The sequence below is a fragment of the Telopea speciosissima genome, chromosome 2, assembly GCF_018873765.1.
Source record: "Telopea speciosissima isolate NSW1024214 ecotype Mountain lineage chromosome 2, Tspe_v1, whole genome shotgun sequence".
In the NCBI taxonomy this organism is placed as follows: domain Eukaryota; kingdom Viridiplantae; phylum Streptophyta; class Magnoliopsida; order Proteales; family Proteaceae; genus Telopea; species Telopea speciosissima.
This window is the reverse complement of record NC_057917.1, coordinates 69108856-69395045: the sequence shown is the minus strand read 5'-3', so window position 1 is coordinate 69395045 and position 286190 is coordinate 69108856. Positions and strand designations below refer to the sequence as shown.

At 39.2% G+C, this 286190-nt stretch overlaps 20 protein-coding genes, 1 long non-coding RNA gene and 1 other non-coding gene across 35 annotated transcripts; 15 read left to right on the top strand and 7 right to left on the bottom strand.

Annotated features, from left to right (window-relative positions):
* Positions 1–7171: 7171 nt before the first annotated feature.
* LOC122651445 (proline-rich receptor-like protein kinase PERK8) lies at positions 7172–12722 on the top strand. The gene is made up of 8 exons (XM_043844830.1): positions 7172–7372; positions 7835–8245; positions 8329–8415; positions 9926–9996; positions 10104–10180; positions 10921–11068; positions 11894–12055; positions 12164–12722. The coding sequence occupies exons 1-8, from the start codon at positions 7258–7260 to the stop codon at positions 12392–12394; spliced, it is 1302 nt and encodes a 433-aa protein (XP_043700765.1). The 5' UTR covers positions 7172–7257; the 3' UTR covers positions 12395–12722.
* A 2158-nt stretch (positions 12723–14880) lies between these two features.
* Positions 14881–37611, top strand: LOC122651446 (cinnamoyl-CoA reductase-like SNL6). Its single transcript, XM_043844831.1, has 7 exons — positions 14881–15149; positions 15247–15407; positions 16846–17034; positions 17122–17275; positions 17369–17655; positions 28122–28125; positions 37596–37611. The coding sequence occupies exons 1-7, from the start codon at positions 14900–14902 to the stop codon at positions 37601–37603; spliced, it is 1053 nt and encodes a 350-aa protein (XP_043700766.1). The 5' UTR covers positions 14881–14899; the 3' UTR covers positions 37604–37611.
* Positions 20475–36467, top strand: LOC122651447 (transmembrane protein 33 homolog). Its single transcript, XM_043844832.1, has 9 exons — positions 20475–20675; positions 21878–21992; positions 22320–22420; positions 24483–24608; positions 24711–24831; positions 24950–25034; positions 35149–35262; positions 35382–35421; positions 36159–36467. The coding sequence occupies exons 1-9, from the start codon at positions 20502–20504 to the stop codon at positions 36309–36311; spliced, it is 1029 nt and encodes a 342-aa protein (XP_043700767.1). The 5' UTR covers positions 20475–20501; the 3' UTR covers positions 36312–36467.
* A 4938-nt stretch (positions 37612–42549) lies between the features above and the next one.
* LOC122652328 (probable calcium-binding protein CML16) lies at positions 42550–43084 on the top strand. The gene has a single exon (XM_043846038.1). It carries the CDS (start codon positions 42581–42583, stop codon positions 43079–43081), a length of 501 nt encoding a protein of 166 aa, XP_043701973.1. The 5' UTR covers positions 42550–42580; the 3' UTR covers positions 43082–43084.
* A 2259-nt stretch (positions 43085–45343) lies between these two features.
* On the top strand, positions 45344–46477 carry LOC122651053 (pentatricopeptide repeat-containing protein At3g62890-like). Its single transcript, XM_043844390.1, has one exon. It carries the CDS (start codon positions 45344–45346, stop codon positions 46475–46477), a length of 1134 nt encoding a protein of 377 aa, XP_043700325.1.
* A 1396-nt stretch (positions 46478–47873) lies between these two features.
* LOC122652627 (putative phospholipid-transporting ATPase 9) lies at positions 47874–55107 on the bottom strand. Of its 3 annotated transcripts, none has more exons than XM_043846420.1 (12): positions 54541–55107; positions 52676–54027; positions 51477–51587; positions 50701–50977; positions 50500–50588; positions 50295–50403; positions 49835–50044; positions 49603–49728; positions 49411–49509; positions 48943–49134; positions 48212–48850; positions 47874–48128 (listed from the first exon to the last, which is right to left on the bottom strand). In XM_043846420.1, exons 1-11 carry the CDS (start codon positions 54931–54933, stop codon positions 48218–48220), a joined length of 3591 nt encoding a protein of 1196 aa, XP_043702355.1. In that variant the 5' UTR covers positions 54934–55107; the 3' UTR covers positions 47874–48128; positions 48212–48217. The 3 variants fall into 3 exon arrangements, with proteins under 3 accessions (XP_043702355.1, XP_043702356.1, XP_043702354.1); XM_043846421.1 differs by having other exon boundaries at positions 47874–48137; positions 48221–48850; XM_043846419.1 differs by having other exon boundaries at positions 47874–48850.
* A 16965-nt stretch (positions 55108–72072) lies between these two features.
* On the top strand, positions 72073–80102 carry LOC122652980 (coatomer subunit alpha-1-like). Its single transcript, XM_043846881.1, has 3 exons — positions 72073–72455; positions 76478–76972; positions 77107–80102. The coding sequence occupies exons 1-3, from the start codon at positions 72248–72250 to the stop codon at positions 80061–80063; spliced, it is 3660 nt and encodes a 1219-aa protein (XP_043702816.1). The 5' UTR covers positions 72073–72247; the 3' UTR covers positions 80064–80102.
* A 4201-nt stretch (positions 80103–84303) lies between these two features.
* On the bottom strand, positions 84304–84768 carry LOC122649960 (30S ribosomal protein S31, mitochondrial-like). The gene has a single exon (XM_043843227.1). It carries the CDS (start codon positions 84709–84711, stop codon positions 84460–84462), a length of 252 nt encoding a protein of 83 aa, XP_043699162.1. The 5' UTR covers positions 84712–84768; the 3' UTR covers positions 84304–84459.
* Positions 84769–86522: 1754 nt separating this feature from the next.
* On the top strand, positions 86523–97730 carry LOC122652165 (tRNA(adenine(34)) deaminase, chloroplastic-like). 4 transcript variants are annotated; one of them, XM_043845843.1, is made up of 7 exons: positions 86523–86978; positions 87012–87327; positions 87367–89738; positions 89940–90432; positions 90520–90607; positions 96690–96817; positions 97356–97730. In XM_043845843.1, exons 1-7 carry the CDS (start codon positions 86744–86746, stop codon positions 97645–97647), a joined length of 3924 nt encoding a protein of 1307 aa, XP_043701778.1. In that variant the 5' UTR covers positions 86523–86743; the 3' UTR covers positions 97648–97730. The 4 variants fall into 4 exon arrangements, with proteins under 4 accessions (XP_043701778.1, XP_043701775.1, XP_043701776.1 ...); XM_043845840.1 differs by having other exon boundaries at positions 86523–87327; XM_043845841.1 differs by having other exon boundaries at positions 86523–87327; positions 87367–89923; positions 90125–90432.
* Positions 97731–100299: 2569 nt separating this feature from the next.
* Positions 100300–101546, top strand: LOC122652391 (lysine-rich arabinogalactan protein 19-like). Its single transcript, XM_043846114.1, has 2 exons — positions 100300–100909; positions 101394–101546. Exons 1-2 carry the CDS (start codon positions 100307–100309, stop codon positions 101481–101483), a joined length of 693 nt encoding a protein of 230 aa, XP_043702049.1. The 5' UTR covers positions 100300–100306; the 3' UTR covers positions 101484–101546.
* A 3262-nt stretch (positions 101547–104808) lies between these two features.
* Positions 104809–113727, top strand: LOC122649651 (proton pump-interactor 1-like). The gene is made up of 7 exons (XM_043842885.1): positions 104809–105225; positions 105399–105593; positions 105694–105873; positions 106050–106244; positions 112437–112535; positions 112626–113141; positions 113260–113727. The coding sequence occupies exons 1-7, from the start codon at positions 104857–104859 to the stop codon at positions 113572–113574; spliced, it is 1869 nt and encodes a 622-aa protein (XP_043698820.1). The 5' UTR covers positions 104809–104856; the 3' UTR covers positions 113575–113727.
* A 1909-nt stretch (positions 113728–115636) lies between these two features.
* Positions 115637–126577, top strand: LOC122652875 (monothiol glutaredoxin-S17). The gene is made up of 3 exons (XM_043846752.1): positions 115637–115841; positions 116074–116148; positions 125124–126577. Exons 1-3 carry the CDS (start codon positions 115671–115673, stop codon positions 126378–126380), a joined length of 1503 nt encoding a protein of 500 aa, XP_043702687.1. The 5' UTR covers positions 115637–115670; the 3' UTR covers positions 126381–126577.
* Positions 126578–129030: 2453 nt separating this feature from the next.
* Positions 129031–130825, bottom strand: LOC122652662 (expansin-A12). Its single transcript, XM_043846468.1, has 3 exons — positions 130626–130825; positions 129961–130270; positions 129031–129343 (listed from the first exon to the last, which is right to left on the bottom strand). The coding sequence occupies exons 1-3, from the start codon at positions 130771–130773 to the stop codon at positions 129031–129033; spliced, it is 771 nt and encodes a 256-aa protein (XP_043702403.1). The 5' UTR covers positions 130774–130825.
* A 4501-nt stretch (positions 130826–135326) lies between these two features.
* On the top strand, positions 135327–165619 carry LOC122652507 (terminal nucleotidyltransferase 4B). Its single transcript, XM_043846267.1, has 13 exons — positions 135327–135822; positions 139182–139294; positions 139603–139659; positions 145467–145562; positions 145643–145713; positions 153405–153447; positions 160655–160735; positions 160822–160881; positions 162916–162984; positions 163124–163221; positions 163378–163426; positions 163524–163568; positions 164955–165619. Exons 1-13 carry the CDS (start codon positions 135477–135479, stop codon positions 165477–165479), a joined length of 1653 nt encoding a protein of 550 aa, XP_043702202.1. The 5' UTR covers positions 135327–135476; the 3' UTR covers positions 165480–165619.
* Positions 165620–165640: 21 nt separating this feature from the next.
* LOC122652508 lies at positions 165641–165807 on the top strand. Its single transcript, XR_006331606.1, has 2 exons — positions 165641–165698; positions 165753–165807. It is a non-coding gene; the product is annotated as an uncharacterized LOC122652508 (long non-coding RNA).
* Positions 165808–167007: 1200 nt separating this feature from the next.
* On the bottom strand, positions 167008–172158 carry LOC122653035 (ataxin-2 homolog). The gene is made up of 4 exons (XM_043846959.1): positions 171834–172158; positions 169157–169429; positions 168119–168461; positions 167008–168070 (listed from the first exon to the last, which is right to left on the bottom strand). Exons 1-4 carry the CDS (start codon positions 171987–171989, stop codon positions 167163–167165), a joined length of 1680 nt encoding a protein of 559 aa, XP_043702894.1. The 5' UTR covers positions 171990–172158; the 3' UTR covers positions 167008–167162.
* Positions 172159–193496: 21338 nt separating this feature from the next.
* On the top strand, positions 193497–221116 carry LOC122653171 (callose synthase 12-like). Of its 3 annotated transcripts, XR_006331720.1 has the most exons (4): positions 193497–198979; positions 217076–217102; positions 218942–218945; positions 221107–221116. XR_006331720.1 is itself a non-coding variant. In XM_043847112.1 (2 exons), exon 1 carries the CDS (start codon positions 193566–193568, stop codon positions 198957–198959), a length of 5394 nt encoding a protein of 1797 aa, XP_043703047.1. In that variant the 5' UTR covers positions 193497–193565; the 3' UTR covers positions 198960–198969; positions 217076–217372. The 3 variants fall into 3 exon arrangements, 2 of the variants coding, with proteins under 2 accessions (XP_043703047.1, XP_043703046.1); XM_043847112.1 differs by lacking the exons at positions 218942–218945; positions 221107–221116 and having other exon boundaries at positions 193497–198969; positions 217076–217372; XM_043847111.1 differs by lacking the exons at positions 218942–218945; positions 221107–221116 and having other exon boundaries at positions 217076–217372.
* Positions 196603–196683, top strand: LOC122653308. The gene has a single exon (XR_006331743.1). It is a non-coding gene; the product is annotated as a small nucleolar RNA J33 (small nucleolar RNA).
* Positions 221007–243604, top strand: LOC122653172 (putative ubiquitin-conjugating enzyme E2 38). The gene is made up of 9 exons (XM_043847113.1): positions 221007–221105; positions 221146–221301; positions 221426–221522; positions 228736–228870; positions 228978–229412; positions 229522–229585; positions 235563–235702; positions 235783–236094; positions 243152–243604. The coding sequence occupies exons 2-9, from the start codon at positions 221258–221260 to the stop codon at positions 243425–243427; spliced, it is 1503 nt and encodes a 500-aa protein (XP_043703048.1). The 5' UTR covers positions 221007–221105; positions 221146–221257; the 3' UTR covers positions 243428–243604.
* Positions 243605–245586: 1982 nt separating this feature from the next.
* LOC122652739 (beta-glucuronosyltransferase GlcAT14B-like) lies at positions 245587–250770 on the bottom strand. Of its 2 annotated transcripts, XM_043846564.1 has the most exons (5): positions 250712–250770; positions 249267–250002; positions 249082–249157; positions 248867–248982; positions 245587–246457 (listed from the first exon to the last, which is right to left on the bottom strand). In XM_043846564.1, the coding sequence occupies exons 2-5, from the start codon at positions 249838–249840 to the stop codon at positions 245958–245960; spliced, it is 1266 nt and encodes a 421-aa protein (XP_043702499.1). In that variant the 5' UTR covers positions 249841–250002; positions 250712–250770; the 3' UTR covers positions 245587–245957. The 2 variants fall into 2 exon arrangements, with proteins under 2 accessions (XP_043702499.1, XP_043702500.1); XM_043846565.1 differs by lacking the exon at positions 250712–250770 and having other exon boundaries at positions 249267–250005.
* A 6945-nt stretch (positions 250771–257715) lies between these two features.
* LOC122652879 (protein SPA1-RELATED 4-like) lies at positions 257716–278083 on the bottom strand. Of its 6 annotated transcripts, none has more exons than XM_043846762.1 (8): positions 277843–278083; positions 277070–277803; positions 276794–276954; positions 273915–274884; positions 273686–273832; positions 273241–273552; positions 263794–263853; positions 257716–258323 (listed from the first exon to the last, which is right to left on the bottom strand). In XM_043846762.1, exons 1-8 carry the CDS (start codon positions 277970–277972, stop codon positions 258135–258137), a joined length of 2703 nt encoding a protein of 900 aa, XP_043702697.1. In that variant the 5' UTR covers positions 277973–278083; the 3' UTR covers positions 257716–258134. The 6 variants fall into 6 exon arrangements, 5 of the variants coding, with proteins under 5 accessions (XP_043702697.1, XP_043702698.1, XP_043702699.1 ...); XM_043846763.1 differs by having other exon boundaries at positions 276794–276951; positions 277070–277804; positions 277844–278083; XM_043846764.1 differs by having other exon boundaries at positions 258187–258323; positions 273468–273552; positions 277070–277804; positions 277844–278083.
* Positions 278084–283213: 5130 nt separating this feature from the next.
* On the bottom strand, positions 283214–285353 carry LOC122651052 (non-classical arabinogalactan protein 30). Its single transcript, XM_043844389.1, has 2 exons — positions 285116–285353; positions 283214–283506 (listed from the first exon to the last, which is right to left on the bottom strand). The coding sequence occupies exons 1-2, from the start codon at positions 285351–285353 to the stop codon at positions 283214–283216; spliced, it is 531 nt and encodes a 176-aa protein (XP_043700324.1).
* Positions 285354–286190: the final 837 nt, after the last annotated feature.

Sequence of the window (286190 nt, the reverse complement as noted above, 5' to 3'; positions counted from 1 at the left end):
GAAAGAGAACGCCATTTGATTGCACAGGGAACACTGTCTTTGTGCCCAGGGGTGTGCAAAATGACTACCACACCCCTGGTCATTTCTATCTTTTCAAGGGGTGCGGCGTGACTAGGTGGCATTCTTTCTCCCTTTAAAAAAAAAATTGACATAGTTTATGATTTAGAAACACACTTTTTGATTTGGGAGTGGTTTGCATCATTGAACCAAATAACAAGTTATTTTTGTTTTAGATAATGTTTGAGTTGAGACCAATCAAACATTGAATAATCTTTTTCAACAAGGCATGGAGAATTAGGTAGAGGGCTCCTTGAAAGGCAGCGTGGCCCTACGCCAGTGCTGTGCTCATGGGAGTGTGCGTGGAAGCATCAACAAGAATGACATTTCTGCCTTTCATTAGGATGAGGTGGTTATTTCATGCCCCTCTGTGTCTGGGCACACGGTTCACATTCCCTTTTAGGGTTCTTTTTCCCGAAATATTATTAGTGCTCCCCTCAACCCCCTATCCCAGTACTACGAGAAGTATATGATTTGCAACTTTGCGTATTATCTTGCGTTTTTTACCTTTTAATCAAGTTGATATCTCAGCTACTTTGGATGTCTTGTGTATTATATTTTTGGAAAAAGCCTTGCTGAACATGAGGTGTAGGAAATGCCTTCTCACATAATTTTAATTTATTTCTCTCTTTCCTTGAAAAAGTGAATAAAAAATACCTATGTGAGTAAGCGTTTCCTACACCTCATGTTAAACTCCCCCCCCCCTCCTTTAAGGTAGATACCAAGGAGAGATGAACTCATATGACCTTTTAATTGTAAGGTTTTAGTCCTAAGTCCTAAACAACAAAGCTACCCTTGAGAGATGTTTTTAAGGGGGAGGTCATGCATGTATAGTGTAATCATACATTGGTTACACACAATCTAACACTATGTTACGACATTCGATTCAATAAGGGGGTATTTTGGATAATCAAAATATCAATGTCATGATTGCGTTCAATCTTATATATGCGAAAAGTTTCGTTTTTTCTATTATGGTAATAGCTCTCATCATCATTTTTTTTTTTTTTTTTGGTCTTATCTTATCTTGTGTATGTTGATAGTAGATGGATCATCTCATTACAACCTTTTTTGTTTTTTGTAAGAATCATCTCATTACAACCAAACACAATGAATCTTTACTCAGTAGCATTGTATTTTATCTTTTTCAGAAAGGCGGGGCAAATTGTTTGTGTACCATAAACTAGCACCCAATGTGTTTATCTCTCTCTTACCCCTTTAAAATGACTCTCCTACCTCTCCTGTATGATGCACCATCCCAAACCCCCATTGGTGCCGTCCTATTACTTACTGCACACGGGCGATGTACTTATCCCTCTCCTTTTTTTGAGGGATAAAAATCAGCACTGCTCATTGACATCTTCTAAAATCTAAGTTGGTTTGAACCCCAAGAGGCAGTGCAGTTGGCAAGGGACGAGGCCTAAGGAAGCTAAAGGTCTTGAGTTCGACTCTGCCTCCCCCCTTGGGGCCACTCGCCTAAGTAGAAACTCCCTGGTGAACATGGGGGCCCCAGTATCTCCCGGTTCGTGTGTGTCTGGGGAAGGCCGAATACCTCCTTTAACAAAAAAAAAATAAAAAAATCTATCTCCATTACCATAATATAACTCTAAAAACAACTGAACTTCATCTATTTTACTCTAGTTCACACCGGCCCAGATCTGAACTCTTCTGTGGATGCTAAAGTTTCTCAAAATCCATATTAAACTGGTTAAGCATGGAATTAGTGCACGGTATCAGAATGGTTATCGATCAACTCAGAAACAGATATGGTATCGAATCGATATTGACAAGGATCGGCTGTATTGGACAAATTTGCCCCTGATCCTCCTTTAAAAATAGATTTTTTTGACTGATTTACCCCTCATCCATATTGTGTCACTAATACAACAATATGGTATCGATCAACACAGTATCGAGATCGGCAAGGTGCACAATCGATACGGATCGCCCGATTCAGGCAATCCGATACCGATACTTAAAACCATGTGGTAAGACTCCAGAGCCTTTTGTTTTTCTCTTGCATCAACTGGTCAAATCTTTGGTTGAAAAATAAAATTATTTTGGTACAAAAATTAGTAATGTTATATAGTATTATACAACATAGTTTGATTTTGAAAGGTAACATGTACATAATAGTTGCTTTAGAAAGTGAACTTATTAAAATTGACTCAATGATTGATAGGTTTATTAATTAACCTTGTGAATAGACAAATACTTAAAAAAAAAAAATGGGCCCAATTTCCCCCCTATTTTGTAATAAAGATGAAATACAAAATATACCTTTAAAAACAAAATCCCCGAAACTGAGATGATTTTGGATTTTTGACATTTCTCACAAGTTCTTTGTGTATAACCTTCTCTAATATTATATCTAGCATACTTAATTAGTCTAGATCGATGAAGTTTAGTTGAGAGTAACTGATATTTTATTGTATGATTATTTTTTTAAAATTTAGGGAGTCCGGTCCCTACACACTAAGTAATAGAAATCTTCAGCTTCACCCATACACTCACTTTAAATGCCAACAATTGCCATGTGTCAGATTAGATTGGACTCAAATTTTGTGGATAGATATATCCCTAAGTCCTCTACTTACGTGTCAAGTTTTAGACTCATCAAAATTTATTACGTGATGAAGTAAAGCTTTGAAAATCCAAAGCTATGAGAAAATACATAATAGAAGTCAAAGTACTGTAAATATGTATAGACATATGCAAGAGGGTATTTGATTGAATTTAAATATAAAATTTGAAACTTACTCTTCTCTGCTTAGTTAAATTTGGGTTGGCATGTGTTGTATGAAGAGAGAGAAAGAGAGAGAGAGAGAAATTGGTCTTCTTTTCCCTTCCTTAGTAAGATTTTCATCCTTATAAGTGCGGTGCACTGTCTAATACACCACATTTAAGAATTCAACCGTAAAACATAGGCAATGGCGTCTTTTTATCCTCTTAAAACTTGCAGCTTATTGACAAGACACCAACCAACTAAGGAAACAATTGTCTTCAAACATGCTTTTTAAACACGAGACCCATTATGGTACCAGAAAGGGAACCCACTGGCATGGGATCCAAATGGGCCACACTAGGACTTATTTTACGAACAAGATCTTAGAAATGTGTTAGCAAATAAGAAAAGTATTGAAAAGGGTTATGTTAGAACACTTTTGTAGAATAACCAAAACAAAAAAAAAGGATCGAATTTCCTTCAACAATGGTGAATGAGAATCGGAAATCCATTCACTGTGGGCTTCAAATGAGTGGGGGAGGGTATTCTGGACTTATATTAAAATCCTATAACGGTAGTTAACCACTTAACTTTAGCATAGTGGGTGAATCATCCTCTATTAGTGGAGGAAAACTTTTTCCTTTCAAATAATAAAATCTTTACAACCAAAAAAGATCATAGGCATAGGTGAAATTGTGTGCATCACATGGTCAGTCAGGGTTTTTATTTTATCTACTTTTAAATTGTAATAATTTATAAGTCATATTGACCGTTTCCTATGGAATTTATTCAATATTAAAGTGGTTGTCATATGAGCCATTCATGACTAATTTACCATGTTAAGGTTTAAAAATCTTAAAATCAGGTAGGTAGAGATCGGTGTTCAATTTGAATTGTTTTTAACCACTTTTCTCAAAAAAAAAAATCAGATCGAATTTTTAATGGGTTCCATATGGCCAATTTCCATGCGAGTCACAACTTGTCATTTGATCAAGGAAATTTACTCCCTCATGGCTTGCTGCATGGAAAATATTAGTTTTTTTTTTGTCAATAGATAAGAATGATATTATTAGTATAGGATTATGGTATTATACTATATAGGCTACAATAGTATTGGTCTACAAGATTACAGAGTGATATAGACTATAGAAAATCGGAGAATCAACGGGTGAGAAGATTACAACCAATTACAATCAGTGGACGATACTTTCAGGAGCTCCTGAGTCTGGGCAGGAGCCACACAACAAGGTAATGTTCTTTTTCCCAAAATTAAAAAATATCCTTTCCCACAAGGTATTGGTATATTCTCTTGTATTTTGAATAATTATTTAAATATTTAATTTTTTTAATAGATAGATTTTTTAAATATTATTTTACCATATATTACAAAGTTGTATAAAAAAGACATGTGTGAGAACTCTAAAGTTGTCTTTGGTATGCATTCGATGTTGATTTCACATTCTCAGACGATATAAACAACTAATTTTATCATTTGAGAATGTGAATCTGAATCGTTATCCCCCATAATTACCTATCCTTCCATTTCTTGCAATTCCTCTCATAAAGGGTAAAAATGACCACCCTACCCCTTACCCGGGGTAGGATCCACCACCCCTATTAGAGGAATTGTAGGAAATGAACCGCATAGAGACTTATAAGGAATAATTTTCCACAATATTGACCTAAAATGCATATCAAATACAGCCTAAGCCTTAACATTCTACAAAATTTGGGTGCCTCTTGATTTATCATGTGATAGGTGTACTATTAAGGCTGCTATAAAAAGAAAGGATTTTTGTAAGCCTTTACAAACGAGAGATCACGCAACAAGTTTCTATGTTTTATATTAACTCCAGATGTGACTAAAACTAATTAAAAGGACCAGCTTGTATCTTGCCCCATTCTATCAATATTTTTTTTCCACATTACTATTTCTAATTTATTATTATAAGATCAACCCTTTCCACTTCATCCTTTACGTCAATCATCCAATTTGTCATTTATCACCAAAAAAAAAAATTTCTTCTAATTTATTGATTTTTTTATTTATTGTATTCTAATGCGGGTAATAATTACAAAAGTTTTTTTTTATAATATAAAAATTTTACGTTCTTTTTCTTAATTCCTTTGCAACCAATCAAAACCAGAATAATTAGACAACAATAATATAATTATATTGGATAATGATTATAAATTTTTTTTTCTTAGATTTGAAAATTTCTCTTGTCTGTCCTTTTAATTTCCTTTACAATCAAACAGAAACATAAGAAAGCTAGTGTCTCCAACCAAAAACGACCAAATGTGTAATCAAAGTTTAAAAATCTGAAGTCGAGTACCATCCCAATTTTGGTCGATCTAGATTGGATCAATTATGTACGGAAACTACACCTCTTTTTTTAAGACGGGTCTCGGTGAGTCGATGTAATGATTAAGGTTGCTCCATTGTGACCAAGTGATCACGGGTTGGAGTTTAAAAACAGCCTCACTTAGTGAAAGTAGAGTTAAGACTGCGGTCATTATGACCCTTTCCATGTATAAATAATAGAAACTACTTTGAGAGAAAGAGATTACTGGTTAAGACCTATGCGTGCTAAAATTATAAAATTAATTTGTGTAATCCTATATGGCACAGAAGAAGCAAAACCCCCATTGAAATGACCCCCATACCCTTCCATGTCCTGCCTTCCAATTGGTGCCAGGTACCAGCGTGCAACACGCAAGCGGCGTACCCAACTCTCTTCCTAACTCAAAGTCACAAACACATTTAACGAAGATAACTTTATCATTACTCAAAAATTTGTTTTTTTATCAAACAAAAATATCCCTTGTTTCATTTATTAGAAGACTTTTAATTTTTGTGATTTTTTTATTATTATTGATTTACCGTTAAACAACGCGTAGCAAAACGTCTACGTTTTCTATTTCCATGTAATTATGATGTAACAATTTTTTTAAAATTCTTGTACTCTTTTGCCCTTTTTATGAATTCTGATTCTGTGTTGCTGGAACATGCAGGAAAATTTATAATGAAGTCGTTCTCACGTTTGTTTGAATAATTAGTTTTGAGGTGACAGAGAACCTCTCTATTTTTTTTTTTGTTGGAGTTCCTTTTGTTTGTTCAGATGGAGAAGAAGCTTCTACGGAAACCAATTCCAACCTGTTGAGAAGGCTTTGAGGAGGTCCAAAACTTCTGTTCTGTTCTGACTTCAACCACCGAAGAAGTTGGTGGGACTCCGGCATTTATAGTATTTGGGATTTTTATTTTTATTTTCCCCCACTTTTTTCTTCTTCCAGTTTTGATGAACTGGCCACACTGCATTTTAAGAGACACTGAGTTTATGTAAAGATTTGGAATTTGGTGAAATCAGAATTCTCTGGTGGCAGTGATTTTGCTCGAAATTTTTTTGATCTGGGTTTTGATCAAGAAGGGTTTTGTCAATTTGCTTTGGAATATTTGGCTGCCATGTTTGAAGTAGGGTAGGATTTTCTGTCAAGTTTTGGTTGATGTTCTTGTAGATTGGGGTTCTACTGCTGATACAAGGTGTGGGAGAATCATTTCTGAATAAAGTTCTAATTTTGTGTGTTTTTTTTTGGGGGGGTTCCGGATACATGGAAGGTTTTACTCGAAAACGGAAAATTTGGAGATATAGTGGTGAATGAGTGTTAGATTTGGATAGTTTTGTTAGGGGTTGCAGAGAAATTTGACGAAGATGGCATCCCCTTCTTCAAATTCTCCTAATTCCACTGCTACTCCTCCATCAGATGCTTCTTCTACTGCAAGTCCACCATCATCGGCGTTGACCACTAGTCCACCACCATTTTCACCTCCACCTCCTCAACTCTCTCCTCCTGTCCCTGCTACTCCTCCGACTTCCCCACCTCCTCAATCCTCTCCACCGCCACCATCTCCTACTATTACCCCTCCGCCAGCTTTGGCGGCTTCGCCACCGCCTCCGGTATTATCGCCACCGCCACCATCGACTGGTTCTCCTCCTCCTCCTCCTCCAGATTCCACTGTGCCACCTGTGGCCTCGCCACCTCCACTTCAAGCAATTTCACCTTCACCGCCTCCGCCTGCGCCTGCTGTTGTCTTTCCACCTCCCCCGCCTAACAATTCTCCTCCCCCGCGTAACAATTCTCCTCCCCCACCTAACAATTCTCCTCCCCCACCCAATCTTGCTTCTCCTCCTCCAAGCTCATCACCACCTCCTTCCTCTGGACAACAAACAGCGCCACCACCGCCTCCTGCCACTCCTCCTCCTCCTCGTAATTTGTCAGCAGCTGGTGTAAGTCCACCAGTTATGGTGCCACCCCCATACAATGGTAAATCTCCAATAAATTTTCCACCACCCTCACCGTACAATCCACCACATGTGCAGAATAGTCCTAGTACAAACACAACGGCAATTGCCAATTCCAGTGGAGGGGGAAACACTGGTCCGGTGGTGGGAATTGCTATTGTAGTAAGCTTTGCAATGCTTGGTCTTATTGCGGTTGCTGCATGGTTTGTGAAGAAACGAAAGAGAAAGGCAACTGTATTCAGTGGTGGCTTATTTATGCCTTCACCGTATGGCTCTTCTCAGCGGTCAGGTAATCTGATCCTTAAATTAAATTGTCCATTTTTGACATGATCTTATCAATTTTTAAATATTTGAAACTTCAAATTTGGAGTTCATTATTTTGGTTATGTTATTGGACTTTTCTCGTAGGAGTAATTGAACAGTTCCATGAACTTGGAGACCTTTCTCAACTGCGAGTTTGAAATGGTGGTAATGTAGTATGAATTGCTCCTCCAAGGACATAAATCATCCAATTCCCCAACATTATGCACCTCGAATGCATGTCAGACGATACAATATAGATATTTTTTTGGCCTAGACATTAACAATAGTACTAAATTACCCACCCAAAAATTAAGGTGGTCTAGTGTCAAATTTTGATGATATATATTGTTCCATGTACTTGATTAAGTTTGCCAACTACATCTGAAAAAATCTGTATGAATTTGAAGTCATTTAAATGGAGTTGACAAGAGTTGCATTTCCTCTTCAGATTCATCCTTTATCAAGCCCCATTCTCTAGTTTCTCTTGTGAAAAGTGGCTCTGGAAGTGAATTTATGTATTCGCCATCAGAGTCAAATGGGTTAGGGAATTCAAAGTCATGTTTTACATATGAAGAACTACAAGAGCTCACAAATGGGTTCTCGCCACAGAATCTGTTGGGTGAAGGTGGATTTGGTTGTGTGTATAAAGGATGCCTACCAGATGGAAGAGAGGTGGCTGTAAAACAGCTGAAGGTGGGTGGTGCACAGGGAGAGCGTGAGTTTAGAGCTGAAGTTGAGATTATTAGCCGTGTGCACCATCGGCATTTGGTTTCGCTGGTAGGATACTGCATAGCTGAGAATCAGAGGTTGCTTGTTTACGATTATGTCCCAAACAACACCCTTTACTACCATCTTCATGGTAAGATAAACCTCTTAGTAGCTTACAAATTCTTGTTCTGTTACCATTAGATAGCTGATGTTCTCTTTTATTTGAATTTGTAGGGAAAGGAATGCCAGTAATGGACTGGGCAACCAGGGTCAAGGTTGCTGCAGGTGCAGCTCGTGGAATAGCGTATCTCCATGAAGACTGTAAATAACCTTTCATTTGTTTGCATTTAATTGTTTTTTCTCTTAAACCTTTCATTGCACTTTGCCCTAGAAGTTTATGGACCCCACATCAAATAGATTCAGCATGGATATCCTGATGCATGGGCATATCTTTTTGCTATATGTTTCTAGATTCAGAAACAACCCAGGAGGCCTAGATTTGTCAATTATGACCTGGTCATTTGTGATTATACCAAAGGTGGGACCATATGATGCTAAAAATGGTCCACTAGGCCACACAATTGAAGGTTCGGGTGGGGTTGTCCAGATTATTAGAAGAGTTTACTGGTTGGTGTTTATTTGAATTAATTTGTCCTATTCTGGCTCATAAAATAATATTTGCAAAAATCGTAATTTGTGTGGTATTCATGAACATTCTCTTTTAGTTTAATGTTTCTATTTTAATCATATTTCAGCTTTTAGTTGCCTTGATTTTATTTTTACAATTCTATGCCTTATTCCCATAACTGACTGGAGTTCAGATTTGCTTGTTACCTATATAATAACCCAAGATTTTGTGAATCCAATGTTGTTGGGAGAGTTGCTGGAAAACTCTGATTAGTTTCAATCAGTTATGGGATTCATTGTATCTGAAGTTTGAATCAAAGCAGTAGAAGAGTCATAACAAGTTTAGGTCTCTAGTACTTGTTTTCTATCATTCTTTTTTATAATTTATTTGATTAAATAACATTTCTTGTTTCATTTTGTTTCCTTTGAAGAATGATGCTTTCATGTCCTAGACTCCTATGCTCCTAGATTAAATCTTAATTAACAGTTTATACTTAAAATATGTTGCATTATGTTTGTTGCTGGTTATACTGAGAAACCATAATCTCTGGTCTGGCCCTAATCTTTGCCCTTGTTTCCTGTGCTGCTATGCTTTCTTTCTCAACCTAAAAACCTGTTTTTTTAGGATTATAAAAGTATTGTACATGTAAACAAGTATTGTGTAAAATAAGGAGCAGTTTTGTGGACAGCCCAGTCACTGTGGAATCTACAGGTTATACACCTAGTTGTGCCATGTCGCAGGTTGGATGGGACTGAAATTTTGTTACTGGTATACCCAAGGTCCATCATACACATGTCAAGTTTCAGCCCAAAGGGAGTGGGCCAAGAGACAAATAAATAATCCAGGACCACTAAGACGGTGAACACCAATACTTCGAATACAAAGAGGATGCATCCCAATACATGGAAGGGTTGAGTCTGAAATTTGACATTTGGCTGGCCAGTCCAGGCCATTATGTAGAATTTCCAAATCACCCTTCCACATGGCATAGCTAGGTCTGCAATCTATGAATTCCATAATGGACCGTACACAGTCCAGGAAAACTTTCACCATAAAGTAGATACTACCATCTACCTCTTTACAGCAGATATTTCCAACATATTAATTTCTTAAAGTCATTGTTATGCATTTTTAGTAACATTTATTCTTCACACTTGCATCTGAAAGGACATTTTGGTTTTGTCCTTTTAAATCTTTTTTCAGGCCATCCTCGGATTATTCATAGGGATATTAAGTCTTCAAACATTCTTTTGGACAACAACTTTGAAGCTCAAGTATGCCTAGTTATTTTGAAGTGATGTTTTCTTGAACTTCCTCTTTGCTAGTTGCTAATGCTTCTTATAATTCACCTCCTCTTATCCTTTCTTTCCTTTTATGATAGGTTTCAGATTTTGGGCTTGCGAAGTTAGCTCTTGATGCAAACACACATGTAACAACACGCGTCATGGGAACCTTTGGGTAGGCAATCATTTATGTTTGGATCTGATTGTAGTATGAAAGATTAGCAAAATCTATATTTGCTCATCCGGTTGGCCATTTGATTTGAGGCACTTGAAGGGCTGGTGTGGCTATTTTGACCATTGGATAGGTCTGGTATCATCTGGATTGGTTGATTCTAGTCAAAATTTGTGGCCCATTTTTCTTCCCGGCTACAATGCATTGCAGTTGTTCCCTTCTATTTTCATCTGTTGATCTATTTTCAAAATACTGAATTCTAAACCATTTTTTGAAGCTTTATTCTGCCATGTGGCGAAATATGTGTTGGCTGAAATTTACCAGCCAAGTATAGAGGGTGTGGACAACATGTCATCATTTTTTAGGGTGCTAGCAAAGCTGGTACTCAAACTTTATTGTGTTGTAATTGTCATCCCTATCTATGTATGTTGTGAGTTTCAGAATTAGCATATTTCACCATGTGTCATAATAGTGCTTTGAAAAATGGTTGAAAAGTTAGAATTTGAAAACGCTTGCACGGGGAAACCATTTTGGTTGAGATGGACCATAAAATTTGACATGTGGTGAATCCAAGTGGGTACCTTGTCTATCTTATGGTGGATATGGACATGTCAGCCCTCTATGTGAATGAAATGATATGGCCATTTGGTCAAGCTGTATCTGATGAACCACAATGTCCGTATATATGCATGTATTACAATTGTTTATATTCATCTGATGAATGATGTTGGTTGGATTTCCAGATACATGGCTCCAGAGTATGCATCAAGTGGCAAGTTGACTGAAAAGTCGGATGTTTACTCTTTTGGGGTCATGCTTTTAGAGCTAATTACAGGTCGCAAGTCTGTGGATGCATCTCAGCCCTTAGGAGATGAGAGTTTGGTTGAGTGGGTAAGTTCCATATGTGTGCATAGTGATACAGTTATTTCTACTTAGAGATTAATTTCATTTGGTAAAATTGGGGTTTAGATTAAAAAACCATAAAAATGGATGGCTCAGATTTATCTTGTGATTTTAGGAAACATCACCTTCCATTGTTACATGGATAATTACCCTATGTTAAATTTAGAATGGTTCAAGCATCAGTCTTACTGATGGTACAGTCCACGTTTGATAGGATTAATACTGTTGGACATATTATTTCTATAAAAACATAACAACCATAATGAATCTATGTACTTATGTCTGCTCTAAGAATAGGACAATTTTATCCTATGTAACGTTATAACATAATATTGAACTTCTTGATGTTTAGTGTTGGTGAGGGTGAGAATGTGTGCTGGTTTAACAACCTTGAAGGAGGAAGTTTTTCATGTTGAGTTAGTTTCTAACTGGCGCCAAGCATACTTTTAATTACCTTTGCTAGAAAATGATAGCCAAGGATGACAGCATGTTTGTATGGGTTATTGATACGAGCTGGGTTCAGTTCAATACACATTTGCTTCACTTACCTCCTAACCGTCCTAACCGTCACACTTGCTTACCTAGTTTCAAAACTTCACCTCCAATTCCAGAGAGAGAGAGAGAGAGTACCAAATCTACCGATCATGTTTTTTTCCCCTTCCTCTGTAGTCACTATCTCATCCAAACATGTCCCTCCTCTCCAATCTTCCTAGAAGCTGAAATGGTGCATTAATCCCCACCAGCAACAAAATATGATGGAATCCCTGGGAAGATGTTAAATTTAGCTTTCTAAAATGTATATTTATTTTTCAGGCTCGGCCGTTGCTTAATCAAGCGCTTGATAGTGAAGACTTTGAAGGGTTGGTAGACCCAAGGCTTGAAAATAACTACGTACGACATGAGATGTTCCGGATGATTGAGGCAGCTGCAGCATGTGTGCGTCATTCAGCTCCAAAGAGACCTCGAATGGGGCAGGTAAATAATTCTCAATTGCAAAGTGGACTCAAATCTTGCATTAAAATGTTTGTTTACCTTACTTTGGGGTAGAAACTGAAATGGTGCAAGAGTTTTTTTCCCCCTCAGGTGGTACGAGCTTTCGACTGTACAGGAGAGACCACAGATCTAACTAATGGTTTGAGACCAGGTGAAAGCAAACTCTACTCCGCACCACAATCTGCACAAATCAGGATGTTTCAGAGGATGGCGTTTGGCAGTCAAGACTACAGTTCAGGTTTCTTTAGTGAAAATAGCTGGAGAAGCCAAGAATATGGGAATAGCCAAGAATATGAGAGGAGCCGAGAATATGGGCCATAAAAGAAGCACAGATCAATGTGCAGCAGTTCAGAGATTGCCAAAATTAGCTCAAGGGACAAGAGAGCGCTTCCAGGTCCTAGTAAATTGTTTTTTTGTAAATGTGGAAAGGACCTGGGGCTCAAGGAAATGACTCGATTCGGCCTTGGACCCAGCCAAGCCAAATTGGTTACTGGGACGTGGAACTTGCCAGCTTCCCTTACATTCGACGCATCCTGGTGTGTAGTATCCTGTAATTTTTTGCTCTTGTGGTTTACATGCTTATGCTTGTAATGGTCCATTTTCCATTCTCTATTATTTTTCAGAATTGTCAATAAAACTCCATTTTCCCCCCCTCATGATGCATTTGTTGGTAATGATCTGGAAGAAAAATGTTCATAAAAAATGAGTTAGAATCATTCACTAATTCTGGTAAGGTCTCTAGTACTGACAAGGATGGAAGGCAATCCAGCAGATGCAGCAATAGTTCAGTTATGTAAAAAGTAGATTAGTTGTTGGTTTCTATGCTTCTGCTATGGAGGTAGAAGCTATCCATGATGGCATCCTCCTTGTGCAGAGATTGCAGGTCCAGTTTTTGACTGGTTTCTGATTGTGAGGCAGCTTTGCTCATAAACGTGCCTCAAGGCTTGCTGGTATTTTCGGAATGCAAGAATAGGAGTAAACTGGATTTAATTAGAAGTGCAATGTAGGGGGTGCAAGTTTGGCCCGTAAGCTCGAGTGCAAGTCCGCCTTTTGTCAGGTGGGCCTGGGCTGGGCCATGGTTGAGATTTCAAGCCTGAGCTAAGGCTGGACTGGGCTGAGGCCTAGATCTAGGCCTGACTCGGTCTTACTTATGAAAATCTTGTTGGATCGAACTGTTCACACAAAAATAGACGCATCCACTAACCAACGTGAAATAGGATTTTCATTGAGCTACAATTTTTCCCGGTGCTATCGAAACACTTGCGATCATGCTCACCCTGGTGGGAAATCACGGGTTTGAGTCTGGAAACAGCCTCTGTTAAAGCAGGGGTAAGGATGTGTACATTATGACCCTCTCTAGACCTGGCAGAGGCGGGAGCCTTGTGCATTGGGTACACCTTTTTAAAATCTCATTTTTTTTCCTTCTCTCATCAACATCATCGATGTGACACTAATCTAACAACTCACTCGTGCACTCACGCTCACGATTTGATGTATCGGTATTGGTGTCGGATCGTCCTATTGATTTTCAAGGTGATCGGTATTGATACCTGGTGGTGGCGACATGTCCAGCTTTTTCCTTCTTTTTTTTTTTTTTTCATTTTTTTTTTATCAGAAAACAAAACTCAGACCAATCATCTATTTTTTGTGTGTATAAGTGGTTCCACGCCCATCCCCATTCAAGTATTAATTAGGTAATAAATTTTCAATTTATTTGTATTTATTGCAATTTTTTTGGTGCTGTACTTGAAAAATCTAAACATTTAAAACATGCATCATTCGGTTTTTCTTTTTTGCCTTTCTTGAAATGTCATGTACCGTCCGTTTTTTCCAATGTCATGTACCATCCATTTTCCTTTTTTGCTGTTCTTGAAATGTTTGACCTTTTTTTAATTGTCTCATTTAATTTTTAAAACGTTTTAAACATGTCATCCTAAACAAAGTAAAGTTTTTTTGTCGTTCCGCTTTAACTATGGTTCAGCAATCTGAGTTGGCCCAGGGCTACTTTTTATTTTTTAGACAAAAGACTAAAATTATATTAAAGGAAATCAGCAGAGGAGGACCGACGCTACTTTGCTCTTTACAACATGGTGCAAGTTCTTTTAATCATTTTTTATTTATTTATTTATTTTATGGTGTTTTTGGCTTTAATACTTGGATATGCGATGCAAATATTATGATAGATTGGTTCTATATGTGTGATCTAGATCAACGAATGATTCTTCAAATATCTTTACTAAGGGATTGGTGAAGGGTGTATATATATATATGTTGAGAACATTAGTCCTTAGGTTTTAACCTAAAATTGTTCAGGACTAGGGATGGGACGACTGAACACCTCATTCATATGGTCATTGTACTGTGTGTACATAGGAATAGAGATTTTAGGACACAAGTGGAGTGTACATTGAACGGTGAACCTCACTCATCTCTTGCCATCAACGGAGGAGATGACACAGAGGGAAAAGAAGAAGATGATGATGATCAACTGTTCTTGGCTTCGTTCAGGGTCAACAGTCGATTGTCAAGGCCAGGCTGGACTAAGATATCTCAGTCCCATTTCGAGCCTGATTGGGCTTGGGCTGAGCTAAGAGGACCAAGATTGGACTGGGGTTTTAAAAAATAAAGCCTAGAACAGCCAAGCCCAGCCCAGCCCAGCCCAGCCGGTTGCAACCCCCCTAGTGCAGTGTTTGGCTGCGCCCACGTTTCTATCTAATCGTCTACACTTCATACACCTAACAGTTACACCTCCTCTATTCCCCTCGTGTTCTATACTTACCTCCACCATTTCATTAATTCCAAGAGAGAGAGAGAGAGAGAGAGAGAATGTGGAGGAGAATGGAGAGTTGCAGAGAGGAGATGGTGATAACCAAACCAGAGACAACACTAGCAGCTTCATCATCAATCTATGAAAAACAGAAGCCATGGGGGAGCTTCAAAGCTATTGCTTGCAATATGAAGGGGATTGACAGAAAGCTGGTCTGTCTCACAGGTGGGAATTCATATTTGGGCTCTCACATACTAACCCACCTCTTGGCTCGAGGCTACCTTGTTCGACTCGTTCTACAAAATCCAGGTCTCTCTCTCTCTCTCTCCATCTCAGTTGCATATATGTGATGTTATAGCTAATTTAATGGATTAATGGATTAATGGTTGGGTTTGATTTTTCACAGTACAACTGGAGGAGGAGATGATAGAAGAAGGGGTGGGAATAGAGAGTGTGGTGGTGGCCAAGTTGGGAGATGTGGACAGCCTCTGCCGAGCCTTCACTGGTTGTCATGCCGTTTTCCATACCTCCTCTTCTTTCGATCCTCGCGGCGTCTCTGGTTATTCGGTTAGTCATACTATGCCATTGACGAAATATATGAATTCAGATCCTCTGCACGTACGTTCACCTCTATGAGGCTGCCTCAGGTTCACATACGAGAACCATCTCATATGCCTCTGAGGTAGGTGCATAAATGGAATCCACTTTAAAGTCTGATTCCATCTATGCGCCTAGGTTTCATGTATCAACATTTGTCCTTTTGTTTCCATAAATACTTCTCTTGTTTTTTAAAACAAAAGGCATTAAGTGTAATAGGTGTCGACACCTAAAGTGTACGTACAGGTATCTCAACTCTAACAATTATCGTAATACTTTTTAATTAAAAATTAATAAAAAAATATATATTAAATGATGGACCATATGGTTGAGATAGGTCATGAAATTTAACATGCAAACCATTCAAAGAGTACCTTATCTAATCCAATAATCAAATTTGAAAGATTAAACCTTAATGTGACTTGAACATAATGAACTACTCATATAGGCTTGTCTAAATAGGCCATGTTTTGCTCCATACTCACAACTCACAACAACAAATTTGGAACATGGATGGGTCATGTGGTAGAAAACAACCATTTCACCTTTGGTTCTAGCCCGAGAATTGTCTTAAAAGTGAGCTTCCAATTCCAAAATATTGTAAAAGTCCATTAGAGTTTCAATGAGAAAAGGTGAAACATATAAATGGTCCTCGTTGATCGTAGAAGAACTCAATGGCTTGCTGAGTTTCAATTGTTTTGGGTTCACTTGGATCAATGGCATTGGATATCAATTGCACTATTACAATTTGGGTAGAGTTAACATTCACCATGGTTAGTGAACTCTGTAAAGCTTACCAATTGATACATGGTAGGTGATTGTGACATGATTGGGCAAGTGGTATAGAGGACTATACACCCATCTTACCAGATTTGGATCTTCTCTAACTACTTGGTAGTCCAATTTTTTTTCAACCATCCATCCAACGGCTGGGAGGACTTAGACATGCATCTCAACACTTACCAACACCTGAGGATGCATGTCCAAGTCCTCCTCGTCGTTAGATGGGTGATTGGAGAAGAGTTGGAATTGCAGATGGAGAGGATCTTTAATATGGGTCAAAACATGATTGAAAGTTATAAAAATTACGAGAATGCCACAAACCTTTAATTATGTAATAATAGAAGTCAATGGCATGTAAACAAATTTCTATAACTTTTGATGCATTTAGATCCCATATAATTTGCTCATTTTGTGTTGAAATTTGACAAAAGAGATCAGAAAGAGGTCCTTTATAATGTGAACTCACCCAAATGCATTCTAATTGCTTGCCAAGGGGCAATTTGTGAATTTACAGAGTTCACTAACCTTAGTGAACTTATCTGCCTTCAATTTTAGAACACCAAAATTTACAAAGAATAGGACATATATAGACCCAGAGATTGTACTTGTTTGATTAATTTTGCAGGAAACAATGGTCTTTCTGGAAACAGAGGGAGCAAGTAATGTTATTGAAGCATGTGGGAGAGCTGCTTGTGTTAAGAGATGCATCTTTACTTCATCTCTGCTAGCTTCAATATGGCAAGGCAATGGTGTTGATGAAAGAGTCATCAATGAGAGTTGTTGGAGCAATGAAGAGTTTTGCAGAGACAATAAGGTAGTTAAAATCTAGTTGCTAATAAAACTAGAGAAGTGATGCATTATATAAATGACGATGATTTCTATTTGTTTTTGTTGAGCACAGCTTTGGCTTGCCTTGGGTAAGACAACAGCAGAGAAAATTGCTTGGAGAAAATCCAAAGAAATGAAAGTGAATCTTGTCACAGTTTGCCCTGCTCTTCTTATGGCTCCAACCTTTCCAAATGCTCAAACAGAAACTTCTCTACCCTATCTTAAAGGTAAGAAAACCCATCCTTTTTTTTTTGTTTGGGTAAATTTTACAAACACCTTCCATACACTTGGTTCTAATAAAAATTTAAGGTTGTATATAGGGGGACAACTTATGCTAGATCGAGGTGTATTGGCAACTGTGAATGTAAATACAGTGGCGAAGGCGCACATTGATGTTTATGAAGCTATGGATTATGGAGCTTGTGGGAGATACTTGTGCTTTGATAAGGTTTTGGAAAGATTAGAAGATGTAATTGATCTTGAGAATGGGTTGAAGATGAATGGACTATTGTCAAGAGGAAGAAATGCTGTATCAAACCATGAAGAAAACGAAGATAGACACTGCTCTCTTAGTAATGCTAGACTTGCTAAATTGGTATCTAATGCTCTATCTTGCAGACACTGAAATGTAGAGACAGAGAGAGTTGCATTTTACATAATAACGATTTGAGGAAAAGCTCCAAAAAGGCCTCTAGTTGTGGAAAGAAAGCGAGTAATAATAAGAACACAAATCTGAATGTTTTTTCTTTCCTTTCTTGGCATCCAAACATAGCCTGCAAAATAAGTTCTCGATACATGTGTTTAAGTGTAGCCTGTGCTCAGATCGCTCTCGGACAGAGAACGTGCTCCTAAAAATTTAAAAAAAAGTCTATTGATCAGAATTGCCATATCATATCATTACTGCATGGCCAAAAATTGGTGAGCCATCCTAATGAATTTGTCTATTAATTTCAAAATCGAATAAGGTCATCTAACTTCCCATGCATTGGCATTTCATTTGTATTTCTGTGTGTTTTGATCAACTAAGCAAAGACCAAATGGCCACCTTCACATGATTTAATGTGAGTTTCATTTTTTAAAGTCTTTTTTTTAGGGAAAAAGAACACTAACCAATAGCATGGTTAGCGTGGTTCTTGCATCTAGACACAGACCAATGCTTTTATACGCAAAAAGACCATTCAGCTCACAGTGAAATAAAAAATTGTATCCAAATCAATGCCTCTATATGCACTTTCATTAGCTACCGTGTTGGTGCAAGTGCAAGGGCTACATGACTGGTTGACATTCTCTCTATATAAAGATTAATAGAAAAAAAAAAATAATTACAAACATTGTCCAGTACCTACAACACATTTTTGTGGTAGTTTAATTGGCTAATTAGGGTCGTCTGAAAGGATCTCAATCATTCGACAACACATGTTAAAATTATAGTGTTAATTTTTTTGAGCAAGAGATTGTTACTTGGTCGTGTAGATGTGTAGCCCTTGTATCACATGGGGTCAATGAGAGCGTGCACAGGGGTATCAATATAGATGTACTTTTTGATATCAGGTGGAGTTGGACGATAATTTCATACACTCCTATGTTTGGATACAAGAGCCACACAACCAAGCAGTATTCTTTTTCCCTAATTCTATTTAAAAATTAAGTTCTAGTAGACGGCTTAAAGGAGAGTTTGACTTTTATCCTCATGAGACACGTGGTAAGTATACAAGCACCAGAGATGAGATATTGCTTGGACCAATAAGAATACCCCGATTAATGTAGCACGGGACTGATCGCCCGAACCGGCCGGTCCGCTTCTCTAATTAATTGACTGTCTGGTGGTGTTTCCCGACCGGTACAGCTCACGCAGTTCAATGCCTTTAGATTGATTGATATCTCAAAAGGTATGAGATTCCCCCGATACAAAAAGAAAAAGGGTTATTTCCGAATGCTTCCAAGAAAATGGCTAAATTTACAGTTGTCTTCATAAACTTTTACTAATTTTACGTGCACTCCTATTTTCCAAACTAAGTACCACTATAATCCCTCCCGTAGTAGTTCCGTTAGATAGATCCGTTATGTTATAACGGTTTCCAATTTTTTAACATTAATGGACCATTCTACCCCTTGATAGGGTAGAATGACAAAAATGCCCTTATATAACAATAAAAAATAAAAAAAAACCTGCAACTCATCTTCTTCCCCAAATCGATTTGGGGAAGATGAGTTGCAGGTATCTTTCAACCCATTTGCAATCATCCCTGCAAATCCCTTTGATTGAACCCATTTGCAATCATCCCTTGAAAGTTGAAACCATATGTGCCCAACATTGATGCCTCTTCCAGACTCCGGAGGCAGGTCGGGAGAAATCTAGGGTTTTAAACCGAGAGCAGCAACAGAGTAGTTATGGAGCAGCCCGTGTAGATGGAATATTGTTTACACTGACTGTGTCATGGCTTCACTCTCAAGGAAGCATCATTCAGTCATCAACCTATATAGTAACTAACACGGATTCCTCTCTGTGAAAACCATACTTCACTCACCAACCCTAATTAATTAATTACCACTACCCTAAGAAAGAGAGCAAACGAGAAGGAAATTGAAGGAAATGGGGTCGAACCCAGGTGAGATGGTGGTGGTGCGAGCCGAGAGGAGGACAGCATGGGCGGAGCTACAAAAGAGAGAAGGGTCGTCACTGCTTCCACCAAAGAGGAAGTCCGTGAAGAAGATGATGTTTGATTACATTGCTCACGTTATAATGACCTCTATCCTTGGATTTCGTCACCGATATTGTCGTCCCAAGGCGTTCTCACTTCCTTCTTCTTCTCCTTATTCTCCTCCATCATTTTAATCATACACATACAAAAAATGTAAGATAAATGCAGAGTTTTTTTTCTGTTTTTGGTGAGAAGATAAATGCAGAGTGGTGGGCGCATATGGTTTCAAGGGATGATTGCAAAATGGGTTCAATCAAAGGGGTTTGCAGGGATGCTTGCAAATAGGTTGAAAGGTACCTGCAACTCATTTTCCCCAAATCCTGAGTTGTAGGTTTTTTTTTTCTTCAAATAAGGGTATTTTTGTCATTTACCTTATCAAGGGGTAGAATGGTCCATCAATGTTGAAAAACTAGAAACCGTTATAACATAATGGATCTATCTCACGGGAGGGACTATAGTAATACTTAGTTTGGAAAATAGGGTGTATGTAGAATTAGTGAAAATTCAAGAGGGCAACTGTAAGTTTGGCTATTTTTGGGGGGCATTTAGAAATAACCCGAACAAAAATAATACATTTCTAAGCAGAAGAAACGACGGCTGCTTCAATGGCGTTTCCTTAATTCTTCATCATCTCAGACTCATTGGAACGTATATAAGAAGAAGAGAGTCGTCGATAGTTTCAATCGAAGCAACCTCAAAGAGAAGAGAAGAGAAGAGTAGAGAAGAGTGATCAGTCAGTGATCAGTTATAAATGGGGGAAGATCAAGATCCACAGCGGTTGAAGAAGATCGCCGCCGCCTCATATGACTATGATAACGACCCACGATGGGCGGATTACTGGTCCAACATCCTTATCCCTCCTCACATGGCCTCTCGTCCCGAAGTTGTGGAGAACTTCAAGCGCAAGTTCTACCAGCGTTACATTGTTAGTTTTAACAGACCCCACTTCCCTCAAATTTTGTTTTATCTGTTTCTTTGAACGAAGTTTTCATGGAATTATTAGAACTGAAGAATATGAGTTTCTTTCTTTGTATCTGTCTTTTGTTATTTAGATTTTGACTGGAATCTAGAGAATTTGATTCCTAACGATGCTTCTGGTGGCTTCTTGCCCTTTATCTTTTTTGATGTCTCCCTGCTCCCCCGAATTCGTTGCCCCGTGTATTTTATTTGACTCTGGGTTTTTATGTTTTTCATCGAATTTGAATCGGAGTACACGAATTGCCATTTATGTGTTTCTTTTAGCCACATTTTAAATTTGTACTTCTGTAGACTGGAAGCTTAGTGGGAAATCTTTAAAGTGGAATGCAGGAGAACACTTTGTTTCTTGTTAATCTGGCAAACTATAGGGACATTATCTGTGGCTTGTCTAAAACAAATAGGATTTAGTCATGGGACCACTCTTTGATTGTGTGGGAATTTTGTCATGTTTTAAAGATGTTGTGTTGTATTCTCAGCCAATTAGGCAGTTCTTAGAGTTATGGAATTAGGGTGCCTTTTGACAGTTAAATGAACAATCCAATGAACTCAACAAAATTATATCCTACTACTTAGGGTCGGCTACAAGAGTCCTGGTTCACCATTCCACTCTATGGAGTTCCTTGTCTCTGTTTTAGTTATAATCGTGAAATCTTTTCTCACTCTCTCAGTCTATGGCCCTTTTCAGCATTTGCGTTGTTCATATTGAACCCTTAACTTGCTATATATGACCCTTTTCTACTGCATTCATTGCTTTTCATTGTGCATGATTGGACCATCTTGGTCAACACCCCTCATCTTATAACTTATGGTAGGGAAAAAATTGTCATCACACACATGTGGGTGCATGCACACATATACAAACACAATTTATTCCTTTTATAAATTATGGAATTAGTTGTTAAGAGTGGAGATTAGAATGTACACATTGCTAGCTGGACAAAGAAAAACAATTGCTGTGAAATCTGCTCAAAACCAGAAGTGCGCGTTGTTCATTGATTCCCCTGTACCTCTTTTTCTTTCACATTATTAATCTATTGAAGTATGAGATTCGAGGTTGTAGCATACTTCTGTGATTCTTGTACCCATGTCTGAGTGCTCAACTCTTAATAACTTCTTCTTATACTGGTTGAATATCATTTATATGAGCAGGATCCTGATCTTGTGATCGAGCCGATGTCTTCTAGCAGTTCTTCTCAGTCTACAAGACCATCTGCAACATCCTCAGCATCATCTGCAGCTGAACAAGCACGGTCACGGAATGCAGGTATGAAAATTTTCAGGCTTCTAATGCCAGGACCAGCATCTGAACATTAAGAAAGAACTTCATTTTTTCACAATGAAGAAAAAAAATACACAATTTTATTGGGAAAGGTTCTTTGAGCTGCCGGGGCAAGGTACACTAGCACCTCTGTGTCTATCTCTCTCCTCCTTACATGACATTACATCGCTGCCCTCCACTGTACGACATTGTTTTGTTGTACCTCATTGGTGCGCTCCTCTATGCCACTTGCTCAGAGAATCCTCTCCCATTTATTTAATTTTGTTTAGTTGCCAGTTTCCCCCCTTTAGTTTATCCCAAATTTTGTTGTAGGTTCGACTACTAGGACATCAGGGGCATCAACAGCAACGAGCACAAATCCGGGTTCTTTGCGCTGGGACCGCCAAACCATACAATTTTCTGTCAATGCTTGGGTACAGGAAACAAGCGCATGTACTTACACTTTAGGGAAAGGGTTCTCTGAACCTACAGCATTTCTTACACCTTCTCACAAAGGATTTTTTTTATTTTTTTTTTCAGGAGAGAAAAAATAATAAAATATTCATATGTGAGAGGGCGTAGGAAATGTCTTAGGCTCAGAGACACTTTTCCCATTTATTTGTTTATTTATTTTATTTATATTTATTAAATTTCACTTTTGTAATGTGTTTTGTTTATTGACAAATCTTTTATCATTTAAACATCTGAGGCATATTTCTCATTGAGAGAGACATATATCCCTCAATATATGTCTCTCTCAATAACAACGAGCACAAATCCGGGTTTCTTGCTCTGGGACCACCAAACCATGCAATTTTCTGTCGATGCTTGGGTACAGGAAACAAGTGCATGTACTTACACTTTAGGGAAAGGGTTCTCTGAACGGCTGAACCTACAGCATTTCTTACACCTTCTCAAAAAGGATTTTTTTATTATTTTTTTTTCAGGAGAGAAAAAATAATAAAATATTCATATGTGAGATGGCGTAGGAAATGTCTTAGGCTCAGAGACACTTTTCCCATTTATTTGTTTATTTAGTTTATATTTATGAAATTGCACTTTTGTGACGTGATTTGCTTATTGACAAATCTTTTATCATTTAAACATCTGAGGCATATGTCTCATTGAGAGAGTATCCATTCCCCCTTCGGAAGGTTTACCAAAAGTTGGACTACTTGTAAGGTTAGAATTAGAAGACTGGTGATTACATGATCATATCAATGCGAATATAGATTATTAGTAAAAGGAATGGAGTGCCAATTACTTAAGTTGAAGTCCATAATATTTGTCACTCATAGACTTTTGGAAACTAATGAGGAGAGATTATAAAAGCATAAACAGTTGTCTAGAGTGGTGAATTGGGCAGAAGCCAGTTCTTTCTTTAAGGATGTTCATGCAGCTATCCCTTGTGGAGGAATCTGACAGATAGAATTATTCATGAATGGATGCCTCCACTTATTAGCAGCTCTCTTTAAGCTGAACTTTGATGGGTGTTCTTTGGGGAACTCAGGTTCCTCAAGAGTTGAAGGTTTGATATGAGATAATGCAGGGACTATATCTCTTGTATACTCACACCCTATAGGTGAGGGTAATTCAATTTCTTTGAGATTCTGGTCAGGACCACCGGTTGATGCGATTTGACTTGACCATAGTCCTTAATTTTATGATCCTAATCCCATGAGTTTGTTGATGTCATTGCTTCTCTAATACCTCCGAAATGTCTACTTGTTCCATTTTGGAGTTTGTTAATGGCATTGCTTGACTACCTCTGAAATGTTAACCTATTTTGGAGCACATACACATACAGACATACTCCACAAATCTCTTTCCTGTCCATCATAAGAGAGTTTCTTGGTATGAATTTTGTTGGGGTCACGATTATTTGACCAGTTTTATCTGGCTTCCATAATGAACTATTATGGACAATATGACGGGCTTGTTTCTCCTGCAGAGAAGAATCCAAAGTAATATCCATAGGAAGCCTTTCAAGTGCATCTTACTTGTTAATTGACATTTTCAAGATATTTGGTTCACCTATTAAAAATTACTTCACATTCTTATAGCTTGCCAAAGGGGAAGGGGCTGTTCTTACCCTGTCCATGCTGACAGACATAACATGCTTTCCATATCTATCAAAATGGTTATAATTTTGAGATGATAATCTTTGCTGTAGGGCTGAAAGTCTTTACAATTAATGACATTTGATTTCAATAGATAAGGGAGATTTATTTTGAATCAAGTGGTATGAAATAAAAGGTTATGAATGGAATAAGAATTAGTGAGGACTAGTATACCATACATTAAAATTGGTTTTTGCACTGATTTTTATCTCACAGACACTTTCTGTTTTGCTCGGAAATTCTGCTGCTCCTCTGTAGCAGCCTTGTATTTGTAGAGCAAATCATACATGGAAATCTGAGGTTTATTTTGCAGCTTTGCTCATATTATTACCTTTTGCCTTTCGTAAAACAGTTGTATCTTTTTGCTTTCTTGTAGGTATTTATTGTTGCCTTGCTTGCAATCTTTCCTCTTGCACCTAGAAATCTTTCAAACAGGGCATATCGCTTGTCCTTTATGGGAACTGCAGGTTCATCTCTGTATTCTTTGTACTCATTATACGGGGTAATGTTACCACCAAGACCTGTCTTGTCCTCTTTGTGATGCTCTGCATTTTCTTTATAATTAGATTCTCATGTTTTACAAGAGACAATTCTTTCATTTCAGAAACCAAGGGCATGGAATCTGCCGGCTCTCCAAGTATGGTTTCAGTCAGTAATCCCAGCAAAGGATTTTATGTACTTTCTTTACTGTCTTATGTTTGTGACCTCCCATCTTCACCTGAAATGTAAGCATTTGTTGGCCTGAAATTTCTTAATAGTAGTGTATTTCAGTCCTGATGTTCTTAAAATTTTCTGATATTTTTATTCTTGCCTAGTATTTACTAATGTCAAGCTGCATGGCAGTTGCTTTGATACCTGTGCTTTGCCGAGTGCTTGAAAATGTTGCAAAGTTTCTAAGACGCAATTTTGGTGGTTCCTCGTTGTACAGGTAGCATTATGAGCAACTGCCCCTTTAATCAAGTGAATTTGATTGCTTAAATGGTCTGGTTGAATACTGTTCTGATATAGGAGAATAGCATGTCAATCCTCAAGATGATGATCAGACAGAATCTGTGATCTGGTAGAGTTCTACTCAATCAAGGAAACTTAAAACATTACAGAATTACGAAACCAGAATATAACAATATCTTAATAAACAACTCAGAAAAGGGCTCAAAGGCTAGTAAAAAATATGACGAACTAGAGGAACGATATATTAAAATCTCAGCCAATTATGATGGTGGAATAGGGAGATATTGAAGAGGTCTACTTGAACAAAGAAACTCATAAACATAAGCATTCTATCGTCAGAATATGCTGATCTTTCTGGAGAACTAATGGAGGATTAGATATGGATGACCAACAATCAATCCAGCAGAATATACATAATCAAACATGTTGGAATATGTAATCCAGAATACCGTGGGGGTATTCTGGTCCTTTTGGGCTTGCTTTGTTATTAAGTTATTAGAATTAGACTGCTGCTCTTATAGATTCAGCTAGTTAGGGGTATTTTAGTCCTACTTGTACTTTCCCCTCTACTATAAATAGAGGGGCTTACCTATCAATGAATCAAACACATTCTTTTATCTTATTCTCTCTTTCTAACCCACGGTTCCATAGCACAAAATTCTGCTTCGGCACTAGAACGAGCAACCACAGTTCATATTCGTCTTCCTATGGTGTTGTACTGTGACAACAAGGCTACAATTAGTATTGCACATAACCCGGTATGGCATGATCGCACTAAGCATGTTGAAGTGGATTTCAACCAAATTACAAGTCCCTTTTTTTTTTTTCCAACTCCGACCCCTTTCAATAATTATAATTCTTTTCATAACCCATACCATTGGTATTTACTCATAACACCTTTGGAAATTTCTGGTAAATTATAATTTTGCCATTCCTTCCTTTTTAATTACCCATAGCACCGTTGGAAAATTCTGGACAATTACGTTTTTGCCATTAAACCTTACATCATCTCCATTATTTGTCCACGTAATGTAGTCCTAGAATAGGAAATAATCCTACTAGGAGCCAGGTAGAATCAAGCTCTGGTTAAGCCTGCTGTTTAGGGCTGATTAGGGGCTGTTTTAGGGCAAAATTAGGGTTTAGGATGGGAATTTGGGAATGGGGTTTATAGGGTTTTAATCTGCAGGTTTAGAGGGTCATTATGGTATAAAAATATCTGAATTTGAATCAGTTTTAATTTCCTGCAGAAATTAGGGTTAGGGTTTCGGGTTCTAAAACTAACGAAAATAGCCAAAACTAGGGTTTTTAATGGGGGTTTAGGGCTAGGCTTGGGATCGAGTTTAGGGCACTGTGGGAGGGAGGTTCGATCCTGACATGGGCCTGTTTTGATGGTCTGAAGTGGGAGATCTGTAATTTTAGGGTTTAATGGCTAATGGAACTTTTTACAGAAATTAGGGTTGCAGTGATGGGAAGGGGCAGCCACTTGGGTCGAGTAGGGATGGTGTTGAGGGGAGGCTATGGTCAGAATTTGGATGGCTTCTGATAGGTAAGCAGATCTGGACAGAACTGAGATTCAGATCTGGGCAGAATGTAGCAGTCTAGGGCTTATGAGAAATAGGACAGAAAAGAAAGGGGATCGATTGGGGAAGGAAAGAAAGGATAAAACAGATAATTAAAACCCAAACTTACATTGGATTCCTCCGGGAGCAGCTTGGATTGTTGATGGATGAAACCACCTTCGAAATAGGGATCCTCCCAGCCGTCACGGCGTAAGGAGTCGCAGGATTCCACCCACCCTTCCATCTTGATAAGCCCACAAGGATGCACACACTCTTGGAGAGCAAGGAGCAGCAAGCAGCCACGAAAATCTCTTTTTTTAAATTCAAATCTGTTGTGGGGGAGCCTCCCACGATTCCTTTATTTATAATTAAAGGCCTAAGCCAAATCCTCATACAATCTAATCTCCTCCTCACTTAAATCGTGGAAGGGATCTAATCAAAGTCAAATTACTAATTTAAAATACTAAAATGTCCTAACTACCCCTACTAATTTAAAATAAAAGAATCTATCTTAAAAACAACTAATTAAAAGAAGATTCCATATTAGCCAATAGGAGAAAAGAACCTATTAACCAATAGGAACACTTCACTTAAATTAGACCCATTGAACCACTTGGATGCAACCAAATCTAAACCGGTTCAATCTAAAAACATAAAAATAACTAAGTATTGGGCTAATCCCGTATGCAACCTAAGTACCCCTAGTTTAGGCTCATTAAAGTGGCCTATTACATAAAAAAACCCTTGGGAACAAAGGCCCAACATGGATATGACCCAACCCTAGGCCTATTTCTAAAGAAATAAGCCCTATTTGGTGATCATTCTGCATCAACTCTCCCCAACTTGAAAAAATTCGTCCTCGAATTTTATAGTGATGAGGGGGAATCAACAGGTGACCAATAGTTTTGACCATCCCCAAACAGAATTCCAGTGAAGCAGGAACATTGGGGATAAAATCTCCAAGGTGTGGAGCTTTCTCTTCGAAAAACCATGGTGGCAGAACAAACTCTATGTGTTCGCTTTCTGAAGCAACAACAACTGTCAATGTTTCGTCCATAGAGCCTTCAGCGTTAGCAACCTTCGCATCTAATGCATGAGACACAAGCTTCACCTCTTCAAGAACAGCATCTTGAAGGTCATTGCCTTTCTGTGGAGTGTTCTCAATCACCTCTTCATCTTCTGCTGTTTCCACTTTGTCTTCTTTGATTTCTTCGTCATTGACCACTTCAGTAGGGTCTTCTACATGTTGACTGTCCATCTTTGAAGCTATAGGTGCTGTCTCTTTCTTTTCATCACAATTCACTGCCACTTCAGCTTTATCTTCAACTTGTTCTCTCTCAATTTCCCTTAGCAATGTAAATTTGTATTCTCTATACATGTCTTCTTTGTAATCCTTGTGCCTATCCCTGTCTTCCCTATGCCTTCTATGAGGTTGGTGAACTTGGGACTGGACCTGATATCTGTCCTCATCTAGGGGAATGTTGATGCCCCTATGAGGAGTAACCTGTCGTTGCTCAATCAGGTGCAACCTTGCAGTGATAGTCCTCTGTGTAGCTCTAAAGTCTTCAAACAACGCCTTCTGGTCAGCAGTAAATTTCTGAAACATCTCTACTATTGCTGCCATAGGGTTGAGTGGTTGTGGCAGCACTGGATTGCCATGTTCGGCCATGGCTTTGATACCAAAATAATGTAGTCCTAGAATAGGAAATAATCCTACTAGGAGCCAGGTAGAATCAAGCTCTGGTTAAGCCTGCTGTTTAGGGCTGATTAGGGGATGTTTTAGGGCAAAATTAGGGTTTAGAATGGGAATTTGGGAATGGGGTTTATAGGGTTTTAATCTGCAGGTTTAGAGGGTCATTATGGTATAAAAATATCTGAATTTGAATCAGTTTTAATTTCCTGCAGAAATTAGGGTTAAGGTTTCGGGTTCTAAAACTAACGAAAATAGCCAAAACTAAGGTTTTTAATGGGGGTTTAGGGCTAGGCTTGGGATCGAGTTTAGGGCACTGTGGGAGGGAGGTTCGATCCTGACATGGGCCTGTTTTGATGGTCCGAAGTGGGAGATCTGTAATTTTAGGGTTTAATGGCTAATGGAACTTTTTACAGAAATTAGGGTTGGAGTGATGGGAAGGGGCAGCCACTTGGGTCGAGTAGGGATGGTGTTGAGGGGAGGCTATGGTCAGAATTTGGATGGCTTCTGATAGGTAAGCAGATCTGGACAGAACTGAGATTCAGATCTGGGCAGAATGTAGCAGTCTAGAGTTTATGAGAAATAGGACAGAAAAGAAAGGGGATCGATTGGGGTAGGAAAGAAAGGATAAAACAGAAAATTAAAACCCAAACTTACACTGGATTCCTCCGGTAGCAGCTTGGATTGTTGAAGGATGAAACCACCTTCGAAATAGGGATCCTCCCAGCCGTCACGGCGTAAGGAGTCGCAGGATTCCACCCACCCTTCCACCTTGATAAGCCCACAAGGATGCACACACTCTTGGAGAGCAAGGAGCAGCAAGCAGCCACGAAAATCTCTTTTTTTAAATTCAAATCTGTTGTGGGGGAGCTTCCCACGATTCCTTTATTTATAATTAAAGGCCTAAGCCAAATCCTCATACAATCTAATCTCCTCCTCACTTAAATCGTGGAAGGGATCTAATCAAAGTCAAATTACTAATTTAAAATACTAAAATGTCCTAACTACCCATACTAACTTAAAATAAAAGAATCTAACTTAAAAACAACTAATTAAAAGAAGATTCCATATTAGCCAATAGGAGAAAAGAACCTATTAACCAATAGGAACACTTCACTTAAATTAGACCCATTGAACCACTTGGATGCAACCAAATCTAAACCGGTTCAATCTAAAACATAAAAATAACTAAGTATTGGGCTAATCCCGTATGCAACCTAAGTACCCCTAGTTTAGGCTCATTAAAGTGGCCTATTACATAAAAAACCCTTGGGAACAAAGGCCCAACATGGATATGACCCAACCCTAGGCCTATTTCTAAAGAAATAAGCCCTATTTGGTGATCATTCTGCATCACCACGTGTACTACTACACGTGAGGGGGAGATTGTGTACATTACATTGCAGAAACTTGCAGACATTGCAGAACATTTGTGCAAAACATTGAAGACCAGTTTTTTCCACCATTGCTATTGGGTATCCTTCATTATTGGGTTGAGTTTGCCATAAGGGGGAGATTGAAGTTTTGAAGCGTATTGAAGATATTTGGTTTTTGCTTGTCTATTTGAGGGTTTACAGTTGGGTTGATTCAGTTGTTTCCGCTGTCTGATTCAGTTTATTTTGTTGTATGCTGCCCTAGTCTTTCACTTAAAGATTTTGTCACTATGACAATCTGAGATTCATCACTAGACCGCTATTGAAGATTGGTGAAAGCTTTACTGATCAAGTCTGCCCAGGTTTTGGAGATCAATTATTTGAAGTTCTTGAAGATTTATTTGGGAGCTTCATTCATTTGTCAAGTTGGACTCTATTGCAACTCTGTTTCTTCCCATTCAAGTTGGGCATTAGTGCCTTATATGCGCCAACTTGAGGGGGAGTGTTAGAATGTTGGAGTTGTTTTTTTTTTTTCCTTATTAGTTCAAGCTGGAGCTTCTTTTTACTTATATGTATAATCCAGCTTGAGGGGGAGTGTTGGAATATGTAATCCAGGGTATTCTGGTCCTTTTGGTCTTGCTTAGTTATTAAGTTATTAGAATTAGACTGCTGCTCTTATAGAGTCAGCTAGTTAGGGGTATTTTAGTCCTACTTTTACTTTCCCCTCTATTATAAATAGAGGGGCTTACCTATCAATGAATCAAGCACATTCTGTTCTCTTATTCTCTCTTTCTAATCCACGGTTCTGCTAACACAAGAAAATCAGAAAATGAAGAAATTCTGTACTAACCCCAGTTTCTACTACTTAGAAAGCTGAGAAGAAGGTGGGAAGAAAGAGGATATGACCTGGTAATCACCACCCATGACCTAGGCTGGAAACACCACTAACCCACCTGTTGAATCACCACAACAAAATTCTGATTCACCACAAAACTTTAAGGAAGCAAAGCTTTCTGTAATTGATAAAACCGTGGGGGCTCTATGGCCTTACAACCTTTAACTATAAACTAAGGTATATTTATAATAGGAAAGGAAAGTTAAGTAAACATGGGAAACACTATAGCTGAATTAGTGTCCCACAAGAATAAAACTCTATCTTAACTAACTCGATGGAATAGGTGTCCCATTTGATTAAACCACTATCTAAAAATAGGAATAGGAGTTCTATTCATACACGACTGTATCAATCCTTAGCGAGCAAAAAAATAACAATAACATAATAAAAATAAACAACCATACTAAACTAATAAAGTAAATCTCGTATGTCTACCTCCTACGATATTTTAGGCCCATTAAATTGATCTATTACAATGAAAATGCATTGGACCAAGGGCCCAACATCTATAAAACCCAACCGTAGGCTTATTTTCACTAAAATAAGCCCACATCTATGATTTAACTACATCACCATGCATAATGAAAGCACAGTTATGTACTTGTTGATTTTCCGTGTGTATGTACTTAATTAGTTGCTAATGAAGGGAACATTTAATATTTCATGATCTCGTAGAAAATTTTCATAAGCTTCCTTTGAATGGGTTTTAAAGTGTACTTAAAATTGTTTACATGGAATCTTCAGTGGATGTTGTTTTGTTATCTTCCTTATCATTCTTGAGAATCTTCATGAAAGTCGGAGTCTGTTTAGTTCATTGACTAGTAAGAGTGTGGAATCTTGCATGGATTAAGATTATGTTAAATTATTTTTTTTTCTGGAGTAATAGATTAGGTGTTAAGCAATGTTCCAAAACCTGGAGGTCTCCTTAGCCCGAAAAGAACAAGGTGGTGGGTCATCAGTTGAACCAACCAGGTCAGATGAATCATCCTGTGGGAATTACATAAATTTCAAAATAAGAAAATCCATAGAAAAAACTTTTGGGAGAAAAACATGAAAAACAGAAAAGAAATTCTTTGCTTTGTCTTGGTAATATAGATCATATTATAGAAACACCATCATAGTATCCCACTGGTTTTGTCAATTTCGCTCTATGTGCCATCAGCAGTTAGGAGGTTGGAAACAAATGGTCATGCTGAGTGGAGTTTGCAGCAATGGTATCCCTTCACCAAGCAGTAGACTTAATTGCTCCATCTGTGAGTTTCTGTGCCTTCCACTCCATCCACCATTACCATCAGGTTTACTCATCATTGGGGCTCTATCACTGCCTGCCCAAGGTCAGCGAACCAGTTGCAGTGGAAAGATTTGGTGGTGATTCTGTAGTTCTTATGTGAAGAACATGCTGTGGAAGTGGTCAATCAGGGTTGATGGTGGGAGGACCAGAAGCAAGTGGAAAAGGGGGAAGGGGAAGAGAACAGAAACACAAAACTACTTTGACCGTAACTGTTGCCGGAGTGTCCATGCTGCATCTTGTCCATCTGTTCTCTCTTCTCAGATATCCATTTAAAACTCAAATCTCTTTGTTTTTTAGATCTTAGGATTTGAAGAACAGAGACAGATCTGAGTTATACTTTGGTCTACGATCAGCTCATGGTTTTTTGATTGAAGATGTTGACCTCGACATTCACCCAAATACTTGATGACTGGCTTTGTTCAACAGCTCAACTGTCCCTGTTTAATGCATTTCTTCAAATTTAAAAAAAAAAAAAAAAAAAGAAAAAAGAAAAAAAAAAAGTGGGCTAGAGTGTCAATTTAACCATTTCCTTTTGTGGCTGACAAGTCGACTGGTCAGCCGTGTCCAGGTCTCGGAACATTGCTATTGAGTAAAAAGTATCAAATAATGATGTGCAAGGACATTGGGCCAGTTACTAGATAGCAAAAAGGAACTGCTTATGTCCTAGGGGAAAAAATGTAAGCCCTCTGAAGTGCTTCCAATTGGTTGACCAGTGAAAAAGTAGCACAATGAGTTGTAGTTTAACATTCTATGGATTTTCAAGCAACTTATGATTTTTTTTCCCCATAATTTCGAATGAGCCTTGGCGCAACTGTTAAGCTGCGCTATTGCAACCTGTTGGTTGCGGGTTCAAAACTTGGAAACAGCCTATCCTGCGAAGGAAGGAGTAAGGCTGTGTACATTTGCCCCCCCCCCCTTCCCTAAACCCCGCAGTAGTGGGAGCCTCATTTATTGGGGGTTTTTTTTAAAAAAAATTTCCGAATGAGCTAATATCTTTTTCTCTGCTTTCCAGTCTATTGCCATTATTATTATTTATTATTGTTGTTGTTATTATTATTATTTGTCATAATTGTCAAGGCGTGTAGCTCAGGAGGTTGTTCTTGAATGCCTAGGTGACCGGTCGCCTTATTGTTCAAGACTCCCAGACTGAAAATAGGTGGAAAAGAAGGGTAAAAGTGAGAAAAGGGGGAGTAAATGAAGGGAACAAGAAGGAAAGGAGGGGAATGGGGTGAAAAGCCAGAGAGAATGGAAAACTAAGAAGAAAAATGGGGAGAAGCAATAGCAGCTGCCACTACTGCCGGAAAGGTTGCATTGTTCGCCACCGTCAACTGCCATCGTAGAAGATTGCCCTTTTCCATAACCTGAAAATAATTAAAAAATTACCCCATGATCTGAACAGTTCAATCATAGTGCTTCACAGAACTTGACACTAACCATTAATGCAGAAACTAATACCGAACCCGGAGTATCAAGTAGGAGATTAACTTTCGACAGGATCACAGGTATAGGAGCACAACCAGATTAAGAGAAAAGTTAAACCCAAATAATAAATTTCAGATGGTTATGAGACTCAGGTCGGTTGTTCAACTTATTATGTAGAACAAGACTGCAAAAAATGATCTTGATCCAATGGCCAGATTTAATAATATGGAAGAAACCTTCTTGAAGTAGGAAACTAAGACCCAGACTAAAATCAGAAAATCCGACAGGCAAGTTTCAGAGATTCAATTCTGCAATTAATCAAGATCTGATTGAAGAATAAACAGTATACAAGAACCAGGAACAGTAATGAGAAATTAAATTGAAACTTGAGAACAGATCTGAAAAAGAAATTATAATAGAAGCAGGTACACGTAGAATAATCTGACTTCTAATTGATTTGGGGGAAGAACAAATTTAGAAGGAGGTGATATGATCTGGAATCCACCTGATCTGCAGGGCCTGGAATGGCACCAGTACCCTACCTAGAATCCACCAGGAACAACTACTGAATCCACAATAGTCCACTTTTGAATCCACAAAAGTAACACACCTGAATCCCACAGATGTAAGCCTGAAATTCACGGAGCAAACAGCTTGAAGCCTTCATTCATTCATCAAATTTGTCGGTAAGGCGGTAAGGCATAACCTTTACATATGTTTAAATAAAATATTCTAAACAAGACTCAAACTACACCTAAAATTCCTTCAGCCTCTAGTTGCTATGGAGGTACTTTACTGTTACTAAAGCTCTGAATAGAAAGAAACAACTTAAGCAATGCTAGACTCATAGAGACTTAATTCTGCCTAACTAAAACACTTTAATAACAATTTAAAATAAATAAATAGGATTCTAGCTAAACTAACTATTAAAGTAAATCTTGTATCCCTACCTCCTAACCATATTTTAGGCTCATTAAAGTGGTATATTACAAAGAAAACCCAGTGGACCAAAAGCCAACATATCTATCCTAAACCAAATCATATTTTCATTAGAATAAGCCCATTTTTGTGTTTTATCTGCATCAATTCTCTCCGGCTTACAAAAAACTCGTCCAAAAGTTCTGAAGCGGATGCCAAATCAAAACATGATCATCCTTCAATCTGAAATTTGGCTTCTCTCAAACAATAAGAAGAAGATCAGCAACCTTCATTATCTTCCCGTCAAAGTGATGGCTCTGCATACCTTTGATTTAATGGAAGAAAAGGTAGAGGAGAAGGGAGATATAATCAAGAATCCCACCTGATTTGCAGGGCTGGAATCTCACCAGTACCTCAACCTGGAATTTCACTAGGGTTCGCTACTGAATCCACAGAAGTGACACCTGAATCCCACATATATAAATCCCGTATTTCTACCTCCTACCCATATTTAAGACCCATTAAAGTGGCCTATTATAATGAAAACTTATTGGATTAAAGGCCCAACACAAATGTGACACAGCCCAAGGCTTATTTCCATTAAAATAGGCCAGCTTCTATGTTTTATCTGCATAAATCATCATATTGTAGTTTCAAAATTCCCTTTTTTGGAGAGGAGATGGTATAAAAAGAATTGTTTTCGTGAGGGGCTGAGATAGCATGCTTATCCAACCTTCCTAGTTCAAACATTTGCTTTATTGCCTTATATTTGTTTTATACTGATGATTAAATTATCCACTGCCTTTTTTGTGCTTGATCATAAATCACACAGTCGTCAAGCAGTTGTTTTTCTGCTTCAGCTTGGTCTTCTGCCTGACATCTTCTGTTTGTTACTCTGCAAAGTTCTCTTTCGTTTAACTTGTCTAATGCTCTATGTGAACAGGAAGTATCTGGAGGATCCTTGTTTATGGGTTGAGTCGAACACAACCACCCTCAACATACTGACTGCACATGCTGAAATTGCATTGGGTTTCCTCTTAATCATTTCACTATTCTCGTCAGTTGCAACGTTCTTGTCTTTCTCTACTTTCTTCCTCCCCTCCCCCCTTTTCTTGCAAACATCTCCTTGTTCAGACGTTTAAAATAGACAAATTAAATTTCATTTGGTGGATGCAGGTGGCAACGTAACATAATACAAGCATTTATGTACTGGCAGGTTTGTTTTGTTCCTTTCAGTATTTAGAATGGCTTGTAGCATCTATTGATTCTGTTTAGGTTTTAACCATGGAAGATTTTTGTAGCGGGTACTTTTTTAACTGCCTTGTGGTGCACGAGGATGCAGCTGGACATCCAGCTTTATACATCCAGCTTTATAGATAATTGGTCATTGTGGGGTCCATCCAAATATCCAATAGAGGTCAAAAATGTTTTCCATCTGAAAGAGCTGATAAAACTGCATTTATCTTATGGGAAAGGAAGTACACGCTGTCAGTGTACTTCCCTCTCACAGTCTCCTCTCTCTCTCTCTCTCATTAAATATGTGGCCCACCCCCTTCTCTCTCATTAAATATACTGTTTTGCTGCCCACTATTGGCTTGTCATGTAAGGTGCCAATATAAGGGGGCAGCGTGTAGATCTCTCTCCCTTTTACTTTTGGCATTTAATCAATGCTTCTTTAGGAGCCATGGGCCTTGCATGTGGGCCTTGTGATTTAGGTCACTCCGAGCAGATTTTTTGTTTTCTACACGACAGTAGTAGGGGTTAGCTTAGGTTAGTAAGTATTCTCTCGGCCTATAGTGCAGGCTTAAGGGTTCTCTCCCTTCTCCCCCTCTCGTCCCCTTAATCATTTCATATCTAGACCTTTCAAATTTATGCATGTTTCAAGTATTACTTGAAATGCTTATTTATTGCTAATGGTTCCTTCTTTCTGTCTGGTGGACCTCTTTCTGACAGCTCTTGAAGCTCATGTACCACGCTCCTGTGACTGCAAGCTACCATCAGAGTGTGTGGGCTAAAATTGGCCGGACTGTGAATCCTCTTGTCAACCATTATGCCCCATTCTTGAATACACCACTGTCTGCTGCCAAAAGATGGTGGTTCAGGTGAAAACGCAACAGGGAAGTGAAATGGATGATACTAAAAGGAAAAAAAAAAAATCAAAGAGACCACATGGGATTTTAGTTGATGAAGTCTCTTTTATTTAAAGCTTGTTAGACCATGCAACAATCTTAATTAAAAATATTCAACTGGAACACTTTCCTTGAAGTTGCTTACTGCTTTTGTTTCTTTTTCTCTGTTGTCTCCTGGTCTTGTTCTTATGATTTGGTTGAAGGAGTGGGTCACTTCGTTGTGTTTTATAAAGGACAATTTTGTTTTCAAGGCCAAAATCTAACAAGTTTAATATTTTGATCCACTTGGAAAGTTATTTTGATCCAGGTTCTAAACCGTTTACTTAGTTTTATACTTGTGGACTAGTCATGTATCAAATTTCTGACTTTATTTCAATCAAATGCCTTCTTTTGTGTTTTCATGTATCCTCCTATTTTTTTAGCTGTTTTTGTACATCAATGCACCCTCCTAAAGTTCCTAGATTTGAAAAGCTTTATTTGCCACTATGTCCTTGTTTTCAAAGTTTTATTTTGCCATCCTAAAGAGTCTAGATTTTTTTTAGCTGTCTTTGTACATCTATGCAACCTCCTATAGTTATGTATCCAACTCATTAACATATTAAATGCAATAACTAAACTTTACATGTTAATAGCAAATATTTTCAGTGATATTTATTGGATGAAAGTGAAATAAAATTTAGTTGCCATATAGCATGTTCTTTGAGTCAATTATACTTTTGGACCAAGTTTCCCTCCACCCATGGTGAATGAGATCCTGAGGGGCAGGAGAGGGCGGGAATGGGTATAAGGAGGATATTTTGGAACATACTAAAACCCTATGTGGGGTTTGAGAACCCTAGGATGGTGGGTGGAGAAAAACTTTGTACAACACTTTTTGTTGGTAATGATTGCAAACGTTTCCATCTTGTGATATGCTAATTTAACTTTATTTCACATTATGTCTTATCAAATAAGACCGATGTGAACTCACCTAATTAGATACGGGTAGCAAGCTTAGACCGAGAAATCGACCCAAGGGAAGAAACATCTATGGTCCAATCAGATTCTCAACTATGATCTCACACCAAAAGCATGCGCAAGCAAACTTTACATGTGGACTACCAAATGCTCAATTATTGACAGTTTGGTTAACAGTCCCCAGATCGGATCGTCAACCTATCTTATAGACTACGTAACCCTAAAAAGGGCAAAGGGGCATTTTGAGGAACGAGACCAGATATCTAACGGACAACAGAAGGAATGAAGGTAAGACTTTAGAGAGAACCTTAGGTTTTGACCATTGAGAGCAGCTCTAAGACAAAAGGCCCCATCTCCGGTCCCGTTAACTATTGTTTGACCCTGAAATCTAACTTAAGGATCGGAGAAATCTCCTCTAGGACACATCCCAGGGTGTTGACTCTCCCTGTCTTCTGGTTCTATTGTTGTCCAGGCTTATGTTGGATTAGACCAGATCAGAGGAAAGAAGATTCCGGTGTCAAAAGATATTACATGGGTTAGTCCATATGATAGAAGATCAGGCAAGCATCTCATTGGTACAATTTCAACTTAAAATGAGTAGAGTAAATAGCTATAATTAACACCCCCCCCCCCCCCCCAAAAAAAAAAGTGGCATTTTGTATTTTATATTCCTCTTCATTTGATGGCATTTTGATAATTTTACTAAAATTTTGACTTAGAGTTCGAGCAACCTAATTTCCTTGCTTTGGACTAAAATATGATCACTAAAATTTATGTGAGGTCCTCTATCACATGCACTAACCCAAAGTTCTCTATGGAAGTAGGGGTACGATGAATGTGAGGAGCAATTTACACCTTAGACTCAGAGAGCCTTTTCGCTATAAATATACTTTATACTAATCAATAAATTTATCAACTAATGGGAGTTTGAACTATTCCAAAATTATCAAATGTCTTCTCCAAGCAGCTCCAATCAGCATGTGTTGACAAGGATCCTTTTGCAGAAATGCTTATAAGACCTCGTCAAATTGATGAAAATTGGAAATCTAACTATTTTTTATAGTTTTATCCAACTTAGTAGCTCAAGTTTTTGAAGATTCAACGAGTAAAATATTTTATTATATGCTCTCCTCATCTCTCTATTTCTATATGCCAATTTAAATTATAGGAAGAAAAAAAATGCTGTCTGATCACATAGCCTGTGACCTAGACATAGGAATGCATGAAATTACCGTCCTCACCACTATGAAATCCAAAAATCTCATTCATGTTAATATCTATGCATGCTCTCATTTGCACCAGCATTGGTGCATGAGCTATGCAACTAACAACAATCTCTTACCCTATATTGTAATAAACAATAAATTTATGTATGACTATGCATGACGCATGCTCCTACTTGAAACCTTTGGATGGGAACAAAGTCCCCTTTGAAATATCAAAACCACCACTATAATACGAAGTCATCGATGACACAAAGTCAAGCCGCACATGAATTCTTGCTTTTTGTTATTTTTTTGATCTTAAGTATTATCTTTGCAATTACCTGGGTTATGGAAAATTTATCCCAAATTTATTAGGAAAAGGGTACGAAGGGGCCGGGACATTACTCTTTTCAATCCAACATTTTAATTTCACATGGGATGATTTTCGGATTGAGCTCCTTTTCAGGGAGCACAACACCCAGGGAGTGCCCAGGAGGGGTATCCCGTCATTGGGCTATGCCGCACATATCCCGATGGTTGACTGGGCAGGCATCAAAATGTGTGCGGCACAGCCCACCCCTTGGATCCACTCTGAGCATTCCCGGATCTTTATCTTCTCCGATTCTCTGCTCGGTATAATTCATCTGATTCCTCTCATAGGGGATGAAAATGACCACCTAACCCCCTGCCCGAACACATTGCCCGGGTGGGATCCACCCTCCTCTTATTAGAGGCACTAGGGAATTGTACCGGACAGAAAACCTGAAAGGTTAATTTTCCAGGCACTCCCTGGGCGTTGGGCTCTAAAGAGGAGCCGAATCTCACCCTAACAAAAAAAAAATTTTTCTATCAGCTTATGTTGATTTTGTTCCTTTAGTAAATTAAATTATTATTTTTTAATTTAATTGATTTTGCTTTGAAATTTCAAATTATGAGCTTCACTTCCTAAAGATTAAGACACATGTGGCGACGAAGAATTTTCTTAAATAATGGAAGACTCGTCACAACAAAATTTGTCGTTTTCTTAAATAATGGAATCTAGGACGTCACTATGTAATCTTTCATGTCCTAACTCCAATTTATTTATGGGAATTTTTCAGATCTACTAGATAAAAAATAAATTAAGAAAAAAACTAGTATAAAACAAAATCAAACCTATTTGATTTGTAATTACTTAGGGGGCAAGAACTACCTGGAGTGTACCATGGAAAGATGGAAATCCCACCTATGGTGATGCTTGCGTGCAAATTCCCATTGTTCAGCAGACGGGCATGTACTTTAGAGGCCCAAACAATGATCCTCTTTCCTTAATTTTCTTATGGGAAGTAGTTTTCTGCACGGGAGTGTGGCCTACGCCAACACTCCCTTGTGTCCATCTCACTCCTCCTCATGTGACAAGATACCTCTGCCCCTTGTTTTAAGGAGAAGAGAAATAGACACAAGGGGGTGCTGGCATAGGCCACACTCCCGGACTGAGAATTTTTTTCCCTTTTCTTATATCATAGATTTATGCAATTTTTTTTGGGATAAATTATAGATCACCCCCTATTTTCAATCGAAACTCAGATCATCCCATGGTTTTTGAAAAAACTCAAATCACCCCCTGATTTAGACTCCAATATGACAAATTAGTCCCTACCATTAGTTTTATGCTGTTAAGTGATGATGTCAGTCAGTTAAATAAATTTAAATCCCTAAACTATCCTTGCCTAATGTAGAGTTACTTTTTTACCCATGGTAGTTAGGATTCTTTTCAGTGTTTTTTTTTAATTAAAACAAGGAATCGAAGAGGGAATATTCCCCCTCTTTCTTCCCCAAATCGCTAAATTGAGAATGGAGAAAACCCATTTAGGGTTTTAACATCCACCACCGTGGTCTCTTGCAACGATCAAACTAGAGACCTGTGGCCAAGCTGAGACACGACGAACGACCGTCTGGGTGCCACTTCCACTATCACATATCCTAGACAACAAGATCAGTAAATGTTGGGGATAGGCTATCCTTTGCCCTAGGGCGATTGTCCATTTGGATTTTTTAGAATAACCTACACAATACAGAATGCAGATGGGGATTCAATTAGTAACAACAGAAAAGAACTGAAAACCTTTCTCGATTTTGAGCAGATGGACTGCTGCATTAGCCCTACCGAGTCCAGCTTCATCGGCACTGTCAGCCGCTACAATTGTCTCCACTCGAGTCACATTGGGGAAGATGGGTTCCACCACATCAAGGTGATGCAGAGACACTAATGGCATCACTGGATGTGCTGCTACTAGCCCGAACAGGTTCCTATACACATCGTATTGCATCCATTAACCAATACAGTGAAACCAATTCGTATTAGCATCGTCGTCCGACATGGGTTTGAGGTTAAAACTTAAGAAAATCGAAGAAGTTCTATGCAATTGTAGCCGGTGAAGATGCGAAACCCACAAACAACCAAACCCTTAAAAAAAAAAAAAAGTTAAAAAACGAAAGAGGAACAGAGAAAAGAATATTTCCTCTTTTCGTTCAGAGGAAGCTTTTCAATGGGTTAGTGGGTTTGTGGATCAGCAGTGCTTTGTGAATTATTTACCGCATCCCTTAGTTTCTTCCAACAAGCAAGCTTCTAACATGATTGCAAGTGATTTTCCCCCTAAACCACATATTTCCTCTTTTCGTTTCCCCCATCTTGGAAAAGCCAGAGCAGAGTGAAAGGCTCAATTAGTACAGTACGCAGATGGGGATTTAATTAGTAACAACAGGAAGGTTTTTGGGTTCTTTTGTAGATTTGACTCCGGATTTATCTATCCGTTTTGACCACCAATGAACAAATTTTTTTTTTTTTTAATGTTTCAATGTAATACCCAAATAATGGATTGTTCATTATGCCTAAACTGCACGACGGTAATTGTGGTGGTGGTGGCGGCGGCTGGGGCAATGGTGATTGTGTAGTGGTGGTGGTGGTGATTTAGGGTATAATTGGAAATATCAAAATTGGTATCCTAAATGTAATTTACAAGCTTTGGGTATCTAAAGTGCATTTTCCATAAATGTTAGGTACCTCAATTGTCATTGTTTATCTTATTTTGGTTGAGCTTAAATTTGTCATTTCACTTTTTTGTTTGATTTAAGTTAACACTGTTACTAGTAGAGGGGGACATTTGAGTTTTTTAAAAAAATCAGGGGTGATCTAAGTTTTGATTGAAAACCAAGGGGTGATCTATAATTTACCTTTTTTTTTCTATTTTTATTTATTTTGTGGAGAGGGTCATTTGACCAAGTAGCATAGGGGAGCACACTAGGACTTAACTCCTCTCAGGTTCCCTGCCTGGTCAGGTTCGTAGGTTCCTCTCATAGGGGGTCAAAAATGACGACCCCACCCCCTGTCCGAACACACTGATCGGGTGGGATGAGGTCATCATTTCTGTCCTCCTTATGAAAGGAACCTACGAACCTGATCGGACAAGGAACCTGAGAGAAGAAAAATTCGCACACCAATGATTTCATGTGTGAGATAGAGGTGCAATTGTCCAAACAACAAGTGTTCCTTACTAGATCCATTAAACTCTCAGGTTCCCTGTCGTGTTGGTACAATTGTCCGAATCTTAAAGTTTATTTTGTATTTATTTTCATATCTCACGTCTTATAATTTTTAGATATAACAGCTATAACAGTTGACTCTCTAATTTATTCAAGGGAGATTAACAGCTTAGCTAACTGTTTAACCAACCAATCGAGATCCTCTACTTTCGCCTGTCCCTAGATTCCCCTTCACTTGTAATAAAAGATAAATATCTTAATAACCTTCCACGCGTATATGCCAGTTACCCACACCAAGTCCTGAGTCCTGACTTAATAATATTCACCGACGCGTTTTCTCTACTTCCATCATTCCAACTCTCAAAACAACAAACCCAACCCCCCTCTTATCTAATATAACAAACCAACCATCCCATCCCATCCATATATGTTTTGGACCCCAAACCAGCTAACACTGACGATTCTTCCTCTCTCTCCTCCTCTTCTTGAGCTTCTTCCACCACCACGCCACCTCTTGCACCTTCCCTTAACATCATTGACGCTAGCTAGCTGCGTGATCTCCATGACTACCACCACAGTACAAGCCAACCAACGAAAACAGCTGAGAGAAATATTTGGCCGATTCGATATGGATTCAGATGGCAGCCTTACCCTCCTCGAGTTTGCAGCGCTTCTACGGTCTCTTGGGATCAAACCAACTGGGGATCAAATTCATGTCTTGTTGGGTAAAATGGATTCTAATGGAAATGGGTCAGTGGAATTTGAAGAATTGGTTGCCATATTATCCCCTGATGATGATCAAATGGAGAAGCAAGAGGAGATATTAATCAATCAGGAGCAACTATTGGAGGTATTTCGATCTTTTGATCGTGATGGCAATGGATATATAACTCCCGCAGAACTCGCCGGTTCAATGGCTAAGATGGGTCACCCTTTAACTTATCCAGAGCTTACAGAGATGATGCGTGAAGCTGATAGTAATGGTGATGGTGCCATTAGCTTCAATGAATTTACCACTTTAATGGCGAAATCCGCCACTGATTTCCTCGGCTTCACCCTCTAATTTTTTTTTTTTTTTTTTTTTTTGGGGGGGGGGGGTGGGATTTGAAATGTTTTTGTTAGGGTTCTTGATAGGAATTCCATGTACATGGTTAAAACCCAGAACAAGTGTTTGTAGAAAGAATTGAATGAAAGGAAGCTACGATTTCAAGTCATCCCCTCCCTCAGTGGGAGAAAATTTCAATCAAATCTTTCAATTGGAACCTCAAGAGGGGCTTTTTGGTAATATGAAGTTTGCTCCACAGTTAGCATGTGATCAGATTGGTTTGTTTATGTTTTTTACTTTTAAATATGTGTTGTTACATTGAATGTCTTCACTGTCCTTGCACATGAATCCATGTGTATGGCTGAAACTTAACACATGGATACAGGTAGCCAATTGCTCTCCAAAGTAGTCGGACTAGGGATGTAAACGGATATCCGAAAATCCAAATTTCAATTTGTATTTATATAGGGGTATTTGTATCCATTTAGGGGTATCCGGATTTAAATTCGAATAATAAAAAATAATTATTCAATCTAAATAGATATCTAATTAATATAATAAAAAAGTAAGTAGCTAATGATGTTGAGGGTTTTTGACGCTGCAACAGGTTTTAAAGAAAGAGGAAATAAGAATCATGAAACTCAACTGATTGAGAGTGAATCGTACATGTCGGGAAGGGGGAGGGGGGGGAGGAAGGTCCAGTTACAGAAGTTAGGGATGTAAACAGATAGTTGGAAATTCAAATTTGATTTGCATATGATTCGTAATTGTTCCATTTTCGATCCGTTTACGTTTCTGGCGCTAGCTAGTCCAGCACTCTGTTAGCAAAAACACGTTTCAAAGTTTGTTTTAAATGTGTTTTCTTTTTTTTACTGTTTTAAACACGTTGGAAAAAATGGCAAATGGCAAGCATTCCGATTTTAAATGCATTTAAAACACGTTCCCATTTCTTTAGCGTTTTGTAAGAATTTGGATTTGTTAAATAACGGCTTACTTAACTGAGCATATCTTTCTCTCCCAAACTCTGATCAACTTGATTCTTTCACCGACGTAAAAGACTACATTTCTCATGATATCACCTTTAATTCAAGGTCAATGCATAGACCCTGAGATTGAGTTACAAATTGATGTATCTACTAAAAAGGGTTTCTAAAACAATGACTCCCAATTCCAACTAAACATGCATAACTCCATGAGTGTGTTGGCTGTGTTGACAGCAATGAGCAACAACATAGCCAAACCACATTGCTCAACTTTGGACATTATGGTGTATGAATTACGAATTGATATTGGATGATATTAGATAATATGGAGTTTACAATGGGTTTTAGAATATATATGGATTAATTTTGGATGTTCCAATTATTTTGAACATTAGAAGCATTCATTTCAAATAAAAATTCCTCAATTTATGTGAAAATAGTGCCCATTTTTTTTTATTCTATTTTTTTTTTTTGAAATATAAACATTTAAAACATATACTCTCCGCTTTCTGTTTTTTATCATTCTCTGTTATTTTTACCATTTCATTTTACCTTCTATTTGTAATTTTTTACCGTTAGATTCCCTTTTTTTGCTGGTTTTTGCTAAATATGGTCCAGCACACATCAGATGGACACGTTTATCCATGTAAACCAAATCTTAATGTAATTTTGGACCAATTAGATGAATTTTTCTCCTCTTAGGTTCCCTGCCCGGCCAAGTTCGTAGGTTCCTCTCATAGGGAGGGCAAAAATGACGACCTCACCCCACCCAGGCAGTGTGTTTGGGCAGGGGATGAGGTCGTCATTTTCGATCCCCTATGAGAGGAACCTACAAACCTGACCGGGTAGGTAACCTGAGAGGACTCATATAAGCCTGATATTTCATAGCAACAGTTTTTTTGTTTTTTTTCTTTCTTTTGGTAAACATAGCAACAGCTGATTATAAGATGAAAGGCCACAAATCCTAGATGATCACTCACAGTCACGGAGTCACATGCCGCAACCTCATAGGGTCATACTGAGACGTTACAATCCCATCAACTGTTTGATCAAAATTCCGAACGACTCCTCGACCCTTACATGGAACACAGCCCTGCGAACCTCACCTCCCCACCATGGTCTCTCTCTGTATTCTCACATGCTCCGGTCTAGCGTTTTTCCAAACAAATTCACCTTCACTTTCCTCCTCAAAGCCAGCAACAGGATCTCAGCGCCTAATCAATGGCTTCACTTACATTGTCATCTCATCAAATTTGGGTTCGGCGCGGACCCTTTTCTTCAAAGTTCTCTCATTGGCATGTACGCCAATGCAGGTCTGGTTAAAATAGCTCAACAAATGTTCGATAAAAATCCTTGCAGAGACATAGTGTCTTGGACCTCTCTTGTCTCGGCTTATGCTAAGTGTGGCCTTCCTGATGATGCACAACGAGTATTCGATGAAATGCCTGAACGAAATGCTGTGTCTTGGGCAGCTGTTGTCTCGGCCTATTCTCAGAGTGGTCGTCACAAGGAAGCGTTATTAGTGTTCCACAATATGCGTAGCGCTGGATTTGAACCTACTCAGGCTACACTTATCTCTGTCCTCTCATCTGCAGCCCAGCTTGGTGCTCTTGAGGAAGGGAAGTGGGTGCATGGTTATATTGACTACAATGGAATTTCTTTGACTGCCAGTCTTGGCACTGCACTCCTTAATATGTACGCTAAATGTGGTTGTATCGATGATGCAATGCAAATTTTTGCGGAAATGCCTTTGCGGGATTCTCTTGCTTGGACTGCAATGATATCTTCACTTGCTATGCATGGACAAGGAGAGAAAGCACTTGTTCTCTTTGATGAAATGCTCAGTCTAGGATTGCAACCCGACCATGTCACCTTCGTTGGTGTTCTAAGTGCATGTAGCCATGCTGGGTTGATTGAAGAGGGTCTTTATCATTTTGAGCATATGAAGAAAGTGTTTAGGATTTCCCCAGAAGTGGAGCATTATGGGTGCATGGTTGATATTCTTGGGCGAGGTGGGTACATTGAGGAGGCATGGCATTTAGTTCGGACCATGCCCATGGAGCCTGACAACTTGGTTCTCAAGAGTCTTCTTAGTGCTTGTGCTAGCTATGGTAGGGTGGAGCATGCAGAATGGGCTGCTAAGAAGCTTATCCAGTTAGACCCAAGTAGTGGTTCTCCTTACGTGCTGCTAGCAAATGCCTACTCAAGCATAGGTAGATGGGTTGATGCTGGAAGAGTGAGGAAGATGATGAGAGAACGAGGCGTCACAAAAACACCAGGGTGTAGTTTGATTGAGATAGATGGAGTTGTTCAAGAGTTTGTGGCTGGAGAAAATGAAGAACACCCACAAATTAGGGAGGTAAAGTCTCTGTTGCATGGAATGAGCAAACTTTTGAGATTAAGTGGTAATGCACCAACGTTATATGCATAACTAGTTCCAAGAGAACTTTTCTTTCTGCAAATTCCTCTATTTCCCTTGATTAATTTCCAGAAAACAATGCTGAAACACATCACCCTGTGCGGATATCCCATAAGATAATGAATAGTTCTCAAAGAAACATTAACAAGCAAGTCTATCCTCCAAACGCCTTACACCCTTCTTATCAAGAGGTAATATTGCTGAAGAAATTCTCTCTCCGTTTGGTTGCAAGGTAAATGAAGGGAAGTGAAATGAAATCAATACAAATATGGTAGGCGATATAAAAGTCAGGAAACTCAGAAACTATTATTAGTTTCAAAACTTAAAAGGGGTTGACACTATGATTCATCACCTCCATTTGTCAGTATAACTTGCCAAAACCAGCGTTTGTATCCAAAGTTGTGAGATTAGAACAGACAACAATCCTGATGCAAAGCATCCACCAACCTAAATCAGACTTGAAAAGAAGAAGTCCAAATCAGATTGATAGACAGTATGGAATGGAAAAAGGAAAGTGATGATATATTTTTTTTTTAAAATGAAAAGAAAACCTTTTAAATAGAAAAGGAGGAAAATAAAAGATCTACAACGCTAGTCATACAATGGGTTGGGCATTCAAGGGATAGGGTGGTCATTTCACCCACTCCCATGTGTCTGGACGCAGCCTGCGCCCCTGACACACAGAATATTTGGCCTTAATTCATAAACTAAAAGTAGTTAGTAAAGTCATAAAGTTGAGAAAAAGTCCTCCTTGGCCAAGGATGATCCTTTGGTATCGAGAGCCAATTCACCATTCCTAGCGAGTCTCTACAGATTTTTATTCTTTTGCATCCCAAGGAGTTTTGCCTCGTCTCTTCTAAGCATCTTACATAACAAAAATCCATATATGCCACAATAAATTGATTGTTAGAGATAATTATAACAACCCCATCCTGCTTCCTTGGTGTTAGGATCTAAAACTCCCATCAGTGATGATATTAGATGATTTGTGGTAGGAAGGTCCAGATAAAGGAAGGTGTTAGGGGGGAGATGATTTGGGAAGGATGATGGACCTTTGGAAGGGTTTCAAGTAACTTAAGATTTCATTCCCATCTAGAGATAAAATTGAGGATGTTGATGGAATTTGGTTTTTGTTTGCGAAAAATCATGTTGTTTCTCGCTGCCCAATTGAAATAAGCAGCAATGGAACCAACAAAAAGAATCCAAGTTTTGCCAGATGGAGGAACATTCAATTTTTATCCTCTCAAGTGCGATGCACTGGGCTAAAGTCCATTTGACGATGACCAAAGGTGAATTGGTGGATTTTAAAGGTGAATATGTGCACTGCCCACTGTTTTGAAAAAAAAAAAAAAAAACTATATTCTTCTTTCCATAAAACAAGAAAGAAATTTGTCAAAACCGTAGTATTACATACAAAAGGGGAGTAATAATACAAGATGGATAATCAAAACTCAAAGGGCAAAAAATGACATGGCCTGAGACACCAAAGCATCAAATTTACAGCCTTTGGGCTTCCTCTGCCCAACTAATGAATAGTTAAGTATACAACAGATTTCTGCTTTTCTGTGACTGGAAAAGGCAGCAGCAATTATCCTGACACTGGTATTGGCAAGGCAATCTTAATAGTCAAGCAGGAGAAAGCATAAGTGACTGCCTGTTCACTGAAGAATTAAAACACATCCGCTTGGCCTTCTATACATTGCCTCGCCTGACATGCAAATGGCAACCCATCCAAAATTTTGGTGCAAGCAATTACGTCCTGTGATGGCGTTTCTCTCTCAAATGTCTTTTTTTAGCTTCAACCCGGGCTGTGAAACCTACCGTGGTGGGCCGAATTGATCTCTGCCGCACCATGTGGCAGTACTCAGGATCTTCTGATTGTCCATCTATTCTTATCCATTGTATCATCGCATGATACATGGGAAAGAACCGCAACTGGATAGCAGTGAATGTGATGTAGGGGACGAGACAGGAGATTACCACAAACAGCGTGATAATCCAGTAGGAGGGCGCTGGAGCACAAGCCTCAATGAATACCTTGTAGGCAGTGGTCGATATGGTAGATGGGATAGCACCGTAGCCCAAAAGGAAAAGGTACCAAAGTACAATTCCACCCCAGATGAAGATATGTTGTATGAGGGTGAAGTAACTAACAGAGAGTGCCATCTGGCAATTCACAACCCATACAGTACATGTGTACATGGTTGCCCCCAAGATCTCCATTCCAACAACCTCTCCTCCCTTACGGAAAGCCTGGATCTCCAGTGCCTTTGTGCAGAAGAAAAAAATGATTATGCCACTGCAAACCCCATTGAACATCCAGCTCAATATTCGAATCCAGCTGAAGAGAACATTCTGCACACCTTCTTGGTACAATAAAGGGAACTGCCACATTCAAATGGGTAAACAATAAGCTACTACGAGACAAATATTTACCAGAACAGGAAGCAAAAAAAAATGGCAGATGGTGGACATACCTTGAGACAGAACCGAGCAGAGACATCCTGGTCAAACACACCCAGAGCAATCACCGGAAGTGATGTGAAGAATACATTATACAATGACATATACCAATCATTGTACGCCGCTTGCCCGGAGAATGATGCATATGCCTCAAACAAGAAGATAGTAATGCCAAACGTGATGTTCTTGTAGAAGAAGTAGCATATCTGCAGAACAGCAGGACAACAATCAGAAATAGATTTTTATACAAGTTACTTCGGTTTCTTAAGGGCTATCTGAGGTCCTCTGGATTTCTGGGGTTAAAAAAGAAAAGGTGTTTTGGGTTTAGAGCTGCTCTTCAGTGACAAAAGCCATGCTCTAATGGTAGTTGATCAAAAAGGCAGTACAGCCAAGTAAAAAATGACTGTTCTAGGAATACATCCAAGTTAAATACAACTAATCAAAAGTTTTTCATTTGACATGCCAAGACATGGAAGTCATACCATTGATGAGATCCTTCTGTAACACCAGTGGCCATGCACAAGTAGCAAACGCTCAAGATATTGAAACTGAGCAATCGCAAAGTCACTCGACATGACTGCCTGAAATCCAAAGTAGTATTATCAGAGTTCAGCAGGAATGAAGCGAAAAAGAACGAAAATGAAATCAAAATACAAAATTGCTGTTACCAGTACCTGCATGCCTTCAACACCACTAATCCCAACACCAATATCAGCTTCTTGAAGCATTCCCACGTCATTGGCCCCATCACCAATTGCTAATGTTGTCTTACCAGTTCCAACTTTAACCAATCTTGTAACCTGCATTTTTTTTTTTCTTCTTTTAAATTTTCTGTAGGCCAAATAATATTCACTAAAGTGATAACCACACAACAAAAAAAATATGCTTAAAATCACATCAACTCACGAGTGCTTTCTGTTTTGGTGATGAGCGGCAGCAGATAACGGATGCACAGCCCATAGCCAAATCTAGAAAATTGTACTTGACATCATCCTCCAGAGCATATGCAAGAGATTTCCCATCAATGATCAAAGCAAACGCATCAGAGCCTCCACTTGATGCAGTGAGCTGTGCCTTCCCTTCAGCTATCTGATTGGCAACACTTGCCTTCGATGCCTAAAACAGTCGTGAGCAATATATAATCAAACTGCATGCCATAATTAAATGTCATATTGGCCAATATTTTTAGAACTCTATTTAATAAAACACTAGAACAACTAATAAGCAACTTGGCACTGTCACCAGAATACAAAAGGCTGGATCTTTTCTTGCAAAGCTTCCCATAAAAGCAATCCAATGCCATCCTCAACAGGAAAAATGCCTCAAATACCAAAGAGATAAGAGTGAAAGGAAAATTAGAGTATACCTTGGCAATGGCAGACTTGTCTCCGTCTTTTTCCAATGCTTTGATTCCTGGTGTCTCCAAGTTGATAATTATTTGTTTCATTCCTTGTCTAAGCAGACTACATGCAAAACTGCAACATTTATCTTGAGTCAGAAATGTGAGGACAAACTAAGTTCATCTTATCTCAAGATGAAAAGTCAAGTGACTCAAAATCTAGGAATCTTACCCAATATTAATAGCAGTCTCCATTTTATCTCCAGTCAAAACCCATATTTTGATTCCAGCTTGCGCAAGTTTATCAATACACTCTGGAACCTATTAGACACAAAAAGAGAAATATCACTCCTAAATCGTACAGTCAATCTTGATAAAGTTCAGCCCCTAATAGTTTTTTTTTTTTTTTCTTCCGTTAAGGTCTTCCACTCACCCCGTGTTGCAATTTGTCCTCAACAGCAGTAGCACCAAGAAGAATCAAATCCTTCTCCATCTTCTCCGCCACTTCTTCAATCCTTGCATCACGATCTGCACTGACCAAGTTCTTGGCCTCAGTGAATTCCTCGTTAAACTCTTTATATTCGTCCTCACTGAGTTCACGATAAGCAAGCACCAAGGTTCTTAAGCCTGCATCAGCATACTCATTCATATGCTCCTGAGTCTGCAGCTCAAACTCCCTCCCCTTCTTTGCAAGCCTTTCGAACATGACACTGCTTGGAATAATTGTAGGACAGTTTTAGCATATGTTTGGAATTTGAAACTAAGCCCCTGTTTGGTTAGAAGTGAAGTAAAATGAAATAAGGAAACAAAATGACCATTTATTCATCAAGAAGAAAATGGAATGAGGAAGAAATTCTAAAAGAAACTTTCAAGTGGGTTTGAGTGGAAGTAGAGCTGATGCAGAGTGATATGGAAACATGTCGGTATAAGGTGAGAAAATTTTCAGTTCTATTTTGATTGAAAAGTGAAGTAAAATTTAGTTACCATATATTAGAATGGTTTTGAGTTTGTTACATAATTGTTCTTTGTAATCATTACATAATTTTTCATTTTATTTTAGTTTTAAATTTAATTCACTTCATTTCACTTCACATCTATCCAGACAGGGCCTAAAGAAGTTCCAAGGAATTTAGCCACGTTGAGTATGTCTTGGTCCTTTTGAGTTTTGACAATTATATAAGCTTTAAGTATATGTTGCAATTTACAAACCTGTCAGCACCCTTGCAGAGTAGTAATAGCTGCCCCTCCTCATTCCTTACTATGACAGACATCCGCTTTCTTGTACTGTCGAACTCTAAGATATTCAGAAGCTTATACGACCTGCAAAAGTTAAAAGTGATGACTATATATTCAGACACATGTTACAACTAATACTAACATAGATAGCAATATCTAAAATCCAGACATCAAACAGACTTGCATGTTGAAAATGAGAAAGCAATTTCCATAAGCATCAAGTTGTGTATATGCTATAAAAAAATTTAAAACTGGAAAAAGAAGTCAACCCTCTTGTGATACAATTCCATGTAAAGCTTGATGACAAATGCATAGTTTCAGAAAGTACAAGAAATGTATCAAGATTCCAATACAGTATAGAATCTGTTAAATCAAGTGGGGAGGGCGGGCCTTGGTGCAAGGTTGCTCCATTGTGACCAAGTTGTCACGGTTTCGAGTCTGGAAACAGCCTGTCAGTAAAAACAGGGGTAAGGTTGCATACATTATGACCCTCCACAGACCCCGCAATGGCGGGAGCCCCGTGCACTGGGTATGCCATTTATAGAATCTGTTAAATGCACAAAAAGATAAAAAATGAAACAAGATTGAATTTTGACTATATTTATCCCAAGGAGGATGATATTTATGCATCATCTGAAGAAAATCTTAGTTTGTGCAGGAGGCAAAAAATAACAGGATGCATGAATTTTTTCGTTGGGCATGTAAATTGGCGAAAAGATAGAACTGAAAAGCTAACAGTAAGGTTTTATATACCCATATAAATAGTGCTTAGGCATGTGTCTTCTATAATTTGCAAAGTCCATGTGTTACTCTATTTAGGAGAAAGATACCCTAGAAAACATTTCACTATTCATGTCCCTATAATATTTCAGAGTTTCAAAATTTTGTAAAAGCAAGATTATAGATTATACACAACAATATGCTGCTGATTGTGGCCCCAAATCCCTAATATAGGCCCATGTAATGAGGCTTGCCTGAACAATGGAATTCCTGTCGGCCGCCAAAAGAAGGAACTTTATGGATAGGCCCTGTATCCAGTTTAATGTGCTTTGGGGAATTTGAATGTAAACAGGCCCATATGTATGCCATGCAACCAATAAGTGCATTATATGATGAAGTTATGCGAAGCACTGAATGGTTCTACACTAACATACACAGTGGGAGAAACTAACCTTTCAACTTGCTTTTTGGACACAGGATCCAACTCGCGCAGTAAGATGCTTGTTTGTGTCCTCTGGTAAAATTCAAAGCCAAGTTCTCTTGCTGCAATCACAAAGGCTGCCTCATCTGGGGACTCTGCCTCATATGCAATATTCCCCGTCTCGTCATCCACATCAGGTATGGCTGTATGGCAGATTGCCAATAACCGAAGGAATTTTTGAATGACATCTGAGCGAGGCTCACTAATCCATTTCCCACTCATGACCCTTTCATCCTTAAAATTGAAGCCTTTAACAGTTGGTATTGTACCAGCAGAATCCTCAACATAGCCCATATCAGATACCTCCTCATGAACCAATGGTGAACCTTTTCTCTTAGCCATAGCCCTTTCAACCTCTGTGGTCCCGCGACCATAAGCTGTCCCAGCTATTGAACACTTGATGAATTCCATTGAATTGCACGTCAGAGTACCTGTCTTATCTGAAAGAATAGTGTCTACTTGGCCAAGTTCCTCATTCAAGTTCGAGGTGCGGGCATGTGCAGGCTTATCAGATTCCTCACAATACATGTGCAGGTCTTTGTTGATGAAGATGCTCTGCAGAACTTTGACAATTTCTATGGACACATACAAGGAGATGGGGATGAAGTAGCTATACAACATCAGGGCAGTTAAGAAATGTAAAAATGCCGAAATGGATGCATTTTTTGGATCAAAGTAAATTGTGGTGTCATCCGGTCTAAGATACCATCTTTTCATCCTGCCATTTTGAAGGTCTTCTTTAGTCCAAATACCGAAAAAGATAGATCCAATGAGAGAAATCAAAACCAACATAGAGAACATGAAGTAGATAAGTCTATCCATAGTCCTCTCAATGCTGCTTCTCTTAGATGGTGGATCCATGGAATTCTGCATAACTTTTGTGTCATGGCCTGTGAAAACAACAGCCCCATAGATATAGTCTGTATTCCGCAGCTTTGAGTCCCTAAGGAGAAGTTGCTGAGGTGAAAGGGGATACTGTTGCTCTTCAAAGTCCATAGTTCCAACAAAAGTATACAGATTCGCATTGGGGTCTTCACATTTAACTACTGCATTGAAATCTTTGAAGTCACCCTCCTCATGTAAACCTGAAGTTACATCCAGTGCTTGTTTCACTTTCAGATTTGTCTCCCCATCAAGGTTCATGGTTTCAACATAGCAGATTGCATCCTCATAACTGGAGGAAAGCAAGAGAAGGTCAGCAGGAAAGAAATCATCCTTCTCTACCTTCACTATATCTCCGACTCTCAGGTTCCTCCAATTTGTATCATCAAAACTGCCATCATGACGATGCACCTTAACCTTTCGATTGTTTGCCTCAATATCCTGTAAAAATTAGGGGGAAATAGATAATGAATACATGGAACAACTAACAAAGATAACATAATACAAATGAATAACAGAAATGTTGGTCAGGAGACAGGTCTTCCAATTTTCAAGCCTATTCAAATCTTAACGATCGATTCAATATAACAGCTATAAAAAGAACCTCAGTGAGTGTTGGAATGCCAAATGATTTTAGTAACATTCTGAAAAATCTGAGACTAGAAACTAGTCTGGTAGAAAAATGAAGGAACTGGTAAATTTCTCATATTTGAATTTCTGTAATCTGTACTGCGCCTAGTTTATTCATTTAATGATCTTTCAAAAATCAGATTTTCCGTTCATACTTTCCAGATAAAATCAAACATACGGAAAGAAGCAATCAAAAAGCTAAATTTTTAAAGCAATTAACTTGAGTTCTTGTCACCTGGTTTCAGAAGCAAGTGTCAAGCTCACATCAAACAAGTGTAAAAGCATTGACCCAAAAGGAGAGGCAAACGAAAATGGGTTAGATACCTGCTTCTTACGCGTCCAATCTTCGATGGCTTCTTTAATCATGCTAGCCCCTATCACAATACCAAGAGGGATAACGGAACTGACAGCTGAGTAAGGAGCAAGAGGTGTGAAGGACAAGCAGCTAACAACGAGGAAGAATATGTTAGCGACTCTCCTGAACTGCTCAAATAAGGATTTGGGAAAGAAAGTGGCAAGCGTATACTTGGTAGTTCTAACGTAATTGTCTCTATAATTGAGGGCTGTGGCTTCATAGCCTTCTGAGTCGTTGCAAAAGACCACCCTTGAGAACCCAGGTCCACCAATCTGTGAAAGGTCATCCCTGAGAGATGCTTTCCCACATGAGAAGGCATAGATCTTTCTGAAATGTAGCTTCCTTCTTCTACCTCCAGCCATCCTTTGCTTCTACCCCAATTTCACAACACAGATTAACCAACCCAAAACTGCTACTTCAACAGCAGAATCTCCGGATGAATGCAGCACCAATTCCAAGAATCCAAAAAAAAAACCAATTTATTTGTTGGCTTTTCCTCTTAACAGACTGACACCAAGTCTTTAAACCAGAACCCCAGAAAAGGTTCCTTAATCCTGGGCCAAAGTTCAAGCTCTCAGAAGATAAAATTAATCAAAGATAAGAGAGGGGACCAAAAAGAAATAAAACCCAGGAAGACCCACAAGAGAAATTCTCAAAATCTACAATCCAAAACCAATTTACAAGAACAAAGCTTTATAAAGACCAAACAAACTCACTAAACAACACTAACCAGAACAAAAAATTCCCCATTTCTGATCCGACTCTTAAAGATGGTGGCATGGTAAGGTAAGGTTTGGTGGCTTGAAGGGCAAGGCTTCTATAATCTATAATTCTAATTCTATATCGCCTTTGACTTGCAGACGAGAGAAACGAATTAAACACGCGCATATGGGATACCCGGTCTTAACCTCAGAAAATTCAAACCATGACAGCCCGTTTGTTTTTATCAAAAATAATAAACAGAGACAGCCCATCTGTGTGAATGAATGATTAATGCCGCTAAATCGGTTTTGACCTTCTAGAAATGGGTAGTTTTTTTTTTTTTTTTTTCTCAATTTTTGTTTTTAAAAATTGGGTTTTTAGCTTAGTTTTAAAAAAAAAATTAGAATTTGTCTGAACTCTGAAGTGATTTATTGAGGAGCATTGAAGAACCAATCTGTGAAACGAAGAAATCGTTAAATAAAAAATTTTGGAAAACGAGGGTTTTGATTTTTAAATCCAAAAATTTCAAATGTAAGAACTGTGAGAGAGAGAGAGAGAGAGATACGGATTTGTGTGTTCTGAAAATCAAAATACGCGCCGTCATGGCGGGGAAGACGCAACGTGTAGGAAGGGTCAAACGAGACTAATCACATGCTGATGTGCTCTCTCACATATTAAATTTTTTCTCTTTTTTTTTTGTACTTTTCAAGTTTTCAGCTTTATTAAAGTGTGGATTTACAAGATTAACCTTGTTTCGTTAATCTCAAAATATACCAATTTGGATCCAATTGACTTTTACTCATTAATCATTACTTTTAATATTATGTATTAATGTAATCCCTAATTGTTAAAAGGGGAAGGGTTCGTTAAGCAAGCACGATTCTCTACATCCTTTCATATTTATTATGTTAACTATTGATTTTCTTTTTTTAACAAAAAATTTAATATACTAATAATAATAAAGGGAAAAAGAACATTGCTTGCACGCATAGCTCTTTCGCGTAGACACAAGAACATGTGAAATTATCGTCCATCATGGGCAAAAGAACACTGCTTAGTCGCATGGCTCTTGCACCCAGACATGGACGCACGGAATTACCGTCCAACCCCTCCTGAAATCAAAATATTCATCTATGTTGATGCCCATGCGTGCAATCTTCTTGGTTCCCGTGCTAATGCAAGGGCTACATGACCAAGCAGTGATCTCTTGCCCAATAACTAATGTGAGAAAGCATGTTGTATGCCTTAAGCTGAGAGTCTTTTTCCTAGTTAAAAAATGGAAAATACCCAGACACGGGGAAACTACTAATTAGTGAACTCTATTAACGTGGTCATGGCTCCTCTCCAACCATTTTAAAGCACTAGACAAACAAAATAGAGGTAAAGGTGCCCAAAGCAGAGGATTTTTCTTGGGGACTTCATTTCTTGTTATTGGCAGTAATTTTTTCTTGACGAGGGTTGGGCACACCCTTCGCTTCCCACAAGCTAGCGACATGTACCAATTGGGATTGCAGGATGGGTTGGACAAGGTCATCATTTCCCAGCGGGTGGGGAGAGAGAGACATATGATTGGGTAGTCCGACAGAGTGCCCAACATTTTCCCATTTTTTAATGATCATTCAATTGCACTAAAAAATGGTAGTTTAGTGTTTATTATTTATGTAATTAAGGATGTTAATTGATTATAATAATAATAAAATTTTGTAATATGTGTCTTCTTTTTATTTGACAATAGTTTTCATGCACGATCTGCATTGAGTATAGTTGGATGGACATAAATGCCCATTTGAAATGACCCAATACCTTCGGCCCCTATAAGACAGGCTCGATGGGGGGGGGAATCTTCCATGCACAAGTTCTGTCTCTTTTTAGTTTTTACATTAAATAAAACAAAAATAGAAAATTAAACACAAAAGGATGCTAGTCCATTAGATTAAATTGAGTACAATTCTTGCAACTTGTTTTTGCTTTGTTCGTGACGATTAGACAAATATGAATTGTGGAATAAAAAAGAGGACATTGTGTCCTAGTCAAGTGCTAAATTTAGGGCTTTGACAAAATTTTATGGTTTACCATGTATTTTTAATGAGTCCAAAATATTTCACAATTATATATTTTCTCATTATTTTTTTTATAGGAGAAAGTTCTCTGTTCAGGAGTGTGGCCGATGTCAGCACTCCCACGAGTCTATCTCTCTCTTCCCCATTTAAAAATACACTTTTGCCCCCTTTTTTGAGGAAGAGAGAGATAGACACATGGGAGTGCTGACGTAGGCCACACTCCCAAACAAAAAACTACTTCCCTTTTTTTTATTTATTTAATATTAACTCAAATTGAACTCAAATTGAACTCAAATGTAGCATATAAATAAGGGAGGTAGACCAACTTTCCCACAAAAATTGGATCATATTTAACCTGACACTCAAAAGAAGCTACATTAAAGGACCATCTCACCCTAAAAGAGTTTACCAAAAAAAGGACATTTAAAAGTTTAATATTAATTACACTCAAAATCATAATTAATGATATCAGTAATTGTTCACTTTAGAAAATCCGCCCAATCCGACAGTAGTCACTGTTGTATCTTTGCTAGGGACAGAAAGATGAAAAGTGGGAAAAGTGGAATAAAGTAAAAAAGCAAGTTCAAAGAATTCGGAATCTGAGGGTCCATGGTTCTAAGTATCATATTGCCCGTATCGGATGATAGCGATAGCATGGTACGGACAAGGGATCAAATGGTTAAAAAATTTATTTTTAAAGGAATTTTATGGTCAATTTTGTCCGATACAGCCGATCCAGGTCAATACTGTATCAATATCATATCGATTTTGCGTGTTGCCAATACTCGTTCCGATACCGTGCATCCGTTCTGATACCGTGCACTAAAACCATGATAGGCTTTGCCACCATTTGATTCTAATTTGAACCCCATTGAATCATCCCAGAATGGATTGAGCTCCTCTCCAGGGAGGCATCCAGCTGTTGAGCTATGCTGCACACATTTCGATGGCTGATTAGGCACGTGTATCGAGATGTGTGTTATACAACCCAGCCCTTGGATGCCCCCGGGCATTCCCTAGGCGCTGTACTCCCTGGAGAAGAGCCAGATCCCCTGTAATCGGTTGAGAATCAATTAAACTTGCCTGAATGTCTCAGTGCACGAGGCTTTCGCTATTGCATGGTCTAAGAGAGGCAAATGTACATTACCTTACCCCCACTTCACAGAAAAATTATTTCTATGTACAAGATTTGCGTGAACTCGACCTAATTCGATCAAATTTTGTATACATAAAATTGAGATTAATCAGGATCAATCCCGGTGAATTCAAGGTCAAAATCAATCAATTCCAGTGATTCCATTCCAAGTTTAAAAAACAAAAACTATATGGTAGCCAAAGATGATTATTCTGGGATCGAGCAGAATATCCACTTGTAGACAAGCTAACAAACAAACAAACCCTATTCACTTTTGTTTTTTTTTTTCTAAAAGTGGTTTATTAAGGATTAGGAAGGAAGTCAAGGGTTGATGGTTTAGGAATATGGTACAGAGTACATGGGGTAATGCCCTAATTACTCAAAAAAGTAGTAGTGGACCTTAAAGTACTTGTACTCATTATTTGGTAGTTGGAATTGGATCAAGTGGTGATTAAACTAAAAAAAACTAACAAAACCAGCTCCACTTGGTTGTCGTGGGATGATTGTTATACATGTAAAGGACTAAGTTTCTTTCCTTCCTTTCCATATAAGAGAGCTTACCCATCATCTTAGGGTTCACAAATTTTTATAGAGTTTTAATATGTTTCTAAAATGTTTTACCATTGGAATAACTATCACCTCTAATTCGCTATCTTCTCCAATTTCCTTCAATTCTTCACATAGGAGTGGAAATGACCATTCTACCCCACCTTGGGCAGTGTGTTTGGGTAGGGATAGGGTGATCATTTCCGCTCCTATATGAGAAATTGTAGAAATTGGAGCAGGCAGCGAATTGAAGGGGATAACGAGTCCTACCGTTGCCCCCTTCTTCCTTCTCTCATCCTGTGGTGAATGGGATTGTGGGTGGAGGAAAACTCGATCCTATATGTAAGAAAGAAAAAAAATACATAAAATGACCTCATCAATGACAATGACCATAATGTTAATTAATATATATTCACGGCTACGGTGTTATTCTTCTTCTTTGTCCTCTCCTCTCATGTATGTAAGTATTTTTTCCTACCCCAAAAAAAAAAAAAAATTTTATTTTTATTTATTTATTTAATAGGTAGACTCCAAGGAAGGTTGAACTCGGACTTTTTCTTATAAAAAAATAACTTGGACTTTTAAGTCTTAATTGTCAGGTTGATCCTTAATTAGCCCGATCATTATCAGGTTCTGCATAAATTGTTGGTTTATAAGAAGAAAAAGAAATAACATTTAAATCCAAGTGTCATTATCTAATTTGTTAATCATCCACCTTCTTTGATGCGGATGGGGTGTGTCCAAGTGCACCCGGGGATGGCACTTCTTCAGAAAATAATTTTCCTGCACACCAGGCAGTAGGAACTTTCCTATTGCAGGTAATCTCCTTCCCTTATGGGTTCGTAATTATCCTCTACGATAAGAATCCTCATTATAAATTTATAGTGAAACCTTATACAAAAATTTTACCAAAATACCCACATAGTCTATGCCCATTCAAAATCAATCCACAAATCCAAGCGATGGAATACAAGACATCGTACCCCAACAATCCTGACCTTGACAATACATATATGTTGCCATATTTTTGTCTTATTATTATTATTGTGACTTGTTGAATAATGAAGTTACCCTACACCACAATGTGGAACGGTGACAACAATGGAAATTTATTTTCATTGGCGAACCTAGCAAGAACTTTCATATAAAATAAAAAAAAAAACTAGTTTTATTCATTAAAAAATAAAGGATGTACCCAATGCACGAGGCTCCTGCCTTATCCATTAAAAAATAAAATTAAACAAAAACCCTAGCTAGCACTGCATGACCACGGCTTCCTAAGTTGAATGGTAGTTAAATATTAGAGATCGAAATAAAAAAGGGTAACTATTTAAATGGTTTCAGCAGCTTGGTCAATGTGAGAGTTCTACTATCCAAAAAAATATATATTAGTGGGGGCGGGGGGGAGGAGGAGGAGGAGGACTCACTTGTGCAGTTGTGCCATGTTATATTTCGTGGGTTTTAATATTTGTATGTAGTTATATTATCTGTTAATTATTGATTATTTTTTAATTAAAAAAATATAATAATAATTATTAAAAATTTTGCAAACTTTAGATTTTCTTCTATTTGTATATGAAAATAATTTTCATTCACCTATTATTGTGATCTCAATTCTATGGAAAAATGTATGTAGTATTTGGTATGTATTCTAGGTTGATTTCGCATTCTTGAGCGATAAAAACAACTATATTAACCATCCGAGAATGCGAAATCGATATAAAATGCATACCAAACATTGCCTAGATGACATGCGACCTCAACTCTTTCCTTAAAGAGGATGGAAGTTCATCCTATTTGAAAATGAAATGCACTATTTTTTTTTTCCAAGAAAAAGGGACGATTCTTCATCAATCTAAGAAAATGAATTCTAGGGAAACTTTTAAAAAAAGAGTCGTGTGTGTTTAAGCAAGTGCACATCTTTAATACGTAGAAGAGAGAATTTGAAAAGGAAATGTTTTGGAATAATCCGGACAAATATGAATCGTGGAAAGAAAAGAATATAGTGTCTTAGTCAAATGCCAATTTTAAGCTTTGACGAAATTGTATGGTTCACAATTCACATGTATTTTAATAGGTTCAAAATCTTTCACAATTTTATATTTTCCAATTATTTTTTTATGTTTAATATTAATTCAAATTAAATTCAAACCTAGCATATAAATAAGGTAGAAAGACTAACTTTCCAACAAAAATTACACCATTTTAACCTAACACTCAGAAGAAGCTACTCTAGGGCACAATCTCACCCTAAAAAAATTTGCCCAAAGAAAAATCTAACCTTGAAGGCACATTTAAAAAATTTTAATTGTACTTAGAATCATAACTAATGATAGTAGCTGTTAATTTTAGTAGATTCGCCCATTGAGACAATTATCATTGTTGTATCATTGCTAGAGATAGAAAGAGATAGATAAGGTGTGAAAAGTGGGAAAAAAAGTTTAAAAAACTCGGAAAGAATCAAGTATAGAATTAGCCTCCATTGATCCTGATTTGAACCTCATTAAATCATCTTGCTTGAGTATTTCAGTGCACGAGGCTTCCGCTACTACATGATCTGAAAGGGGCAAATGATCGTAACATTATCCCCACTTCATAAAAAGACTGTTTTCATGTTCAGGACTTGCATGAACTCAAACTAATCCGATCAGATTTTGTATGCATAAAATTGAAGTCAATCAGAATCAATCCCAGTCGATATCGAAGTCAAATCAATGATTCCACTGATTCCATTCCAAATTATTAAAAAAAAAATGCTATTATTCAGGGATCGAACAGAATATCCTCTATCGCTAAGTACTAAGTAACTAGCTAACAAACAAACAAACAAACAAACCCTATTCACTTTTTTTGTAATTTTATTTGAAAGTGATTTATTAAGGATTTGGAAGGAAGTTAGAAAGGGTTGATTTCTGGGCTACCATTGCCGACCAAATCATTTAGCCATCGCCCTAATTACTCAAAAAGACTGAACTAATGGACCGACCTTACATCACTTGTAGTAATGAATTATTAGGTTTTTGTTGGACTTGAATGAATTAAACTAAAACTATTCAAAACCAGCTGAGCTTGGCCCGTCATGGGATGATTGTTATATATGTAAAGAATAAGAGAATGCCACCTAGTCGAACAGTATATACCGGGCACAAGAGTGACATTCAAAATCCTCGTAGATCCTTGGAAATGATCAAAGGTGTGATGGTCATTTCAAGCACCCTTCTGATGGCGTGGGTTGAACGATCAAGTGGTGATCTTTCTCCCATATATAAATACATAGTGATGTCATCAATGACAATGACCCTGACGTTTAAAAAAAAAAAAAAACCTATATATGGTGTTATTCTTCTCATCTGTCCTCTCCTCTCATGCATGTGAGTACTTTTATTTATTTATTTTGATAGGTATATTCCTAGGAAGGTTGAAGTCGGATTTTTTAAGTCCTAATTGTCAGGTTTTGATCCTTGTAGGTGAGCTACCACTTGCTACACTATCTAATTTGTTAATCAACCACCTTCTTTGATGCTGATTGGGTGTGTCTAACTCCACCCGAGGTTAATTGGTTCAGGTTTTCGTACGAGAACCATTCTAGTTAAACGACACATAGATGGAATCAAAGAGAGAGAGAGAGAGAGAGTGGCTTCTATCTTTACGCCATCTGGCATATGAGAATAGTTCTTATATGAGAACTTGAACCATTCTTTTTTATTTTTATTTTTTGGTATAAAGAACTTGAACCATTCTCATTCCACCTGGGGATGACACTTCTTTGGAAAATACTTTTCTAGCAAGTCCTACTACTTGTAATTGCATGTACCAAAATGGAGTAATCTCCTTCTCCCTATGGGTTCGTAAATATCCACTTAGGTTTTAATATTTTCTAAAATACCTCTTTTAATTAGAGCAGGACTTTATTTCAGCGCCTACAATTATAGACAACAAGAAAATTCTTGTAACCCGGTTTGCAAAAGTAGGTTCCATCATTCCTTATTTATCCAGTTAAAAAATAAAATAAAAATTCTAAATTTTAGGCCATCCAAATTATGCAAGAATAAGTGGAAAAAAATATTGGATATATGATATAAAAAAAAAATTTGTATAAAATTTGACATTCAACTAATCCATAAGAAACTTTACTCATCCATATAGTTGGAAACTGCTACATCATCACCTATGTGGTTAATTAAAATGAATTAGAACATATTTTTAACCATAACAACACATCCATGCTGCCATATTTTTGCCTTATTATTATTGTGACTAGTTGGAGAATCAAATTACCGTGCACCACAATGTGAAATGATGACAACAACAAAGATTTATTTTCATTGGCGAACCTAGCGAGCACTTTCACATTAAAAAAAAAAAATAATCTCATCCATTAGTATAAAATGACGTACTCAATGCACGAGGCTCCCACCAATGCAGGGTCTGGGTAGAGCCTTATCCATTAACATAAAAAAATAAAAAACCCTAGCTAGCACTACATGACCATGGCTTCCCATAAGTTGAATCACAATTAAATATTAGAAAGAGAAATAGGAAAGGGTATCTATTTAAATGGTTTCAGCAGCTCGGTCAATGTGAGAGTTCCTGAGAAAAAGTCCACCAGTTGTGCCTTCTCTAATTCTCTTACTTTAGAAGAGTGGGCGGGAGGTATTCCACCAGTTTTGGAATAATCCGGCCATCTCAATCCTCAGCTCTCAACTCGTTTTGGTGATTAGGTCAATACAATAGTCTTTGGATTGAGCTCCTCTCCAGGGAGCCCACCATGTTCAAGAACATTCAATCGTTGGATTGTGCCACAAATATCTCTAAGTGTACACCCAGATGTGTGCAGTACAACCCAACCCTTAGATGTCCTTGGGCACTCCCTAGCGCTGAGCTCCCTAGCTAGAGAAGAGCCAGATCCATAGTCTTTCATCATCATAGTATAGAAATTTTGTGTAACCTGCAGTCAGTAGTAAGAATAGGTTGGCCGTTTGACTTTATTGATATCGTGTTGACCACAACACCTACTTATCAAAGCTTTATTCCTATCAGGGGTCGATGCTCCTTGTATCGAGGATTCATCAACTAAGGGTGTATTTGTCATTACAATGGGCTTTTTGTCTCATCCAAGCTCTTATGTTCGAATCTTGCATCATGTACTAGGGGTGCAAGTTTGGCCCCGTCAGCCCGAGGAGGTCTTGGGTTGTTGGTATACCATAGCTGAGGGCTGGTTAGGGATGGGAATTTTTTACCTTGAGTCAGGGTCAGGTTTAGGATTCGGTTGAGCCCAACCCTGTCTTCTTCTTCTTCTCCTCTGGCCCGGCCTACCCACTGCATGCCCTAAAGATAATTGTAGTTGATTTATCACCGTGACAACCTAAAAACGACTGATTTCATGTAGTTTTGCGCATAATAATAAATACAGTAATAGTAGGAAGATAGATATATCATATGGTCATACCTTAGTAGCCCACGGTACCTTGGGTTTAAATAGATAAAATTTCAAATTGTGATTAAAATACCTTATGTAAAATGTCATCCTAGCGAACATTTTTGTTTTTTGGTAACTAACCTAGCGAACATTAATTGCGAAACAACTTGACATGAACTAAAATATCCAAACCAAAAAGGACGGAACATAACACCATAGTTGTCACACTCCATTGTCCAGGTCAATCAGGGTCGGCTTGGCCCAGCCCTGATTCAATGTCGGACCAGACTTGGGCCCAGTTAAGGGGACTCAGAGTTGGGCTAGGTTTTAAAATGTCCAGCCCAACCCATCCTTGTGAAGATTCCAACACACCGCTCTCACATAATAAGTGTACACTTATCTCCTATTCTTAATTTCTTACTATGTGGGTCATGTGTATCCGATACGAATGAAACCATTTGCCAAATCCTCATTGGTTTAGTGTGCATATTCCCACTTATGTTGGCATCGTGGTAAACACCTCCCATATAAATATTACAAATAAAAGCAAGAGAAAAAGAACATTATCTGATCGCGTGGATCCCACGTCTAGACTCTAAAGTCTCTAGACACAGTGTGCACACAAAATTATCATCCCACACCCTAAAGCAAAAAATCCCGTCTATGTTGATACCCTCATGTGCGCTCTCATTGGCCCTATACTGATGGAACGGTTTACAAGACCAAGCAATAACTATCTCTTACCCTAAATTCAAGTACATGATGAGAACCTAAACTTGGCATATGGCTAATCCAAAAGAACTTCAAATTACCCATTGATCAGACCATCAGAACAACCAATTCAGCCGTCCAAATGGTAGACATAGCCATTGTTTGCTCATCGCATGTAACATAGCTTTCCTTTTTATCTTTTTTCGTTTTTTATTTTTGTGTAATTTAAATAGAACTAAACAATATTAAACAAGAAAGAAGATTACAGCAGAAGGAGCCTAATAAGGGAACGTACGTAACATGGCCTGGTGCCTGTTTTTTCTTAATTTTTTTTCTAATAATAAAGAACACTAATCGATCACGCAGCGCCTCATGTATCCCCTCGAAAGAGAGAAAGGACCAGGGTTGTGTCATGGTTTTAGTGTACGATATCAGAATGGGTATTGATAACCCATAAAATCAATACAAAATTGATACAGCATCGGTTTGAATTGGTTGTATCAGACAAAATTACTCTTGAATCTCCTTAAAAAATGAGTTTTCTGACCATTATACCCCTTGTCCGTATCATGATATTGATATGATATCGGTGTCAGTGACTAACAAAATCAGATGATACGATACCAATACTTAGAACCATGGTTGTGTCAATCAATGCGTTTGAGCACAGATGCATGCTGCGCTGCGCGATCGATTAGTATTCCTTATCCCTAAAAGTTGTTATCCACTTATCCATCGAAAGACTTTTAATTTTTAATTTGTTTTTTTTTTATTTTTTGTTGGTAAATGTTGAAAAAGACTTTGAATAGTTAACGTAACTAACATGACATTCCAGAAGATGGAACAATGGGAAAATTATCACCTCCAGTTTGCTGACCGGCCTAGTTCCCCAGTTCTTCTAATAGGGGGATGGTGGACCCCACCCGGGCAGGGTGTTTGGGCATGGGTAGAGAGGTCATTTCAGCCCCCCTTTGTTAGAGAAACTGGGGAACTGGGCCGGTCAGCAAACTGGAGGTGATAAAGATCCGGAACAATGGCATCTTCGTGGAACGTTGGGATTTGGGGAGCCCCTTGCCATTTTCATTGAAGTCTTATGCTTATGCAATAAATGCCTACCCAATATGACGATTATGACCCCTACGAACTATTTTTCAGTGTTCAACTCGATTGAAAGGAATATGTAACTCACTATCATTTATTTCGTATTAAAAATATGAGAGAAAAAACACAACTTAGTCACGCAGCCCACACCGCCTTACGATCCCGTTTCCCTTGAAAAATGGAAATGATTAGAGGTACAGTGATCATTTTAAGCATCCCTGTGCGGTAACACCACAGAAACACCCACTATGGGATCACAAGTATGATCCCGCAACTCCATAGAGAAAATGTCATATTTTGAACTTGGTGGTCTGGCTTTTAGTTATAAAACACCTATTTGCCAACTTGGGCCAGTCATACATGGTATGATAGATTGACCTAACCAAGGACATTTTGGTCCCAAAAAAAACCGTGAGATATGTACGAGGTCTACAGATAGTTGTTAGCATTACTCTTTATTTGGCAGCTTTTACGTTTTGTTTTTATGATGATTTCTATTGAGGAGAGTTTTTTCCTCCTTTGATCAATGGGCATAACTGAGATAGTGTACTTGGTTTTTTTATCTTTCTACTTTGCCAATTATTTATTGGACTGAGTTTCTCGAATTTTTATCCTATGCACTAATTGCACGGTGCTGTACTGCATCATGCGGCGGCTGTAGAGGCCATGTGCACCATGTGGGGCCTTCTGTGCCACATGGCCTCTACAGCACCGCATGATGCAGTACAACACCGTGCTGCAATAGCAGAGGATAACGATTCGAGTTTCTCTCCACGAACGATAAATGGGATTTCATTCACCACAGGGCAGGAGTGGACGGGAAAAGATATCGGGAGGATATTTTGGAACATACAAAAACCCTAGGATGGTGGGTGAACCGCCCTCTATATATGAAGAGAACGTGTTCCATATGATTTATCTTTGAAATTCTCAATGTATCTTACGCCTGGAATAATCAAGTCATCGATGCACACTACAATAGTGGGCGATATTTTGAAATGTCCTCTTCCTATGTTATCCTTTCAAGCCATGGATCATCTTTAGTCACTTGAAAGTAGGGCTGCAACAGGGTTAGGTTGGGTCGGGCTTTTTGAAACCCCAACCCAACCTTGAGTCGTCTTAGCTGGGCCCAGATCCGACCCAACCCTGGCCTAGGACCTAGAAAATCCAACCCTGACCCGTCATCAGGGTCGGGCCGGGGAACCCTGATTGGCCCTGATCATGGACTGGGGGAAGTGAGAGATGCATGGACTGGACTGAGTTGGACTGGGTTGCGGAGAAAATTATCAATTTTACATAAAATAACACTATAATAAAATATAGGGCAAGAGATCTCTACTTGGTGGTGTTTCCTACACCCATTCACAGGGCACCGTAAGATGACGCCTCTGCCCCTTGGGTAGATACCCAGGCGTACTCACCCACTGGAGAGAGTAGGAAACACCACCACGTAGAGATCTTTTTCCCTAAAATATATTATCACTTATTACTTTCATATATAATATATTATATAACAAAATATGTGTGATATTTAAAGTTTATAATATATATATATATATATATATATATATATAGCATATCAATATATATTTTATAGTATAACTTAAAATAGGGTTGGACTAGGCCGGTCCGGGCTCAGCCAGAGGCCTCAACCCTGGTCCGACCCGACCCTGACTCAAGGCCATAAATTTTCAACCCTGACCCACCCTCAGGGCAAACTATCTCAGCCTAGTCCCTATTCGGGCTCAAGGCAGGCCGACGGGTTCAGAAAATCACCCCTACTTGAAAGTACTTATGAAACAAAGCAAAATTACTAACATTTTGCAATGGGACCACTTTATTATTGGATTGGGGTGAGGTTTGGGCCAAGGGTGTCAAAACCAAATTGAAATCATTTATCAAACTCCGAACTGTTTAAATTGAAACTTCAGTTCTGATTTTAAAATAAAACCATTTAATAATTTGGTTTGGTTTTTAATCGTTAAACTAATTCAAACCATGTAAAAATCATAAAAACCGAATTTGAACCAAATCATTCAATAAACAGTTAAGGATCATTTATGAACCTATTACCTCCTCTTGCTGTTTTCATCATCTCTTTTGAGTTCCAAAGTCACAAAACTAAGACCGAAACCGTTTGAGAACCGTATATAAACCTATTACCTAAAATTGGTAACAAAATCGAGATCGTTTAATAAATGATTTCTTAAACAGAATTTGTTTAATAAACAATTTTGTTTCGATTTCTATCTATTAAATTCTGTTTTGAATCAAATCGAACCATTTAAATCGAAACCACGCAACTTAACATCCTTAGGTTTGGCCAAGTTTGATCCATTATATATATATATATTTATTTATTTTTTTTTGAAACCGAGGGTGTTCGCCTTTAATCGATTAATTTCCTCAAGACTCGTGTACGATTTCGCAACACACATTAATCGAAAGATACTGAAACCCTCATATTCACCAAGGAGTTTCCTTTGAGGCGAATAACCCAAGGGGGTAGACGGAATCGAAGTCAATCCATTATATTTACTAGTCACAAATTAAAAGGGGGCGTTTCACGTAAATCATACGTTTTTAATGAGTTGTGAAGGAGTAAAGTCAACAATTACTCCCGAATCACATGTTTGGCCCCCAATAAATCCCAAAATTAATGACTTTTTCTCCAACTAAAATCTTTCACTTTTCACCAATAAACTTGGCCGTCGTTTGTGATGGTGACCACTTGAGAGACTAACAGACTTGAACCTCAAGTGATGGAAATTAGACACCTATCGTATGTTTGGGGTTTAGGGTTTAGGTTATAGGTTTGGGGTTTATGGTATAGGGTATAGGGTTTAGGGTATAGGACAATAGGGTATAGGGTATAGGACAATAGGGTATAGGGTATAGGATTTATAGAATAGGGTTTTAGGGTATAAGGGATAGGAATGACTTAGAATGCATATCAAACACTAACAAATTTCCTTCCCAGGCCAATCCCATTCCGTTATCCACTTTGTTTAATTGTCAACTATGGAAGATAATCAGAGACTTTCAATAATAATGCCAAAACCCACATTAGATCTGAAGAATTGAGTGATGCAGAAGCATCAAAGGCCCACCAACCAAGACTTTTGTCATAAGCCTTATGTGCCTGAAATTGACTCACACCCTAAATTATAGTGTCAAGTGTCACTGCAACTTTGTTTATTTCCTCTAAAATAGTAAAATCACAAAATCTAAATCTGAGTTATAAGGAAATGAAAATGATTCCTTCTTCTTTAAGTTTGTGATTCATTCCTTATGGAATGGTTTAAAGGTGATGACTCATGATTTTTGTTTACCTAATTTTTGTAAATAAAAGACAGATGGTTCCAAAAGAGCAAGTCAAGGGATCAACCCACACCACAAACTTATTATTTTTTTTGATAGAGATCACTGGGCTTTTATTTGAATTGGTTGGAAAGCTCAACTCAAACTCAAAGTGGCTTATTTCTCATTGTTTAGATAATCAGGTATTAGAATCGGGCCTTAATCGGGTTATGAGCCAGTTTAAATCTAAATGGGCTTTAAACAGTGCAATCCTAAAAAAAAATTTATTGAAAAATCAGAAAAAAATAAAAAGAAAATAAGTTGTTTGTTTACCAACCTTAAATTCCATGCATGAGAGGATATTTGATTAGATCTAAGAAGGCTTGTGAATTGAGTTGGGTTCAGTTTGACATTGCTGAGCCCTGTACTTGGGCCCAACTGCCCAAGAGACTCCTGCCCCTAAATGTAGCCCAAGTATGATGATGTTCACCTGAGCCCATTGGGAGGGCTCAACTCCTCAACCCAACATAGAACCCAAATACCATAGTGTCCTACTAGAACCGGCTTGACATTTTTTTGCTACGACTTTTGCTACGTCTCTCCGTCCAGGTGGTAACTATGGTTGGCAATGTCCAAGTTAAAGGGCCGGTCGGTCTCTGTCATTATATTATGATTTATTATAAGGGAAAGCACAATAAACAGTCCAAAACATAAGCAAGAGAAATCACATTGTGAGGTGGAGAATGGTGTAGAATATTTGTCTTAGTGAAAAATTCTATGATTTTCTCAGCTGGATGTAAGCATTTGTATTTATCATTTCGCACACTGCTATGTTAGGGCGCAGGGGCAGCGTGTATGGCACGATCAGGTGGCGTTCTTTCATCCAATATTCCATCGAACTTATCTGACTGCCGCACCCCTAGTCATTTTTCACATTTTTCAATTCATGTTCCAATTTTTCCAGTTTTTCTTTGTTTGGGTCCAGCAGACTCATTAAATGTTAGAGAATTGGATTGAAATTTGAAACTAATCCAGTAATCCCTAATATGTATTTTTAGTTTGGTTTTGGTTGGCTCTGATCCTGAACAACACCAGAATGGCTAGCAATTATTTATGTGAGTTGGGTATGCATTTGTTCTATGTTTAAAGGAGAGTTGTTTCTAACCCTCATGATTTGCTCAGAGATGGACAAGGAATTGGCTCTGGAGAGGTTGTCCAAGTACATGGTGGATAAAACTGATTAACACTTTAGGAAAGAAAGAATATATGACTGAAATGGTTTAGGTAAAAGATGAAAATTGATTCAGTTTTCTTTTTACCAAAATGATTTCCAAATTGAAATCAACCCTGAGTCAGCTTTGGAGGCATTTGACCTCGGCATTGAAATTCATTCTCGCACTAGTATGCAAAGTATAAAAAAAAAACTTGAATTACAAATGTCTGGAAAAGCTCCATTGCTATTTCGCGAGACAATCCACATCGATGTAATGGAAGCAAAGGGCCCACAATAATGACAGAGTGCCCCGAATTACCGACCCTCTTACCGAAAAGAATTACAAATGTCTGGAAAAGCTCCATTGCTATTTCGCGAGACAATCCACATCGATGTAATGGAAGCAAAAGGCCCACAATAATGATAGAGTGCCCCGAATTACCGACCCTCTTACCGAAAAGAATTGGGTTTCTTGGAGTGCAATAATTGTTGGCTGTGTTCAAAATGATTTAACTTCGAATTTGGATCCTCTACTGCGGAGTTGTCCGACAAGACCGTGCTGCCAAGACACAATGAGGAAGTGAATGACTGCCTTACCCCTGCTTGGACAAGGCGCTCGGGTAGGGGTAAGGCGATCATTCCCCACCTTGCTGTGTCTCGGCAGTACCATCCTGCCGGGCAGCTCGACAGTAGAGGATCTAGATCCTCTAACTTGTTGATGGTTTACAATTATTTAAGGAGATGAGAATGCTCGCACGTGCATTCTCATTTGCCAGGGTGTTAGTGCAGGGGCCATGCTTCCAAACAGTTATTTTTCCTTTTTTTTTTTAATAAATTGATATTACTTTAAAAAAAAAAAGGAAAAAAATTCTTGAGCCGCTGTTCGGGGAAGGTACATTACCATTTTTGTGCCTAATTCTCTTTCTCTTTTTCTTTCTTATGTGAAATGCCATCGCTGCCCTCCAATGTACAAATACTATTTTATGGGCACCGCATAGATGGGTTTCTCTATGCCGCTTGCTCAGAAAACCCTCTCCCAAAAAACTAATAACAGGTTTCTAATAAAAAAATTCACATCCAAGGGTTATGCACTAGTTATCGATACCTCACATGTCTCAATCGCGGGGCCTACGCAGGTGCCGAGGAATTCCAAGTGTCCGACAGTTATTTCGGGTTCAAGTGTTCAACAGCAATAAGCGTAATAATATAATATAATGTTAGTGGTCAGAGATCGAATCACAAACCAGTGTTTCCTTCTTATTTATGGCGTATTTTAGTAAGGTGCTCTGCCTACTAATCTCACTGGTCTCTCATCTCTGTTTCTCTCTTTCTCTCTCGAACGAAATTTCTTCTCCGAAATTAACGTGAACTCTACGTTTGTTCTGTTCCTTCAGATCTGCGCGACCAACTTGTAGCATTACTTCTGTATTCAATCCCTCGCTTCTTCTTCTTCTTCTTCTTCTTCAGCGTTTGAGATTGGCCAAACACGATGCTGACGAAGTTCGAGACGAAGAGTAACAGGGTTAAGGGCTTGACCTTTCACAATAAGAGACCATGGATCTTGGCCAGCCTTCATAGCGGAGTAATCCAGCTCTGGGATTACAGGATGGGAACTCTCATTGACAGATTCGATGAGCACGACGGTCCAGTTCGCGGTGTCCATTTCCATCATACTCAGCCGCTCTTCGTGTCTGGAGGTACATTAGCTCTCCTTTTGTTTCTCGCTCTTTCAATTCTCATTTTCATTTTCAGGGTCAATGTGCTTGCATTGTTATGTAAACGATAATGCGAACCAGTCATGATAATTGGATTCCAAGCAATATGTGAATCGAGATTATGTGCTATAACTTACTCATTGTAGTTCGATGCTCTGGCGATCTTGTGCAGGCTCATTGCTTGTCTTCGTGAATTGGTTAGATTTGAAGCAATTTCTCCTGCTTGTCATCGAATTTGTGAATAATTTACGTTAATTGTGCTCAAACAGTTTCGTATGATTAGATCGGAGAATGCTGAGGTGATCAGTTCACCTTTTCAGTAATGGAATTGCAAGTAGCTTTTGAGCACACGCATACTGTATAGGTTACAGATTAGATGCCTAGTGCAATACAGTTTATGGAGTTAGAAAGCAATTATAATCATCTCTGCTCCCCAAACAGGTTCTATCACTGCGTCACTGCACTTATTATTCAAGTTTTAGACAATTTGAGTGATGGCAATGTGAGACATGGTTCTTTTCCTTAGGGAGAGGAGTAATAGATGCTTCGGGAGTGCTAGTGTGACTCACAAGGAGAACAACACATGGTAGAGGTCCCCCTACATTCAATGCGAGGGTTGATCCAGATCCCACTTTTAGTGCAAGGTCAAGATCATATGGTTTGTTCATGCGATGAATGATGATGAGTTGCTATGAGAAATAGGTTTGATTCATTACTATATTCATCATCTTGTTGAGTGGGCGTTTAAGGTACCTAGCCCCGCCATTTTTAAAGATGGAATTTTTTTATCCGTGTATGCATGATTTTTTGAAGTAGGAAGTTGAACATAAAAGCTTGAACTAGAAGAGAACACACTAAGTAAAGTGAAATATGAAATAATTTAGAAAACTATAGAAGAGAATTGTACTTCAAATTTGAAAAAAACAAAATAGAAGGATGAAATTTCGGGTTGTTTCTCACTCGTTATGATGCAAGGGAATGACCATGAGAGAAATCACCCAGCATATGGAGTAACTTATCATATTTATGGACTTGATGGTTAGTTTGGGTTAAAGATAGGTTCATGTCCAGGCAGACTGGACAATCCGTGCCTCTTATGGTACGGCCTACAGTAGCTGAAGTAGGTCCAACAATTTATAATTCACTCTCTGCCATTGCAATATAGAATCATTGTCCTTTCTTTGCTTCCTTGCATATAAGTATATCAGTAGAGCTCAATTTCCCTATAGTATTGTATTCTTAAGAAGCTTTGCTCTACATCGGATCTAAAAAGGAAACAGTGTAGTTTTGTTGTCTTCTTTGGTTCTATATGATGATACTAATATGGTCTCAGGAAAGTGAAACTGTGTTCAATTTTCTCTGTTTATTTGACTTTTCCTTAATTTCATTAGGGTTTTTGTTGTTTTCATGTGGAACTTGATCACTTAATTTTTTTATTTCTGTGTCTTTATGATCTTAGTCAATTTGATTATCTATTACTTTATATTTATGTTTTTGGAAGTGTGGTTTTGCTACGGTTAGCTGGAAGCAAGAATCCTTTATGTAATGTTTAGAACAATTGTCATCGAAATGGCTGAGAAGAGTTAAATGCTCGTGCAAGCTGCTCTAATATATAACAGTGTGAAACTTGATGTAGTTCAGAACATGCGCAAGAAAAGGCCCAAGGAGGCTCATGGTTCCAGCGGTTCTTTTTGGTCTAAGCCAGAATTAGTCCTAGATTTCGTGGGCCCTGTTATGTTGCTGGAATATTCCCTAGAGAGGCTGCTTCACTTAGTTTCTATTTTGGAGTTGTGTCTTAGTTGCTAAGCTATGACTACTTAGTAGTTTCTAATTTTGTCTCTTTCCTTTTACCTGTTATGGCAACTATATCTTCGTTCTAGAAAGTTGCTATATTTTCAGTATTGCAAGTTGTAAGCTACTTAGTAGCAATAACTTTCTATTTTTGTAACCCATACTTCAGTATTATAAATACAAGTGAAGGGAGACATTCGCATCGGTTTTGACTATTCATTTATTGAGTTTTCCCATCGGTACTGTGGTGATTCAGCAGCAAACCCAAGGGTGGTGAAGCCTTGGTTGGGTGGTGATGAAGCCTCCCGAGGCCTTGGTGGAGAGGCCAGGTCATATCCCTTCTTCCCCTTTATTCCTTTGATCTTTTATATCCGTTCAGTAACCTAAACAGTGCATGCATGGAAGGTTCTTAAGGTTACTTTACTGCTGTCTAAGGTTGGATTCTACACCTATTCCTTCCCTTTGTAGTGGTTGTATTTCAGTAATTACTTAAGTTTCTGCACAGTTTTATTTTTCTGTTTCAGTCCCTGCAATAGCATATCTGTCCTATTCTGATCTCAGGTTTCCTTCAAAGACTCCCACCAATCCAGCCCTTGGATTGAGTCCAAATTTTGATAAGTTTTGCCTCTCTACTAGGGCTACACTTGACCAGAATTGGAGGAAGAACATAAGACCTGGGATTTGAGAGTTATGCTTGTTTTAAGGACATTACTAATTTCTGGTTTCCTTAAGTTTCTATTTTCTGTCCACACTAGTTTCTCCCAATATAATCATCTGTTTGCCTTGATAGACATATGATCCATCTATTGGGACCTCCGTTAGACAATAGTTTCAGCCCCATCGGTTGGGTGGATTGAGAGATATAATGCTGTCAATTTTCTGCTTAATGTTCTCAATTTTGGCTCACTGCGGTTTTAGTTTTCTAATGGGTTTTCTAGTGTTTGTCTCTTCAACCTAGTAAACCTCATCAAAACTCCATTATCTTAGTCCTTCACTAATCACCCATACATAAGCATACAGAATTGAAGGCTCCATTTATGGGCCATTCAGGGGATGAAGAACCATGCATATTTGAACTGATAGATCTTCACAATACTAAGATACTATCCTTGTAGATTATCACGTGGTTTGTAGACTATTTACACCTATGGATGCAAGTTTTGATATTCTTGCATGAGAACTTGCAAATTTTGAGTTGCATAAGTTTTGACAATGTTCTCTCCTCCCTCTCTTAACAGAATTGTGTGATCACAGTATTGCTCAAAGCCAGAGTCTCTCAGAACCATCATCTTAGTCCCTTGAATACCTATGCCCACTGCACATAAGTGTTTGGCAGATCAGGACATGAGTACACTTCATAATTTTCCTCTCCCAATAGAATTGTGTGATCAAATCATTGCTCAAACCAGACTCCCTCAAAACTATCGTCTAAGCCATTCTTTAAACACCGAGGATTTAAGATGTATCCTGAAGCATTTTATGTTCATTCCACACGGTTTGTAAGATGAGGATATGAGTACCGTCACATTTTACTCCCCATAATACTAATATGGGAGAGGGTTTCCCAAGCAGCTAGCGTGGGGACGAATCTGCACGCTACTCTAATTAATGAGCTGAAAAAGGTATCATTCATGTGGACCCCACATTTTTAAAATAGATGAAATAAAATTTTAAAAAATACATGTGTGGGGCCCTCACTTTTTTGTGAGAGGGCATAGGAAAGAATCCACACACATACAGTGTGTGGATCTTTTCCCCTAGTAATATGAACTTGTTCTTTACTGTGTAATTATACAGAATTTGATGGTGTTTGGTAGCTGCATGTTTTTGCCCTCCTTGTGCAAACAGGAAAACTTCAGAACACAAGATTTCGTAGATCCTCATATTTTTGCCTTACTTGTATGTCTGACTATGTATTATATCAGAATCGGATGTGGCATTGCAATTTAAATTTTTTTATTTTTTTTTCCTTTTTCTTTCCCTCCATCCATGTAGTTTTCGCTTAAGGCTCCAAATGCCAAGAGTTGAATTCACCCTTACTGTATTCTGTCAATTTTCTTGATCCTGTTAGCTGTTGATTTATTTATTGCTACCTGGATAATCAATACAGACGTCAATACTTACGTTTATAATCTTTAATGCCATTAAGATGTGACCCGACAATAGAATATTGTCTCTGTTGCCTAATTGTTCAAATCTAATGGCTTTTGCAGGAGATGATTACATGATTAGGGTCTGGAATTATAAGACACGTCGCTGTTTATTTACTCTTCTTGGGCACCTTGATTACATCCGCACTGTCCAATTCCACAATGAGTATCCCTGGATTGTTAGTGCAAGTGATGATCAAACAGTTAGAATATGGAATTGGCAATCGCGCACCTGTGTTTCTGTTTTAACTGGACATAATCATTATGTTATGTGTGCCTCTTTCCATCCAAAGGAGGATTTGGTTGTCTCAGCATCCTTGGATCAAACAATTCGTGTTTGGGATATAGGGGCCCTGAGGAAGAAGACTGTGTCTCCAACTGATGACATTCTGCGTCTTAGTGAAATGAACGCAGATTTATTTGGGGGAGTCGATGTTGTTGTTAAATATGTCTTAGAAGGTCATGATCGCGGAGTTAACTGGGCTTCATTCCACCCCAGCCTACCACTGATTGTATCTGGAGCAGACGATCGTCAAATAAAATTGTGGCGAATGAATGGTAATGCTGAGATGCACATATTGTCTTTTTGATAGATTAGATGCATGTAATGCTGCTTTGGTTTATTTGCTTTCAATATTTAGTAGTCTTCTAATACATGGGCTAAATAAGGTTAACTCAGTTCTTTTATTCAGATACCAAGGCTTGGGAAGTGGACACATTGCGAGGCCATACAAATAATGTGTCTTGTGTTATGTTCCTTGCAAAGCAGGACATTATTGCATCAAACTCAGAGGATAAAAGTGTTCGTGTCTGGGATGTCACTAAACGGACCGGTATCCAGACATTCCGTAGAGAACATGATCGGTTTTGGGTTCTTGCATCTCATCCAGAAATGAACCTTTTAGCAGCTGGTCATGATAGTGGTATGATTGTCTTTAAGTTGGAGAGAGAACGACCTGCTTTTTCTGTAAGTGGTGATACATTATACTATGTCAGAGATCGTTTCTTGCGTCTGTATGAGTTCTCAACTCAAAAGGACATCCAAGTAATTCCCATACGACGACCTGGTTCCATCAGCTTGAATCAGGCTCCGAGAACACTCTCTTATAGCCCAACGGAAAATGCTGTTTTGATCTGTTCAGATGTGGATGGTGGATCTTATGAACTTTATATCTTACCAAAGGACGGCGGCATTGGTAGAGTTGATCTTGTGCAAGAATCAATGAGAGGCATAGGAACTTCAGCTGTTTTTGTGGCTCGTAATAGGATTGCAGTGCTTGACAAGAGTAACAACATGGCATTAGTCAAGAACTTAAAAAATGAAATTGTGAAGAAAAGCAGTCTTCCTGTTGTTGCTGATGCAATATTCTATGCTGGGACAGGTAATCTACTATGCCGGGCTGAAGATAGGGTGGTCATCTTTGATCTTCAGCAGAGAATTGTGCTTGGAGAGCTTCATACCCCCTTTATTAGATATATTGCTTGGTCAAATGACATGGAGTGTGTTGCTTTGCTCAGCAAACATGCTATAGTAATTGCTACCAAGAAGCTTATGCATCAGTGTACAGTTCACGAAACAATCCGCATAAAGAGTGGTGCCTGGGATGATAATGGTGTTTTCATATATACAACCTTGAACCATATGAAATATTGCCTTCCAAGTGGAGACACTGGAATTATCAGGACCCTTGATGTTCCTTTATATATCACAAAGGTTTCTCAGAATATTGTTCATTGTCTGGACAGGGATGGAAAACACCGTTCCATAACAATTGATGCAACTGAGTATGTTTTCAAACTTTCACTTGTAAAGAAAAGGTTTGATCATGTAATGAGTATGATCAAGAGTTCAAGGCTCTGTGGACAAGCCACGGTTGCCTATCTACAACAAAAAGGGTTCCCAGGAATTGCCCTTCATTTAGTCAAAGATGAAAGAACTCAATTTAACTTAGCACTAGAAAGTGGTAATATTCAAATAGCTGTTGCATCAGCAAAGGAGATAGATGAGAAAGAACACTGGTATAAGTTAGGTGTGGAGGCTCTCCGACAAGGCAATGCCAGCATTGTGGAATATGCATACCAGAGGACAAAGAATTTTGAGAGGCTATCCTTTCTTTATCTTGTAACAGGGAATCTGGAAAAATTGTCCAAAATGCTGCGAATAGCTGAGGTGAAGAATGATGTAATGGGGCAGTTCCACAATGCCCTGTACTTGGGTGATATTCAAGAGCGTGCGAAAATTCTAGAGCATGCTGGACACTTACCTCTTGCATATGTCACGGCTAAAGTTCATGGGCTGAAGGAAATTGCTGATAAGCTTGCTAGTGAGTTGGGTGATACAGTTCCATCTGTACCTGAAGGAAAAGTCCCTTCTCTTCTGATTCCTCCAGCACCTATTGTATATGGTGGAGATTGGCCCCTTCTGAGGGTCATGAAAGGCATGTTTGATGGTGAGTTGGACAATATGGGCAAGGCAGGACAAGAGGAAGAGGATGAGTCTGTTGACGGTGATTGGGTTGAGGACCTGGACATTGCTGATGTAGATGACATGCTGAATGGAGATATTGGGGTGGTTATTGACAATGATGAAATCAATGAAGGAAATGATGCGGAGGGAGGATGGGATCTTGAGGACCTGGATCTACCGGCTGAAGTTGATTCACCAAGCACTGCAATTAGTGGCCGCGCAGCTGTATTTATAGCCCCAACACCAGGCACACATGTTTCCCAACTCTGGATTCAACGATCTTCTCTAGCTGGCGAGCATGCAGCAGCTGGCAATTTTGATACTGCAATGCGCTTACTGAACCGACAATTGGGTGTGAAGAACTTTGCTCCCCTGAAACCAATGTTAATGGATTTGTACCTGGGAAGTCATTCATATGTACGAGGATTTGATTCTGTGCCAGTGATCACCAAGGCAATTGAGAGGGGATGGAATGAATCTGCCGGCCCCAACATGAGGTACCCTCCAGCCCTTGTGTTTGAACTTTCTCAGTTGGATGATAAACTTAAAACAGCTTATAAGGCCACTACAGAAGGTAAGTTTGTTGAGGCTTTAAGGGTTTTCCTCAACATCTTGCACACAATTCCACTAATTGTCGTTGAATCAAGGAGAGAAGTTGACGAAGTTAAGGAGTTGATTGTAATAGCAAAAGAATATGTCCTGGGATTAAAGATGGAAGTCAAAAGAAAGGAAATTAAAGATGACGTTGTTCGTCAGCAGGAATTGGCAGCCTACTTTACCCACTGCAATCTTCAGATGATCCATTTGAGGCTTGCTCTGAATAGTGCCATGGGAATTTGCTACAAGGCTGGAAGTTTAATTACAGCAGGAAATTTTGCAAGGCGGTATTTGGAAACTAATCCTTCCAATGAAAATCAAGTAAGAAGGGCAAGGCAAGTCCTGCAGGCTTGTGACAGAAATATGAAAGATGCAACCTTGTTGAATTATGACTTCAGGAATCCTTTTGTGGTTTGTGGAGGAACATACGTGCCGATATACCATGGACAAAAATATGTATCTTGCTCATATTGTGGTTCACATTTTGTACCTACATTTGAGGGGCAGCTCTGTGCTGTTTGTGACCTTTCTATAGTTGGCTCAGATGCATCTGGTCTGCTTTGTTCCCTTTCACAGGGGAGATGATTCACAGGATTCCTTTATATGCCATAAAGCTTTAAGGAAGCAGGTGGGAAATCATCAATGCTAATATACAAGTACTGGCAACTGTGAACGTCCATAGTTTTTAATATTTTACATAATTTTTTTTTAAAAAAAATTTGAAAATCATCTGAGAGCTTGTGCTGTTGTTTTCTACCCTTTTTTTAAATGGGGGTGTTAGTAGTAGTCATTCTATCGACTAATTAGTAAATATTCCTTTTGTAATTGCATTTTTTTTCATTCTTGCCTCTATAAAATTTCTTTCATGGTTTGTATTATAGTTAGTGTTAATCAAACGTAGTAACCAGGGAACATAGTATGAGGAAGGAGAAAATTTTTCACTGTCCTTGTGAGATGACTTGAAAACCCTCAAGAAATTGAAAAAAAATGAAAAATCAAATGTATTACCGTCCTTATGAGATGATATGAACCCACTAGAGAGAGCAGGAAATCAAAAAGTTGTTCCATAATCCAGCTTATATGATGTTTGGTCTTGTTATTACCTTTTTGAAGTTTTAAAACTTCTCTCTATTATCTGTTAGGAAATTGATAATAGATGTCTGATTTTACTTCAATCATTGAGAAGCCTGGAGCACTCAATTGTTGATGAACCATTTGAACTGGCCAATAGTCCTAATATTCTGAGGGGTATTAGCACTTTCCCTTGGCCAAAGGGCATATTAATCAGGAGAAAAGTACTGTAGGGGAGTATACCGCCCATGCTCAGACACAGTGGGGGGGGGGGGGGGAACAATGACTGTGCTGTTTGTTATGAAAGGCAAAAATCCCAACCCCACGATGCTTCTGTATGCGCACAAGGGCCATGCTCCCCCACAGAGAACACTCCCCCTTTATCGTATTAACTGAATCTCTTTATTATGAACCAATTAAAAGGAGGAAGGGAAAAGAAGGATTTCTTTTAAGTCGTTGTTTCCCAAAAAAATGGAGAGACTATACAAACCCTGACCCTTTCCGTGGTGTTATTGTAGCAACAATTAACAAATCCTTGAATATGGTTCAATAGACCAGCCTTCTCCATAATAGAAGTAGGTTGCATTTTGTTGCAAGGAAAATCAAAGGGAAGGAAAGTTAATTTTAAGTTTAGAAAAGAGCTTTTGTAATCATTATCCCATGTGGTTATATCACTTACTCTAAATCTTCCACTTTGGCAGCAATCTCTCTCTGTGTCGACGATCGTCATCTGTGGCAGGTATTTTGATTACTTCTTTGCCAAATGTTCATCTAAGGTTAGTCAATAGAAGAAGAAGAAGAGCAACTTATTTGGGAATACTCTTCGCCATCTTCAGCAATCTCCCTCTCTCCGTCTTTGGTAGGTGTTTTGATTTATTCTATGTCAACTATTCACCTAGGGTTAGTCGATAGAAGAAGAAGAGCAACTTCTCCAGCAATACTCTTCGCCTCCGTCAACAATCTCCCTCTCTGGCTAAACCTTTGATTTCTTCTCCAGCGTGTCACCATTCTGAGCTAATTCTCCTGTGATAATCTTTCCTAATTTCTAGGTTACCATTAAAGAAATTCAAAACAATCCCTCTCATGTACATAAGCACGAACCTGGTGCTTCTTTCCTATTCCATCCGAAGTGCACAAGTGATGGAACCTCTATGTGCAAGAATATATCTAAGAATTTACCAACAAAAAAAAAAAGAATATAGCTAAGAAATCAACCTCTTATTTATAACTTAAGGCCCCCTAACCCATCAAGGAAACTATCAACAAAAATCTCGACAGAATATGCTTTGCAGAGATTTGTTTTTTTATGAGTTTCCTTTAATATAATTCATGTGACCCCCCCCCCCCCCCAAACAAAAAAAAGGAAGAAGAGAGAATAATTTATTTTTGGGTGGAACTTTTATACAAGCAATTACATCAACATAATATACCACCCAAAAAGAATTTGATTGTGATCAATCTTGTAAGCTTACTTAGCAATTGAGAATTTACTAGTTAAGAATTACCTTCCTTTTTTTTTATTTTTATGAATTTTATGAATTAAATTACTTGTAATAATAGTTTCTTCATGAGACACTGAACTCAATTTTGATTTAGAGATCAGATGGTTTAATTTCGCTATAGAAATTGAAGAAGTCTGACGCATGACACTGGGTTTTGAAAAGCCATAAGTCTGTATGGATACATAGGGTATCTCTGCAATTTTGTGCTCGGATGCACCTTGCGGGAAGGGTGGGAATAGGTTGGGTTTTGGTGATTTTGGTTATGACTTGGATGTCTAAGCTATGATCTGTAAACTGCACTTCGTTAGGAGTTTCATTACGCTTACGAGGTGCGGGTGTAGACACCTCATTTTGTTACCCCGGAGTAGTCTAAGTAATGATGAAACCGATATGTCCTGTGTGAGACCTATTATTTGTAGCTCAGGAGGTTCCCCAGGCCTCCAGAAGCATTCCAAAACCTTATATGGTTTAAGATATAGAAGTTGTGCCTGTGTCCATTCCTTAGATCCAGCATTGTTCATATAGTTGCCATGTTAGGTGTAATGACAATTATTTTCCTCTTTATGGGACTAGAAGTTCAATTACCTATAGGAGTTACGAGAGAGAGAGAGAGAGAGAGGTGGTTCTATCTATAAAAACTTTCCATCGGGCATCAGGGTATAGCTCTCCAAGCATTACTGCGGCTTTCATGAGCTCAAATTGGAAAATGTGAAAGAAGATTTCTCTTATTAGCTCTTGTTTCTGGATTGGGAGGCCAACAGTCTGAAGATGAATGATACAGATAATCTCATAGCTAAAGGGAAGGAGCCACTAAGAATATCAACACTCTTGTTGTAGTCACAGCTGCATAACAAAACTAGAGTAGGCATCACAGTGAAGAAGTATGTTACTTCTGTAATTTTTCTGCTTGACACAGTACACATGGATTCACAAAGATTGTGTTTGAATCAAAAGAGAAAGGTTTCTATGGCTACTAAGGCTCTGCTTCTACTCTCGAATCACAATACAATGTAAAGTTATAAACTTGGTAAACTTTACTATGATTAATGATGTCTTTTGGACCTCTGATACAACTGCTACTTCTCAAGACTACTAGTCATATGATTGTAATGAAGCTCAATGTTACCCTGATTTGTGTATGCTGGTTTTTTTCTAGGAAATGAAGAACTTAATAATGTGAAATGTATTCTCATAATTACCACTATTGTGAAGCAAAATGCCATTTGCTGCTACATTGTCATGACCATCCATAGCTTGGAACCCTTCTACATGCCAATACAGAGCCCATAACATAATTGGTGCTATGCAAACAAATCAAACAGAAAGGATGAGGAATGACATTTTGACAACTAGGGAAGATCTGGGTAAATCCCGTTTGCTGAAAAAATTTCACTACCTTCAGATTGGACACCACCACCTGAAACATTGCAACGATATAAACAAATTCCGATTGTTTGACCAAGAGTCTTAATTTCTGAATATCCTCTTCAAAATGCAGCTCTGCCCTCATTTTGACTACAATCTAAAACTAGCACATCACTTGATTGTCATAAAAATCAATCAGGTTGAGTCCCATTCAAATTCAGTGGAGCCATAGGCAATTTTTCATGGAGCTCAAAGGGCTACTAATGCAACAATTTTTCATGGAGCTCAGGCTAAGTAATCAATGAGCTCAAAGGGTATGACTGATAACAGTTAAATCACTTCTTGAGGCAATTACCTGACCTTTTATGGCTTAAGCAAGTAGCAGCCTTCCCTTCTACTCTTAAGCAGTAAAGTCACAAACTCACAATCACATGGTACAGCAAAAGAAAAGCAATCCAGTTTTGCCCTCAAAATAACAAGGACTCAAACTGCTACATCAGATTATTTCAACTGAACAACACCTACAATATCCATGGTTGACCAGTACAATGATGGCTAATCACACTATAAGTGACACTTTTTATCAAAAATAAATAAATAAATAAAACTATAAATGACACTTCTGGACAGTAGTGCCAAAAAGATTAGCTTTTTTGACACCAACATGGAGAAAGACAAGGTAGAATTGTTAACAGAGGAAAGACACAACTGTCCTACATTCTCAACAACTTCTCCAGGGTCCAACTGTTAACCCACTCTAATTGCAAAGAAGAAATCTTGAACAAGAACTCATGAATGTTTCCTCAGAAAATTCGTTGATAACATAACAAATCTGTAGGATAAACACAATAATGCCGAATTCCCAATTTATAGGAGAAAAAGTAAAATCTGGGTAGAAAAATATTTATTCAGAATTAGAAGGAAATGTACAGGTACAGCTTCTGCTCAGGTGCACAAAACAAAAACTCCAACCCCTACAAACACACAGCAGAGAAAAAGCCCATGCAGCTATAGAGATATTCAGGGGGTGACATTGAAAAAAATTAGATGAGCTTGAAAGGGAGAGGCCAAGGAGTGGACCTGGGGACCTCGACCTTGTCCTTGATCCTCTCGATCTTCTTCTCCTTTTTGGGTCTTGCGTTGCCGTACGACCCCTTGAACCGCTTCCCTCTCTTCGTCTTCTTGTCCCCTCGACCACACAGCACTGGCAGCGACGTTGCTGCTGCCGATAGCGCAGCTCCCTCCGTTGCCATCACCCTTCTCGCTATTCCGCCGCACAACTGTGCCATTGCCATGTTCTTCGCTTCTTCGAAACCCGCAGACAAAGCTTGAGAGGCACACCCAAAGAAACACAGCCTCACGGAGTTTTAATTAAGGTTTTAAAAGGCGAAATCGGGGATCGAATCGGTCAATACTCGGCCTGAACCGATCCGATCCAACTATTTTATATAGAAAATGACTTAGAGAATCGGGATTGATGACCACCGTTGTGATTCGAACCAGACGATTCACTGTTCTGATTCCCGATTCTTAAAACCATTGCTTTAACTTAGAAAAATAACATTATTTTTCATTGAGTTTCAATTTACCAAATAACTTATTTAATATTTTTAAATAAAAAATTACACAGAAATTAATATTATTTATTTATTTTTTTGGTAAGAAAATTTTTATTTAACAAATAACATTTAGTTAACAACAAGTACAACAATAGTTATAAATAACATGTGAAGCCATGAGTTATAAAGCATTAATTTGACGTCAAATATTTTTGAAACAGTTCGTATAGAAAATCTCAACCATTAATTTAATGTAAAATATATTTGAAATATAATTATTTAATAATGGTAATATTTAAATGTATTTATAGCTAATTTACAAAATTGCCACTGAACTCGACATCCAATCATTATATGTAAATTCTTTTTGGATATCTACCTTTTAATCGGGATGTGGATTCAATGTTGAGTATCTCTTTCATTCACAAATACACCTATCGATACATAACCAATGTAGGCATCAACCATTGGTACACTAAGACACACAAAGTATATCTGCAACGATTAGGACCACTCTAGTATGGGAATAAAATAATTATCAGAGAACAATGTTGCATAAACAACTAATGATGATCCATACAATTGTTATCGAAAAAGAAAAAAAAACTATGATCCATACAAGACTATCGTAATAATCTTGTTGAAAACACATAGAATGTGACAACCCTATGAACAATATACCTAATATTATTAGGTATATTAAGTTATAATCTTAGGACCAGATTTGTGGTGTCCAGCCTGATAGCTTTTATAGATATTATGACTGGAGAGGCTCTTGCTATTAGGGAAGGCCTCCTGGAAGCCATCTCAGAAGGAGAACTTAACCTCTTGGTGGAAAACGATAATCCTGTCCTCATGTCTTACTTGCAAGAGGAGGAGAAGGAATCGGCTATGGCTATTAGACTGATTATTGAAGATATTAAACACATAGCTATTTACTTTGATGCTTGTGTGTTTCAGTATATTCCAAGGGCTGCGAAGGCTATGGCAGATACCCTTGTCAGGAAGGCCCAATCCCTTATGAATAGGATTGTTTAGCCTTTATCCGATCCGAGCTTTGCTACTCCTGATGGATAGGAAGCTTGGTGTAATCTGTTATTTCATCTTTCTAATGAAATGATTCTATATCCAAAAAAAATAAAATTATAACCTTAAAATAATATATACACATAAAATGATAATACAAATTAATATGTTTAATTAAGACTTAATGGACACACATATCCACCATCATGTGCTTTGAAAGGATTAGTGAGGTTGTTGCCAGTAGTGACTAGTGAATACTGAGGGGTTACATGGTGAGGACTGAGAACTGCCAGAGTAATTTTAATTTTTAAAGCAGACCATAGTTGTAGGCCAACCCATAAGGGCTGAAAACCGTTGGATCGAGGGGATCATGTTCTTCAAACGGCTTGGATCCTTGGGCTAAGTTTGGAAGCCCAAAAACGGAGAGGAAAGGAAAAGAAAAGAAAAGGGAAGGAGCCTTTTTAGTCCAAATGGGCGAGTGAAGGAGAAAAATGAGTTTTTCATTTGCTCATGCATATTGATTCTATTTTGTAGATTTCCCAACTCCGGCTTTCTTAACTGCAAAATCCAACCTGGGCAGGTCCAATCTGGTCTCCACGGATCCGCTAGATGCCATTTATAGAATCGTCTTCTCAAGTATAAACTGCAGAAGCCCAACTGATGCTTCAAATCCATTTTTAGTGTTGTGGTATGAGTATCTCTTTCTTCTCTCACTTTTTCTATCTATTCTACCAAACAAAATATGCATAACACTTACTTGAGCTCTATGTCCCTTTGGAGGAAAGGGTCTCTTTCTTTTTCTTTCAATGATAATTGTTACTTCTTGAGTGAAAGAACTGAGAACCCTTCATCTTCTACTTGTACTTGCTGTGCTTTATCTAATCATGGATTGCCTATATACCCTAGATTTTTATATGGGTTGAGGCATTCTTCCCTGATTCAGTGGTCAGCTTCTGGAAGGCTGATTTTAGCTGGTTTCGACCGTTATTGCCGGTTGCCCCTTTATGATCTTGATAGGGGCTGCTATGGAGTTTCCTGCTCTCTCAAGGAGAGTAGTGTTTGTAGGAGGAGGAGGAGGAGAAGGAGGGGAGAGGGGAAATTTGGTTGTATGGGTTGGGAGGAGAGGAGTGAGAGTTGTGATTCAGGTACTGAGGGAAGTGCTGAAGCAATGCTCAGCTTGTTGACAGAAGAAATCAGTGATAAATTTGTTGGTCGATCGGCAGCGAGGAGGGAGCTGGTGGAGAAGATAGGGAGAGTACTTGATGAACGCCCTTGGAAAGAAAAAGAGTGTGTCCAAACCAAATCGCTGGAGTGGGATTCTAAAGGTGGATATAAATCCGTCACAGTTGAGTTGAGGGAAGATTATTATCATCAATCAGGGTGGAGTGAGGCATCTTCGAGGACTGAGAATCATGGGCTTAGGATAGAACGTCCTAGGGAAAAAAAGGATTGTGCTCAAGCTTCATCATCAGAAAGGAATTCTAAGGGTGAATATAAATCTAGTACTGTTAAATCGAGGGAAGATTATTATCAACTGTCAGGGAGGAGGGGAGCGTCTTCAAGGACTGAGAATCATGGGCTTAGGAGAGAAGGTTCTGGCAGCTCATCATATCACTCAGCGTTGTCTTCTGGTGATATTGAGAGTGATACTGATGTTGAGGTTAAACATGCAGAGTTTGTTGGAGAATCATCAGGTCATTATATGGAGAAGGAATTGAGAAGTAGCAGAGGGGATGTCCTCGGAGTGAATGTCAGAAAACAATTTAAGAGGCATGATGAAGATGTCAGTGGATACAGGGAATTCTCGAGACAGAGAAATGGTGCAGGGTCTGCAGTGGGATCCAATAAAATGATGAGTGGTCACGAATGGGATTCAAGAAGCAAGGCAGAGAAGAAGATTACTGAAGTTTCTGTTGCGCCAGTACAATCAAGAGAAGAGTCTTCACAGAGGTTGTCCAGAAAATTTGAGGTTAATGATAGTGGCATGGAAATGGGCTTGAGTCACCAGAAGCGATTTAGTGGCAGGGAAGATGATTCAATCTCAGCTGTGAATTTGGTTGAGAAAACAACAAAGAGAAATAGCCAAAGTGGTAGGGTAGTTCTTGAACATGCAGAATCAAGAAGAAAATCTCAACAAGTTCAAAAAATGTCAGAGATCCAGGGAAGTGATTTCCAGAGGGCCTCCAGCTCCCAAAAGCAATTCAGTGGCAGAGAAGTGAACTTAAGTTCACCTGTCAATTTGGACCAGGTAGGAAGAGAGGGGCATAGACAAACATTTAATGAAACTGTAGAACAAACCGAATTAAGAAGAAAATCACGACAGCTGACCAAGGTTACAGAGGATAGTAACACTGAAAGGCCTTACACTTCACAGATGCTTTTTGAGACTCAAATGGATAACAGAGAAGAAAATTCAACTACAAATCAGAGTTCCATTCAAAAGTCAAATGAGCAACAGGCCCAAATTAATCAAAGATTTTATGGGACAGCTGAATTAAGAAGAGAATCCCAAGATCTAACAAATGAGATGACTTCTGATGCTTCTGAAACCATCACCAGGGCACAAACACTTTCTGAAACAAGAGTGAGTGGCAGAGAAAGAAATTCAGCTTCAGTTGTGGTTGATCTGGTTCATGAAGAGAGACAAAGTGGTAGCCGAACTGGCGAAGGAGTCATTGAACAAGTTGGACTAAGAAAAGAATCTCAAAGGCCAATGAGAGTATCAAGTTTCCCGAGGAGCTCCATGGAAAGGGCCTCAAGCTCCACAACACCATTGTATTCAGTTCCACATGCTAGAGTGCAACTTATGGGTGTATCGACGGAAGATGACAGTTTTGCCCAGGTTATGCTGGCACCTCCATCTCAATTGGTAGGTGTCAAAACTGGGTATGCAACAATAGAGGCTTCTGGTGAATTCTCAGAAAGTAGTTCTAGCTCTTTGTTTACACATCCACAAGCACAAACTCCAGCTTCTCCCCATGAATTACATGTTGAAACTAGAACCAATGAGGCTTTTGGAGAGAATCCAAGTCTTGTGCACCATGAAGATGTATTGGGTTCAGCTAACCGTTTTGAGAGATCCTCCAGTCAGTTTGTTGGCGAGTTTGTGGAGAAGGTCCAAGATGAAATATTTACATCTGAATTCCAGAAGGAAAGAACTTCTGAAACTACATCTGCATATGGTGACCGGAAATATATACAGCAGGGTCCTGGCCAATATGTATCCGAGGACTTGCAGCTAAAGAGGGCTGATTCGAGGCGGTCATCTGATGTCTCTGGAAAGAAGGGACCCTCAGATGAAATGTGGGATGTTAAGGACCCAACTTTGCATGGATATTCTCAGAGAGAAGCACCCGAGGAGGGCACTTCCACAACTGGGAGTGCCATTGTCAGGAGAACTGGTAGGTCTTTCTGGAATATTATCGCAGATGTAGTTCGGATGCGGTGGGGCACCCGTTCTGAAACTAATAATTCAGCACTAAAATCAGGTGGGAAGAGTTCATCAAATGAGTCTATTGGCAGTGAGGTATGGTTCTCTGGGCATGAGCCAGATGACAATGATAGTGAAAATGTCAAAAAGAGACAAAGAGGCACTCCGAAGGAATGCAGATCTGCTGATCAACTAAGTAAAGCTTCAACTCAAAGCCAAACAGAAGCCTCTGAAGCAACAATTTCCCAGGACAGAATATTTGAGGCCGAAGCTGATGCTTCATCCTATTCAGGTACCTTAGGAAAAGGTGTGACATCCTTAGGTACTTCTTCAGCCTCTGGAGAGGAAAGATTTGGTTGGAAAGAAGATGGTAGAAGCGATCAAGGCATTCCTTCCACTGTTGCACCCATGGATTCATCATTACCCTTACTTACTAGACGCCTCATAAGATCTCCAGTCACAGAACAGATGCCAGAAAGTAGTAAAGCCAAGGTGTCTATAGGAAAAGGTGTGACATCCCAAGGTACTTCTTCAGCCTCTGGAGAGGAAAGATTTGGTTGGAAAGAAGATGGTAGAAGCGATCAAGGCATTCCTTCCACTGTTGCACCCATGGATTCATCATTATCATTACTTACTAGACGCCTCCTAAGATCTCCAGTCATAGAACGGATGCCAGAAAGTAGTAAAGCCGAGGTGTCTATAGGTGACTTCAAGGAGAATGTGGAACAATCCATCACGGAGAGGTTAACTGAAGTTCCCAAAACTGATGGAAAGGATGAGGAATTGAAGAGACGGAAGTTCCAGCGGACTAAGCAAGTACCAAAAGATAGATTTGATGAATGGGAAAACGCATATAAACTCGAAACTGTACAAAGAGAAAATGATGAGAAGTTTATGAGAGAAGCACTATTGGAAGCCCAGAAGGCTGCTGATATTTGGGAAGTGCCTGTTGGTGCTGTGCTGGTACAAAATGGAGAAATTATTGCTCGGGGCTATAATTTGTAAGTAATTATTGGTTGTGCCACATGTTCATCAGGAGAATAAACAATTGGTTGACTTTTTTTTTTTTGTTTGTATATATGTTTCAGAGTGGAAGAATTAAGAGATTCGACTGCCCATGCGGAAATGATTTGTATAAGGGAGGCTTCTAACCTACTCCGGACTTGGAGACTTGCGGTACTTTCTTTCATCTTTTTTCTTCCAGGTTTTTGGTTCAAACTCATAGGTTCTACTAATTGGCTTAGCCTTTCTTTTTTATCAAAAATATGTTGTTGATTTCCCAGTATGGATGAGCTAATTAAGAGTTGTATGATGAGGTCTCTTTACTCTGGGTTTGCCCGATTATGCAAAGTTGTTTGATTATATTGTATCAGACCACAGTCTTGTTACTGTTGTAGTGATCTTATTTTCTTTTTGGATTAGCAAAACTGTTATTCATCCAGAAGTGTTCTCTTTGATTTCATATTGCTGCATTCTTCTTCTGTACTGATGCTGTTATTATTTCAAACACTTGAAATAGAATGCTAGGTTTATCACTATGGTGTCACCATTCACAACCACATTCAAAGAAATGGATACAACGCTATGGTGCTACAATTTGTAACCCGCTGACTAATCTCTTAGGGTGTAGAGAGAAGGTTTTCTCTACCTAATTTAAGTGTATAGTTGTTTTAGGATTTAGCAATCATCAGTTTTAACCATACAAGAAGTCAGCATTGACATGAGTTTGTAGTAAGAGAACATTTTCTGCCTTTTGTGCATGTATGCATTGGGGGGGGGGTTCATTATGGGAAATAAGACCTTAACCTATCCTCATCTGAACAACAAATTGGGAAGTGTTTCTCCAGTTGTGTTTTAGATTGATCAAAGGACCAATCTCTAGTTCCTGCTGATGAAGTCTCTGCTTATAAAATCGAGCAGAGCCACTCACTAACCATTGAGTGGAATGTGTAGCCGTGTAGGGATGTATATGATAGTTAAAAATCCAGATTTGACATGTATTTTGATTTTTTCCCTAGATATTTATCGGGATATTCATATATTAGATACAGATACGAATATTGATGTATTAATTCCAATTATAATTTAAGATTATAGAGAATTATTTACTTAATATATATTATATAATTTCTATGTTTATTTATTGGGAGCTGGGTTTCCGCATGTTGCACCTGGAACCCACTCCTCTATGCCCTTATAACTGCCATCTAGCAGCCCAGTTGGGGTCCAAATTGGTGGACACATTTCTGCACATCATCATTCTCCGTGGTCAAAATTTTAGACCAATCTGACTTCCCAGAAACGCTTGAAAAGTCTATAAAGTGAACTTAACTAGAACCATTAAAAATCAAGGAGGATAACCTTTACATGTTGGACCACCAAATTTGACAGATGACTGTTAGAGGATCCAAAGTCTATCCTCAGGTAAGAATTCCAGAAACCAAGCAAAACCAGAATCACAGACTAAGGGAAATTTTCCAGAATTCAGGAGAAAACGAATAAAACGGAATTAGCAACTTAGTGGTAACTGAAATTCTGGTTGAAGGCTTTATTTAATGACAAAATCAGATATTAACGGTTGGAATTTTAGATATGAAGAATCCAACAGTTGATAGGAATTCTAAATACAGAACTTCAGAACATGGAGAAACCTAATAAATTATAAAGCAAGGATCCAAAACTGGTTGTAGGTCTTATCAGTATAAGGGAATTAACTCCACAAAATTCAGCCAATTCCAATGGTGGACTTGGGAGATCTATAGGTTTCCTACTTGAACAAGGAATTTCAATTACAGTCAATCGATGGACAATAGTTGCTGATCTTGAAGAGATAGTATGATAGGAAGAATTTATGATAAAAAGCAATAGTCAGCAGCTAATAGACAAGAGAATTGAATACAACAGCAACTGAGAACCATAAGGAAATAGCATGCGCAGGCTATAATAATCTGACCTACTCCAAGGGGGTAGCTCAGTTGGCAAGGACAAACACCTCATAATTAAGACACCATGAGTTCAACTCTCCTTGGGGCCTAACTATAAAAAAAAAAAAAATTCTGACCTGTAATTGAAAGGAAGACGTAAAGAAGAAGAGGGGGTATGACCAAAGAAATAACTACCTATGGCCTGGACTGGAATCACCACAGAATTTTGAGGCCGAAAAGCCAAGTATATCAACTCATCAATTCGTGTTTTATTTTTTTCGGAAGGGGGGGGGGGGTGGGGGAGTGCCAACAGCCTTACAATATATAAAGACTTGGGAAGGTGGATTCAAACTGGCCTTGGGACAACTAAAGGCCAATAGGAATCATTCCTTATCTAAACATGAAATTTGGAAACCAATTAAGCTAATCTCCTCCAACCGTATTGTAAGAAGAAGACTCCTAATGTAGTTAGGAAATCTGGAATTCTACGCAGGAAATGACTATATACAATTGAGTTTAATCCTGATTACACTACAAATAAGAAATAAAATAATTAATCTAAAGGGACACACGATCCGTTGACATAGTGAACCAGTGCTAGTTCAAAGCTAAACCAGAAACTGGTTGGAAGCAGAACCGCAAGGCCTGGCTTGGGTCTGGTTGGACCAAAAGCTGGTCCAGGAGTAAACCAACCACAAACAATCTTCCTCTTACTTCTGCAGGCGATCTGCATCATAGTAGGTGGAGAGGCCCGACTGGTAAATGAAATCATCTGAACTTAGTTGATGTGGGATTATCGCTAACACTCCCCCTCACGTTTAGCCCTTCATGGGTAGCTGTACACGTGGTGCCTGTGGCCTCTCATAAGTCATAATATGGCCGTTCATGCATTATTTTTTATGTAGATCACAAGTCCATATGTACCTGCAGGAATAAGCCCCAAAACCAGCCCAACAAGGTTGTGGATTCGACTCCTGTGAGAAGCAGCCTGGTCTGATGATGTGGCAAGTTTTTGTTGGTTCGATGGAGCATCACCAAAGTCAGGCCCAGCCCAAGGAGAAGCATGAAGAAAGGATAAAAACAGACTTCAAAAAAAAAAAGAAAAAAAGTTTACTGTTCACACGAACAGTACCCGAACTACTGTTCACGTGAACAGTGTTGTGGGTCCATAATCCTTGAATGGAGAAGGAAATCCAAAAAATATTTGAGATTCTGCGGGGTCCACTGAAGATAGCAAGAGAAGGAAGATTTTAGCGCTGATTTAGTTAGTTACTATTTACTTAAGTTTCTATTTTTGTTTACTTTCTAATTTTATTTCATTTTAATTAGTTATGTCTTACTTAGTCAAGTCTTAGATTACTTGGTGTACAGGCCTCAATATTCTCTTGTAAGGGGCTTCTAGTAGTTTCCTTTTTCATTACTTTCTATTTTTAAGTTTCTAATTTTGTAAGCTAGCCTACTTCCATAGGCAGCCCCTTATTGTAATAGATAGACAATGAATTAATGAATGAAGTTTTGAGGGCATTCTTGCACTCGGTTATGGGAGTTTCCTCCTATGCTCAACAGCTGAGATAGCTGTGGGTGAGAGACCCAGGCTGAGAAGGCCATTCCCCTACCCCCCCCCCCCCTTCTCTTCTATATTCCTTTCTTCTTCTTCTTCTTATCCTTTTTATGTTCTTTTGCATATGTAACAGAAAAGTAACAATTAAAAAAAAGGGTTGCAGTTTTTAATTTGTTCTTTTCATCAATCCTGGCTGCAATCGATTTCTCACTGGTTCGAGGTCAACTCTTGCATTAATTTGAATCAAATTCAGAGCCGATAAGCAAGTCATATGTGAATTCAGATACTAGTGTATACACTCTGTATTCACTGTGTTTACATCTCTAGGTAAGCGTACTTGCTACTACTTCATATATGAAATAACATATTCTTCTTGGAAATCAAATAAAAAATTCCCCCATTGATTTATTTTGAGTATCAATGGAAACAAAATAAGCTAAACACTGGGGTTGTTTTATATAGCAAGGATTAGCGAACAAATAAGTGAATAGAATTTTTTAATAAAAATATAATTGTAGGTAGACATCAGAATGTGGAGTTAAAAGTTTAACAGTGTTGTGATATATCCAATTAATGATATGATGGTGTATATGTTAACTGTGTAAATATATATATATATATATACTCAGCTGATTAATTTCTTTGTGCTATACTGCCAATGAATTTCTTTATATCATATACCATATTACCATGCTAGGAAGTTGTAGAAAGTATAGGCGTCTTGTTTGCAAGCTGATTTATTCGTCTTGTTATTTCCTTTACAGTAAGTGTTGTTAGTCAGTTTATTGAGACCAAAGGAGGTTCTTTGGGAGGCTGTTTGCCGTATACTATACTATCTAAAAAGTGCTCCTGGGAAAGGGCTGATTTACAGCCTCTCCGCGAAGCGGGGGTAAGGCTGCATACATATGACCCTCCTCAGACCCGCAGTGATGGGAGCCTCATGCAATGCGTACACCCTTTTGTTTATAATCATCTTGATATTGGTGGATATTCTGATGACGACTGGGTTGGTGTTGCTGATAATATGTCTACTAATGGATATTGTACCTTTGTGGGTGGTAACCTAGTTACTTAGAATAGTAACAAGCATAGTACTGTTGCAAGATCGAGTGCTCAAGCTGAGTATCGTGTTATGTGTCACATCGCTACTGAGTTGATATGGCTAAAAACTCTCATGGGGGAACTTGGTTCTCTATTCACTAAATCAATGGAGATGTTCTATGATAATCAAACTGTTGTCTATATTGCTAGTAATCATGTTTTCCGTGAGAGAAACGGATATATTGAAGTAGATTGTCATTTTATGCGCATAGCGATTATGAAGAAAGTTATCTCTACTCCTTATATGTTCATTCTTCAGATCAGTTAGGTGATATTTTCAGTTTTTCACCAAGGCTATCAGTCGTGGTTCATACTTAATTATGTGTTTCAAGCTGGGCATAGGAGATGTCTATGCTCCAGCTTGAGGGAAGTGTTGATGAGAAGTACTGGATCATTACCCTCTTTAGTAGAGTTGTACTGAATCATATTGTTGTGATGCACTGGATCATGTTGTGAGGAATAATCGATCAGTACTCAATAAAAGTGAGGGTATTATTGTCATTACAGGATATACACTCATTAATATATGATATCGGTGGGAAGGGTTTTCTATCAAGTCAATCACTTTTCTTCTCTTTTCCCTCTCTTTTTTTTTTCCTTCTTTCTTTTCTTTGCTCTGCCCTATTCAGTGCTCAGATCTGCTACATTTACTACAGTTAAGGGGGTAGTACAGAGTATTATATTTATTATTGTACGGTTAGGGGGGCCAGGTTATATAAAATACATCACCCTTTAGGAAATTATAGAATAGGGTTTGTAAAAGCCCTTTTTTTTTGGGAAGGCGGGGGAGAGGGGGGGAATAGCCACCCCTCGGGCCCCTTGGTGGCCGGTCTTCCTTGACATAAACCGCTACAACTGAGAAATGCATAGCAGTTCCACAAGCGGGCACTATCTCCAACCTCATAATAAAGGGATGGACAACCCCCTCCCCCTCTCCCCTTCCTAAAAATAAATAAATAAAATGTTTTTAATCAATGCAGATGATAACTCACCATAACCCATGAACCACATGAAATGAAATGTGCACTGACTATTGCCCAACAATCTAAAGAAATCAGGTAACAAGGACATGAATATGGGTCTACGTGTCTATCATGGACACGGACATGGACCTAGGTGTCAGACATTGCAGAATTTTGAAAGTTGAATCTCCTTGTTATATAGAAAGATAATAGTCTTAAATGTCGAAGACATTAGCTGATTTTGGAACTTCTATATGCTTGGAAATCCCAGCCTGCTAATCAGAAAGTATTCACTGGTAGCACAAATTGCTTCGGTCCCTCGATCCTTTTAGAGCAAACAAAAGTATTAGTGGAGGACCTGACAATTTGATGGACAATTTCTAGATTTCTGTCCTTTATGATATGAATAAATGAGTTTTCTACTTGGTCTTTTTTTTTTTTTGGTGAATATACTTGGTCTCTTTATAATGAGAGAATTGGTGGTTCCTTTTAGTTCACTATTAAATAAGATATATGATTCCATTAGGGTGAGTATGAAAAGTTTGCAATCATTAAGTTGAAAATTGCCTCATAAATGATGTTTTATATATTAAGAAGTTTCCAGTGCTTACCTGCAAAACTCATAACTCATTGGAATTTTTTTTTCCTTTAATTTTTTTCTTTCATCTGGCTCCATTTCTTAGTCCTTTTGTTATCTTTTTCCCTCTCAGGATACAACTCTTTATGTGACACTTGAACCCTGTCCAATGTGTGCTGGAGCAATTCTTCAAGCTAGAATTGATACTGTGGTATGGGGAGCTCCCAACAAGCTTCTTGGTGCTGATGGTAGCTGGGTTAGGTAATGTAATGCATACTATATCACCATCTTGAGAGTAACTTCTTCCATATAAAATATGAACTTGGGTGTAACTCATGGTCTGTTCTTATGCTGGGAAATTGATTCTATTTGTATTTGTAGCCTTCTTTCTTTTAGTAGAAGAGTTTTCATAGCATTGACATCCAATTGGGTAGATTGCTTACACGTCTGATTGGTCTGGCAGTAAGAAGTTATGCATGTAAATCATTAAAAAGATGTTTAACATGTAAGGGAAGGGGCTGACATTCATGAGCTCAACCAAAATCTCTTGTATATATGCATGACTTTTTTACCCCATTTTTTGTCGGTTTCTTTACGGATCTATCCAGAGTTTGTTAGGTCAGATGGATACAGTCATTTGAGGTTCAATGGTTTTCCTGCGAAGGATATATTTCTAAATTAGATTGAATTCAACTAAACAAAATGTAACTTCATGAACGTGTGACTTGTAAGTAAAAGAGTGTCCAAAAGGCCTCAATTTTCTTTTAATGAGTTCTCAAGTAATAAGTTTGCATTGCAGGCTATTCCCTGGTGGGGGTGAAGGAGAAAGCAGTTCAGATCAGACAAATCAGCTGGCTGGGCCTATCCACCCATTTCACTCAAAGATTACGATCCGACGAGGGGTCCTGGAGAGACAGTGTGCAGACGCGATGCAACAATTCTTCCATCTGAGGAGGAAGAAAAAGGAGAAGAATCCAGAGCCCGAGCCACAACCCCCTGAGCCACAGCCTTCATGCCTGCCTGTTTCAACCCATCCATCAAAATTCTTTTCCAAGATGCATGACATGTTTAGCATCATGTTCTGTTTGTAACATTTGGAAAGATGGCATCTCTATGCCTTAAAACTGTAAAATTTTCTTGAAAATGATACAGTTTCTTTACCATTTTAATTTAAAAAAGTTGATAGAAAATATAGATCCGATACAACATGGAGAATGCATGGACAAATCTATGATCGAAAGAGGTTGTTTGCAAGAATGCTCCCTTGTCTGTGGTGGCTGTTGGTTTTACCATAAAAGGCAGGATTTTAGTGCACAATATCGGGACTGATAACGGTCAATAACGATACAAAATCCTATTGAGTTGGATCGGACGGTTTTACCGCCAGATTTTATTACAGTTTTTTTAGGTTTTTTTTAAACTATTTTTCTCTCAATGGTTTTTTACACCACCGACAATCCAATGAGCAGTTATTTTTAGTTTTTCTCCTCCCCACCAATCATCTCTTTGACAGTATGTATATTTTAGATAATTGAAAATAGATTATAACAGATTTGTAATTTACTACCTAACACACCTTATATTATACCTAAAACAGCCAAACGTGGGGTTGAAGAACCCAGGATCGGGCTCCTCTCCGGTGAGTGCCAGTGAGGCATTCTACGGTGGGGGTGCTTTGCATGTGCTAAGATGCATGCCAAGGTGGGTCAGGCATGCACTGAGATGCGCACATAACAATTCTGTCATTAGATACCTCACGGGGATGCTCGCAGAAGAGGAGCCGAATCCCTGAACCAACGACCATAAGGTAAGGGCTACCTAGACGGGCAGCAGCATTGGGTAGAAACGGCACGGCTCCTAACGAGAAAAAAAAAAAACAATTTTCCTTATCAATATAGAAAACGTTTCTGCAATTCTTTATTATACTTTTTGATTGAGATGACGTACCTAAGGTTAGGTCCCACGTTTATATCAGTCTACTGCTTGCTTACTCCTTCGCCAAAGAATAATAAATCGAGAATCTCTCCCCCCATAAAAAAATTCATAATTAATGGATGGCAAACAAAATAGAGACGTTGCTCTTATTCATTCTTTACAAATGGGTCAGGTTAAAAAAATAAGTCAGTTCAACACTTCAACCTAGTATTCCAATATGACTGAACCATATTGGGCACCCCAGAGAGGGAGTGCCTAGGGGAATCCATGGGCTGGGCTGTGGCGCACACATTCTGGTGCGTTCTCAATCAGCCATTGGAATGTGTGTGGCACAAGCCCAATGGCTGAATGCTCCCCTAGACACTCCCTTGGCGCCTTGGAGAGGGGTGTAATATGTTGATATATAGTTTTCTTTTTTACACTTTCATGGTGTTGGCAAAAATCTTTAGCCCCACAAAATACTGGAAGTTTTGCCCTTCTATTTTTTTGTATTTTTAAAGGAAAGAGATGTCTGCCTAAGAAGAATTTCCACTTTTTAATGGGGGCAGCAAGCTTGATACTTTCACGTGCTTCTGTGTGTAGACATAGGAACCACGTGACCAGGTAGTGTTTCTCCCCCCCCCCTTTTTTTAATGAATAGATCGACCTTCTAAAGTTCATTCAAGTTCCTTCCATATTTGAGGTATCGTATCGGATCGTCTATGTCGGATGATTCATATCGGTATCATAACACCGATCTCGATACTTAGTCGATCCTACATCGGTGGAATGGTACAGACCAAGGATAAAAATGTCAAAAACCCAGTTTTGTAGAAAAATCAAAAGCAAAACTGTCCTAGCTATACTGATCCATATCGATATCGTATCAGTTTCTGGGATAGCCAATTCGATACCATGCTCTAAATCAATGGTTCCTTCATAATCGGGAAAGACAAAGCTACATGGTCACGTGCAGCGACCAGCCCCTGCACCCATACACGGAGCCGCCCAAAATAATCGCCATGCCCTCAGGGATTTCCACCTTTCCATTGGAGCACAATGCTTATTTCACACTACCATGTGTCTATGTGCAAGAGTTGTGCGTCACATGCGACCATATAGCATTCTTTCTCCCTTCAGAATTTTATATTTATAATTTTATACACACAAAAACCTACCATAATATGCTTATCAAGGTTAATAATTCAGTGGAAAAAGACTGGAAGATATCACCACATATACTTCCAATGAAAATCTAAAAAAAAAAAATATGATTGGGAATTCAATTGTCTTAATCGATTGTAACTGTTCTCACCAAAATAAAATTGTCTTAAGTTTCTTAATTATTCAGAATTGGGCACAATAATCTTGATTCCCTAACCAACCAGTAATAATCAAACTTGCATCCCATTTCATTAATCTACAATTTAGTACTGGAGCAACACAACACTGACCCAGCTCTACTCCACCAGACCTGGCTCCTGTGCATCCGGGCAGCTAGGCTGCATGTGCAGCACCAGTCTCAAGGCGGTGCACTTTGTTCGCCTTACCCCTGCTTAAACGTCTTGCCCGAGCAAGAATAAGGTGATCAAAGCACAACGCCTTGAGTATGACGCTGCACATGCAGCCCGGCTGCCCGGATGGATAAGATCTTTTTCACTACTCCACCTCTTTTGACAACCTGGCTTTCCCAATCATTAGAAGAAATGTCCAATCATTTGAATGCTACAGCTCTCCCTCTAAGTTCACCAAACTGTTTTTATTTCCAATCCCTCTAAGCTATCTCTCCCTTTCCTTATATACTTATCAATGTCATTGATCTCTCTCCATTAGAAAATGGGTTCTTGGTGGTGGGCTTTCGCTTTTGTTTTCTTTTGTTTTCAGATCGGCATTTCCGATGGGCAAAGTCCGGTAGCAGCACCTTCCAAACCACCATCTGCTCCGGCACAGTCACCCTCAACTGCCACACCACCTCCCACTGTTACTCCTCCCATTGCCACTCCTAATTCTTCACCAGCAAGTAGTCCTCCACCTCTTTTAGCTCCTTCAAAATCGCCGGCACTACCACCAGCACCAATTTCACCTCCAACCATTGCACCAGCCTTGCCTCCACCAGTCTCGCCGCCACCCGCACTAGCACCATCGCTGGCGCCAGTGCCTTCTCCATCAATAGCACCACCTGCACCATCACCTGCGCCACCAACACCAGCGCCAGCACCAGCCATAAATCCACCAACACCAACACCAGCGCCTGCACCAGAGTTGGTGCCATCACCAGCACCCGCTCCTTCGAAGAGTAAGAAGAAGAAGAAGAAGAAGAAGCACAAGCATAAGAAGCACCATCATGCACCAGCACCGGCACCAACTCCACCAAGCCCACCTGCACCACCTACTTCCGACTCACAAGTTCAAGTTACACCGGCACCAGCACCGGATCTGGTATTATTGCTCACCAGCTGAAGTTTTTTTCTTTTTCATACTATTGGCAGCATTATTTTCCACAATTCCGGGACACCAGGGAGCAATAAGGATCCAGATCCTCTACGGCACGTTGCCCGTAGCGGCCTGAGTGGCGCAGACTGAGTCATGCACGCAAAGACCACCTTATCCCTGCCCAAATGCCTTGTCTGAGTGGGGGTAAGGTGGTCAATGCACGTGCGACCCAGTTTGCGCAACACAGACCGCTATGGACAGCTGCACCGTAGATGATCTGAATTGGAGCAATAATCCCACATTGAATGTGAATAATAATCCAACGTAGAAATGTCTAACTTTTAAGAATGAGTTCTATCCAAATAATTCGGCTGGTTTTTAAGGATGAGATCTCTTCTATTATGAATAACAGAAATATAAGAAATGTTTAACTCAGAGTTATGTTTGGACTGATTTTAAATTTTTTTTTTCTTGGTTATCTCAATTGCAGAATGGAGGGATTGCAGCCATGGGAGGACTATTTGAAAGGTTGACAACGATTGGAATAGCTATTCTTGTTACTGTAGCAGTTATGGCATGAATTCCTTGATTTATTTAATACGGATTTTTTATTGTTTCTTTTAATACTATAAGAGATTCTTATGTATTCCTGTTCATAAGAGAGAGAGAGCTGCAAATGTTGATCATATTTTAAGGCAAACAAGACAGATTCATTTTTTTTCTCATCGCCTCATTCAAATCATACTCAACTTGAACAACTGCCAGCTCGGTTGGTTAAAGGCTTGTCAATTGAAGTGCTTGCTCCCAAAGTTATGGGTTCAACTTTCCTGATCACATTTGTATCATATTATAGGACCCTTTTTCTTAATAAATCTAAATTTTTTAATAATATTGATGTGGAATATCATGAATTCTTACTTAGGCATGTAATTGTAGGAGTCACGTATCGATTTACAAATCTCACTAACGACAGAATTTAGTGAGTGGCGTCAAATCTTTTTATGGATTGCTTTTTCGGGCTCTTTTGCCGTCAAAGTGCCTATGGTACCAGTTTATATTTGGTCACCCGAAGCTCATGTTGTGGCACTTATGACAGGATCAATCATCTTGGCAAGAATTCTTTCAAAATTGAGAACCAATGGGTTTTTTAGATTTTCAATACCCTTGTTTCTCAAAGTAACACTTCGTTCCACTCCTTTCATTTATACTTCCAAGTGTGACTGTTGTAATATATACTCCCTCAACCAATACAAGGCATATCAATCTTAATATCATTGCCCATTTCTAAGTAGCCCATATCAATATGGTGACTATTCGTAGTCTAGTTGGGCAATGGCTGTGAGGTCACCTATTTGAGTTATGGACACATAAGGCTAAAACATGTGTCCTGGGCATGCGACCCATCAACCTACTAGCAATGGGGGAGAAAACATATATAGCATGTCGCAACAAAAGCTTGATTTGAGATGTTAGCAAATCATTGTTGTCTGTTCAAAAAACAAAAGTCTCTTAGCGTCTCAAGACAAGAGTGGGAACCGCTCTACGCACAGGCAGTAACAACAATGGCTCTACGAAGTCAGAATCAAATTTTTCTAGGGAAAAAGTTCTCTGTCTGGGAGTGTGGCCTACGCCAACACTCCCATGAGTCTATCTCTCTCCTCTCCATGTGAAAAGACACATTTGCCCCCTTGTTTTAAGGAAGAAAGAGATAAACACATGGGAGTGCTGGCGTAGGCCACACTCCCGTTTTCTGCTTCCCATTTTTCTATTAGCTTTCTCTCATTTATGAGTAAGAAGTCATTTGCCCGCTCCTTAGTTAAACTATTGAAGATGTATGATTTGACTTTTGTGAAAAACCTAATTATGTGGTGGACAAGACAAGCTACCTTTGCTCTAATCGCAACTGGACTGGAGCCTTTCCATAAATAATGTACGAAAAAAAGAATTCATGATTCATTTTTAATCCGTTCTTTATACCAAATTACCAATGTACGTTCAATTCACCTTATTGTTACCTTTTTATAGGCCAATTGTTGAGTATAAGGAGGCATCGAAGAGGATTATTATCCTCTCCAATTCCTAAAGGTCGGCAATGAGGCAGTGCTAGGTGGAGATGCCAACACGTGGTAGATCAGACATCCAACGGTTCGAACTCAACATAGTCAATGAGTTCAGATCGTTGGATGCCCAAGCTGCCACATGTCAGCATCTCCACCTAGCATTGCCACACTGCTACACTGCTGAGCTTTAGGGAATTGGAGAGGATAATTTTCCTGGATAAACTGAACAGAGCTTTTCTTAGTGCAAGAAAATCTAGCATAGAAACGTAGATAGGTGAGGCTTTAATATCTGATTTAGACAAGATTAAAGCCACACCCACGGTGCGGACCTATATAAGGGTGCACTGGGCCTCTCTTAAAAAAAAGGAAGAAAGTTTTCTATGAGGAGAAATGTATGGGCCATGTTCACTTATTCAGATATAGAGGGGGCAAAATGATCGCTCCAACCCCATAAAAGGTGGAAATACCATCCCATGATGTCAATGGGTAGACTCTCATGGATCTAGATCCTCTATGACGTACTGCCCGTAGCGGCTTGAGCGATGCAGATTGAGCTATGTGTGCAAAGACCACCTTATCCCTGCCCAAACGCCTTGCACGAATGGGGGTAAGGAGGTCATTATGCGTGCAGCCCAGTCTACGCCGCACAGGCCGCTATGGGCACATGCGCCGTAGAGGATCTGCATTGGACTCTAATTGGCTCCGCACGAGGATGGGCACAGAGAACACCGACTTAAAAGAGCCCTCGTTTCTATCTCAAATATAAATACCCATGCGCCGGCATACGGGGCAATTTCTAGTTTTTGGTGAGGGGCCCATTTATCTGGTTACAGAACGTATTAAGGAGAAAGATGGAAATTCTTTCCTTTTAACTACAAAATCTTCTCTCTCTCGGGGTTTCGCGCTTTCAGGTAGTAGAAATAGACATTTCGATCCTAAGAACATCGACGAGATCTGTCTATCTTGGCCCTCAAAAGGTGTCGACTCTCTGAAAAAAATCTCTGAATTGATCGACTTCTGTTCCAACTCCCAATCCAGGTAAGAAGTCATTTTCTTCTGTTTTCTTTCTTCTTGTTCTCGTTGCTAACAGTTTGGTTTCAATTTCATTCTTTTTTCTGGGGTGTCCATCGACGGCCTGATCTAAATATAAGGTTCTCGATCATTGCCTGCATTAGAGTTTCTGTTTGCGAGCAACGATTGGATTTTTATTCTTTTTTTTAGTGTTCCAACTCGTACGTACTTGTCGTTTCATCTACGATAATGGCATTCTTTCTTGTAGGATTCATTTCAGTTGTATTCAATCTTTCCGCCTCTGAAAAGAATTTTTTGATAATTTTGTTTTGATGAACTTTTTAAAATTTTTTTTTTTTAGTTACCGGAAAGATTCAGAGTTTCGTGACTGATTGTCCATTCTTTGGCATTTATTCTTTTCTTCATTGTGGATTGTATTTTTTATCCTCATGAATGATCCGATCGATATTCAGCAGAGGTTTGCATGCTGGAATTGCTTGTTCGAGTCTTTTTGTCCTCTGTTGAAGGACTATTTGCTGATTCTTTTCTGTTTGACATTTGGGTATGGAATGATGTCTTTCAAAGATGATTGAATTGCATTTTTTTATTTTTTTTCAATGTACTCTCTTATTCCGGTCCCTTGCTTTCGATTTCTCTGCTCTCTATTTTTTTTCCCTTTTCTGTTAGATACTGCAATATTGGTTTTTCTTCTCCATTTCTAGTTCAATGGATTTATTTTAGCTTTCTAAATCTAGGCGTGGTGGGTATGATATGCTTTCTTGGTATTGGATATCTTTTTCGTATTTAACTCGATATATTATTATACTTGCATCGTCAGGATCCGAGCCCCTTCCGCTCTGTTTTCCCTATTTGGTGGAGACCATGGGTGTGGAGGTAGCGGAAGCTGATTTCACACAGGCACCTGTGAAGGACGGATTTGGTATCTTGAATGAGAAAGATAGCACAAAACCCAATCAGATTGCAGGGCTGGACGAGCCAACCAAATCTGGTTCGCAAGGAACAGATGCGCCTGCTAAAGGATTGGGAGACTCTGATCCGGATGTCAACAACTTCCCCAAGGATGCTGTTGATGAATGGCCTGCCCCGAAGCAAATCTATTACTTTTATTTTGTCAAGTATCGGTCTTACGACGACCCAAAGCTGAAAGCCAAAATTGATCAGGCTGACAAGGAGGTTCAGAGAAAGAGTCAATCTCGTTTCCAGATTATTGAAGCACTGAAAGCCAAGAAGGTACATATATATCAGAAGTGGGATGGTGGGTTGCCCTTGTTTTTTACCATATATATCAGAAGCTGTATGTTTAATATCTTGGCATCTTAAAGTATACTTAGAAATGAAATACTGCTCACAAATGACCCTACGAGCTGGGTGTATAAATATTTCTTGTGTTTCTTTTTGAGCAGTCAGATCGAGCACAGGTGATAGCTCAGTTGAAACCTTTAACTCTTGAGGACAGGCAATACAGAATGATTATGGGTGAGAAGAGGAAGGAAATGGAACCTTTGCAGCAGGCACTAGGTAAACTGCGTAGTGCAAACAATGTTAACCGAGAGAGGGGCTTTGGTTTATGTTCATCTGAGGCCGAGCTTAATGAACTTGTAAGCTTATACTTAAATTACTGATATTACTGTTCAATCTTGTTCCCTGTTTTAGGCTATGTTAATTACTTATTGTCCTTCACTGTAATTTTCATTACAGATTCAGAGCATGCATTATCGGATGCAACATGACAGCCTCACTTTGGCTGAGGAGAAACAACTGATAAAAGAAATTAAACAGCTTGAGGGGACTAGGGAGAAAGTTATTGCTAATGCTGCTATGAAGGCAAAGATTGAGGATTCTCTGGGACAGAAGGAAGTTATCCAAGACCATGTCAAAGTAAGTTTATATGTTAATTCTAGATCCCTCATGCACTGGGTACACCCTTTTTAAATCTAATTTTAGATCTTTCCTTTCCCTTCTTTCCAAACTTCCATTGATTGATGTTTCTGTTATTGGGATTAGTCTAAGCTTAAATTTCACTAATGATTTCATGCATTATAATTTCATTGTAGCTCATTGGTGTTGATATGGATGGAGTAAGGAAGGAACAACAAGCAATTAGGGCAAAAATCAAGCATCTAGAGGATGAACTTAATGCAATTGACAATGAGATTAGTTCATTGCAAGAAGAACTGACCGCTGTGAATCATAAAAGGGATAAAGCATATGAAACCCTTGTTGAACTGCGAAAACAGCGTGATGAAGGGGTATGAAGACTTCCAACTTCTAGTTTCACACTTCTGCTTTATTATCTGGCTTAAAAGTTGCATTGTGTTTATTTTCTATTGTTGCATCATGTACGGCTTACAGACATTAAATACATATACGAAGTGTCCCATTTCCTAAACTTTTTCTTAACTTTTGAAGTAGTGGTCTATGTTGTGCAAATATCTGTTACACCCCTTGATGATTTAAAGTTGATTCCCTGGTATTTATCTCTATGTTTTTCCTATATTGTCTTATTTATTTGTTATAACCTAGTGTGGTTGATTGAGAAGAGAAACAAAAACTTCTCAGAACATAAATATGTTAACAATATAGAAATTATATTTATAGTGTAGCCACAGACCTAGATGTTTCCATAAAAGGGATAATGGAATTAATAGTTAAACATTTTATTTTACTAATAACGCCAAGAAAAAATAAATAAGAATATCAACCAAAACAATACGGAAGAAACATCGCTAATACAATTAAGTCTAACACTAATTAATACTATTAATTGTACAATGTAATTAGTAAACAGTTAATAAGGAAATTGAATACAATTTATGGCACAACATGGTAGTGCCCAATTAATGCAGGCAGACCTTAAAGTATCTTGAATCAATTTCCCCTATGCCTCAAAAAAAATTATCCACGAATTTTGAACTTTGAAATGAGGCAGCAACACTCCATCTGCAAGGTTCTTCCACTATCCATATTCAGAGAATTCTCTTGAAATATTTTTAGAGAATATGAAGTCTTTGAAGATGACTTCCAAGCTTTCCAAAGTAATCTTCTACCTTTCAAAGAAATTGCTCTATTCTGCAGATAATTTGTTGGTTCCTTACTCAATTGTCGAGGAATTGTAAAATGTCAATAGCCATTGATCACCAGATACTTTGGCTCTGACACCTGATGCAGGCAGAGACTGAGTCTGCATTTCCAGTTCATGAATTCCCTTGTTCCATCCTGCAACTTGAGTCAACTAGATTAGTTTTTACCAAAAAAAACTCTACAAGATTGCAGTCTCTCATTTGTACATTCCCTTCCCTCAGACCAAGTGGCCTAAACATTACCTGATTACATAAACACATTATAACTTATTTAATGGATTATGTAATTTATTCAGTCAATATTAGCAACTGCATTGCTCCTTCCATCCCCAAAGATAGTCCAGTTTGAGATTTTTCACCGTCCCAAAATATTTGTCCATTTTAAAAACCAAGATCTGAAGTTTTGTTGGATTCCCCATAATGCCCCTATTTAATCATCCATGCATTATTGTATTCACATGTCATAATTATTTTCCTTATAAATAAGCCAAAATAATAGGAGTAATGTTGGAAAAATGGTTTGAATTAGTGGATGATTAATGCATTAAAATCAATCTCCTTAAAATGTTGGTTTTTTCAACAAGACAAACTTTTTCGGACAGAGGGAGTTTAATATACTCGTTCTCTTAAACTTAACCCCTAATAAGATCCCTTTTTCTTGTCGTCAACGAACGTGAATAAACATCGTGGACAAAGGTTTTCAGCACTAGACGGGCAGGAGTAGTTTCCAGCACCATTGGCTATTTCTGCCACGTGGAGTGATGATTTGGTCAACTTTTAGTTGGATGAGGAATTCTCTTCATTTGCCCCATGCCAAATTTGGTGTCTGATCTCAAGTTCTCAACCATATGGCCCTTCCTGTATAAGACTCTTCCCTTTTTTCTTTGATGGTCCAAACTCCTCAATGCCAGTGACTTTTTCAGGCAAGTTTCAAAGAAACACATGACAGATATAGCCAACAAATGTCAAAAAGGAAAGCAATATATACTAGAGGACACCATCTTTTGAATTGTGTCATGGGTTGTTCTGCACTTGAGAAGTGAATTCAGGATTTAATTTCCTCTTGCAGATCAGGCTCAATGCTGAGCTTTAATGAGGAAATGGCAGCAGTTACTGATTGTTGCTGGAACAAGATACAGAATCAGTTAAATAGGCATTTAAGTAGTCTAATTGTTATTGTTCAGTGAATACATTCTGTAATAGGCTAAATATTGATGAAATTATTCTAGAAATTATTAATGTTCAATAATTATAACAAAGTGAATAATTCATAGAGGAAATGGTTGTCTGATTCCCCCCTCTTCCTGGAGGATATTTAATATACCATATGGAGCATGCAAATACATGTGGAAAGAGTTGCCTCTTGGGGTTGCAGTGAAGGGATTTGGAATTGCATGTTGTATTTGGTGCTTGTCCTGATGGAATCCTAGGGTTCAGGGATTAGGGTTTTGAGAGAGAGATTAATATTACGAAGAGCAGAAAGGTTGATTAGGGTTCAGTGACTGTACCATATACCATAGTTCTAAAACTCGCTGAGATCTTGGAAAACTCGAGAATCTCAACCTGGTCAAGACGAGTTCTCTTACGAGACCCAAATCTGCATGGTTTCGGTAAACTCGGCCGAAATTTCCGTGAAATCTCAAAAATCTCAATGAAATCTCGAAAATCTTGGATATCTCGACTTGCTTAAGAAGAAAATACTCTTGTTACCTCTCCATCTCTTCTGGAACAAATCGAAGAGGTTTTTTCTACCCAAAAAGAATAAAAATTGAAGAGGTTTTCAGGGCTACTTGCAAGATTTGTTCTCTAAGAAAAGAAAACTGAAGAAAATCACCCGAAATCTGTTCTCTGAGAAAAGCAAGGGAAATGGTGGAAGGGGACAAGAAATGTCGTAGCGGTGCCACTGGAGATCAGTTCTCTGATCCGTCATGTTTTTCAATCTAACAGATCATGAGCATCTACCTCTGCAATTTTGCAAACCCCCTTCGCCCCACCACCTTGAAGCCCCCACCCCATTCCAGTGCTACCGACCCCAACCCCCACCACTGCCCTTTCGGCCCCATCCTCGACCCCAGCCCTTGCATCTGCATACCACCCTTCCGCCCCAACCCTGCCCCTCCCCCCACAATTGCAACCCCTTTCCGCCTCCTCTCCTCTGACCCTGCTGATCTGTCGGAGCTTCTACTGCTGCTACATACCAAGAGAGAGAGAGAGAAACCTTCCCTTTCTCATTCACATGCAGTCCCCACCAGTTTAGAGTGTATATCCGAATCTCTGACAAGTTGTACGAGTCGAAGTAGTCATCAAGGGAACACTTCCAATCGTGGAACTGTTGTGGGTCATGTCAACCATTGATTCTTTCAAGTCCAGCTTCACCTTTTGAGAGTCATTAAACTGCCTTGGTGGTGCATCTCAATCAGAATGTGTACAAACATGATCTTCAAAGATAGCTTGAGGAGGTGCTGGCTTCTGTGCTGGCCTGTTTGTGACTCGTGGAGCATTGTTGGCCGTGGACTGCTGCTGTCCAATACTTTGAGGTGACATGGACTCCGTTTGTTGCTCCATTGTAGACATTCGATCTGTTAATTATCTAAGCAACTCAACAATATGGAAATTAGTGTCAAGGGCCTGGTTTGGGGTGCTGGAATTTCCCTCTTCCATGGCTTTGATACCAAAATAATGTGGGACTAAGGTCACTAACAACAAGCTAACAACCTAACCCAACACTAGGATCATTAAGACTGATAAACAGCAAGATAGACACTTGTTAACAGCAATAGAAAGACAATAAAGAGGCCTAACAGTAGGCTAACAATAGAAGTCTGTCGACACTTGATTAACCCATATATCAGATATAAGGTATTGTTATAAAAGACTAAGTAACAGTGAACAAAAGCAAGGTGAAAAACCCCATTGTTTGCAGGACCCAAAATAGTAGCTTAAGGTAACAGCAATAACCAACCCTAACCAACTTGATGGGGCTGTAACTCTAATCGAAGGTAAGGGCATGGGAGAGCTTCAACACTTCAAATTTATGACCATATCCCATGGTTAGATCAATAGCTATGACAATGGTTCAAAGTTAGAAACTATAGAACCAGAATTAGAAGGTTGTTATCTCTTCGGACAATGGTTGATAGTCATTGGATGGCTATGAACTCACTGTCGAAAGAGGCCAATGAACAGAGGATTAACATACTAGAAGATGGGTTAGAGTTAATGGTTGGATGTGAAGGAAAACACCATCAAAGGCTGTTGCCAGAAAGCCCAGAACAGAGTGTCGCAGGATATGATATTGCTTTCCAAGTTTCAGTTCCTTAAGGATGATTGAGAGAACATGCCATCAAGGTTTAAAGTATCGGTATCAGGTAAGGGTGTCAATCAGGCGGTTTGGTTCGGGTTTGATTCAGTTTTTTCAGTTTTAGTGTGAGTTTCAGGGAAACTGAACCAGTAAGGACTTTTCTGGTTTTGGTTCAGTTTGTGATATTGGTTTCAATTCAGCTTGGTTTTAAAAACCGGGTATAGACTGGTTTTTGGGTAGGGCCCGTAGGGATTAGGTAGGGTTTTTAGGGTTCGGGGATCGGTTGAAGTGTTCGGTTTGGTTTCAGTCCTATTGGTGGCCCGTCGGTTTAGCCCGAACTGAGCCGAAACCGAATGTTGCTCTAATCCGTAATATGAAGTCGAACTACTTGGTTTGGAATGGGCTCAATCGGGTCGGGTCGGGCCGTTTTGACCGGTTCGGTTTAGGTTTTGACACCCTTAGTATCGAGTATCGATCGGAATGGTGATTTTTAAGAGACGTATCGTATCGTAGCAAGGAGATGCAAGCTACGTTAAAGATACACGAAATGGTCAAGAAACGTATGGAAATGCTTAGGATATATGCAAAATATAGTTTTGAAGCATAAAACACTATAAATAAGTACTATATAAAATATATCATGCATAAAAAGGAGAATAAAGTATGACAAGACAAGTGCATTCAATTGATTATATATAAAGGATGAGGTTTCTTACATGTACTAAACTACTAATACCAAAAAAAAATTAGGTATCATATTGGCACCGTATCCTATCTATATACCTTAAATACGAAAGGATACTTTAAACCTTGCATGCCATAAGACTGCAACAGCACATTGAACACCCTCATAGTAGATCTCGGTTCCTCACAGTGACCCTTAATTGCAATGAAACAAATTAGAAACTAAGGAGAAGATGGTAGAGAAGAAAGACTGGGTATGACCAAGGCCTACCACCTATGGCCTTGGTTAGTCTCTCACTAACCTAAGGCATCTCACCTCCCTCAAGTGCATCACACAGCAACTTGGTATAAAAATCAACGCTTCATTAATCATCTAAATTGTGGGCGAGCTCTATGGTTCCATAGAACTTTATAATGTGCCGTAGGAATAAAATAAACAAGGAAACAAATAAAAAAGAAGTCACATGCATGGAATAAAAGGGACTTGTACAGAAAGTAAGTAATAAAAGAAAGATACCTAGCCATGTAGTAGAATCTAGCCTGAGATCACAAAATAGAAACTAACTAAATAACAGGTAGACTTTATAGAAAGAATCCTGCCTGATTACAATATATCAACTGAAAGATATTACTAAAGATAAGACAAAATAAGGTCCTAAAATATAGAAATCTGATCCACAAGATATTACAGATTCTAACAGGTGGGCCCACAAGAAGATCTCCCACTCAAACTGCATTTGCCTGACATTTTCCCTCCTGAAATTCAGGAATTTATTGGTCAACAGTCTTCTAACAAATCTCATGATTTGGCTGCTTGGCTGGACCAGAAATCAAATAGTAGGATCTGGTTTAGCCCAAGAACTGGTCCAAAAACAACCCAGGCCCACTGTAGGCTGCTCTTCTCTTCTTCTTCTTTGAACTACAACAATAATAAGCTGATTTTTAATAATCTGATTCATAGAAATCTGCTGCAAAATTTTATGGGCATTTATGAATTTCCAATAGAGAATAGTAAAACTATGTTTGATGTCATCCGACTTTGTTTATTGGTTGTCCTGTTGTTGTCATAGGCTAGACCTATTGAATGCTGGGCCCTGATTGTTCTCCAGCTTACTAATGTGTACTATTTCTACATTGTTTACCTTGTTGCCTTCAGGATGCATTTATGTTCATACTGGATATTTCCTTGTAATATTATATAATAATGACAGAAGACATTTTCAACTAACTTTGAATCAAGTATAAATGTCTGACTTCAACGTAATCTTATGTCTCTCTGCAAACAAAGAACTACATATTATTTAGTATGGTATTATATTACAAGCTTGCAAAGATGGGGGCTATTTTTAATATGCTTTTGTTTTTCTTTTCCTTAGAATGCAGTCTATTATCAAAATCGTTCACTTTTAAACAATGCTCGAGAACTTGCTGCAAAGAAGGATGTTGCTGCTCTGGAAGAACTATGTCACACAGAGGTTTGTTAGATTAGATAATATTCAGTTAATCTTCCCTGTCATCAAGATATTGTGTGCCTTTCACTCACCCGTTATCTATTCCATGATTAGGTTGAGAGATTTATATCCCTCTGGAGCAGTAGTAAAGCTTTTAGGGATGATTATGAGAAAAGGATCTTGCCGTCACTTGACAGCCGCCAGTTGAGCAGGGATGGGCGGATGAGGAATCCTGATGAGAAGCCATTGATTTCAGAAGCACCCATTCCTGCTGAACCTGAGACACTGGCTAAAGCTAGTGTAAAACGAACAAAAGAAGATCCTAAACCCTCTACACTAAATGATAGCATTTCCATTCAGAAGGTTAAGAAAGAAGACACTGATAAATTAAGAGAGTCAGAAAACACTGCAAAGGGTGTTGACCTCGAGGACAAGGGGATATCTGGGCTTGAAAAACCGAAGGTGCCTTCCACAGTCAATGTGATTGATGAGGCAAAGTTGAAGGAAATGAAGAGAGAGGAGGAGATAGCCAAAGCTAAGTCGGCTTTAGAGAGGAAGAAGAAGCTGGCAGAGAAGGCTGCTGCTAAAGCGGCAGTGAGAGCTGAGAAGGAAGCTGAGAAGAAGCTTAAGGAAAGTATCATTTTGATTTCCCCCTTTTTCTCTGTGGATTTATGAGCTTACTTGCATTATGCTTTGGATTGGATTGGAGATTCTGATGTAATTTGTATTTTCCTTTTGATGTTTTTAGGAGCGTGAAAAGAGAGCAAAGAAGAAAGCTACAGCATCTCAGCCTCCTTCCAATCCTGAGGAGAAGAATGAAGCAGCAGATACAGAGGCTGTTGAGGCAGAAAAGGCTGATGTGGAAGTTGAGCCTCCAGTCCCAACCAAGAGTAAAGAACTGAAGGAGAATACTATTAGGTACAGGAATCGACCAAAAGGTGAGGATTCTCGTCCCAAAATCATCCTCAAGCGGAAGAAGGCAACTCCTTACTGGGTATGGGCTGCTCCGGTGGCAGCTGTGGTTTTGTTGCTTTTGGCCCTTGGATACTACTATTTTCTCTGAAGAGAAAAGTGGACAAAGGAAACAGCTGAGTAGCAGAGGTATGGACCGATTTTCCAGTTGGCGAACTTTTAACTGGCTTGGTCTAGTAGAAATGAAGGTTTAGTTATTGTTGGTTCTTTACATCCCGGAAAGGATGGACTTAACTCATAATCTTGGTAAGCTCATAATGCAGTGTAGTGATATTGGAGGAGAGAGAGAGGGGGGGGGGTGTTGTGCTGCCAAAGCATATTTTTTGTGGTTTGGTTGGTTTAGTCTTAAACTCTTGGCTATTGTTTCATTGTATCAGCCACCATAAGAGGGCCCTCTGTTTTCCTTATAGTGGTAGGAAACAATGTTCATCTCAAAATTTATTTTTTCTCTAAACCAAGTTAAGCAAGCATTGATACAACAATGAGCTACAACAGTCTATCTCTAATAGCATTCATCTGAAGAAATATCTTATTGGAAACTTTTGAAGAGCTCAAGTGATTCGGAAGCCAATTGTCGACATCTTCATCGAGCTTCAACGACATTTCGATTCTGAAGACTATACAGGTTTCTAGACTTGGGATTTGCATAAGTTGACAAACGATAAACCTGACTCTTCCATAAGTAGTACTTGACCTTGAAATTATAATAGTTAATTATGTGCTTTAATTGAATATCTAAAGGCCATTGTCGTGGGAATCAAGTAAGTGCTACTCACTTGTATATATACCATAGTTTAAGAGAGCACATTTGTTTGTGCTTCATAAATCTCTACCTTCATAGAGGTTTTGCATTGGTGAGTTAAAAAACTCAAATCACTCATGTATTGAAAAGTGTAAGGGATTGATCACTCAAGAAAAGATTGAGTTGAGGTTGCAAACCCGTGAAAACAACTCTAAGTTTGTTTAAAGGGGAAGGTGGGGTGGAATTGTTGAGAAGATGAGAACCACATGTTGTTGAGATTTTGTTGAGATGGAAATGTTGAGATAAAGTTATTTTTTTCATTATCAATAAAGCAATTAATGTGTCCCCTGAGCTTTTGTAAATTTACCACCCAAACTAACCAAACAAGATTGGAGTGGAATTTTGAAATGCCACATCAGCATTTTTTCATCCCAATTCTCTCACCCCACCTAAGTCCCCTACTAAACAAACATGGCCTTAAGGTTTTGAGTGTGATCCTTACAAAAAACACTAGGGTTGACGTTGTGAACCCTCAAAAACAACTTAGCATCAGATTTTATTGGCATCATTGAAAGGTTAATGGAAATCCAATAATAGAAGTATGCTTGTTAACATGGTTTTAGTGCACGATATCGAAATGGGTATTGGCAACCTACAAAATTGATACGATATCGATACAGTATCGGCTTGGATCGATTGTATCAAACAAAATTATCCCTGAATTTTCTTAAAAATGAGTTTTCTGACCATTTTACCTTTTGTCTGTACTGTACTACCAATACGATATCGATGACTAGTAAAAGTGGTACGTATCTCTTGATATGAACGATACGATATCAATACTTAGAACCATGCTTGATAGTTGTAGTTCAAGAGAATCGAACCACTTTAAATTGTTTGTGTTCCTTTCGTTTGCAACTCCTATTGTTTCTTGGGTGTTATTTCATCGTACCCCAAAAGAATTGGGTTTGAGAAGGCATGCATGAATGAATTAGCATTGACTTCACTGCCTGCCCATTTGGAACTGGTTTGACTTTGATCCGGCTGGATGCTTCAGGCGACCGTGGTCTCCGTTTGATAGTTAAATTGGGACCCACAACCCCAAAAACTTAATTAGTGATCCCAAGACGTTGGATCAAGGCGGTGTAAATTCTTAAAGGAGAAAATCAATGGTCAGGATTGATTATATTCTCAGTTGCGGCCTAGGAATTGATTCGTGATAAACATCCAGCCGTCGATTTTGCAATCACCTAAAATCGATTAATCAAAATTAATTTTCCTAAAAATGAAAAATATATAAGACTCTCTCTTCTCTCCTCTTCTAAGTTCTACTACTGGGGGAGTGGCGGTTCTTCATTTTCTTTCGTTTCTCGAAGACCTCGACCTTCAATACTGCAAAGCAGTTCTTGCTTCTTCTTCTATTTTCGGAAGAGGAAATCTCGAACATGGATGGTACTGTGAAGGATCTGCAGTCAAAGAAGGACCTTGATGACATGGTCCGCCAAGGCTCACCAATTGTTCTCCTCTTTTGGGCATCTTGGTGTGAAGCGTCCAAGCACATGAACCAACTCTTCACCCATCTCGCCACCGATTTTCCCCATGCTCATTTCTTCAGGGTTTGTTCCCTTTCATCTCTCTAATTTCTTCCTTGACAAATTCTGATCTTATTTTCATTTGCTTCTCTTAACTGGGTTTGCATTTTTCAAATACTGTTTTCGTGTGGGTGTTAGGGTTATCCTTATTTTTTTCTTTTTTTCGGTGTGATTTTTCTATGATTACTTTGGCCATCATTTATCTATTCTAATGGATGATGTTCTCATTGCATTCAATTCGTGTTGTATTCTGCAGGTTGATGCCGAAGAACAACCAGAAATCTCTGAGGCCTATTCAGTTTCCGCAGTTCCTTACTTTGTCTTCTTCAAGGTCAGTTTAGCAACGGGCAACGCTATATTGGAAGAAATATTCATGCCCCCAACCCCCTCTTTAATAATTTTGTTTCTATCAAATTTATTTTACAATCCTGTTAAACACCGGGAGGCAAGGGGGCAAAGGGACATGATTGAGAGATGATTGCAATTTTCTACTTTTCAAAAGATAATGAAGGTAAACTTCAAGATATGCTTTCAGGTTTTGTTTCAAAGCAATAATTAACGTTTCATGTTGAGTCCTTGCCTTAAGTAATAACATTAAGGTAGTTCCACTTATAATGAAAAGCTTACTGATGATAGTTGTGGGTAGCCACCTCCCCGCCCCCTCCTCCAACCCAATCAAAGGTTGCGTACCATATATGTGTATTGGCATTTATGTTATATTAAGTGCCTGAAGATGTTCCATAAAGGAGCACATTTTGGGCATCTGCAGTCGACTATTCATGGGCATTCTAATATATAATACATAGTTGTCTATTTGTCATGGTATAGGCAACCTAAGTAGTTGGAGGGGGGCCTAGAGGCAAGGTGAAACCAGCAAGGCCGTTAAGGCGTCCAAGGAAACCAAGCTGCCCACCTAGGTGACCAAGGCGCCTGGATGCTTAGACGATGCCTTGACTACTATATTATAATATTCTGCATGGATGGCCTAAGATTTTCAACTTTAGTCTTTTCAAACACTGAAGGCATGAGGAGAAGTGTTCCACTGGCCTGAAAAGTGATACATTAATCTAGGGCGCATTTCCAGGACTTCCCTCCTTTTTGTTGTAGCATATAGATCTCCATTTACAAGACATTTTTTCCCCACAGTCCATACCGGAGCACAAGAAATTCCCGTCTATATACTCAAGCCTAGAAGCCACTCAGTGGGATCAAGAACTGGGACTTGAACTAGATGGGAAAATTGTTTAATGTGCTTTTTCCTTACTTGCTTTCAGGAAAAAGAAAAAAAAAAAAACCAACATGCTTTTGTTTAGGAGATTGACTGGCATGTGTTGGTTATACAAGGCTAGAAACGAAAAATATTTTGCAGCTTCTGTTGACATTGGCTGAAAAAATCATTGATAGTATCAAGTTTTTTATTGTAGAGAAGCAACTGTTTTGGTTCTACAATCGGATCCCAATTGGAGGAAGGTCTATGGCTTGTCCCTAATAGTGTTTCCAGATAGGAAGATGGAATGTCACCCATACTGTAACCCTCAACTAATGTAAGACTAGAACCTGAATAGGTCTAATCCCAGGCAGGATCAAATAGAACCCTCCAATAAACAAGAAATCATATGAGGGAAGTCAGGGAACCAAGAGAACAATGGGAACTCAAATGAGGGAACAATTTCCTTGGTTGAAGTAACAAATAAAAACCCACAAATTTGTAACCTGTTGAAGCAGCAATTTCGACAAAAAACGTGTCCTCTCATGAAGATCTTGCTCCTATGGTGATTTAGTTGCAGCCAAAGGTGGTGAAACCTTTGTTAATGGTTGTGGTGAAGCTTCCCTTGGCCTTCAGTGGTGAAACCAGGTCAATCCTTTTCCTTATCTTTTTGTGCTTTCCTGTTTGTTCTGCAACTAATACTCTGTCCAGCGAAGTCCAGCAATCATCCTTACTGTCATGAGATTCTATTCAGGTAATCACAGTACCCCCATTAATTTTTTATTGATTTACTGAGACTCTGCTTCAAGTTCTGATTTGTTTCCTGCTCAGTTGGAGTGTCTGCGATAGGTTATTGGGCAGCATCATAGTTGAATTTTCAGTCTTTGATTTCCCAAAATTTACCCATCATATTTTTTTTTTGTTTTGTTGGTGGGTGGGGGGGGGGGGGGGAGAGATTTTGAATATGTTGTTCTTCCCCCTATCTACTGCCTTTGACCCAAGTCTGAGATCCATCAGACGAATGGGTTGTGAGTTACTGTAGTTTTCCCTTAGTTGCTATTTTCTGTTTCTGTCTATTTCTCCCAATCTGCCCATTAGATGAATCTTGAACTTTAGGCATTCAACCAACTATATAGGACCTCCCCTCAACCTGACTTTGGACCCCATCTGAATTCTGGATCTGGAGTTATTCGAGTTCTCCTCTCACCTTCTATTTTCTATCCTTTACTTTCTAATTCTGTTCAAGGAGTTTTGTGCAGATGAGTCCGTTGGATCAGTCCCATTTAGTTTCCAGCCACACCTGATTGCTGGTTATCAAGTTATTTAATTTTTCATATTCTGTTCTGTTTAAGTTACTGTTCTGGTCACTGTGATTTTCTCCTGTAGTTTTGTAGTCCATTAATCTCTCGAAGTTAGTGCTCTTCATCAATGGGTATCAGAGCACATGGTTAACAGTGACCCACAAGCTAGTCCAATGAGCATGCAAGAATTTATAAATCATCCAGCCGACTTGGTTAGGTAATTCAACACTCGTATGGTTCTTGTGGAGCAAAGGATTAAAGACCCTACGGCTGAGTTTACTAGACCACCTAGAGCTAATGAAGAGACACAGTTACATTCCACTGCCAATAACGGCCAGCGGAGGGGATCTCAAAGAACCCTTACACCGATGCATAATTTTGAGGACCACGACCACACTTATTTTGATGCAGGGCCGCCACATCGCCTAAATGATAATTCTCATAAGGTGTACTTGAAGCTGAAGGAGTAAAACGGCAAGCACGATCCACAGGTATTCTATGATTGGCTTTCATGTTTAGATGACTACTTTGATTGGTATGAATTGTCAGAGCCAAAGAAGATGAAGCTTGCACGGACTAAATTAGGAGGCTCGGCCCGAGAGTGGTGGAACCACTATGAGAGGAAGCTACATCAGAGGGGGGACATCCCCTAGCACTTGGCTTGAAATGAAGGACGAATTGAAGGGTGAATATCTTCCATCCACTTACAAAGCACGCCTACATGAGACATGACCAGCTCAGCTCAACTCATTGCGGCAAGGAGCTCTATTAGTGGCTGAGTATATGCAGCAGTTTGACGCACTTGTATCATGTACTGGATTAAATGAAGATGATGATCAGATGCTGTCCCTTTTTAAATTGTGACTGAGAACAGAGATCCGGAAGGAGATGGGCGTGATAGATATCTATGACTTTCAGGACTGTTTCTAGAAGATGCCTTATGTGTAGCAGATCTATTGAGAGTTTCCATGACGAGATTTGGCCCTCAAGTAGGGGAGAACAGGAAGACTATGGCAGTGACCAGATCCACAAGTTGACTAGCCCCCACCCCTACACCCTCCCATTTTGACAACAAGGGTATAGCCCCAATGGCTAGTAGTAGCAAGACTCAATGCTTTCATTGTCTGGAGTATGGCCATGTAGCCAAGTTTTGCCCCCTTGGGACAGAAGCTTAACGCTGTACTAGAAGGGATTAATAATGATGATGATGAGGGAGATGTGACAGATCCTATTCAGTTGTAGGATGATGAGCTACCAGTTGTTTGTTATGAGGGGGTAGATGATGATGATGTGTATGGCATAGATATGGTCAGCCGTGTTTAGTAAGCGGAGACCCAAAGAGAGGATTGGTGTCAGCATTGCATATTCTATACCCGTATGGGCGCTGGAGATTCTCCCACTCAGGTTATTGTTGACAGTGGCAGTTGCGTAAATGTGGTTTCAAAGACCTTTACTGACAAGGCTAAGATTCTCCCATTTAGGTTATTGTTCCCTCACTAACTATTGGAGCCCATAGGGCAAGTTGATGGAAATTATAGAGTCCATGATCATACTACCATACATTTTCGGGCTCATTATAAATTTTCTGGAACTCTAGCTCGGATTAAAAACAGAACACAGTAGAATAATGTTATGAACATTGTCTGTGCAATAACATGGATCCAGAGCATGTAGGCAATTTCTCATCCTAATCGACAACATTTCCTGAACTATATTTTACCAATATGAAGCAGAATGAGGTTATAGAACTAGTGAAGATCTGTACTCATTAGACTCTGGAGCAAAGCTTTGATTGACACGGCATCAACCATTTGATGCACTCATCTGCTCTAAGATTTCGAAGGACATGTGATGCAGTATCACTTGACTAGTGGACCAGCATGATAGGCTTTCAAGACCCGAAGACAGAACCGATCCAATGGTTTTTGGTCCAACAAGGTTGAAGTAGTTATTTTAGTTATGTATTAGTTTATTTATTTCTGTCTTTTATTTGTTTAAGTTGCATACGTAAGATTAGTTTCAGTTTCATAGTCTAACTAGAAGTCTTGTTATTTCTCTCTTTAAATACTTGTATGTAACCGAACATTGGAGACAGTGCATTGAATAGAAGTTTATTGGGTTTTGCTCCGTGAGAGTGTGTGATTGTGTGAACTCTTTCCCCTGCCCTGCTACTCTGAAATCCTATCTCAGGGTTTTCCCTTCTCCTATCTGAGCGCCTCCCCCCCAACCAATTTGGTATCAGAGCCGAAGGATCCATCTCCTTCCCCATCAACCTTTTTCATTCTCTTCCCTGCCAATCTCTCTCATCTCATTCTACTTCTTCTCTAATCTCTTTTTACCCGTTGCCATTCTGCTGTATATACCAGCAGTTTTAAAAAATAAATAAAAAATTCGACTCTGTCTAGAACAGAGCAGTCGAATCAACACCCAACACCCCCCTGCATTATCACCCGCCAGCCCCATCCCTTTGTTCTCCCGCTGAAACCCTACCCCAACCCCATCCTATCGACTTCTACTGAAAACCCCTCTCCTTTATTCAAACCCCTTTGATTCCACTCTCTTAATAAGAAACCCAACCCACTGCCTTACTGAACCAGCCCCACCCTTCGATTCCACTGCCAGCCAAACCCCCACCGCGTTCTCTTTTACTCCAGTACTTCCCCCTCCCCCTTCGCCCCTGTGTTCCACCAGCAACAACTCATCAAAAAAAAGAGAGAGAGAGAGAGAGAGAGAGAGAGAGACTGAACCAAAAAAGACAAAGACAAAAGAACAATCGGACATACCTGGTCCATCCTCGCCTTGCGTCGCATCGCAGCCCCTTGCACCTGCAGTTCTCCTTATCGAACTTCAAGTCCCAGAACTCCCCCAACCGCTGTAGGAGTCGATCTCTTCCAGCCTCATTCTCAAAGTCGGAACTCTTCCAGCTCCATTCTCGCCCTCCAGAGGTCGAATACGACCCAGGTCCCACCAACGAGAGATAAGTTCTATTTTTAAAACCCAATTATTTCCATATTATCTTCATCCTTGCATCGTATTTTATTTTAAGTCTTAATTTTTGTCTTCTAGAATTGCCCTCTCTTTCTATCATTGTTCTATTCTTTTTTTACTTATTTCTAAGATTACCCTCTCCTCCTTGATACGTTATATCCTTGTGTTTCTATTTGAACTCCAATATTACTATATGGCCATCCTTTTATAGAGTTCAACTTAATTACAGTTTTGCCTTTCCTCTTATAACCTTAAAATATTTACTGCTTTCTCATTCAACCTTTGTCTTGAGTGTTTTTCCTGCTTACTTTCACCATGGTGGTCAACAATGAGATTCTCCAACAGCTCAACTCATACAAAGATGAAACTGAGACAAAAGTTGATACCCTCATTGAATGTGTCGATACCCTTACTGCAACTGTCAATTCCCTCCATATTATGATGACAACCATGCAAGCTTCTATTGACCGATTGATGGTTTCAAATAAAGGAAAGAGTCTCATGCTATCTGTGGATTTTTCCAACTCCGTCCCAAAGGACTCGTCTCATGATACGCCACCACCGCCACCATCCCCACCTTATGGAGTTGGTCAATATGATGATCATGGAACTGAAAGAGCAGCAAAGCTAGACGTCCTTGATTTTTATGGGGATAATAATCCAGAACAATACCTTGATTGGATTCACAGTTTGGAGAGCTTTTTCAGATGATAAGATTTGATTGAGGCTAAGAGAGTTTTATTTGTAGGGGCTAAACTGAAAGGCATAGCTTGAGTCTGGTGGATCAAGCAACAACAACAACAACAGCAACAGAATCGCACCTGAGGTATTGTGTTTGTCACTACTTGGGTTGAGATGAGTGAAGCTAAGAACCGAAGATTTTTGCCTACAGACTACAAGCAGCAGATGCACCTCAGGTTTGCACAGTTGAAACAGGAAAACCTAACTGTTGAAGAATTTGTTGCTAGATTCTATTATTACACCACTCGATCTGATTTTGATTGGGATGAAGAAGTATTGGTGGCCTAGTTCCGCAATGGTTGACACCTTCATATTAGTATTGCACTCGTATCCATTATCCAATCGACTGCCTACAATGGGAGATGTTGTACAAGTTGCATATCCGGCAGAATAAAGTCTGAAACGGCCTTACACTCGAAGGAATTTTTCAGACACTTTTCCTAGGGGTAACAATTACAGTCAGCAACAATCTTCCCCCGGGGAAAAGTCATTCAGCAAACCACAGGTTATTGAATCATCTAAGGCATCTTAACAGCCTAACTGGCCATATTCTCCACCTTGGCTTGATTATGATATGGTATCTTCATGCCCTAGCAGACCATATTCTCCACCTTGACGTGGTTTCGACAGACCTCCTATGATGCCGAAGGCTGCCCATCAGTGTTTCACGTGTAAAGGATATGGATATTTCAATGTTTAGTGTCCCAACCTCTTGGTAGTTTATGTTGATAAGGACTCTTTTATACCTTGTGGTCCAAAAGAGCACTTTGGTGTTGAGACAGTTGATTTAGCGCCAGAGCATGAACCAGATGAAGTCAACGACAATGAAAGTGATGAGGATGAAGATTGGCGCGACAACAGTATCTTTTAGACCTATGTAAAGTGCAATGGCCAATTATGTAGTCTAGTAATCGATGGAGGTAGTTACACTAATGTTGTCTCTGAAGACGTCGTTCGTAAACTGGGATTGCAGTTAGATCCACATCCAACTCCCTACAAAGTCGCATGGATGAATAATACTAATCTCAGGTTATAGATAAGTATTTACTCACCTACTGTATTGGTGGATTCATGGATACAGTACGGTGTGATGTCCTCCTACTGAAAGTATGTCATATTCTTCTTGGTCGACCGTGGTTGTTTGATAAGAAGGCATGACATTGCGGGTATGCGAATGCCTACTCTTTCAAGCACAGCAAAAAAACCATAAAGTTTTTTCCCGCTAAGGATCTCGTTGACATTAAACTTAAGAAAGTAGTAGGATCGTTTCTCCTGTAGCGTGTTACTTCAGACGGCCTCGTTGGTCCTTTTCCAAACTCGACAGAGTTGAGTTCTTTTCAGAGGAGGAGAATTGATGAAGTATCACTTGATTGGTTGGACTAGCAGGATAGGCTTTGGAGACCCAAACCCAAACCGAACCTGTTCAATGGTTTTTGGTCCAACAAGGGTTGGAAGTAGTTATTTTAGTTATCTAGTAGTTTATTATTTGTTTTTTATTTGTTTGAGTTGCATACATAGGATTAGTGTCAGTTTCATAGTCTAACTAGGAGACTTATTATTTCTCTCTTTAAATACTTGCATGTAACCCAACATTGGAGAGTCGGAGACAGTGAATTGAATAGAAGTTTATTAGGTTTTGCTTCGTGAGAGTGTGTGATTGTGTAAACTCGAACTCTTTCCCCTTTCCTACAACTCTAAAATCCTATCTTAGGGTTTTCCCTTCTCCTATCCGGGCTCCCACTACCATGCTAAGTAGCAAGACCCATAACAGGTATCCTACAAGCTACTGTATGGTAGACGGATATAAAAATCCTGCATGGCCCACCTTGCTGGATATTTTTGGCCCAGTTGGTATTAGCAACGATGACTTGTCATCCCCCGATGTGCTCCATAGTGTTTGAGTATCCAAGAAGCTGGTATCTTCAATCTTTTTGTCTTGTCATCAAGAATCTTTAGGCTTTTTTCCCATCATCACATGTTTTTTGTTTGGTCCACAAGCTTCACCAATAATGATTAAAGATTTTGTACAACTCGGTGTATTATTATGGCATGCTCCACAAGTTTGCTTTACTTTGCCTTGTCACGTGTCATTTATTTACTTTTGTCATGTAGGTGTGTTTATATCTTATCTAGCTTTTTTACTTTAGTCATATCAAGTCTTACGTTCTGGAAGTAATTTTGCATGTATACTCGAAAATGTGCAAGACAATGACAACTTTGATAATGGCATAATGATAAGTCACCTTCAATTTATTTGAAAACATTTTTTTACCCTTGGACTTAAAGAATTTTTGGGAATAAGACAAGGGGCAATCAAAAGAAGGTTACAAATTCTAAATACACCTATATCTTATCTAGCTTTTTTACTTTAGTCATATCAAGTCCACAAGCTTTATCTATAACTGTGAGACTTTGATAAGTCGGTTGATTTGTAACATGTTAAGACATGTAATAATTTGGAGTCTGATCCAACGTCTCTTAATAGGTGTTGTGTTTCATTGGGGGCATAACCAGGGGAGAAATGCCCTGACATCCACAGATCCATGTCTAAGAGTCTTGAGTTTTCTATCTCCTTTCTTCTTATCCTTTTTGGTTCTTCTTCTTTCATATGTAAACAGAAAAGAAAAAGCAAGAAAAGTTTCAGTTAGTTAATTTGTTCATTATTGTGTTAATCCTGGCTGCAATCGATCTCTTGCTGGTTTCCCTGGTTCGAGGTCGACTTTGCATTACTAAGGTTTCAAAATTCCATATTGTGTCTAATATTTCTCATTTTATGTGCAATCAGTTATCTAATTTATTTGTTTGGTGCTCTTGATGATAGTATTAAATATTCTGTTGATGGGAACTTGGGTATCGTATATATGATAGTTTTGTTTTGTAAGCCAGCATTCAAATATTGATGACCGATATACAACTGTGACTCAGCTGGGTCAGTAGACTCGGCAATTTTATGATGAAAGTCAGCCAAGTTCGTCAACTGCTTATTGAATTCTGTCATCTTGGCCTTCTGAAAGGTTTTATTTTCACTCTGATCCCTCCTAAGGTATCTTTCTCTGCATGTTTTGTCAGGAAGGTAAGAGCATTGATACATTAGAGGGTGCAAATCCATCTAGTCTGGCCAACAAAGTTGCTAAAGTTGCAGGGTCCACCAATGTTGGAGAAGTAGCTGCTGCCCCTGCCAGCCTTGGGATGGTTGCAGGACCTGCTGTCCTTGAAACAGTCAAAGTGTTTGCCAAGGAAAATGGTTCTTCCCAAAAGGAAAGTTCATCAACGTCAGGCCTCAGTGATACACTTAAAAAGCGCCTGCAAGAGCTTGTGCATTCACACCTGGTTATGCTTTTCATGAAAGGAAACCCTGAAGAGCCCAGGTGCGGGTTTAGTCGGAAGGTTGTTGAAATTTTGAAGGAGGAGGGGGTCAAATTTGGGAGCTTTGACATTCTAACAGATAATGAACTGCGTGAGGGATTGAAGAAATTCTCCAACTGGCCAACCTTTCCGCAGCTCTACTGCAAGGGATTGCTTCTTGGGGGCTGTGACATAGTAATTGCAATGCATGAGAGTGGTGAATTGAAAGAAGTTTTTGGAGACCAAGGGGTTCTTGCAGCAGGTCCTGATGAGGCAAAAAAGACTGGAACAGGAAATATTTATTCAACTAATTCCTTGCAATGCAGTGGTGTCTCAGACTCCACTGGCTTGAGTACGGCCTTGACCTCTCGACTGGAGAGCCTCACAAATTCAAGCCCTGTCATGTTATTTATGAAGGGGAAACCGGAAGAACCCAGGTGTGGTTTCAGCAGCAAGGTTGTTGAGATTCTTCGGCAGGAAAAGGTGGACTTTGAGAGCTTTGACATCCTTACTGATGATGAAGTACGACAAGGGCTGAAGGTTTACTCTAACTGGTCGAGCTACCCTCAACTCTATATAGGAGGTGAACTGATTGGGGGATCCGATATTGTGTTAGAAATGCAGAAGAGTGGGGAGCTCATGAGGGTATTAGCTGAGAAAGGTGTCACTAATAAAGAGCCCCTTGAGGACCGGTTGAAGAAACTATTCTCTTCTTCTCCAGTGATGCTCTTCATGAAGGGTACACCTGATGCTCCACGCTGTGGTTTCAGCTCTACAGTAGTGAATGCCTTAAGGGAGGAGAGCGTTGGTTTTGGGTCCTTTGACATCTTAACTGATGAGGAAGTGAGGCAGGGCTTGAAGACCTTTTCAAACTGGCCTACTTTTCCTCAGCTTTACTACAAAGGCGAGTTAATTGGAGGCTGTGATATTGTACTGGAACTGCATAGCAGTGGTGAGCTCAAATCTACACTCTCTGAGTAGGCCTGTTATCTACTCTTGACTCGATACCGTTCAAATAACATGATGGCAGCTTTCAGTTTATGTTTAAGGAAGAGATGTGTCTTTAATGATATTATACATGCACTGTGCGTCTTGGTTCATCTTAACTGACTTTATCCTGTGATTTGAGCTCTAATGTTCGTAAAGTGGAATAGTCAGTTTAGTATGTCATCATTTAACAGATGGTTGTGATCATAAAAACTTCAAAATTTTGTCGTGGGAGACATAATCTTCCCACTATATAAACCTCTTATTATGGTTGTTTTCAGTCTTGACCACTGACTTGGCCAATGACAGCTCCAAACCTGGATTAGTTTCTTGTGTTGGCCATTTCATGTATTCAATGAAGGTGGACAGATACGAACTTGGATCGACGTTGAATGTATTTGAAGGTGTTCCAGTTTTCACGGAAGGTTGGGAACTCTCTGTATTCCTTATTTCTTAGCCTGATTCTTGTCAGTCTCAACTCTGCAAGTGGTTTCAGACTAGACTGATTACTTATTTTAAAGTGGGGTGAAGAAAAAAAGGAGAATTCTATCATTTGTCTACTGTGACTCCACTCTTCCTGTTCTCCTACCAAACTCCCCAATACACTCCAGGGCTTTGAATTGTGAATATCTGTTAGTACATGATTCTGAGATGTGATGGTCTGTGAAGCTGTCTGTCCATGTCAGTATATACTTGCCCTCATGTGGCAGGTCCCAGCCTCACCTTGTATGCTAGCACAGGGAAGAAAGATGAGTTGGTACCAAATCTGGAATCAGCAGAAAACATCAGCAAAGGTGTACAACTTGACATATATGTGAATGATTAGCTCCCAATTGAAACTGGATGACATTAAGGCTAAGCAGATTCCAAAAGCCATAGAGTGTTGGCGGGAACGATCTTGACTCAAAACTTCTAATTATGAATCGTTCCTCACTGAGTCACTGGTATTAAGGTAAACGTAACAAGAACGCAAAGGAGTTTATGGTTACCTCTAATAAGTATCACAAGCACATTACCTCAAAAGGAATATGGCACTTCAACTTCCGTCCCTTTTGCAAATCAACTGGTTCTTTCAAGTTTCAATTGAAGGAGAAAGAGAGGCTGCTAGTAGCATGCCCAACCCCTTCCTTTGGGGACCCTAATCTATAAAAGAATTACATGCCAAGTGACCTTAGTTAGTAAAGTCGCGTATCATACGCGTATTATATGCGTTCCCGTATTTTTAAACGTATAATACTCTCGTCCCCGTATTTTCCCGTATTTTTATAAAAAAACGCGTTTTTTAAGCAAGCACGTATTATACTCGAATAATACACGATATATCGTTTTTTTATAAAAAAATTATCCAAAAGATTAGAATTTAGGGAAACGATTTCACTTTCCCTTTCGTCCCTTTCGATTGGCGTTGAACATCCAACCGTAGAGGCAAAAGTAGCCGCCCTCCATCTCCAATCATCCTCGCCATCTCCGTTCAACAAAGCGGCACTTAAGTCTTGTACTCTCCTCTTGTTTCTCTGGTCTTTCAACTTGCTCATGTCATTTTCGGACAATCTACATTCATTTCTTGTAGATTATTGATATTTTGGTATGTTAAATGATAATCTTAGAGATGTTATATAGCATATTATATTATTGTGTTTATTTTAGTTAATAAAATCATGATATTATTTTGTTTATTAGGTGGTGAATGCATGTTATATAATGAATATATGTCCGTTTTTTAAAGTATTATTGCCGTCTATGCCGTATTATATCCGTATTAAACGCTGCATCGTATTATTACCGTATGCATTTTATGAAGCCGGATTTTTGAAAAGTATTATTACCGTCTAATCCGTTTAAGCGCCGTCACGTATCCGTTCCGTTCAATTGCCGCTCCCGAACTTACTAACTAAGCAAGTGACAGGAGTGGAGAAGGAGAAAGAGAGGCTGGTAGTAGCATCCTCTACCCCTACCCAATCTCTCTTTATATTTTGGGAACTCTAAACAGTAAATATATCATATGCTAAGTGGAAGAATCCTATTGGATGATCCAATTAGGATTTACTAATTTGAGTTAGATTCAAAATGTGTAATAAAAGTAATTGCTTAAAAGGCTCTCTTCCTTCTCTTGAAAACATGGGTTTGGGATTTTGGAAGTGAAACCCATCTTATTGGAAACTCCAAACATAGCCTATGACGTTATAGTTGGCTTTTAATTTTTGGATCTTGGTATTAGGTAATAATTTCTCGATTTATATTTATATATTACCGTCTTTTTTGTCTAGTGTTTTTCAAATTTAAACGTTTAAATCTCATACTATCCGGGGTTTTTTTTTTTTTGTTTTTTGGTGCTAGCACACTATGGACCAACTAACACATCCAACATATATTATGTATTAACTTGAATGGAACATTTATCTTGACCCTATTGCCTTTGCTTCAAGATGAGCTCACTTTTTGGATTCATTATAAATTACATCGAAAATTTTTCCATAAAAAAGAACATGAGAAAAGGAATTAGCGAGATTCCATCTTACATTTAGCCTTATAAAGAATAGTAACACGGAAAATTATCACTTTCAATTCCCTATCCGGCCCAGTCCCCAGTGCCTTGTCTTCTTGTTGCCAAAGTAGTACTAATGGACTTAAAGAATGGAAACTTTTAAGAGAACTGCTGTTGGGAAGCAAACGTTTGTCCAAATCTCCATGTTGATGGCACAATGTTGTAGAATTCAAGGGTTTTGTCATCGACCAAGGTGAGCTTCAAAGACAGCCTTTGGCCTTGGAGATCTATGCTGCTTAGCCAGTTTGCTCCCCAGTTCCTGTGCATGGGTACCCATCTTCCAGATCTTGATCCTTTAACCCATGCAGCTTTCACAGATCCACTCCCACCCACGTTTGAGATCATTACCAAATTGTAATTGAATTGCCCTTTAAAGGTAAAACGAACCCCTCCCCTCCTCCTGCATGGGACCCTGAAAAAACAAAAAAATACATGTCCATGTTAGAAAAACAACGCAGCAGAATGGTGATTTTGCAAAAGAAAGCAAAGAGAAAGAGAAATCAAGCATACACAAGACAAGATTTTACGTGGTTTACTTGACCGAGCGACAGTACAAATCCACTATTTCTGTGAAGTAAATACAAACCCTCTCACTCATCTCTCAAAGAGATAACTACAATACATAGGAAAACCCTAACCCATAAAGAACAAAACTGTCCCTAGAGATCTACCAAGTCTGGTTCGAGATTTGAACCAAAATAGGGCGAAATACATATCAAATCGAAGATCTCAACAAGCTCTATAGGGGCCAATGGCTTCAACACTAATGTATGCACTTTTAGGCCATTTACACGTGTTTCAAAGGCAAAACGGCCCGCCGAAGGAACACCACAACATTTTATGGACTGAGATCAGACTTCGCCAATAACAGTTAAGGACTTGGGGAGTATTCGTCCTTAAAAGCTAATAGTTAAGAAGAAGATACTCAAATACTTATAAGTCTCCACATCAGGCTACTCACATCTGATGTGAGATTATTTTATTATGTGTGTCTTTTATTTGAGTTTTTGTTGTTCACTTCATGAGTACCTTCTATAGAGGACCGGAACAATGCCTTCATTGCCTCGTCGAGCAATTTGAAAGAAAGCAGGCGTGGACATGTCAAAATGCCGGTGAGGGGGATCACACCATCCTCCTTGATTGTTTGCCGGGCAGAAATTGGTGGTGGTCACAGTAACAACGGCACGGCGTAGGCACCATTTCGGGTCACGGCGGGCATTGCACATTACTTGAAAGCATGCACCACAAGCCTCACCACCTCTGAACAGTGCCCCACTCAATGCTGCAGTGTTTATGCCAAACCCCGCATGGAAGGTGTTGTCATAACCACAAGCTCCTCCTTCATACACAAACATCATCCATAAATGTAAGACATACACATAACAAAACACAAATAGAAACAAAAATAGAGAAAGATAACATGGAGATTTAACCGTGGTTCACACACCAATATAGTGTGCTACGTCCACAAGCGAAGGCAAAGATATTTCACTATGTAAATCGAAACACCCAAAAACGGTCCTGCTAGTCTCTCCCAGAAACCCCTAAATCAAAACCTCAATCTCACTCTATTTACAACAAAGCATCGAAGCGAGTCATTCTTCGAAAAGGGTACTAGAATTTGAAGCATACATAACAATATATAATCACATTATACAAATAAACAAAAAAAGAAACAAAAGAAAAGAGCATACCAAGGGAGGTGGGGTTTTGAGTAGATCCATAAGAAGTTGCATGACCAGGGAACCAACCGTTATGTTGGGCATTGGTTCTTAAGAAAAAGAGGCCCCCAAGGAAGAGAGGAAGCCACAGCAGAAGATAATGAATGGCAATGGTTGCCATTGTTATTTCTCAAGTCTTCAAATGGGGTAGACCAAATTTCAAACTCCAAACACTCCAAACGTCTCTAATGGAATGGATCTTCTTCTTCACTACCCAATAACCAGAAACCATTTATAGCTTCCTTTCCTTTATCTTTAATGGGAAACGCGTTTGTTGTCGGTGATTATTAATTATTTTGATTTCTAAAGACGGAATTTGATTTGATTTATAGAGATGAACATGTTTCTTCACGTCTCCCTTATCTTATGGTACGGATACTATGTACTAAAAGTACATAAGAGAATATGGCTGCTGTCACACACTGTGTCACATGCTGATGTTCTCTCTTGATGAGTTTATTTCTATTGGCTTTGATTTGGTTTTTTGGTTCCTTTAATATCGGTGGATTCTCTTCATTGATTAATTCTTCACAGTTCGGTTTAATAATGAGCACATGTTGTGTATTATAAAATGATCTTAGAACTTTAAAAAAAAAATATCTTCTTTGGATAAGTATGTGAAGTAGACAAGATTTATGGAGAATTTTTGGATCGGTTGGATGAACCGTAAGTTCACCCAATTAGGTCGAAAGTATTAATTTGCCAATGTAACTTTCGAGGGTCATAACTTTTGATTTGGATCGAGTTATAGTTTTTATTCCCTACAGTTCCCTGCTCGGCCCAGTTCCCCAGTGCCTCTAACAAGGGAGACGCAATGACCACTCTACCCTTGCTCAAACACTATCTGGGTGGGGTCCACCCCCTCCCCTTATTAGAGGCACCGGGGAACTGGAGGATATAATTTTCCCACTAATTTGCCAATGTAACTTTCGAGAGTAATCACTTTTGATTCGGTTGGAGTTACAGAAGTCATAATATCAATACCCAATACGACAATAAGTGCTCTATCGCCCGTCCATTCATTGGACCAAAAATTCAACGGGTCAAATAGTTTACGGGGTGATCGACCTAGGCCTCCAAAGTTTTGTGCGCGGTTAAGGATAGTAGTTTTCTATTTTATTTTTGTACTTTTTTTTTTTTCTTGTTTTAATTTGATTTCCTTTTCTTTGTAATATGATCTTCTTATATGAAGGTTGTTTTGGACGAAATAAAGACATCCTGAAGTTTATGAATTAAATTGATTTTATTTGCTCTTCTTTTCTATTGGAAATAGAATTTTCTTTGCCTTGTGCATTTGAGGATTGTAAGCATTAGAGCGAGATTTAACCCGGCCTCCATACTTTCTATTGCGTCAATTTTCCAATTTAAAAGTTATTTTCCCAAGTATCATTATTTCAATTGGGAAATAGAGAAGTCAAAAAAAATCTTAAGTATGGATTATTTTAGTTGTCTTATTTTTAGGAAATGTTTATGTGACAACACTGTTAAGATGAGAAAATTACTTGCCTCCTTATGTAGATGCCCATTTATCCATAGTTAGGATCTTAGAATTATAGGGTCCCATCTCCAATGTGGTTTACTGTTTGGGTTAGCCAAAACAGAAAAATAGAAATTTCAGCATCTTTGGATTCAGAAACTAAAATAATTGAATTGAATCTTCTTCGAAAAATTGTTTTTTTTTTTTTTTCGAAACATTGTTTTAAGAGTATAGGAGGATGGTACTGCACATACTTAATGCCGGACTGAACCAGTGGTCCAACTATGGGGTGGATTCCATCTAAACGACTGGGAACCATTCTCATACGTTCACGTACGTGAACGTGAGCCCAACTCCAACCCCCCCCCCGCACCCCCTACATGGGGTGAATTCCATCTGAACGACTGGGAACCATTCTCATACATTCACGTACGTGAACGTGAGCCCAACTCCAACCCCCCCCCCCCACCCCCTACATGGGGTGAATTCCATCTGAACGACTGGGAACCATTCTCATACATTCACGTACGTGAACGTGAGCCCAACTCCAACCCCCCCCCACCCACGCATCCCCTCACAAACACATACACAAAAGAAATCTGAAAACCACCCCTGTCGCGTGTGGGACCTACACACTCACTTTTATAGGTATTCAGGTTTCATTTGAGGGAACATAAGTATGTCAAGTCTCTGTGCAAGCAAGCGTTGCGAAGCTTCTTAATTAACAGCAATGACGGTGGGCGGTGGCACCGATCACCTTCATCTCGCTTTGGTCTTCTCAGCCTTCAAAATGTCCCAAACTCAATTCTCATACGCTGAATAAGACGTTTGGGTTAATACAGTTGTTGCCTGACCTTCTCACAGGTGGGGAGGAGGGGGGGACACCATACATATATAGATAATGGGAAAAATAACCCTTTTCGCGTGTGTCCCTCTCCTTTCTATATGAAAAGGGACACCTCTGCCTCCTTATTTTGAGGAGGGGAGGTGAGAGATAGACTCATGAGAGTGTTGGTCTAGATCACACTTATAGATGTTGTAGTCTTACATTGTGAATTTGTGATGGATCGCTAAATCACAATAGAGCGTCTTATGGGAGTTTGGCCCGTGATGATGGGTCAGTTTTGGCTATGGAGATGCTCGCTATACATAGGTGCTTGTCTTTCGTTGTTCATTGAGAAATATCGGCCTAAAAATATCTCTTGTTAGATTGGATTCTTAATTAGCCATTGATATCTTGAATAAGAAGATCGTGATTCGTTGGTCCTTGGAAGATGCACTCTTTGAGTGGTTCAATCTTCTTCATTTCTTGAAGAGAAGACTCTCTCTCCTCTCTTGTGTTCTGTATTCGGGGTTTTTCCACACACGCATTGAGCCGGACCGCCCCGAGCCAAGCCGAGATGAGGTGGATTGGGGTGTATTGCCTACTTATCTTTTTTATTGGTGTTTTATTTTTTTTGACTCGTTTATTTTCTTTTTGGACTTGGGCTCCAGTGAAAAAGATATGGGCTTGGACTTAGGCTTAAGTCGAAAGATACCTTTTTGAATAAGTCATGTCTCTTTACAGAAACACAACCATTCGAAGGAAGAGTCTTGAGGCATGGATTTGAAAGGCCACCTTGAAGAATCACATTTGCTCTATAAATAGAGGGAAAGTTAGTAACCCATTTTGCACCAATGTTTTTCCAATGGACCAACACAAGTATTTCTCTTTCTGTATTAATTTTCAAAAAGAGAAGCACAATCTAAGAAGAGTGACCATTTGGCACGACTCAACGCACATCTACTGTTATTGGGTTGCAGAAACCAAGTCAAGAAGTAGTTACACTCTCCTTCTATATGTGGATTTCAGTAAAACCATACAAATAAGTTCTTATAATCCCATTTGGTGATTTAATTTTCAACAATTCTTAATGTTGTATTTCTCTGAGATTATAAGATCAAGACTACTACAGTACACCAACCCCCAATGTTTCCTTTATTACTCCTGCAATGGACAACTTGAGGATTGTCTCAGTTTTTGACAAAATTACCGCCTTACTACTAGGATTTAAATCCTCTCCACTTCCCCCATGGATAAGCGGAAGCAGAGGCACAATGTCAAGAAGAAATGGAGTATAGGCAACAACGGGGAAATCAGAGAAGAGGAAGTCAATGGCCTGGTTAGAAGAAGACAATAAAGAAATCAAAGGAGACACAGGAAAGAATGAGGTGGAAAACGATATTGTAATGGCGGAAGGTTGAGAAAGTGAACCAAACCACTGCCCACTCTGGTCAAGCACATCTGCAGGAGCATGAAAAAGTGAAAATTCCAAGCACCTAAGACGCTTTTTGCACACAACCGGATTAAGGGTGTCAATCTGTTCGGTTTTGGTCATTTGGTTTGGTTTCGGTTCGGTTTCATGCTTTGACGATGTGATCCGAAACCAAACCAAGAATCGACTCAGTTCTGGAAGTGGAAACCAAATCCACATCTACTCGATTCAGTTCTCCAATATAGTTATAATTTGGTTCTCGATTACACTTCCATTCTGCTAATTATTGTTGCTTTGCTTTGTTCTTAAGAAACTCCATTTGAATGCCTTTTCTGTTTTTTTTTTTTTCCATTCCTACTTTCTGCATTTTGGGTTTAGAATCTCATCGGGTTGAGATTGATCTGGAAGCTAAATCAGGTTGGGCTTCATGAAATGGAGCAATTTAATCTCCACCATAGGATCTTTTAACGCCACATATCACACAGGGAAGGTGGTAATACCAGGAACTGCCATATTAAAGAATTGGAGAGGATCTTTATTGGTGAGGGAGGAAGATGGATTAAAACGAGAAATTATCCTTTATGACCTGGCCAGGTATTAGCATCTTAGGGAGGTGCTGGACCGTCCAACTACCGCCAACGCCACGGCTGGACAGGATTCAGATGAATCGTTATCCTCTCCTGTTACTGCATGGTGCAGTATTGCATCATGCGGTACAACAGAGGCCATGTGGTACAACGGACCCCACATGATGCACATGGCCTTTGCAGCCGCCGCACGATGCAGTACTGCACTGTGCAGTAACTGCACAGGATAAAAATCTGGATTCGGATCCGCCACATCCCACAGTATCACTATGCCCTAAAAGGATTAAAGTGCACAGCCAAGAACTATTACAAACGGTACGTTTCATGTCTAGTCACGACTCACCGAGTTACGAGTAGTCGGAGCCGCCTGCAGGCCCAACGGCCAAGGCCCCATACTCCAAACCCTGTTTACTGTTTTCCCTCCTTCCCTTTCCTACTTTCTCCTCTGTTCTTTGGCTTCGTCTCAACCTGGTTTCGGTTGCCGACTACGACCTCAATACATGCAATGGAGATAGAGGGCTTACTCTACGAAACCCTAGGCCCTCTGTCTGCCTCTACCGTTACTTCAACCGATCCATCCGATATCGAACCGCCCGAACCCTACTCTGTCTTCCGTAATCAAATTTCTGCTTCGTTACCCAACTGTCCTTCGCCGGAAACCGTCGCTCTAGATTACTTCTCCCTCGACGTCGACGCTGACGACGATGCCGATGACTTGATACAAAGCTCTGCTACTCCTCTATCTCCTGCTGCTACTACCTCTGTGGCTCGAACTGAAGAACGGGTGCTCGAGTCGGGTTGGTTCAGAGCCAATGGTCGTTTTAAGAGCGCTATGCTTCAGCTTCACAAAGGTAATGTACTCTCACGCTTCTCTTCCATCAATAAATTCGCAGGATACTTTAAATTTTCACTCTTCCGGTTTTTGTTTTTTGTTGGTTGTGGGGGGGGGGGGGGGGAGGGGGGAGGGATTAGTTCTCCGGGTTAATTCTACTTCCTCTGTGAAATTGGATACAGACTTAGACTTTCTTTTTTTGATAGAAAAACTTGAGACGCGGGAACTCAGTATTAGTTCGTAATTCTTATTGCTAAACTGGTGTTGTTGAAAAAGAGGTATACATTTGGTGTTGTGTAAAACTACCGACTGTGGTAGTTTACGTTTCAATTACCTTTTTGTTATATGTTCTCAGTGGTTGGCCTCATCCGGCCCTCGTTAATCACAGCGTGAGTAGTGTGGCAAGGGGGAAAAATAGAAGCCACATTTATTATAATTTCGGTTAACTTAAGAGCCTTTGCTCACTCTTTTTTTTTTAATTTAACGAAAAAGACTGATTTGATGATTACAATGACATGCCCATTGGAAGGAGATGGCCCATGAGTCAATTATATTGGAGGCATTGTTGCAACATTGGTCATTGCTGATTTTGCAACTAAAATCCGGGCATATCTTATTGGACAGCTATAAGACTATCAATGGTGGATGGAGCTAAATGTTGGGTGGTGAAAAAATAACACATAAACAAAATTAAAATGAGTGGTAAAACTAAAGAAGAATAAATAAGGAATCAACATATTAGAGGTGGTATGGGTGCAGCTCTGGGAGATGCTAAGTTGAGAGGAAGTCGTTTGAAGTGGTATGGGCATGTCTGATGAAGACCTTTAAATGCACTGATAACTAGGATTAACATGATTCAGATGGGAGGGAAAAGATTTAAGAGGAGGCCTAAAATGGCTTTGAAAGATGTGGTGAGAAGAGACATGCATGGAATAGGTTTGACAACTACTATAGTTTAAATAGAGTTGAGTGGAGAAGCAAGATCTAATGTAATCTGGTTAACCTAAAAGTAGGTTCACATGCAAATCACATGTAAGGATCCCAGGACACATCCTTAGGACCAGAATAGGGAGACTTGAAATAACTCAAACCTGAGCAATCTGATGGGGCTGTAATCCAGGTCGAAAGACACTATGGACTAGGGGAATAAACCCTCAAAATATGGTTCCAATCCAATGGAACTTTCAAAGAATAGAAACTGATTCTGGATTTGGAATCAAGCTGATCAGAAATAGAAACAATAGAGATTAGTGATAGACACTACAACCAGAATAGTAACTGCAGAAGGATGACTTAATACTTTAGAACCCCAGAAACAGTAGACACAGAGCACTGCAGAATCAGTAGATAATATAAAAAAGAAGACCCAGAACCTGTGAACAACCAGAATTGATGGACAGGTCAACAAGAAACTGAGAAGAAAAAATTTCCAATGGAAATTCACCCGACAGAGTTGTGACTAAATAAACAGGCAGATTCAGAAAGGGAACTGATCTTACCAGCCATAGGATATAGAAATCAGGAAGCTAACCTTTGCTGTTTGAGAAAGAAGAAGATAGAAGATATGTTAGGCCTCTCACCTAACTGTGGAGAAGGAACTGCACTAAGGTTTCCATACTGCATCCCATAGTAGAGCAGCTATGATTATGAAACCCCCAAAACCCGGTCACAAGTTGAAAGCTAATTTATTTCTCAAATCAATGATAATGGGTGTGATACCCTACTCGTTATTCTAACCATAGTTGTCATGGCAGCAAGGTGACCTAAGGCGATGGAGGGGTGCCTAAGTGCTTAGGCAACAAGTCGCCCACCTACGCCTAGGTGACCAAGGCATCCAAGTGTTATTTTTTATTTCCCCTCTTTTCTAGCATTTATTTAGTATGCTACAATATGTACCTTATATCATCAAAAATCAACATTGAGCCACATCAAGTCATAAAAAATAAATATTAAGTCATAAAAAATCAACATTTAACTCACATCAAGTAATCAAAAATCAATATTGAGCCATATAAAGTCATCAAAAATCAACATAGAACTAGAAGACAGCAGAACTGAAGAAGCCAGCTATTGGAAGTTTGAAACAATCAAAATATACATTTGGTTTATACTGTTCTTAGAAAATATGAGCTTATCAATAAGTAATTAAACTGCTATCGATTTAGAGAAATGTTCTTGTTCTCTAAGAAGTTTGACTGATCAAATGGTATTATTTTTACATGAGGTTTTTTTTTTTTTTTTTGGTATTAAGTAGAACACAAAACCAGCTTTCCAACCAATCCAAGATTGCTTAAATCTGATTTATATAAAAGGAGTTATCTTCCGGTCAAACCTTATTCGGTGTGTGCGAAGGTTGTCAAAATTGCTCTGACTAAAATTATTTTTTTAGATATCAAAGCAAATGAATATTTTACTGCACTTTGGGTTTTTAACATTGTTTTACCATATTAAGATTTATGGAATTTTTAGATTTATATTTGAGAAAAAAACCCAGCATTAGAAAGTTGAAAATCTCACCTACAACCAAAAATCCAGTTTTTGTTCTTGAACTTGTGAGGGTTGACTTTTTATCCTTTTGGAATTTGATTTTTTTAACTATTTTTATTGGATTCAAATAGGGGTGTATTTGCTTATTTATGAATAGTATCTTAAGTAAATGTAGGCCCCTAGAGATCCACGTGGACACCTTGCCAACTATGATTATAACTTAATGGAAATAAGCAAAATAGGAAACCTCTCTGTATGTAGGAGGGATCCCTTACAACTTAAATCTCTTCAAAATAGAAGCTATTCTATAATATTGCAATATAGAAACTAACTACTTAATCCCGTATTGGACTTAAATCCCTAATATTTGGGCTTATAGAATTGGCCCATTACAATTGTAAACCTAAAAATATAAATCCCATGGCCCATACAACCTGTTGGGCTCTCAAATTCCTACTAATCCATTGTTGGTCCAGTTTGATGATCTGGTTTGTTGCTGGCCTTCTTGTTCTATCGAACTACATCAAGATCCATATAACTGACACAATTTAGTTTGGGTAAGACTTAGTTGAGTTGAGTTGAGTTGAGTTGAGGGTTGTATTGCTGATTTTGTCTTTTTCCCTTCTAGTAATAAGATTACTTAAGAAGTAACATATGATACGCGATTAGTTCCAGAAATGTTTAGACCTTCGTTGTTGGGCTAGGCCCGAGTCTTTCAGACATTGTTGGGTTTATTAGTTCATTTCTCTGATATATTGGATATCTTTTGTTGGTCAATTCATCAAAACTAGGAGGTCTGTTTTCCATTTTAAGCATCTATTCACTTGTTTAGATATGTCTCATAGAGTAATGTCATGGTAGCTGAACAAGTTGAGGTTGTGGATGTTTCAGAGATTGTTGATTTTTGCTCCTTTCTCTCTCCAACGCCTGAAGAGCAAGCGTCACGAGCCAAGGCTGTAGAATGCGTTTCTGAAGTCATTAAATATATTTGGCCTCATTGTAGGGTAAGAACTTAAAAAATTGCTTTTGTATTCTTCATCCCCATAATTGTCATCATCATCATCATCATTATCATAGTATTACTCCAACTGTTTGGGTTCAGCTATACGAACCCTGTTATGCAGATTCAGTCTATCTAGGGCTTTATTTTCCCCCAGAAAATAAACAACTCAACACTTATGTTGGTATTCTCATTACGCTTTTAGAGCTCTCAAGTAGCACTCTTACCACTCCTTTTTTCCTCAGTCAAATGAAAGCTGTACTACACATAAGTCATTTTATCTTGTCTCTTTTCATAACCAATGTTGTGTAGGTTGAAGTGTTTGGATCATTTAGGACAGGGCTTTATCTTCCAACCAGTGATATTGATGTAAGTATACTGCTTCCTTCTGTTTGTCTTTTCTTAGGGTCCTAACTATTTCCATTTAATCCCATATAAGACTCTCCCCCCCCCCCCCCCAACAAAACAAAAACAAAAAAAAAAAACATGTAAGGAATGTAAATCCTTTGTTTTCTGTATTTAAGCATATTCCAGGTCTTTGTACTTTTGTCCTTTGCTATTTTTGATTCTATTCTACATTTCTGATTGTTTCTCCTAGGTCAGGCACTAATGTTATCCCTGATTCCATGAATGTGTCTGTTAATCTTTGTGTTACTAGTAACAGATCTGTCTATTGTACCATCTTTCATCCTGATGAAAACATATATTCTGGACTTATGGCATTGCTGCTTCTGGCGAAAGATTATAACTATTGAAATAAAAACAGGCGAAAAGAACCACCTGGTATCCCCTATGATATTTTTTTTGTCTGGGGCGTTGTATCAAGTATGACCTTGTAAAGTTGATTGGAAGGCAAGGATCCATGTAGCCGACCCCATTTAGTTGGGATAAGGCTGAGCTGTTGTTGTTAGACAAAATTGATTACAATTCATTTGGGGTATTTTTGGTTGGGGTGTGGGGAAGGCAGGACTCAGTCCCAGGTCTTGGCTAGGACAAGCCAAAGACCTTATATTTTGGCATCTCATAACAGTAAACATATGGAATATTATGCTTGCCAAAATTGAGTGAATTGTCTGCTGACTCCAAAATTGAAACTGGGTTAGCCTTGTTTTCGAAACAAAATAATTTGTCTTTGGATAGTTTTCCAGGCATTGAGGTTTGAATTTTGACCATTATGATGGTCCTATTGAAGGAAGCAGGAGTTTCACGTGAATAAAGGAGGGGGAAAATTGAGAGGAGAAATGGTGCTGGAATATATTGACTTCTCCTCCTAACTTTTTTGAAATTTACCTTTTCCATGAACAATGAAATTTCCCAAGTATAGAGTGATGGAGGGCCAGTTAGAGAAGAGAAGAAATCTGAGATGGGATCTCAGTGTTGCAGGGAAGGGGGAGAGATCATGTAATAACACACTCACCCTGAGCAAAATCCAAGTGATGCAGATCAAAGCTTGAAGAAGAGGATAAAAATAAAAGTCAGAAAATACTGTTCACGAGAATAGGAATTTGGGTGCATATTCTCGTATTTTAGTTTAGTTAGTATCCGACTTTCCTAAATTAGTCTTGAGTTAGTAAGTCAGTTTCTAATTCTGCAGATTTAGTCAATAACTTAGTTTCTATTTATGTCTTTTCTTGGGAAGCAAGTTTTTGCTCCTATTTATTTGTAAGGCTGTTTTCTGCCACCCCCACGATTTGTCTAAGCTGAATGAAAGTTATTTTCCTGCTGCAAGCATGGTTATTCTCAAGTTTGATTGTGAAGCTTGAAGGGCAGAGGGCCTGGCTGAGAGAGCCGAAACCTTAGGGCTGTTGAGAGCCAAATCTCCTTATCCCTTTCTGATACCAAATAATGTAGAAAGGGTTCAAGTAAGAACTGCTCTACAGTAGGATCGTTATATAACTATATCAGTTGGCTAGAGCAAAGATAACAGCAACAGAAGCGGACAAAATAAAGACTGAAATTAACCAGAAAATAACCAGCAGCAGATTTAGTAACTCAGAAACTCAGATGGAGTTGGAGAACCAATCGAAGGTAGGTCTTATTGGGTTGAATGAACCTTCAAAATCTCAGCCACAAGTGATGGCTAGATGCCGAGATAACAACTGATCTCAGAATTAGAAGGTTAAGTTCAGATTTAGAAACTCATAGATATAATCAAACCTGACCATGGGATTGGACTCAATTTACCATCGAAGGAAAGGTTCGTTGAGAGTACTTCAGCCTCCAAATATCATCAACAACTGATGGATGGATCTGGAGATCAGAGAGCTTGAAGTTGCTGCAATAAAACTCAGATCTGCAGGTGTTCTAGAGCCTCCTCAAGTTGTATAACAATAGGCTTGATTCAGGTCTTCGAAGTATACTCTCACAGTGATTAGTTGTAGTCACAGTAAATAGCACAGCAGTGATGATCGAGTAGGGAAGGGAGGAGAAGAGAGGATAGAAGAAGGGGATAAGGAGATTTGGCTCTCAGCAGCCCTAAGGTTTCGGCTCTCTCAGCCAAGCCCTCTGCCCTTTAAGCTTCACAATCAAACTTGAGAATAACCATGCTTGCAGTAGGAAAATAACTTTCATTCAACTTAGACAAATCGTGGGGGTGGCTGAAAACAGCCTTACAAATAAATAGGAGCAAAAACTTGCTTTCCAAGAAAAGACAGAAATAGAAACTAAGTTATTGACTAAATCTGTAGAATTAGAAACTGACTTACTGAATCAAGACTAACTTAGGAAAGTAGGATACTAACTAAACTAAACTAAATAAGAAACTAAAATAGGAGAATATGCACCCAAGTTGCTGTTCTCGTGAACAGCAACTCGTGTTACTGTTCACGTGAACAGTAATTTCTGACTTTAATTTTTGCCCTCTTCAAGTTTTGATGTGCATCACCAAGTCAAATTTACTATTAAATTCTCTCTTCCAATGTTGGGTTACTAGGTTTAAATAAACGAAAATCAAAGAAGCCTATTTGGGATATAAAGCTGAAACTAACTTTCAACCAAACTCTATAACCCAACTCTAAGACTAAACTAGCCTATTCCGTATCCAACCCAAAACAAATAAAAGACATGAATAATAACTAATCTACTTCCAACCCTTGTTGGACCGGTTTTGTCTGGGTTTGGGTTTCCAAACTCGGCCATGTTGGTCCATCCAGTCATGTGCTACTGCATCAATTCTCCTCCTCCTAAAAGAACTCAACTCTGGACAAGGACCGAGGAGACCATCTGATTTATCACGCTGGAGGAGAAAAGATCCTGTTGTCCACTGAAGCTTTATTGGCGGAAGGTCCTTAGCTGTGAGGAACATCATTTCAAGCCCACCATGTTTGAAGGAGTACATGTGCTTATAAGGTACAATGTTGAGTATTCTTATCAAGCAACCACGGACGTTCCAAGAAAATGTGACAAACCTTTAAGGGTAGGATACTAGGATGTCCCATTGCAGTTTTTCGACCAGCCCGCCAATAGAGAACGAGAGCAAACTCGATCGCTGATCTTAAGATTAGTGTTGTTCACCCATGCAACTTTGTAGAGATTAGGATGCAGCTTTGTCTTTAAACCGAGTTTGCGAACAGCGTCTTCAGAGACGGCATTGGTGTAACTACCACTTTCGATTACCGTGGTGCACAGATTGTGGAGTCTAATTTGGTCGTTCCTTTTTCTTTCTTTTTTTATCTTTTCTGGTTCGAGTCTGGAAACAGCCTCTTTGCGAAAGCAAGGGTAAGGCTGCGTACATTATGACCCTCCCCATACCCCGCAGTGGCGGGAGCCTTGTGCACTGGGTACTAGGCTTGTCAACCGGTACGGCTTCGGTAATACGGTACGGTACCAAAAATAGGTACCCAATACCAATACCAATACCGTACCGTACCATTTAGGAACCCTATTTTCAATACTGCAACCATACCGCTACGGTACGGAATGAAAACGGTATGTATATGGTACGGTTTTGATACGGTACGAAAATGGTATATATACGGTACAAAAAATAGTATAAATTCTATTTTTATAAATGGTATGTATATGAAAACGGTATATATACGGTACGAAAATGGTACGGTTTCATTTTTGCATGTTTACACCCCAAAATGGTACAGTTACGGTACAAATTCGGTAAAACGGTACGGTTTCGGTACATACCGACGGTATGACCGTAAAAACCGTTACCATACCGTACCGTGGTCAATACCGTTTGACCATACCGTACCGTACCGTTTTTGCAACAGTGCGGTTTGGTACGGTTTTACGCGGGCGGTTTCGGTTTCGGTTTCGGTATACGGTTTCGGTTCCAGATTGACACCCTTATTGGGTACGTCCTTTATTCATCTCAATATCCTCTTTTCGGCTACACTAAGTTTGTTTATATGTTATTTTTTCACTGCCCAACATTCTACTCCGTACATCACTGCTGGTCGGATATCTGTCCTATTTTAATTTTCCTTTTGAATTTTGAAAGGATTACGTCAATCACATGCCTAACTATTAAAAAAAAAATCAATTACACAATACTCCAGACTCACCCCTCCACTTTATCCACCCTATTCTAATTCTTTGTGCAGCATCATCCTCTATTTCTCCTCCTTTATTATGATTGAACCTAGGTACCTAAAATTTTCACTTTGCAGTATATCCCTATCATCAATTTTCACCACTTCACTTTCAGTCCTATTGCCACTATCTTTCTAATTGAGTTATTTATTATTCTTGTGGCCCTTAGCAATCCCAAAGCAAGGACCAGGGATTGCATTACAGCTACTAATAGTAGCAAAAAAACATAAAAGAGGAAGTTATATGTAGAACATAAATGATAGTTTCTGGCTGAATTTTTAGACTCATTCCAAATACTCAAGGCACATTGCTTTACCACAAAATGATAATAAAGGAAGCATGCAAACACTACAACAGAATTTTTCCACTCAAAAGTGTTAAATTGTGTAATTGTATGCCTCAGGGGCATACTGGGGTTTTCCCCTCCTAGCCGACTGTAATTGTTCTATTAATTAGAGTCGGTTATGAGGGGGGCATAATTGTAATTTTATCCTCTTCTACTTTGTTATAAATAAAGGGCTTGGCTGGTCACTTAACCATCCAAGCATTACAGTCCTATTCTTGCTGTTAACATGGTATCAGAACTAACAATTCTGATCTAGGTTTACAGCCCTTGATTTCCCCTTCTTCTTCTGTCTCCCAAAATCTCTCCATTCTAACATAAACAGCCCACCACCTCCTACCGCCACCTTTTTCACCTTCCTCACAGTTTTTTTTTCTCCCTTCTCTCTGGTAAGGCTGCGTACATTATGACCCTCCCCAGACCCCGCAGTGGTGGGAGCCTTGTGTACTGGGTATGCCTTTTTTTTTTTTTCTCGGTTCTCCCTCATCTAGAAGGACAGCACTAATGAGGTGATCTCTTATGGATCTAGTTGCTGCCCTCCATCTTTACCCTTTTTTTAAAGAATGTTATGGTGATTTGAAGATCGACAGTTGCTGCCCAGATTTTGCAATTGATTCTTCCTTGTTTTTTTGAGATCAATTTCTTCCCTCATATTGAAGTTTGAGTCCCCCCTTATTGAAGATCAAGTTCTGCAGTTATTGGAGCATCTGTCACAGTTTGAAGATCAGATTTGATCCCTGGATTTCATTCCTTTTTGGATTTTCTTCCAAAACCCTGTAGGGTTGATTTCAGCCTTCTCTATTCAGATTAGGCTGATTTTTGGAGGAGTTATTTGCCTACCCTAGAGAAGAACTCGATCCAACTTCCAGGAGAAGTTCTGATCTCTGGTTTGAAAGTTCTCTGAAATTTCTCTTTTTTTTACCTAATTTCGAGATTTGGGGCTTTCTATTTGGTTCTTTCGAAGTTGATTATTTTTGGAGCACATCTTACCTGTTCCGAGAGGAGAACTCAATCTAGTTTTGATCCTGTTCTGACGGTTATTTTTGGTGATATTTGAGATCCCCCTTTTTGGTCGATTTTCTCTCAGATTTGATCCTTTGTTTGGTTCTGCCCTAGAAAAGCAATTATATTTCTGAGATTGAGCATTGACTTCCTAAAACAATTAGTCTTTATAAAGTCACTTCATAGGGTTTTGGTCATTTAGTGTCTGAATATCTTCTATGATTGGGGGGGGAGGGGAATCTAATGATGTATCTGACTAATTTTCTGCAAATGTTATTATTTGTAGGTTGTGATTATGGAATCAAAGGTTAACTCTCCTCAAATTGGTTTAAAAGCTCTTTCCAGAGCATTGTCACAGAGGGGAATTGCCAAAAAGATACAGGTTACCTATTTTCACCGACTGCTTTATTGTTCTCGCTATCAGAACCTGCCATTAAAATTGATTAACTGTTCATTTCTCAGGTGATTGGAAAAGCTCGTGTGCCAATTGTGAAGTTCGTAGAAAGGACAAGTGGCATTTCTTTTGATATTAGGTTGACATTTTCTTGCTATTCTGAAGATTGGCTAAATATGATATTTCTTGATTTTAGTTCCTTGCATTTTTTTAATTTACTATCACATTTTTTTTCATATTATAGTTGCTGTTGTAATTGATTGACTTACCATTCCTCGTACTTTTGTTCTTTTTTTTTTCCTGCTTAGATGTGTCATGTATTTCAAGTTTTTAATTTCCTTAGTCTATATAGGATGTGAGGATAAATGAGAGTTTCAAGATCAACTTTATGGTCTTGGAGATTTTGGGAGTCCTAAGATTTAGGATGTGATTTACCAATATACAATATAGTTTATAAAAGGAAAAATAGATTTGGTATGTCTTATATTCTTATTTGCTAAAATTTGTAATTTAGGGGTGAAAGAGAGTGTGCGTAAGTTTCAAAGAAGGGGGAGGAGATTTGCTGAGAAGCGGCAAGGTCAGGATAGGGGGTATGATGGGGAGTTGTAGCAAGAGAGGGGGCTTGGGTGGCGTAGAGAGATGAGAGAAAGTAGGGCGGGTGTGAGTTCGGGCATGCAAGAGAGAGGAGGGGCAAATAGGGCATGCCTTCGTCGGCATCTTTGCAAAAGACAAAGGGGAGAGAGAGGGGGTAGATGTCACATCCTGCCACCATAGGCCCGGGGGCCAACAACTAAACCCATGGACTTAGGCCAGTGGGCTAAGCAAGGTCCATTGTCTAGAACTTTCTACCATTGTGTAGGAAGTCTAGATACTTGTAGAGAAACCTTTAGAAGCAAGAAGGCTCTAGAGAATACTTGTAAATACTAAGAGAAGTAGGAGGTTCTAGAGTTCTCCACTAGGGAGTTGGGAATGTTCTAGGCTCTTTGGCTAGATTGTTCCTAGCCATTGGATGAGGAAAAGTGTAATGATCTTAAGCGTTCTTTGTAGAGTTGGGTGCCTATAAATGGGGGTGGCCTCATTTGGTCAAGTCACCAAGCAACCAAACTATCAAGTTATAGTCAAGCTTTTCTAGTGCAATACAACATTCATTCTCCCAAACTCTCAAGTGTTCTCAAGCTCTCTTCCTTAGTCCCTCAAGAGTGTAATAAGGCTGACTTAGTGCTGCAAGAGTGCTAAATGCCGGCATGGTTGGCTTAACAAAGACCAAGGCCGTGACAACGTGATATTAGTGCTTCGGTTACGAGGGAGACACACTTGTGGGATCAAGGTAATCAGTCTAGCTCGGAGTTGCAAGGCGTTGTGGTGAGCGAGCAAATATGTAGGAGAAGGCCAATCCCATCACTGGGATGATGGATCCTTGCTCAGCTTAGCAGCAAGTTTGAGAATACTTCCAACAGGCAGGATCGCAGGGTGTTAAAACCACCAAGATCCCTATAATGTGTCCCATTGAACCCTGTAACAGTGGCCATCAATATCTTTCATGCAACACCCAATAATGGGCCTCAATCTGGTCCAGCTGACTGGGTGGGCTGGCATGATGGACTGACTGAATTCTGTTTTGGTCCTATTCTTCATGCTTCGATCTACATCAATTCTCCCCATATTCAAAAAAACTTGTCCATAAGTTTTGTAGTGATGCCAAATCAGATCTGTATGATCATATCCTTCATTCGTAGGTAGAATTCAGCAATCGTCGATATCATCCCGTCATCATAGTGGCTCCGCTGTCCCTCCATAGCTTTGAAACCAAAATGATGGATCCTAGCTCAGTGTAACAGGAAGTTTCAGAATCCTTCCAACAGGCAGGATCACAGGGTCCAAGATCCCCTATAATGTGTCCCATTGAACCCTGTAACAGTGGCCCTCAATATCTTTCACGCAACCCTCAATATAGGATTGCCTGGCCTTCGGACAAGGGAAAATGACCATAGAATGGAAAAGTGCAAACTCATTACCCGCCTAGCTCATGTTAGCCGGTACCTCTAAGGGGGCAGATTGATTGATTAGTTCTATCTTCCCATACTTGGCCTACGCAACTACTTCAACTCTTAACTCACTGACTTGCTTGCCCATGCTTGCTGCTTCTTGCTTGGATCAGCTAAAAGATCTATAATTAGGGTTTGAGGGGCAAAGCAACCTATAAAGAAAGAAGGCAGTCTCAGGGGCAGGTAGTAATCGGGAATTGCAGTCATGAATTATTTTCCTTCCGGCTATCTGAGTATGGTTGGCTCCTTCATCGTACAAAGATAGGCCTATCTATTCAGTCCAATCAATCATTCAATCAAATCAGTGTCTTATCTGAATCAAGAATAGCAATTCCATTTCTGGAACCATAGATATAGACTTTGAAATGATGAGCAGCTACCTGATGGCCTAGATGTGCATTCGTATTCAGTAATAATGGGCCTCAATCTGGCCTACAGAAGTGGACAAAGGCAGGCTGGGTGGACTGGCATAATAGAGTGACTGAATTCTGTTTTAGTCCTTTTCTTCTTCTTGCTTCGATAGTTTGATCTACATCATGGGAAGAGGAGTAAAGACACCTCCATTGAGGTTGGAGGTGCTATGGAGCCACACCTAGATCAGGTGGAGTTAGTGGTGGCCGAGGTAAAGGGAAGGCTTGATGTTGCAGAGCAAAGTGGGGAAGAGCTCGAAAGCCAGGTGGGGGAGCTCATGAGCTAAGCGGGAAAGTTTGAGGAGTCCCTGCAAAGTGCTCTCCACACCATTTCACACACTCAACAATAGGAGCTTGCTACCTTCAAGGCATAAATGTTGGAGATGGTGGCTAAGATGGAAGCTAGCATTGAAGAGGTTAGTGAGGATTGGGTCTGTGTAGGAGGGCAGCGGCTGGGGGAGCCTCTACCTCCCGTGAGGTGCCTAGGGTGGAGGCACCAAATCCAACACCATGGCACACACTCAACAACAAGAGCTTGCTAACTTCAAGGCACAAATGTTGGAGATGATGGCTAAGATGGAAGCTGGCATTGAAGAGGTTAGCGAGGATTGGATCTGTGTAGGAGGGCAGCGGGCCAGCGGCTGGGGGAGCCTCTACCTCCTGTGAGGTGCCTAGGGTGGAGGCACCAAATCCCAAGCCATATGATAGGATGAGAGATGCTCGAGAAGTAGACAACTTCCTATGGCACATGGAGATGTACTCTGAGGTGATGGCACTTGACAACGAGCAGGAAAAGGTACGGAGAACTACTTTCTACGTCACCCATGCGGCTACTCTAAGGTGGCATAGGAGACATGCCGACATAGAAAGAGGTACGTGCATCATAGACACATGGAATGACTTTAAGAAGGAACTTAAGAAGCAATTTAATCCCGAGAATGGCTCATTCTTTGGTGTAGCCTAGGAAGGCTATCATGCTAGGACCAATTCTGGTAGAAAATAGTATCTAGATCCAAAATAAAATACTTGCGATGGTGATGATGATAGTTGAAGATGAAGATAGATAATTGGATAGGTGCAGCCCAGAGTCCCACTGGTTGCCAACTGTCGGAGTCACACCGAGGTCACGATTGAAGGAGTCCCACCTTGATCCGACTTGAGTCTCACAAACCTTCTTGTATCTCACAAGGAAAAAACTCTCATGGTGCGGTTCATGCCCATGCTCACCAGAAGGTCTCGAGTTCGAGTCTCCTGGCTGGTACCTTCCACCCTCCCTATTCCCCCCCCCTCTTAAAAAGTAAGTTATATATAAAAGCTCCCAATTCCAATAAAAAAAAAAAAAAAAAAAAAAAAAAACTCTCACAAAAGGAGTAATCATATTTCATATTTTTCTTGGATGATTGAGAGCTCAACGAGGCTGAGCCTCAATTGATTACATCCTAGTCAGCATTTGCAATTCTCAAATAAAGGGAAGAATTCCAAAGGCTGGATACATGAACAACTAAAGCATTAAAGAAACTCTTAGAATTCCAAAAACCCCTTTGGAATTTTTCCATACATAGACAAAAATTCCTAGACATGGAAATTTGGTCCCAAGACATTGAAAACTAGAATCAAGATATTGAAAAGTGATAATGTGAAGGCACTTAATGCTGCCTTGGAATATGAAAAGACACAAAAAGAATCTGCTTGCCAGAACTTTGACTGCTCTAGGAGTCCACAATTTGGCTGAAAAGATCTGGATCTGAACCAGGCCAGACTAGGCTGTGGATCTGGTCTTGGACTTGGGTTGGTCTCCCTTTCTAGAGTACTTCTTGGAGAAGTACTGATCAGACCCTTTTGAGGGGCCGGCTACTGGATCAGATGGATGCTCTACATCAACTCTCCAACAACAACAACAAGAAACTCTGCCTTTTCCCAACTGAATGGGGTTGCCTAAATGGATCCGTGCAAACAAAGTAGGGAAAACTGAGGTCTGCATAAATAAAATGAAAGACGAATGAAGAAATGAAGAAATGAGAGTCGAGAAAAGATAAGTGAGAGTAAGAGGGAAGAGGCACAGCCCATCATGTCAGGAGAATCTATGCTAAATGGGGTCGGCTACATGGATTCTTGCCCTCCAATAGGCTCTATCCGATGTCATACTTGGGACAAGGCTTAGACTATGCATGTCCTCACTACTTCTATGGTAGTTTAGGCCTGTCCCTAGCTCTTTTAGCTCCTTCAATCAGGAACAGATCACTCCTCCTTACTAGAGCGTCCCCAGGCCTCCAATACTGCATCAACTCTCCCCTGCTTGAAAAAAACTCGACCACGAGTTTTGTAAAATGTAGGAATCAACTGTGTGGTGAACATCCGTCTTCAAACCATAACAGTACACGGGCAGCTCGTGAATGTTAGGAATGTGGTCTTCAAGGCGTGGAGCTTTCTCTTCAAAAAGTCAGGTGGGATCACAAACTCTATGTGATCAACGTCAATATTATCAGTCGTGTCCATGGGGTCGTCCACGAATGTGTCTTCGAGCTTCTATGCTTCAAACTCTAACTCTTTAAGTTCTTTGTCATTCACAGTCTCCTTAATGGTTTCTTCAACCATCTTGTCAACTGTAGTGCCCAGCTCCACATCGTCCACTGCCTCAATTTTGCTTGCTTCAAATTTTTCAATGTAAGCCTCGACAGTCAAAACATATAAAAGTGGACTGATGTTGAGAGGCTGGTTGTGATTGATCCTCCTGTTGTCTTCAGTTGGAAGATCATAAGTTTGCGAGGGCAGCGTTAACAACTTTTCAGCTTCAGATGTTTGCTCTTTGTAAGATGAAGGTTGAGTGTTCGGTTTGCCCCAATCTGCTCCATTTGAGTCAACCAAGTATTCAGCTGGTTCATTGATTCACCTATCTGATTCATTTGTTCTTGCTTGTGCCGTTGTCCATTGACGTCACTCGATCAGTCAAGGACTTCAATGGATCCACAATCTGTTGTAAAGTAACAGATTACTTCCTTGTGGTACAGAACTATTCTCGTTTCCAGCCATGCCCTGCTACCAATTTGGTGTAGCCTAGGAAGGCTATCACGCCAAGACCAATTCTGGTAGAGAATATTAACCGAGTCTAAAATAAAATACTTGCGATGGTGATAATGATAGTTGAAGATGAAGATAGATAGTTGGATAGGTGCAGCCCAGAGTCCCACTGGTTGCCAATCTTCAGAGCCCCATCAAGGTCACGATTGAAGGAGTCCCATCTTGATCCCGCTTGAGTCTCACAAACCTTCTTGAATCTCACAAGGAAAAAACTCTCACAAAAGGAGTACTTATTTTTTTCTTGGATGATTAAGAGTTCACCCATAATTTCAATTTATAGATGGAGGCTGGGCCTCAATTGATTACATCCTAGTCAACATTTGCAATTCCTAAACAAAGGGAAGAATTCCAAAGGCTGGATACATGAACAACTAAAATATTAAAGAAACTCTTAGAATTCCAAAACCCCTTTTGAATTCCTCATACATAGATAACAATTCCTAGACATGGCAATCTGTCCCCAAGACATTGAAAACTAGAATCAAGATATTAAAAACCAATGATGGGAAGGCACTTAATGCTGCATTGGAATATGAAAAGACACAAAAAGAATCTGCTGGTCAGAAATTTGACTGTGCTCTAAGAGTCCAGAATTTGGCTGAGAAGGGCTGGATCTGAACCAGGCCAGACTAGGCTGTGGATCTGGTCTAGGATTTCGGCTGGCCTCTCTTTCTAGAGTATTTCTTGGAGAAGTACTGATCAGATCCTTTCCTTTTGAGGGGCCGGCTGGTGGATCAGATGGATGCTTTGCATCATTCTTGGCTAGAAGAAGCATAAAAAAGGACATATTGGGTTTATTTGGGAGTATGTTAAGGAATTCTCTATTTTCATGCTTGAGGTCCCGAGTATGACCAATGAAGAACTCTTGTTCAACTTCATGGATGGTCTCTAAAGTTAGGCCACGCAAGAAAGGCAACAATGGCAACTCCAGTGCCGTGGAGTGTAAGATCTTTCTTCGGCCATTGTGTCGGTAGAGTCATTAGTGGAGTTCAAGAGAGAGGATAGCTCCAACCCTAAGAAAGGGAACAATGGCAAAGGTGGGGCCGTGGGGAGATAAAGGAGCCCCAATATGACAAGAAGGATAAGTTTATGCCAAGGACAAGTGCTTCCTGTGTGATGGACTGCAGTGGGCTATGGATTGGCTTAAGAGGAAGATCTAAATGCGCTACTTGAGGAAAGGAGTGTGGACGAGGCACACATGGGGTCCCTACAACAACTAGGTGCCATCAAGGCCACTACCTCTCAGAAAGGGGCTTATGTACATTGAGGAGCATGTCAACGGTAACCCACTTGTGCCATGGTAGACACAAGTGCTACCCATAACTTTGTCTCGACGGAGGAGGCAAAGAAACTTGGACTAAGGGTGCTACCCATAACTTTATTGTTGTTGTGATCATATTAGTAACTTAAAGATACGATACATCGGTTTGTATCGACGGATATGATGGGATACTTAAAAGTTAAAACGTTGTATATATATATATATATATATATACACTACACAGTGGCAACTGACTAGCGCTATGAAATATGTTTGGAGATGATACCATGGTTCAAGGTGTCAGTTTCGGACCTGGTTTCGGCCAAGCAGAAAACGGGTGAGATCTCGGCAAGTCGGTGCATTTTTATTTTTATTTTGAACTTGAAGCCAGATTTCGGTGGGTTTTTTACCTAGTTAGGTCATGAAACTTGGTATACAACCTATTTTGGGGCATTTAAACACTATGACACTCAGATTTTGAAATATCAAAGTCCAAATTGGAGTTTGACTTCGGACCCTAGGTTGGTAGGCTACGATGTACTAATAGGCCCTATTCTACTCATAATTTAGTAGTAGAAAATATACAATTAATGTAAAATTCCGAGAGCTCGAGTCGATGCTGTTTCCTTAACTCATCCTCTGTCTTGTCTCGGACCTTCAAAAAACCGAGATATCTCGGGGATCTCAGCGAGACCTCTTTCTATGGATGATACACGTGAGATAGGCTGCAACTTCCTAAGCTTATCCAAAGCTTGAAGTTAGTTTTGGGCTCATTTGGGTCCCCAAAGAAATGCAAGCATTTTAGGTATATTTACTAGGGATATGTTTTTCCCCAAAGTTCAAAAAATTATTCATATTGCTGAGTCGTCTGAATATTTGGGCATGTCAAGAAATGATTAAAGGAAAAAGAAGCACAAACATATGTTTTCAACTCATTATACTTTCATATTATTTGTAATGGGAACAATATGTCTGCTATACATAATAGGTTCAGATTTTATTATTTACTATTACTATTTATGATGTACTGTTTCAGTTTTGATGTGCAAAGTGGGCCCCAGGCTGCCGAGTTTATAAAGGTACGGTACCATATCTATTTTCTTATATGGGTCAGTTTATTTTTTCTTCTGGTCATGTTGATGTAAACAAGTGATGTCTATACCTGTTAGGTATATGTTATAATATGTGCATATCCAATATAAGCTTGCTGGGTTTTATTATATCAGTACATCCTTCTTTTATAGTACAGCCGAGGAGATGAATACCTATTGATTTGATCCCCTTATCTTCCATTCCTTCTTTTCTCTTTCTCTTTATCTTCTCTCTTTATTGTTCTGTTCTGATATCTGTGATGGTACTATTTAGAGAGAAAGAAAAATGGAAAAGCAATGTATTTTCCTATCGTGGCCAGGATAAGATATTTTGTCACTATTTTAAACAAAATTATTCACTTAAGTTGCTATTGTATGAGTTTTCTTTTTGGTTCCATGATGTATTGAAGTCAGTAATCCATCTTGACATATTTTGTACATTCCGTCAAATGTGCATGTCTGCTGGCACTATAGCGGGGAGAAGCCCTTAGACTGAGTGCTAAAGTATTTTGATAATTCTATCATGGAAATATGCTGTTCATTGAAAAAAAATTCTTGACATCATCAGGTTGTAATTGACATTTCAGTTTCACTCCCTATTATTGGGGCCTCACATGTGTTCAGAACCCTTGAATGTTTCTAATATTAATACATTGAAGGTATTCTCGTGTTGCATTGGAAGTATTATTCAAGTTTGGCTAGTAGTTGATTGTTCGAATGGTTTAGGTTATTTTTATGCAGGCCCAGTTTAAACTTGGGTCAGGTTTTAGTACTGGTTTGGGTTGGGCCTTAGTTTTCAGGTTTTATTCTTGTAATAGGCTGAAATATAAAGCCCAAAAGTGGGGGATTTAAGAGGTACAAAAAATTATTTTTTTATTGTGGTGGGTCTCATGGTGGTGTTAATAGTTGGTTAGGATTTTAATCAATTTATAATATTTGTTCCTAGACTAGTTGTAGGTTGTAAGTTAGTCTGAGTCAATTTAGGAAATCTAGATTCTAGATTCCTTGGCTGTCCAAGAGTCCTAGATTTATATTTTATTAGTAGTTGATGTAATCTAAAAGATTTCTTTGCTTTGTATAAGTAAGCATTGTAACCCCCTGCGATCGAGTTGATTAATGGATTGATTTGAGATAGTTGGCCTGTCGCAAATTTTTTGAGATTGGCAAGCTGACTGATCTGGTATTGTTCTGATGCAGATCACATCCTTTGGTAGAAGAATTTTCGAATTCGGGTTTGTTCTGTTTTTTGGGTCAAGTTGAACCTCCGGTTCAATTAATTAGGCCCAAATTTAAGTTCCCAATGGGTTATATTGGTCATGGGCATAGTAAGTTTAAGTTTTCTAATGTAACGGGCCCATTCTATAAGCCTAAATATTAGGGATCTAAGGCCCATACGGGATTAAGTAGTTAGTTTCTATTTTCTTAGTATCGAATTCCATGTAATGAGTTACTTAGTGGTCAAGAGATAATAAGTAGAAGTTTCAATTTTTATTTTTTTTTTCACTTTCTATTTTGCCTGTAATAGCTATAGATCCTCTAGAAAGATTCCATCCTAGTTTCTAGTTTATTTGCTTTCGATTTTCCTTTTAATAGCTAAGGATGCTTTTTAAAAGGATTCGTTTTTAGTGTTTGCTTTGTAGCCAAGTAGCAAGGAAAGTTTCTATTCTTGTAATCAGTTCATTTGTTATTATAAATAAAGAGCCAAGGGCACACTAACCCACAGATTTGATGTTTGAGAACACTAGCTCTATGTGTGTGTGTGTGCACTTTGGTGAATCATTTTAAGCCCTTGTAGTGAAGCAAGTGGCAACCAAGAGGGTGGTGAATCCCAACCGCAGGCCATAGGTGGTGAAGTCTATTGGTCATATTCTCTCTCTCTCTCTCTGTCTCATTTACTGGTTGGTCAATATTCCTGCAACTGTTACCAGACATGAGACACCTGTATTTATAGTCGACTGCCTATGATGGATGACGCCATACAGGTTGCATATCAGGTAGAGGGGAGTCTAAAGAAGCCTTACAATTGGAGGATCTTCCCAGACACCTTTAAGGGTGATAGTGCGAGTAGACATCCCTGTCAACCGGAGGTGTCATTCATCAAACCACAGATCAAAGGTTCTTCTAGGGTATCTTCACAAACAAACTGCACTTATGCTCTTTATCTCGTGGACGTGATTCTAACAGACCTACTTCGATGCCAAGGGCTGAAATACAGTGCTTCACATGCAAGGGGCATGAGAATTTTTCGGCTCAGTCTCCTAATCGTTTGGTCGCTTCTGCTAATAAGGATGCTCTCATGGACACTACTTTGAAATAAAACAAGATAGTATATTAGGAGGCAGAGGGTGAGCTTAGTGAAGGTAGTGACAGCCTTGCTGCGTTCTTCGTCCTCATTTGGCCACACAAAATCTTTGAAGAGTATGATTGGTGCTGTAGCATCATTTTTCAGACCAAGGTGAAATGCAATGACAGTTTATGGGCTATGGTGATTCATAGCATCAGTTGTACCCATAGTTGTCATGGCGCCGCCATGGCGTCTTGGCGCTGGAGAAATGTGCATATCGACCAACGCCATGGCGTCCCTGTTTCCCTAAATCTCCTATTTTAGCCTTGGTTTCTGAGTTTTTTCTTTCTGGGCGGTACTACCAGATTCTGGAAAGCCATCATAGGATCCTTACACACACATCGACTGGTTCTGAGATTTGATCCATAAGTTCTTTTCTCTTGGGCGATCCATACCTGGAAGTTTCATATCTAGAAGTCTCTCTTTCTGTGAAATTCAAAATTTTGAAGTAACCTACAACTAAGACATCCGCCAGATCTGATTTCAGATCTCACCATTCGGTTGCCAGCAGAATTTTGGGGCTATTTCTCATTGGGATCGACAGACCTTGGCGCTGCGATTTTGTTCCAGAAATTGCAGGGAGAATCGTCTTCATAAGGAGTTTCCTCTGCTGGAACTACTCCAGTTCACCGCCTCTCTTTCTATCGTGTTATTGCAAGGTTGAAGAAGACATTAACTCTTTAAAATTGCAAGTAAGGACAACTTATATTATTTACATAAAACCCCCTATATTCTCTATTGCTATTCTGTTTAGCCCATTCAGTTTTCTCTTTAACTCCATTAAATTACAGTTCTGCCACTCCTTTACAACTTCAGATTAATTACAATTCTGCCATTGCTCTTATAAATCTTGATTTATCTACTAGTTTGCCATTCAACTTTGGATCTAGTTACAATTCTGCCATGGTCGACATGATCGCCATTGCAACGCCATGGCGGGTGACGTGTTGATATATCGATTAGACACCCCTCCACCGACTTGGATCGCCGTGATGCCGTGACAACTATGGTTGTACCAATGTTGTTTCTATAGATGCCGTTCGCAAGCTTGGGTTGAAGACAAAGGCACATCCCAACCCCTACAAGGTTGCGTGGGTGAACACACCAACTCAAAATCCATGATAGGTTTTTGCTCACATATTCCATCAATGGGTTGGTAGATAGGTATAGTGTGACATTCTTCCTCTGAAGGTTTCTCACATTCTTCTTGGGCAACCGTGGATATTCAACAAAAAAGTGTAGCATTGTGGGTGTGAAAATACCTATTCTTTCAAGCATGGTAGCTTAGAGATGAAGCTTCTCCCACGAAAGACCTCCTAGTAATTAAGCTCAAGCAGATGGCGGGGTCATTTCTCCTCCAGTGAGTTGACTCAGACGGCATCCTTGCTCCTCATCCGAACTCGATGGTGATGCAGTACAAGGCCAGCATGGGGGGAGAAATAACCAAAAAGAGCCAGCCCAGTCAGTCCCCTAATTAAGCCCAATAAGTTAAGTTATAACCAGCCGACAATAGGCCATGACTTAAGTTATACTCAGGCCCATAGTTGGGCCCACTTATGAATGCCTCCTGTTTAGTTATTACTATTTTCATAGATTCTAATTTTTCGTATTAGTTTTAATTGCTAATCCATTAGTGACATAGGAGTTTCATCACTATTGATTATTTTGTGTCTTCTTAAATGAAGCAGCATCTCTTGTAGTGAAACAAGTGCAACCCAAGATGGTGAAGCCAGGTTATATCCTTCCCTTCTTCTTCTTCTATTCTATTTTCTTCTGTCATTTCAGCAACAACCATCCTTGTGTGGGTGACCATTGAAGTTACAGTGGTCTGCGATTCCAGCAAACTTTCAATTCTGGTTTCAAACTTCAGTCATTGTTTTAGGGATATCTAGCCATCAGATGAACCTCATCTTTTGAGTGTTTCTTCACCCTTATTAGGCTCCCTTCGACCAGGATTTGGAGATCATCTGACCTCCAGATTTGAAGTTATCACAGATCAACTCTCCTTTCTATTTTCTGTTGTCTTACTTTCTGATTCTGCCCCTTTGAGTTTTTTGCAGATCTGTCAATTGGATCAATGCCATCATTGGTACACATAATCTACAGAAATTACCCTTTGTATGCCTTGAATTCCAGCCACATCCAAGTGCTGGATATTAAGTTTTTTGACTTCCTTATATTCTGCGCTGCCTACCAGTGTGACCCGATTTGAAAAGCAAACCGAGCGACGAGCCTTAAGGCCCAATCAGAAGGAGTATGTTGCAGAGAAGTATGTGTTGACCTTACCTCACAAAGAGTTTGTGAGGACTAGTCATGATAAGGGACTGATTTTGGCACTCATCACATGGGAAGTGACTCCTCCACAAGAGGCAAAATTTCCCAAGCCAATTCAGGACTTGTTGACAGACTTTGCTGATCTAGTATCGGAGGAGCTACCAGATACACTTCCACTGACACGCGACATTCAACATGCCATCAACTTGGTACCATGATTTCTTGACTTACCAACATATAGGATTAGCCCACCAAGCACACACAAATGAAGAGACAGCTGGACGAGCTATTGAAGAATTCTTCATATAAGAGAGTCTAAGTCCATATGTTTTACCAGCCATTCTCACCCCAAAAGAGGATGGGTCTTAGCGCATGTGCATGGCAACCGTTCTATAAACAAAATAACAGTCAAGTATTGGTTTCCCATTCCCCGACTTGATGACATCTTGTATCTATTGGCTGTCGCTAAGGTCTTTTCTAAAATCAACCTCAGGAGTACTCGCTATCATCAGATACAGATTGGGCTTGGAGATGAATGGAAGACTACCTTCAAGACAAATGACGACCTGTATGGATGGAAGGTCATGCCCTTTGGTCTCATTAATGCCCCTAGTATTTTTAGTTATCTATTTTGACGATATTTTGGTGTACAACAAAATAGGGAATGACCACTTAGACCACTTAAGGCCATAGTACAAAAACTCGTTAAAACTTGATCGCGATTGCGAGAATTTTGAGTATCTTGGTGATACCGAAACGAAACACACCTTTGAATTGAAAAATTACAATAACTCGACCAAAATGTCAGTCATTTTCGCGAAATTTCAGTACTCTGTAACATCCCGCCGAAATATTGGCAAGATGTTACAAACCCAAGTTATAAAATGTCAAAATATCGCGAGTCTTGGTCAAAATTTCGACCAAGAGCTCACAAGGCTTGCTTTTTTCATTTTCTTCCACCCATTTCTTCTTCCTTCACTTCTATTTGGTCATTTTTGAACCGGCCTTCAATCTTCGCTACATCTACGCTGGAAGCACTTGGAGAACTCAAGATTGAACCTTCTTAGCACATCTGTGAAGCCTTTCCATTATTTTAGGTAAAACCATTTTGTCCAAAAATGTTTTTTTCAAAAAAACATGATCAATACATGTTTGTTTGTGATGAAATTAATATATGTCAGACACCGGAGGCCGATCTACAACCTCACGGTATCGAAATTTTTTTTTGTATATATATATTAGTTTTTTATTTTTCAGCTTCAAAATTTTGATTTTCCTACCACAAAAATCAAAAAAAAAAAAATAGGGGTTATGTACATTGTATGGGTGGGGTCGATCCTGGACGACTGAGTAATTATTATTAGTAGACATTTGAGTCACTCGATGACTACTTGACTTGTATTGGGAATTTGGGATATTGATGTTATTGACTTATTGTACTTAATATTATGACTTATGAGTCATTGAATTTATGTTTCCAAGTGAATTTATTTGTTTAAATTGCTTATTAGTTATTATGTCCTCTAGTTTTTAAAGTCTTAAACAATGTGTATGTGTAATTAACTAAGTTATACATTAGGATTCGACCGTATACTGCCAATCAATGGTGCAAATCCAAAACACCACTTTGGGTGACTATTTTTGCAATTTGAACATTTACATGTGTTTATATAGCCTAAAATAGGGTTTTCATGAAGTTTCAGGCCTTAACTTGGCCTAAACCCACCGAAACTACCTACCGAAACCTTGCAGAAAAAATACATTATTTTGACCGAAATACCGAAATGAAACGAGATTTTAAACATTGCTTAAGGCAAGTAATGAGAGTTCTACGGAGGGAGAAACTCTATATCAACCTCAAAAAGTGCTCTTTTATACTACCTACTTACCTAGTGATATCTTTCTTGGGTTTATTGTGTCATCCGTTGGCGTGGAAGCAGATCGGAAGAAGGTTCAGAGTATACTTTGGTTGGCCAGCACCAAAGATAGTAACAGAAGCAAGGAGTTTCCATGGTTTAGCTTCTTTTTATCACAGGTTCATTCGAGACTTCAGCAATATCATGTCCCCTATAGCAGAATGTATGAAAACGAGCTAGGGCAAGTTCGAGTGGACACCTGCAGCCAACAAAGCCTTCAATCGTATCAAGAAAAAGATGACGGAGGCTACCCAACTTTGACAGGATATGTTCAATCTGGGAATTGTTTTATGGTAGATGTTTGGTGCCTCCTAAAATGGGAGATCTTGCATTAAGCCTTCAATAAGCCCCTGGTATGCAATAGCCAATAGGTCATGACTTGCAGCCTGAAGTTTGAGAAAGTTCTAAAACATTTTTGTCAGTTCTTATGTGTGTGAATTTGGATGCGCCATGATCATTTAAGCATTTAATCAACGTGTTGTTATGTTGACTTCAATTTCCATTTAGTTGTATGCTTTCCTTAATTCAGTAACAGGCTTCTTTTGTTGAATCAGAACTGATCGGTTTATGCAGAAGTTAAAATATTAATCTAGTGTAGTGTTAAGTGTTGTGACTTGTGAGGTGTTCTTAAACACTTTTTTAACACTTTTTTTGGTTACAGGATGCCATAACCAAAATCCCACCCCTAAAGCCATTGTGTTTGATACTGAAGGTCTTTCTACAGCAAAGAGAACTGAATGAGGTCTGAGTTTGTGTGCATGATTCTTCCATTTTTATGTTGCTCATCAACTCTTCTCTTTGTGGTATTCATTTGATTTTATTTTGTAGGTTTATTCTGGCGGAATTGGCTCATATGCTCTCCTTGCCATGCTTATAGCTCAGTTGCAGGTAAGGATTTCAAATTTGTTGCCGATGCAGAAAATATTCTTTTTCAGCTAATGTAGGTCTTGTAAAATATGTATTGAATAAGCTCCTTAATGTAAGACTAGATTAGGGTTAACCTAGCCCTAAATAACCCACAAAACCAAACCAGCCATGGGAATAACACCAAACTTGGATCGATTGAAGCTTGTATGGAGGGAAAGCACTGCAGAAAGTTTCATCCAATTCCGATGATCGAGTTGGGAGTTCTGGGGATTGCACCAAAATAGAAGGTTAAGAGTTATCTCACAAACTAATTTTCAAAAATCATAACATTTAAAAATAACAACAAAAAATATTTCGACACGGTTACGCCGTAGATCGGCCAATGGTGTCTAACATATATTAAACTGGTGTCCATCCATCATATATAAGACATTTTTTTCAAAAATATGTTTTAGGAAAATAGTTTTTATAAAACCGAAAATTAAAAAAATGATTCACCTACCAAAAAAAATCCGGCTCCGTAGAGTTGTAGATCGGGCCATTGTGGCTAACATATATAAATTTTGAATAATTCTACCATGTATTCCCATGTATTGCACAAAAATTTTGATTTTTTGGAAGTGAACACTCTTCAAACACTCTTCTAGGATGCTTGATACATTTTGTAGATGCTAGATTCGTCGAAGTTGCGCGAAGAAATGCGAAGTTTTGGGCCAAAATTAGCTTCCCCTAGTCGAAACCACTGAAACCCCTTGCTCTCTGTCGAAACCTTGCGAAATATGAAACTTTCGATCACCCGAAACTACTGTTTCAATCGAAACTTGGACGGAACCAGGTATTATTTGAACTCCCTACCCATCTCATCTCGGAAACTGGTGAAACCAAGATTTGTTTCCATGGGTATTACCTCATACTGTGAATCTTCAACAAATATCCCTCAAATCCACCAAATGTTAGTTGTAGATGACTTGTACAAGCTTCCAGCTAGTTGTTCCACGAAGAGTTGCAAGTGAAATGGGCCAAAATAAAGTAAAAATCCAAGTTTGGAGTCAAAACACAGGTTTTGGTTGAAACCTGTCAAACTGCTATTCGAAATGGGTTGAAATAGTACCCATTTCAACAAACCTTGGACTTTATATATATATAGTTTCTGACGTTTCAGCAAAACGAAATCGAGTTGCCGAAACGCGCTGAAATTTCGACCGAAGCATGTAAGTTTCGGTCGAAACTTGGAATGCCTAGTGAGTCGCATCACATTTCATTTCGACCCAGGTCAAAACCGAAATAAGTCATGAAATTTTGGTTGACTTCACCAAAATAACCGAAATTTCTAACCATGGGGACTAATGCGGAATCTGCTGGTTGTAAGACCTTTGACTGCAAAACATCCCTGTCCTAAAGTCAGGGAGCTACTGTTTAGCCGCCTCCATTGTTTATCTATCTTGATGGATTTCAAAGGTTTTAAATTCCTGTTCTTTATTTTAGGACTGAAATGGAATTCTTCTTGGTGGTGCTTTCACTGTATCATTTTTCATAGCTAATAATTTTTCGTTAATCATTCTCTTTATAAAAGCCGGGGCGGGGGGGAGAGAAAAAGAAATTGCATTGTTTATTTTCAGTTTCTTTTAATGAATCACATTACATTATCTACTAGAAAGTTTGCCAACTCAATTCAGAAAATGCCAGAATGGTAATATTATGTATGCACTACTTGTATTTAAATCATTTATGTTTATTTCTTGTAGATCTTTAACTGCCAGTCAATCAGATAAATACATTGAATTTTTAGGAGGGACTTAATGTGGTGCTACAATAAGTTGGCGAGTGATAGCAGCAAGAATGTTCTCATAATATCATTTTCTTTGTAGGCCCCACGAACTGTGATGGTCCTGCAATCTATGAGAAAATTCAGGGCCTCCTTTGCACTAGTTCTTTTGCTCACCACTCCTTATTGCCTCTTATAAACATTGCTTGGTTTTTTCAAGGTTTTTGAATTTCTTTTCCAGTTGAACCTCTTGGCTGGTCTCTTCTCTGATGTATTTGTTTGGTTATCAGACACATTGGAGAGGACAGGTTTTCCATGAGTCCCAAACTAATCCAGAACATAACTTGGGAGTCCTTCTGGTATGTCCTGCAGCAGCACCACTCTGGGTTTTTTCATATTACATATTGGATGAACCCTTTTTTCATAGATAATATTGATGCTTAGTGCTTACATATAATTCTAATCCTTGTTTTATATTGCTTTGGACTCGGAGAATAGGTCAACTTCTTTGACTTTTATGGTCATAAACTGAACACTTGGGATGTTGGTGTATCCTGCAAAGATCCAGGCACCTTTTTCTTGAAGAGTGCCAAAGGGTAACATTTGGAATTTTAATTTTCTTCGTAAAACACATAATTACTGATTATAATATTTCTTTCGTTTCTTAGTCATCACTCATCAGAACTTTGAATCTATTAGTGCTAGAGTGGAAAATTTACTCTCTTGCTTGCCTTGGTATGGAATTCTCTTAGGTTCTTGAACGCAAAACGACCATATCTTCTGTCCATAGAGGACCCACAGGTGACCTTTCTATGTAGATATTTAGCTGTGTTTTCATTTTTTGGGAGGCCATTTTGCACGTCCTTGACTAATTGAAGTTTTCCTGGATGATGAATAGGCACCAGATAATGACGTTGGGAAGAACTCCTTCAACTATTCTCAGGTTCAATGTTCTCGGATTTCATTGCTTTCTTTAGTTAGCATGTCACTCCTAGTTTCAAAAGTAGAGCTTAAAATAGATTTAACATGATACCTATTGGAGCATCTGTTCTTCACAGAATGTCTATCCTTCATTCTTATAGTTTTGCATATCTGTTCAAAAGTATATGTAGTATCATGGTTTCATACTCTTAAGTCTTGTGAAGGGGTCTCCACTTCTAATGGCTCGGAGTGGTTAATTTTGGCTTTATCTGATGCATCTGGCAGATTAGCTTGTTTGTCAGGGTCTACTGACATGAGCTGATTACAAATTGGCTTGGCCACAAATCACTAAACTAGTTCAGCTTTAGGTTTTCTACAACTAATGGGTTTTAGGTTAACTGACTGAGTTGGCACCAACTCATTCTCAGCCTCATTTTGAGGCGCTGACTTGTAACAGAGAGATGTGCTTATTCAGTTCTATTGCGGCACTGAGAAAGTTATGCTATCACTGGGTGCATATATTAAAATAATAAAATCAAATGTCAACAGGGCTCTTTGACAGGACCAAGGAGCTCCTATGTTGACTTATTGTTTATGCAACATTTGAAAATTATTATGCAACATTTGAAAATTAAGTGTTGTGGATGGGAGAAGAAAATTATGGTTACATTGAGTTATTACCCCTGAGGGTTGCAGCTTTATTAGCTCTCTCAAGTTTAATGGCTCGAATAGTGTTTGCCCTTTACTGTCACCTGATAACTCAAATTCGTCGAGGATCATATATCAACAACACCAAACTCAGCCTTATCTCAACTTAATGGGGTCGGCTAGTCGAGGATCATTTATCAATGACTCAATAATTTACTGCCGTATAACATGTGCAAATTTTACTTGCTATTTTAGGTTTAACTACTTGAGCAATTCGGAGTTCTGGAACCATCTAATTGGGGATATGTTGAATCTCGTAGTATCCCAGTGACCTTTCTGGAGTGCCTTCTCGACAGTTGTCCACTTTTTTTATTTGTTTTCTTCTTTCTTCTCTATAATGAAAGATACCCACTTCAAAATGGTTTAATCTCGGGGTTTGTCGAAATGTCTCTGGATTTTACATTTCCTTAGAAATGCATCTCTTCACATTGTTGGTATATAGCTTTATTCCTTGTGATGCATCACTTTGCTATATGCTTTCTACATTGGATTCAATTTTTCATGTCATCATAATTATCTCATTCTTCTTTGTCACTTTTACTATGATTTGATTTCATTACCCTTCCCTTTATTTTCCTGGCAACCAAACAAAGCCTTAAGGTCCTGTATCCACATTGAGGCGTTGGGACATGGACGTATTGTATAAGCCTTTACTAAAGATTCACTTCACTGAGAAGTCACTTTCTTGTCAATGTTACAGATCAGGTCAGCTTTTGCAATGGCTTTCTCAACATTGACTAATGCGAAGACAATTTTAAGTTTGGGGCCTGAAAGGAGCATTCTTGGAACCATTATAAGACCAGACCCAGTTTTATTAGAGCGAAAAGTGGGCTCCAACGGAGAGGTGACATTTGATAGCTTGCTCCCCGGTGCAGGCAAAATGGTGCAGCCACAGTTCAGGGTTGAGAATGAATTCTTATGTAATTGGCAGTTGGACGAGGACGAATCACCACTTCCTAGGGGGAATAATGTTGCCATGGAAGATAGTCCGCATTCCTCGCGAAAAAGTCCTAATTCCTCGCGAAAGAGGAAAGCTTTCAAGGAGAAGTGTAAAGCCAAGGTAAAGGAAAATGGGGAGACGTCAAATAAAAGACATGTAGAAAGTGCAGTGAGGAAGAAGGGAACTAAGAAGAGGTGGAGAGAATCAAGAGACTACCAAGATGGAGGTATATACGGTGGCAGTGGTTATTATGCTAGACGGCCCCCATGGAGTCGTAGCGGTTAGAATTTTCCATGTCCATTTCTGTGGTACATGAGAGCTTAAACAGTAATTAGACCTGGTGGTGAACCAGTGCTAAGTTATACAAGAAACTGTTGGAAATGCATGTGATATCAGCCTTGCAAATGTCTAATTACCGAAAATAACCATCAGTTCTATATCAAGATGGCAGTTTTGACAAACCAGATTGACTGAGTTTAACCTTATGCCTACAAGTTGTGCCAAGTTCCATTATTATTTCATAATGCATTATCGACCTAGAATGCATACCAAACATAGTTAATTTTTCACAGAAGCATTCTGGTGATGAAAGAGAAGTTGCAAATCCCTGGTATCTTTGCAAAGGGATAGTTTGTGTAGGAACTCTTTCCCCTCGGGCAATGCAGTTAAGAGAGAGAGAGAGGGGGGGGGGGAGGGATTTCTCTAGCCGTGCCTACAGTCTAGACCCCTCAATAATTGCCATGTGGCTGTTCATATGGGGCTGGAATTTTGTAGACAAGCAGTCCTCAAGACCCCTTGCGCATGTGTTGAGACTCATTCATGGTATCAAGTAGTGAGGGTTTTCTCCTAATCATCATAAATGGACCGGCAGGGGTAGGGGGTATTTTCATTCCTTGTTCACCCCTTTCGTGGCAGTATTTTTCGTATCACAACCACAGAAATTCGGAATAGAAAATCTATATCGACATGATATAGATCGATCCAGTTGATGTACCGATACACTCTGATACATAGGATGTCTAAAGATTTGAAAGAAAAAAATATATATATAGTATAGATCACATCTATACTATAACATATTAATGATAATCAAGGTTGCACCCAAAAAATAAAAAATTTGCTTTATATTGATTGCTTGGTTGGACCTTTAAGGATTACTTTAAGATTTTGCCTATCATAATATGCAAATAGTTATTATTTTTTCTCCAAATCTTCTTAATTAATTGCTTCTTATTACTTATTTATGGGTTTGATAACTTGCCAATAAAGAATTGAATCACATCATACCGTGAAGATTGAGGTAACCTGATATTGATTGAATATCATTATTATTGCTTGTTTATGGTGCACATGCTTTAAATAGTTGTTTTACATATATCATTAGTATAAAAGTGTATCTAGCATATTTTCGTGTCTCCTCAATAGAAATCTCTTAAAACCAACTTTCTGATACCAATACTTGAAACCTTGATCTTCATAATTTAAGACTATCAAAAGGGTGCACCAAAGTGGCAGGATTACTTAACGATTGCATTGACGCACATAGGAGGGGGAATATGCCAATAAATGCGAGGTACATCAAATTTGGGCTTGAAATTTGAAGGCCAATTTATATCTAATAGCTGAAATTGTAACATCACTTTTCCACGGCCAAAATCACAAGCATTTGGATAAGGAAATCGGCTATTGATATCTCTTGACAAGACACAGAATTTAAAAAAAAAAAAAAGAAATTTATGAGATTTTTTCTATCACTGAAAACATTGAACGTGATAAGCCCAAAAAAGGATAAGCAACAGCCTACTCCAAAAAGAACATGAGAGGGCATCCAAGACTTGACAATAAAATAAGACCAAGCCATGGAATGATGCCACAAATATACAATAATCAGTGTACTTTATTTAAAGCACTAAACATAGAAAAAGCGCACGCACTTGTTGCTATGTAGATGGACTTCAACATTTGGAGTTAGCCAGACCATCCCCTCTGGGAACCACCAGATGACTGCACATTCAACATGTGAATAAGGCTGTTAAAATCCACTGGTTGACCACTTTCCTCCAGCCTACGGATCACAGCGGCAACATTCTCTCTCCCGTAATTCATGCTCACAGCTTTCTCAATCAGCTCGCTATTCATATGGCTACGCATCATCTGCGATGGGCTTGGATGGCGGACAAGAAGACTACCTCCAGCAGTAGGCTGTAGATTCTGGACAGAGGTATGTGTTGTTGTTTGAGGATACCCACCCTGTGGGTAGTGTGGGGGTGGTGGATGAGAGGTTAGTCCACCCTCCCCATCATATATCATATATCCTTGTCCTTGGGGCTGTGATGGATGAGATCCAGCACCTGAGAAGGAGCCATCATTGAGATGAACTCCAAAAGTGCTCTGGTTGGTTGAAGGCTGTGGTTGCCTCTGAATGCTATGCTGTGGAGAGAGCGACTGCTGAACTGTTGTTGTTCTAACAGCCCCATTATAACCATAAGCCATGGATTCTGCACGGCTCACTACAGGTGGCAGGACTCCAGAAAACGAGACCTGCATTGGCATACTGCCTGAGAAGGTTTCAGGAGGCGGGTTCGCAGGTTGAGTAGACAAGTAGGATGAATACACTGTTGTTGTCTGGGGTCTAACCTGAGGTTGTGGAGATGGTTGTTGTGGTTGATGTACGTCTCGGGGAAACTGTGGTGGCCACTGCTGTGGGTAAGCGGAAAAGGGGAGCATTTGCTGGGTCTGAGTAGTCTGACTGACTAGAGACTGTGGTGCCTGCCTGGACAAATCATGCATTTGGGGCCTTTGGTATTGGGTATCTGCTTGCAAATATTGGTCCTGAGGTTGATGTTGGCTTTGGAGCAGCAAATTAGGCAAATGATTTTGTGGGGTGTAGCTGGGATAAGGTTGAGTTGTCGTTGTTGTTGTATTCTGTGGGGTGTAATAGGAAAGTGTCTGAACCTGAGCATGAACATTCTGAGGAAGGGTTTGCTGTGGAGCTGCCAAAGGCTGCTGTTGTTCCACAGGCCTAGGCGGCAGGGAGGACGATACAGATACTTGATGGGGTAAAGCAAGAGCCAACTGCAGGTTCTGCCCTTGTGCTGTGCAAACAACTTTTTGGCTATCAGAACCAGATGGTGCACCTCTCTCTTCCTTGTGCTGAAGATGAATACTGCTTGAGGATTCTTTCTGTACAAGCTGAAGCTTGACTAGTTCTTTCTGAGTTTCAGCAAGTTCTTGCTTGTCTCTAAGGATTTGCACATACCTGTGGACCTGAAGAAATCAAGACACATTAACTCGAATTACACAAGTATGATTGAATACAAATACTAACGAGCCTAAAGACACATGCAAACTAGCCATTCAAAAGAGGAGAAGAAATCATTCAAGTACACATAATATTTCTGTTTCCTAGATATCACCAGAAATCACATTCATAATAGAGGATTTATGCCGAGTTATACTCATGAATTTGGTGAACATCCAGTACACATCTGAAGCTTACACTACCCAAGTCAGAGCTAATAAAGCAATTCATCCACAATAAGAATGGACATTCAAATATGATAACCAGCACCACAGCCTTTGGATAATCAAGCATGAGCACCACCCATTATATGTAAACAAAAAGCATTGCTTGCAAAGGAAAATCCTACAGAAACATATCCTTGACACATTCATAAATTTTCTTACTACAGAAGCCAATATCTCTCACCATGCACAGTCTGCTTGCCTATATGTGTCAACTGTCAAATGGCATAATTTACTGAAGCACTTCGAGTAGGTCAGCAACATTTTTGCAGAATGACAAGATGATTTAGATTGTCATGATTAATTTGTGGGGGTGGAGGTATCTAAACCCACATGTTGGGTTAAATAAAAATGATAAATTTTAGGATCACAAATAGTATACATTTTCCTTGTTCGGGTGCTATCAAAAGTGTAAATTCATTACGGTATACACTCACTTCTTGCAGGTGTTTCTCAAGAGACCTAAGCTTTGAATCTGCTTCACTGTGCTTTCCAACCAAATCAGATCGCATTTCTCCCACTGATTTGTCAAGATTGTAGCAATATAATTCCAGTTGTGACAGACGGCTACTAATTCCCTCAAGGAAACGAAGTAGATTGTCAGCATATTTTTTCATCGTGTTTTCTACTGTAGAAATCAGATCCTGATTAAGGGATTCCTCTTGATGATTATAGGCATTTAACAATGAGGATCTCCCCGTCTTGCCTTCCTGAAAGTCCTGCTCAACATAAATCGAAGAAACCATGAATTTAGCGGATTACAGAGGATAAAACAGTATTATGAATTGGAAACATATAACAAATGATAATGACCACAAAATTCCTCACACTAAAATGAAAAGGATATAAACACTCAATTTAAATGAATATAGGAATCCAGTAGTGCATCTCTAAACACATTAACCATGAATTATGCAAAATAACTTGTTATTCCTGGAATGATTGCTGATCAGCAAAGGCATTGCAACCAGCAAGAGATGTTAAAATTTTTTTTTAGTTCTCCAAAGAAGCATTGGTAGATCTGTTTCTGACTGAAATTTAGCAACATCGATAAATGTCAACGAGGTTTGAAGCAGTATCAACCTATTGGGGCATAAAAAGAGGTATTCTTTAAGATCAGTTTCATGGCAGGACAAGAGATCAATTTGATGGATACATCAGAGTTTGTTTCTTCAGTAGGTGCTCCAATCAAGCTGACTGGAGCTGATTTAGTAAGTCATCTCTGCCTACTGATTTTATTGTATTAAGGAATCTGAAACTGCAAACAGCAGAAATAGCCTATTTGAAGGCCTTTCGAGTTTCAAACAGGGTCCACTCATTGTGCATGTATCCAACAATTACTATTTTCGTGAAAGATTTCAACTTGATTTGAGACCATTACAATGCCACAAGAAATTTACCTCAGCAAGTCAGTTTAAAGAAATTGCTAAGGAATATTTTTTGTTTAATTATAATCTGGTGTCATGGGTTCATTACCTCCGCTGTTATGAATCAAACGGGAGTATAAAGAATTCTTTTCCCCAGTCAACAGTACTATTTTCCGAATTGTAGAAGCACATCGAATCAGCTTGTTTAATTTGGATTAGACAACAGAGGTACTTTTTTCGACTAAATATAAATCATTTATGTGATTCCAAAAAATACTAATGACACAAACTCTAGAAAAAGGAATGCTCTATTTCTCAAAATTGGCTTCCAAGACTCTTGCCCAGATTTGGCACATAAGCTACGTGAAGTTTCAAACAATACCAGGAAAAAATTAACCTTATACAGGAGAGTCCACAAATTCATTGAAAGTAGACCTTTTTCATTCCAAAAAAAATGACCTTGGTAAAGTTTTATAACTTCTAATGATCCAACCTGAACAAATGAAATCAAATCTGCAAGTACAATACTGCCACAAGCCTTACTCTAAAAGTATATTCACAATTATACTCTCAGAGTCTATCTCAAGACAAAATCCAATTCAGTAGGGAGCAAACTTTGATGTTGGACAAACCCCAAAACCAAAGCAATTTAAATCTTAGTAGGATTCCCTCTTACATGGCCCCAGTCATTATGGAGCTAAAATGATTAATGCCATGAAGGATTCCCTCCTACATGGCCCCAGTCATTATGGAGCTAACATGACTAATGCCATGGAGCTCACTTATCTTCAACTTTCTTCTTCAAGCTTCCACACAGAATATTGTTTTGCAAAAATTTCACCATCTGAAAGTTCTAGCAAAATAAATTCAGATTTCAACATATTGTCAAAAATGCAGGAATGCCAAGAATGTAATATCAAACGCGGAGTCACTATGCTGTGTTCAATGAAGTTGTAAAAAGAACTCCTTTCAAAAGGGGAAATAAAAGGATTCAGTATTACACAGCCTTCTGATGTTATTTTAACCCATCTGGAGACATCCTAAGGAATTCAAATGACACAAGCCATTGGCAACAAGCATTAGAACCCCAATTTCCAGCAAAGAACTAAGAAGGTAATTTGTTTCTCAGTAAGACTAATAGAAACATCTAAGGTAATAGGGTGTTTGGGGGGGGGGGGGGAAAGAAACTTTTCCTGGCTTTCCTATTATAGCTTAACTTGGTCGATGGAGGTGGGGAGGAATGCTAGCAAATATGATTTCAGCCTGACTAATCACCAGTCATTAATCTCATGAATCTCAGAGAAATAGGCAAACTAAACAATATATTCCTCTGATTAACAAACATGATAAGTCAGTTCTCAAACCCCATTTGCAGCTCAAAAATTAAATCAAAATAAAAAATATCCACCAGCCATTTAAGTACTTAAATTTTCCTCAGAAACAACATTTTCCTTGAACTCAACAGCTTCAGCAACCTATTATCCGCCATGGGAAAACTAAAAGACTACCATCAAACTGGTAACAAATACCATAAATCCATGAGCTGATTTTGACTTCAATACTTAATGATGAAATAATTTCTGCTTCACCATCCATTTGTCCCACGCAATCACCAAGGTTCCAAGTCAAAACATTTAGAGCTATAAGCATGGAAATGGATTCTCCCTACTAACAAAAACACACATGACCTAATTTAATTCTATGTAACTGAAACATCTTAAAACGAGGAGAGAGAGAGAGAGAGCACCTTTCCGGAGTTTCTATTCATCGAAGGATCTCTGTGGTTGCCGATGGGAGCTTCTTGATTCCCAAGATCATCGTAAGAACATAAGATGTCGTCAGAACCGAAATCGAACCCTTTGGAACCACCAGAACCCACTCTACCAGATGATCCTGACGCCATTAGGAAACTAAAATGATGAATTCTACAATAAGTATGAGAAGCGGAGATTTGAAATTTAGGGTTTGAAATAACCGAAGAAGATTAAAAAAACGGAGAAGGAACAAAATCTCCTATTCTCTCGTTCTAGTTTTCGCTTGAGGACTAAGGCCAAGGAATGCTATAAAAGAGGAGAGAAGGATCAAATAATAATATCTCCTCATCTTTTCGTTCACCGAAAGGGATGATACCCTTTTTTATATATTAATTTAATTCGCTGTTTGGACTTTGGACTGTTTAGTGGGGGAAGTTGGAAACTTCGGATCTCGGATGCTTGGATAAGGATTAATTAGGTTATAGAAGAAAATGATTAGCCCTGTGTGATCCAACCAGGTGAAAGGGAAAAGCATCAAAGGATGTTTTGGGAAATACACTAAAATGATAAGATGCTTTTCTGTTTCATCTGATTGGTTGGCTATGTTACTTACTTTTCCTGAAAGCCCCACTCGATTGACAACCAACCTAAGCAACGCGGTGGACATTTGATCACGTGATAATAATGGGTTTACACTTAGCCGTGAAAGGAGAATAGGTGCACGTGTTAAATTTTTTTATTTTTGATGAAAATCTGCAATTTGCGTCAGCTACCTGAATTAAAGTCTTGGATGTTGGGTGTGAATTCTTACCTAAAATTTAAAAAAAATATGTAAACTAAAGTTTCCACAAAAAATACATGGTGAAACTTGTTTTTTTTTTTTTTAATCTTTTTGGTGCACAAGTCCCCAAAACCCTCTCAAGGAGGGGGAAGGGGGGGATCGATAAAAGCCACAAGGGGCAGAAACTATTGCACAATTCTCAAAAGATCCTTCGGAAAGGAGGACAACCAAAAACCCCGTCTAGGGAAACTAATAGCCCATTTCGCAATAGAATGGACAATCACATTTTTCGACCTAATTATATGGCGGAAACTACAAGAAGCAAACTCAATCTTTAACAAGAGAATATCCTTAACCACAGTAGCAATTTCTCGAGGAGGCACCAAAGAAGCAGACGAGAGGCACCTAACCAACACTTGGCAATCCGAAAAGATCCTCACATGAGACAAGCCTGCTCTTTTTGCCGAGCAAAGGGCCATCCTGACAACCAATGCTTCACCCACCAATGCAGGCATCACAACAAGATGGTCAGAAGCAATGAACTGGAGATCCCCCACATGGTTCAGAACAATGCGTGCAATCCCTAAGACTTTGGGGTGGGAGGAGAGAGCTGCATCTGTGAAGATGATGAGGGCCCCATCAGGAGCAAGAGGGTGCACCTCAGGCTGTTGAGGGGGCAGCTGCGAGGAGGAAGTCTCATGGATCAAGGATAGTGCTAAACTTGTTGAGTCCCGCTATTTCGTGATCTAAAAGTCTTGTTTTATAGGAAAACTTTGGGTTTTCATGAAACCCTAAATAAATTTTATACATAAAATTAGAACACAATTGAATAATGAACACGGGAGAAATGATATTTACCTTGCATCCAAATATGTTGAAGAAGACCTCGTACAGCTTTTTCACATTAAACATGATCAATACCTTGATTATGATTACTCAAGTTTTTCCTAATTTTTTCTTGGGCAAGAGAATGTTGTCTGCTACAACAATGCAAGGTCAATAAGAGCGCATGACTTAATGGGAATTTTTATTTCACTTGGTGTTGAGCATTAATTTTGAGTGATCCTATGTCTAGGCATAGGAACTACGTTATCGGTTAACATTCTTTTTTAGTATTCTGCGATAGCGCGTCATTTCATTATTATCTTCTACAAGCAACAAAGGATAATTTTTAACACCTAAGACATAGATGCGAGAGGATCAACACCCTATCAACTAAGGAAAGAAATGCAATTTGTCAATCCATCATGGTTCTCTCAAACCAACCTTTTTCAAAAGAAGATTATAAACTTTTAACAAGGGAGAAAGAAAGCAACCCAATTGTGCATCGCATGCTGTCCCTGTGTCCAGACATAGGGGCACGTGTAATGACCGCAGCATCCCTAAAAGATAGAAATGACCAGAGATGTGGTGATCATTTCACGTGCCTTGGTGTCTGTGTGAAGGGCAGCGTGCGATGCACGACGGGCATTCTCTTTCCCTTAAAAAAAAACCTAAGATTATATAGTAGCAGTTACAACTTCTCACACAATTTCCAAGAAGGTGATTTGCTGACAAAAATAGCCGCACAAAAAGCCAAGGACGAGAAATTTGAGAATAAACAGAAAGAGAAATGTCTGAGGGAGATGATGCTAAAAGATTTCACTGGGAATTCTTTTGAGGGAAGAGAATTGAAAAGAATCTTATTGTCTTGAAGATTACAAGTGATTCTGACTCTAATATAAATCTAAAGGATAATGGAAACAAAACTATAGGTAAGAAAATCTCCTAGTGTCCTACATCAGTATGGAAACCTAAAATGCTCTAATAATTTTAAGATGCCAATATACAGCAATTGTGCTCAGCATTCCTTGAGCAGGAATACCAATATACCATACATGAAAGCAAACCTGAAACCTACAAATTTATAGATTGCAAAGGCAAAAATGGGATTGGTGACAGATTTGTATCCCAAACTTGGGTACAAGTTTGGCCATGTTAGCTTAAGTGCGCCTTGAGCCTGAACAGGGCATGGGCTGAGATAACCTACCCCTGAAGGTGGGTCAAGGCTGGTAATTTCTGGCCTTGAGTCAAGGCCAGGCCTGGCCAGAGTTGAGGCTTGGGCTGAGCCTGGCCCGGCCCAGCCAGCCCTATCTTCTTCTTCTTCTTCCTGGCCCAGCCAGGCCCAGTCCCTGCATCTCCCTTCCCCCTCCCATGGTCAAGGCCTATCAGGGTCAACCCAACTAAGGGGACTCAGGGTTGGATTGAGGTTTTAAAAAGCACGGTCAAACCCAACCCTTGTGCAGCCCTATCTCAAACCAAGCCCAAAGATGACATTAGTACCAACTCCAGTTCTATAGGAATCCACAACATCTTGTTAGGGCTGCAAAAACATGGTAAGATAACAATTAGTGTAATAACATAAACTACTTACAAACATGTATACATTGCCAGTGTAATTAATACTCAATTACCAAACCAATCGTGAGTCCAGCCCATAAACCTATTGGAAGTGTGTGTTCATCAACCCAATTAATTAAATTAAATTACTTAATTTATTTAATTATTAATTACGAGCATTGCTAGTCCTTAGGTTTTAACCTAAAACTGTTCAAGACTAGGGATGGGACTGAACACCTCATTCATATGGCCGTTACACTGTGTGTACCTAAGAATAGAGATTCCAATGTACAAATGTGAGTGCACATACGGATCAAACGAGAATTCCGCAAGTTCATTACTATTGGTTTATATGGAACGAAATTATTGTCAAGAGTGTATGGTCGGTCCCTTGAACTAAGGGGGTCCTTATTGATGTGGTCACGCATTGTAAATTTTGACGCATCAACGGTTTATGTTTCTCTGACTATATATCGATGAATTGGATCTACGGTTTCAAGTATCAGTATCACGTATTGTATCAATGGGGCGATTTTGAGGGACGTATCGATAGTGCGTATCACACACTACAGATACACATGGAAATGGTCATGATACACAAAGAAATACATTTTTTTAGCAAAAAACAATATAAATAAGCAATATTGTAGTTTGTTTCTTTGCTTTGATTCGTTTTCCATCAAGGAACCAAAGCCACAAACAAGAAATTTGAAAGAAGAGGTTACAAATATGAAGTTGGAGTGAAAACTTGTTCGTCCAGGTGTTGTTGGTGCTTTCTGGTTTCTGGAATCACGATTTTGAAGTCACATGTGCCTTTTAAAGTGCATATTGTAATGTATCGAATTATATTACACTGTATTGGTTGATACAATGCGATATGAAGCGATACTTTTAATTTTTTTTTTCAATCCCTAAATCAATAATAGTGTCGATATGTATTGATCGTAACGTATCACACCGTGTCAGCCGATACATTGTGATACTTATCGATATCATTTTTTTTCAAAAAAAAGATATGTATCTCACTGTGGTGTATCGATACCCTACGATACCAATTCGTATCAGCTTATACGATATAGTGTAATACTTTAAACCATGACCGGATCCACAGTGTTTGATTGTATTTGAGAGAGATGCCCAACATGGAATCCACTGCCTTAATTGGAAAACTATCAATGAGATAGAATGTCTATAACTGATTGGACATAAATCCGGATTTAATGGCATTTCGGTAAAATTATTTGCAAGGATTTGAAAATTAACATTATTTATTAAAATTTATTTACACAAACAATTTTGTAAATGTTTTAAAGGTCTAATCAGAATTATAGAATCTTTGAAAATGCATTTTTTATAGACTAAAGTTTTGCTCCAGTCAAAACTCAACTCAAACTCAAAAATCTAGCTTCGCTATAATACTATGATCTACAACCATGCAAGAAAACAACATTGATCCTTACCATACAATGCAACGTCGAACCATTCAATCACTATGCTTCAAGCGTTGTGAGAGTTATGTTAGGTGCTCCTTGTTAAGGGTGAGTCTATGCTCTATAGTTTATCATGTGATATTATATAAAAAAAGGGACTTTAGTTTCACTTAATTAGGTGTACATGTACTGATAAATACCACATTGAGAATGTGACATTGAGCTGACACATGACATGTTAAGTGGAATTCCAATGTGATCCTACTCTGCCCTTCCCTTTTTAGATTAGCCCATTTTGTTAGCTTGTAAGTTGTAATTATGTTGGTCATCATCTTCAAGAGTACCACCATTGGATTTGGAATCTTAATGGGAGATGTGATCTCATGTCAATTATTAGGGAGACGATGATAAGGAAGATTATTGTTTATTAAAATTGAAACAATATTAATCATTCCTTAATGCATTAGGCACACTTTTAGGATTTAGTTGGTGTGATTTGCTTCTATATGGAAAGTCCATATCACCTCTTATCCCTTAAGATTGTTTAAAGGATTTAGAATGGCAAGAGCCATTTCTAACTCGTGAGAGACAAAGAAAGTCGACAATAAGAGAGAGGACAAAGGTGGGAAAGAGATGTAGATAAGATAATATTTGATTGCCATTGCAGGGAAAGACGCAATATCGCACCACCGACCCATGTATCCTTGCAAGTTTAAGCCTTTCACGACATCCATCGCTTTCATTGCCATTGTTGTCATAGTAGATAGAGTCTTAATTTTTTCGTTGTTTTTTGGTAAAAGTTTTCATATATGGTCGTGTAAATCGTGTATGTGAAAGGGTCTCTCACAGAAAGTTGGAAAATTCATAAATCCCCACCCATTAATTTCCCCGTGTTTTTATTAGAAAGAGTTTGAAGAAGACAAGTTGAGTGATAAGGGTTGATGAAGTTTGAGATAAAACACAATGTAGAGAGAGAAAGAGTGGTGATCGAGGGAGAGAAATTTTTTGGGTGGTTGGGGGGGGGGGGGGAATGGGTGATTTATTCATCATAACATGCAGCACATAAGGAGCATGACACTATCTCTATAATTCATGGATTGTAGTTTGGTCAAATTGTCGTACACGTTACCAACAATGTCCTCCTAACAAGAGAGTCAGCATTAGTCTCCCTTTGAACAAATTCAAAATTTTATAAGAAGCTGCATGATATCTTCTAGAATTGATCTGATCTCCAGTGGAGATTGTGCATCATTCCTACGGAGAAAAGAAATAACATCTATATTATCTGATTCCACAATCAACCTGTTAAAACCTTCTGAAATGAATTTGAGCAAAGCCAATTCCGAATAGCCATTGCCTGACCGATAAATCGATAATATGTGTGTTGAATGTAAAAGGAGAAAGACAAAACAAATTTGCATTACCCTTGATGATTTCGTACAATGAATCTCAATCCGCTAGTTGTGGTATTAGGAACATGGCTTGCATTATAGTTTATCTTGAAATCAGATGTAGGTAGAGGAAACCATCAATGGGTAACTGCATTTGGAGTTCGGTTATGTTGTGCAGAAATCAAAATTTGAGATGACAGTGCTTCATTGAAATCAAGAAAAGCGTTTTTGCACAGATACAATCACATCATTTAGCTGTCATATATTCATGTCCCAAACACCAAGTCATTCCTTGCAATCCACAAATACCAATATATAAAACTGCAATGGCTTATGAACTCCCGACCCTCCTTTCTTTGTCATAAAACAATCTTTCATATACAGATCCATTGAAAAAAGGAAAGAGACGTGAAAGAGGAGAGTGACCAAAAGAGAATTTGAAAATGATAAAGGGTGTTCTGGTCAAATAAAAAAATATACCAAAAAAGGATAGTTTTTTTTTTGGTAAATCCCAAAAAAGGGTATTTTTTTTTTGGAAATAAAAAAAGATAGTTCATAGTTCATACCGTAGATATAGTATAATATGGTACAAGAAAAGTTCGTTGTGGGGGAGTGTCGTCGTGCGCCCAACACAGAGTTGGGGGGGGGGGGATTAATGACAGCCCCAACCCTATGAATGCCATTAATAACCGTCCTGTTGATGCGTTACGTGCTCTCTCATTGGCCCCATGCATGTAAGGACCATGCTCCCCATAGAGAACTCTTGCCCAATATAATATATGCAAAAGTTTCCATTGTTGCAGAGGAGGTAAGGGGTCCATAGTCGAGGCTTGGGACACCTAATTCTATTACATGGGAGGATCAAATGGTAAATTCAATCGTTGACTACCTTGGAGATGTTTTAGATAGATCATATCCATACAATCCCTTGCATGTCTACATCTATGTAACCCATGGTACTCGTATACCAATGTCAAATTCTTAGATTTTCAATGGTCCGTTTAACAACATGAGGTCGGGCAAAGTAGAAGTCCTCAAGTTTTCATACTTAGAATTTTATATTGCGAGAAGGTTAGGCACATCGCCCAGTTCAAGGTTTTAGTAATCAGTATTGATTAGTTGGAATGAGTTTGGTTCCTTTGCACGTACGTATAGGTACATTTACATGTGAGAGACAACTACATGTCCTATTTTTACCATTTACAAGAGGAGGGGTATTTATAAAAATAAAATAAACATGTGATTGGCTCTAAGATTACATTCATATGCACGTACATGCAGATGATCCATTCTCAGTTTGAATTGGATAGGTTTATTCTTGTATTCTTAAAAGAAAATTATATTTTTACCCTTGTTCTATTATCCGTATTGATCTATCAGGAATCAGTATCAGTGTACCGATGCGAATCAACCAATCCTATCGATTCAATATTGATTCCTCAAACCATGAATGGGAGGGGTGAGATAGAAGGGACTGGATAGTCTTTTCACGTGAAAAAAAAATGATAGAGATAGAGACAGGTGCTTTTTCCTTTTGATATTTTAGTAAGAAAAGTGTTAGGGACGAAACTATATTTAACTAATCCGTTCTTTGGAACGTATCGTCTGATTTGAGTCAAAGGATACTCTTTCTTTTTCTTTTTCTTTTTCTTTTGAGTAGAAAAATGACACTTTCTCATGTTAAGATTGAAGAGTAACCCAAAATAATATTCTTTTTGAACATTGGGAGTTTTGAGTGATAAGCATGGTTCCTAATCTTGGATCGGATCGGTATCGATTGAGGCCGATCCCAAGATTAGATCAATATGGAAAGGTTTGATTGGATCGTTCCCTGGATCGGCCAACTCTTGCAATTCGGTTGGATTAGTCGATCTGATCTGATCTGATCCTTGACTAATCCAACTGAATATTTTTGGATTTTTTCAAAGTTTTTTAAGTTTTTTTTTTTAATATTATCTTGCCCGATACTAACTGATACTTACCGATATTGATCAATCCGATTTGGATAATATCGGCCAAATTGATCCTGAGATCAAAACATCCATCAACTTTGACCGATACATGACCCGATTTATAAAAGAAAAACAATTTTGGGGTTTTTTTGACAGATTCGAAAAAGTTTCAACCATGACCGATACCGAGTTCGATACCTAGATTTTGAACCTTGGTGATGAGTCTACCTCTCCTCCTCATATGAAAATACAACTCCGCCCCTTTGTTTTGAAGAGGAAAGATAGAAACATGGTAGTGCTCATGTAGGCCAGTAGACCATACTTGCGGATAGAAAGCCACTTCCCCATTTTTATGTTTCTTGGGCGAAAAGTTAAAACGACAGATTCTATTTCTATATCTCCTACGCTCCACCTCATGAGAGAGAGAGAGAATTGTACCTATTGGCTGAAAAACCATATTAATTGAGTGAATCGAGATTTAAGACTCTAATTAGGAAACAAAGGTTTAAAGTTAGTGTTCTTAAAGCTATATTTTATCATTTAGGAAAGTGGGGGAGAAGAGTTTTATCGATCTTTCCAATAATGCAACTCATTTGCTTGTGGATTCAAATGTTCTCCTCGAAAGGATGAAAAAGGTATCTAAAGTGATAAACCCATGTGAACGCATTATATCTCTTGTATTTTGCAACCAAGTCTTTGGGACCATTCTCTAGATAAGCCAAAGGATGTAGTTTCTACTTTCTAGTGTATATATAATAAATGGAGGCAATACTCAATGTATCGTATCAAATACAAACTGTATTTTTAATATCGATTTAGTATAATTTAGTTTTAATATCGATTAAAAACAGTTTGTATGCAATATTAAAATCGGTTTTTGGTATTGACACAACTCATTATCAAAGAATCCATTAATTCTCGGAAATTTTGATTTGATCGAGCCATTTCAACATTCCACTTTCACGTACAACTTACAATGGTGATGAAGACAATACAATAGAAGAATTGAAGATGAAAGAGCATCAATACTTGCTTCTTGTGATTATGATTTATACTTGCTTTACAGCTATGGATATCATAGATTCAGGAGTTCGAATCAAGCTCTTCTTAAAAGATATCAATAGCGATAAAAAATGGTCAATGATTGAAAGAATTGTAAATTGAGATGTATGAAAAGAGAATAATTAACAAGAATTTAAATGTAAATTAAAAATTAAAAAATAAATAAATATATATATATATATATATCTCTTTCATGCTTCAACTAAAATTAGGAATAAAAACCTTCCACAGGAGAGTCCACAAATTCATTGAAAGTAGACCTTTTTCATTCCAAAAAAATATGACCTTGGTAAAGTTTTATAACTTCTAATGATCCAACCTGAACAAATGAAATCAAATCTGCAAGTACAATACTGCCACAAGCCTTACTCTAAAAGTATATTCACAATTATACTCTCAGAGTCTATCTCAAGACAAAATCCAATTCAGAAGGGAGCAAATTTTGATGTTGGACAAACCCCAAAACCAAAGCAATTTAAATCTTAGTAGGATTCCCTCTTACATGGCCCCAGTCATTATGGAGCTAACATGATTAATGCCATGAAGGATTCCCTCCTACATGGCCCCAGTCATTATGGAGCTAACATGACTAATGCCATGGAGCTCACTTATCTTCAACTTTCTTCTTCAAGCTTCCACACAGAATATTGTTTTGCAAAAATTTCACCATCTGAAAGTTCTAGCAAAATAAATTCAGATTTCAACATATTGTAAAAAATGCAGGAATGCCAAGAATGTATTATCAAACGCGGAGTCACTATGCTGTGTTCAATGAAGTTGTAAATCAAGAACTCCTTTCAAAAGGGGAAAAAAAAGGATTCAGTATTACACAGCCTTCTGATGTTATTTTAACCCATCTGGAGACATCCTAAGGAATTCAAATGACAGAAGCCATTGGCAACAAGCAATAGAACCCCAATTTCCAGCAAAGAACTAAGAAGGTAATTTGTTTCTCAGTAAGACTAATTGAAACATCTAAGGTAAATAGGGTGTTGGGGGGGGGGGGGGGACGAAAAGAAACTTTTCCTGGCTTTCCTATTATAGCTTAACTTGGTCAATGGAGGTGGGGAGGAATGCTAGCAAACATGATATCAGCCTGACTAATCACCAGTCATTAATCTCATGAATCTCAGAGAAATAGGCAAACTAAACAATATATTCCTCTAATTAACAAACATGATAAGTCAGTTCTCAAACCCCATTGGCAGCTCAAAAATTAAATCAAAATAAAAAATATCCACCAGCCATTTAAGTACTTAAAATTTCCTCAGAAACAACATTTTCCTTGAACTCAACAGCTTCAGCAACCTATTATCCGCCATGGGAAAACTAAAAGACTACCATCAAACTGGTAACAAATACCATAAATCCATGAGCTGATTTTGACTTCAATACTTCATGATGACATAATTTCTGCTTCACCATCCATTTGTCCCACGCAATCACCAAGGTTCCAAGTCAAAACATTTAGAGCTATAAGCATGGAAATGGATTATCCCTACTAACAAAAACACACATGACCTAATTTAATTCTATGTAACTGAAACATCTTAAAACGAGGAGAGAGAGAGAGAGAGAGAGCACCTTTCCGGAGTTTCTATTCATCGAAGGATCTCTGTGGTTGCCGATGGGAGCTTCTTGATTCCCAAGATCATCGTAAGAACATAAGATGTCGTCAGAACCGAAATCGAACCCTTTGGAACCACCAGAACCCACTCTACCAGATGATCCTGACGCCATTAGGAAACTAAAATGATGAATTCTACAATAAGTATGAGAAGCGGAGATTTGAAAGTTAGGGTTTGAAATAACCGAAGAAGATTAAAAAAACGGAGAAGGAACAAAATCTCCTATTCTCTCGTTCTAGTTTTCGCTTGAGGACTAAGGCCAAGGAATGCTATAAAAGAGGAGAGAAGGATCAAATAATAATATCTCCTTATCTTTTCGTTCACCGAAAGGGATCATACCCTTTTTTATATATTAATTTAATTCGCTGTTTGGACTTTGGACTGTTTAGTGGGGGAAGTTGGAAACTTCGGATCTCGGATGCTTGGATAAGGATTAATTAGGTTATAGAAGAAAATGATTAGCCCTGTGTGATCCAACCAGGTGAAAGGGAAAAGCATCAAAGGATGTTTTGGGAAATACACTAAAATGATAAGATGCTTTTCTGTTTCATCTGATTGGTTGGCTATGTTACTTACTTTTCCTGAAAGCCCCACTCGATTGACCACCAACCTAAGCAACGCGGTGGACATTTGATCACGTGATAATAATGGGTTTACACTTAGCCGTGAAAGGAGAATAGGTGCACGTGTTAAATTTTTTTATTTTTGATAAAAATCTGCAATTTGCGTCAGCTTCCTGAATTAAAGTCTTGGATGTTGGGTGTGAATTCTTACCTAAAAAGCCAAGGACGAGAAATTTGAGAATAAACAGAAAGAGAAATGTCTGAGGGAGATGATGCTAAAAGATTTCACTGGGAATTCTTTTGAGGGAAGAGAATTGAAAAGAATCTTGTTGTCTTGAAGATTATAAGTGATTCTGAGTCTTATATAAATCTAAAGGATAATGGAAACAAAACTATTGGTAAGAAAATCTCCTAGTGTCCTACATCAGTATGGAAGCCTAAAATGCTCTAATAATTTTGAGATGGCAATATACAACAATTGTGCTCAGCATTCCTTGAGCAGGAATACCAATATACCATACATGAAAGCAAACCTGAAACCTACAAATTTATAGATTGCAAAGGCAAAAATGGGATTGGTGACAGATTTGTATCCCAAACTTGGGTACAAGTTTGGCCATGTTAGCTTAAGTGCACCTTGAGCCTGAACAGGGCATGGGCTGAGATAACCTACCCCTGAAGGTGGGTCAAGGCTGGTAATTTCTGGCCTTGAGTCAAGGCCGGGCCTGGCCAGAGTTGAGGCCTTGGGCTGAGCCTGGCCCGGCCCAGCCAGCCCTATCTTCTTCTTCTTCTTCCTGGCCCAGCCCGGCCCAGTCCTTGCATCTCCCTTCCCCCTCCCATGGTCAAGGCCTATCAGGGTCAACCCAATTAAGGGGACTCAGGATTGGATTGGGGTTTTAAAAAGCACGGTCAAACCCAACCCTTGTGCAGCCCTATCTCAAACCAAGCCCAAAGATGACATTAGTACCAACTCCAGTTCTATAGGAATCCACAACATCTTGTTAGGGCTGCAACAACATGGTAAGATAACAATTAGTGTAATAACATAAACTACTTACAAACATGTATACATTGCCAGTGTAATTAATACTCAATTACTAAACCAATCGCGAGTCCAGCCCATAAACCTATTGGAAGTGTGTGTTCATCAACCCAATTAATTAAATTAAATTATTTAATTTATTTAATTATTAATTACGAGCATTGCTAGTCCTTAGGTTTTAACCTAAAACTGTTCAAGACTAGGGGTGGGACTGAACACCTCATTCATATGGCTGTTACACTGTGTGTACCTAAGAATAGAGATTCCAATGTACAAATGTGAGTGCACATACGGATCAAACGAGAATTCCGCAAGTTCATTACTATTGGTTTATATGGAACGAAATTATTGTCAAGAGTGTATGATCGGTCCCTTGAACTAAGGGGGTCCTTATTGATGTGGTCACGCATTGTAAATTTTGACGCATCAACGGTTTATGTTTCTCTTACTATATATCGATGAATTGGATCTACGGTTTCAAGTATCAGTATCACGTATTGTATCAATGGGGCAATTTTGCAGTTTGTTTCTTTGCTTTGATTCATTTTCCATCAAGGAACCAAAGCCACAAACAAGAAATTTGAAAGAAGAGGTTACAAATATGAAGTTTGAGTGAAAACTTGTTCGTCCAGGTGTTGTTGGTGCTTTCTGGTTTCTGGAATCACGATTTTGAAGTCACATGTGTCTTTTAAAGTGCATATTGTAATATATCGAATTATATTACACTGTATTGGTTGATACAATGCGATATGAACCGATACTTTTAATATTTTTTTTCAATCCCTAAATCAATAATAGTGTCGATATGTATTGATCGTAACGTATCACACCGTGTCAGCCAATACATTGTGATACTTATCGATATCATTTTTTTTCAAAAAAAAGATATGTATCTCACTGTGGTGTATCGATACCCTACGATACCGATTCGTATCAACTTATACGATATAGTGTAATACTTTAAACCATGACTGGATCCACAGTGTTTGATTGTATTTGAGAGAGATGCCCAACATGGAATCCACTGCCTTAATTGGGAAACTATCAAAGAGATAGAATGTCTATAACTGATTGGACATAAATCCGGATTTAATGGCATTTCGGTAAAATTATTTGCAAGGATTTGAAAATTAACATTATTTATTAAAATTTATTTACACAAACAATTTTGTAAATGTTTTAAAGGTCTAATCAAAATTATAGAATCTTTGAAAATGCATTTTTTATAGACTAAAGTTTTGCTCCAGTCAAAACTCAACTCAAACTCAACAATCTAGCTTCGCTATAATACTATGATCTACAACCATGCAAGAAAACAACATTGATCCTTACCATACAATGCAACGTTGAACCATTCAATCACTATGCTTCAAGCGTTGTGACAGTTATATTAGGTGCTCCTTGTTAAGGGTGAGTCTATGCTCTATAGTTTATCATGTGATATTGTATAAAAAAAGAGACTTTAGTTTCACTTATTTAGGTGTACATGTACTGGTAAATACCACATTGAGAACGTGACATTGAGCTGACACATGACATGCTAAGTGGAATTCCAATGTGATCCTACCCTGCCCTTCCCTTTTTAGATTAGCCCATTTTGTTAGCTTGTAAGTTGTAATTATGTTGGTCATCATCTTCAAGAGTACCACCATTGGATTTGGAATCTTAATGGGAGATGTGATTTCATGTCAATTATTAGGGAGACGATGATAAGGAAGATTATTGTTTATTAAAATTCAAACAATATTAATCATTCCTTAATGCATTAGGCACACTTTTAGGATTTAGTTGGTGTGATTTGCTTCTATATGGAAAGTCCATGTCACCTCTTATCCCTTAAGATTGTTTAAAGGATTTAGAATGGCAAGAGCCAATTCTAATTCATGAGAGACAAAGAAAGTCGACAATAAGAGAGAGGACAAAGGTGGGAAAGAGATGTAGATAAGATAATATTTGATTGCCATTGCAGGGGAAAGACGCAATATCGCACCACCGACCCATGTATCCTTGCAAGTTTAAGCCTTTCACGACATCCATCGCTTTCATTGCCATTGTTGTCATAGTAGATAGAGTCTTAATTTTTTCTTTGTTTTTTGGTAAAAGTTTTCATATATGGTCGTGTAAATCGTGTATGTGAAAGGGTCTCTCACAAAAAGTTGGAAAGTTCTTAAATCCCCACCCATTAATTTCCCCGTGTTTTTATTAGAAAGAGTTTGAAGAAGACAAGTTGAGTGATAAGGGTTGATGAAGTTTGAGATAAAACACAATGTAGAGAGAGAGAGAGAGTGGTGATCCAGGGAGAGAATTTTTTTGGGTGGTTGGGGGGGGGGGAATCCAAAAGCCCCAAAACCCCTATGTGGGGGAATGGGTGATTTATTCATCATAACATGCAGCACATAAGGAGCATGACACTATCTCTATAATTCATGGATTGTAGTTTGGTCAAATTATCGTACACGTTACCAACAATGTCCTCCTAGGAAGAGAGTCAGCATTAGTCTCCCTTGGAACAAATTCAAAATTTTATAAAAAATTGCATGATATCTTCCAGAATTGATCTGATCTCCAGTGGAGATTGTGCATCATTCCTACGGAGAAAAGAAATAACATCTATATTATCTGATTCCACAATCAACCTGTTAAAATCTTCTGAAATGAATTCGAGCAAAGCCAACTCCGAATAGCCATTGCCTGACCGATAAATCGATAATATGTGTGTTGAATGTAAAAGGAGAAAGACAAAACAAATTTGCATTACCCTTGATGATTTCGAACAATGAATCTCAATCCACTAGTTGTGGTATTAGGAACATGGCTTGCATTATAGTTTATCTTGAAATCAGCTATAGGTACAGGAAACCATCAATGGATAACTGCATTTGGAGTTCGGTTATCTTGTGCAGAAATCAAAATTTGAGATGACAGTGCTTCATTGAAATCAAGAAAAGCGTTTTTGCACAGATACAATCACATCATTTAGCTGTCATATATTCATGTCCCAAACACCAAGTCATTCCTTGCAATCCACAAATACCAATAAATAAAAGTGCAATGGCTTAGGAACTCCCGACCCTCTTTTCTTTGTCATAAACAATCTTTCATATACAGATCCATTGAGAAAAGGAAACAGACGTGAAAGAGGAGAGTGACCAAAAGAGAATTTGAAAATGATAAAGGGTGTTCTGGTCAAATAAAAAAATATACCAAAAAAGGATAGTTTTTTTTTTGGTAAATCCCAAGAAAGGGTTTTTTTTTTTTGGAAATAAAAAAAGATAGTTCATAGTTCATACCATAGATATAGTATAATATGGTACAAGAAAAGTTCGTTGTGGGGGAGTGTCATCCTGCGCCCAACACCCAACACAGAGTTGGGGAGGGGGGGGGGGGGAGAGTATCGACAGCCCCAACCCCATGAATGCCATTAATAACCGTCCTGTTGATGCGTTACGTGCTCTCTCATTGGCCCCATGCGTGTAAGGACCATGCTCCCCATAGAGAACTCTTGCCCAATATAATATATGCAAAAATTTCCTTTGTTGCAGAGGAGGTAAGGGGTCCATAGTCGAGACTTGGGACACCTAATTCTATTACATGGGAGGATCAAATGGTAAATTCAATCGTTGACTACCTTGGAGATGTTTTAGATAGATCATATCCATACAATCCCTTGCATGTCTACATCTATGTAACCCATGGTACTCGTATACCCATGTCAAATTCTTAGATTTTCAATGGTCCGTTTAACAACATGAGGTCGGGCAAAGTAGAAGTCCTCAAGTTTTCATACTTAGAATTTTATATTGCGAGAAGGTTAGGCACATCGCCCAGTTCAGGGTTTTAGTAATCAGTATTGATTAGTTGGAATGAGTTTGGTTCCTTTGCATGTACGTATAGGTACATTTACATGTGAGAGACAACTACATGTCCTATTTTTACCATTTACAAGAGGAGGGGTATTTATAAAAATAAAATAAACATGTGATTGGCTCTAAGATTACATTCATATGCACGTACATGCAGATGATCCATTCTTAGTTTGAATTGGACAGATTTATTCTTGTATCCATATCACCCCTAAGGTTTGACGAAAGGATATTTTCACCCCCCAGTTTTAGAAAATTCTGCATACCCCCCTAGGTTTGCAAATGGTAACAAATAAACCCATTCCGTTAATTTATGACTAAACAGTGTTAAAAACATGGGATGAAATGATAAAATTACCCTTGTAAAGAAAAAACAAAAAACCTGCAATTCATCTTCCCCAAATCGATTGGGGAAGATGAGTTGCAGGTATGGAACACTATGGAACCGATCCTGACTCACTCTCCTTCCTTTCCCTCTATTCACAGATCTTTCTCAATGAAGTTCCTTCTCTCTCTCTCGACTCTAGGGGTGGAGTCTGGACAGAAGAGTTTCTGAGCTTTAACAACAGAGTTGTCTCCCTCACCATGGCGGCTAAGAATATACTGAAATCCAGAGAGGTTTCAGCAATGATAAATCAGGTCCCATCAAAAATAAAAAAGAAGAAGCAATGATAAATCAGGGTTTCATTCCAGACCAATCTCTCTGTTTCTCTCCTTTAAGGATAGTTTCTAGGGTTTCTCCTTGTTCTTCTCCCTCCAACCCTTCTCCAGAAGAGGGTTTCCAAGATCTTGACTGGAGCTCCATTTCACAACCTCAATGGTGAGAGTGTAGATGATGTGAAGCTGACCATCAGCTCCAAAGATGACTTTAACATTTCTATGAACGTCCATTGCCATGTGCTCGCCGGTCGGAGCCGTTTCTTTGCGGAGAAGCTTGGGCAGGATGGGGACGTCTCTCATTCAGTGGAGATCTGCGATTACGACATTCATAGCCGATTCAGATGTAATAGCTGAAATGTCAGATTTTCAGATTAGCTCTTATAAAAAGAAATAGGGTTTTGGTCGTGTTTGCTACAATCGGTGGAGATGGGAAGAAGAATGAAAAGAAATGGTGTGGAACGGTTTCGGCTATTGGCAAATTGAAGATGGTGTTAGGTTTTGGGGACTTCGGTCATGAGAAAAGAAAGGATGGAGAAGAAGAAGGAAGAGGAAGACGGTGCCCTCTCTGGTACTTCCCCTGGTTCAGGGACTGCCTCCATTGTGTTTCAGGCCAATCGTGCGTTTCTGTGTGATATAGCCTTGGTGCCATGATTTCTCGAAAGAACATTGATAATCTCAAATATTTGAAAGATATGTGCACTATATCCTTGCATATATTTGTGGATATGCTGGGCATAAATTCATTTCTTTCACCTCTTATTCTACATAAGTAGTCTGTGTACAGAAAAAAAAAAACCTGCAACTTACCTGCAACTCATCTCGTGGAAGAAAAATGGACCCCAAATTATCCTCTCTCCTCCTTTCTCTCTCTCTCTCTCCCAAGCAGCTATGCCGCAGTATTACATTTCTTGTTTTCAACTTCCACATTCAATTCTAAAGGAAGGAAGATGAGTTTCAGGATACCTGCAACTCATCTTCCCCAAATCGTTTGGGGAAGATGAGTTGCATGTTTTTTTTTTTTAATGTTTTCTTACATGGGCAATTTTGTCAGTTCACTTTATATTTTTAACACTGTTAGTCATGAATTGACGGAATGGGTTTATTTGTTACCGTTTGCAAACCTCAGGGGGTACGCAGAATTTTCCAAAACTGGGGTGAAAATATCCTTTCGTCAAACCTCAGGGGTGGTATGTGTTAATTTTCCTTAAAAAAATTTAAATTTTTACCCTTGTTCTGTTATCCGTATTGATCTATCAGGAATCAGTATCGGTGTACTGATGCGAATCAACCAATCCTACCGATCCAATACTGATTCCTCAAACCATGAATGGGAGGGGTGGGATAGAAGGGACTGGATAGTCTTTTCAAGTGAAAAAAAATATGATAGAGATAGAGACAGGTGCTTTTCCTTTTCATATTTTAGTAAGAAAAGTGTTAGGGACGAAACTATATTTAACTAATCCCTTCTTTGGAACGTATCGTCTGGTTTGAGTTAAAGGATACTCTTTCCTTTTTCTTTTGGGTAGAAAAAGGACACTTTCTCATGTTAAGATTGAAGAGTAACCCAAAATAATATTCTTTTTCCATTGGGAGTTCTGCCCAGGACTGTGGCCTACCCCAGCACTTCCATGAGTGATAAGCATGGTTCCTAATCTTGGATCGGATCGGTATCGATTGAGGCCAATCCCAATATTAGATCGATACGAAAATGTTTGACTGGATCGTTCCTTGGATCGGTCAACTCGGCAACTCGGTTGGATCAATCGATCTGATCCGATCCTTGACTGATCCAACTGAATATTTTTTTATTTTTTTAAAGTTTTTAAGTTCTTTTTTTTAATATTATCTTGCCCGATACTGACTGATACCAACTGATATTGATCAATCCGATTTGGATAATATCGGCCGAATTGATCCTGAGATCACAACACCCACCAACTTTGGCCGATACATGACCCGATCTATAAAAAAAATATGGTTTTGGGGTTTTTTTGACCGATCCGAAAAGGTTTCAGCCATGACCGATACCGAATTCTATACCTAGATTTTGAACCTTGGTGATGAGTCTACCTCTCCTCCTCATATGAAAAGACAACTCCACCCCTTTGTTTTGAGGAGGAAAGATAGAAACATGGTAGTGCTCATGTAGGCCAATAGGCCTTACTTGGGGATAGAAAGCTACTTCCTCATTTTTATGTTTATTGGGGGAAAAGTTAAAACGACAGATTCTAATTTCTACATCTCCTACGCTCCACCTCATGAGAGAGAGAGAGAGAATTGTATCTATTGGCTGAAAAAACATATTAATTGAGTGAATCGAGATTTAAGACTCTAATTAGGAAACAAAGGGTTAAAGCTAGTGTTCTTAAAGCAACTCATTTGCTTGTGGATTCAAATGTTCTCCTCGAAAGGAGGAAAAAGGCATCTAAAGTGATAAACCCATGTGAACGCATTATATCTCTTGTATTTTGCAACCAAGTCTTTGGGACCATTCTCTAGATAAGCCAAAGGATGTAGTTTCTACTTTCTAGTGTATATATAATAAATGGAGGCAATACTCAATGTATCGTATCAAATACAAACTGTATTTTTAATATCGATTTAGTATAATTTAGTTTTAATATCGATTAAAAACAGTTTGTATGCAATATTAAAATCGGTTTTGGTATTGACACAACTCATTATCAAAGAATCCATTAATTCTCGGAAATTTTGATTTGATTGAGCCATTTCAACATTCCACTTTCAAGTACAACTTACAATGGTGATGAAGACAATACAATAGAAGAATTGAAGATGAAAGAGCATCAATACTTGCTTCTTGTGATTATGATTTATACTTGCTTTACAGCTATGGATACCATAGATTCAGGAGTTCGAACCAAGCTCTTCTTAAAAGATATCAATAGCGATAAAAAAGGGTCAATGATTGAAAGAATTGTACATTGAGATGTATGAAAAGAGAATAATTAACAAGAATTTAAATGTAAATTAAAAAAAATAAAAAAAATATATATATATATCTTTCATGCTTCAACTAAAATTAAGAATAAAAACTTAGGTTTTGAATTTGCGGGTTTGATATTTGTTATGCACTTTAGCTTCGGTACGGTACAAATTTGATACATTATAGGGAATTTGGTACGGTATCGATACATATCGACGGTTTTGTCTTAGAAACCAATACCGTACCATATCAATAGAGATTTTATTTCCCATTCTAAAACCACACCAAACCTGTATTAATACGATTTTATATGGTCGGTTTCGATTCCAAATTGACACCCTTAATGTCTTGCTATGTGGCATAATATGTTGACATACCAAAACCTATCGCATAGCATATAAAGCCCTGCCTTGGGTGGTGCATTGAAATACAGTCTCTTTGACATGTGTCAACTCTCCCCACTTGAAAATTTAAAACTATGGGAGAACTTTCCCTACGCTAGTGTGGGGAAATCCCACACCATACCAATGGTGGTGCAAAAAACAACATTATCTATTTTTTTTTTTGATATAGTTTTCCTCCACCCACGGTGAATGAGATCTCATTCATCAAGGGGTGGAAGAGTATTTTGGAACATACAAGAACCCTAGGAGGGTTTTGTGAATCCTAGGATGGTGGGTGAACCGTCTTCACGTAACGGAAAACTGTTCCATTATATATTTATTTATCTGATAGTATACATCATCATTCACATGGGACATGCATGGTCAGGGGAGAAAGAAAAAATAATAGAAAACTATGTAAAATTTACAGATAAATTAATTTATTTGAATTCTTAAGAGACGTAAACCAAAAAAAATACTTGTATATTCACTTTATTGACCCATTATGGGTTATACAGTGGAGAGGAATTTTACATGACCAACTCTTTTGCTTATACTGTATTGCGTTCCCTACAAAAAAATCTAATGCAAACTCTTTTGATGCTCTTTGGAAGTATATTCTTGAAATGCCCTCTCTTTCTCTTTTCGATTTCAAAACCATCGGCTCTTCTCCAATCTTCTTCGAAGCTGCGATTTCAAAATCCTAAGCCAAGAGGTAGGGGTAGCTAGATAGTGGTGCATGGCAAGCACGGGTGTACTTGTGAGGATTTGATCAAATGATCAAACTACAGTCATGCTTAGTGTGGTGCACTACTCAGTGCACCTCATCTGAGAATTCAACTATACACCCAACACTTGAGAAGATAAAAGAACTCTATTACCCATGTTTTAATAGTTGGATTCTCATATGGTGCACTGGGTGGATAAAAATCCTATAGAACGACCTCTGTGGTTCTACCAGGTGTCGCACACTGGTCTCATTGCGCATTTATTAGGTAATCTCTTCATTGAATTGAATCCCCTCCTTCCTCATTAGTGATGTGGATTCTTCTATTGACATGTCAACACCCAACTGAGACTCTTTTCTCCTTTCGGATACCCATCCTTTTCTCTTGTTATAATTTTAAATTAGAGAATCTAGATCCCGTCGAATCTTTCTCAAAAAAAAAAACCCTTCAAATAAACACGCCCTAAGGTTTAGGAATATCAAAGTTCAGACAAGTCTCCACACTTAAGTTAACACTCCCACCGCCTTCTCTTTCCCCCATTTTTGTCTTCGAGCTTTGTGATACAAATACAGAAACTTCTGCAGTGTTTGTTTTCTTGGTAGAAGAACAACAACCTTTGTTAAGTCATGCACTCTTGGTATTGGTAGGTGCGGTGACGCAACGTCACATCTTAAGATGGATCTTAATAAATTTCTCAAACGCTTCTACTTCTATTATTATATTGTTACTAACATCACTGTACGTATCTATTCGCATCTCTACAGTTCTTATCCTGAAACCGGTTACGCCAAATGTATATCTTCAGTTATTCGCTTCTTAAGCCCTAGTAGTCCGCTACCCTTTCTCCCTGTGCCGGTGTCTCCAGCTCAGGCACAAAAGCAGAAAAACGCAGAGTAACATCGACGACTCCGATGCCATGAGTCTGAGACGCCCACCTCCACCACGTGGTCAGACATATGGATCCAACTACGGTCAGAACCCCCGCGCCGCCGACGGCTTCAACGGAGGAGCACCACCACCACCACCACCAACCGCCTACCGGGGACCACCGGAAGAAGAACCCTACAACATCATACCCATACACAACCTCCTGGCCGACCACCCATCCCTCCGTTACCCTGAAGTCCGTGCGGCCGCCGCTGCCCTCCGTACAGTCGGAGAACTCCGGAAGCCCCCCTTTGTCGACTGGCGCGATGGTATGGACCTGTTGGACTGGTTGGGTGCTTTCTTCGGCTTCCAACGTGACAACGTCCGCAACCAGAGGGAGCACCTGGTCCTCCACCTAGCTAACGCTCAGATGCGACTTCAACCCCCTCCTACCAACATCGACATTCTCGACGCTACTGTCCTCCGCCGTTTCCGTAAAAAGCTTCTCAAGAACTACACCTCCTGGTGCTCTTACCTCGGCCGCAAGTCCAATGTCTGGATCTCCGATCGCCGTAACCCCTCCATTACTGACGTCCGCCGTGAGCTCCTCTACACTTCCCTCTATCTCCTCATCTGGGGTGAAGCCGCCAATCTTCGCTTCGTTCCCGAATGTATCACCTACATCTTCCACCACATGGCCATGGAGCTCACTCGCATCCTCGAGGACTACACTGACGAAAACACCGGTCGCGCTGCTCTCCCTTCAGTCTCCGGTGAAGATGCGTTTTTGAACCGTGTTGTCACCCCTATGTACAAGATTATTCGTGACGAGGTCGAGAACAGTCGGAATGGGACTGCCCCTCACTCTGCATGGAGGAATTATGATGACATTAATGAATTCTTCTGGAGCCGCCGCTGCTTCCAGCGACTCAAGTGGCCCATCGATGGTAGCAGCAACTTCTTCTCGACTAAAAAGGAGAAGGGTGTGGGTAAGACTGGGTTTGTGGAACAGAGGTCGTTCTGGAATGTATATCGCAGCTTCGATCGGCTTTGGGTTCTGCTCATACTGTTCCTTCAGTCGGCCATTATCGTTGCTTGGGAGGGAAAAAGTACCCCGTGGGGTGCGTTGACTAGCCGTGATGTGCAGGTAAGGGTGCTCACCTTTTTCATCACCTGGGCTGGTCTTCGATTTCTTCAGTCGCTGCTTGATGCTGGTACACAGTACAGTCGAGTGTCGAGGGACACGATGTTGCTTGGGGTGAGGATGGTTTTGAAGAGCATTGTTGCCATTGGATGGACTGTCGCGTTCGGTGTTCTCTATGGAAGGATTTGGTCTCAGAGGTATCAGGACCGTAGGTGGTCCGCGGAAGCAAACGGTAGGCTGGTAACTTTTCTTGAGGCTGCCTTTGTGTTCATCGTCCCAGAGCTATTGGCATTGGCACTCTTCATTCTCCCCTGGATCAGGAACTTGCTTGAGGAGACTAATTGGAGGATCTTCTATGTGTTAACTTGGTGGTTTCAGACCCGGGCTTTTGTGGCTCGTGGTCTCAGGGAAGGGCTTGTGGATAACATCAAATATACCCTGTTCTGGATTGTGGTTCTGGCTTCCAAGTTCACCTTCAGTTACTTCCTCCAGATCAAGCCCATGGTCGCCCCAACCAGAGCTGTTTTGAAGCTCAAGGGCATACATTTCAAATGGCACGAGTTCTTCAGTGACACGAATAGGTTTGCTGTTGGACTGTTATGGCTTCCTGTTATCTTGGTCTACCTGATGGATCTGCAGATATGGTACTCAGTCTTCTCATCCTTCGTTGGGGCTATGGTTGGTTTGTTCTCACACTTGGGTGAGATTCGGAATGTCGAGCAGTTTAGGCTGAGGTTCCAATTCTTCTCAAGCGCAATGCAGTTCAATCTCATGCCGGAAGAGCAGTTATTGAATACTCAGGGGACGTTGAAGAGCAAGTTACTTGATGCCATTCGCAGACTGAAGCTGAGATATGGGCTGGGCAGGCCCTTCAAGAAGATTGAATCAAACCAGGTAGAGGCGTACAGGTTTGCACTGTTGTGGAATGAAATAATCGCAACATTTAGGGAAGAAGATATCATTAGTGACCGTGAAGTTGAGCTTTTAGAATTGCCACCAAACTATTGGAACATCAGGGTCATCCGTTGGCCCTGTTTGCTCTTGCGCAATGAACTGCTGCTTGCTCTTGGCCAGGCAAAAGAATTGGTAGATGCACCTGACCGATGGCTTTGGAGGAAGATTTGCAAGAACGAGTACAGGCGGTGTGCGGTTATAGAAGCTTATGATAGCATTAAGTACTTGCTTGTTGATATTCTCAAAGATGGCACAGAAGAGCGTTTAATCATTATAAATTTGTTCCAAGAGATCGATCATGCGGTTCAGATTGAGAAGTTCACACAGACGTACAAAACTACTGCACTGCAGCAGATACATTCCAAGTTGATAACCCTTTTTGAACTAATTAACAAGCCAAAGAAAGATATGACCCAGGTGGTGAATGTATTTCAGGCCCTATATGAGGTTTTCATTCGGGATTTTCCAAAGGTGAAGAGGTCCATTGAGCAGCTGAGGCAAGATGGATTGGTGCCTCGCAGGCCAAACACCAACACAGAGCTACTATTTGAGAATGCTGTGGAGTTGCCCAGTGTTGAAAATGCTGACTTCTATCGGAAGTTACGGCGTTTGCTTACAATTCTTACCTCTAGAGATTCAATGAACAATCTTCCAAAGAATCTTGAGGCAAGACGGCGGATTGCATTCTTTAGTAACTCCCTCTTCATGAACATGCCCCACGCTCCCCAAGTTGAGAAAATGTTGGCTTTCAGCGTCCTTACTCCTTACTACAGTGAAGATGTCGTTTACAGCAGAGAACAGCTGAGGAGTGAGAATGAAGATGGCATATCTATCTTGTTTTATTTGCAGAAGATTTATGATGATGAGTGGAATAATTTCATGGAGCGGATGCGACGAGACGGAATGGAGGATGACAATGAGATATGGACAACCAAACTCAGAGAGCTCCGCCATTGGGCGTCATACAGAGGTCAGACGCTATCTCGCACTGTAAGGGGAATGATGTATTACTACAAGGCTCTCAAGATGCTTGCCTTTCTTGATTCTGCATCAGAGATGGACGTCAGGGCAGGGTCATCTCTTGGTTCAATGAGGCTTGATGGTGCAGTGGATGGTCTGGGCACAAGTAGGTCACCATCTTCCCGGAGGCTTAGCAGGGCAGGTAGTGCGGTGAATCTGTTATATAAAGGCCATGAATATGGGACTGCTATGATGAAATATGTATATGTGGTCAGCTGCCAGATCTATGGGGTTCAAAAAGGGAAAGACCAACGCGGTGAGGAGATTTTATATCTGATGAAAAACAATGAGGCCCTCCGAGTTGCCTATGTTGATGAGGTCCACACGGGTAGGGATCAGGTGGAGTATTACTCTGTCCTTGTGAAGTATGATACACAGTTGGAGAAGGAGGTTGAAATCTACCGGATCAGGTTGCCTGGTCCTTTGAAGCTTGGAGAGGGTAAGCCAGAAAATCAGAACCATGCTATTATCTTTACTCGTGGTGATGCTGTTCAGACCATTGATATGAACCAAGACAACTATTTTGAGGAGGCACTCAAGATGCGGAACCTATTGGAGGAATTCAAAACCTACTATGGTATCCGTAAACCCACAATCTTGGGAGTCCGTGAACATATCTTCACTGGTTCTGTCTCTTCACTTGCTTGGTTCATGTCTGCACAAGAGATGAGCTTTGTAACCTTGGGACAACGTGTTTTGGCAAACCCTCTGAAGGTTCGAATGCATTATGGCCACCCGGATGTCTTTGATAGATTCTGGTTCTTGACTCGTGGTGGCATTAGCAAGGCTTCCAGGGTCATCAACATCAGTGAAGACATATTTGCGGGATTCAATTGCACATTGCGGGGTGGCAATGTGACACATCATGAATACATCCAGGTTGGTAAGGGAAGGGATGTTGGATTTAATCAGATATCAATGTTTGAGGCCAAGGTTGCCAGCGGCAACGGTGAGCAGGTTTTGAGCAGGGATGTCTACCGGTTGGGGCATAGGCTGGACTTCTTCCGGATGCTCTCATTCTTTTATACCACTGTTGGATTCTTTTTCAACACGATGGTGGTGGTCTTGACTGTTTATGCATTTTTATGGGGGCGCCTTTATCTTGCTCTAAGTGGCATTGAGAGTGCGATGATGCAGAATTCTAACAATAATAAAGCACTTGGCACAATCCTGAATCAGCAGTTCATCATTCAGATGGGTCTTTTCACTGCCCTCCCAATGATTGTGGAAAATTCACTTGAGCATGGGTTCCTTCCTGCAGTTTGGGATTTCTTGACGATGCAGCTCCAGCTTTCATCCGTTTTTTACACATTTTCTATGGGAACTCGTACCCATTTCTTTGGCCGGACCATCCTTCATGGTGGTGCGAAGTATCGAGCCACGGGGCGTGGTTTTGTCGTGGAACATAAGAGCTTTGCTGAGAACTATAGACTTTATGCTCGTAGTCATTTTGTGAAAGCGATTGAGCTTGGGGTGATACTGACAGTTTATGCTTCGCACAGTAGTATAGCTAAGAACACTTTTGTTTATATAGCCTTGACAATCTCAAGTTGGTTCTTGGTAGTGTCATGGATCATGGCTCCCTTTGTGTTCAACCCCTCGGGCTTTGATTGGTTGAAGACTGTATATGATTGGGATGATTTTATGAACTGGATATGGTATAGTGGTGGGGTGTTCACTAAAGCAGAACAAAGCTGGGAGACATGGTGGTATGAGGAACAGGACCATTTTAAGACTACCGGACTCTGGGGAAAATTACTGGAGATAATTTTAGATGTTCGTTTCTTTTTTTTTCAGTATGGGATTGTATACCAGCTGCGCATTGTTGGAGGAAACACTAGTATTGCCGTTTACTTGTTATCTTGGATCTACATGGTTGTAGCTGTTGGCATCTCTGTGATAATAGCATATGCTCGAGACAAGTATGCTGCGAAAGAACACATTTACTACCGGCTGGTTCAGTTCCTTGTCATTGTGCTCATAGTACTTGTGGTAGTTGTGTTGCTGGAGTTCACCCCTTTTGAATTTCTGGATATTCTCACAAGCTTCATGGCATTCATACCCACTGGTTGGGGTCTCATATCCATAGCCCAAGTACTCAGGCCTTTTTTGCAATCTACTGTGGTGTGGGAGACTATAGTTGCCCTCGCACGTCTCTATGATATACTCTTTGCAGTTATTGTCATGGCTCCTGTGGCACTTGTCTCATGGCTACCAGGGTTACAGGCTATGCAAACAAGGATCCTCTTTAATGATGCATTCAGCAGGGGTCTCCAGATATCTCGTATTCTAGCAGGCAAAAAAGCTAATCAGCAAAAACTCTAATCATTGACTTGTGAGTTGAGGTAAATCTTTATTGCAAGTTTCATGCAGTCTTGATTTTTAAGTTTCCCATTGATGCTTATTTCTTCCCAAAAATTGGAATAATGCTTTCAGGTGCTGCACTTTGGCATCTGTATTATGCAATTTAGCCTCCATTTCCAAAGAATTTGTGTTATGTTGCACTTACAACATTATCAGCTTTATGGATAACATAAAATTTAGGAACCATCAGCTTTATTGGAAGATAACTTAAGATTTATAATTGCATGTCTTGTTTCCTTTAGAAGTGTCTTGTAAAGTCTGTTTTCAATATCTTATATCAAATCAAATGGGGCCATGGAGAAGGTTTTAAAACACGGGTCATGTCGATTCAGATTGGTCGATTCACTGCCAATAAATGAATCCAAAAAATTAATAAAAAAATAAAAATTGCAAAAGATTAAAAAATTCCAAAAAAAAAAAAAAAGAAAGAAAAATCCAACTGTACTACATACATCTCATTCTTCTAAAATTCACAAAAAGGGAAATAGTTGAGTTTTACCTCGGATTGCATGGAATGTTTCCCTAATCCGAAAACCCCTTTTAGATCTCCCAAGTCTGACGGTTTTGGTCTATTTGGAGGCTATGGGTGCGTAGATCGGCCAAAAACGACCCCTCTTCCCAAGTTTGAACCTCTGAGGTGGCCAAATGAGTGCGAAATCGCAAGAAATGAGGTCTCGGGTTCGGTTTGAAAGTTTTTAAAGTTGCAGGGTTGAATCAGGTGATTTGCTGATCCAGATTGGCCCGGATAGGATCGTTCGACTCAGTTCATGGGTTGAGGAATCGGGTGGAATCGGACCTGGATGGTTGATTCTGATTCGTGTCGGCCAATTCCGCCGATTCGGATTCGTTTTTTCATATCATAGTCCTGGCTCATCTTTGAATCATGCAGTGAGGATTTTTTCCCCCCTCCTTGGTGCCTTAGTGACATTGGAACTCTTGTAATATGTTAGTCTCTTTATATGGTCTGAAATGAAGTTGCTATTATTTATCTATCAGATTTTGGCTATTTGAAATGGAAGTTTGAAAACCTCTAATATATGAAAGATTCACTTAAGTTATGAGTTGTGACTGGTCATGCCTTACTTTTGGCTTTCTATTCATCTTTTGCCAATATACACTATTTAGTCATATATGAGTGTCCTTACGAAATTTAGACCATCAACCAGTCAAGTGTCTGTTGTTATAATTCTTTTCTGATGTGTTACTTTATAAGGTGCAAAATTTGATCAGTTATGTTGGTGAACGATGTGTGACACTATGACCGTACACCAATTAGGCTTGTTTGTGCGTCTATGCAGTTTCGAGTGGTTCGGTAGGGTTTGCGGGGTTTGCATTGAAAGGAGAAACTTGATTTTGGTTTCAAACTCTCTAGTTAGTTATGGCAAGCATGTGTCATTGTTAAGTGGCTGAATGATATTTTAAGGGAACATATTTAAATGGATCATAGAAGTATCTGACGTGATATGGCACTTGTTCTAAGTATTTGAGCCTTTGAGGAGCATAGGTTTCAGATAAGGCATCTAAGATTTAGGTCTTGCATTATCGGTATGTGATAGAACATGAAAGGAATGGATTTTAAGGTTGACAAGGAAGTGAGGTTGAAGAACAATATGGTATCATCAAATTAGTCAAATCTTGATGGAGAACAGAAAAGATTCTTTTTTTTTTGCTCGAATCAAAGCATAGTAAACTCAACCACAAGGTTTCTGTTGAATTAGGGTTTCTTTTGTTTTTTGTTCTCTTGCGTAATACCAGAATACCGTGGGGGTATTCTGGTCTTTTTCCGTTGTTTACTTAATTTATGTTTTTCCTTATGTAATCCAGAATTCGTGGGGAATTCTGGAATGGGTAGACTTCTGTAACTGTACTCTAATTTGGAGTGCAGGTATAGGTTAGTTGGATTCCTACTTAGAGTGGGATTCCCTTGTTCAATTCCTTTTTTGATTGTTCTCTTTTTCAGCAATAAATAGAGGCTTGAGGTGAGACTATGCTCATCCAAGCATTATGTTCTCAATCTGATATTCGAACAGTTTCCCTTCCCCCAGCCCCTTGGATTTGCACCACTTTAAGAATTAGAACTATGGTAAAGAGCATCCCAGTGCACAAGGCTCCCACTACTGCAGGGTCTGGGAGGGGCAAATGGACGCAGCCTTACCCCTGCTTCGCAGGAGAGGCTAATTAGAACTAGGTTTAGAGCTGAAAATAGGAAGTCATATTGGGTATTGGCTGCTAGTTTCTAACTATTTAAAACACTTTCTAATTTTCTTAAACTAACCTGAATTCCCCCCCCCCCCACACCTAAAAAAAAGCAAAGAAAACTGTCTCCCCGGTTAAAACCACTTTTTTCTTCATAAAACTACAAAATTACCCCTCAAGCTACTTATATTAATAAAACTTATGCTCTGTGGCAGCACCTATGATTCAGTACTTCCTAGTTTATAGCTAATGTGGATCTAACTTCTCTTGCAACCTGCCGGTATCTTCATGGACCTCTCCACAACCAGGCACCAGGTGCCAAATAGCCATGGAACTATAATCAGCACCGAGGAGTGGGCCAAGATAGGAAGCGGAAAGACTGCCAGTAGACCTGAGTCACCAGCTACTTCTCCAATTCTATTTTCTATATCTCTTCTCTCTCAGTTGTAGTGATGGTCGTTTTTGTGGATGATTTATTATATCTGGTAACGATGCTTCGGGTATTGCTCAAGTTAAATCCTATCTTCATCTGCATTTTTAGATGAAAGACTTGTGTTCTCTCAAATATTTTCTTGGTATTGAAGTTCTACGGAGCAAGAAAGGAGTTAGTTTTTCACAAAGGAAATATGTACTTGATCTTCTAGCTGAAACTGGAATTAGGGCTGCAACAGGGTCGGGTTGGGCCGGGCTTTATAGAACCCTAGTCCAACCCCAAGTCCCCTTAGCTGGGCCCAGGCCCGACCCGACCTTGACTCAGGGCTAGAAAAATCCAACCTTGACCTGCCCTCAGGGTCAGGCCGGGCTGACCCTGATTGGCCCTGATCATGAGGAGGGGGAAGGAAATGTATGGAGTGGAATGGGCCGGGGAAAAAGTTATCAATTTTACGTAAAATAACACTGTAATAAATGTATTATACACTTATTGTCTTCATATATAATATATTATATAACAAAATGTGGGTGACGTTTAAAGTTTATAATATATATATTATACAAATATATATTTTATCATATAACTTAAAACAGGGTCGGGCTAGGCTTAGCCCGAGGCCTCAACCCTAGTCCGACCCGACCCTGACTCAGGGCCAGAAATTTCCAGCCCTGACCCGCTCTTAGGGCCAAATATCTCAACCCAGACCCTATTCGGGCTCAGGGCAGGTTCGGGCCGACAAGGCCAAACTTCCACCCCTAACTGGAATGCTTGCTTCTAAACCGGCAGATATACCGGCAGATATTCCCATGGTTCCTCATCAAAAGTTTGGTTCCAGCGAGAGTGAAGATTATAAAGATATACATCAGTATAGAAGATTAGTTGGGATTTCCAGTCACTTAACCTATGAAGATGTTTTGTGATAATCAAGTTGCTATTTATATTGCAAGTAATCCGGTGTTTGATGAGAGGACCAAGCACATTGAAGTTGATTATCACTTTGTGAGAGCTGCTGTTATGAAGTTGTTCCAAGCTGGGTTAGGTGATTTGTATGCTCCTGCTTGAGGGGAGTGTTAAGAGTGTATATCGGCAGCCTAGGGTTAAGTGTCTAGTATCTTGATTTGAATATTCCTTATTCTAATCGGGATACACTTCAGTCCTATTGCTGTTATGATTAGTGTTATTCTAATTAGAGTTAGTTTATGTCAGCTTGAGTCCTAGTTTGATTTCCTATTGTGACTAGGTTTCTATTTATGATCCCTAGTAGGTTAAGGAATCCTTTCTTCTGTGTAATCTGAGTTATTATAAATAAAGCTATTGTGTGTGGGGGGGGTGGGAATTGCTAGTTCGATCCAACATAACTAGTCAGTCCCCTCTTCCTTTCTTCATCTCTATCTCTCTCTTCTCTCTCGGTTTTCTGGTTTCTCTATTCCAACCTGTTACACCTACATTGGGTGACTTGCTTTTTATTGAAGTTAATTTGCTGTCCAGAACATCTCCACAGCATGGCGGGTAAACATGAGGTATCTAATTTGTGAATCAGAGGCATGGCAGGAAATTGGGGTGTCATCGGCAAATTGTTGGATATGACATACTAAACTCTGCATTTGGAAATTTGAACACTTGGATGGTCCATAGTTCCACTCTTTTATTGAACTCCTGCTGAGTGAGCCACTCTAATGCTACTGCATCAGCTCGTCTGACAATTACAAACGGAGATGCATAATGAGGGTTGCATGGTCAAAGGCCTTTCCAAATTTTGAAGTAGCTGGTTTTTTGTTTTTTTTTGGGGTAAATGAAGTAGCTGGTTGAATTCCTCATGTAGTTCAAAAGAACTGTTAAAACGTGACCCATATGTACCGTTGGGGTACATATGTTTATGTGTTTATGGGCAGTAGGCGGTAGGTTGGTTTGCTTCTTACTTAGTTATTGTTCCTAATTAGAGTAGATTTCTAATCTAGTTAGATTTGACTCCAATTGTATTTAGGAATTGGAAAGCTTCTAGACTTTCCTTTTTTTTCATGTAATTGGATCTTATATAAACACGTTAAAGGGGGACTGCCAAAGCCAACAATTCTGCTATTCTCTTTTGCAGTCTCTCCCTCTTCTTCCTCTCTCTTTCTCTTGGGTGATTACTGGATTCTAGTTTCTGATATTGTTATATGGCATCAGAGCACTAATAACCAGTCAGCATCTTCATTTACCTGCTGATTTGATAGTCGATTCAAGGACTGCTATCGTTTCTTTGTTGCAGCAGCCTATGCTGCCTCCATGCTATCTACAGCCCTAGTTGATGATGATGCAAAGATAAACTGGGGCTTTCTACTACCATACCTTGCTGATTAATGGAACGTGGTCAAGATATATGAAGATAACTTCTGTCGACTCCTATTCTGGATTTTTTTTTGAAGCCATCAAGTTCTTCAATTATTTTTCATCCGGCCATTGGATTCTATTCTTATTTTGTGGACTGATTACTACTGTAGAAAGGTGCACTCGATCAATATTCTCTCTTCTCCTGGGCGCTATTCTGTTTTTGGGAGAAAATTGAGTCTATGGACTTCTGCAATTAAATTGGATCTGACCAGCAGATCAATCCAATTTTTGGGGACATCAGTACACTCTCCTAGGAGGTCCTTCAACCTCAATTTCAGGTCCACCTGAACTGCTATTTTGCAATTTTATAATCACCCAAATCTGGGTTATAAGGTACCGATTTGGAGTTTTGTTGCTGCTGCCTGCTGTTTTCTTCTAGAACAGTGTTATTTTGAGGGTGAATCCTCCTATCTATCTCGACTACTGCCTTTGGACCTACTTGTGTTGCTGATTAATTCTGCAATTTTTGGTTACTGGTTTGGATCCTATATTACCTGTGTGCATGATGGCTGATCCTAAACTACCCATCGATAATAATGTTCATCTTCAACAATACCCTTATAACTGCTGAAGTATTCATTCAACAACTTGTCCCCCTATTTAAAATAGAACATCTTCTCATATAGCTTATAGGTCTGGGATATATTCTTCTCTTGAGAGAAACATTTTTTTTTTTTTTTTTAAAATCATCCCAAACCCCTTTTGTAGTAGTGTGGAACATAACGCTAGTTGCAATAGTTCGATCCATACTGTTCCACAACCATATTTTGAATGTGAAATTTTTATGCATCCACTCTTCATATAATGTGGTAACAGCTAGGTCTTTAGAATCAACAAGATATTTCATCTTCCCTATAGCACGAATTTAGACTTGAACAAGTAGTTAGATATTCCATTAAGTTTAATATTGGTGATCTCCATAAGGAGGTATATATGGAGCAACCTCCTGAGTATGTTGCTCAGGGGGAGAATTCTGATAGAGTTTGCAAGCTACACAAGGCCATCTATGGTTTGAAACAGTCACCTAGAGGCTGTTTCGAAAAGTTCAGCTCTATTATTACTTCTTGTGGATTTTTACAATGGTATTGTGATCATTTTGTGTTTGTACAGCCAAGGTTCGAGGTCTCAGTATCTTGGCTGGTTTTGGTGAGCCAAAAACAAAGTTGTCTCGGTAACTCGGTGAGGTATCGGCCGAATTGGTGCATTTTTTTATGTCAAATTCCGGCCCTTGGTTTCGGTGGCCATATGACTTAATTAGGTCGTGGATCTTGCAAGACAGCTTACTTTAGGCCCTATAAACATGGTGGAACCCTTAGTTTTTTAAAAATCATACCTAAAATGGTAGTTTGACTTAGGACCCTAGGTTGGTAGTATCAAGATTCGAAAACTTGGGTCTCGGAGGCATCTCGGCCCAGCCAAAAACCAAGACGAGTCGAGATCTCGGCGAGTTTCAGCATTTTTTTTTTTCCGACTTGAAACCCCATCTCGGTGGGTTTTAGACCTATTTTGGGTCTGAAAGTTGGTATTCAGCCTATTTTAGGCCATTTGAACACAATGGCATTATCATATTTTGCAAAAACAGAGTCCAAATAGGACTTTTACATCTAAGTTGGTTGGCGACGACGTAGTAAAATACCATACTCTACACATTAATGACATAATTTAGTAATAGAAAGCTAGCAAAACATTCAATTAATAGTAAAACAACTTAATAAGCATTACAAATGTTAAAGTGATACATCAAATTGTTTAAGTTTAACAATGTTACAACTATCATCACATAAAATGAGATTGAATCACGTATTCATTCCCCACTTGTTCCACAGTCTTCCCATGACATATTGTTGCTGCACTGTTGCATATAGTGTTCCACAACATTCATATAAGAGTTGTCATCCACATATAGCAAGGCCCCTATCCTAGGGTATAGTTGTTGCCATGTGGCGTGAGACGGTTGCCATGAAGTGTGAGATCCACTGCTTCTGCTACTGTCATATTGAGGCAATGAGGCATGTATGGGACTGGGAATATAGGCCCAATACCAGACCCAGTGCTTTGATTGTCAAACTCATGTGTTGACTGACCAAACTGACCATAGGCACTATATTCAGAACCAGTGCTCTCCTGGCCATAACCATAGGGATGATGAGGCTGAGATGAATGCTACGACTGATGCTCACTACCAGTATCCATACTCATGCTTCCGAAACTTGCTAGCATGGTGTTCATACTCGTGTCATCATGCTGAGGCTGGTTGTGTTTGCGACCCGTCCTTCTCTTGTACGTTTTACTGTGGCCGCCATGGTCTCGATCTTGTGTGGCATGTGTAAATTGAGACTCACCTGTGTAACGCACAGGGTCCTCCTGCGTTCCCACTTTATATTGGTATTGCTCGCGCATCCCCTCATGATGATCATCATAATAACCACCACTCTGCATGCCACCACCATCTCCACCAGCAGGGTCATCACCATCACCATCATCATCATCATCATCATCATTAGGAGCAGTTCCTGTTGCAGCCTCAAAAGGTCTCGGTGACTATGAATGTGCACGCCCCTCTTACGACATATAGTCCTTAACATCTGTACCGGTTATGGACGCAATGGTGGAGTCGGGCCTACTTCCAGGCTCGTCCATATCTGGTGCACCACTATCCCTCACCCACTGGAATAGGGGATCCTCATCATCATCAGAGTCCTCTTGGAATATGTTGGCTAGTTCGATGGGATCTTTGTCATTGGTGTCAAAATTTTCACGTATGTGCCTCATCCTTAGTCTCATATTGTAATGCACATATACTTGCTGCTCCAGTCGTTGATTGCCCAATCTGTTCTGCCTCTTTGAGTGTATCAATGCGAATGTACTCCAGTTGCGCTCGCACCCAGAGGATGAAAAAGTTTGTGAGAGCACTTTCACTGCTATCTTCCTCAGGTTGGGTGAACTTGTACCATAAAGCACCCACTAGTCGGCTGCATTATAAACATAGAATATTAAGAATATGTGCATTCTAAAGGGATAAAATTATAATTCATAAATGTAATGTCATGCCACCTACCAGGGTCTGACTTTTGTCCACCCTCCATTGCAGCTTTTCGACTGAAACTTGCTGAGGCTTCTCTGAAGAATTTGATCTATTTTCATTTTAAATTTCAAACATTGTTAGAGACATTAGTATTTGTTATTTAGTAATTACATTCCTTTACTTACTACCAAAGTACCAAAGTCCCATACTCTCACCTCGTCATTGCAGTAAGCTTGTGTCTTGGCATTGGGCTCCAACTTCTCAATAACAGTTTGAACTGCCACTAACAAATCTGTGTCTAGCCCAAGATCATGCGAGTACAGGTACTTTGGATTTAAATAGTATGCTAGTAAAGGGGAAACCACAAATTTAACTTGTTAGTGACTTAATACTTTTGAGTTTTGAATATGTAAATGTAAAAACTCATATAAAGTGTAAAGTATGTTGAAGTGTTGAACTCACCAGTTTTATGCAATGGATGACTCAAGTGCTTCTCCCACCGCTCATCAATGATGTTAATGTATGACCTAACACTTCGGGTATTGCAGCTCTGACCATTTCCTTCATCTTCTCCAGGGGAGCATATATGTGGGGCAAGGTAGGCTTCTTATCTGTGTCAACCATCCTTAATACTGCCACCACTGGCTCTAATATGGCAACAACTTTATGCAAGTCCTTCCAGAATTGATCACTTGCAATAGTCTGTTGTGTTGCCTTCCCTTCTTCTGACCTAGAACCATGCCAGCCAAACCACTGTTCAATTGCAAACATAGACCTCAGACCTATTACCTTCGTCTGAAAGCTCTTCAATGCAATGTAATTGGTGGCAAATCGGGTGACACCAGGCCTCACTAAATCCCCCTTACAGTTTTCCCTTATCATGGCAAAAGCATAACCATGGTTATATACAAAGTTGGTCACTTGCCTTGCCCTATTGACCACACCAGCCACCAAAGCTTTTTTCCCCATGTCCTTTAGCATTAAATCAATGGAAGGTGCTGCACATGGAGTCCAAAAGAGGCGGATCCTCTTACTCTTCTTGTTCATCAACTTCTCTCCAGCCTTTTTAAAATTAGAACCGTTATCCGCCACAATTTGGATAACGTTCTTTGCTCCTATATCCTCCACCACTTGCTTCAGTAGCTTATACAAGTATGATGCATCCTTTACATGCTTCGATGCGTTGACAGACTTAAAAAATACTGTCTACCCATTGCAACTCACCATGAAATGGATAATGGATTGTCTAGTAGGTCCAGTTCAACCATCAGTCATAAGGGTAACCCCATATGTGTCCCACCTTGGCTTCAGACCCTCAATGTACCCTTTCAGCTCCTCTACCTCTTGAGGCAAATATACATTATATAACTCATATGGTGAAGGCCCCTTCCATCCTGGGCCAGCCCTCCCTGCAGCGTCAAGGAATGCATTATAGTATGTTCGTTGTGCTACATTAGCTGGAATGCCATTGTATAACATGAACTTGCTTAAGGCTTTCCGTGCTTCCTCTTGTTTACCACCAAACACTTGCGGGATGGTTGGCTGGTAGGCATCTTGTTGCCTAAAGGTAGATGGATCCTGCTAAAAAATGGGATCTGGGGAATGTGCTCGTGGTCGGGCTAGGGGGCGTGGGATTTCTCTTGTGTCAATGTTTCTCCTCCGCTCAGCTTCTTGCACTGGTGCAACTGACCCAGATCCACCAGCTCCTCTTGCTTGCTCATATCTTCTCACATGCTCATAATGCAAACTGTCTACTCTCTGCCAAAGTCTGTTGGTAAATTCTCCATTCAGCCTCTTATTCGAACTCACCAGGTGTAAGCCTATATTCAGTATCCTCTCCTCTACGGATCTCTACACCAGGCCTCTCTAGAACTGCCTCGTCAAAAGCTATTTGTTGTCTTTCCCTCTCAGCTTTCTTTGCTCGTACTCCTCTCAAGTTTTGTGCCATAGCCAGTTTCACTTGGATCGCCTCATTTCGGCATGAGGCAACATCCTTACTTGTACCAGACAAATGTTGCTTTAACTTAGTGGCTCCTCCAGAATTTAGAATCCTTCCACAATAGTTACACTTCGACTTCTTTTTGTCCTCGGACATCGGGACTCCATGTAGCTATGCTATATCCCCCATACTAGAACAATCAAATAACTATCTCTTATTTATTCCCTAACCCTAGTATTTATTTCTTAATTAAAAATAATATTTAGAATTTTTATTAAAAATAATTATACCTTAAAGTATAAAATATTATAACATAATGATATATTTGACACCATTTGAAGTTGGACATTATGTACATATGTTGTGCATAATTTTCCTACAAAAACAGGTATTTTTCCTTAATTTTATATATATTTTAAACATTTTAATAATATTTTTATTAAATCTGAAAAATAAAATATTTTTTTAATGGGTAAAAAAAAAAGAAGTACTCCATGAGCTGTAGAGCATCCAAAGTTGTCCAACATATATGAAAATCACATCCAAACAATAAGTATTCATCCTTATTTTTTCAATTTCTTTTTTGAAAACATTCATTTTTTTTCCAGAAAATATATTAAAAAAATTAATAACCGAAAAAATTTCGGACTCCATCAAGTGATAGATCGGCCAAAGTTGTGTAACATAACTTAAAATCATATGAATCTACCAAGATTTCATCAATTTTTTTTGGAAAAAAATAGATTTAGGGAAAATGACTTGCCTTTCAAAAATCCTTTAAAAACTTGATGAATCTTGCAAAAGTGGAGTTGAATCTTCAGTTTGGCAGCTAAATTACCCTCCAAAGCTTTCAATCCATGAAAAAAATGAAAAGTAGAAGAGAGGTTTTGGGAGAAGAAGAGTAGAAGAGAGGTTTTGAGGAAGATATGCGAATTCTGTCGAGATAGCCTCATAAATCATAAGTGAAATGGGTAAAAAATGAGCCGAGACCCGAAACCATGAACAGAGACCCGAGATCTCGGCGAGATATTATACTTTTTTGACTCGATACCCATCTTGTCTCGGCTTTGCGAAATATCGAGAAACTCGGCGAGATCTCGCGAGTTCTCGAACTATGGGTAGTATACGCTGTATATATATACACTGATATGACCAATTCCACATAAGCTTAAGTATTAGAACACATATAATTCAAGTAAAACAGCTTAAATAAGCAATATAATGAAATTTCTATAATTCAAGTAAAACACTTGCTTTTTTTAAAAAATCCACTTGTTTCAAGCTTGGTTGTGTATGATTTGATAAAAAAATCAGCATTTGGGGGTGGGGTGGGTGGGTTTATTGCATTCATAGTTGAAACCCATGGACTTGGTATTGTAGATCATAGTTATCAAGGCAGGAAGGCGATCATGGCGTTGGAGAGGGGCCAAAAGCAAGGTGACACCAACCAGGCCCCCAGCAAGGTGATAACTATGTTGTAGATATCTTCAACTTGAAATCTCCTCCAAATGATGTTGATGTGCAGCAAATCTCCTTAAATGTTGTTGTTGAGTGACAAGTTTACTTGTTCTAGGTGGGATTTGGGCAAAAAAATGAGGTTTTGAGGTGTTTTCCTTAAAAACCTACCAAAACCATCGAGACTGATCAAAATTATGACCAGATCTTGTCGAGACAGTGTATTTATATGAAGTGAGTTGGTACCTTTTTCGCCGAAACGAGATATCAGACCTAGATTTCGGTGCGATGTCAAAATCTTGGTCGAAACCATATAATGTTTTGGTATTGCATGTGGTTTCGACTCGACCCTTGTCATAACCGAGAAAATCACCGAGTTCTCATTGAGATCTTGCGAGACCTTGAACCATGTGTACAACGTCAAGGCCCTAAGGTGGTAGTATTAGTTGTCTTTGTGGATGACATTACTATAATTGGGGATGATGCATTCGGGATTGTAGGAGTGAAATCATATTTACATCAGCATTTTTAGATGAAAGGCTTGGGTGCCCTCAGGTATTTTCTTGGTATTGAAGTACTACAAAGTAAGAAATGAATTAGTGTATCATAGAGGAAATATGTGTTAGACCTCCTGTTTAAGACTGGTATGCTTGCGGCGAAATTAGTTGAAACTCCTATGGATCCACATCAGAAGTTTGGGACTAGTGATGGTGAAGACTTTGATGAGATTAGTGGGGAAACTTATTTATCTAACTGATACTAAACTTGACATTTTTTTTTTGGTTAGGGTTTTAGCCAGTTTATGCAATCACCGAAGAGGGTTTACTGGGAGGCAACATTTCGTATCTTAAGGTATCTAGTGATGGGACTCATTTATCTTTCTCATTATTAACCAGGTAGGATTCTCCAATTCTAACTAGGCCAGTGCTGATAGGTGGTCTACCACAGGATTTTGTACTTTTATTGGTGGCAATTTTGCCACGTGGAGATTAAGGTTCAAAATCTCAGTTTTGAGGCCGGTTTCGGCCAGTCCCGAAACTGAGATATGTTAGGTTCTAAATCTCAGTTTAGACTTGTGGGAAAGGCTAAGATTACTTAAATCCAATTTATATTGAAAGAGTTATGTTCCGGTTAAACTTTATTTGTTGTACGCGAATGCTGTGAAATTCACTCTGAATGAAAATATTTTTTTAGGTATCAAAACAAATGATTATTTTACTGCTCCTTTGGTTTTAGCAAAGTTTTACCATATTATGATTTATGAATTTTTAGATTTGAGAAAAACCCCACCATTAGAAAGTTGAAAACTTCACCTACCGTCGAAAATCCAGTTTTTGTTCTTAAACTAGGGGGTTGACTTTCAATCCTTTTGGAATTTGATTTTCTACTTATTTTTATTGGATTCAAATGGGGGGATATTTGCTTATTTATGAATAATATCTTAAGTGAAATAATTTATTTAAATGATACTTGGCATAAACAAGGTGGTTCAACTAGTTTCTGGTCGAAACTCCCAGGTTTCGTCAAGTTTCGATGGGGACAAGTGAGTTATATGGGTGGTTCAGGTCGAAACTACTGAAATATGGCTGAAACCTGTCGAAACCAGGTACAAATTGGTACCACATATTAGTTTCGTCTCGGTTTCTTGTGAAACTGAGATATCTCAGTCGAAAGTTTCAATCAAGATTTGAAACCATGGTGGAGATGCAAGAAGCAAACAACTGTGGCTAGATCCAGTGCTGAGGCTGAGTAATGTAAGACTAAACCTAGGTCAGATTTAGTCCCAAATAATCCCACAATAACCAATAAGCAGCCTCAAGTATAGGGTGTTAACCAACACTAGTTCAGCAATATAGGGTGATGCTCGAACTGAGGTTTCAACCAATAGAATGGACCAATATCGAGGTTGAATTCAAATAGGGACCAGTACAGAATACTACCAAAGTTTGGGTCAGTTTGGGTGACCAGAAACAGTCAAACAGAAAAATCACCAAATTAGAAGGTAAGAGAACTTAGCTGTAGAAATCAAACCAGCCAATAGAATGGGATCGAACTCAGGTCGAGTGGAGTTTGTATAGGGGAGAAGCTCTGCAGAAAACTTCAATCAATTCTGATGGTGAGATTCTGGAGATCTAGAGGCTGCACCAAAATAGATGGTTAAGGCCTACAGGCCAAACCAGTCAGCAGCAGGGTCTCTGGTTGGGATCGAGTGTTGGTCTCCTTGACAGGGATCGGCCCTCCAAAACTCAGCCTAATCTGATCAAGGATCTCTGAGTTATGGCCCACACAAGTTGCAGCAACCAGACTGGATCGCAGGAGCTAAAAAGATCTGTAGGAGTGAGCCTCGATTCTTCTTTTGGTGGTGATCAGCAGCAGCAGTGATGCAGATCCGAGCCTCCATGAACTGAAGAAGCCCCCTGATCAGAGGGTTTTAGTAGGAGCCTCAGACTAGTTTATACTAATTTATTTCAGTTCTATACTTAGTTTTATTTTTATGTCTTTAATTGAACCGGTTCAAATTGGTTGCATCCAATTGGTTCAATTTAAGTTAGTCTCTTTTATTCTAAGTTATTAGGGGTAGATAAGTCTTTTTACCTTTTAAGGTTAAGTTATTTTAAGTTTAGCTACTCCCTTCCACGATTTGTGAAGGAGAGTTTGAATTGTATTAGGATTTAGTCCCTAGGCCTCCTTAATCCATATATTAATAAATCGTTGCAGAGGCTCCCCCACTAATTAAAGTTTTTTTAAAAAAATTGTCACTTTGCTGCTGGCTACTGCTGCTGCTGTTTCTCTCGTCTGATATTGTCTTGTGAGTCATATCAAGACCCCCCTTATGAGTCATATCAAGGTTGAAGGGCTGGTGGATCTCCAGTGACTCCTTGCATCTTGTAGATCGGGAGGTTTATCTTCAAAGTTGTCTTCAAGGTTGCTGCCATTGAAGATCTCCTTAAACCAGTAAGTTATTTACTGTTTCAGTATTCCCCTCTTCTTTTTAATCCTCCAACCCAAGCCTCAACTGTCCTAATCGATCCACATTATCTCCTCCACTAAAAACCCATCGATCCTCATTAACCCTAATTGTTCTAAAAGCTGTCCAGCCTTATTCCTCCATCCAATCTCAACCAAATTCCTACCACAGCCCCCTCTCATCTCCTCCTCCACTCGACCTACCACTCAAACCCTATTTGACATTGTCTCTGTAAAACCCCGAAAACCCCAAATTCCTATGTAGACCTAACCAGCCATCAGAATTGCACCATATTACAACCGAATCTCCCTCTCACCCTTCCTAACACTCGATTCCAAGCCCAGCCCCAAAACTCCACTCTAAACCCTATTTTCAACCTAATTTCTAAAACCCAAAACCCGAAACCCTAACCCTAGTTTCTGAAAATTTTAAATTTTGTTTAAACCTTGTTCAAACCTACCCTATTAGCTTCTCCTAGACCTGCCCATTAAAACCATATAAGATTTAACTCCATTCTCATAAACCTAACCCTAGATTTGACCTAAAATACCCCAATCAGCCAGCACCTTTGTGAGGGCTTTATCTACCTGGCTCCTAGTAGGTCTTCTACCTATCTAGGACTACATTAAGCAGTCAAGTGGTTGATTGGTGGAACACTTCTGCTCTTCAACAGCAATTGATTGTTCATGATAGAAGTCACAGAACACAGCAGCAGTAGGCTCGATTGGATGTAGAAGACAGTTGGAAGTTGGGAATAAGAAAATAGAAAGTAAAAGGATAAGAGAATTTAGCTCTCCCAGCAGGGCTCCTGCAGCCCTTCAAGTTCCACGCATGGCTTGAGAAGAGACCATATTTGCAGCAAACAAAGTTTTTCATTCAACTATGTCAATCGTGGGGAATGGCTACGGCAGCCTTACAATTAATAGAGGGCAAGACTTGCTCCTCAAGAAAAAGAGAAAATAGAAACTACTAAAAATAGAAACCTAATGAAAATAGAAATTAGGCTTTATAGTTCAGCCAACATGCAAGGAACAGAATTTGAAACTATAAAATAAAAACCAAGTCTAATTAAAAATATAAACTTAAGCCTTCTTTCTAAATCTAAAATTAGAAACTAAACTAAACTTCTAAATCCCCACAGATAGACAAAATTGACCCTTCTAAAAAGTCTTCACATGATCTAGTCTTGGGTCCCACAGGATCTTCTAATAATATTCCTCCAAGGCAAAATAAGGGGCTGTGGCACTGTTCACGTGAACAGTGTTTTGGCCTCTTTTTCTTCTTGTTTTGTCCTACATCATTGAGTATAGAGCGATGACTCATACTGCAGCCGAATTGTTGTGGTTGTGATTGTTGCTTCAAGAGTTGGGTTTTCCAATTACTCAGCCTATGAAGATGTATTGTGATAATCAAATTGCTATCTACACTGCTAGTAACCAGGTGTTTCATGAGAGAACTTAGCATATTGAACTTGACTTCCATTTTGTACGTAGTGTTGTTCATGAAGAAACTGATTGTTACTCCTCTTGTTTCTTCTGCTGATTAGCTTGGTGATATGTTTACCAAGCCTCTGTTTGGTCCTGTTTACCAGAAAGACTACTTCAAGATTTGTATTATATAGAGGTGGAAGTCTTGAGTACAGTAAAATAACATTAAAGAAACTCTTAGAATTCCAAAACCCCTTTGGAATTCCCCAAACATAGATAACAATTCTTAGACATGGAAATCTGTCCCCAAGACATTGAAAACTACATTCAAGATATTGAAAACTGATAATGGGAATGTACTTAATGCTACCTTGGAATATGAAAAGACACAAAAAGAGTCTGCTAGAAGATGGAATCTGCTGGCCAGAATTTTGACTGCTCCAGGAGTCCATGATTTGGCTGGGAATGGCTGGATCTGAACCAGGCCAGGCTAGGCTGTGGGTCTGGTCTTGGACTTGGGCTGGCCCCCCTTTCTAGAGTACTTCTTGGAGAAGTACTGATCAGGCCTTTTTAAGGAGCCCGTTGCTGGATTAGATGTATGCTCTGCATCACTTTTGCCTTTAGTGTTCCTATGATGGGTTCTGTTGGGATTAGCTGACTGATTTTCTTGCATAATAGTGTGAGCCAAAAACTCATAAGTGTTTTGTTCAAGTCATTGTAAACTTCAATTTAATGGCTGGCAACTCAATCATGAAGTTATGACTTGAAAGGATCTGTTCTTTTGTGGTGTTGTTGACTCGTACTGGTTTTTCTGTTGACTGAGTCGCAAATGTATGCCAAGTTCTTATCCCACTCACTAACAGTCTCCTGTTTAGGTTTTCCTTGGGCTTTTCTCACTTTTGGTAAATGGTTCTTTTGATTGCCCGTATATGAGGGCCTTCATGTGTGGTCCATGTAATTCTGCAACGTAGGGGCATGGTTTAGATTTGCCAATGTCAAAATTTCGGAGCAGAATTCAATCATATGCCCTCCCATTTATTGGCATTTGTCCTTGTATTTTCATCCATCTATTCTTTCCCAACAATTTCTTAGAATTCATGTTCTTGGTGAATCTTAAGCTTTATTTTACTACATGGGGAACTTCATTTGGGCTGAGTTTGACATGCAAGCAGGGGGCCTCTAGTCGCTACCTGTCCACACAATTTGGCCCCCATCTGATCTTTCACTTTGCAGATACTGATACAGGAATACCTGAGTGAACAATCCAGAAAACCATTTCTTTGCTAAATGGGCTGGAACATTAGACTAGTCATGCTCTGAACTCAGCCACATCATTTATAGCAATTGCAAGGTTTAGAACAAGGTAATATGTCTATCTGATATGTTGTGTACTTGAAATACAAATGAAAAGAATAAAAAAGGAATTAGAATAATTTATCCATCACTTGATAAACAGGTAACTTGCTTCATTTTTTTTTTTTGTTTTTTGATAGATCCTACTTTATTCTATTCTAAGGGGGAAGGGAAGGTGTGAACCAGGAGGCTTGAACCCAAGACCTCCTGGTAGCAATGGGCTTTTATGCACCACAACTTGCTTCATTTCACAAACAATAGGTTACGTAATTTCTCATCCATGTATGAAGATGGTGACAAGCTTCTTTATCGTTACTGAATACTTCAATCTGATGGAAAGCTAGAATATTGAAGTATTTCATTACGGCTAGTGGTTCATTAGTCCAATCTAGTCCTGTGGTGGACTAAAACTATCAACTTATTTGGGTCTGTGTTGAGTCGCCGATGTTTACCCTGAGAAGCCAATCTAGACAGTTCAATTGGTTTATCACTTTGTGAATGGTCCATATTTGATGCAACTGGCAATTCTCTAATATCTGTTCTAAAGTAGAACTTTTTGCTAGAAATGGTGTAATAATCAGCGAAGTGAACTGACACTTGTTTATTCTCCTTTTGTGTTATGATCCATCAAGGAGGTGGCTCACTGTTTGAATGGTGTGATGTTACATAGGTGGACTATGTGTAGCATGACTACTAGCATCTAGCATTCAAGTGGTTCCAAGAATGGGTTACAGAAGTGTTAAAGCTCCAACACTATTTCAATTTGACAAATTGTCTCTTTTTTTTTTGGTACGGTGGGGTGGGGTTGTCTAAATTGTTTCGGTGACTCTGAAATTGTGCATGTATGCCTCTTATTTCTATTCATCTTATTACCTGCATACTTGCTGAGTTGATGACTGATTTTGCAGGTTGGAGTGGGACTAGGTGTAAAAGCAGTAAAGCACAGAGGAGTAGAGAATGTATTTCTTTTCTCCCAAGGGAGTTTGTTAATGTTTACGGTATTATGGTTGCTGCTAATTTTTTATTCTTTTCTCATTTTCTGGGTGAGGGAAGGACAATCTTTCTGCTGCTTCATCTTTGGTTGCATCTTCCCTTTACTGTTGTGATCAATCTGAGTTTAGAACTTGATGCTTAGAGTCTTATCTGAGCACCCTGTAATATATTTGTCAGTATAGGGCTTTTAGTCAACTAGTGGACTGTGTTCATTATCCTCCGTCGTCTATTAAGATATGTTTATACATGTCCCTTACGCCAAATGGAGCTTTGTGTTTCATTAATAGCATATGTTCTTATCCACTAAATAGGTTTTATGAGGATCCTCAATGTGTTGTGCATGTTTCTGTATAGGTACAGTCTTGACCCTTGGGCTTCACAAGGAGACCGAGGTGTGCTAATCTTAAATGTATCTTTTGGTAAAGTGTTCTTGAACTAAGCTTGGGGCTTCATGGGATCATAATCAAATATGCTGTGAATTGGTTTTATATTTTTTGAGCTTTTGACTTTTCTACTATTTCTTGAGAACTTTATGTATTGCACAAGGCTTTCGCATTTGTTTTGTAAATAGGCCGGCGGTTCACTGGTTGTGTATATTGGTTGTCTATTGGTTTAGTTTTTCTGCCAAGGTTCACAGGTACCAGAGTTTTCAGGATCCATTGTAAATGTTTCGTTAGGCAAAAGGTTATATATATACAGTTTACACAGCTCACATAAGAAGGCCTTCCTTTGTGATCCGCTTGATTCTTTTTTTTTTTTAATTCACTTAATCACGTGGAAAGATGATGTGACAATTTTGACCATTGGATAGATGAGGGTGTTCTTCATCAGTTTTGTGAGATTTATATAGCAACAATTAATGACACTCCATCTATTTTGCTCTTTTGTCTTGTATTTTCAGACATCAATTCGTTTTCTAGTTTTTTTCTCTTTTCAAAAGTTTTGTTTTTGAGGGTTTATTCTATCACGTTACCAAATCCGTTTGGCCAAAATTTTTTTTTTTTTTGGGAAATTTCTATCCCAACTCTATACTTGGCCTATATTTAGGTTTGATATGGTATGATTTCTATTTCAATTTCAGGGGTGATTTTTATGTTGGAAATTGCTTGGTTTGATTTTTGCACCTTATTTCAATGAAATAGAAACCAACTGGAATAGAAATTTTGAAATAGTTGATGAGCTGTTTTAGAATGTTTTAGAATTTTGAGTATATGGTTAATTTGATGGGCAAAGTAGTGATTTAATGTTAAATAAAATACCATCCTTTTTCTTCTCCTAATGGTCTGTCCACCACCATGCCATCACCACCACCACCACCAGTGGGGCTTGCTAATCAAAATTGTTTCCCAAAATTGAATCAAACCATTGTAAACCGTAATCAGTAAATCGTTTACTAATCGGTTCGGTTCAATTCAACTTTGAACTGATAATCTGTCGGTTTTGAGCCGATTAAAACTGATTAGAGTTTTGGAGATATGGTTTTCAAGAGTGCCGACAGATAGACAAGAATGGTTTGATTGAAATTTAACAGTTTGAGTTTTGATTGTAACTCTCCCTTATCGTTTGATACGAAGTGAATGAGCTGTATTTATACAGTAATTCAAATGTAATTCAAACTTTACAATGATATAGTTTACAAGAGAGAGAGTTTAAGTGTAACGTAAACTCTTCCTAATTTGTAGGAGTATAACCACTCTTATGAGTCATAACAGTTTCAACCATGTGGTGACTCTGTCAACGAACAATTCAAAATTTGAACTTTTGCTTCTATCCAAATGAAGAAATGTAGATCGCCAAAATTCTTGATAGCAAATTCAGTGTCAAGGGTGGTGATGTTGGGAATTTTGTACTAGTGACTATTATATCGTCAACATATACAAGTAAGTATATGACATGGTGTTTCGATGTATGAATAAATAGAGTCGAATCTGATAGAGATGATTTGAACCCTAGAGAAAGTAGAAATGTTCCAAGTCTGGAGGACCATGCACGTGGAGGTTGCTTTAGACTATACAAAGCACGCCGTAAATGGCATATGTGATTGGGATATGTTGGATCAACAAAGCCTCGTAACAGTGTCATATACATATTTTCTTGAAGATTGCCGTTGAGAAAGAGTTGTAATCTAATGTGAAAGGGGTAGTAGTAGGACCAATCTCCATACAATCCAATTTGATCTTGATTGTTTCACCAAAAACAAAGGAGGGAAAAAGAACGTCACTCAGTCGCGTAGCGAAGGTCACGCTACCCATAGACACAAGGGTGCATAAAATGACTATCACACCCTTGATCATTTCCAGCTTTTTAGGAGGTCCAATGGTCATTACGTGCGCTCTGGTGTCTGGGCAAGGGGACGGTGTGCGCTGTGCGACCAGGTGGTTTTCTTTCTCCCTCTTTTTATTTTTTTTTATTGAAACAATCAAGATCAAATTGGATTCTATGGAGATTGGTCCGACACCTACCCCTTTCACATTAGATTACAACTCTTTCGGGGTAGGACCTATGGATATCATAGGTGATTAGACTTGACCGAAGGATGATTAGTCCCCATGAAAGCATTGTTAGTATCACATCATTAAATCTTACATCTTTTTTTGGATAAGATAATCATTAAATCTGTTTCCTCAAAAAGATAATCATTAAATCTTAAATCTATATGGTGTCGAATAGTGTGCGATTCTTTACTCTTTTTTTTTTTTTTTTTTACCAAAAAAATAGTATACTATCCTTGTAATAGGAAAATAATCCTCTCCAATTCCCTAAAACTGTGCATTACAGTAGGACTAGGTGAAGAAGTCGACACATGACAACTTGGACATCCAATAGTCCAAATTCATGATTTATGTTGAGTTTAGACCGTTGGATGTCTGAGTTGCCAAGTGTCGACACAACTTTAGGAATTGAAGAGGATTAAAATCCACCTACAATATTAAATCTTGTATGCATAATAGGTAGTTTCACACAATTTAACAAAGACATTAGGACTTACGACAGGAGTTTTTGTTTGAACTCTAGGATGATGGGTGAACCGTCCTCTATAGGTGGAGGAAAACTTTATCCTTAGAGTTTATCTATAGTTTAGCTTCGATTCAGTTTAATTTATACGGTTTACACTTAAATTAGTTCAATTCAATTCAAATTGTAATTTAAAACTGAAAACAAATCACACTAATAAATGAAAGGAAAGCAGTTTTCTATACAGGAGTGTTGCCTACACAAGCACTCCCATGTGTCTATCTCTCTTCTCCTTAAAACAAGGGGGTAGAGGTGTCTTTTTACATGACGAAGAAAGAGATAGACTCATGGGAGTGTTGGCGTAGGTCACACTCTCGGATAGAGATCTTTTTCTCTAAATGAAATTTCACTTTCAAAACCAAAACGAATAATTTTTTGAGATTCGATTTTGAAAGTGGATTTCGATTTACAAACCCTTCAATCAAGAAGCTAAATCAGTGGAATACACGTGTCACACAGCTAATTTAGAATGTTGCCCCCACAGCCCCCACTTACATAGCACGCACGGCAAAAAGATCCAATGGCTACGATAATGTGGAGTCCACGCAGTTCTCTCTCCGTCAGACTTGATGACACATTTTAAGATCATATATTTACCGAGAAATTCAAATTCTGGGGAGGCCCCACACACGACTCTGAGCACGACTGTCAGATGATGGTCCCGTACTCTGCACGGACCAAACGACTCACGAGCTCCGTACACGTCACCAACCCCGTCCTAAAATAAAGAGAAGCAGTTGAACGAGGGGTAGTATTCGTAATTTTCTGGTCAACCTAAGGGTATTTATTAAGTATGACAATGCCACTATTTTCGCGTTGCGGACTTGCGAGAGAAACTTGCTTGAGAAGGCGCGAATTAGTAAAGAAAAAGGGGAGAGACTGGAGAGAGAGAGAGAGAGAGAGAGAGAGAGAGAGTGAGAAGAATTGGAAGTGAGAGTAGAAAAAGAAGAAGAAGAAGAAGAAGAAGAAGAAGAAGAAATTGCAGAAATTGGTAACCGCTGAAGCGATCGCGTGGAGCCGAAAACCCTCGCTCACTCTCCCAAGTCTTTCTCCCTCCCTCTATCCAAAGCTGCATTTCGGGGATGGAGCCGCCGCCGTTAGCCAGATTTGTCACACGGAAAACGAAGTCGGTCGCTTTTTTTTTTTTCTTTTTTTCTTCTTCTGTCTCTGCTAATATATATACTGTTTTGAGTTCTTCCTTTCAGTTACAGTTCTTGGGTTTACGTCTTTTTTCGATGGTATTTGAACAGGCTTCGTTCAATGTCTGGGGCCAGCTCTTCCCGTTACGAACCGGATGTCATCGAGATCAATCCACCGGCTTCTAAGTCTCTCAAACATAACCAGCCAGTAATTTTTGATCTAGAAAACTCTGTTTTTTTAAAGGGTTTCTTCCTTTTTGTTTAGTTGTTACTGTTGATTGTGGATGGAATTGATGGAAAAAGTGTTCGGATTGTCGTTTTCTTTTTAATGTTTTTGAAAAGAGAACGATCGTCTACTGTACGGTTTCGTGTAAAAACTGATACGTTTGATGAGTAGCTTTCTTGGGTTTGATTGTCCTGATGAGAATCTATGTTCGCTTATGGATTGAAATACTCATGGTGATCGTTTGCTGTGTTTGATCATCCGTTTGGAAGTTCTTGGTTTCTTCTTTTTTTTTTTTTAAATATATTTTTCACCAGCAAGAAGTTTAGTTTGGGGGCTGTGTACTTTGACTGGTGATAAGATTTTGCTTGTGATCTGTATTCTATGTGATATGAGATTTGTAGTGGACAGAATGCGTTCCTTGATCACAGTTATGGGGTTGTGGTATCCTGTGTGGAGGTTTCATTCTTCCTTTTGCCTAAAGTTCCCATTTGTTTCCGAGTTTGGACTTCTACTTCTTTTCTTTTTCATTCCCTTTCACTTCTTATGACCACCACCGTCAACCATACACATGTTTCCTTTACGAGTCAAGTAACATCCTTTATGGTACTCCATCTTGTGAGTTTTGTTGAAAAGTAGCTTGCTTGAAACAGGAAAAAGTTTCACGTGGATATTAGTTTTATAGGAATCAAGTGGAAAAAGGAGAATGTCAGAGTATATTTAATAGGAAATTCTGCATAAAATTATCTTCCGGCATTTTGAATATCCCTATCTTTTGCACTTTTGAGGACTTTTGGTTGCTTAGAGTAGCACTTTTCAAGATGTTTATTACTTGTCTTCTCTTTGGAAACATAGGTTGCATTGGTGATCTTAGTAATTATTTACACCATCATACCAGTACTTTTTTACTTATTTCGAATGGCAATGATGTTCATTCTTTTAGCATTAGTTTCTGATTGATTGTTCATTTGCCAGAAATAAGATGTCGCTTCTATATTCAGTACTCTTTAGTTCCATTTTACGTCCATATAATAGATAAGGTTAGAAACAATGTGGTAGAATGGCAGATCCCTGCAGATCACCTCATTTGCTTTAAAGAGACAGGAGCCTTGGTAACTGGCTGGAATGTGTTGTCTTTATGGATTTTTAAGTTTTGCAATTGATACTGGTGCCCTCCATCGAGATTAACAGATTGTTCAGGGATGTGTAGGACTGTAAGAGCTCAGTCTACTGGTCTAGGGCATTTGCTTCCATGTGTTTTCATTTTTTTTCTTGGGGGGTGGGGTAGGGTCTTGTTGTCAAGATAGTGATGGGAAGAATCTTGTGACCATTGCATGGTCTAACATTCATTAAAAGATGTTTTCGGCATAGCTGTTCATTTACAAAACATCCTCGACAGAAAGTCAAGGTTATTGGTGTTTTACTAGGACAACTCAAGAAACTATCGCTGCTTGTAGTCTTGGAAATGATGACATGGGACTCTGAGTAACTATGTTGATCTTGTTCCAGGTTGTTGTCAAGAAAACTTTGATGCAATGCCTCTCGAGTGGTTGGACTGATGCGACCGGGTTTGGAAACTCAAAGCCCAAACAAAACCAGCCCAACCTGGGTTTTTGGACCAACAAGGGTTGGTAGGGTTTATCTTGAAGTCTTTTTTTTTTTTTGGATAGGACCTACTCTATACTATTCTATGTGGGGGGAGGGAAGGTGTGAACCAGGAGACTTGAACTCAAGACCTCCTGGTAGGATGGGCTTTAACGCTCCACACTCTACCAAGTGCACTAGGCACTTGTTTACTATTCTTTCATTTAGAATGTTTTACTTTGGATAGGTTACGTAGTAGGTTGAGTTCAACTCCATTCTAGTCTTATTATTAGATTAGGATTCTTTTTGTTTCTTTTTTTATTTATGCAAGCATGTACTATTCTTTGGACAGACTTGAATAAAATGAAATTGGGTTTTCTTGCATGGTTGTGAATAGTAGGCAACCAGGTTGGTCGTGGATCTTCTTTCATCTTCGATTTGTCTTTAATTGTTTTCCTCTTAGCGATCCCATATAGGTGTTTTTGCATAGTTGTCATGTGTTTAGGGGATCCAAGGCTTTGGAGGGGGCCTAGGCGACTAAGGTGCCTGCCTAGGCGGCCAAGGCAACCAGGGAGCCCGCCTTTAAGGTGACTAAGGCGCATGGACCCCTTTACAAGTATGGTTTTTGTCCCTGACTTCTTGGGATTGCATTAGTTAGTATTAATGTTGTAAGTCCTCCATCTAACCATGGTGGCCAATAGTGAGGTTCTCCAACAACTTAACTCTTATAAGGATGAAACCGGGACAGAAATTGCCAACCTCACAGATCGTGTTGATACCCTCAACACAGCTATAGTTCCCTCCAGACCACAATGACATCCATTCAAGCCTCTATTAATTGACTGGTGGCTTCAGATTAAGGTAAGTGTCCTACTCAATTTGGGGATTTTTCCAATTTTGTCCCATAGGCCCATCTCATGTTACTCCTCTACCACCGCCGTCACATTATAAACCACTAAAACACTACATTTTTCACCACCACCTCCACCATATGATGAGTCTGGCTGATCTTTTGACGATGCTCCCTATGGAGCTGAAAGAGGAGCCAAACTAGATGCCATTAATTTTACGGGAATAATAATCCAGAGCAATATTTGGATTGGATTCACAATTGGAGATCTTTAAATGGTTCATGTTGACTGAGGCTAGGAAGATTCTATTTGTGGAGGCTAAACTGAAAGGCATGGCTCAAATCTGTCTGATCAAACACTTGTAACTGAATCAAACTCAAGGCATCGGGGTAGTTACTACTTGGGTTGGAGATGAGAAGCCATGACCCGGAGATTACTTCCTACCGATTACAGGTAGCGCATGTACCTCAAGTTTGCACAGTTAAGATAAGATAGCATGATAGTTAAAGAGTTTGTGGTTAAATTTTATTACTTAACCACTCGATCTGATTTTGAGTGGGATGAAGAGGTATTGGTGGCACAGTTTCTCATTGGCTTGCATACTTAGATTAGTGTTGCACTATCATTTGGGCGACTGCCCTTGATGGATGATGTAGTTCAGGTGGCATATCAAGTAGAGAGAGTCTGAAGAGACCCTATATTTGGAAGACTTCCTTAGATACTTTTCGAAGGGGTGATAGTTCCAATCAACAAATAGCCTTCTCCCTAGATAAATTCATTCAGCAATTGACAAACTAGTGGTTCATTTATGGCATCTTCACGACCCAACTGGACATTCTCCACATCAGCATGGATCCAACAGTCCTCCTGTGATGCCAAAATCTATCATTAAGTGTTTCATGTGCAAAGGATTCGGGTATGTCTTTGCTCAGTGAACTAACCGTTTGAAGTCTATATTGATAAGAATTCTTTTATACTTCTTGCTCTGGAAGTGCAATCAATTTTCGAGACAGTTTGTTTGGAGATAGAATGTGAACATGGTAAAGTCAACGACAGCGACAATGATGGGGACCGACAACCTTGTTATGTTCTTCCTTCTTCATCCTGTTTTGGCCACTAACAAGGTCTTTAAGGATGAAGATTGGTGCCGTAGCAGTATCTTCTAGACCTGAATGAAGTGCAATGAGCAATTATATATCATTGTTATTGATGGAGGTAGTTGCACTAATGTTGTCTCTGAAGACACTATATGCAAGTGAGGATTGAAGATAGAGCTACACCTTACTCCATACAAGGTAGCATGAGTGACAACATCAAATCTCAAGCCCTTTGAAGGTGTGTCATATTCTTCTTGGATGACCATGGTTGTTTGATAAGTAGGCACACGTTTTGTGTATGCAAATACCTACTCTTTCAAGCATGGAAACAAAGAAATTATGCCTTTTCCCACGAAGGAGCTCCCTGAAATTAAGCTCAAGATGTTAGCGGTATTGTTCCTCCTCCAACAAGTCGACTTAGATGGCCTCTTGGTCCTCATCCAAAGTTGATGGAGTCAAGTTTTTTTTAGAGGAGAGTTGATACAATGACTATATGTGGCTCAATACGACTAGGTTTGGAAACCTAAGCCGAAACGAAACCGGCCCAACCCTGGTTTTTGGACCAACAAGGGTTGGTAGGCTTTATTTATTTATTTGGGTTTTTTTTTTTATCTTGTAGTTTTTTTTTGCTTTTATTTTATCATGTTTTACTCTGGGTAGGATACATAGTAGGTAGAGTTCAACTCCATTTTAATCTTTAGTATTAGATTAGGACTCTCTTTGTTTCTTTTTTTATTTATGCAAGCCTGTACCCATCATTGGACAGATTTGAATAGAATGAAATCGGGTTTTGTTGCATGGTTGTGAACAATGGGCAACCGACTAGGTTGGTCATGGATCTTCTTTCCTCTTTATAGATTCATCTTTGATTGCTTCCCTCTCAGCGAACCCATACTGGGTTTTTTTGTCCCCAGGATCGCATCAAACTTACTGTGCTTGGGTCTCATAGACATGGTGCTATGGGAAAGGATGGAATACCAATAGGTGTCTACAGTACACTTTAGTGCTTGGTGGCATCAAATAACTTTATTACTACTCGAATTGAGCCACATGATCAAAGAAATTAGCATGCACTTTAACATAAATTTGTCATTTAAAATAGAATTGTTAAAGGTGTCCCTACGAACAAAGAATCTCTGAAATATTTATACTGTAGGCCTCCGTTATCTTGTTCCATGTTTCCTTTGATCATCTTCTTTCTTTGCTTCCCTCAACAAGGTCTTGTTTCGTCTCTTTTCCTGTTTTTTCTGTTGATTAGTTTATAACGTGACTGTATTGGGAATGCACTCGCTTTATATTTTTGAATAATAAAACATCTATCATACTTTTTTATTCCATTTGTTATTTGTTTTTCCCCTGCTTGACGTAGGTGCACTCGCTGTTATTTCTGTTGATTAGTTTATAACGTGACTGTATTGGGAATGCACTTGCTTTATATTTTTGAATATTAAAACATTTATCATACTTTTTATTCCATTTGTTATTTGTTTTTCCCCCTGCTTGATGCAGGTGCACTAACTTGGTCTGATCCAAACCCATTTGAGAACCCAGATGGAAATGACCCGGTCCAGTTTGAGTTTTAGTAAAGTAGGATATTTTACTTTATGGTCTATTTTGTAATTGGGTCCATTAAGAGTTTGATTTATTTTATAATTTCTTTTTATTGCTGTTGATGGAGTCGTGGTAGAGTTAGAGTTAGGATTTTATTTCTAAAGTCCAAGATAGAGTCAAGTTTTATTTCAATTTTAGAGTTTCGTTAGGAGTCTTTTATTTTCGTCTTTAAAATATCAGCTTGTAACCGAGAAAGATAGATTGAATAGAGTGGAATAGTGAAGTGTTTGTGAGTGCCTGTGTGGCCAAAAGTGCTTGTGCGTTCTTCTTTCCCTTGCAACTCTGATATTCCATCCTCCACCGGCCTTCCACCAATTTGGCATCAGAGACGAGAAATCCCATCTTCCTCCTTCCCTTTTGATCTCTCTTTTCTATTCTATTGTTCTTCCTTTCTTTTCTTCTCTATTCTCTCTTTCCTGTTATTGTTCTGCGGTACAGTGAAAAAAAATCCCATCAATTCCCACTGCATCTGCCAGCCCTCCATTCCCCCACCTTCTTCCCACCCATCTGTTCAATTCCCACAAAAGTAAACCTACCCTTCGATTCCACTTAGTGGAAAGCCAACCCACATTCCTCTCCAAACAAGAAACCTAAAACCCTATTCGGTTCTCCTAGTACCCCATCCCTTCTATTCCTACTGCCAAACCCCACTCTCACTTTGATTTCCGGCATCACCTCTTTATTAATTCATTACTTGGTGGGATTTTTTCTTTTGGTTATCTTTTAGTTTCTTTCCTACTGGTATAAAGTAGGAAAACGGGATTTACTTCGTTAGCTTAATCAGAGTACTGTTTTGAGTCTGTTTCTTTATTATTTAACTTTCTTAGTCGATTTAGGTTACCTTATTAAGGAAAGGATTATGCCTTTCCTTTTTAGTGCCTAAGTCTATTTTTGAGTCTTCTATATAAGTTTGTAAGGGAGGCCAACTTGGTATAAAAATTTGATTAATGAATATTGGCTTGAGCCTTGGTGAAAATCCTGAGATAGGATGGGTGAGATGCCCAGGCTGAGATAGCCAACCCTTCCTATCCCCCTTCTTCCCTACTTGATCCCCATTATTCTTCTATTTTTCTGTTTTGTTTTAAAACCTGCAACCAAGCCATCGGGTGTGTATTCTGGAGTTTGCATCAAGGTTTTGAGATCCAAGAGTCATTCACACCACTGGTTCGATTGTTGCAGTTTTTCTTTATTCAGGAGATTATTTATTCTTCATTGCTGCTTCAACAGGTTATTACTTGGTGGGATTATTTCTTTTAATTATCTTTCGAGATCTCATCATTCATTTCCAACCATTTTTTTTTGAGATCCCATTGTTCTCTTGGGAATCCCATTGCTCTCTTTATTGTTCTTTGGAGATTTTTTTATTTGATCCTGCCTGGGATTAGACCTATTCTGGTTCTAGGCTTACATTACCTTATTTTCTGTTTATGTATTGGTATTCCAATTTTGTTTGGGGATATTTTGCTTTGCATTCTGAAACTTGCCACATGAATAGAGGCTGATGTGGATAATTTTCCACATTTCCAAAGTTTTGGCAGATACCATGGCAATGGATGAAAAACTCTCTCCATGGGCAAAGGAGAGAGTTCTCTCCAGTATTCTCTTTTTTCTTGGGGGAAAAAGAAGGTATTAACACGAGAATATTACAGAGAAAGAGCCAGGTCCATCAGCCAATGGGGATAAACATCAAATAAAAATTATATACGACTATTTTTTGTTGAACTCTCCAGTCCCCACCACCAAAAAAGGGGGGAGAAATACTATTTGTCTCATGTTGATTAAATTGTTAAAAAAACATTAGCCATTATACAAGTGAGTGGATAAATTTTAACTTCTATAATTGTATCCCTTTGATCTACCGAACTTTGGCTTTGTATGTGTTTGTATTAGGACTATACACCCAGTAAAGAGTTTCACTATACTGGAATCGGTTTTTCACATTTTTATTTGGTGTCATGAGGTGCACTAGTTAATTTTCCTACATTATTCAATAAAACTTCTGTAGTACCTTTTTTTTCTATGTTTCAGTCATGTAAAGGAGCTATTTCTTCATAGGTTGCTCCTGATGGCATCATTGAAATTGATGGAGACGAAGACCTTGGAGTTATGTTATTTGATGAGAAAGTGAAAACGGTCGGCAAAGGGAAGGGTATAGAAAATGGGTATGACAACAGTTGGCAACTTGTTAAGGTATGTGGTCGGCTGTCTTACTGGGCTATTGATGATTGTTTTCCTTTGCTCATAGCTCCCATGTTCTTAATGCTCGTTTAATTTTACGTGCTCTGCTTGGTTCACAGAATGCTTTGGCCAATGATTTTGTGGGTCCTACTTCAACAAATTTTGAGTTGCTAAATAATCTTCCTACATTCAGTCTAGACGATATTGAGCCAGACCCTCAGGATCTGGTGGACCTTGAAGAATTTTATGATGATTCACCATATTATGATTATGGTTCATCCCTGCAAGCCCAATTTGATGCGATGGACCTCCCTCCCGGTGTAGAGGCATCAATTCCTTGGTTACTGGACTCTTCTGTAACTCAAAAGGCAACGGCTGGTACAAGCAGTTCACCAGTTCATAGCCGGTCAAGTTCTTGCTGTGAAGTTGAACTGGTAGAGATCGATGATGAAGATGATGAAGTCCTAAAGAAGTATAAGGATTTTAAACAATTTGATACTGTTGAAGATTATTCAGACCATTATTATGGTCAGAGAAATCCTTCACGAGCTAAGGTGAACCTGGTTTTATAAATTTCTGTAGTTCCCCTCTACCCAGAAAAGAAAAGTTCTATAAAGAGGTGTTCAATCTCTTACCTTGTAATTTTTGTTCTTTCTTTGTCAGCCACCAAAAGCTTGGGCAAAGAAAATTCAGGAGGAGTGGAAGATCATGGAAACAGGCTTACCAGGTGAGTTCTTATATGGCAGTATCTGAGAAATGTCATAGCAGTGGTATTTTTAAGATGGTCATAGTACCTTCTGTCTGTTCTGATATTTGTTTATTTATTCTCCTCTACGCACACCCCTATGGGTTCTTTCTCTTTTGATCAAGTTCTTGGGTTTTAACCTGAACCTATATTGCTGATTAGGAGGATGTGAAACTTGTTCATGATTGTGGTAATCATAGTTATCACGGTGACTAGGCGACCCAAAGCATTTGGGGGGGGGGGAGCCTAGGAGACAAGGCGACCACTTAGGCACCCTAGGCATGCAGTATATGATTATATATAATATATAAAAAAATGGTGTACCAAGCGCACGATGCTCCCGCCACTGCGGGGTCTGGCGAGGGCCATATTGTACGCAGCCTTAATATATCAATGATAATTTTGAAGAATTATGCTTATATGCAACATAAAAGGCGTATCAATGCAATATGATGTAATAATGAGAGAACCAACCAAGGTTCGAGGTTTCAGTCGAAATCGAATTTTTGGCCGAAACTTGTACATTTTTTTTTTCAAGTTTTGATGTCTGATTTTGGGGCCAAATTAGGTCCTGGAACTTGTAAAGTTGTAGATGGTCATATATTAGGCCCTCTAAACATAGTGGAACCCTTAGATTTTAGAAAACCACACCCAAAATGGTAGTTTGACATCGGACCCTAGGTTGGTAGTGTACACTGTATACATTCTCTAATATGGTCTATTCCACACGATTTTAGTACTAGAAGTCTAGAACGCATGTATTTCAAGTAAAACAACTTAAATATGCGTTAGAAATGAAAAGTAATGGAGACTAGTCACAAGTGATAACCAGTCCACAAGAGGATAACAAACTTCAGGTCCAACAACAGTAAATATTTCAACCGGTTCTCAGATTTACAGGAAATTTCAGAACAATAAAATTAAAAACAAGAAATTGGAGAAGGGAAGAAGAAGATAGGGTAGTCTAGTCTCACCTACAGCCTCTCACCAATGGCATTTCACCATACTTTCTCACAGAGTAATGCACAAAGCTATGTTTTTTTTTTTTTTTTTTTTTCTCAATCTCATTAAGAAAATTTGTGTACAAGGCTATAGCACCTTACAAATTTATATAGAAGCATAGTTGTCAAGGCGTCGCTTAGGCGTCACCTAGCAGTGGTCGCCTTAGTGGTGTTGAATGCCTTGGCCCTTATTTCATTTACTTAAGATATTATTCATAATTAAGCAAATACCCCCTATTTGAATCCAATAAAAATAGTTAAAAAATAAAATTCCAAAAGGATAAAAAGTCAACCCATCATGGTTCTCATCCTATGAGGCATGAGTGAACTGAGCCTCGCTTGTGAAGTACACGACTTCGGTTCCTTATAGTGGTACCTCTCACGCATCCCCCACCAGCACCATCGCCGTCATCGTCATCGTCATTGTCGTCGTCGTCGTCGTCATCCTCATCCTCATCCTCATCCTCATCCTCATCCTCATCACCATCATCATCACCACCACCACCACCACCACCACCATTAGATGGGGATTGTGTGCGAGTGTGTCCAGTAGAATGCAACTACTCGGGGTCATCATCATCATCAAAGCCGTGCTGAGTCTTGAAAGTTTGGGGTGTCTGTGAATGAACATGGCCCTCTCAAGGCGCCCATATAGGCATATACTCCACATGAATATACATTTGACTTGCTATTTTGGGGTCGGGCCTACCCCTAGCCTAATCAATAACAGGGTCACCTCGATCCTTGGCCTACTTGTATAGGGGATCCTCATCATTTGACATTTGAGTCAACCTGGAAAACGTTGGCAGGCTCGATAATATTTTGATCTCTAGCGTCCATGCTTTGGCATCCTTAATCTCATGTTTGCACATACACCAACTGCTCCAGTTGTTTGTGACCCAATTGGTTACGCTTCTTGGAGTTGATGAGTGAGAATGCATTCATGTTGTACTCGCATCCAAAGGCGGATCAAGTTTGGTAGAACACCTTGATTGCTATCTTTCTCTAGTTAGATTCATATTTCCCATGGAGCACCCACCATTCTCTTGCATTAGAATTAAAATTATTTATTTATGTGATTGTACTTGGTATGTAGATATATGAATTCAATGGAAAAACAACAACAATCTCAGCCTTATCCCAACTTAATGGGGTTGGCTACATGAATCCAAACACAAGAAGGAAAACTGAGTTCTAGCACACCCAAAAAAAAAAAGGGAGAGAAATGTAAAATGTGAAATTCCAAATGAAAGATGCAATATGCTAGATGAAAGATAGTAAGAGGGAAGAAGCCCACCCCAGCACGACAGGAGAATCTCAAATAAATGGAGTCTGCAACATGGATCTTTGCCCTCCAACAGGCCCCATCCAAGGTCATACTTGGTACAAGACCTAGGCTATGCATGTCCTTCCAAACTACTTCTCCTATGGTCATTTTAGGACTGCCCCTAGCTCTTTTAGCTCCTTCCATCGGGGTCATAAACTCCTTACTGGGGCATCCCTAGGCCTCCTTTGAATATTACCATACCACCTTAAACGACTCTCTTGGAGCTTATCACTGATCGGGGCGACTCCCACGTCCACTTTAATACGTTCATTCTGTACTTTTAACCTTCATTACATTCCTTATAAATATTGGACAAATTGGGGTCTGTATGGTAACCTTCCAAAAAGTCATTTCTGGTGTTTTTTTCTGTTTCTGGGGACAGAAATGGATTAGATCCTGTATGTGTTGCCCGTTCCGGTTTTGTGTGTTTTTTTCTTTAAATGAACCGGGTAATAGAAATAGTTTTGGCACGTTTTTGAGTAACACCAAAAAGAAGCTCTGAAACAACAGAAACACAAACTGAAAGCAAAAATGTGCATGATACAGGCTCGATATTCAAGAATCACCACCACCACCTCCGCCACTACCTCCACCACCTCCGTCACTACCTCCACCACCACCACTGTCACACCTCTACCGTCACCACCAACTCCATCAGCACTGCTACAACCACCATACTACCACCGCCACCACCATAAAATAAAAGAAATTCTTCTCTTAATATGCAATCCATACAAATTTTTTTTTTCCCCCAGTTTTATCGTACAACATTTGTTGATACAGAATTATTCCAAAATCACAGAAACACAAAAAACTGTTTCTGACTGAGAAAAATATTTTGGAACAGAAACATTGCCATACAAACCCTTGGTGACTACCAAGCCTCACATCATTATTGCAATTCACATGTATACTTGCATTAGGCTCCAACTTGGCCACCACATTTTCCACTGCTTTTAGAAGTGATTCATCCATCCCAAGTCGATGCTTGTAGTGCATAACTTTAACCAGTGGACACATGCTGTTAGATCGTTTGCCCTATATGCAGCTAGGAATCAGACGGCTATCCCTTATTTTATGTTTGATGTACATACTTTTCTTCTTGTTTAATATAAGTTTATTTTCATCCAAAAAAAAAAAAAATGTAAATGCCATGCAAATAGTGTTCAAAAGAGGTAGAATTTGCTGCTCTGCCTGTTCATCAATTTTCACATGCCTTCTTAAAGTTGTTCCTGTTGGTGGTCATCACTTGGACAACATTTTGTGGTCCTACCTCATCTGCTACATCCTTCAACAACTTGTAGATATAATAAACATTCTTTCTATTCTTGGATGTATCCACAGACTTTAAGAAGACAATCTTACCATCATAGTAGACCATGAAGTTGATGATGGACTGTTTAGTAGGTCCAATACAACCATCACATAGACAGTCACTCCGTAATTCTCCCATATCCCCTTCAATGTGTCTATATACTTGTCCAGCTTTTGCTGGGGGAAATAGACATTCATCAATGCCCATGGAGTAGACCCCTTCACTCCTGGGCCAGCCTTCCCTTCAGTGTAAAGCATGGCTTGGTAGCTAGGATGCTATGATAGAAGAAAACCTCAATGGGATCTCTTGATCTCTTGGAAGGCAAATCGCCCTGCCTCTGCTTCTTCCTCTCCCCTGTGGGCCCTGCTTTTGATCCAATTGCTCTATAGCCAGACACACTAGTTCCTTTTCCCTATCTCTGCAGTTCTAACCCTCTTTGTTTGATGTGAGACTCGACTCTGCCGTAGCCTACTGGAACTATCTTCACTCTTTCTCTGGCTCGAAATACTCAGGCCCGAAATCACTATCAGATTCATCAGAGGCAGCCCGTGGGTGTCTCTCTAACACTCCCATCAAACTCATCTCTTGCCTTTTGCATTTAAGCCTCGTTCTGTCTGTCTCCCTTCAAGATCTTAGCCATGGCCTGCTGTACTCTTAAGGAACCTTTGTGCATTTTGCCACATCCCCAAGCAACCAGCCATATGCCACTTCATTCAAGTGACCCCTCCTGAATTTAGTATCTTGTGACAATTATTACACTGAGACTTCTTATCATTTCTTTTGGATACTCTGTGATTCAATGCTATATCTCCACCTCCACCCTCAGCCATTGTGCAACAATCATCTTACTTTTTACATTGTTACATCAACAAATGCATTCATTATTAACTATTCTATATCATTTCAAACTCCTGAAACAATCATATAACTATTTTCCTGTAGTCCCCCTAACTCTTATATTTTTTCTTAATTAAAAACATTTTTTAGAAATAATAACACCATAATTTATCAAAAATAATTGTGGAATGAGACATGAATAATCATTTTCTGTATTTTTTTTAAAATAATTTAAGAAATCCGAAAATTAAAATAATTAATTTCCAGACAAAGAAACCCGACTCTGTGAGGCTGTATATCGGCTAATTGTGTCTTACATATATAAATTTGACCTCCAAATACTAAGTATTAACTTTTTTTTTTTACAATTTTGTTGCAATAAATCAATTTTTTCCAGAAAATTTTAAAAAGATTTTGAAAACAGGAAATGAAATCCAGCTCTGTGAAGTCATAGACCAGGCTACAATGTTAACATATAAAAAAAATTGAATGCCAACAACCAAGTATTTAGTCAAAAAAAAAATTTTTGCAAAAAATTATTTTGGGGGAAAAGTGAGTAACATCCAACTTTGGATCTTTCACAAATCTTGTCGTTGGGCAGTAAATTGCCTCTTTCACTGCACTCCTCTACTGCCCAAGCACTGCTTCCAAGCTGGTACGGCAGTGATTTGGCCAAAAGAGCAAGGATAATGGAGTTCTGGAGGTATTCAGTCTGAAACCAGGCGTAAATCGACCCATCTCATGCGGAATTATGTATTTATGACATAGGTTTCACACCGTTTTGGCCTAAACTTCGGCGAAATGAAATATACCTAACAAAATTGCGGCTAAACACCGAATTTTTTGTTGAAACATTGTATAATTTGTATATCGCATTGCGTCTCGTTTTGATTGAAACCGAAACATTTCTCTGAAACCTACCAAAATCTTCCGAAACCTCGAACCATGAAATCATCATATAATAAACAAACAATAGGATATAATATTAAGCTTATTCATCAAAATATAAAACAATAAACATAGATCAACAACAACGCATGCTGTCGTTTTGGACACAAGAAAGTGCTTGGACGCCTAAGCGATTCCTAGGTAGCTCCTAGGCGATGCCTAGACAAAATGATGGTGTAATAATTGTTGTACTTGTAATAAGAATAAAAAATAATAGTCCCACCTGTCCTCTAAGAGGAAAGATTTGTCAACCGGAGCGTTCCGGGTTTGTGTACTTCTCAATTTCGTGGTTTGTTGCTGGCACAACCATAAAATAATAAGATATAAGTAAGGAAATTAAAACCTTTTTCTACTTGCCTTAGATTCGATCAAACCCTTGTTTAGGCTTGACTATTTATGCATAAGGTTGATAATTAGTTGGTTCTGCCATGTCTCTGTAACTGTGTTGTTGATGGAACAACTTGTTCTTGCTCCTTTTAAGGTTTTCCTGTCAACTCACTTTGTTTTCTCTTTTCATTTCAATGCTGGCAGATACTATATTTGTGAGAGTCTATGAAGAGAGGATGGATCTATTTAGGGCTGTCATTGTTGGGGCTGCTGGCACTCCCTACCATGATGGCCTTTTCTTTTTTGATGTTCTCTTTCCTTCAAATTATCCTAATGTTCCACCGGTAAGTGCTTGATGGTAGTGTGATTATTTACTCATTTTTATAATAGACTAACTTTAAGAATTGGGGATTCCTACTGCCAGCAAGTACACTACCATTCTGGGGGACTTCGACTGAATCCAAACTTGTACAATTGCGGCAAAGTCTGTCTCAGTCTTTTGAATACGTGGAGCGGTGATGCAAACCAGAAGTGGATCCCCGGAAAATCAACCATGTTACAAGTCTTAGTGTCCATCCAAGCTTTGGTTTTGAATGCACAACCCTACTTTAACGAGCCCGGATATGAAATGAGCCGTGGGCAGGCAGCTGGTGAAAAGCGTTCACAGCAATACAATGAAGAAACATTTATCTTGTCCTGTAGGACAATGCTTTACTCGCTAAACAGGCCACCTAAGGTAACTATCCTGCTCAACCTCCTTCTAAAATTTGGCTATTTTGTATGCCCCCCTTTCCCCGTCGAAGTGTTTATGTTATGAGTAATTTTTTTGATGCAAGGCAACTCTGTCTAGTAACCCACATGCCTTGGTTGGATGACGGATTCTTTGAGGACAGAACAGCAGATTTAGAAGTCTATTCCACAAAATAAGCAACTAAAATAGATTTTTTTAGAAGATCAAAGTATGCTGGATTATTAGTAACAATAGCATGAACTATCTGGAATCAGACAGATTTCAGTAAAGTAACTCAGAATTTCAGAAATTGAATAAGCATGCTAGGACTAGGATTCTTCTGAAATCAACAGATATCAACTTTAAACCAGCAATCGATTCAGAACTTTATACTGATATTCAGAATAGAAATCAGAAGTAGAATTGATGCAGTACCATATTAGCATAGCGGGAGAAAGAACCAGCCTAACTAGCCCCCACAGTTTAGCTAAAACCAGTCCATAGTGGGCCCATATTCTCTACATGATATGGCCTATGTATGTAGTAGATTGGATTAAGAGTGTGGGCTCCATGTAACTTGAGTGGAGAGTTCTTGTAGAAGTTGTTTGCTGGAGTATTATGTTAGATTTGCTACTAGTTAGTTTCTATTTTCTGTAGTAGGTTTAGGGTCTGTATGGCAACGTTAACATGAAACAGTTCTGGTGCTTTTGTATTTTTTTTTTTTTTTTGGAATAAATTTTGAATAGAACACGTATGTGACACCTGGTCTGTTTTTGTGCTTTTTTTGAAATGAACCGGGTGATATCATTAACTTTGTCTTAATATATCTCTTGATCTAACCATTAGATAGACCTCAATTTCTCATATAATCTTCCTTCCTATTTTTCACGACCATCGACCAGAATATGGTAATCATCTGATTAGTGGATTGAAAATTATGGATTATATCTGACTCTCAACCAGGCTATTGAGAAGCTAAAATAACTCTCTGAGAGAGAAAAAACGGTTAACAACTTGGTTACGAATGTTAACAGAGTAGAGATGTCAGGGGATTAAGATGAGGTCTGCTTGAAGACAGTACCAAGAAATCCAGAAAGAGGCTGCTGCATCAGAAGTTGGGGAAAGGGATGATTACTAGGTCCAAAGTTAGGACCACAGATGAGGCAGAGCAAAGCTCTCCAATTAATGGATAGTGGTCTGGTGCTCTGTTTTTACTTGTTTCTTCCAATCCAACCGTTGTCCGTTGGTTGGCCTTGATATTTTAAGCACTTAGCCTAACCATTGGATTCTCTAATCTCTCCATGTTTCAGCCCCATCGGTTGTAGGGATTGAGAAATCTTTGCTGTCCTAGTTTCTGCCGTATACTGTTAGAACTGTTTTCAGTGTGATTCTGGTTTGGTTTTCTGTTAGGTTTTCTTTTGTTGTCTTTTCAGCCTAGGAAACCCATCAATTGCCATTAGAGCCATGATCAACAGTGACCCACAACCCTCCTAACCACCTAGCACTGATGACAAGTTAAACCACATCAGAGGTACTCACACCATTGACTAAACGTGTTTCTAATAAAAAACAGCAGCTTGTTGCACTGTTGTGTCCCTTTCTGACAGTCCTAGACTTCATGAATATGTCCCTCATTACTCTAGAACCAATAATTTTTTCTAGAAATTTCAGAGTACCACATAAGATTGTTGTTCAACCACCACTACCACATCCACAACCCTCCTTTGAGGACCACAATCGTGCTTACTTTGAGGCCGTTGCTCCTAACCTTTGTGTGAGGGATGACTACCCTAGGGTTAAGATGGAGTTGAATGAATTCTATGGACAACATGACCCTCGGGTATTTTATGATTGGATATGTTTGTTTGGATGGATAGTTTGGCTGGTATAACTTGATAGAGCCACAAAAGTTAACTTGCTCGAGCTAAGTTGATCGGTCCTGCTCGTGGATGATGGAGGAACCATGAGATAATACTACAGAAGAATTACCCATCCATTGCTACATGGGGAGAGATCAAAGAAGTACTAAAAGACAGATACTTACTATAGACGTTCAAGTCACAACTACATGATAGATTGAGCTCCCTTCAGCATGGTGCAATGTCTGTACTAGCTGAGTACATCGACCAGTTCGATGCATTAGTGTCACACATAGGCATTGAGGAGGATGATGATGATCAGCTGACATCCCATTTCAAATTGGGATTGAGGCTGGAGATCCATGACAAAATTGGTGTTGCTGACATTTATGACCTTTAGGATTGTTTTCATAAAGCCTTACTAGCAGAGGAGTATTAAAGCCTCTCATGAGACAATATGGCTTTCAAGCGGAGGAGGATAACAGGTGGTCTGCAGGCAATGATGTCTCAAGTAGACCCATTAGTCGCACTACTACCACTACCGTCCTTAGCGGACAACCCTTGGTGTACTGCTACGGCTACTGACAACAAAGGGAAGGCACCTATAGATAGTAGTCCCAAGAATCAATGCTTTAGGTGTCAGGAGTATGTACGTGTTGCAAAATTGTCTTATGTGATATAATTTCAATGCCGTGGTTTCTAGTACTATTGGAGAAGATGATGAAGCAGAGGTGAACAAGCCATACCCACCTGATGATAATGCTATTTATGGCTATGATGATGGAGAGGACACTCAGGGTGTCAACCTTATATGTCTTGACTCTACCACTGACACGAAGGAAGAGAGCGACACTGAAGAGGACAAGGAGCTTGGCACTATTACAGAGGCTGAGGTAGAGGACAAGGAGCTTGGCACTATTATGCCCTTCACAGCTGAAACTTAGCCTGAGGTGGAAGACATTGAATTCACGATTCCACACAAGTTTTTTCAAGGGAAGAAAGCCATGCCTTGAGGATTTCATTCCAAGCTATCGTGAGCGTCCAGAATCTTGTTTTGGGCTAAAGTGTAGCATGCACCACACCAAGCTTATCCCTAGCCTTACTACAACTTGTGGACAAGTTTCTTTAAAAATAGATCCAATAAGTGAGTACGGTAATGGATTAAGAAATGAGCCAGAAATTAAAATAGAAAAGTGGTGTGGAGGAGCAAAGGAGAAAGATACACTGACCTGTTTCAGTTGATAAGAATTAAGTGCAGGAAATAGAGATCAGGAATCCACCTGATTAAATCTGGAAGTCCACTAGAATATCTACTGAATCCACAATAGAGAAGCCACTTAGAGTCTACTTAGTCACCTACGAATCCATCCAGGTAAAAGCCTGAAATCCGCAGACTATGAGCTGAAAGTTCCTCTTTTCATTCATAAAACCGTGGAGTGACTATTTGGTGCTATCCTGTCGAAAACCCCCTTTGGGATCGCTATGGGCCCCACCCAAATGCCTAAGCGGCTCAATGTGTAATGGTAGTGACAAATTTTGTAATTTATCTCAAGTGTATGAAGGGAGCGTCAAAACAGTAAATATTGAGAATCTTAAAGGTTGCTCTAGGTAGTAAATAGGGAAAGGGATTCAAGATGATTAGAATTATAGACTGAGAATAGACTTGGAAGGAAATAAATTAAAGGGACATGTGGGGTTAAAAACAAAGGGTAGTGGTATTAATGGAATTGAGAGAATAAAATAAAGAAACAACATACCGTTGGGGGAGGGAGATGTTGTCTCCTACCTCCAGACACAACCAGAGGCCGAAACCAGATGCAAAAGAAAGGAAGAACTACCTTGTAGGCTCTGGTTGACCTGGGATTTTAGGTCTAGGTTGGTAGCACATAGACCAATGAGGATTGGGGAACAAAAGTCCCAAAGATCAAGTTTTATTTAAATAAAATGACTCGAATGGTTTTTGGCAGTAGGCTTATAAATGGTTTTTGTTTTCTCTGTTGTCTCCGTGGTGTAAGCACTTTACCTATGATATCGGTTTGGTGGATGAGACAAAAGCAGGGATTAACGCTAAGTTAGAACTATAGAGATCAACATTGGAAACAAGAGGCTTTAAGATTAGTAGAACGAAGACGGAGTATATGACGTGTAATTTTAGTCACATTATTATGGATACTGCGAATTGGGGAAAGAGAGATATCGCAAAGTGACTACATTAGATATCTGAGGTCAATCATAAATAAAGAAGGTGACATAGAGGATGATGTTTCACAGAGAATTAAAGTGGGATGGATGCAGTGGAGAGGTGTGTCCGGAGCATAGTTAGCAAAAACGGGAACGGTAATAAAATGGAGTTTTACAGTACGGGTTTTAAACGGTAAAAAATTACAAACGGACGGTCAAATAAAACGGTCAAAAAAATAGAGAACGGTAAAAAACGGAGAACGGATGGTACGGGTTTTAAATGTTTATATTTCAAAAAAACGGAACAAAAAAAACGCTATTATTCTCATTTAACTTGAGGAATTTTTATTTGAAATACATGCTTCTATTTCCGGTATCAATGCATTGATTTTGAGTTCAAGGCGATACCATGAAAAATGTAGCCCTTCAAGTCATCTTTACGTCGGTGAAAGAATCAAGCCGATCAGAGTTCGGGAGAGAGAGATATGGTCAGTTAAGTCCAAGGTCTTAAAAAACGCCAAAAAAAGGGGAACGTGTTTTAAACGGGAATGCTTGCCGTTTGCCGTTTTTTACCGTATGTTTGGGAAGCATACGGCAAAACGTGTTTAAAAGGGTAAAAATCGGGAACGTGTTTAAAACAAAGTTTTAAACCCGTTTTTGCTAACAGTGACTCCGGAGTGCTGTGTGACCGACGTATTCCTTTAAAGCTTAAAGGAAAGTTTTATAGGACTGTTGTACGACCGGTTATGATGTATGGGGTAGAATGTTGGGTAGTTAAGAAGTGTCATATTGAGAAACTTTGTGTAGCAGAGATGGGGATGATAAGATGGATGTTGAGCGTATTAGAGCTAACTTGGGAGTTGTCCCAATCAATGACAAACTCCAAGAGAGTTGTTTGAGGTGGTATGGTCATGTTCAATGGAGGCCTAGGGACGCCCCAGTAAAGAGGAGTGATATGATCCCGATTGAAGGAGCTAAAAGAGCTAGGGGCAGGCCTAAAATGACCACATGAGAAGTTGTGAGGGAGGACATGCATAGTCTAGGTCTTGTACCAAGTATGACCTCGGATAGATCCCTATTGGAGGGCAAGTATCCATGTAGCAGACCCCATTTAGCTGAGATTCTCCTGGCTTATTGTGCTGTGCCTCTTTTCTCTTATTTTCATCTTTCATATTTCATTTTTCTTTTATTTCCCATCTTTCGTTTGTCAGTTTCCATTTTTCATTTCTCATCTCATTTCTCATCCCTCTTTTCCCCATCTCTTCATTCCCTTTTTTTGTTTATACCTTAGTTTTCCCTGCTTTGTTTTGTGTGTATCCATATAGCCGATCCCATTAAATTGGGATAAGGCTGAGTTTGTTGTTGTTGTTGTTGTTGATAAGAACCAACCTGTTTGTGTACCTTGTTTTTCATGTTAAGAGGAACTAGATGGGGACAGGGGATTCCATCTAATGTAGAAGGATCTTTGACCAAAAGATGGGAAAGAAAAGAAAGGGGATGGAGGATATCCAACTCACAACGTGAGGGACTGTTGGTATTTGCTAGAACAGAGGTGAACCAGAAAACTAAGAATTAGGGAGATGTAGAAGAAAATAGAAGAGAAGAAAGGAGGGGAGAACTCAGCCACCACTGCGCATGCCACCCAGGCAAACTCTAAACAAACTCAATATTCCATTATTCAATCAACTATTAATTTTGTTGGTCACATCCATATAAATGAGAAAGACTCCAACTGAAAATGGAAACTAAATCAATCTAGGAAACTAAAATAAAACAGGAAACTTAAAACAACTTCCAAATTAAAGCCTAGATATTTTACTAGACCCAAAAAACTCAACTTGGACTCAGTTCTCTGTTTAGCCCTCTAGTTGGGTTTGAGCCGGCTCACACAAGCATTACTGCATCACTCTGCCTCTTGCAAGCAAGCTTTAAATAAAGATTAAAAAAAGACAATAAATTAAATTGGGACTCTCCAGCCACAGGTTGTGTTGGGGAGTCCCAAGTGACTCTAAACTTTCCTAAAAACAATGCTAACTGATAAAAATAGAACTTACTCATGCGCAGGACTATTATGGAGTGGCATAAATCAACTAAAATACTGAAATAATGAGTAAATAAAAAAGAAACAGGACTGGGCACATCCCAGCCTCAGTAAACCACTTAATAACAATCAAATAAAAGAGAATAATTACCCATCTAATGCCTCACGATCAGACTGACCCAACTACTGAACTGTTGGTTCAGATCAAACACTGGTTTAGATTAAGAACCACAAGTCAGAAAAAAGGCCCGTTTCTCATCCTGCTGGAGATTTTTTCCTTCTTTCTTCTGGCTGAAATCTCGAGAAACAGCGTCTCCGTGAAGGCTGTATACATTATGACCCTCCCTAGACCCTTCAGTGGCGGGAGCCTCATGTACTGGGTATGTCCTTTTTTCTCTGTCTGAGATCTGAATCATGTTCCTCCAAAATAAGTGTGTAATTTCTGAAATCAGGCCTCTAGACGTGGCACTCTGAATTGTTTTGTTGTATTTCTCTAAGACTTTCCCCAGGCCATTGTCAGGCATAAATGAATAGAGTCCATCAATGTTCCAAGTGCCATCATTTTGGTGGTTTAAATTAAATCTGGGATGGCTTCTGGCTGTGATCAAGCAAATTGGCTCAATCGGAAAGTAGGTTTCCTTTTCACTGTAGATATTTGGTGTTGTGGTGAATCAAAAGATTGGTGTGGTGTGTCTATCTGAAAAATAAAAAATAAAAAAATGGATGGATGTATTCATTTTGCACTTTAAGTCTTTGCACGTGCGAGAAGGTAGTAATCTTTTCCCTGAATATGTGAATGTGCATGCAAGCATTCATCCATATTAATGCATTCAACAAGCATATAATGGGTGTTTTTGTTTTGTCGGCATAAATTCTGAAGTAGTAGCACTCATTACCCCTTCCCTCTTCTGGGGAATAACATTTGAACTACTTTTATCATTTTGGGTTGATTGATCTATAACTAATTTCTTTTGGACTGCAGAATTTTGAAGATTTTGTCATAGGGCATTTTTATAAGCATGCGTATGATATCCTGGAGGCCTGTAAGGCATATATGGAGGGTGCTCAGGTAGGTTGTCTTGTTAAAGGAGGGGTTCAGGACGTGGATGAGGGTGACAAAAGCTGCTCGAAAATTTTTAAGAAGAAAGTGTATGATATTTCCAACTTGCTCTATACAAAATTTATGGAAATAGGAGCAAAGGGATGTATGCATTTTGCACCCAAACAATTCAAGGAGGAAGAAGATTATGGGTTTTAATTAAGAAGTGTCTGTGGTGTGGTCTGGAAGATCAAACAGACAGGTGGACTGAAGCTGACATTGAGGCTAACAGTGATCCTGTTTGTGGGTAAGAAGTCTTTTTTGGAAATTTAGGTGGTAGGTTAGAATTTGAACACGAGGAGACTTTGGTTGTAAATAGATGTAGATATGGCAAGAGATTGATTTTTGAATTGTCTATATATATATATCTCGTTATTTATATAACAATGATAAGGAAAAACTATGAAAAGTCATCGGGATGATGCGATTTGCATCAATGCTCTCACTATATATTTTATGAGAGAAAGTTCTTTGTCCGGTGGTTTATGCCCGCACTCGCATGATTCTATCTTTCTCCTCCTTATTTGAAAAGACATCTCTGTCTTGTTTTGAGGAGAGAGACAGACACATGGGAGTGTTAGACCACACTCCCGTACAATAACTACTTACCATATTTTATTTTGTTTTCTGTTATTGTTGCCTTGTTAAGTGGTTTTTTTTGTCTTTTATGAGAAGAAAGTTGTTTTGTGTCTGTAGGTGCTTGAACGGCGGTCTACACTGGTGGTGCCATGTGTCTATCTCTCTCATCCTATGAAATGACATGGTGCAGGCCACAAAAGCCTCATAACATATAACATTTAGGTTTTTTTTATCCATAATAAGAACTCAAGAAGCTTCGCAAGTTGTGTTAATTGTATCCACGTACTACATTGATTTTAACCTTGGTTTTTCGAGGGTACCCATGACCACCCCTTTTGCAACCCCACCCGACCAACCCCCTTTCCCCCCGGCCTCTCTCACCACCAACCCAAAAAAAGAAAGAAAGAGGAAAATACCTTCAAAACTCACCAACTAAGAGAATCACCATCGTAAGAATTATATTCCTTGTTCAAGTGTATTTGATGTGGGGATTTATAAAAAGGTCCCCAACAACCATTGTTTTAGTGCATGGTATCGGATTGTGTGTTGATCACTTTCAAAACAGATGCGATCTGAATACAGATCAGCACGTATCAGACAAGTTTGCACTTTAACTTTCTTAAAAAATTGGGTTTTTTTTTACTGTTTTACCCCTGATCTGTATCATTTCACCGATACAATATTGATATGGTATCTGGATCAATGGTTAGCGATGCCGATATGGATCGGAGAATTCGATACCAGTACCTTAAGGCATACACACTGCTCATTTATTAGCTGATGAGCTGGATAGATCAGGGATCATTAGGGATTCTTCGCATTTGTGCCCTTATCCCAGGCTGTAGGCCGTCTTGAGGGTTTCCAACCTTGGAGACACAGTGGGGGGCAAAATGACCACCCTGTCTCCCCCATAAAAGGCAGAATTTCCACCTCAACGATGCCAGCGTGAACTCTCATTGGGTGCCGCACTCATGCGATGCCCCACAAAGAATGAGCGTAAGTGGATATGAGGGTATTTTAGGAACGTAATAAAATCCTGTAGGAGTTTTGTAAATGCTAGGATGTGGCTGAACCTTCACCGGGTGGTGAAGGAAAACTGTCCTAATAAACACAAAAGAAAAAAGAACACTGCCCGATAGGACCCCATACGCCCTCTCACATGGGGCAGTGAGATGACCACCCCACTCCTCCCCTTGGATGCTCGCATATGCGCTCCACTGGCCCCGCTCTAGAGCAGGTCCACGTAGTTTGGCAACAAGTCCCTTCCCCTAAAAAAAATGGTTAAGAGAGAAAGAACATGCCCTTTGGATACTGTGGCTCTTAAGTATAAACACCACACTTGCCTTATATCTGCAGCTTTACCACAAGAGCTATAAGCAAGGCAGATACACCACCAGTTTTGATGCCTCAAAAAGGTATTGCCTTGCTTCAGTTCTGGATATGCAGAGGGCTCTGACACTACCTGCCAGGTAGTTCATTAGACAGAGCTGATTACTAGGAAAACCACAAGATATAGGTAGTCCAGAATCCCAGCTTTAAGAGAAAAAAACAAAAGTAAAACAACTGTGTTCATCAATATTATTTTGTATAGACCATGTTTCACTGAAATTTTGTGTGTGTGGCTGCGGCCAGATAACAAGTTGTAAGGGAAGCCAAGATGGCTGGAAAAAAAAAAAAAAAAACATTAAGAGACTTAGGGAACTAAGCATTTAGAAGAGAGGCAGTCTAAATTTTGATTGTCGAAAGAAACCCTAAGGAGTGACCAAGGGTGGATAGCACAGCCGACCTTAATTAAAGAGTGGCTACCTGCATTTCTCAGCCTTGCTCCAATAAACAGAGCCCAGGTGCCAGTTACATACTGTTGCTGATATAAGCAGGTCTCCATCTTTGATCCTAATTAAAATGGAATTACCATACTTATGATGACAATTTCAAGCTCCAATGCCAGTGGGCATCATGAAGTTGTCATAGGTCCAACTCTATACAATTGCATACCAAGTGACAAAGAGCCCTTACTGGTACCATTCCATTGACTAATCTTTCCAATGGTTAACTGGTATTTGCTGAATCGAAAACCTCCCAGCCTCGAGCAAGAATGCTTTCAGTCACTCTAATTACACTGGTTTTTTCTAAACTTTGGAGACAAAACTATCCTAGCCATGAGTTTTGCAAGCCTCCGTGCTCCTAGTCCTGGTTTAAGGCGGCTCGGGTCCCCCACCTCAGAACAAGGGGGGTTACCAGAGCACCAACCACCCTGGACAAAGCTCCCAGACTTCCGGTGAAGGAGTTCGGTGTCAATCTTATCCAAAACATGATCATCTTGTTTGAATTTTCTAGCAAAGGGAGCATTGCTATGTATCATCTTTGTTGTATCATTAACAGTGAGGGTGTGTGGGTGTTGTTTTGGAGGCATGTCCCATGAGATGTAATGCAAGTCATGGTTAACAACGGTCTGTGCATACTCCGGGACATTGCAGATGACTGTGTGGAAGTAACCTTCAGGAGAAGACACAAAGTTGGTGTAGTACATAAGCAGAGTTCTTGGTAGGTTATCCCAACCCCATATGCAGTACTCCACAAATGCCCGTGACAGAACCATCCAAGCTGAACCTGCAAAATAATTGCAACAAGATCATAATGAGAGATATTCTAGGTTGATAAGCCATAAGATGATCATATTCAATATAATTTTGGTGTCTCAATAAATAGCGAATTTTACTCTTCATTTTTCGTTTTGATTATACTTGGCACTAAGGCAATACCTACATTGAACCCATAAATCAGCAATTGGTTGTAGATAAGACTCTTGGGTCTGAGCAGTAGGACCATGGTTGGACTGTTGGACTGCTAAAGTTAGGTTCCACCAGTTATCGCAAGCTCTAGGACTGGAGGCCAGTCAAAAACAATTGACTTGTCAACAGACTATCTTGGATTCTTCAAACTGTCGGAACTGGACAGTAAGACCATTGAGCCACGATCAATTAACATAATACAAGACATACTAGAAAAATTATGTGTACAGACAATAATAACACCCTCACCACTGTATTAGGTGCTCGGTTACATCATATTGTTTAACTTACATAAAAAAATGTCTGGGCATTTTACATCAAACAGTTTGGACTATTGGACCAGATGGTTAGACCATGGACTGCCAGCTACAGGTTAGGATGATCCAACATCCAGTCCAGTTCTGATTCTTTCAAAAACATTGTTGTGTAGTGGGTCAATGCTCGGCCTGTGTGTGATGGGGGATAGTTAGGATGAACCCTAGGTTCAGAATTACACCCCTGTAGTAGGATCTCAAGAAAACCCTAAACCAGAAATTAGGTCAACTAAAAATCAAAGTCAGCATTTATGGATGGGGCTCAGATTTTGGTATAAGGTGGGATGATGTTAGAATAATAAAACCCTAAACTACTGCAATGATTCAATGGTCAGATTGAACACAACAACCCAAGCAATAAAATCTGAACTTCAAAAACGAGAATTTAGGAGATTTTATAACAGCAAATCAGAGGCTTTGACAGCCCCAAAGCCTGGTCGAAGAACCCTCTTGGGTGGTCCTTGAATACCCCAAAATATGGGAGAAATATGATGGACAGATTATCCAATACATCCAATCTCGTTTTTTCAGAAAAAAAGGCTAAAAAACAGGGCTGCTGACAGGTTTATCTTGGTGGGCTCTTGCTGTGAATTTGATTCCAGCAGTAACAGCATATAAACAGTACTCAAAAGAGATCAAAATCATTCTCAATCTCAGGTTAAATCGAATTCCAGCAAGCACACAAATAACAAATGATAACAGTACTTACTTGAGAGGGAAAAATAGAGCATAGAGATGAAGGAGGCCTAGATCAGAATCCCACTAATCCCAAGGATTTCCCACCCTTAACTGAGTCTCACAGCAGCTCCATTGCAGCAAAACAGTTTTCTTTTCATACAAAACGTGGGGGAGCCCTTGGGCTGAGTTGTAATATGTCTTAACTACTAGTACAATAACTAAGAAAAGAACTAACAACAATTAAAGTAACTAGACCCAAGCTGGCAGAACATAAGACAGGCCACTAAGACCTGTTTGCTACTAAGGCCACTAAGGCCTGTTTGCCTTTATTCTTCTTACGGGAGTATGTTATGAGCTCCCCCGCATCAGTGTGCCACTACTCCTTTTGTCGTTATATATAGCTTATGACAGTTAGAAAACGTTTACGATACTAAGACCAAAAATGTATGCTCCGAGGAAGAGTTTGGTTGCAAAAATGACACACACAGACATAGTTGTCACGGCCACAAGGAGATCCAAGGTGGTGGTGGAGGCAAAAAACAAGGCGACGCCAAAAAGGCTCCTAGGGGACGCCTTGACAACTATGCACACAGATGGAGTCACTAGGTCTCTTCCACATTATTGTATTTTATTTTTTCAGGAAAACAAAATCAAAATTCCTGTCCTTAGCAATGTCAACCTCCCCCCCCCCCCCCAACCAAAAAATATATATATATATATATATATTATTCAGTAAGAAAAGCTATCAAAACTGTTATAGCTGATCCAGTAAAATCAGCCAACTTGGGCCTATACTGAAGAATGAGGCGTAGTACAGAGGAATTGCTCAAGCCTCGTTCTTATAAATAATCAAGTCAAAACAGTAATTCGCAACTTATCTAATTGTTTTATCAGAATAATTTTCAATATCTTTCTATAGCATAAACCTCTCTTAGGTCCTAATCACTTGATCAGTACCATAATTTCTTAACAGGCTCAATGCGTCCAATTTTCTGTTTACATGGTCTAGAAACATTAAAGTAACTACAAAAGAAATGGACTGAAGAAAGAAGGGAATCAGATTTCTTGAAACTTCCCTATATTGATAGATGAGGTGTAAAGTTTTGTGGGTTCAATTTTTCATTATGAAGAGAAACTCAAAAATTTTCATGTGCAGCAAAATAATGAAACAGTAGTAAATCCTTCAACTACTTGCAAATTATATCAAAGCACAAAGTAGTGGAAGGAGTGCTGACCAGTAAATAATTTAAAAGCTGTAGGCAATTGCCTCTGCTCAGTCGTAAAGAAAATATCTGACTTAGTTGACATAGAGATCCCAGGATCTATAATCAATGGCTTTGCCCTTTGACCCCTGCATCATGCAGCCATAGGATTTATCAGGATGTATAACATGGACAATTTGGAAAGAGACATGATCATGATATAGTTAACTGAAAAATACAGAACTTACTCCTTCCATCCTAGTCGGCTGGTGTGCTCTATGAAATTCAGATTTCTGTCCAATGATGAAAATGCAAAAAGAATATCTGCATTTACCAAATTGCTCAGAAAGGATTCTTAAAGCAAGCTTCTTAAATATCACTAAATACAATACAAGAGTGAATCAACATGTAACCAAATTAAGTTCACGCATACCATCCTGTGTCATGAGCGGATAATCTGAAGCACTGAGGTTTATGAACCAATCCCATTCTTTGCTTTTCTTGAGAAGGATGGCACATGCGTGAAGGGTATTCGAAACCATTGTGGGTCCTCTGTATGTAACCATGTTAGCTTGGGTAATCAAGTGCACATTCCCTACCTTTGCAAATATGGTATCATTTTCTACACGAGAAGCAAGAGCCAGTCGTTCCTCCACTGATGATTCCAGGTCCAAATGAACAATGTACTGGTTCAATGGGTGATAAAGCACACGAAGAGTCCTCCACAGCTTCTCCAAATCACCGTTTGATCCAGAGACCAAATATGCAAATCGAGGAATACGGACCTTGGGGGGTGGTGGTACTGAAAGCAAAACCTTTGATTCAACAAAAGCAGGGTCCGTCTGCTTTACAGAGACTTGTGATGGGAAGATTGAGAAAAGCGAATTGATTGTTTGCATTGAAGACACAAGACCCATATTGAAGGAAGTAGCAATGATGAAGACACAGATAAGGGAGCTTATAACAAGCGGGAGTACCCATTTCTTCTCCATGTTTAGTGTTTCCATAGCTAAAGAATTTCATGGAATCTGCTCTGTTTCTCTCATCCTTCCAAATTTTAACTTATGATTCACCAAACTTCTTCTAACCTATAAAATACTTCCAGTCAAGTTGTGAACTAATCCTTTGAAATTGCATTGAAGAGCTTATGTCAGATAGTTGAAAAACACCTGTTAAATTAGTACCCAAAAGAGAAAGTCAAACAAATTAAAACAGGTTAAAAAAACATAGAAAATTTAAAAAAAAAAATAGAAAACGTGAATGGCAGATGGATCTCAAGAAGTCAAAATGGATTAGCATAGTAAAACATTGGAAACTCGAAGAGAAGGAACAAACAAATGAGACGACTTAAGGCCCTCTTTCTATGAGCTAAAGTGAATCCACCTTTGTATTTGAATCAAACCAATGCAATCTTGACCATAAAGTCTCTTAACTCCACAGAGACACGGCCCAATGAGATGAACACAAATGAATTTTCTTTGTTTGCTTTTAATGATTGAATGACTTATAAACTGAACCACAAAAATCATAGAGGAATACGGATAGAAACCCAACACCACAACCCATGCTTCACACTTAATTAAAGTAGAATGAATGACCCATAAACAAAATCAGACAAAAACACAGAGGATTGTGAAAGAATCCCACAACCTAAGTCATGCTTTCCCAATTAATGACAGCAAAATCACAAAGAATTCAACAGAGAAAACGCCAAGAAAAGCACAAACAATGAAGATCAGATACCATAATATATATTCTTTATGCAATGCAACAAAGAGAACCCAAATGGAAGAGAACAGAACCCATCAACCATGATCCATGAATCACCCGTCCACAAAATATACAGAGAAGAGAGGGAGAGGGAGAGGGAGACAGAACCTGGCTTGATTGTGATGAAGCACCAAGAAACCTGTTTGTCATAAAACAGAGAGAGAGAACAAAGAGGAGTGGAGAGCGGGTGGAGTAATTAATATAAAGAAAGGGAAATCCTCTCCTTCCATTTTCAGAATTCAGAGGAAGTGGCTCGTGAGTAGGGAATCTGAATCTGTTCATGTCAGGCGCTGTTTTTATGACACCTGTCATTCGATGGAGGTTTCCCATCATTTGTTTTTTCTTCTTCTTTTTGGTAAAGTGGAGGTTTCCATCGTCGGCTGAGACATTCCTTATCTATTTTCTTGGAGGGAAATCTACATGCCAGCAATGTATGTTGACCATCAAATGAAACACGACATTTCAACCGTTTGATCTTCGTTACTGCATCACCCATGATCCACCGTCGGCCTACAGTAACCGTCGCACCTACTCCTCCCATCCTCTCCATCGCCATTGCCAACTACTTGCAATACGTAGTGGGTCACCATTACTCACCTAAACTGTAGAATGCGGTGGAGGAGAGAGAGAGAGAGAGAGAGGTGGGAGATGCTAGTCTCCGGCGTCAGTTCCTGTAGAATGTCTTTCAATGATCTGTTGCCGTTATATTCAAACCGGGCTGAGGTGGACGACCTGTAAGAAAGATGGAGAATGATCGGATAACCCCGAGGTTAACTCATGGTAACTCTGATGATTAAGTTAGAACCGGGCAACTGTAAATATGAGAGAGAGAGAGAGAGAGAGAGACGATAAGAGTATTCATGTCCCTGCCTACCTCTGTATCGTGATCCTTATATAGTTCGAATTGGTTTGTATTACGATCTAACTGAGTGGATGGTGAGCTGTTACGACTGACTGGGTTAAGTCGATCGTGTTGAGTCATCCGGGAAGAACGTAGAAGACATGATATTTAGGGTGTATTAATGATGGGAGACTCACACGGTCACCAAAGACCTTTCCATCGTACTGCCACCTGTATGGGTATATTTTTTTGTATATCATGATCCAATCGACCCTTCAAGATCTGGCAGTGGTGAGGACGACACTGTGTACTCAGAGAAGGGGGGAGGAGAAAGGGGAAGAAAGGACCGATCGCGGGTGATGCAGCGACAACAGTAACGAATGGCTGAGATGACTTCCACGTCATTGAACGGTCAAATACATAAAGGGCATTATGTGCCGAGCATTATAGTCCTCGTACTGCCACCTGTATGGGTATATTTTTATGTATATCAGATGCCCCCACTCCCTTGACTTATTATAATAAGGGTAAGAGAGTAAGATAAAATAATATACGACAAGATAATACATACAGATGTTTAAACATTTAAACGTATAATATTTAAGATTGAAAAAGAAATGACATAATATTTAAAAGAAACAAATGAAATGTAATACCAAATAGATGGAACGCCTATATTATTGAAAGATATAAATGTATGTAACGTCAAATAGATGGAATGTTTGGTTTACCAAGCGCTAGGTTACCCAAGCATTTGGCTTCTCGGTACGTAATGCTCGGTGTATCAGAGTACTTAAATAAATGCGCATATCATGCCCGGTTACCTGAGCATTATTTAGCCCGGTATACAATGCTAGCGTAGTCCATGCATTTGTTCTGTTTAGTGTATAATGGTCGGTATATACATCGCGACGTGACTTGTCGAGCAGAAATAATGTGATCCGAACATTGTAGTTTTCAGTAGAGAATGCTCGATGTTGATGCCGAAGTGTCCCGAACAAAAAGATGGATCGAGCATTTGGTTACTCAGTCAGTAATGCCCGACTTCATTGTTGTGGCATGGAGAGTACAATCGTTCGAGGGCTATAATGCTCGGCATGTAATGTCCGGCTTCATTACCGTGGCATGGAGAGCAAAATGGAATGCCCAGCTTCATTGCTGTGACATGGAGAGCATAATCGTCCGAGGACTATAATGCTCGGCACATAATGCCCAACTTCATTGCCGTGGCATGAAGAGCAAAATGAAATGCTCGACATAGAATGCCCAGCTTCATTGCTGTGATATGGAGAGCAAAATGGAATACTCGGTATGGAATGCCCAACTTCATTGCCATGACATGGAGAGCATAATCGTCCAAGGACTATAATGCTCAGCACATAATGCCCGGATTCATTGCCATAGCATGGAGAGCAAAGTGGATTGCCCAGCTTCATTGCCGTGACATGGAGAGTAAAATCGTCCGAGGACTATAATGCTCGACACGTAATGCCCGGCTTCATTATCATGGCATGGAGAGCAAAATGGAATGCCCAGCTTCGTTGCTGTGACACGGAGAGCATAATCGTCCGAGGACTATAATGCTCAACACGTAATACCCGGCTTCATTGTTGTGGCATGGAGAGCAAAATGGAATGTTCGGTATAGAATGCCCAGCTTTATTGCCGTGACATGGAGAACATAATCATCCGAGGACTATAATGCTCGACATGTAATGCCCGACTTCATTGTTGTGGCATGGAGAGCAAAGTGGTGTATTTAGTAGAAAATTTGTGCCGAACTAAACAGCTTTGTGGAGTGGATTTATCAGTTTTGAAATAAATTATAAATTTCATAAAAGAAAGAGAATTATATTTCCAAGTAACGAAAGAGTAAATAAAACTTATTGATAATATTTATGCAGATTTACTTGGGGACCGAGCTTGCCTGCAATCATCATCCGTATAATTCCTAGCTGGTTCAAGATTGTCTCGACAATTGGGTCGATTATTCCTTCTTTGATCTGTAGGAATTCTTTGCTTCTTCTGATCATCTTTGTGATCTTCACGATCTTCCTGATCCGGTCTTTTCCTGTAGGATTGTCTTCGTGCATTTTCTCTTTTAGCTTGATCTCTGTGGCGTTCATGAACTTTTTGCATCGGACCAAGAGCTCATTCAAGTAGTCCGGTGGCTTTTTGCATAGGGAGAAGCTGAGATTTACAACTGCTGGATCAAGTTCCTCAATTTCCAACTTCATGATGCTACAGTGGGAAACAAAGTCATGTAAAGATTCATCTGATTTTTGTGTTAGTGTGGTGAGACTACCAGAAGTCCTCTTATGATGGCGACTATCGGTAAAGGTAGTGGTGAATGTTGTACTGAGTTCGCGAAAGTCATGGATTGACTTGGGTTGGAGTTTGTTGAACCATATCCTTGCTACACCCCAGAGGGTTGTTGGAAACGCTCGGCACATGATGGGGTTGGATGCGCTGTAGTAAGCCATGAAGGCATTGAATCCTTCCAAATGTTGAACAGGGTCGGTGGTCCCGTCATAATATTCGAGGACCGGCATCTTGAAACCCTTGGGAAACTGAAAGGCCGAGATCCCGTCGGATAGTGTCGTTGTGCTAGAGAAAACAGGTTTCTCGGCTTCATCTTGGACTCGGATCATTTTTCGCATTTGACCTTGTAATTGCTTGATCTATTTGTTGAGGTGCTGGTTTCGGTGACTGATCGGCTGGCTTTGCCAGGGTTTCGTTGGATTGAAATAATGCAGTTTTGGTTTGCCGCTTACTTTGAGCGCGGTTTCTCGGTTTTCGACCGGGATCTGTAGAAGAAGATTGACTGTGGTTGCTTGCAGTGTGGTTTGGACTGATACGAGGAACTTTCTCTTCGGATCATGCTTGCTCAACCGCCTGAGTGTTCTGCTTGACGGCTGTGGTTAAAGCCAGAACTTGTTGTTGGAGGGTATTGAATTGTGATTGAGTGACAATACCAGGTGGGTCGGGTAAAATCTGAGATGGTTGCTCTTGGCTTTTCCCTGTACAGATGATGCGCGGAAGTGCCGTGGGATTTGGGGTGCGAATGACAGGAGAAACATGAGTGCTATTGGCTACAAGATTCTGATCTCGTTCTGGAGAAACTTCACGCAAGAGACTTGAGGTTGTTTCGATGTTGAAGGTCGAGAGGTTCTGGTATTTACCATCTTTGGTATTCGCGGGTATGACGGTCAATACTCTTGTCGTTCCCACAGACAGCACCAATCTGTTGCCGCTATATTCTGACCAGGCTGAGGTGAACGACCTGTAAGAAAGATGGAGAATGATCGGATAACCTCGAGGTTAACTCGTGGTAACTCCGATGATTAAGTTAGAACCTGGCAACTGTAAATATAAGAGAGAGAGACGATAAGAGTATTCATGTCCCTGCCTACCTCTGTATCTCCTTATATAGTTTGAGTCGGTTTTTATTACGATCTGACTGAGTGGATGGTGAGCTGTTACAATTGACTGGGTTAAGTCGGTCGTGTTGAGTCATTCAGGAAGAACGTAGAAGACATGATATTTAGGGTGTATTAATGATGGGGGACCCACACGATCATCGAAGACCTTTCCATTGTACTGCCACCTGTATGGATATATTTTTATGTATATCATGATCCAATCGACCCTTCAAGATTTGGCAATGGTGAGGACGACACTGTGTACTCAGAGAAGGGGGGAGGAGAAAGGGGAAGGAAGGACCAATCGCGGGTGATGCAAGACAACAAGAATTAATGGTGAGATGACTTCCACGTCATTGAACGGTCAAATAACATTAGAATGCAAGATTCCACACGCCGTCTGGGGGCAAGAGATCGCGTAGTTTGTACTTTGTACCAGCACGGGGTTAATGAGAATCATCAACATGAATGAGATATTTTTATTTCAGAGATGAGGAAATTAAACTTTTCAAATTTAATGATATAAATTGAAAGAGTTTTTTTCTAAATAACATTCAACATTAATTCATATATATTTCACAACTCATTATAAGTTTCAAGATATATCATCCAATATCATCCAACATCAATTTTAAAACCATACACCATTACAAAAAAGCATGACCAAAGTCCTGTTGAGCAATGTGGCTTGGTTGTAGTGTTGTTTATTGTTGTCAACACAACCAACACACTCTCGGAGTGATCTATATTCGTATGAAGTTGGGAGTCATCGCTTTAGAAACCCTTTTTAGTAGATGCATTGGTTTGTAGCTCAATTTCGGGGTTAGTGCATTGAACCTGAGAGAGATTTATGTCGGTGAAAGAATTAGATCGATCAGATCAGGAGACCAAAACTTACAGTCACGTAACTGACATTCACAATAGCTCTGCCGGTTGGCATCTGGTCAGCCAAAGCTCGACCCACGTGGTTCTTGCGCCCAGACACAAGACTGTGCAAAATTATAGCTTAGCCCCCAGTGAACTAAAAAATCTCATTCAATCAAATGTTCTTGCATGCGTTGTTATCCCCCGTGCTAGTGCAGGCGCTTCATGACTAGACAACGATCTCTTGCCCATTATAGTAATATTAATAATTTGTCATTTGTGTCTTGAAACGGGAAAATGAAATTTTCAAGCATTACTAAAGTCTATTAAGTAATAATTTAGAAATGGGGAAATGTTTTTTGTGGGAGAACATGACCCCTGTGCCCAAATACAGAGGGGGTGAAAATGACCACCCTGCCCAATCGAAAATGCTCATCCAATTGACGCTTCCATGCGCTTTCCCATTGGCTTCCACGAACACTCCCATTGGATCCTGCATGCACAAGGGCCACAGTCCCCCACAAAGAACTCTTACGTACCCTGTAGAAAGTATCTTCTATGAAACAATACAAAAGTTAATATATCGAAAATCATTTACAAACATAGCTTTTTTTTTAATTAGGAATCATGGGTAATATCTTTGGTACCTCAACAAAGAATATTTGCATGAGTCATAGGTTTGGCAAAGAACAATAGCTGATAAGAGAGGAAGAAAATACCCATTGTCACGTAACAGTTGGGAACCGATTAGGCAATCAACAGTTATGATTTTGTTCATCCAGATATACGGATTAAAATAAAAAAACGTGAGAATAGCTTGGCAGCACGCACATTCTATCACCACCCACCCAATTATTTATTTATATTTTACTTCTCCAAAAAAATGTATAAAAAAATTTAATGTTTCTAGACTAGAGTATGATGTTGGTTCGGAGAATTATTACCCTTTTCTTTTTCTTCTTTTAAAGGAAAAAGCTCCTCTAATCGACCGAAAGAATACACTAGCACACTCTCTCCCCATCTCTCTCCTCCTCATATAAAATGGTCTCTCTCTATCCCCTATGTATTTAATCGTTTTGTCACTCTTCATTGGTGCGTTCTCCTATGCCATTTGCTCAAGAACCCTTTTCTTTTTGTTCTCCCCCAAAAAAACCCTCTTCCTTATTTAGATTAATCCTAGGGGTACTATTTTATTAGGATAAAGGGCTTTACATATGACTCATGTAAAGTCTAAGATCTCACTTTACCCAAAAAAAGTGAGTCTAAGATCTCATGTTAGAGGGATGCAAACATGCAATGGCCAGTTTGAATGATTTGGCTAAAAAAAAAAAAAACAAGAACTTTCAAAGCTGCCACCTAAGATTTCAGATCTGATATCAGGAGACCATAATGCTTCTGTTGCTGCACGGCTTGTTCTGCTAAGCCATGATCGACAGTCTACAGAGGCTTACACCCCCCCCTCCCTCTCCCAAACAAAAAAAAAAAAAACCATCCACGTCTATCTTTCTCCTCTTCCAATTGGGGGCAAGAATGACATTTCAGAGGAGGGGAGGACAGAGATAGACACAAGGGATATCTTGGTTCCCATGAAAGCTATTCTTATTTCTATTTATCAAGTTCCTATTTGGCACACAAAACTCATGAGAAAAAGGTGGCCATGCCTTGTCTGTCTCTACTCCACACCATGGAAAGAACCACCTTGCCCCTTTGCAATCTCGCATCCCACCATGCCCATTGGTCAAGGCCGCCCACATACCTGGAAACACCAACCTCTGCCCAAAAAATATATCTGAGACTGAAATAATCAAGCATAAAAGCACCGCAGCAGTACTAGTTAATAATTTTCTACCAGACTTGACGTAAAAACCAAATTTCTTGGTTTAATAGTGATTTTCAGTCAGCTTTATATTAGACAGCCGTAGTAACATGTTGCTAAAAAATTCCTACCCTACATTATATGAAAATGTTAGATGACATGTGATATTCAGTAACAAATGAACCACAATACATTTGAAAATCACCTAAAATTATTATAACTATGATGATTAATATACAAGCATCACTTGAGATACATATCAAATGAACTCTTCCTCTTTAATTTGTTTCCCCTTTCTATCCTACTTTCTTCAACAGTCGCTGGTAATGATTTAGCCCCTCCCTTCTTTCTCAACAGCCATAACTGCTTACAGTAGAGATCAAATGCCAACATGTGATAAAGAAAATGGCATCATTTGGTCTCTCCATCGTATCTTCTAGATAGCTGCCCGAAGCCTAGTTACATGGACTCTATGTCTTCTTTATGCTTATCCTTGAAGTCCAGAAAGTCCTTGACATCCCAATCCTTTTTTTATCTTCCCACCCGATCTTCTTTGTTGGGACATTTCGAATTTCCCATAGAAAACAAATCATACCATCTCCAACAGTTTGATATTCCCAGTGGAATTGGCTGCAACAAGTGTGGAGGTCTGACCACGCCAACACACGGAGGATATGAATTGGGAGGCATTATCAATTTCTTGGCCAAACAATGGGTCCTTGCTGCCAAATTTGAATGACAACACTGGCATTGGGAAAGCTTTGTGGTAGATGAAAACCTGTTGCATAAAAGATGAGAACTATATCACAATGATTAAGATGGAAAGGAAACGTTTCGGGTAAAAGTACCTATCAAATAAACTATCTCCTTCAATAATTATAATCATCATATGTTTCCACTTCAAGTCTATAAAGAAAGACTACCAAATGCCTAATGCATGACCAACACAAGGAAATCAAATTAACAAAAGAATTCGAAGAGAGCTAGAAAAGGAAAGGTAGGCAGAGCTAGGTGGTCAACAATAAACCTACTGGTATATTTAACAGATATATCACCACATAAACAAGCTGGAAAGAGTGTCACGGTTCTAGTTAGTCATAACAAGTATTTAGTCGTCATGTACAGACAACTATGCTGAAATAATTAGGGGAGATGTTGATGCAGTTCAGAAGAACAAGAAGGATAGCACCAAACCAGAATGGACTGATATGTTTTATTTTGAGTGTTCAATGTGTTACATGGGCCATGGGTAAATATTTTTGGGTTTACTATTGTAATGGGTGAATTCTATAAGCCCCAAGCCCTATACAGGATTAGGGTTAGATTTTATTTTGTTAACTTCTAGAAGAGTTTCTACTTTATGGAAAACTTAGTTTGTAAGAGATTCCTCCCTCCACACATTGGGGGGGGAGGGTCCTATTTTGCTTATTTCCATGAAGTTATAAATAAAGAGATCATACCCACCCCCAACGATTTGGATAATTTTTAAGTTTATGCTCGCTGATTTCTGTGAGAGACAGAGCATGGTTCTAGAGGATTGAGAACTTCTCTACTGTGGGATGCAGTAGGGAAACCTGGGTGGGATGCCAATGCTGGATTTGGTGGGATTCCTTCTCCACAGTTGGGTGAGAGGCTTAGTATCTCTGGGGTTTTTTTTTCGTCTTTTATTATTCTGTATTCTTCTTCTTTTCCATTCACTAAAGATCAGATTCTGATTTTTCTCTCCATCGTTGCGCATGCAATTTACAATTTCTGTTTTATCTCTTGAACTGCTATTTAGATCTCTAACCACTCTCAGTTTTCTTATTAGTTCCAGACCTAGTTTTTACTGGCAGTACACCCTTCAGTTCAATCCATTGGTTCCCTGATTGATGACTAGCTTTGAGCATTGTTCAGCAGTACTACTTAGTTTCTATTTTCCTACATGTTACTAATTCTGATTCACTTACTATTTCAGTACTACTTAGTTGCTAAATCTCTTCTATGGCCCTATTTTGGTTATTACTTAAATATTCTAGGTTTAGTTGCTAGTCTCAGTAGTTTCTAAATCCGATTCCTTGTTTTCAGCAACTTATTATTTTATTGTAACCTTCTAAATTCTCCAGATTCGACCATTGGATTGTCACCTAATTTTGCTGAAACAGTCATCCCATCTCCTAGACCACTTGATCAGACTTTGGACCACATCTGACCCTTCAATACCAGGTTATTGGTTTTCTCTATTAAGGGTTATTGAGAGACTCGATGTTCTAGATCATTGCAGGTTATTCTAATCTCAGCATACGAGTAATTAGATAGCCATTATTTGGCTTCAAAGCCATGAATGGAAAAACAGAGCCACTACGTTAACGGGATGATATCGAGGATTGCTGAATTCTATCTCCAATTGAAGGATTATTGTGCGGGTCTAATTCGGCATCACTATCAAACTCGTGGACGAGTTTTTTTAATAGAGAGTTGATGCAGTTTAGAAGAACTAGAAGGCCAACAGCAAACCGGGCTATTGAACTGAACCAAGAATGGGCCAATATGTTTAATTTTGAATGTCCAGTGGGTTATATGGACCATGGTCTTAGAATTTTTGGGGTTACTATTGTAATGGGTCAATTCTTTAAGCCCAAATATTAGGGATTTAAGATCTATATGGGTGTTACAATAGCATCTCTAGAAACCAGCAATCTTTAAAGGGAAGAAGAACAGAGAGCTTGCCAAAGAGACTAGCAACCGATAGCCAGTGTCCCGAACTACAATTATATTTATAGACTTGCTGATTACAATAGTAGCTTTCCTATTCAGACTAGGAAAGAGAATCAATAAGAAAACAAACAATAAACAACTAAACATAGATTCCTAGTACAATTGAACTAGGGAGGAAGAAATAAAGAAGCAAAAGGAACCCACAATAGATGGACTCTCCCTATCATGGTACACATAAACAACACCCCACAATTTAACACTCCCCCTCAAGCTGGAGCATACAAATCACCCATGCCCAACTTGGAACAACCCTTCCCGAAGGCAGGGTCAAATAGAGGCTTAGTAAACAAGTCACCAAGCTGAACAGCAGAGGAGACGAACAGAGTAGCAATGAGTTTCTTCATAATAGCATCCCTCAAAAGTGACAATCAACTTCAATGTGCTTGGTTCTCTCGTGGAACACTGGTTTACTAGCACTGTAGATAGCAGCTTGATTATCATAGAACATCTTCATAGGAGAGGTGACTAGAAATCCCAATTCTTGAATTAACGACTTCAACCACATAAGTTCAGCTATAGTATGAACCATGGCTCGATACTCAACTTTGGCATTGAACCTAGCCACAGTTGTTTGCTTCTTACTACGCCAAGTGACCAGATTACCTTCAACAAAGGTATAATATCCTGTGGTAGACATCCTATCACTAGAAGCACCAGCCTTGTTAGCAAAAGAGAACCCTACTAGATCAACTCTCTGATGAGACTTATAAATAAGCCCCTTTCCTGGAGCTCCTTTCAGATACTTCAGGATTTGACAAGTTGCCACCTATGGGTACCGCGATCCGAATATAGGGTCAGTTCTCGCTTGGTTCCTTGGCGACAAGAAGGATTGTTGATGCGGGGTGGGGTGGGGTGGGGTGGGATCATGCTTCATAAATCCAAATAAATGGAGTCGCCACCTAAGATTTGGGCCTAGGACCCAATGGGTGTAGCCCCATCCGAGATAAGCGGAAAGGGCTATGTGATTCCATATAGTCTGGTCAGAGATTCTGGGTAAGTGGTCAGGTTACAAATGTGGAAAGGTATTAGTACCCCATCTTGCCCGGTTAAACTCGTCTTTTTACTATATGCTAGATTCCTAAAATTCTCCCATAGTAACACGTCCTATACCAACATGCCAGGTTAGATTACGATACATCAAATATAAGAAAGAAAAGAATAAGAATTATTTACTGTATACACTAAAATAAAATACTTTAATGATCTACATTTTATCCAAAGTAAAGGGAAAAGTAGAGATGTATACCTGCGAACGAAATTAATCAAAATGAAGAAAATACAAAAGATACGAAAAATGAGGTGTCCCCACGGCTCAGGTAGAGACGGATGATAGGCTTGCCTACCTCTTGTCGAACAAAGTAATGGCTATGTAAAAGAGATTTTGCTACCCAAACTTCAGGCAAAGTAACGGTTGTAATAAGAATTTCGCTACTCGGACTTCGGGCAGAGCGGTTGGAAATGGGACTTTCGCTATCAAGACTTCTGGCAAAGTAACGGATGGAAATGGGCCTTTCGCTACTAAGACTTCGGGCAGAGTAACGGCTAGAAATGGGGTTTTCACTACTTGTCCTTGGACATAGTAACGGCTGTATAGGAGGCTAAACACAATTAGGAAATGTGGAAAATGGGATTTTCTGGTGATTCGGCTCTCAGACCAAGTAACGGGAATCTTATTCATGGATGGGGATGGATGAAACTTGAAAAAGAACCCAAGAGGGTGGATAAGGGGCTCAAAAGGGGAGGAAAATGGAGAAAATGGAGAAAATGGCGCACGGGGTCGGGGTTGGGCTCCCCTTCAAATGGAACTGACCATTTGGTCGCCTCTATTGGCTAGTTCCATAGTTCAAATGCAAGACCATTGAATTAGTATAACTTGTGGTGTGGGAGAATCCCCAAGAAGAATTACTGTGGTTCAATCGTTCGTTAGAGACCTGTCGATTGAGATTGGAGTTTAAGAGTATAATCTACTAGAAATTGGATTATTAAAGTCCCTTTCCTCTGGGTCTATCCTTGGAATTCAAAATTTCCTCTTTTAACATGACATTGGTTCCATTTGAAAGATTATTGAGTTATCCATCCAATGATACCAACTGGGAGTTGCACCAATCCAAGACAAACTCCATGAGAGCCACTTGAGGTGGTATGGTCATGTCCAACGGAGACCTACAGATGCACCAGTAAGGAAGAGTGACCAGATTTAGTTTGATGGAGCTAGAAGAGGTAGGGGCAGGCCTAAAATGACTATTGGAGCAGTGGTAAGAAGATATGCATATGGTAGGGCTCGATCCTAGTATGACCACGGATAGAGTTGTTTGGAGGACAAAGACCCGTGTAGCCGACCCATTGGAGGGGGATATTCGTGGGGTGCTGCTTTGACTATTGCTTCGACTTCTTCTTCTACTTATTTTCTTTTATACTTCCTTCTTTACTTCTCTTATTTATATTACTGCCATAGCCTCTACTGGATCCATGTAGCCAACCCTATTTAGTTGGGATAAGGTTATGGTTGTTGTTGTTATTGTCGTTGATACCAAGATCTGGCGATTCTTAGCTATATTTGGAAACTTATGACCAACTTTCTGGAGAATGTTAATCTGTGACAATATTTTAGAAAGTCTAATTAGTAATCTTATTTGTAAAGGAAAGTGGTTAAACACTTAACAGAGTTGCTAATTTGCAATTAGAGTCAAATTAGTAATTATGTTTTTCTTTGAGTCAACAAGCCATATATGGTTGTTAACTATGTAAAGAAATGGAATCAGAATATTTTGGGTTGAATGGTTTAGTTTTTGATTATGGTTAAAGGTATGGTTCTATTATAAGTGGTTTGATGGTCAACTCTAGATATCTTTATGGTGAGCAAGACCCTGTTTATTGTTCTATTTATCTTCAATTTATTTATAGTTTTATTAGCCCATGCAGGATTTGAAAATTCACCTGCATCCACTTGGCTAAATTGCTGGCTTACCTTCCCGTCCAAAATGCCTAATGGCTGCAAGTGCCATTTCCTTGAGCAGAAGAAAACTTCTATCCTGTGTTTATACTTTTTTATCTATATCTACCTTATTTCTTAATAAGAGAGTTAGGATCATTTTAGAATCCGGTTCAACACATGTACTCCTCCACCCCCTTTTATTAATGGAAGCAGTCATGCCATTTGAATGGGTGAAAATTAGGTTATTCATTACATTTGTATTACACTTGGAATAATTTATTAAGTAAATTCCTATTCCTTTTTTCAAACATTTATGGTGAGTAGATCATGAAATGAATTCCTCTCCAATGTAAGCATTCCTTAATCTTCATTAATTGGAACCAACTTATGAGACATGTTCTTAACAACCATTAGTTTTTTTTTTTTTTTTTTTGGGGGTGGGTGGGGGAGAGAGAACATATATAGAATCCCAGCTCACTTTAAACAAGAACCTGATCAAATGGTAGGTATCAATAGCTATTTCATGGATACAGATTAGGTTCAAAGATAGTAGTACCTCATTTGTTTCTGAGCCTGTAGCAATGTACCCATCAGATACAGAAAGGCCCACAAAATTCTACAACCAGATGGAAATATGTCAGCAACAAATAGAATTAAACAACACAGGAATAAACAGAAATAGATATCTGATAATAATAGTATAGAACAGAAATCATTTGAGCAAATAGAATAAGCAATTAAGTAACAGAAAATTTTCCAGGATTCATATAAATTGACTTTTGAGTTTTGACATTCTAGTGTTTTTTTTTTTTTTGGCTTTTGTTAGTCTGTGACCCAGAATTGCTAACAAGAAATGGGTTTCCACCGGGTTGTTGGCCAGACCAGGTTCTACATCACAAAACCTAACTCTGCGTCAGAAAAAGAGCATGGATAGCATTCTTGATCTATTTGGAATTGAGTGAGTTCCTATATTGGTTGGGAGATCTGTTGGAACATTTCTAAGAAAGAAATTCAAAGCACCAAGGAGAATCCTCTAATATCCCTCTATTTTTTTTCTTGGCTTAAAGAAATACATATGTAATTAAAGATGACAAAAGAAATCACAGAAGCATATAACTGTTAAAGCCTATTCCACAATGAAGTATCCCATATTCAACCAATATAGGAACAGAGCTTTTAGAGAACTAGAGAAATGCAGGGAAATGCTTAGGGAACCACTCTCATCCCTTTACTGCACATTGACCACCTTGTGTGAAGGATCGGGATTCAAAGCAGACCAACAGAAACTCCAAGACTTTAAAAGAGGCACTGATTATAAATGCAGGGTGGTCAAGGGGCAGTGCAGAAGATAAAAGGGTGGTGTCATGAGTAAGGCTCTCAGGTCTTATGTAGCAGAGGGTCAGAGATCAACAGCGGAGAGTTAAGGGTGCTGGGGATTTAATAATCTAATAAATTGGGTTTTTAAGTTGTCGTAGATGGAAAGTAGTTCAGCTGAACTATCCGGATTATACTTAATGGTGTATATCCAGCGACAATGTACAAGATCCTTACCAGGAGGTAAGTCAACCAGGGTCCATGTCTGTCGAGAGACTAAGGCATCCATTTATGTCTCCATTGCCACTTTCCACCAAGGATGAGATAAGGCTTCTTAATAAGTCTAAGGAATAGAGTTAGTAGATGGAACAATGCAAGATTATGTAAAAGAGGGGGGAAGTGGGAAATGGAAACATAATTCTCAATTGGATAAGCAACTATGGATTTTGTGTACAAGAGAGAATACCTTTATGAAGAGCCACAAGTAAGTCAGGTGGAGCCACAATAGAAGAAACATATGGAGTGGTGGGGGCTTCAGCCGAAGGAGCAGACATAGTGGTGGACAGAGCAATAAGGGGCCGCACTATTCACTTAGGCCACTAATACACTTGTTACGGAACATCATCAAATGGAACAAGTATAGGTAGGGGCAGAAGTTTTTTTTTTTTGGTGAATAACAAATTATATTACCAAAGCCCGAGAGGGGCGAGAGGGAGAGGGAGAGAGAGAGAGGGGGGGGGGGGGAAACCCCGATCCCAACTAAGGGGGGGAAAGGGGGTGTAACAGAGCACTATCTAAACCCCAGGAAACAACAATATGCCTGTTCCTTGGGGAATCCAAAAGGGCCGTGTGGGGCAGAAAACTGAGCTTAGAGGAGACATCCCAAAAGATGGCTTTCCAAATCAAGTTAAAAGAGCAAGAGTTGGAGGTCCATCTCCTAAGATTCCTCTCCATCCAAATGTGATAAAGTGTAGCGCCAAACACAAGCTTGCCAATGATGTCGCAGGTGGTGCATCCAAGGAAAATCATGACCAACCAAAGCCACTCTCGAGCGAAGGGGAGGAGACTCCTGTTGCAAGGCCAGATGAACGAAAGGGCTTTTTTCCAGATGGTGGAAGTGAAAGGGCAAGCGAAAAAAAGGTGGTCCATGTCTTTGGAACCATTCCAGCAGAAAATGCAAGAGAGGGGGACAGGGATTCTTCTGTGAGAGAGGAAGGCTTGGGTTGGGAGGCAAAGGTTAAGAGTTCTCCAGGCAAGGAAGCTGTGGCGGGGGATGTGACCTTTGAACCAGCCTAGCTTGTGCCAAAGGACAGTAGGGGCTTGAGGCCTAACTAGGTTCCAGGCAGATTTAAAGCTAAAGAGGCCATTATTGGAGGGAAGCCAAGAAACCTTGTCCGCAAGACCAAGAGGGGGGGGGGGGGAGGGAGTTCCAGATCAGGGAGAGGGAGGGGGGACCAAGTGCCATGAGAGATGATGGAGGAAAGAGGGGCTGATTTTGGGATCCTGGAGGAGTAAATTGCCCTAGCTCTAAAGAAGTTATAGAGAACTCCATTGGGGTACCAGGGGTCAAGCCATAAGGATATGGAGGATCCATCAGCAATAGAGGAGGAAATGGCTGAGAGAGCCAGAGGACGAAGGAGGAGAATTTTGCACCAGATCCAGGAGGAATCCTTGGGGATGGAGACAGTCCAGATGGAGTTGTTTTTGAGGAAATGGGAATAGACCCAATGGACCCAAATGGAGTCATTCTTAGTGGAGATTTTCCAAATAAGCTTCAGAATTCCCGTAGTGTTGGAGTCCCAAATACGGCGAATGCCAAGACCTCCCTCGGATATGGGAAGGCAGTAGATTTCCAGCTGACCGAGTGGAGGAATCTAGAGGATTCCTTCCCTTTCCAGAGGAAAGTAGCAAAAAGGGACTCCATAGCTTTAGGGGCAGAAGTATTATCAGCCAGAGGAGGAGAACTAGGTACTAGAGGAACAAAATATCGAGTATTCTAAAAAAGGTAATGTCAACACTAACAAAGTGCCTTTGAGTAGTCGGGTCATAACACCGATACCCTTTCAAGGTTCGAGAATATCCAAGAAAAATACACTTTATAGCCTTGGGAGATAACTTATCTACCTGAGGGTATAAAACATGAGCAAGACAAACACAACCAAAAACCTAAGGTGGTAGTGAAAACAAGGGTGTTCTAGGAAACACAACGGAGAAAGGTGATGAATTATCTAAAACAGAAAAAGGCATTTGATTGATGAAATAACAAGCAGTGAGAATTGCAACACACCAAAAATGCCTGGGGACATTCATTTGGATTATCAGAGACTGCCCGTGCCTATTTTTCTGTTCAGCAACCCCATTTTGTTGTGGGTTATATGAACAACTAGTTTGGTGGATCATACTATCGTCAGAATAAAAAGCAGAAATTTCTCGTTGAGTGTACTCTAGTACATTATTAGAACAAAAAACCTTAATGGAAACATTAAATTGGTGCATTATTTCATTATAAAAATCTTTAAAAATAGACAAAAACTTAGAAAGGCCCTTCAACAAGTACACCCAAGTTAATTTGGAGTGATCACCCACAAAGGTAACAAAGTATGAAAAAGTCTAACCTATTTTTAACACAGCATGGAAAAATAAAGACTGACTTCTCCAAACACTTCGAACAAGAAAGGATGACCTATGATGTATCACAAGATCACAAGCTCTAACTCCAGACGAAATATAGACTTGCAGCTAGGAATCCATGTGTTGAAGCTAAGATAAATATAAATGTCCTAACCGATAATGCCATTACAGAAGAGAAGCACTAGCAATAGTAGCAGTAGCAGTAGAGGGACAAGTACCATGCAGATAGTAGAGCCCGGGCCACGGGAGCCACCAATCTTCCTCCTGGTTTAAAGGTTCTAAAAAACACAATGGGAAAGAAAAAAGGTGACTATGCAGTTAAGATATTCAGTCAGTTGACTAACAAATAACAAACTTAATGGTAACTAGGGAACATGAAGAACAGAAGACAAGGTCATAGATTCTATAGGCGAAATTGTATCATGACCAGCCACATTGGTAGAAGATCCATAAGCAAGAATAATAGGAGAAGAATTAGAAACTTTTGATAACAAAGAAAACAACCCGGACTTACCAATCTATGAGTAAATGCACCTGAATCAATAATCCACGAAGTAGAAGAGGTAGATGTAAGGAAGGCTGATGTACTTGTGTGGGCCAAAGTGCCATCACTGGATGTCTGAAGATTCTGTATAAGCTTCAATAAGTGATTATAGTCATCTCGAGACATACACCCGAATGAGGAACCTCCAGATGAGGATGCAGTATTAGTGTCGCCAAAAGACACCTTTGCAGTACTACCATCAGACACAACAAAATTTGTTGAAGGTGGAATCCACTCTGGTCAACTATGTTTAGCCCAATCACACTACCAACATGTTTCAATAGTGTGATTGGGCTTGCCACAAAAAGTACAGAGTCTGAAGGGTTGATGACTCTGCGGGCCACCTGTACCTTTGCCACCACGACCATGACCATCCATGAGCCACATCCTCTCCTAGAGAGGTTAGATCCTCAACCACGGCCAGCAACAAAAGTAGAGCTCTCTTTAGTAGAGGGAGTGGGATCTGTTTTGGAAGAAGTGGTAATATATTGAAGGAGTGCAAAAGACTATTAAGGGATGGTACTTTGTCCTCAACAAGTAGTTGACTCTTGACTGACTAATAATCGGTATTTAATCCTGCCATAAAATTTGCAACATAGAACTCTTCCCGCTTAAGTTGTAACTATTCCAAATTGATAGTGAGAGGTCAATGGATATTGAGCTCCTCTCGCATACCCATAAAAGAATTGAAAAACTCATGTAATGAACTACCTCCCTGTTTGAAAGTAAGCAGTTTATCATATAAGTCATAAACACGGGTTATATTCTTCTCATGAGAGAAGGTGCGCTTTCAAATCATCCCATAATTCTTTGACAGTGGGATGAAACATAACATTGGTGGCAATAGATTGATCCATGTTGTTCCATAAATATATATGAACGGTATCATTTTCCTGCATCCAATCCTCATAGGGCTTAATCTCATTAGGCTTTTTAGAATCAACAAAAGGAGGATCAGATTGAAGATACTTCAATTTACCCTTGGCATTAATATAGACCTTAACAGATTGAGCCCATAGAAGGTAATTGCCAACTCCATTGAGTTTGATTGTAGTGATTTGAACATTAACATTGTTCAACTGAGACTTGGAATCAGCCATCATAACCACAAAAAAACAGAGTACCAAACACAGTACCCGAAAACAAGCTGAGATGAAAATCTTTTGAAAAAATTGAGTGAAAACAAGAACAGAAACAATGGAATGCAAATAACTTCCAGAGAGTGGCTTAAGAATCCCTTAATAATAAGGTAACACAATCCTAAATCATCAAATTGATCAGAGAAACAGAACTGAAACTGAAAGAAGAGATAAACAGATCAGTACTTGATTACCGAAGGCTGAATGGGAGAAAACCAATTACCAAAAATCAGAAAGGCTGATCAGCCTCAAAGAGACATCGAGTGGACCGCTATACTATAGGAAGGGAACAATGCCACAAAAAATAAAGTTGATCGGTGGGTCAGATCAAATATAATTGCTGATGCTTGAAGCCTGAATATTGGCTCAAAAACAGAGTATCATGTTGGGCATAGGGTATCGTCAATGCTGAAAAATAACTTGGAGTAGATGGCTTGCACCTGAGATTGAGATTACTGCATGGTAGAATGAAAAACTCCTCCCAATATAAGAGGAAGGAGGTGACCTGATAAGAGTTATGAAACCTTTCTCCAGATTCTGCTGCACTTCAAACAATCCAATACTCCATGAACCTTTAATAACAGAGAATATGGGCCCTAGTTTGTCATCATTCTATAAAAAAACTAGGGCCTAAAAATATAGACAAGACAGCATAAGGTTGCTGCAACCACAAACCAGAATCGATGAAGACTGGTTATTGGAGCTCCGATATCATGTAACAAGTGAAAGAACTCAGCAAGCAGTCAACCAGATATGAAGAAGAAGAAGATCCAGAGAGAGAGATGGAGGGACAAGTTCAGAAATAGAACTTGTGAGTATATTCTATCGCTGGACAATACTTCTTATTTATACTATCTAAAACAGAATGAGAATTACATTGAAATAAGGAAACTACCTAAGAAACCCAAACCAAATCTAACTATATCTCACCCACGATAGGGACAGACCCCCTATCGTGAGTACAGCTCACTACTAACACCACTAACTATTAGTGATCATATTAGTGGGTCCAATAGGGGTCCACGACTCCTATAGGACCACACTTTTGCACTTTACACTCATCCATATGCATGGATATGACAGATCATAAAGAGAGAAGGAAAACTAATCCATGAACTAGTAGCCTATATATGTAAAATACCATCATCCAAAATATTTCCACAAACTAACCATCTCCTCTTTCTTTGTTAGCATTATTAGGAGTTCTTTTTTCTTTAGTTCAAGCTGGATCTTCTTTCTTTACTTATTTGTATTGCTCCAACTTGAGGGGGAGTGTTGAGATAGGCTAAGGGTAATTTAGTCCTTTGGTTTTATTAGTTTTGTCTTTTATTTTTATTTCCTTTTCTGTATTGTTTCCCCTTAACCGATCTCTATTTGGGATTCCTAGTTGTAATGGGAATTTCTAATAGGAATAAGCAAGGGGGGCATTCCTATTTTGATTAGGAATCATTCCTACTTTGATTAGGAATAAGTTGCATTCCTACTTTGAGTAGGAATAAGGTGTAACTCTGGTTATTACAAATAAAAGGGCTGGGTGGTCGATTAAGGCACTCAAGCATTACAATCAATTCTTCTTCCATGTTCTCTTCTCTCTCAAGTTACTGGTTACAGATCCTAGGTTTTCTACATGGTATCAGAGCTGTTGTAACCAGTGATTGATTCTCTCAAAGATTTACAGTTTTGAGAGTCGTTTCAAGGTTCTCCGATTTATGGAGAAACCCTAGTTTATAGAAAGAAAAGAAGAACTAGGGTTTCCTGCTTGTTTCATCCTTGTAATTTTATTTATTTGGAAATCGTGGGGTTATACATTGAAGGCTTGCGGTTTCCAGTTTTGGAAAATTTTCTGCAGGTATACTGTACATAATTGGAAAATTTTTAATTACCAAGGGCCCCTTGCAAAATTCTGGAACTGCCATACATTCCCCTATTTGACTACCCAATTGACCCTTGAAAATACTGGTTTATTACTAGTTTACCCTTTGGCTTGGATTGAATTTAAAAATGGATTTCCACCAAATTACAGCCATGCCATCCTTTTTTCCCAACACCGTTCCCTTTCAATAATTCTAATTCCCTTCATATCCCATACATTTGGCATATACCCATAACCCCTTTGGAAGTTAATGGTATTCTCTAATTTACTATTTCTTCCTTTTCCATTACCCTTAGCACCTCTTGGAAAATTCTGGAATATTATGTTTTTGCCCTATCTCTTACATCATCTCTGTTATGTCCACGTGTACTACACGTGAGGGGGGGATTATGTATAGTATACCTACAGACATTGTAGAAGCAGAACTTACAGGAACACTTGGTGCAAAACATAGAAGATTAGAGTTTTCACCATTGCCAATGGGTATCTACTTTGTTATTGGGTTGAGTTTGCCGTAAGGGAGAGATTGAAGTATTGAAGAGTATTGAAGATATTTGGTTGTTGCCTATTTGAGGACTTTCGTTGGGTTGATACGCTTTTTTTTCCATTGCTGATTCGATTTGTTTTCGTTGCTTCTTTGCTCTAGTTATTTCACTTCAAGATTCTATGTCACTATGACAATATGAGATTCATCACTGGATAGCTATTGAAGATCGTTGAAAACTGCCTTTTTTGGAAGACATTCCAGTCCCAGTTTGCTGATCATGTCTGTCCAAGTTTTGAAGATCTATTTTTTCAAGTTCTTGACGGTTTATTTGGGAGTTGCATTCATATGTCAAGCTGGATTCTGCTGCAACTTAGTTTTTTCCCATTTTGTTCAAGTTGGGCATTAGTTCCTTGTATGCGCCAACTTGAGGGGGAGTGTTAGCATTATTAGGAGTTCTTTTTTCTTTAGTTCAAGCTGGATCTTCTTTCGTTACTTATTTGTATTGCTCCAACTTGAGGGGGAGTGTTGAGATAGGCTAAGGGTAATTTAGTCATTTGGTTTTATTAGTTTTGTCTTTTATTTTTATTTCCTTTTCTGTATTGTTTCCCCTTAACCGATCTCTATTTGGGATTCCTAGTTGTAATGGGAATTCCTAATAGGAATAGCCAAGGGGGGCATTCCTATTTTGATTAGGAATCATTCCTACTTTGATTAGGAATAAGTTGCATTCCTACTTTGAGTAGGAATAAGGTGTAATTCTGGTTATTATAAATAAAAGGGCTGGGTGGTCGATTAAGGCACTCAAGCATTACAATCAATTCTTCTTCCATCTTCTCTTCTCTCTCAAGTTACTGGTTACAGGTCCTAGGTTTTCTACATTCTTCTTTTCTATTTCTTTCTTTCTTTTACTTGGCACATTATGTAAAATGTGTATATGGGCATATCTGCATGCATAACAAATTCTAAAATAGAGAAGTGAAACCAAGCATGGTGCTAGTAACCTACATATGCACAACACCACGATCTTATAATATTTTAAGATTACGTTGTCCATTCTTATATTTCCAGTTTTTTCTTGGATGGATAATAAATTATATTCGACAAGGGACAAAAGAATACAATAATAAGCTTCCCAAAGGGGGAGGAAGAGGAAAAGAAAAGGAAAAAGAACAAATAAACATCAAACACCCTCAAGGGGTTTGCTTATCCGGCGAGAATTGCAGGGAGATCCCACGAGTGAACCAACATGAAGATCAAGCTTTCCCCAGACATCGAAGGTGATAACCAACTTTTCTCTTTTTTTAATCAACAGGAAAGTATGTGAATGTTGAAATACATAAAATAGTTAACACAAAATGAGGGAACTTCAAGGAAAGGAGAAGGGAAAAAAAGGCAAAAAAGAAACTAAACAAGGAATGCTAAAGAGAAATATCCAGCACTTCCAGGGTTCCATTACCCACCCCACCCAAAAGCCAGCTCCCTGATACCCTCCAGCCCCAGCCCCAGCCCCACCCCCAAGGGAATGGGGAGGGGGAGAAGAAAATCCAAATCTTAACTCTCAGTTGCAAAGATTACAGCAGCCCCACATCAATACAGCCAACAAGCAAGTCTCTCCTCAATGGTAATTTTATTGGTTATACAAATTCAAACAATAGAGCAATACCTTGCTGAAAAAAAGAATTAGAACTTATCACAGGCCACATTAAAGTAATTATATCCACATTTTCTGTAAGCAAAGAAAAAACAAATACTTTTGGATGACAATATTTGTCTCCCAACACAAAAATCTTCACTGCTTCAGGGAATAAAAATGAATAACCAAGGGGTACTGATAAGAATGAAAACAAGTTGAAAGTAGTCAAATTCAAAGAAATATTGCACAAGAATCAGCAAATTAAATTTTCATCTTTTCTTTTTTTCAGGGAGATGCACACACAGAGGCGGGACGGGGTTAAGTATAACATGTACTAACTTACACATCAAGAAGCTTATTCTAATACAACAAGAAAATGCACCTTCATATTTGTGTGCCCTGTGAAGGTTTGGAGTGGACTGTCTAGCACCCGAGACATGCATGTTGATAAATCCCAAAGCTTCAGTGTGTTATCAGTGGATGCAGAAACAAGAGTGGTTGAATCTACAAATTTCACATAGCTCACAGTCTTACTGTGACCAACTAATGTGTACAGAGGGACTCTAATGCTACGAAGATCATAGTAATAGATCTTATGATCTGCTGAACCTATTGCAACTGAATGTGCAGAATCGGGAGGGAACTGAACACAGCAGATGTTGGCCTTTGTTTTAATGGTACTAACACTTCCTCTCTGCAGTAGAAACACATGTAAGGAAAGGAACTTATGATACATCCAGATTAAAAAACAATGTGGTAAAATTAACAGATGACTGAAGTACGTTTAATTTCAAAGCTGACATCTACCGAGGGTCAAATAGAATTGCCTGATTAATACTCCATAGTTTAACAGAGCCATCATCACTTCCACTAGCCAACTTTGTTGGGTCTGCTAAAGAAAAGTCTACAGACCATACACGTTTCTCATGCTCCCTCATTTCCGTAAATACTTGACCTCTTGTAACGTCCCAAACCTGACCACATTTCGAGTAAGTAATTGGGTTTCCACACTAAACAAACAATGCAAACAATCATTCAAATAAAGGCTTGGTGTACCTGCACAATGCCATCAAAGTCACTTGAAACAATCTGGCTTTTGATATAACCATTCCAACATATACTGCCAAGTTTTGATCTACTAGCCATCTCAATAACAGGATAATGAATGTCACGGTCTTCATTTAGAATTATGTCACTTTCAAAAATTTTAATTTTCCTATTTACACCAGCTGTTGCGAAGAATTCTCCATCACGATCAAAACTCAAAGAGCATACAAGGTTAGAAGAATTTAGCAGGTCCCCTTGCTTCAGGTCTGCCCTTACTTTTAACTTGCTGAATGATAAATACTTGCACAAACCCTCAAGGAATGTATTTATCCATCCACTTCTTCTATCTTCAGCAAAACCCTCCTTAGAAGCCACATTATCAACAGAGCTTCCTTCAGTTACCACAATTGACCCCTTTCCACTACTACTGATCGGTGAGCATCTATTACATGGTTTCCCAGTTGGCTTCAAAAGCCTGCATCTTGTTAAGAAATAAGCAGCCTCCAGTTTTTTAAAGTTCTTCATCAATCGAGAGCTTTTGGACAATATACTTTCAAGGTATTCTGGCTTCTGAACCTCACCTTGGTTCTCATTAAGTTCCTCTTCATCAGAAACCCGAAATCCTGGTCTGAAACGTTTCCTGGACCCCAGGGCAGCTGACCCCTCACCTCTGGCAAGATTCAGTGATGGGTGATCTACCCTTTCCAATGCTGAATTATCATCCTTGTTTGGTTCTGGGTACAAGTCCCCCTTTTTCTTTAGGATGCTTTGCTGCTTAAGAACTTCTTCAATATCAGAAGATAGACAGCAAATGGCATGGCACAATTTATCAGCAGCTTCTTGTTTTCTTTGTTGCATCTGTAACAAGAATTCCAACATCAACTCCTGTTCTTCAATTTCCTCTCTGAGATTTATAGCTGCTTGATGTTCTTCCAAATTATCCTTTGGTTCATTGAGGAACTCACTTTGTAACAGGTCACTGATAATTATAAGAGAAGATATAGTTAGCATCCAACAATTTAATCTCATGGAAAGCAAAGACTACAGATGACAAAAAAAGACACAACATAGATGCCATCTTGTTTAAGATTCCCACACAAGGACACAAAGATATTTCAATCTAACAGTGTATGAACGAGGGGGAAGAGATGGTTAGATGTAAAAAAATTGACAGGAAGGGAGAAATGTGTGTCCCATGTGACACCTAAAAGTAATTAAGGTGGTACAGAGTCAGGATAGTGTGATCACCTACCCAACTTCAAATATTACTAAATTGATAAAGCAAGAAACAAGACTCTTATTTGTAATTCGTAACGGATGATAATCGGAGAAAAACATGTAATTTAACTTCTAATACTGTAAAGCACTAAATTGGTGTAATTAATCACCTCAATTTGAATTACAGAATGTCAGCGTAGCTGTGCCAAGGATTTTATTATGACCATTGCCTTTCTAATGCAATGCAGCTAATACTCTTCCTGAGTCAAAAGATAACCTTCATCCACCAATGGAGATCCAGTTCCAAGCCTATCTATCAAAAATATATCTACAACCATGAGGTAAATAAACAAAAGAGAAGAGACAACACAGTAAGATTAAATGTATTTTTCTAGTTTGCTAACATCAACTCAAGGAGATGAGTGATTTCAACAAGAATATAATCACAAGAGACATCTTGAAAGCATAAGCAACCAACCCAGTCAACATCCTAAATACAGCATATTCTATCGAACAGTGCACACCCACAAACTAGCCAGCAAGTTCTTGTTGACAGACTGTTGGAGCCATTATTCTCATGTTTCAAAGTCAATCAGAAACTTTCATTAAAAAACAAAAAACAAAAAAAAAGGTCAATCAAGGAGCCTAAATTGATACTGCTAGCCTGTAAATCCATAAGAACTTTGGCTTCAGCTTCAAACCCCACCCCCCTCCTTCCCCCACAAACAAAAAAAAAAAAGGGAAATCATAAGTCACAGACTGGAAAAGCAAGAAACGGGATGTACCTGATCATTCCACTGTCTCAATATAAATAGCTGGCTCATCAGAAAATCTACCTAACAATCTTATTTTTTGAGTTAGCTGGTTTGTGAAAATAGTATCCCTCAATGTGGGCGTATTTAAAACATAACGCTTAGATAAAATATAGTGTAGCGTGCTCATTGCCTATCGGTGAATCTGGTAGGAAATGCCACCTTACTGGCAGATACTTTTTCCACTGCATAGATGGTAATGGATAGGATTAGGAATAGAGTGGCTCAATGAGCAGCAGTGAAGCAGCTACATCCTCTTTCTAAGGATGATGCCCATGCAGCAACTTGATTCAGGATTGATCACAAGTCATTTCTTCAAACACCTTCAGGAATCAGATTAAGCCTTTTGGATTCGAACCGTGGTTGGAGTAATCAAATTAATTTTGATAGGTGGTCTTTGGAAAATCCGGGTTTATCAGTTGTCAGGTTGCGCTGAAAGACATCCACGGAAGGATGAGTGGAGTTCTAAGGTAACAACATGAACTTCATTTAGAGGATGAATAGCTAAATGCAGTACTGTAGCAGCTGAAAATTCATCATTTAGGATATCATTCATTCACTACAATCAAAGTGAACTCTCAGCATCAATTTTAAAAGAAAAGGAAAACAAAATTTCTACAGCTTAATGGACATGATAATAATTTTCAATATCATAATTCACTTCCCAAAAATAGATATGATAAAACAATATCAATTTCTATGATTCCATGTGGATATTGCTACCCAAATCAAAAGGCAGTAAAGATCCTGTCTGTCACTAAGAAGTGATGGGAATAGCTTATTATAGTACACAGGAAAGGAAGCCAAGGTACAAATGAAGATGTACAGATGCATATAAGGTATATATGCTGCACCCACCTCATCTTTGGCCTAGTACTTGGCTGAGGGTGCAGCAACCAAAGACAAAAGGAAGCTTCTTTTGGCCGTTTCAACAGCAACTGAGGGGGTAGAACTCGATGTCGGAGATTGGACATTGTTCTGAGCTTCTCATCCATCAAGCTAAACGGAAAGAATAACTGCTTGTAAATGGTTTAAAATTAGACAAAGGACCATAAACAAAACCTATATATATATATATATATTTCACCATCCGACTAGAAATACTAATCAATGACAAGCTAAGCCAATACAAACCTCAAAAAGAAGAATCCCCAATCGATAAATATCTGATGAAAAAGAACTTGAAGCACCAGCAACTTCTTCGGGACTAGTGTACCAGTTGGCCTCCATAAGCAATATCTGCTTTAGGGGGAAGTCCTTCCTATTTTCTTCTGCATCATTCATTTTCCTGCTACCCTCTATTTTATTTCCTTCTCTCTCTTTTCTTGGCGTTGGACGTGTCGGATAGGCTGAACCTGACCGCAAACAACTGGTCTCCGATGCCCTAAAAAAAGCAGCAACGCGAGAAATTCCCAGCAGTGAATCTTCTGCGGCAATCCTGCCTCCCCGACAAGGCAAGTCCTGGGGTGAAGGTGAGGAGTAGTTCCGTCCCCCTAGAGTTTGGTTGTTCAGGGCATTGCCATATGAATCAGAACCTGAACTGGAACATGAAGAAGACTCAATGAAGGAAACCCGATTAAATGAGGACATGACGAAGCAGGATGGCCGCACATTATGAACAACAATGCCTTGTGCATGTGCCAGATTCACATTCTCCACAATCTGCCTGAAGATGTGCAAGCACTCTGGGATGTCAACAGATCGGTCTGGTTTATCCAACCATTGCCTCAAGCTAACATCACCCCGGTCTAATGCATGATCCACAGCTCCCACTGCCTCTGCATCTCCACAGACACCAGGAGAAACGACCTGATTGTCAAGGTGAGCAGAGCCGGGCTGAAACACCCAATCTGTGACTGTCTCTTTCTCCCATGACGTGCACCTTGCTGAAATGACGTTATTCGACGCATCACCTGAGACGCCAAACCTGTTGGTGTTAGTATGAGCTAACCCAAGACTCCCGCTGGATACGACACAAGCATTCAATTCGCTAGAACTATCAGACTTCTCCCAGCGAGACTCCGATGAACCCTCCATTACTATCCACCTATGGCAGCTTTAATGCCAGAGGGAACGCCACGAAGAAACTGAATAATGCTCCGATATCTAACATAAGCTCTCACTTTCTAAAATCACCATTTTGAACTGAAAAAAAAAAAAAAAAAAAAAAAAGCACACTTGAGAATCGCAACCAACAGCCCAACCTTGTCCACCCACTTCAGCTCCAGAAATCAAACATAATCATCTCCTGTGCAAAATGATAGACATAAAAAAATGAGCTTTGAGCATGAAATTCTGAGCAGAAACAACCCAAACGCGTCTACTAACAAATACCCACTTTCAGAAAAGAAAAGCTAATTTCAGCATTAATTAGCCAAAGAACAAAAAGTATAATCCAATTGTACGAGTATTGAACCACTCAAGCCCAGTTTTAGAATTCCAATCTAGAATTAAAGAATCGGAAAGAAAAAAAGAAGTAGAGAGATGTACCATGAGGAGATTTCCTGTAACTGGCACTGACTTGATCCTTCTCCTCCAACTCCAACCTGAGAAGAGAGCCACACAATCCGAGCTTGGATTACCCTCGTGCTTTACCAACAGAGCTTGTTTGTTTGTGTCAACCTCAAAAAACCCGACCTTATATATTGCCTTCCCTCAAACCAGGCAAAACACACAAATCTCTACAAATTTCCAAATGAGGTTATGCCAGAACGTATGTAAATAGAATACTAATTCTTCTTTTTTTATTATGTGGTAACCTAGAAAGTACAAATTTTTGGTTGGTTTGCTTGTATTACTTTATTGTTTCTTTTCAAGTCTATGGCCCTCAACTAATCATCTTCGTCATCTTCGCTCCACTATTTCCGCTTTATTCCAGGTAACGTACGTGGCACAACCACGTCCCCTTACTCCTTTGGATTGGAGAGGTACTAAGGGAGGGAGGTTGGTAAGTTCGGCTACTCCTACACTTTGTGTGGATTAGGGGTTTTTTTTTTTTTTTGTTTTTTTTTTTGGCGAATTCCAACGAATCGAGACAGAGAAATGGTAAACAGTGATTAACCAGATTCTATGTCTCCAATTTTAATCACAGAAACTATTCGAATTCTGGCTAAAAGATCAACCAGATTCTATGTCTCACTCGACGAACTTCGTTAATGGAAACGCAGATGAAAGAAAACCGCAGACGAAGATAACGAGGCTTTCTTCTTTCATTCATGAATCCTAGAAATCCAGAATCGAAACTGGCTTCAAAATATCTTCGATAGATAGAAGAAAATAAAAAATAAAAAACACAAATGACAAAATTTACTGGATTATCAATCGATCGATCATCCGTCGTCCCTCGATATTTCTTCAAAAAGGGATCGTCCAAATCAAACATGAGCGTTTTCCCGCGCTGAGACGAGACTGAGACTGAGAGCGATGTCTTCAAGCGAAGCGGAGCAAAGCAGAAACGAAACCAACAGTAAAGAAAAGTGAAAAAGTTAACTCTGTCTGAGCTGAGTCAGAGTCAGGCATCCTGCTCACACCACTGCTACAGTGCTACGTTGAACGTTAGGAGAGGAAACCGAATTAGGTTAAGAGAAGGGAAATCGCTGTTATTATCCTCTCCATGTACGTGGAGAGGAATTACCCTCCACAGATGAGAAGTGAAATATTGCCACGTGTTTTTACCCTGCGAAAGACATCTGTTATATTTTTCCCGCTCTTTTTTGTCTTCCATCTCCCCCTTTTACAAACGAAATTCGAGGGAAAAAAGATACATGAATTTTTTTTTTTGGGAGAAACAAAGCAAACTAAGGGTGTAAGTTTGGTCCTGTCAACCCGAGCCCGCCTGAGCTCAAACAGTGGTTGGAATTTTTAACCTTGAGGGCAGGTTAGGATTGAAATTTTTAGGCCCTGAGTCTGGGTCGGGCTGGATCAGGGTTGAGGCCTCGGGTTAAGACCAACCCGGTCTGTATTAGGTTATGTTTTATAATATATTGTTTACATTTTGTAATTTTTGTTTAATGTCTAAGTATACATTGGTTTACCAAAAAAATCTAATTATCTATTGAACGAAAATATTACAATTTTAAGGATTAAGCTAAGCTTTTTAACCTAAAGAAAAGTCTGATAGTCAATTAAGTATGAAATAAACTAATACCCAATCACATGTGTCTCATTTCTCTAATGCATAGGACGACATAAAGGACAAAAAAAATAGGGCAAGTCAAAGCCAACCAAAACCTAGCAAAATTAAGGATCAATCAAGGCCATGCTAGGCTGGACTGAGCCTTGCAGGGTTGAGCCTGGGTTGAGATATCTCAACCCAACCTAGAGTCGGGTTGGGCTTGGGTTGAGCTAAAAGGACTCAGGGTTGGGCTAAAGTTTTAAAAAACCTAACCCAACCTGACCTTGTTTCGCCCCTAATGCTAATCGGTGTTGTGCCTCGGCATGTATTTGCGATCAGACACAGTCTAGCGCGAAAAGATCAGCGCACCCCTGGTCCTTTCTGCCTTTCCAGGGGGTGTGCCGGTCTTTTTACGTTGGACTGTGTTTGAGTGCAAGTACATGCTGCACCCAGCGACCGATTAACGTTCCTTTTCCAAAATTTTAAACTGAAATTTCTTCTCTCTTTGAGCAAAAGAATAAAGCAACGACTCCTTATGTCGTTTTAAAAAAAAATACCATGTAGAGTACACACTACAAAGTCAGTTTTGGACATTTTGGTTTAGTTTGCAGAACTATTTAATACAATAGCCCTCCTTTTATACAGCTTTTTAACATCTCTATATTTAACGTTTTCCAACCTCCCCTCGCGGATCAGCTTTACTACCGTAGACAAGAAAGCATTGCCAATCCCCACCTTCGCCCCATCTTCTTAACGTTACTCTGGCTAATGTAGCAAAGATTTCCAAAGAATTCATCGATCGATTGAACCAGGAGAAATCCACAAGATCAGTCAAAAATATTTATTTTTCAACTTAACTTTTACGGTTATAATTTTTTGCTAAGATGGATTTATGGGGGCCATAATACATTTTCATAAAGGGCAACCAGCGCCCCACAAGTTGTCCAATCAATTTGTTCATTGGTCTGATGTTTCAAAGCCAAATTCCCGTGAACCTCCGAAGTTTTGTGTGCAATTTTATTTAGGTTTCTTTCTCCTTTGTAATCCAACCTCCTTACATAAGGTTCATTTTGAACGAGATAAAATCATCTTAAAGTTTATAACTTAATTGCTTTATTTGCTTTCTTTCTTGTTAGAATTAGGGTATTCGTTATCTTGAGGATTCAAGGGTTATGAGTGCTAGAATGAGATCTGGCCCCATACTTCCTACTGCATCACCGATAAAACGGTAGACTTGGGATCCAAGATTCATCCCAAATCCAAAAAGTACAAGAGGTAGAAACAGATCCGCGAATCAATTGTTTTAACACTCACTTTTCCTAGCTTTCCAAATTCTATACCTTTTTTCTCTATTATCAGCTTTCAAGAGTGGAGAATGATTAAATCCACTTTTTCCTCTCTTTTTTTTTTTTGGGTTTCTCCCTTACACCATGCACACTTTTTTCCTTTCTTACGTGGGAACGCACACACATGCACAATCCACCCCCTTTGGTGTAAAGAAAACAAGGGATCAAACTCTGCTATAAAGAAAAAATTGAATTGCTAATCTACCTCCTGCTCTCCTTGTGGACTGTCTTTTCCCCAATCTCAGCATCCTATCTGGAAAGATCTGCCAAACCTTGCTTTAAAATTACTATTGAGACGAATGTTTAAATACGAAGAAAAACTAAGCAATAATCAAACACAAACACAAGAAATTTAATATGGTTCGACATGAATGTTTAATCTCATCTGTTAGTACCTAAAGTTTTACCCACAAAGATAATATATAGAGTATCTTAGAAACCCTAAATCCCCAATCAATGACAATTTAATCCTTGTACATATAATGGACCCAAAACCGTTCCAGTTAAACAAATACATGCTCAACAATAATTGTGGCCCAATGTAGAATACAAGACATAAAACTCAATAGAATCAAAGATTAAAATAAATAAAAAATTAGAGAAAGAATCAAGTGAGAGGAATGGGTAAACTTAGGAAAGACACCCTCACGTTTCAGTGATAAATGTTGTTGTCTCTGTCCCTCTAATCTCTCCATGTAATTTCTCAAATTCTTGTTCCCTAATCTGCCATCAATCCACGAATTCATTATTGGGTAGCAAGTTGGCAATGCACGTGAACTAGGGAGGCCTTTATTGCTGAAGTATTGGCTGTGAAGGATCGTGATCCTCTGCTGTCGGGTAGTCGTACGGTCGGCGTGCGGTCTCACATAGGTAGGAACAAAATGACCGCCCCACCCACTGCCCAAGTACCCTCCCCAAGTGGAGTCCACACCCTGCCTGTGTGAGACTGCACGGCTGCCTGACAACAGAGAATTCAAATTGGTGAAACTGGCGCCTTAGATCAGATAGCTATTTACAGGAATCTTTAGTTTATCATCATCAAATGTGATAATCTCATGGAGGTTAAGATCCTCAATCATAATTTTGAGCCCATCCCTTGGATAATTGCTACTATTATTGCATGGAGGGTTTTTGATTTGCCCATATCGATATCTTTACTGTAATTGATTTTTTTTTTTTTTTTTTGGGTAAATATAACTTTACTGATAAAAACGTGTAATACACATGGATTCCAAAGCCATCCAAAAGCCATGGAATAGAAATAGGCCACACAATCTTACACGTCAAGGTCTTAGGGACCAGGCCCTCCTGGCAAGGCATTCGGCTCCTCTCCTACCAAAAACAAACAGGGACAAAATGATCGCCCTACCCCCTGCCTGGGTGGGGTTCACCCTTGTTTGTGTTTGGTAGGAGATAGGGAGGTGGGGCAGGTCGTAGGAGAGGAGCCGGATCCGAACTTGATTTCTCCCTTGAAATAAACATAAAAGTACATGATTCTAAATAGGATACCAAATGATTGATATCCTGAATGTGCTTGCCCAAGAGTGTGAAAATGTAACATGACAATTATAAGCAGCACTGAATATATAAATTAAATGAAAGAGAAATAAAATCCGACTGTTTCGAATTTTAACTTATTACATTCAGATTCAAGGACTCTGGTACGGGTACATGCATGATCGATGGAAACTGGAAGAGAAAAGAAACCCTGAAGTAGAAAGTGAAAAAAGAAAGGAAACAGATGCAAACCCTAGAAAGTGAAGAATAGAAATTTAAAGATTGAAAAGTGAGAAATAAATGGGTATCGATCAAGTAAATCTAACACTTGGGAGGTTCGAAGGCGAAAGGACCAACAGTGTAGAGGGCATAGGAGGTTTTGGAAGATTGTTCCTCGTATCTCAAGGCGTCGCCAGTGGTGCCGTTGTTAATGTTAGTCTTCAACTGGCATGGAGACGACGAGGATGATGAAAGCAAGGACACTTTGCACTTGTAAGCCCCGTAAGTGGCCACCGTGTGTGGTGCTTGTAGGTAGAAGTAGCCGCCCTCGTCCGTCTTCGCCACTACGTTCTTTGCGTGTTTGGTGTTGTGGCACTTAAGCTTCACAACCGCACCTACCAAATACAAAAACAAAAGCTTCATAAATATCATCTTCTTAGCTCCTCTTATGCTTCCATGCATGTGTGCCATTCTTACATTTCCCAAATGAACTCATCTCTCTCTCCCTCTTAACTTAAGATGGGAAAATCTTCTTGTAACTTGGTTATAACAAGATTGTTCACATGACATGTTTTCTAATGCAAGGGTAAGAAAAAGATTTTTTTTTTAAATTTTTAAATCGAAAGTCATTTAATGTAGTAATTATTACAGTTCTTATGTAAAATTATAGATTTACCCTCATTGAAAAGTGTGAGATAGAATGGGGGTGTTTTCCGGATCTTTATCCTCTCAATTACACTGCCCGTACTTGACGTCAAGTACATCTAACAGAGGAGGTAGAAATGACTATCTTACCCCTGCCCGAACACATTGCCCGAGGTGGGGTCCACCTCCCTATGTTAGATGTACTTGACGTCAAGTACGGGCAGTGTAATTGAGAGGATAAAAATTCGTATTTTCCGGATCCGGCTCCTAGCTTGGAGCGTCCAGGGTGGGCATCCAAGGGCTAGGCTCTGCAGCACACATCCTCGTGTGCATCCAGTCAGTCATCGGTATGTGTGCAACACAGCCCAATGGTTGGATGCCCCTTGGGCACTCCCTGGACGCTCCCTGGACAGGAGCTCAATCCATGTTTTAGTAAGGGGAGGGTGCTCGAGACACCTCTACATCATGGTTTTAGGAATCAGTAAGGTAGTGGGTGATCTCATACTGATCCATTATACGGATCAAGGGTAAAACAATAATTAAAATCCAATAAACTTTTATTTTTGGAGAAAAGTTTATTGTAGGGGCCATGCTCAAACACAGTGAAGGATGAAAGGACCACCCCGCACCCCATGAAACACAAAAATCCCGAACCCTAAGATGCCAACTCATGCACTTTCATTGTTTGTCATGCACACATGGCCCCTGCGCTCCCCCCTTTATTTTTTTTTTATTTAATTTTTGAAGACCAGAAAAAACTAGTTAAAAAAAAATCTAAAAATAAGGTCAAAAGAGCATCAGAAAAGAAATATTAAAAAACAATCTTAACGAAAAATCAGGTCAGCAGAAGTCAAATAATTATTTGATCACATCTATAGGGTTACCCCCAAAAAAAATCATAAAACATGGCTCATGTCCTCGTACGAGGACAGTGCTTGTGACCTGAGCACCACCCATATTTTAATGAGTCGGCTCCTGTGAATCCGGGCAGCAGTGACTGAGATGAGGCGGTGCGTATTTATCGTCTTACCCCCTGCCCAATACCTTGCTCGAGTAGGGGTAAGGTGGTCAATGCGCCCACCTCATCTCAGGCGCTGCACATGGCTGTATGCTGCCCGGATTGACAGGATCTTTTTCAGGTGAGGCATGAAAAGATCGCCTCACCCCTGTTCGAACAAAGCACTCGGGCAGAGTTGAGGCAGTCTTTTCACGCCTCACTGTGTCCGGCACTGCACGTACAGCCTGGGCAGGGTGCTGGACAGGAGTCGAGTCTAGGTCTGTGCCACACACACACACAATGCCATAAACTGAAACATCTAGCACAGAAGTATGTGTGTACTCAGCTAGAACAAAACGAACCTGAGATGGGAGTTGCTTCAGAAAGGCTATCATGGCCGGAGTACTTGCATGACTTACAGTAAACCATCCCTTGTATATCCACAGGCTTACTGGGGGGATGGTTGCTTGGACGGTCACTTGGGGGATGACTCGGTGAAGGACTGGGAGAAGGCGCGGGTGAGTGAGCCTTGGCAACACTACCCAACAGGAGCAGTAAAAGCTGAAGCACAGCGAAGGTCTTCAGGGAAGAAAAACCCATTTCTAGCCTCTACTAAAAAGCAAGAAGAAACAGAAGGAAGGAAGGAAGGAAGGGATCGAAGACGTGGTGGTGGGTCTGTCTGTGGCTGAAATCTGAAAATGGAATGGGATTTTTATAGTGGTTTTGAGACGCGATTCTTGGCGGGTTTGGTTGATCAAGTGGGATTTAAAAATGGTGATTTTGATTGGTTATCTAGGGTATCACCGTTTTATCAGAAATAGAGTAACTGGGGTAGCTAAGGTTGAATTGAATTGAAGAAGAACAAGCTTTGAGATTGATGAAATGCATGTGGGGGATCGATCGAGAGTCGAGAGTGTATTGCAATTGAAGAAATATAAAAATAGATTCTTCTTCTCTAAGTCTAAATTTCTTTTGACAAATGGGTGTCCATGCAAGTCATTCAGAATTATTAATTCAATATAAAAAATGTTACAGTACTAACATTGAATTTTTACAGCTGTACAAATTTAATAGTGATACATTATTGGATCTCGGTACCTCGATCGTCAGAATTCCATTAAATTATAATTATAATTTTAATTTTAATATGTTTGTTATTACCTTAAACTTCTCAAAGAGGTAATTTGGCATTCAATCAATCAATAAGAAGGGCAACTGCAGAACTCAACCAACCCTTGCACCTCCTTAAACATAATTCTGGTTGATTTATCACTCTGACAACCTGAAATTGATCGATTTCATGTAGTTTTGCATATAATAATAATAATAAATATTATAATACTTTAATAGATAGAATTTCAAACCATGTTGTTAAAATACTTTATCTAAAACGTCAGCGAAACCATCATTAAAATTGTGAACTACCTTGATGGACTA

What these genes read in the sequence shown, in the direction of transcription:
- LOC122652662 (XM_043846468.1), bottom strand. Translation starts at nt 130,773, where the DNA reads ATGGCAACCATTGCCATTCATTATCTTCTGCTGTGGCTTCCTCTCTTC. An exon ending in TCAAAACCCCACCTCCCTTG is followed by an intron (nt 130,271 to 130,625) that starts GTATGCTCTTTT and finishes TTGTGTATGAAG; the next exon opens with GAGGAGCTTGTGGTTATGAC. An exon ending in GTTCCGGTCCTCTATAGAAG is followed by an intron (nt 129,344 to 129,960) that starts GTACTCATGAAG and finishes TTGTTTTTTCAG; the next exon opens with GGTCCCATGCAGGAGGAGGG.
- LOC122651447 (XM_043844832.1), top strand. Translation starts at nt 20,502, where the DNA reads ATGGGGGAAGATCAAGATCCACAGCGGTTGAAGAAGATCGCCGCCGCC. An exon ending in CTTTGTACTCATTATACGGG is followed by an intron (nt 24,609 to 24,710) that starts GTAATGTTACCA and finishes CTTTCATTTCAG; the next exon opens with AAACCAAGGGCATGGAATCT. An exon ending in TTAATCATTTCACTATTCTC is followed by an intron (nt 35,263 to 35,381) that starts GTCAGTTGCAAC and finishes TGGTGGATGCAG; the next exon opens with GTGGCAACGTAACATAATAC.
- LOC122651052 (XM_043844389.1), bottom strand. Translation starts at nt 285,353, where the DNA reads ATGGGTTTTTCTTCCCTGAAGACCTTCGCTGTGCTTCAGCTTTTACTG. An exon ending in TGAAGCAACTCCCATCTCAG is followed by an intron (nt 283,507 to 285,115) that starts GTTCGTTTTGTT and finishes TGTATTTGGTAG; the next exon opens with GTGCGGTTGTGAAGCTTAAG.
- LOC122652875 (XM_043846752.1), top strand. Translation starts at nt 115,671, where the DNA reads ATGGATGGTACTGTGAAGGATCTGCAGTCAAAGAAGGACCTTGATGAC. An exon ending in CCCATGCTCATTTCTTCAGG is followed by an intron (nt 115,842 to 116,073) that starts GTTTGTTCCCTT and finishes TGTATTCTGCAG; the next exon opens with GTTGATGCCGAAGAACAACC. An exon ending in CTTACTTTGTCTTCTTCAAG is followed by an intron (nt 116,149 to 125,123) that starts GTCAGTTTAGCA and finishes ATGTTTTGTCAG; the next exon opens with GAAGGTAAGAGCATTGATAC.
- LOC122652328 (XM_043846038.1), top strand. Translation starts at nt 42,581, where the DNA reads ATGACTACCACCACAGTACAAGCCAACCAACGAAAACAGCTGAGAGAA.
- LOC122652739 (XM_043846564.1), bottom strand. Translation starts at nt 249,840, where the DNA reads ATGGAAACACTAAACATGGAGAAGAAATGGGTACTCCCGCTTGTTATA. An exon ending in AGCCGACTAGGATGGAAGGA is followed by an intron (nt 248,983 to 249,081) that starts GTAAGTTCTGTA and finishes TGCATGATGCAG; the next exon opens with GGGTCAAAGGGCAAAGCCAT. An exon ending in AGCTTTTAAATTATTTACTG is followed by an intron (nt 246,458 to 248,866) that starts GTCAGCACTCCT and finishes ATTATTTTGCAG; the next exon opens with GTTCAGCTTGGATGGTTCTG.
- LOC122649651 (XM_043842885.1), top strand. Translation starts at nt 104,857, where the DNA reads ATGGGTGTGGAGGTAGCGGAAGCTGATTTCACACAGGCACCTGTGAAG. An exon ending in AGGCCGAGCTTAATGAACTT is followed by an intron (nt 105,594 to 105,693) that starts GTAAGCTTATAC and finishes TTTTCATTACAG; the next exon opens with ATTCAGAGCATGCATTATCG. An exon ending in AAGCTGAGAAGAAGCTTAAG is followed by an intron (nt 113,142 to 113,259) that starts GAAAGTATCATT and finishes TGATGTTTTTAG; the next exon opens with GAGCGTGAAAAGAGAGCAAA.
- LOC122652391 (XM_043846114.1), top strand. Translation starts at nt 100,307, where the DNA reads ATGGGTTCTTGGTGGTGGGCTTTCGCTTTTGTTTTCTTTTGTTTTCAG. An exon ending in CGGCACCAGCACCGGATCTG is followed by an intron (nt 100,910 to 101,393) that starts GTATTATTGCTC and finishes TCTCAATTGCAG; the next exon opens with AATGGAGGGATTGCAGCCAT.
- LOC122653172 (XM_043847113.1), top strand. Translation starts at nt 221,258, where the DNA reads ATGGAGCCGCCGCCGTTAGCCAGATTTGTCACACGGAAAACGAA. An exon ending in GAAATCCTTCACGAGCTAAG is followed by an intron (nt 229,413 to 229,521) that starts GTGAACCTGGTT and finishes TTTCTTTGTCAG; the next exon opens with CCACCAAAAGCTTGGGCAAA. An exon ending in ATTATCCTAATGTTCCACCG is followed by an intron (nt 235,703 to 235,782) that starts GTAAGTGCTTGA and finishes TCCTACTGCCAG; the next exon opens with CAAGTACACTACCATTCTGG.
- LOC122653171 (XM_043847112.1), top strand. Translation starts at nt 193,566, where the DNA reads ATGAGTCTGAGACGCCCACCTCCACCACGTGGTCAGACATATGGATCC.
- LOC122652165 (XM_043845840.1), top strand. Translation starts at nt 86,744, where the DNA reads ATGCATAACACTTACTTGAGCTCTATGTCCCTTTGGAGGAAAGGGTCT. An exon ending in TCCGGACTTGGAGACTTGCG is followed by an intron (nt 90,608 to 96,689) that starts GTACTTTCTTTC and finishes TTTCCCTCTCAG; the next exon opens with GATACAACTCTTTATGTGAC. An exon ending in GCTGATGGTAGCTGGGTTAG is followed by an intron (nt 96,818 to 97,355) that starts GTAATGTAATGC and finishes TTTGCATTGCAG; the next exon opens with GCTATTCCCTGGTGGGGGTG.
- LOC122653035 (XM_043846959.1), bottom strand. Translation starts at nt 171,989, where the DNA reads ATGGCGTCAGGATCATCTGGTAGAGTGGGTTCTGGTGGTTCCAAAGGG. An exon ending in TTGAGAAACACCTGCAAGAA is followed by an intron (nt 168,462 to 169,156) that starts GTGAGTGTATAC and finishes TGATTTCTTCAG; the next exon opens with GTCCACAGGTATGTGCAAAT. An exon ending in TTCCTATTACACCCCACAGA is followed by an intron (nt 168,071 to 168,118) that starts ATACAACAACAA and finishes ACACCCCACAAA; the next exon opens with ATCATTTGCCTAATTTGCTG.
- LOC122651445 (XM_043844830.1), top strand. Translation starts at nt 7,258, where the DNA reads ATGCTTGGTCTTATTGCGGTTGCTGCATGGTTTGTGAAGAAACGAAAG. An exon ending in ATGAGAGTTTGGTTGAGTGG is followed by an intron (nt 11,069 to 11,893) that starts GTAAGTTCCATA and finishes TTTATTTTTCAG; the next exon opens with GCTCGGCCGTTGCTTAATCA. An exon ending in AGAGACCTCGAATGGGGCAG is followed by an intron (nt 12,056 to 12,163) that starts GTAAATAATTCT and finishes TTTCCCCCTCAG; the next exon opens with GTGGTACGAGCTTTCGACTG.
- LOC122652507 (XM_043846267.1), top strand. Translation starts at nt 135,477, where the DNA reads ATGGAGATAGAGGGCTTACTCTACGAAACCCTAGGCCCTCTGTCTGCC. An exon ending in AGCAAAGAGAACTGAATGAG is followed by an intron (nt 160,736 to 160,821) that starts GTCTGAGTTTGT and finishes TTTATTTTGTAG; the next exon opens with GTTTATTCTGGCGGAATTGG. An exon ending in TGCTTATAGCTCAGTTGCAG is followed by an intron (nt 160,882 to 162,915) that starts GTAAGGATTTCA and finishes TTTGGTTATCAG; the next exon opens with ACACATTGGAGAGGACAGGT.
- LOC122651446 (XM_043844831.1), top strand. Translation starts at nt 14,900, where the DNA reads ATGTGGAGGAGAATGGAGAGTTGCAGAGAGGAGATGGTGATAACCAAA. An exon ending in GCGGCGTCTCTGGTTATTCG is followed by an intron (nt 15,408 to 16,845) that starts GTTAGTCATACT and finishes TTAATTTTGCAG; the next exon opens with GAAACAATGGTCTTTCTGGA. An exon ending in TTCTCTACCCTATCTTAAAG is followed by an intron (nt 17,276 to 17,368) that starts GTAAGAAAACCC and finishes GGTTGTATATAG; the next exon opens with GGGGACAACTTATGCTAGAT.
- LOC122651053 (XM_043844390.1), top strand. Translation starts at nt 45,344, where the DNA reads ATGTACGCCAATGCAGGTCTGGTTAAAATAGCTCAACAAATGTTCGAT.
- LOC122649960 (XM_043843227.1), bottom strand. Translation starts at nt 84,711, where the DNA reads ATGGCAATGGCACAGTTGTGCGGCGGAATAGCGAGAAGGGTGATGGCA.
- LOC122652980 (XM_043846881.1), top strand. Translation starts at nt 72,248, where the DNA reads ATGCTGACGAAGTTCGAGACGAAGAGTAACAGGGTTAAGGGCTTGACC. An exon ending in GCCGCTCTTCGTGTCTGGAG is followed by an intron (nt 72,456 to 76,477) that starts GTACATTAGCTC and finishes TGGCTTTTGCAG; the next exon opens with GAGATGATTACATGATTAGG. An exon ending in AAAATTGTGGCGAATGAATG is followed by an intron (nt 76,973 to 77,106) that starts GTAATGCTGAGA and finishes TCTTTTATTCAG; the next exon opens with ATACCAAGGCTTGGGAAGTG.
- LOC122652627 (XM_043846419.1), bottom strand. Translation starts at nt 54,933, where the DNA reads ATGGCTGGAGGTAGAAGAAGGAAGCTACATTTCAGAAAGATCTATGCC. An exon ending in AGGACAAATTGCAACACGGG is followed by an intron (nt 50,589 to 50,700) that starts GTGAGTGGAAGA and finishes TGTGTCTAATAG; the next exon opens with GTTCCAGAGTGTATTGATAA. An exon ending in ACAGAAGGATCTCATCAATG is followed by an intron (nt 49,135 to 49,410) that starts GTATGACTTCCA and finishes GCTGTTCTGCAG; the next exon opens with ATATGCTACTTCTTCTACAA.
- LOC122652879 (XM_043846762.1), bottom strand. Translation starts at nt 277,972, where the DNA reads ATGGAGGGTTCATCGGAGTCTCGCTGGGAGAAGTCTGATAGTTCTAGC. An exon ending in AACTATGGAGTATTAATCAG is followed by an intron (nt 273,553 to 273,685) that starts GCAATTCTATTT and finishes TTTCTACTGCAG; the next exon opens with AGAGGAAGTGTTAGTACCAT. An exon ending in CAGGGCACACAAATATGAAG is followed by an intron (nt 263,854 to 273,240) that starts GTGCATTTTCTT and finishes ATCTGGTTGTAG; the next exon opens with AATTTTGTGGGCCTTTCTGT.